Genomic DNA, 288358 nt, shown 5'->3' on the forward strand with positions numbered 1-288358 from the left:
ATTGTGTTCTGCAATGAAGGATTGTGATTCTATGCCATGCACAGGACATAATGGATGGTTTCCCAACAATGGGGTGGGGTGATAGTTGGCATGCACATCCCTATTTTGGCACCAAATGCCTTGCCATGGAGTACGTAAATATAAAGGTGGGATATTTGACCAAAACCAGTGTTGGATGGTCAGGGAAGGTACATGTTGCACACATCTTTAAGAACACAGGTCTGCTCAGAAAGCTGCAAGCAGGGACTTCCTTTCTAAAACAGAAGATTACTACTGAAATGCCAATGGAGATTCCCTAGAGACCCGTCTACCCCTTACTCATATGCAGTTGTACATTGCCCACCTTGACAACAGCAAGGAGGCTATGCAGATGCAGAATGATAGATGAATATGTCTTTGGCCATTTGAAAGGCTGCTGGTGCTATCTAGCAACTAGATAAGACCTCAGTGAAAAAAAAATCCAAATGGTTATAGCTGTCTGTTGTTTGCTTCATAATACCTGTGAAGCAAAGGGGGAAGTTTCTGCCTGTGATGAAGAAGAGGTGAAATGGCTGACTGCTGAGTTTGTGCAGCCCCATACCAGGGCTATAATTAAAGGTGCAGGATGGCTTTGAAAGACCATTTTAATAGTGAACCACAGTAATGTGGGTTGCTGTAGTGTCAGTGGTCCCCAAACTTTTGGGGCTGCTGGGCGCCTGGGGGCGGGGCCACTCACACGCTGGGCACTCGGGGGCGGGGCCGCACATGCGCCCGGGGGCGGAGCTGTGCAGACGCCCGGGGGTGGGGCCACCCATACGCTGCGTGCCCAGTGCCAGTGCCACCCATGCACTGCACTCCCGGGGCTGTCGCTGCTCCTGTGCCACACGCCCAGAAGCCGGCATCACCCATGTGCTGCGCGCCCGGGGCTGGTGCCACTCCTGCACTGCATGCCCAGGGGCGGGGATGCCTCTATGCCGCGCACCCAGGGCTGGCGCCGCCCCTGTGCTGTGTACCCAAGGCCAGCGCCACGCCTGTGCCGCGTGCCCAGGGGGCACTCCGCATGCCCAGTGCCGGCACAGCCCTTGCGCTGTGCACCCAGGGGAGGGGCCGCCCATACGCTGCGCGCCCAAGGGCTAGGGCCACCCATACGCCGCGTGCCCGGTGCCGGCGCCACCCATGCGCCGCACTCCTGGGTCCGACGGCACTCCTGTTCCACGTGCCCAGGGGCAGGGACGCTCATACGCCACGCGTCTGGGGCCGGCACAGCCTATGTACTGCGCACCTGGGGGTGGGGCCGACCATGTGCCGTGCGCCCAGGGTCCGGCACTGCCCATACGCCACGCACCCAGGGCCAGCACAGCCCTTGCACCGTGCACCCAGGGGTGGGGCACCCATATGCTGCGCGCCCAAGGGCCGGCACTGCCCATGCACCTCATGCCCGGGCATGGGGCTGGCCCCAATCACTTGGCGGGCGCACAGAAATGGCCCGGCGGTTGCCATGTCTCCTGTGGGCACAGTGTTGGGGACCACTGCTGTAGTGTGTTCTACCTGGCATTGTTTTTTGCATCCCAGTATGAACCTTGCAATGAATGCTGTATGTATAGTTCTATTTCATTGAAAATGCACCCATTGCTATTATGTGTTAATGATGTCAACCCCAGCCAGCATATGTGCTTCCTATTAGAATGAATTAAATTGCCCTAAATAGGCTTTTAATTCCAAATCCATGCAAACAGATGTATTTGTAACTAAATAGAACTTTATAAATACAGGGGAAAGAACCTATGAAGGGGAAAGAACAGTCATTTTCATTTCAGCTACACAAACTGTGCATCTCATAGGTCAGTGTATGTGTGGCTGTGATTGTCTGGAGTGGTAGGAGTAGTGTCGTTTCCCTAGATGTCATGTGGAATTTGTTTGGGTGTGTGTAGGGAGGTTCTGGAATACAGTTCTCTATGGGCTGCAGAGGAAGGCAAGCATAGGCCTGTTGAACCTGCAGGTAAGCAAGAGTTTCCAGCATGTCTGTTTGCTGTCTGAAAAGCATTAGCATCTCCTGTAGCACATCTTTCCTTTCTCTGCATCTTTTCCCTTTCTGTGGTATCTATCCATAGTGTATGCAAGAGCGGTCCTCCAAGTCCTGTCCTAAGCACTGGGGGCTTGCAACATCTCATGGTTACATGTCATCCTATGTCCTCTTCTCCCCCATGCCTTGCACAATCTACTGCTTATAGATATTGATGCTTCTATGGCTAGATCAGAGCTATGCAGCCTATTCTCCCCACATTCCCAGGACATCCACCACCTCCTGCATATGCCAGGCAAGAGTGTGTCTGAAGCATGGAGCCAGGATGGTCAGCTGGGAAGTTGCTAGGTGAATTCTATGCACTGAGCAAACAGGAAATGGAATTTCAGAAATTTGTGAGGCTTTAGAGGGGCAGAGCATACATCTGTATACTGGGCTGCTGGGCAGCAGAACTCAAAATGGTGACCAGAACAGTCATGGTGGGGCCTTGTGGGACACCACCTGGAGGCTATTACAGTAAGTAATGAAGTGTCTACACTGACACTGTCAGGCTAACTGCATCAACCTAAGAGTAATGTCTTTCATGGTGGTGGAATTATTGAGTCAGTGTAGTGGGAGAGGTACATCGGTGGGAGCTACATTTCACTGTGGACACTCATAGAATTAGGTTGCTGAAAACTGCCTTACATTGACTTTGCTCTGAAGTGTAGACCTGACCTCTAATTTGTGTGGACTGGCCCTTTTGCCCAAGAGGAGTTCCAATAAAGTATGCTTTCATGTATCACAGAAGCGGGGAACCTTTTTTGGGTTGGGGGCCGCTGACCCACAGAAAAGTCAGTTGGGAACCATACCCAAGTGAGAAGCAGGGATGGGTGATGGGACTGGAGTGCCAATGTGAATAGGTTTTAAGGCTAGACTGAACTAGTTTTACCTCCCATATAGCACAGGACATAGAATTCCATCCATTTACTCTGGTACTAAGTCCAAAAACTTGTATTTGACTAACAAATATCTTCTGGTCTATCTTCCCGTCTAGTTTTGTAGACTTCAAGACTTCTCTTAGTACCTTCTTTTAGTGGTTAATCTCTATTATTTCTAAATTGAATTTGTCTGACTTTACCTTCCGGATTGTAAGAGAAAGGCCTTATTGAGTAACTTTGAATGCTTTGATGCCATTGCGTAGGAACAAATTTTGAACCCAAACAATTCTTTTTATTTGGCTTAAACTGAGCTTCACAGAGTTTTAAACTAAAATATTTGCCTACAAGACTATGCACCTGGATTGAATATTGCATACATTTTAAGTCTGAATTAAACAACTACTAATGGAGAGGAAAGTTATTATTTATGAATTCTTCTTTACCTGTTAACATTTGATCATCTGTAAAACACTGTGAAAAATGTATTTTTGGTGGTGACAGTTTGACCCAGTAGTTCTTGTGTACATACACTGATTTAGATAGATCAATTTGGCATGTGAAAAGCAGCTTCATTTACTGTCCTTGACATAACTAACCGTACATTAACATGAAAGCTTCTTGGTATCTAAGCTTACTATTTGTTCAGAATCTTAATAGATGGGCTTTGTGCTCATAAATTTGTAGTGCTGCTTACCCTATATTTTAAGTCAAAGTGGATCTTTGCATTGAGAATTCTCCACCTCCTTTTTTTCTTTGTACAAAAGAGATAAGTGTTTTCACTCACCTTTTGTGACTTACAAGCAATTGAATAGCTCTTGTTGTATTTGAATGTCACATTATATGTATTGTAACTGATAAAGAAATGTCATTTTCACTGTTGCTACTATCTCTTGAGACACTCTTCGAAACAAGGTGTTTTGACTCAAAGCTTTTGCCTGGTAAAATAGATGTAAAAGAACTCGAATTTTGTTGGAGAAAAGAAAATAGAACTCATTGTCTCCTTACCAAATGACAAAGTGGGTGAGGTAATATCTTGTATTGAACATCTGTTGGTGAGAGAGGCAAGCTCTCAAGTTTACCCAGAGCTCTTTTTAGGTCTGGGAAACTAACTCAGAGTGTCACCGCTGAATACAAGATGGGACAGATTGTTTAGTGTAAGTAGTTAACGCATTTCCCCTTGCCAAGCCATTCACAGCACAACAATGCCCCTTGCAAACATTGTGTGGTAAACCAGTTGTGAAACAGAATTGCTTTGGTATGCTATAGAGATTTTTCCACCATGTTAAGAGTCTAGATGCTAGTGTTTTTAACCACCTATTCATCCAGAAAGAAATGGTTTAGCCAATAAGACAGTATTAAGCTCATTAAACAATGTGCATGAAATTTAGATAGACATATAATCTAAAGCAAGGAATCATTTGTATTTGTTAGTGCTCTTGCAGTTAGTATTACTGCAATCAGGGCCAGACCGAGCTATTCCGGCGCTCCAGGCAGACAGGTTAATTGCGTCCCGGGTTGGGGGAGGGCACATGCATGGCCCCGTCCCCACGCCAGCGCCTGGGGGAAGGCGCATGTGCGGACCAGCCCCCACCTGGCGTGTAGGGGAGGGTGCGTGGAGCTGGTGGCGGCAGGACGCATGTGCCCAGCTTGGCCTAGCCCAGCTATTGCCAGTGGCACGCAGCCCGGGGCCGCCCGGGGCGGGCCAAGCCTGGCCATGCAGGGCCCTGCAGCCACGGGGGGAAGGGTGCTGCTGGCCGGCGCTGCGTGGATTAACGCTGCCCCTGCCCCGGGCGCCTGCTGCAGGGTGGCTGCTGGGAGCTGCTGCAGCCTGCGATCCGTGAGCCAGGAGCGCGGTGCCTGATGGCAGTTGTAAGGGGTGCTGTGTGCCCCTTACAGCTGCCATCAGGCGCCCCCCCATAGGTTGGCGCCCTGGGCAGCTGCCTGGCTAGTCCATGCCTTAATCTGTGCCTGACTGCAATCAATTGATCTTCATTCTGGTTTCTTTGCTTTGGTACCAGCTGGGGAGGTACAGTCTTATTTTGCAGAAAACTATTGAAACCCACAATCTTCTTTATTAGTCTTGGAATTAATTAGTCAAGCTCCTAATTCTCTTTCCACATCACAGTCAATTTGAAGTCAATGAAATTACATCAGTGTAAAAACGGTATATGGGACATGAGATTCAGGGCATATATCCTAATATATATTTACTTAGGCTACGTCTAGACTGCAAGCCTCTTTCGAAAGGCTTTCGAAAGGCTTTTGAAAAAGCTTCTTTTGAAAAAGAGCATCTAGACTGCAATCTCTTCTTTCGAAAAAGTTAGCCACTTTTTCGAAAGAGAACACCCAGGCAGTATGGATGCTCTCTTTCGAAAAAGCCCTGTTTGCATTCAAGAACGCCTTTTTTCGAAAGAGCACTTTTGAAAAAAGGCGTTCTTCCTCGTGAAATGAGGAGTACCGCCGTCGAAAGAAAAGCCGCGTTCTTTTGATTTAATTTCAAAAGAACGCGGCTGTAGTCTAGACACAAGTGAAGTTTTTTCAAAAAAAGGCTACTTTTTTCGAAAAAACCCTGCAGTCTAGACACAGCCTTAATATTGAAATCCCCATGTTGGGCATGAGGATTTCTCTAAATTAAGGCAGCTATGATGATCCTGAAGTATTCCACTGGCCTGGGGTTTCCAGAGAGCAGTGCACCTCTACACTATCTCCTCCTGCTTTCCTTTCCTTTCCTTTCCTTTCCTTTCCTTTCCTTTCCTTTCCTTTCCTTTCCTTTCCTTTCCTTTCCTTTCCTTCCAATGGATGGCACAGAGTTAACTCTGTTGGCTGTATTCCCCCTGACAGTTCTCCTATGTTGAAGCAAATCTGCCTTGTTAGGACAGTTCTCTGACCTAGCACAAAGAAAGGATAGCCAGAGGCCGGGATCTCACCCATAATCTCTCTATACACACATCTTGGTAAAGCTGCCTAAAATGCGCCCTCATAGCTATAATTTACCACTGTCTGCACATCATATCTTGTGGAAGCTTGTGATTTTTTCCATGTGTCTTATCCAGCTGTATGTTGTTATCTTGTGCAGCTTCTGTTTGTTAGTTCCTTAGATAAAGGCCTTCCTAAGTTTGAAACACATTCTCCTATTGTGTCTCTTCCTATACTGGCATATGTGGCACATTTCTTCTTTTATGTCCCATCCAAGACTATCTCTGGCCATTCATCCATCATCTGGTAATGTGACTTGCCCATTGTGATTCCTTTTACATAAATAAAAATATATGGCATGCATAGCATTTAACAACACAAGGCACAGGTTCATAACCTTAAGAGATTAGTTTCTCTTGATTAACTGTTTCTAGTTGCAGTCATTGATTGTGCTTCTTATTTTGTGTTACTGTTTCTTTCCCCTTCTCTTCTCCAATTCAACTTTGGATTAAGAGGGTACAACCTCCATGAACTTGAATGAGAATTATACCTGCCTTGTGCAAAACAACTGAGTTTCAGTCTTTCCCCCCTTTCTTTTCATAGACTCACCTCTCTCGCACACCCATTCCAACTCAGCCCAGATGGAAGTGAGTACAACTCCCACTGGCATCAGTAAAGTCAGACTTACTTACCCAGCTAGGGTTGCCAGATGGTTTCAACAAAAATACTGGACACACTTGCCATTACAGCCCAAGCTACATCACATCTTATTTAGAAAATACTGGACATTTCTATTTTCTCAATTTGTTTCCCAAACAGAAAACTCAAATACTGAACTGTCAGGTTCAAAACCGGACACCTGGCAACCCTAACTCCATCTGATACTGTTTCTGACTCCCATAATCCATCGGGGTTGTGGCCTCCCTATCCCACACTGTCCTCCCTGTGCACTCTTGTTATTCTGCATCTCATGGTATAACCAGAAAGACACTCTTATTAAATATGAGTGTGCAATTCAAAATGTCTCTTGTATTCCCAACCATCTCACTGCTCTTGCATGTTCTCTTTTGATTGATGTTGCAAAGTACCAAAAGCGAGTGTGTGTCTGGGCATGCATGCCCTGGTTTTAGTGACTGACTGTTTCCAGTGGAATTCTGTCTGGTGCCTTCTAGTTTACTGTTTCTAATTCAATTTTCATTTTCGGAACAAGATCAAATGTTACTTTGAAAAGAAGTTTCCCCATGTAGGAATTAGGGGGTGCATTGGTCATCAGCAGACATCAGAACAGCACTGGTTAGTGCAGCCTGACTGTTGGATATGTGAACAAATGAAAACCAAGTCTACTCGGCAGAACATCCTTTGCATTCATATAGTGGGGTGTCTGGATGTAAGCAGCTTGCAAAATTGGCCTCTGTATTTGTGTGATGTCACTGGAGTGTGATATGACCTTAAAGATCATTGTTGCAACCACCATTTTACATTTGCCACAAATCTTGTACCAATGCCGTTGAGTCTGAGAGATTGCTAGAGCAGTTACCATTTCTGTACCTGAAGATAGGAATATTAGCTGCGTGTCTGTATTTCAGATGCTAGTCCCTGGAGTAATACCCACAGAATAGCTAGCCAGCACATCTGGGAAAATCTATTCAGGTTGATTGGCCATCAAGACACATTCAATGGACAGGGAAGCATGGGAGGCAGCCATTGACACTGAATGATGTTTCCTGAAAACCTTCAGTCTGGAATGTGGGCCATGACTTCCATCTGCCAAGAACTGAGTCATGCATGGACAGGTGACTTGCCCATGTGACTTCATCTTTTTACACAGTGAGAACAATTAGATTCCCTCTACATGGTTGAGGATATTTAAAAGGTCCTGGAAATTCCTCCATTTTATCTTCAGTCCTGCTTGTCAACTCTGGAGAACCTTTACTACAAGCAGAAGCTCTGAACAAAGGACTGAACAACCTGCCCCAGCTGTAGATGTACTCCAGAGACTTGACGTAAGTCAGTAGTTTATTCTATTTCTGCTACAAGTCTGCACCAAGGACTTAGCAATTGGTGTATGTATTTGATTCCCTTCACCGTTTTCACTCTCACCCTTTCTTTTATGAATAAACCTTTAGATTTTAGATTAAATGATTGGAAACAGCATGCTTTTGGGATAAGATTCTAAATTATAAATTGGCTTGGGAATGTGGTTAGTCCTTTGGGATTGGAAGAACCTTTTTACTTGATAAGATTGGTTTTCATAACCTCTCACAAGTACAAGGGGCGGCCTGGGTGGTGATACAAGAAAACTGGAGAGTCTGAGGGAATTGCTCCTATGACTTCTTGTAAGCCAGCATGGTGAACAGAAGTGCCCTTTGTGACTGGTGTAGTGTGCCTTATACCGGAGTCTAGGGCTGTAAGCAGCCCTATTTTTAAATAATTGATGATCTCAGTAATGCTCCCCTCCCCAGACCTATTTGTTACAATTTGTGACAGCTTTAGCTCTTTTATGGAAACAATTGCTGAGAGGTTTCTGGCTGTTTTGAATGTATATCTGTATTACAAAATATCTTGGATTTCTCAATGGTTTGGTTCCAAACTCTAGCATGTGTAACTCACCAACACTGATGCATGTAGGATTGCAGTCTTGCCTGGCTAATCAAGGAGAGTCACAGAATATTGATCTTTCTGAGAGTTTGGAATAAGTACCAAGCTGTATATCTAGGAATGAAGCCACATGCCTGAAAAACTCCACCTGGTATGAAATGCAGCAAAATCTACTTTGCAATGCAGGTTATCATGCACATCACCCTGGTGCTACTCACTCTGCTCTGATTCTCAGGTCAGCGTTCAGACAAGCATTCAGCTAAATCAAGAGAAATGCTAACCAAAACGATGGTCCCATTCTTCCAATATTAATGACTAGATACTGCTATATTTATTATATTGCATACAGAAAAAATGTTAAAGGAACGTTATTAAGGTTGCAAAATCAAGCACTTCAAAAGTAGGACATGGCAGAACTAAATATCAGATGGGTAGCTGTGTTAGTCTGAATCTACATAAACATGAAATCTTAATTCAGTCCCTTGAGTGTATGCGTTATGGTATAGGCTTTAATTCTACAACCACATTGGGGTGTCAGGGAGGGGTAGCACCTCTGGTGGCTGTACATGTCGCGTCCTTTCAGGGCGGTTCGTCCACCTTTGGGCCCCACCTGGCACCCTGCTCTCACCTATGGCTCCTTGTAGCTGTCTGCATGCGACAGCGGCCACTCCCTGGGCAACGGCTTCGACTGGCTGGCCAAACCAGGTGAGGGTAGCTGATGGGCCCAAAGCCCTCGGTGAGACAGGGAGTTGTCTATCCCAGCATGTGAAGACAGACTCCGGCGGATTGAGTGGATGAAATCAATGGAAGGTCCAACGGTCAAGAAGTCGGTCTCCGTAAGTGTTGTGGAATGTGTAGAGCAGGACAAGACACAGAAGACGTCCTGGTCATCCACTGCTCCCAGTCCCATCTCCAGCCGTCTTGACTTTGGTCTTGCTACTGGACCCAGATGGGAATTGGGAAGAGAGAGTGAGGTTGACGCTGCGCAACTTTTCCTCACTTAAATCCAAATCACGCGCAAGTCTCGACACCACATTATTACCATCATCATTATCGCAACCTTCGAAGTCCTGTGGCGATGGGCGAGTGACGAAGCAGCAGGTGTGGACACACTGGGAGCTGCAGTCATGGACCTGCACACAGGCAGCTCAGGTTTAATGGTCGTTTCTCGCTGATCAAAGCAGCAGTGAAATCCGGCGTCTACCTGGGTGACTGAGCAGTCCTTTTCAGGAACGCACTGCTCACCTCTGTAGAATTGGGGAAGGGGCTAGAAAAGGTGCCCTAAACATTGCCTGCTTCACTACATCCTGGCCAGTTTACTGCGGCTGGCGGGAGTCCCATTATGGCGGTCGAACAAATACAAATAAACAGATTAAACGTATGGTGACACCGCTCACCATTGGAACTTGGAACGTGCGCACACTTCTGGACAACCCTACAACAGACTGACCAGAGAGAAGAACAGCCTTGGTTGCCAAAGAGCTTGCAAGATACGACATTGATATTGCAGCCCCCAGTGAGACTTGTCTTGCTAATGAAGGTCAGCTAACTGAAACTGGAGGTGGATATACTTTTTTTTGGAGCGGTCGTGGCACCGATGAGCGTCGCGATGCTGGAGTCAGATTCGCCGTCAGGAATCACCTTGTTCGGCAATTTGCCAGTCTTCCCAAGGGTGTGAATGATCGGCTTATGACACTACAGCTTCCGCTACGGAATAGAAACCAAGCCACTCTGATCAGTGCCTATGCTCCCACAATGACTAACCCGAACGAGATGAAAGATAGGTTCTATGAAGAACTGGATTCCTTAATATCAGCTGTGAGTAGCACCGACAAGCTGATCCTGCTCAGTGACTTCAATGCAAGAGTAGGATGCGACTCAATAGCCTGGCATGGAGTCGTTGGCGGACATGGAGTGGGCAAATGTAACAGCAACGGCCTACTCCTACTGAAGACTTGTGCAGCACACGACCTTCTTATCACCAACACAATGTTTTGTCTGCCTACCCGGAACAAAACTTCTTGGATGCTCCCCTGCTCTAAGCATTGGCATCTTATCGACTATGTCATTGTTAGGAGAAAAGACAGGCAAGATGTCAGAGTGACCAAGGCCATGTGTGGTGCTGATTGTTGGACAGATCACAGGCTCATTGTCTCCAAAATGAATCTCCAAATTAGAATGAAGAGGCGGCTACAAGGTAGCAAGCCCATAAAAAGAGTTAATGTGCCCAAGCTAAAGAACCCAAGCATAGCCTCAGCATTGACTGAGGATCTAGAAAGCAGGCTTTCTGACCTTCACCTTGTAGGCAGTGCTGCGGACAACTGAGAACTTTTCCGGAATGCTATCCACTCATCTGCACTGAAGATTTTGGACCTTCTTCGCGCAAGCAACCCGATTTCTTAGATGAGAATGATGGGGAGATATTGTCTCTACTTGCTGAAAAGCACCGCCTTCATCGTGCACATCAGAACAATCCATCATCTGCTGCCAAGAAGAACGCCTTTGCAAATGCTCGCAGGACAGTCCAGAACAAACTGCGCAAAATGCAGGATGCTTGGTTAAGTAACCAGGCAGCTGAAATTTAGGGGCATGCTGACAGGAATGACCTGAAATGGTTCTATGCAGCCCTCAACACTCTCTATGGACCTCAGTCTCTCAGGAGCTCCCCCCTTATTAGTACAGATGGTACCACTCTGATTACAGAGAAGGCACAGATCCTGCAGAGATGGGCTGAACATTTTGAAGATGTCCTCAACCGACCGTCATTTATCAATGATGAGGCGATTGAGAGGATTCCCCAGGTTGACATCAATGGCGCCATGGATGATCCACCGGTAGTAGCCGAAGTTTCACAAGCTGTTAGCCAGCTATCCAGCAGCAAAGCTCCAGGGGCAGACGCTATACCTGCAGAGGTCTATAAAGCCGGCAGTCACGTACTCACGGAGAAGCTCACTGAGTTGTTCCAGTCTTTTTGGGAGCAAGGATCCATTCCCCAGGAACTCAAGGATGCATCCATTGTACACCTCTATAAGAGGAAAGGAAATCGACAGGTATGTGACAATCATCAGGGAATTTCACTGCTTTCCATCGCAGGTAAAATTCTTGCAAGAGTGATGTTAAATCATCTGGTCACTCATCTGGAGTGTGGCCTCCTGCTGGAGTCACAATGTGGCTTTCGTAAGGGCCGCGGGACTATTGACATAATCTTTGCCGCGCGCCGACTTCAGGAGAAGTGTCAGGAGCAGAATCGTGATCTTTACATAACCTTTGTTGACCTCACGAAAGCCTTCGACACTGTCAGCCGACAAGGTCCGTGGAGGATCATGTCAAAGTTTGGCTGCCCCCCCAAATTCATTCAGATGGTACGCCAGTTTCATGATGGCATGATGGCCAGAGGGCTAGACGGTGGAGAATCTTCTAAGGCATTCCCAGTCACCAATGGCGTAAAACAGGGCTGTGTACTCGCACCTACACTGTTCAGCATCATGTTTACTGCTATGCTGAATGATGCTTTCCAGGACAGTGTTGCCGGAATCAGCCTTAAGTACAGAGTGGATAGGAATCTTTTTAACCTGAGGAGACTTCAGGCTATCACCGAAGTGAAAGAGACTGTTCTGAGAGACTTCTTGTTTGCTGACGATTGCGCCTTGTATGCTGGCTCTGAAGCAGAGATGCAAGTTAGTGTGGACAAGTTCTGCACAGCTTGTGACAACTTTGGACTCACCATTAACAGCAGAAAGACCGAAGTCATGTATCAGCCTGTCCCTTATGCACCGTACACAGAATCCACAATCACAGTCACAGGGAGGATGCTACAGGCAGTGGACCAGTTCACTTACCTTGGCAGCACTCTTTCCCATGCAGCTAACATTGACATAGAAGTCACATGCAGAATAGTGAAGGCAAGTTCTGCTTTTGGTAGACCGCGCCCCACTGTATGGGAACGTTGAGGAATCAGCCAAGCAACAAAACTGAAGGTCTACAGAGCCGTGGTACTCACCATCTTCCTGTATGCCTGTGAAACATGGACTGTGTATCGGAGGTACGCAAGACAGCTTAATCACTTCCACATGACTTGTCTTCGCAGAATATTACGCATCAGATGGCAAGACAAAATACCAGACACTGAGGTTCTCTCTAGAGCAAGTTTACCATCAGTCCACACTCTGCTGATGAGTGCACAGACTAGATGGGCAGGTCATGTCATTCGTATGCCGGACGAACATTTACCTAAGCAGCTCCTTTTTGGAGAACTCTCTACTGGTAAACGCTTGTGTGGTGGACAGAGGAAACGTTACAAAGACACACTCAAGGCCTCCCTGAAGTCGTTCGGAATTGATACAACCACCTGGAAATTGCTGGCACACAACCGCCCTGCCTGGCTCAGTCTCATCCACAAGGGATGCCAAGCTCTCGAAACAAGGCGCATCTTTGAAGCACAACAAGAGCGCATGCTGCGCAAGTCCAAAGCTACAGCGCAACGATTGCAATGCCTACACGTCTGCCCGACATGTTCCAGGACATTTGGTGTCCAAATTGGCCTGATAAGTCATCTTCGGACACACTGTATCCAGTCTCAAAGCACTTAGTGGTGTTGAGGTCTTCATCGACCACAATGGACGAACAACAACATTCCGAACAACAACCACATAATATTTTTTGTAAATTCTCCCCCACATCCCAGCTCCTTGTCCTATCTGTATCTTCTCCCACTGCCTCTGGCTCTTCCACTGGTTCCTAGTTCAGACTCTTTGCTGATCTAGACCCAATCTCCACTTCTTCCCCAGCTCCTCACACAATCTCAGCATTGCCCCCATCCTCCAGTGACCTGGCTCTCCAGTCTTCCCATTTTCCTCATCGGCTCCCAGTCCCCCCATCCACATGGCTTCAAGCTTTCTTGCCCAACTAGTCTCAGCCTGCCCTCTCCCTGGGTTCAGTTTCCTTGCCCACCAAGTTCCAGTCTTCCTCCACAGCTTCTCATCTCATCAAACTCTTCTTCCCTCCGCACAAGTCTGGCTTTTGTCCACTAGGCATTAAAATCATATGGCTTCCTCTCTCACTCTGCCTCAGTGCCAACTGGAGGGTGGTTTCATAGCACAGAGGGGACAGATTCTCTGCGCTCAGTTGCGGTGTCTGGTCCCACTCTGGATCAGAGCAGCAATTACAAGGAAAGCCCTTCTGAGCCCCGTAGCCTTGGCCTGGAGACAACATAGGTGAGGATGGCACATTTGTGGTCTAGTCACACACAGGAGCTGTGATGGGGGGAGGAGTGTGTGTGTGCTCAGTTGCTCTGGGAAGGTGGCACATATGCACATTGGCCAGCAGTGGGAGATGTGCTGGGATGGACCAATTCGCTCTCTGTATTTTATCATTGTAAACTTTCCCTCAATGCTCTCAGCAAGTTTCACATCCAAACCTTTTGCTTTGTGGACTTCATGGACTTGTTTGTCATTGCAGCACATTCTTGTGAAGCAAATATGCAAATTGAGGGCCCAATCAGCACATCTTTTACCTCTGAGCAACACAACCACTGCACTGTACAAACCTATTTGAAGCTGTATTGCTGTGTGTATTTATTTACCAGGAATTTTACAGTTTCCAAATTTGTTACACTGCATAAAATTATACAGATCTCTGCTATATAAAGCAATACTTTTATAATATCTATCTATCTATCTATCTATCTATCTATCTATCTATCTATCTATCTATCTATCTATCTATCTATCTATCTTCTAATGATGTGTACACACATACAAGCATGAAAGATTAATCAAGTTAAATACATCCCAAAGTTGTTAGAAACAATGCCTATTTAATTTTTTTCAAGAGACTGCACAGAAGTATAGTATATTGTACCAAAAATAAAAGTATTGCCACAATGCCTGTAAATCAGAGCTTTAAACTATGTTTCAATTATCCTTCTATTATCCAGCTGGTGTTTAAACATGTTTATTATTCAAATCAGCAGAGAATGTGCTGCTGTTGTGTAAACAACTGTCAATTGCTGAAACAATGATTACAAGGCACCATCTCTTTCAGGTGTACTTAGAGGTACTTATACCTCAACCACTTGTATTTAAATAACATGCAAACACAATGCTTGAGTGACTACTTTCTCTCCTGTTTCCAATACCTTGTGCCAATTCTATTACATTAAGAGGAAAATCTATTACATTTTTCATTTATACACATCGGTACTCTGTTTTTAACCATTGTATCATTAAGGCTTCAGTTAATATAATAGATATGCCGAAAGCTTGTTCAAAATAAAAGCCAATTTCTCTGCATTATTTTGGGCATTTGAAAGGTTTTGTGAAAACAATGCAAAGAAAATTATTTTCTGAATAGACAGCCTGAGAAATGAAGGATTTGGCCATAGAACTATATCCTCAAATCTCTATTAGTTCTGATACAAACTGAGTATATAGAATATTTTGGAAAAAAAAGGCATTAACAAAACAATATTCTTATCATTAAGCTATCCGTTCTTTAAATTTAACATACTATTAAGTGCCTTTGGTCACACCTATTGGTGGGTGTAGGTAGCTTAACACGTGGTCATAACCAAGTGAGCTTTCCAAGCTATTGTCTACTTGTTTGCCACAGTTTGGCGGAGAAAATGTTTTAAAAAGCCAGATGAGTGGAAAACGTCCCCAGTTGAAAAGGAGCTCTTGATAGCTGCTCTCGGACAGAATAGTCTGAATAGAGTAAAGGCTTGATGCGAAGGTAAAGGTTTCCATGGAGTGGTGCTGCTATCACTACACTCTTCTCCATTCTGTATTCCTGGAGGAATGAAGACTGGAAGATAGAGAGATGTTTTAAATAACTTAAAAAATGTGAGTGCCAGGCTAGCAATAGGTTCCCCATTTAATTTTTTTAACCCAAGGAATCTTTCAATATAGAGCTAATGAAAGAAAGATACCCTACATTAAGGAGAGCCTGTATAGTATGTTGATAAAATATGACACTCTTTTTCAGAACTTAATAGAGATGCGTTGACTGTTGTTCTGCAGTCAACAAGGCTGGTCTAATTGGTGGCCATGGCAACAAAATCAGGTCATACAGAGGTTCATAGGGAGATCAAGCATATGTAGATCTTCTTGTTCAAATATACATAAAGATAAGAACCTTTAGTAGAATCCACAGTGTAAGGCTGAAGATGGATGCTCCCACGCACATCTGATATTACTTAGAAATGTTTACCTGTTTGTAACATTATGATGTTTTGCAGAACAGGAACAGAAAAATCTTTCAGACCCATGGGGAAATGATAATGTTTTTAAACAATGTCAAAGTAAATTGTATGCACACACATTGCTTTATAGCTGCATGTAATTTACTCCCTGGGGTTTTCAATGTGTCTAACTTATGTTTTAGATATAATTAAGTAATCAGTAGTGTACATTTTAAAATGAATGCTTAGGCTGCTTAAGGTTGAATTTTGACAGCCATAGCAGAAATGCAGTTATAGGTTGGTCCAGCCCGCACCTCCTCATAGAGTCATTCTTTTATAGTTATTACTTGGGTTATTTAGATAGTTGCACTATTTCATAGAAATGAAATGGTAGCTACCTGTTAGATACAGCTATGTAGGAACCCATATGCTTTTCTATTATCTCTTCCTAAGTATGCATGTAAGATGTACAAGGCTTCTGTGGCTGGCTCCCAAGCAATCTAACTTTGGCCCACAGGAATCAGAAATTACTGACACTGCTTCAGTAGAACATGGATTTGTGGATTTAATTGAACTCCCTTGGCCTTTTATCTCGAGAATAACAATTCAAAGCTAGATTAGTAGTGATAAAAAATTACTACCCTAAAATACTCAGTGGTCTAGGAGAAATGCTTAGGTGTCTTAGCCACATTGATTTGTCCACAGGGGACTGGTTTATGTCTACACTACAAAGTTAATTCGAACTAACGAACGTTAGTTCGAATTAAGTTTGAACTAGCGGAGCACTAGTGTAGCGCCTATCAAAGTTAATTTGAACTAACGGAGTGCTTAGTTCGAACTAGGTAAACCTCATTTCACGAGGACTAACGCATAGTTCGAACTTACTAGTTCGAACTAAGGGCTGTGTAGCCCTTTAGTTTGAACTAGTGGGAGGCTAGCCCTTCCCAGTTTGCCCTGCTGGCCACTCTGGCCAAAACCAGGCAAATTCTACTGCCCCCCTCCCGGCCCCAGAGCTCTTAAAGGGGCACGGGCTGGCTACAGTGTTTGTGCCAGTTGCAAGGCTGCCAGCACTGTGCCAGCAGACCCTGCATCTGACACCCCATGAACCAGCCACCCGATGCCCCCCAGCCCTCCCCCTCTTCCCGGGACCAGCCTGGCGGCTCCCAGGAGCCTGCCCGGGGGCGCAAGAGGAGGGCACCTGCGTGGTCTAGTGCGGAGATCGTGGACCTCATCCAGGTTTGGGGGGAAGCCTCCAATGTCCATGATCTCCGCACTAGCCACAGGAACGCAGCCGTCTATGGCCGCATGGCTGCAAGCCTGGCCACCAGAGGCCACCACCGCAGCAGGGAGCAGGTCCACTGCAAGATAAAGGACCTGCGGCAGTCCTACTCCCAGGTGTGCCTGCCAGGGGCCGACCCGGAGGCCTGGTGCCACTTTCTGGCTCTGGACCGCATCCTGGGGGCTCATGCCATCCCTGTCCCCCGGGTGGTGATTGACCCCAGGGCAGAGGGACTGCTCCCTGACACCGAGGAGGAGGAGGAGGACACCGAGAGCCAGGAGCCTGGTGGCAGCCTACCCAAGACCCCCGAGGCACCCCACTGAGCCGCTCGCCTGTGTCATCCGAGGCTGGGGAGGCCTCCACATGTGAGTACCATTATGCTCCCCTTTTGTGTACGGAGGGCTGGGGGGAGAGGGAGCCCAGGGACCATGCGCCTGGGCCTTGCCCTCCACGGAGCAGCAGCTGGGTGTCATGCAGGGGCCCTGGCCTTGCAGAGGGGGGCTGGGTTTCACCCACCTGGGCCCAGGGAGAATTGACCGCTGCTCTTGTTTCACCACAGCCGCAGCACCTGAGCCTGCAGGGTGCACCACCCCGCCTACAGCAGCCGCCCGCGCCTGCGCCCGAGCCAGCAGGAGAGCCAGGAAGCAGGAGGAGTACCAGCGGTGGCACCTCCGCTTCCTGGATCACCAGCTCCGCACCCAGGACCACTGGGTCCAGGAGGACCTTCGGCTGCACCAGCGGAACTTGGAGGCGCTGGAGGAGCAGGGCCGTGCCCTCAGAGGCCACCTCCAGAGCCTCCTCGACCGGTTCCCGCTTCCTCCTGCTCCTGCTCCCCCTGCTCCTGCTTCCTCCGCAGCCCCGTCCCTCCTGCCCCAACCTCCACACCCATTCCCCCTGACGCCCCCTCACCCACAGTGTTGCAAGATGGGAGAGGCAGCCGGACCCCCACCCCTGAGCTTTCCTTTCCCTTCCCTCCCTTCCACCCCCTTCCAGCTCCCTTGTCCCAGGTTTCCCCCTCCCCTCTCCCACCCTCACTCCTCCATCCCCCCACCCCACTTATATTAAATAAAAAGAGATGTTGTTTGCCAAAACAGTTGTCTTTATTTGACATTAGGAAGGGTGGTTAGGAAGGGAAAAGGAGAAGGGGGGAGGGTGGAAGAAGGCCCCTGTGGGGCATGCAGGGAGAGTTCAGTCCTCCTCCTCCTCCACCAGGAAGCTCTCCCGTAGGGCTTCCCAGATCCGGACAGCCCCCCGGTGGGCTTCCCGGACAGCGACGGTGCAGGGCTGAGCGTAGTGGCCAGCCATGCGGTCAGCCTCAGCCATCCAGGCTGGCAGGAAAGCCTCCCCCTTTCGCTCACGTAAATTGTGGAGCACACAACATGCTGCCACCACGGGAGGGATGTTGTGCTCGGCCAGGTCCAGACGGGTGAGGAGGCATCGAAAGCGGGCTTTCAGTCACCAGAAGGCCCCCTCCACCACGATGCGGGCCCTGGTGAGCCTGGCATTGAAGGCCTGGCGGGAGGGATTGAGGTGCCCCGTGTAGGTCTTCATCAGCCACGGCTGTAGGGGGTACGTGGCATCCCCCACCAGGCAGACGGGCATGTCCACATCCCCGACCCTGATGTGACGGTTGGGGAAGAAGGTCCCGGCCTGTAGCCTCTGGCACACAGAGGAGTTGCGGTACACCCGTGTGTTGTGTGCCTTGCCAGACCAGCCCACATTAATGTCCATGAACTGTCCCCAGTGGTCACACACGGCCTGCAGGATCATGGAGAATTACCCCTTGCGGTTGACGTACCGGGAGGCCTGGTGTTCCGGGGCATGGATGGGGATGTGCGTCCCGTCGATGGCCCCCCCGCAGTTGGGGAAGCCCAGGGCGCCGAAGCCCCAGATGACGGCGTCCGGGTCGGCGAGGCGGACCACCCTGCGGAGCAGCACCTGGTTGATGGCCCTGACCACCTGCGGAGAGACACAGCAAAGCGCGAATCAGTGGGGCGCCCAGGTGGCTGGGAGTGTTCGTACCCTGGCAGTGCCCCGTGCCCCACTCCCGGATGCAACCCCCCCCCCGGGCAGCATGTAGTATGGCCGGGAGAGACCGGTGCGGGGCACTTTCGCCTCCTCCCTCCCCCCCCTTTTTCTCTGGGGCGGCCCATCCCCTCCTTGCAGCCCCCTCCCCCCCAGTCCAGTGGCCGATGAGTGCCGTACCTGCATGAGCACTGCTCCGACGGTGGATCTCCCCACGCCAAACTGGTTCCCGACGGATCGGTAGCTGTCCAGCGTAGAGAGCTTCAAGAGGTCGATGGCCACACGCTTCTGGAGGGGGATGGCAGGCCTCATGAGAGTGTCCCTTCTGCGAAGGGCAGGGGCGAGCCACTTGCAGAGCTCCAGGAAGGTGTCCCTCCTCATCCTGAAATTCTGGGTCCACTGTCGGTCTTCCCAGTAGTCTAGGACGATGCGGTCCCACCAGTTGCTGCTGGTGTCCAGACGCCAGATGTGGCGGGGCACGCCGGCGTCCGGGCACCGCCGCGGCTCCTCCATGGCCCCCAGGGCAGCCAGGCGGAGAGGCAGGGGGCTGACGTGCACCAGGTGGTGCCAGGCAGCCTCCAGCCATTGGTGGCAGGCTTGCAGCAGCAAGTCCAGAAAGTGCACCAGAACGTGCACAGCGAGCTCTGGCTCCATGTTGCCACCTGCGGCGGCGTCCCCGAAGGGAAACACCGACACAGATGGGCACAGAGACCAACGCTTTGCTGTCCCTCGGCGAGGTTGGCAAGCAAGCGAAAAAGCTGAGAACCGGCTGTCCAGGGGGGTCCCTTTAAGCACGAGCCTCAGATAGCAGCCACACAACGCAACTACTGACCTGATGCCCTGCCAGAACTGGTTTCAGGTGCCCTTAAATGCGCCCCTGCGTCCAATCAGTATGGACGCGCTAGTTTGAATTAGCAAAACGCTAATTTGAACTAGTTTTTAGGTCTAGCTGCGCTAGTTCGAATTAGCTTAGTTCGAATTAGCGCTGTAGTGTAGACATACCCTCTCTCTTTCCCTCCCCGCACCCCCACACTCTATCATATCCTAGCAGAAATTCCAGTTGAAAGTCCTCAACTTGCTTTCAATGATTCCAGATGGCAAGCAGTAAAATGCCAGAAGAGCTCTCCATCTTGAATTTACATGCCCAGAATCAAGAGGATGGGCAACTGCTTACTGTACTCCCAGCTGTATTCATACTCTTTGTCTCTGTCTCTCTTTCCCATTCATGCACACACACACACAATGAGGTTTCTACTTTAAGTATTGCTTCAAGTAAGATTTTGGAAGAATTGAGTTAGGCAAAGTGAAGGAACAAAAAGGATCATTTGAAAATATTCTCTTCCTTTTCTGACCCTTTCCCTCAGGGTTGGCAGTAGCTCAGGTCTCCTGGCTCCTTGGCGTATAGTGAAAGAGCTTAGTAGAGACCAGTCAAAATCCACAGTCTTTCAGAAAGATATTCTCTACTTTGCCCATTTTTTCTACATATTCAGAAATCTTTCCTCAAAACAGGAATTGTTTTAAAGGAGGAGTGAAAATCTGATTTCAGTTTTACACTCCAGACTTTAAGGCTAAGATTTAAATTCAGGATTTTTTAGTCCAAAATTGTCTGCAACAGGTCTGGTAAATGTTGTACACCTTATATGTCCAGGACTTCCCAAAACAAACAAAGAAGTGGATTGTTTTATACTACCCGCTATCTGGAGTCTTTTCTTTGCCCAAATCCTAGAATCTCATTAGTGATCAGGTGGGAACTGATAGGCCTCTCCAACCTAAAATTCCCCTGGAAAGTTTATTTGATTTCTGTGTAGGGCCTTTTCCTCTAATTCTGATCTTGACATTTTATTCTATAATACACCATCTACATGAGTAGCAGTGGCTTTCAAAGCCACTTTAACTGTAGCCATCTTTACGTAAACAGTTTATGTACGGTTGGGTGTGGTTGACGCCTACGTCAGCAGTGAACTTTCTCTAAACTCCTTTCCAAAAATCAATAGTCCATGTGAAATGCTAAGGCTGGAACTAAAGTAAAGATGGGGTTGGTGAAAGAGGCAGTAAGGCTGGTGGAATGGTATCTCGGCAGACATGAAAAGGCTTGTAGAAATAAATATTGGAGATGGAGCTGGTAAGGTATCAGTAGGAAATCAGAGAACTTTGGCATCTCCATGGTCTTCTGTTTTAAATGTCTGGTTTGAACGTGTGAAGTCTAACGGGATTATCCAATTTTTGACTGGAGTGGCCAAGCAATTTTTCCCTCCTAAACCCCAAGATGTAGAGGCAACAGCATCAGCACAAGCCACACTGAACTATTTCAGTGCCTGATCCAGTGTATATGTGGGTATAGTCTCGTGTCTGGTGCAGAGTTTGCACAGAACTCCAGCTGATGTTTGTTTCTACTGGGATATTGCAAAAGACTGTGAACTCAGTGTCTTCCTCTTCCTTATTCAAGGATTCCTGTTTTGGCACATAAGTGCCAACAGGTGTGAACAAGTGTATGGAGGCATGAAGTGCCAATGTGTCATTGTTGGCACAGAGTATGGCCGTCACGCACAAGAGATGGCAATTGCGCGTTGTGCGGTCTGTCCATCAAAACACATTGTTGCCTAGCACCTATATATCATCCAGCTAGTGAGCAGGCACCTTGCCATCAGAACAGATGGGAATGAGCATAAGCAGCCAAACTACCACGTACAGTGGGTGTATTACAGTATAGGTGCGGAGGGTGTGCTTTCCAGCCAGGAGCATCAAATAATTCTCTCTGTCTTGAATTACATGCCCAGAGTTAAGGGGATGGGCTACCATTTATCTATAATCCCAGATGGATTAATTTTCTCACTCTTTCCTCTCTTGTTCCCCTTACCTCTTTTACATCTACTTTAACTTCCCGCAACTGACATTTTGGCCTGACTTAGGAGTGTATTGGGTGGAAGGGACCGACAGAACTTTTTTTTCACATTCTTTGGCCCTTGCTCACAGGCCCCCCACAGAGCTGGCAAAAACAACTTTTCAGACCCAGCCAAGGTTTGTATAAATTTGGAAGGTGGGAAACCTGTTTTGCAACTTTCTGCTGCTTGCTTCTGCCTAGAGACAGCAGCAGTGGATATAGATAGTGGCAGTTAAAAATATAACAACGTGGCCATGTTTAAGAATTTCACTCAAATAAACTAGACCCCAATGGCACTGCCATTGGTGTGGTTCCATCCTTACCTGTCAGGGGAGCTCATTAAAACTCCCTGGGAGGACAATGCACAGTAAATGTGGCCTGTTCATGTGGAAGGTAAATAAAGGTTTATAGTACACAGAACTACAGTTTATACTGGAAACCCAGAAAAATGTTTAAACAGTGGTGCATTCATCCCATGTTAGCCTGGGAGGAAAATAAGATCTTGGAACATATTTCTTAAAGTGCAATTCTAATGAAATGTGACCTTTCAGTATAGGGTTCCAAACTTGGAGGCTATGTCTACACCGGAGTTGCAAATTCCAGGTTGGGTAGATACACTTCTATTTTAGCACACTACCTCAAGCAGAGCTAGTGTGGGTGTATCTGCAGTGGCACCTGTGGTTTTGCCAACCCACCTGAGTAAGATATTTTCTAAACCCCATGATATATACTCCATGTCATCCTGCTCTGGCACTGTTGCAGCTGTGTTTTTTTAAACACATTTACTTGATAGGAGCTAACCAGGTATGTCTCCCCAGGCTGGAAATAACACTCCAGCTCGTGTGTAGACATATTCCAGTGTTTAGGTTTGGAGTTTGGCTTCAGGTCCATCCATATAGAAGAAATGAAGGGAATTTTATTTTAGGAATTCTGTAGAAAAAAAAGCCAGATATACAACTGAGAAAAAGTAGGTATGAATTGCTGGATTTTAGTTCAGGCAATAAGAAGGTTAAAAGGGTTGATTGTATAATACATACTCACAGAGAGATAATGTGGAAGGGAGGAACCTTTGTATCTTCATAGGGAAAGCCATCTGCCTCTCTCTGAGGAAGTTTCTTTCTATACCATGTTCTCAAAGGGAAGAATCAAGTTCCCTCTGTTACAGGAAATTGTCCTTAAAGGACCTCAGGTACTTCTTGATTCAGAAAATTAACATAATAGATGTTTATATAATAAAATTGTTTACTCAGTGTCAAATGTTTTGTTTTTCAGATTCAAATAGATTTGCACATAATATAATTTAACTCCTCCAAAAAATCCCCCCAAACCTAACAACCCTAAATCTCTCATCTTCTGTACCTCCACTGTACAGTGCCATAGCTGCTACTGAGCAAAGAGTGAATGACGTGTGGGATTTGTGCCCCAGACTGAGGTTGTAATGTGTATAAAGCATGACTGATGGAGTATACCATGTGCTCCACCCTCGGGTGTGCTGGAGCAACATTCAATACACCCTTCAGAGTCCTGAGGCTTACCAATGTTGCTCTCTGAACTTACCAATGGCCCCTACGGGGGAAATCCTTTTCTGTCTCCTTAGGGCAGCTTTGACAAGGTCTGTCCCCAATGTGTTTGAAGTAAAGTATCTACATCCTGTAGAAGAGAAAGTGTGGTCTTATGAACAGAGGGCAGGACTGAGTATTAGGAGACCAGGAGACTTTTGCTGTCACTGCTATGGATGTAATTAGGAGCTGGCTCTAGACGTACTCCTGTTGTTGGTGTAAATGTGGGCAGAATCAGCTCCTGGCTTCTAGTCCTTGCTCTGAAGCAAAACTGTTTGGGTAAATCACTTTACACCTATTGGTCCCTCAGTTTTCTCATCTATAAAATAGGGGGGAAAGGTATTGAGGCTTAAGTCTGTGTCATCACTAAAATATTGAACTGTTGCTAGTTGTCCCATTGACACTGAATTGATTTGAACACAACTGTTCAGCGCATCTATGTAGATTCATGTTCCAATCTGTAGTCATTTTGCTGTGCATCGACACAAATATTGTTTTCACTATTTTACTTGCTGTAGCTCTTTGGGTACCTTCCCAATTGTTCTTGGGAAGCTTCTTAAAGTGGGGGATGCTGGGAAAGTCTGCAAGGCCACGAGTGCACTGTGAGGTGGGAGAGGGAATAGAGTTCAAACTGTTTATGCTATTACCTAGTGACCACCAAGAAAGCCTAATTCAAGTAGTGTGTGACAGACATCTGCACAGGGCAGGTGGATGGCCTTGTGATTGTGTGTTGGACTGGGGGTCAGGACCACTGAGCTCAGTTCTTCACTCTGCCTCAGAGTGCCTGCTTGAGCTACAGTAGTAAATCACGTAAGCCCTCTTCCTGCGAATGGTTATGCACAGTGAGTATTCTCCTTCAATCTGTACTGAAGCAAGGGCATAGTGTACAACTGGGGGTGTGTTTTGCTTCCTGTACTTGGTTAAGTGGGCAGCACTGCGTTGGTAGAGCAGGTCCTTTTGTAGGCAGAAAATACATTGGCGCCATACAGAAAATATAGTGCAACAATTGAAAGAAATAGGAACATTTTGAAAAAAATCACTGCATCATAGACTCATTTGGAACATAATTTTGAATGTTTGTGTGTGGGTGTGTGTGTGTGGAGTGCAGAGCAAGCCCATAAAATAGGGTATGAGTATGCAGGGTGCAGTGAATTGGTACAGATGCAGTAAGAACTAAAACCAACAACAACAACAAAAAACCCAACTCCCCCATATATTAAGCTACTGAGACCTACCCCACCTCCCTATCTTCAGCTGATGCGTTGAATAACTTTGGTTGTGGTTTTAACCTTCAAATGCAAATAGGCGGGAGGTACAGCAGGAGCGAAAAAAGGTAATTCTACAGTAAACATGAGTGATGGTTACAGGATAAATAATATTATTAACTTACATTTTATTCCTGTGGCTGTGGTGATAGAGTAGAGCACTTTTTAGAGACATAAGAATAATAATGGCTAAGAGAAAACCACACAGTCCATCAAAAGTCTGCCTCTCTCAACTCAGGAAATACAAATCACTGTAAACAGCCGCTCACCATCTTAAGCCCAATTACCTCTCTTGTGGCTGAACCTCTATATTCACTTCATCTCTCTAAACATGTCCAGCTTCCTCTTGAACTGATGTTCACAGTTTACATCTATTACTGACTTTAGCACATCCCACTTTATTCTGTGCTCTGACAGTCCTTTGTCGAAAGATATTCTGACTGAATTCTATATGCAGCATTTTAGTTGTTCCCTCGTCAGTGTCAGTATGTGACCTATTGTTTTGAATGTTAGTGTTTCAAAAAGCTTATTTGGCAACAATCTGTTCTTCTCCTTACAGCATCCTCTATGTTTATGGAAAGCTTCTCTTTAGTCTTTTCTTTGCTAAGTTATTGTATGTCAACAGTCTTTCTCTATAATACCTCCTAAAAAACTGTAGCGCAAAAAAAATTAAAATAAATAAAAATAAAAATAGGGAGGCATTGTGAGTACACATCTCACTTAATGTATTAATAGCGTTTCTCTATTTTTGCACTGGTATCACCTGAAAGAAAGCTCAAATATAAGCTGAAAGACATTCTAATCCTTGTGTCCATTTACGACAGAGGAAATTATGACAATGTGTTTTAAAGCCTCTTAAATAAAATGAAGAATAACTAACCAAATAGGATACATTGACTTTGACACTCTGATGCAGAATGGGACTGAGAAATTTGAAACCCATTATAATGGGATAACTGGTGTTTGTTGTTATCACTGTCTGCTGGAATGTCACACCTGATGCTGTACATTTTCAAGTAAAAATACTACCCCAGTTAAAGGAGACTTTCTGCTACCTCAAGAGAGAAACTTGAAATTTCTTGCTTTATATGACTTCTTTATATGAAATTCAGAATGGCCAAAATGCATGGTAACACTACTCTGACTATTGTTTCAAGTAATGGGCTAAGCTGGCTACCAAGGTTAAGGTAAAGGGTCAAAAATCCATTGAATCCAGCAGAGTTGCATCCATTTACACTAACAGAGGATTCGTCATTTCTTCACTCAGCATGCAGTCAATGTCTGGAACTCCTTGCCAGAAGATGTGGTGAAGTCTAGGACTGTGACAGGGTTCAAAAAAGAGCTAGATAGATTCATGGAGGATAGGTCCATCAATAGCTATTAGCCAGGATGGGTAGGAATGGTGTTTCTAGCCTCTGTTTGTCTGGAGGTGGGTAATAGGGGAGGGATCCCATGAAGATTACCTGTTGTGTTCCCTGCCTCTGGGGCATTGGCATTGGCCACTGTTGGCAGACAGGATACTGGGCTAGATGCATCATTGGCATGACCCAGTATGGCCATTTTGACGTTCTTATTCCTCTTTCAGAGAGTAAGTCATGTGCTGACTCATTCTGATTTCCTTTCAATGTGTCTATTATTTGCAAAATATTTAATAGATAATCTGGATGAATAATTTTCAATCTCTGGGCAGTTCATAAACCCTCCTATCTCTGCATTCTTAATTTGCCACGTGTGGTATTACTGCATTGTTTCTTCTCCCTTAGCCCTGGTCTACAGTAGGACTTTATTTTGAAATAAGGTCCCCCAAGGTCGAATTTATAAGCAGCATGTCCACACGATGAAGCCTGTTATTTTGAAATAATGGGCACTGGAATTTGAACTCTGTACTCCTGCTTTTCATCTGGAATAATGCTAATTCTGAAATAGTTATATTGAAATAACAGGAGTGTGGACACTCCGGTGCTGCTATTTTGAAATAATTACTCCTCAGTGCTTCCTGGGGCTCCAAGTCTGAGGTAGTACTTCCACATTAATGGAGCCGTCCTTGGATTAATTTCAATGCTTCCCATAGTGAGGACATGCTAGTTCAAATTTGTTAAATCGGGAGTTCTTAAGTCAAATTTAGTAATTTCGAAATAGTTTCCTGGTGTAGACATGGCCTCTGTGAATGTCTGAATAGAAATTATAGAAATGTAGGACTGGAAGGTATTCTTGTGCTGAGGCAAGGATAACTATACTTAGACCAGAGGTGCGCAATAATTTTTTGATGGGGGGGCCAATCCAAAAATTTGGTAAGTGGTCAAAGGACACAATTTTCCATTATATTAATGGAGGAGGTGCAAAGGGCTAGGATGGAAGTTGGGTGCAGAAGGGAGCTTGGGGTAAGGGATAGGTGTGTGGGATCTGGGAGGGAGTTTGGGTGAAGGGAGGGGAATGTGACCTGGGCCAATGGACTGGGGTGTAGGGTCTGCCAGGGGAATGTGACCTAGGGTAGGAGTACAGGGGGGGTCTGGGATGGATATGAGTGCAGGAGAGGATTCTGGCCTGTGGGAAGGGTTTAGGAGGAGGGAGTGCAGGGTCTGGAAGGGGGTTGTAACCTGGGGCAGGAGTGCAGGAGGGGGTGCAGTGTCCTTGAGCCCAGGAGATAAGGGGAGAGCAGCGCTTTACATGCTATGCTGCCTATCTTGCAAACAGGCAGCTGCTATTGGCTGGAAACAAGCCCGTGGGAATTACTTGGAGTGAGGGCAGCATGGAAATACACTAAACTGTAAGGTCCTGCCAACACATGACTTAGAGACTGACAAAAACCTCCTGCTGACTGCATTGCTGGGGGGAGGGGGGGACAGTTGTCTTCTAAATCACTTCATTATTGATGATTTGTAAATGATTCTCTGAAACTTTGTAATTGTTTCAGCTGCATTGCCTTTTAAACTCTGCAACTGGTTGTAATCTTTGTTAAACCTTGCAACTTTGTAACTCTCATCAACTTTGCTTTGTAAATTCAGAAACTTACTGTAAACTTGGTGATTGTTGAGCCTTGCAACGTTGTAATCTTTGTAACTCTCTGCCACTTTGCTTGTAATTTGCTCTAAACTGCATTCTCCTCTGAGATATGAATGTGTGTGTGTGAGTGGAGACTATTGTGTTTGGGATTAGAAACTGCAGAGCTGAGCACAGTGGAGCCAGTTGATGAGTCATCAAACCAATCCAGGCTGAGCAAACAAAGGAGACTCTGCTGGATCAAGGGCAGTCTGGGCATACTCCTTGGTGACAAATGTGGATGAGTCACTGGGGTTATACAGAGGCAATAAAAGGAGAGAGCACATAGCAGAAGCCCTCTTTCTGAGAAGCTCCTCTTTCTGCAGCCAGTTTCTTTCCTGACCAGCTCCCCAGCCATGATCAGCAGACAGACCCTCCAGAACCAACATGCCTTGGCTCCTTCTGCAACCCATATGCCTGTGTAAGTGCTTGAGGGAAGGAATGCAATGTATGTCTGTGAGAGAGAGATAACTGGTTCCCCTTTAGTTTAAACCTTTAATGGCAGCTCTATCCTCTTTAGTTTAACCAGATAGTGCATATAGTGGAGTGTTAATTCCTCAATCAATACATCCATACTAGTGTAACCCTGGGTGGCCTCCAGTGGGAGTTTTTTGGGTAACACTTATTTACTTCATTTATGTATGCAACTCCCTATGCTCATTTCTATTCATGCACCTTTGAAATTCAATAGCCTCCCATGAGTTCTTGTTGATTTAAAACTAGTTGATTTAAAATGGTTAAAGCCTAGATCCTCACAGTTTAGGCACTTAAGTCCCCTGAAGTTAAACACCACAGTTAAACAACTTCTCAACTTCTTTTCCTGTGTAACCCCCTTTTTCCTCCCTGGGTTACTCAGGAGCAGGCCATGCTTGCCTGGGTGCCTGGTGTTTTTAACATAAAACATCTTGAGTAGCCTAGTGGTGATGTTGTATAGTTGGGGGTTCCCTATTGATGACCTTGCTGCCATCTCTTGCTCCTAAAGGAATATAAAATTGTGGTGCCTCCACCTGGCTGGCCCTGTGCATGCTCAATGGTGTACCTTTGGAGCCTCCAGCAATAAAATTATTCCAGCCATTACCTGGCTCTAACTGCAAAACAACAATTATAAATAATATACATCTAACTGGTTAAATTAGAATTAACACACCTTTACTTAACAATTTAAAGAAACAGGGTTTAACAGATTAAAAGTGAATAAAATCAACTAAAGTATACAGAAAGAAAGGAAACTCATCTGTCTAGCAATTACCCTGCCACCATTTATCCCACCCCAGTGTGCATATCCCTCTGGATTCAGAGTCCCAGTTGCTTGCGTGGGTGTGCTTGGAGGTCTGCAGCCGGAGGGGAAACAGCACTGGGCAGGTTTTGTGTGTGTCAGTCCAAGCTGAGCAGATAGCTGCAAAATCCGTTTGCCACGGGAGCAAGTCCTTTTCAGCCACAGGCACAGCTAGAGTCTTTCCCCTACAGGATAATCAACAGCCCCTGAAGCAGTGTGCTAAATCCAAGCCCCAGCTGGCTCTCAGTAACAGGCTCTAGCTGCAACACAATAGCTCCTGGCCTGGATAAGGCTCCACACCAGCAGCCTGGCTCCTCTCTCCAAAATGGAGCCTACTAACTCTCTCACACCATATCCTGGAAAAGCCACCATTTCCTCCTTTTTCCCCAAGAACTCATGGGAGTTGTAGTCTCTAGGGTTATATTGTAGCACAGAGAATCCTCCCAGTAAAAGTTAGAGGTTCCTTTAGTAAGGGGACTACACCTGTGGAAGACAAAGCTATCTGATATCCTTCAAAACTGTCCCAGACTCTCCCATTTCTGTTTAAGGACACACAATCTTTTTCAAAATATTTTAATTGCTATTTCTAAATCATTATGTCTGGCTGGAAGTCTTTCAACAAACACATTTTCCAGAAAAAAGTGGAAAAATATTTAGAAAAAAATACTGAATTATCTTTTTGCATTTTCCTCCAGCTCTAGTAATGATGTAGAGAACAGCAGAGTGTGTCTGTTCATAGAAAACAAATGCAAATCGATTGTGGTGGAGGTGCTATTCCTGCATTTCTCCTCGTGGTGTGGTACAAAACTACAGCAGCTCTCTCTCAGTATCCCCAAGGAAGTCTTATGAATGTGGCTTAGTCGTTTGGCCAGTTCACTGAGTTCAACCCCTTCCAAGGAAGCAGAGTACCCCTGTTTAAAGTCCAGCATGAACAAAGGAGTATTTGATCCCACTGAGTGAAGCCTTCAGCCCTCTTCCTTTCAGATGTATCCCAGCATGCAGCAACTTGCCTTATTGCTCACCAGTGTCTTCCTGGTAACAAACTCACAGTCAGACCTACCCTCTCACGGGCAGGCCTTTTCAGACCACAGTCTTCTGTCAGTTGCTGGCTGCATCCAAACATTGTTACCAACAAGAACTACCAGTATGCTCTCCTTCCCCAGTCAGGCCCAAGCTCTCTCCTTTTAACCACCCTCTCCAGGTCTGATTGCTCTCGTGGGTGAAGTGACCTGGGTCTGACTGATCACATGGCAGCTTATTAATGCTTCCTGTTTTGTGTACTGCATCACATTTGTATACTATGCAATGTGTGTGTGCTGCTCTCCTTCCAGCTTTGGCCTCCATGTGCTTTGACCATTCAATGTTGCCCTAAAGTCACTGCAGCCCACATGGCCATAAACCCTGAATCTACTGCACAAGATTGGCATAGTAAGAGAAGAGATTTATCACAGTGCATCGTGACATTAAAAAGCAAGTCACCATGACCCAGTACTTAGTGTGTATTCCAAATCTGCCAATAATTACACTAACCGAAAGGGTTTTTATTGTAGTGTGCCAAAAGAAAATGTGTTGTAAACGTGAAATAATACTGGTAGGCACTATATATTGTGGCAGCCTGAGAACAGGGAGCTGCCAAAGCCTCGTGGAGGGCAGATATGCGGGGAACTGGGTATGTGGCTTTATGTTCCCTGAGTAGGCTGTTAAAGACTATGGCCGGCCAGCCAGCCACACCTGAAGCCTATCTGGCATCAGCCTGAAGGGAGGACTAATTGAAACACCTGCAGCCACTTAAGGTGGATATGTGCACTGTAAAAATACTTCCCCAGGCAAAGCTAGGGGAAAAGAGAAACGGGACGGACTAGAGGAGAACTCAAGGAGAAGTCGCAGCCCAGAGCAAGAGAACGAGGTACTGCAGGAGGGGTTGGGGAAGTGGGTGGGACTGGGTTCCCCCCAAACCTTACCTCTGGCTGGAAGGGCCAGCAGGGACTGGAAAAAGGACACTGGACTGGCCAATAATGAAAGAGGCTCTGGAAGCAGGGTACCCTTGCCTTCGTGGCAGTAATTAGGGACACTGCGAGCCTCTGAGGCCCACAAGAACACACCAGGAAGTGCAGGACCCACAGGACTTAGCTCAGACTTTGCCACTATATATATATATATGACATGGTGTCTCTAGGTACAACACAGCCACAGATCCTTATGACTTTACAGTATGGAACTCTTTATTAGCAAGATTAAACTAATCAATAGAAAGGAATAATCACAGTTTTCAAGTACTTCAATAACATATACATATTTTTATTTATATTAATATTGCAGTTAATGGCCTCTTTGGGATTAAGGCCCTGTAGAATCAAATACACAGGGACAGTAACTAACCTGAAGAGTTCACAGTATATTTGAAGACCGAGCCCAGCATGCCACAAGCCTGCAGAAGGAATGAGGTCGATGAAGGGAGGAGTAATGAGATAACAGTGTTACAAACGTGGTTTCATACTTGTTTCGTGTGTGGTGAGACTGAATCAAGTCATTTAATATAAAATACTTGATAAGCTATAGCCAAACAAAGATTTTATATCCACAATCCTCACTGGACATCTGCCTGCCTATTATTAGAGGGCATTTGCACTAGGCACGACGGGAGAAGTGGGGTTTGAGGTAGGATTGTAAGGACGGAGTAGTGTTTTTATGGACAAGCTCTGGGATAGCATACTCCACCAGGAATGGAAGTGTGAAGGCACTTGTGGTACAATGGACAAATGCATGACTAAGGTGTGCCTCACCAGGATAATGGGACAGCTGGTACAGTGGCTAAGGGACAGGCGGACAGATTGTGAAGCCCTTACGCACCATGAATAGTAACTTACTCCACAAAGCACCCCTCTCACTTCAGGAGTTATCCAGCCAGAAAAAAACTATCACAGCCTAGTGCCTAAAGGGTATTTTTATAGGCAGAAGAACCTCCATACTACAGCTGTGAGCACTGCAGTAGGGATATAACCCCAGTGCACTGTCTACATTGCAGCTCAGGTACTACTAATTAAATTCCTTCAGCAGTTTCACTTGCTCATATTCTTCACTTGCATTCTTAAGCTCTTGTATGGTGTTGCTGGTTAAGAGTCATCCTGTTCCATCTCAGAGGCGGTTGTCTTTCAGTGTGTGTGTGTGTGTGTGTGTGTGTGTGTGTGTGTGTGAAGTGATCCCTCTCTCTCTCTCTCTCTCTCTCTCTCTATGTGTGTGTATATATATATATATATATATATATATATAAATTTTTTTTTTCTTAACCTTAGTTCTGGTGTTGTCATTCATAATTCATTGTTTTAACGCGTGCTTTGGGTTCTTGGATTAAAAACCTTATAGAAGTGTAAAGTATTACTTAATTCAAGTTCTATATTATGTGTGTGTCCTAAGTAGTTCAGAGTACAGTGAGTAAAATATAAAGAATGATAAAAGAATATTGTGGTTCAGAGCTCAAGGGAAGAAATTTATCTTTCATTATTTATGAACTCAACAGTAAAATTACTGTATTTACAAATGCAGATAAACACATTACATCCCTAATAGTCTGAGTTTCATGGAAAAAATATATTGCATGTTGAGAGGTTCTCTTTGAAGTCATCTGATAAAGAATTTTAATTGAGATCATTTCAATATGCAAATATGGTTTGGCTATTACAAATCTCTAATGCTTCAGTTCTGAGTACGTTACAGTCTAGAGGCTGCTGTTCTGAATGTTTCAAGGCTACACACAGATAGCTTATCAAGCAATTATCTTACCCAAATGAAAATGGAAAAGTTAAATAAAAGAACATTTTGATGCAATCACAGTAATGTACTTCTCGGTTAACATTACTTGTGACATTTGGACAGCTAGATTTGTTAATACACTTGTCCTTTGCTTATGCATCAATCTTTAGGAAATCTTCATATATTCTATAATGGTGTATGCCTAGTCATACCTTTTCTGTCCAACAGATAAGCTATTCAGGCAACTGTAAGATAGAATGAATATAGAAATCTCTAGTCTGGGCAAAGTTTCATTTTTATTTTTGGTCTGGATCTGAACTAAAACTATGGAAGAAGAAATACCAAGTTTATTTAATCAATAATCATTATTTTTGATATTGTAAATTTTATGTTACTGTTGAGTTCATAAATAATGAAAGTAATTTAGGTAAGAACCTCAACACAAGTGGTATTTTGTGTCCCAGCTCCTCGAATTCCCTCACAGGATAATCTCTTGATTGTCACTGCCTCTTATTTGACTCTTTCCATGTTTCATATCTTCCCTTCTTCAACAAACTTATATTAAGATTCCCATTGCTTCCTCCCTCAGTCAATACCTTGAATCTGATGACCTTCTGGACATGTTGCAAACTTTCTTTCCTACTCCCTGCAAGGCATATAAAAATGGGCAGAAGTGGGGGGAGAAAGCGAGGAGGTTATTTTAAGGGTGAGGAATTATTAGGGGTGGGTTTGAATTTGTAAGTAACTTTGCTTACAGCTGGTGGTTATGTTAAGTTGTGCTGCTGCACATAGCTTTAAAAATATAGAGAAAATAACACCCTGAGCATAGAAACAAATGTTCCTTTTTAGCCTTTCTATTAATCTAAAGTCATGCATATTAATGTCATACATATTAGTCATACATATTAGTTCAGCTGTCTGAGTAGCAACTTTATCCATTTTTACTTACCTTTACCAAAACATGATTCAGCTCTCTCTTGATGGTCTTGCATCCTGGGCTCTGACAATGCATACTATGTTCTAGTGCCCCTTTTACAGAGAGTCTTGCACCATTGGTCCTATTCTGGCCAGCCCGGGATGCCTTTAATGGAAACATTTGTGAATGGGCCTGGGAATTCAGCTCAAGAAATGACATAGGGCTTGCTTTCATACAACATCTGCTGACTAGAGACACAGCTCCAATCTTGCCCACTGCCACTTGCCAGAGAGGGAGAGGGGACATAGGGCACTTCTTCCCCTATTACACCACCTATTCAACAACAGGGTAGGGTACCATCCTATGATGTCCTACTGTTCTTCCTGTGCTGGGCTGGAGTGAAGTTAGTTGTACCTGCCTACCAGTACTCTGTGCCCCCAAATAAAATCCTAATCTACAAGCTTGGGGACATACTCTTATACTTAGGGCCCTACCAAACTCTTGGCTATGAAAAACACATCACAGATGGTATAATCTGGTCTCCCCCCATGAAATCTGGTGTTTCATGCACTTTTACCCTTTACTACACAGACTTCAAGGGGAGGAGACCAGAACTTCTCAAATTAGGGGTCCTGACAAAAGGGACATGCTGGGGGTCACAAGTTTATTTTAGGTGGGTTGTAGTATTGCCTCCCTTACATCTGTGCTGCCTTTAGAGCTGGAAAGCATTGGCTGTTACCTGAGCACCCAACTCTAAAATCAGTGCCTTTCCACCAGCAGCACAAAAGCAAGAGGGCATTTGCCCTCCCCAGTGCCATGGGTAGGAGGGGCACATGACAGCAGCTGGTGTGGCCAGAGTCCCTGGATAGCCCAGGACACTTTTGAAGGGGCCTGGTACCCACAGCTGGGATCAGGCCCACTTCTGCACTCACAGGCAGTGGTGCGGGAAAAGAAGCAACATGGCTCAGCCCACTCTGGACCCCCAGTGCCTGGCCAAGATGCTTGGTGTGTGTCTGAAACCACTCACTGGCAGGAAGACTATTATAGGGGGGACAGGGCAGAAAGAAGTGGGATGGGGTGGGCCAGGCATGGACAGGAGTGGTCTAGAACTTCCCCGGGCTAAGAATGGCATGGGAAGTCATGTGGGGGCCCCCGCTCTGTCCCTCCTCACCAGTTGCCCCTACCCTCCTTACAATAACATGGGGTACGTCTACACTACAGCGCTAATTCGAACTAACTTAGTTCGAATTAACTGATTCGAACTAAGCTAATTTGAACTAACGCATCTAGAACTAGAAACTAGTTTGAATTAGCGTTTTGCTAATTCGAACTAGCGCGTCCACACTGATTGGACGCAGGGGGACATTTAAGGGCGGCTGAAACCGGTTCTGGTAGGGCATCAGGTCAGTAGTTGCTTTGTGTGGCTGCTGTCTGAGGCTGTCTGAGGCTCGTGCTTAAAGGGACCCCCCTGGACAGCCAGTTCTCAGCTTTTCCTGCTTGCTTGCCAATCTCGCCGAGGGACAGCAAAGCGTCGGTCTCTGTGCCCGTCTGTGTCGGTGCTTCCCTTCGGGGACGCTGCCACAGGTGGCAGCATGGAGCCAGAGCTCGCCCTGCACCTTCTGGTGCACTTTCTGGACTTGCTGCTGCAAGCCTGCCACCAATGGCTCGAGGCTGCCCGGCACTACCTGGTGCACGTCAGCCCCCTGCCTCTCCGCCTGGCCGCCCTGGGGGCCGTGGAGGAGCCGCGGCTGTGCCCCAGCACCGGCGTGCCCCTCTGCGTCTGGCGTCTGGACACCAGCACCAACTGGTGGGACCGCATCGTCCTGGAGCGCTGGGAGGACCGACAGTGGACCCAGAACTTCAGGATGAGGAGGGACACCTTCCTGCAGCTCTGCGAGGGGCTCGCCCCTGCCCTGCGCAGAAGGGACACTTGCATGAGGCCCGCCATCCCCCTCCAGAAGCGGGTGGCCATCGCCCTCTGGAAGCTCTCCACGCCGGACAGCTACCGATCAGTTGGGAACCAGTTCGGCGTGGGGAGATCCACCGTCGGAGTGGTGCTCATGCAGGTATGGCACTCGTTGGCCAATGCGCCAGGGGGGAGAGGGGCTGCGAGGAGGGGATGGGCCGCCCCAGGGACAAAGGGGGGGCGGGAGGAGGCAAACGTGCCCCGCACCGGAGGGGTCAGTCTGTCCCATCCATACTACACGCCGCCGGGGGGTTGCTTCCGGGAGTGGGGCGCGGGGCACTGCCAGGGCACGAATGCTCCCAGCCACCCGGGCGCCCCACTGATTGGCGCTTTGCTGTGTCTCTCTCCGCAGGTGGTCAAGGCCATCAACCGGGTGCTGCTCCGCAGGGTGGTCCGCCTTGCCGACCTGGACGCTGTCATCCGGGGATTCGGCGCCCTCGGCTTCCCCAACTGTGGGGGGGGCCATTGACGGGACGCACATCCCCATCCGTGCCCCGGAACACCAGGCGTCCTGGTACCGTCAACCGCAAGGGGTACTTCTCCGTGATCCTGCAGGCCGTGTGTGACCATCGGGGACAGCTCACGGACATTAATGTGGGCTGGTCCGCCAAGGCACACAACACACGGGTGTACCGCAACTCCTCCGTGTGCCAGCGGCTGCAGGACGGGACCTTCTTCCCTGACCGCCACATCAGGGTCGGGGACGTGGACATGCCCGTGTGCCTGGTGGGGGATGCCGCTTACCCACTGCAGCCATGGCTGATGAAGCCCTACACAGGGCACCTCAATCCCTCCCACCAGGCCTTCAATGCCAGGCTCACCAGGGCCCGCTTTCGATGCCTCCTCACCCGTCTGAACCTGGCCGAGCACAGCATCCCTCCCGTGGTGGCAGCATGTTGTGTGCTCCACAATTTATGTGAGCAAAAGGGGGAGGCTTTCCTGCCAGCCTGGATGGCTCAGGCTGACCGTATGGCTGGACACTACGGTCAGCCCCGCACCGCCGCTGTCCGGGAAGCCCAGCGGGGGGCTGTCCGGATCTGGGAAGCCCTGCGGGAGAGCTTCCTGGTGGAGGAGGACTGACCTCTCCCTTGCATGCCCCACTGGGGCCTTCTTCCACCCTACCCCCCTTCCCCTTCCCCTCCCTACCTACTGTCACAGACACCTGTTTTTCAAACAAAAATGTCTTTTTTTATTTAACATAAGTGGGGTGGGGGGAGGGAGGAAGAAGGGTGGGAGAGGGGAGGAGGAAACCTGGGATGAGGGAGCAGGAAGGGGAGGGAAGAGAGGAAGGGAAAGGAAAGCTCAGGGGTGGGAGTCCAGCTGCCTCTCCCGTCTCGCCACACTGCAGGTCCGGGGGCGTTGGTGGGGAATGGCTGTGGAGGGTGGGTCAGGAGGGATGGGGGGGGGGGTGTGGAGGAAGTAGGAGGGGGAGGGGGAGCAGGAGGAATTGGGAAGCGGTCGAGCAGGCTCTGGAGGTGGCTTCGCAGGGCACGGCCCTGCTCCTCCAGGGCCTCCAAACTCCTCCGGCACAGCCTCAGGTCCTCCTGGACCCAGTGGTACTGGAGATGGAGCTGTTGCTCCAGGAACTGGAGGTGACGCCTCTGGTACTCCTCTTGGTTCCTGGCTCTCCTGCTGGCCCGGGTGCGGGCGGCTGCTGCAGGCGGGGTGGTGCACCCTGCAGTCCCAGGTGCTGTGGCTGTGGTGCAACAAGACCAGTGGTGAATTACCCCAGGGGCCCATGTGTGTGAAACCCAGCTCCCCTCTGCAAGGCCAGGGCCCCTGCGGGATCTCCAGCTGCTGCTCCGTGGTGGGCAAGGCCCAGGCGCACGGTCCCTGGGCTCCCTCTCGCCCCAGCCTCCCGTACACATAAGGGGAACACGATGGTACTCACAGGTGGACGCCTCCCCGGCCTCGGACGACAAAGGCGAGCGGATCTGTGGCGTGCCTCAGGGGTCCCAGGTCTTGGGCAGGCTGCCGGCAGGCTCCTGGCTCTCGGAGCCCTCCTCCTCCGTCTCCTGGAGCGGTCCCTCTGCCCCGGGGTCTATCACGTCCCGGGGGGCAGGGACGGCATGAGCCCCCAGGAGGCCGTCCAGAGCCTGGAAGTGGGGGCAGGTCTCCGGGTCGGCCCCTGGCAGGCAGGCCCGGGAGTAGGACTGCCGCAGGTCCTTGATTTTGCAGCGCACCTACTCCCGGCTGCGCTGGTGGCCCCTGGCGGCCAGGCTGGCAGCCATGCGGCCGTAGACTGCAGCATTCCTGTGGCTAGTGCGGAGATCGTGGACATTGGAGGCTTCCCCCCAAACCTCGATGAGGTCCACGATCTCCGCACTAGACCACGCGGGCGCCCACCTCTTGCGGCCCCGGGCAGGCTCCTGGGAGCCCCCAGGCTGGTCCTGGGAAGAGGGGGAGGGCTGGGTGTCCTCGGGTGGCTGGCTCATGGGTGTCAGGTTCAGGGTGTGCTGGCATGGGTGCTGGCAGCCTTGCAACTGGCACAAACTGTGTAGCCAGCCCGTGGCCCTTTAAGGGCTCCGGGGCCGGGAGGGGGGCAGACAAGTTTGCCTGGTGTTGGCCAGAGTGGCCACCAGGGCAAGCTGGGAAGGGCTAGCCTCCCACTAGTTCGAATTAAGGGTCTACACAGCCCTTAATTCGAACTAGCTAGTTCAAACTAGACTTAATCCTCGTAAAATGAGGTTTTCCTAGTTCGAACTAAGCGCTCCGTTAATTTGAATTAACTTCGAACTAACGGAGCGCTAGTGTAGCGCCTATGAAAGTTAGTTTGAACTAACAGACGTTAGTTCGAACTAACTTTGTAGTGTAGACATACCCATGGTGACCTGGGGTCAGTATCCCTACGTGCACAGCACAATGAAATTTGATATTTAAATCGTGAAATGTATGATTTTTTTTAAACCTATGACTGTGAAATTGACCAAAAGGGATCACTAATATGGTGAGGCCCCACCTCTGTGCTCTGAAGCATGTTTTAACGGAGGATTTGCAGAATCTTTCAGCCACATTACATTATTTTTAAAAGAAGGAATACAAAATGATGGAGATTCACCAGCTGTTTCTACAGTGACAAAGTGGGTGAGGTAATATCGTTCATTGTACCAATGTCTGTTGGTGAAAGAGAGAGACTTTGGAAGTATTCGCAGCTACAGAGGCAGTTGCCTTAAAATCTCTCCTCCTGGCATTACTTCTGGAGCATCTCCACTGCTGGTCGGAGCAATGGGGGAAGAGAGGAGATGATAGGATAGAAAAAGAATATTCCAGCAACTTGTCTACAGCAGCACTTCTGAGAAGGGACGTGCGCTATTGCCTTTTACTAAGAATATTAAATTGCGGTTAATTGACTAGTTGAGTAGTTGATGGATTTTCCATTGACTACTCAACTAGTTGATAGGCACATCCACCCCAGCAGGGGCTCTTGTACATTTCAAAGGATGAATGTGGAACACATGGGGATTGCAGCGAATGAGAAGCTGGATATGAGTCAACAGTGTGCCCTTGTAGCCAAGAAGGCTAATGGCATATTAGGTTGCATTAGTTGGAGCATTGCCAGCAGATCCACAGATGTGATTATTCCCTTTTATTCTGCACTGGTGGGTTGAAGTATTGTGTCCAGTTCTGGGCCCCACACTATAGAAAGGATGTGGACACACTGGAGAAGGTCCAGTGGAGGGTACCCAAAATGATTAGGGGGCTGGAGCACATGACCTATGAGGAGAGGCTGAGGAATTTGGGCTTATTTAGTCTATAGAAGGGAAGAGTGAGGGGGGATTTGATAGCAGCCTTCAACTTCCTGAAGGGAGGTTCCAAAGAGGATGGAGAGAGGCTGTTCTCAATAGTGATGGATGACAGAACAAGGAGCAATGGTCTCAAGTTACAGTGGGGAGGTCTAGGTTGGATATTAGGAAAAGCTATTTTCCTAGGAGGGTGGTGAAGCACTGGAATGGGTTACCTAGGAAGGTGGTGGAATCTCCATCCCTAGAGGTTTTTGAGTCTCCGCTTGACAAAGCCCTGGCTGGGATGATTTAACTGGGATCGGTCCTGCCTTGGGCAGGGGGCTGGACTCAATGACTTCCTGAGGTCTCTTCCAGCTCTATGATTCTATAAACACTGTGTGCAGCCCTCATGTACATTTCAAAGCCACAGTGCTCTCATGGAGCCTGGGGTCAGTGGGGGGCTCCCCAGTTGATCCTGGGTTCCGTGGAAATGCCATGCCAGAACCCGGGGTCAGCTGGGAAGTCCCCAGCTGACCCCAGGCTCCATGGTGCTGCCCCTTTGAAACACTGAGGTGGAGTTTTAAAGGGGCAGTGCCACACAGCTGAGCCAGGGATCAGCTGTGTGATGGCTGCCTCTTTGAGATGCTGCCTTGGGGTTTCAAAGTGGCAGCTCTGCACAGCTGATCCCTGGCTTAGCTGTGCAGTGCTGCCACTTTGAAATACTCCTTCTTCCCCTCCTCCCCTTGCTGCTTCTATCTGATAGAGGTGGTGGTGAGGGGGTTGGGGGGAGACTAGTCCTTAACATCCTTACTTTGTGCTATGTGGCAGATGTTGGGAATAAAAAACCACCAGGGTGGACAAGGCACTGAGAGCAAGGCAAATGTGAAAATTCTAGTGCCAAGGACAAAGTGGATAATATGCAGGCCAGCTTTTCAGAAGCAGAAGAGCTTGCACAGTAGGAGTGGGAGAGCGAACACATCTAGGGGTCTGTCTGTCAATCAATTCAGATGGAAAGATTTGTGTAGATGATGTGAATTTTCTCTGAGAAGAAAAAGTTGGTCACTTGCTGCTGCTGCAATTTATATTAATTTTATTAAAAGCTGGGGATGCATTTATACCAAATCCTTTCAACAGCTGTTGAAAGAAACTCCACTAGAACCCATTTGCTGCTAAAGAAAGTAGTTTAATCAAAATAGAATATTTAGTGAAATTATGTTGATGTCAGCAAAAATTTGTTTTGGAGAAAATCCAAGGGAAGAAGTATTCTAATATCAAAAGTGGTGAGGAGTCCTGTGGCACCTTATAGACTAACTAAAGTGTTGGAGCATAAGCTTTCGTGGGCAAAGACCCACTTCGTCAGATGCATGACTTTGCCCATGAAAGCTTATGCTCCAACACTTCTGTTAGTCTATAAGGTGCCACAGGACTCCTCGCTGCTTTTGCAGATTCAGACTCACACGGCTACCCCTCTGATACTCTAACATCAAAGTGTCTTGTTTTGATATTTTTACAATTGAACATTTGAATTTCTCATTTTGAAATGATTTTTTTTTTAATTTTTGTGTGGCATCATTTATTCTAGTATCAAATTTTAAATGGTAAAAATCAAAGTGAAATGTTTTGATTTTGCCCAGTGTAAACATTTTGAGCAATATTAAACAAAAAATATTTTTAAACAATTACCAGCATGGACAATTTTGCTTTTTTTCTAGTTCAAAGCAAAGATGAATTTTGAAATCTCAAATCTTTCATTAAATGGGATTTCTGTCTTTTTTTTGCACATCTTCATGTTTGAATTAACCAAAACTCCAGATCTGAATAGCTCAGACTGAGAGATTAGATCTTCTGATAAACTGCATTGCTTGTGCTCTTTCCTATTAAAAATTTGAATATAGGTGCAAGTTTAGGGAACACTGGTAGCTTGCTGAGAATAGTACACAGTAGGACATAACTTTATTGGAACTTAACTTAGAGCTTTCTTGGAACTGAAATATCCTGTATATAGCACAGAGACCTGCAAGTCTCATCAAAGAGGAGAGTTTAATAATGTGGGACTGGAGAATGGATAAAGAAGGTCAAAGAATGAGATCTGAGAGAGGAGACTGAGAGGGACAGAAAATTGAGTTGAGAGGAAAATGGGAGCAGGGGGTGAAAGGAGAAAAGAAATAAGGAGAAATGAGGGGAAAGAAAAAGGAGTGGAATATAAATAGGAAAAATATACAAAGCAGAGAATAGCAAAGAAAAGACAGACGGAAAAACCACAGGGAAGATTTATTTAAAAAAATTGCAGCTTGCTGAAATATGGTTGGTGTGGCTGGGTTTTTTTTTATACCCTGCTATCTAAGCTCTGACTGTTTTAGGCTGAAGGTAAATGGCATTGGTGGATAACATACAGGTAACTTCGGTGCTCTTCTGAAGAGCTTCTAGTGTCCCTGACAACTTGTTCTAATTGCTCAAGTTCAAACACTTCAAATGCTCAGTGTGACTAAGAGCACTTATAATAGGTTGATGCAGCAAAGCCTTCTCTCTATAGTATCGTTAGGCTAGCTATGTTTTCACAAATGCCATGGGGTGTCTTTCGTGTTGCATGTTGACAGCTTATCTTATTTTGTCCAAGAAGAGAGTCAGTACTGTAAATATGTTCAGTTCAGGAATGTTGTTAGGACTGGGGGAATTGGTTGGAGAAAATAAAAATTACCTCAGACCTCAGTCTATTGTACATTTTAAATAAGAGTGTTCTCTCTGAGCTAAGAAATGTTTGACTGAGCACTTCATTCCATCCACCAACCATGTCTTCACCCTTTATCAAAACTGATCTCTTGCACATCAGCTGGTGTCTTCAGTTTCAGTGAGTAGCAAGAAATATATTCTGGGGCTTTGGATCTCCAGAGCCCAACAGAATTAGTGGGATTTAAAGGGGCAACAAGGAAATGACCAGCATTATGGGTACCTGGCCCCCAATGGAGTATCTTCGTAGGGTGTATTGGGAGCTGGTGATTCAGGAGATCAGCTTGGGAATAGCTGGGCTCTTGGGGTTAAAGAAGAGAATTTAGCTGGAAAGCCTTTTGGAGTAAGCAGAGACGTGAGGTTGAGAAATTTTGGGGCTCTCTTGAAAATTGAGGAAAGGAGTTAGGAGGGTAAAGAAATTACTGACCTCTGTGACTTGGGAAGGAAAAATTGGGGTGAGGGAAATGGTATGATAAGATCCTAAGACCAAGGAGAAGTTACTGGTTGGGTTTAGTAAAAATAGGGGGATAATGGAAAAGGAAACCACTGTGTGGAGTGACTTTATACTGTGATGTAGAAAACACAGACACTGCTCTCTTTCTTGGGACTGTGCTGTGTAATTTAAAATGAAAGTAAGCTTAGTGGGGAAGTACCTGTTTTTTCTGAGGTGAACTGCAGAAGATCACCTAAACAAGCATTTGTCGAACAGCTCCTGCTTGTTGTTATGCTTAACGATTTGGGCACACAAAAAATATTCATTAAAAGCAATGGATATACCGTAGGTCTGGGAACTTTTGTCTGTCTCCCTGCCTTTCATGTTCTACTTATTTCTCAGGCAGGATCATAACGAAGGCCCTTTTCTCAACAGGGAAAAAGGAACCAAACTTAATACAGGCAGTCCCCGGGTTACGTACAAGATAGGGACTGTAGGTTTGTTCTTAAGTTGAATCTGTATGTAAGTCGGAACTGGCGTCCAGATTCAGACACTGCTGAAACTGACGCCAGTTCTGACTTACATACAGAATCAACTTAAGAACCCCAGGCGTCCCCAAGTCAGCTGCTGCTGAAACTGATCAGCAGCTGATTCCAGGAAGCCCGGGGCAGAGCAACTCTGCCTGGGGCTTCCTGTAGTCAGCGCTGGTCAGTTTCAGCAGAAGCTGACTTGGGGACGCCTGGGGCAGAGCAGCTGGGGTGCTACTGGACCAACCCAGCAGCACCCCATCTGCTCTGCCCCAGACGTCCTGAATCAGCCGCTGCTGAAACTGACCAGCAGCGGCTGAATCAGGACCTGGGGCAGAGCAGCTGGGGTGCTGCCGGGTTGGTCCAGTAGTGCCCACGGGCGCTGCAGGACCAATCGGCAGCGCCCCAGCTGCTCTGCCCCAGAGTCCAAAACAAAAGCCTGGTCTGCTGGGAGGGGGGGGAGCACACTAGCTGCGCCCCCCTCCCCCAGCACACCAGGGACACGGGGAGCAGAGCCGCAGCGGCAGCGGGGTGCCGCGCCTCTGAGGCTTTGCTCTGGCAAAGCCTCTGAGGCGCGGGACCCCCCGCGGCTGCGGCTTCAGTCAGGGTGCCTGTGGTCTGCTGGGGACCGTCCCCAGCAGACCACAGGCACCCGGACTGAAGCCGCAGCCGCGGGGGGGGTCCCGCGCCTCTGAGGCTTTGCCAGAGCAAAGCCTCAGAGGTGCGGGGAACCGCTGCTGCTGCCGCTTTGACTGAAGCGGCAGCAACGGCGGTTCCCCGCGCCTCTGAGGCTTTGCTCTGGCAAAGCCTCAGAGGCGCGGGACCCCCCCGCGGCTGCGGCTTCAGTCCGGGTACCTGTGGTCTGCTGGGGACCGTCCCCAGCAGACCACAGGCACCGGCACCCAAGTGGCAGCAGCAGCGGTTCCCGCGCTTCCGAGGCTTTGCTCTGGCAAAGCCTCAGAAGCGCGGGAACCCGCCCGGTGCCCCTGGTCTGCTGGAGACGGTCTCCAGCAGACCAGGGGCACCGGAGCAGCTTACGAACGGGGCTTTCTCGCCCCGACTTCCGGGGCGAGAAAGCTCCGTTCGTAAGTGCGGATCCGACGTAAGTCGGATCCGCGTAAGTCGGGGACTGCCTGTAGTATCTTTTGTGGGCTGTGAGGTGTAGGAAATATCAGACCTGCATTACCCCTCCACCTCTCCAGTCTAGACAACAAACGTGTGTATGCAATGTGCATGGAACCAAACCTTCACACAAGCAACACATTTCCCTCTAGGTTTCCTGTGATGTTCCGGGGTGTATTGTAATTACATATGGGATAAAGAGACCCTGCACTTGTAATTAGCATTTGTACAGACCGACAATGAGTGCAATGGATGGCTTTCCAGGGGACTGGGGCCATACCAGCTGAGAGGTTCAACTTTGGAACATTTATTTCCAAATCGAAGTCAAACAGTAAACTCATTTTCTGAACTTGTGGAACCTGCCATCTCCCTTGTATCCCTAGGATAAAAGAATAATCCTGGATATCATGGTACTAGCCAAGGCTCCAGTTCATAGTGGCCACCCATTGTATTACATGCTGCACAGACACACAGCAACTGCCCTGCTCCAATGAGCTTCCAAACTTATTAGAGAAGGCAGACAAAGGGCCGACGCTCATTGTCCATAAAGGTTTTTAGGTGACTGAGACAGGCCTTTCGGATACCCAGCTCCCAAAGTGAGCTGCATACTGCACATTGCCACAGCAAAGCTCATTCTAAAAACAGGGCCAGTAAAAGTTAATCTATAGTTTAAACAGCCCCATCTACTCATAAAACAGAAAGATTATAATAGCAAGATTTTTCTTCCACCTGTTTGCTAATGTTATAAAAAGGCTCTACAAAGGGAACAGCAGTGGTGCATCCTGACAGACGACAGGAGTTGGCAGATGTTTTTTAATTAAAAGAATTCAGGTAATGAAATGATACCAATGGTAGACAAGAGAAACAGAAATAACACACACACACACACACTGTTAGCCATGCAGCACCTGCTCCCCAATTGTTCTAAAGCCATTGTCAAAGATATTTAAAAATAGATATGATGCGAGTCCCATCTAATACGGGGATGACCTATAAATGACCCATGCTTTGAGTGAGCAAGTATTGACTTAATATATTTTGCTGCTAGTCTAAGAAGTATATGCCAAAGAGGAAACCTGATTGACTAGATGCTTTTTAAAACAAATTACTAATCTCACAAGGGTATTATGAGGATTAACTCAAGGTTTCTGAAGTACTGTGAGATCCTCAAATGGAAGGCTCAACACCAGAGCAAAGTATCATATTTCTATAACATAGCTGTGTTCATATTTCTGGGGGTGCCACTTTCTCACATGGTGACATTTAGGAAATTCTGATTCATCAATAGAAATTCTGCTTTGTGCTAAGTTGTTTCCAGAGGAGGGTTCTCAGTAATGTCAGCAGGATCCTGGGTTGAAAGCAAGGTTCCCTCTAAACTGTGCAGCAGCATGTCCCCACAGCTGCTTAATGAGCCCCCGCCCAGCCAGGGGCTCAAGGCTTTTCACACAGAGCTGCCTGGCTGGGGGAGGGGCACTTCTCCCTCAGTTACAGTAGCAAGTCTCTCCCAGCTGGTAGAGAGGGGCTGTGTCCCTATGGGCTGGGAGACACTGGCTGCTCTCCCTCAGCGACAGCAGCAGAGGACAGAAGTGCCCCTCCCCCAGCCAGTCAGCTCTGTATGCAGAGCCCTGAGTCCCTGGCTGGGCGGGGGCTCATTAAGCAGCTGTGGGGTCGTGCTGCTGCACACCTTGGAGGGAACCCTGGTTGAAAGGGTATGCATTGCATTTTTATTATTACTTACTAGAAGATTTACCTGGCATTGCTTGGCATTGCTCAATACATTTTGGTTATTCTTCATTGAAATCATTGCCCTGGAGTTTGGCTGGGACTGAGGGGTTTGTATGCCGGCTGCCCCAGGGAGAGAGAGAACTACCCTAGCCCTCTCTCACTGCAGCAGTTTGGGAAGTGCTGCATGGCCACTGCAGGTGCATGTCTCCCAGCAGGTGCAGGTCCAGGTTCGTCTGCCCTCAGTGTACCCCAGCCAGAGTGAGGAATGCACTGTCCCCTCACTCCCTGTATGAATCAGGGAGAGCTTCAGCCTCCTTTCGCCTTCCCTAAAGGGTGCCTCAAGGTGGGAGACTCAGGACTGGGGGCAGTCCTGGAAGGGGGGGCATACCCCCAGCTAGCCCCTTTCACCTGCCTGGTCACTCTGTCTTTTTTTTGTGTGAGTTTATGAGAAACAGTCCCATTCAAGGCACATCCCATTTTCCGGGCACATTTTTCCTTACCTTCCTTTAAGAGGAAGCTGTATACTGAATTTGGTGCTCCTAACTCTTTCCGTTTAAGAGGAGTTCTTGAACAAATAGGCAGGCAAATTCACAGACAGACAAACTCTCAAATATATAGTAGACCATTAACTGTATTTGTTGTTCTAGTGCCGGGGGTTTGGATTATGCTTTTCAGCCAAAAACAAAAATCATCTCTTTGCCCTGAGGAAATTATTGTCTAAGATCCTTGAATGTATAATGAGCTGTGCCTAGGCACTGGGGTCTGCACAAAACTCACTGAACAATTGTACCTGTTGCACAGATTGCAAAATCTAAATTCCTATGCATGAACAAAAATCTCTCTCACGTCCTCTGGCTTCAAATATTTTCTTCTAGATTATTCTTCTAGCATCTGAAATTCAAAGAGAAGATTAAACTACCAACCTCTGGTTCTCTGTTGCAGCCGTGGGTAACAGGAGAATGAAATTGCTAATGTTCCACATGCAAATGTAGAATGGGGTGTAGTAATGGAGATGGTTCTGATAAAGTGAAGATTGTATCTGCTCTGTTCGCTTTATGTTTGTGATTTCTGTTGTCTTGTAGTAACCCCGTGTGTGTGCCTCAGTTTCCCCGATATTTAGATGGTGATGGGAATTTGTATGTGAGTGTTTCCCTCCTGGACACAATGGTTGATGCCTTCTGTAACCTGAGCCTGGGAGGAGGTATGTGACCAGGTGACACTTTTTGCCTGGGAAGCTAGACAAATGCTGGAGATGGGGATGACTGCAGGGGGGAAAGTGGCTGTTGGGTGTGTGAATGAGGCTCACCGGCCTTGGGTGCAGAGTTGGGGGTGACTTGGCTCTGAGCGCCCTTTCCCCAAGATGGATTGTACTGACTGCTTCTGATTTCTGTGCTGACACATCTGCTATGCTGTGTCCCTGTCAGCTAATAAACCTTCTGTTCTGCCTGCTGGCTGGGAGTCACATGTGGCTGCAGATGGGGGTTCAGGGCCCGGTGACTCCCCGTGCCTTGGTGACCATGTTTAGGACCAGATAAGTTCTCATGTCTGTATGCACATGGTAAAGAAACACCAGGTGTCTTTCTCCTCCTTAGTTATTTTATTTTCCCTCAACACAGTTTACTTAGTGAAGGGGAAACCTCAAAAAGTCTTATTATTCAGTTCATCTAAGTGCCCAGAAGTTTGGATGGTTTTGTGCTTGAGGCATGGGAGTGGGAGTAGAGGGACCTCAGCTCTGTACCTGACTTTGCCTCAGAGTTACTTTTTATGTTGGAGTATATCATTTAATCTCTCTGGGTTTCCATTTCATAGTCTGTAAAATGAGGATAATGCTACCTGCCCCCTCATGGGAAGGGTGATAGGTTAAATTCTTCCCTTGGATTAGGGCATTCTAGGTTAGGGAGATCCTAGGTTAGTGTGAGCTATAGAAGTAAAGTGCAATGTATTATTATCCTGAATTTCTTGAGTCTGCAAAAACAGATTGTAACTAGTTCTTGAGATTTCAGATACTTCCTACCTCTAGAGGTGCTGGGCCTATGAAATCAGCTTTGTTTATGGTTGTTTGTCACTTGTGACTTGTGTCTCAGTGATGTTCCGGAAATCCAGAGACATGTAAAAAGGAAAAAAATGTGCGTGGCAGTTCTTATAATGCAATTCATCCCTAATTTTGACCCCTTTCTGATTATCTTAATTAAAGTCCTTGGAGCAGTGGGAAACTGAAGACCTTTCCATATTTTGCACCAATACCGTTGCTGTTTCATTTCAGACAGTTCTGTGCCTCTCAGTCTACACGTTTCTGATTGAGTTTGACAGGTTGGTGATTTTTACAAAACAGAATATGAAGACTCAAACAGGGAATGTCAAAGCAACTGCAGGAAACCCTCACTGTTCGCGGTGGATATTTTCCTGAATCCACCATGAATGGCAAAATTTGCGAATACTGGGAGCTATGGCTCCCAACCCCTGTGGTGAGCTTCCAGTGGCTTCTGAACCCATTGCGGCTGCCAGGAGGTGTGGGAAACTCATTGTCACTGTGGGCAGCTACCGGGAACTCACTGCAGCTGCCAGGAGCTACAAGGAACCCACCACAGGCGCTGGGAGCAATTCCTGGAATCGCAAAGGTCTCCTATATTCTGATGCAGCCAGCTAATTTTTACTTGGAGATGTGCTCAGTTTCACTAGTAAAAGAATTCACCTGCGAGGGGAAACTAATGGAATGTGAACATTGTCTGTTTTCAACTTCATAGCCCCTTCTAATCTACTTCTCTTGTAAATATTGCACACCTCTTTCTACGAAGCACTACTTTCTGCCTTAGAATCTTTGCATACATTCACCTAGAACCAATGTCTGTGATGCAATTCACTGTGGCTGGCGGGGTGGACAATAAAAGAACAATGCAAGCAGTCTCAGATCCCCATTCTGAGACTGAGCTCATTGTCCCCCTGCAAATCCTGCAATAGCTTCCATGACTTCAAGAGCTGGGAGACCTTGCTCCATGAGAAATCCCCTGTTAGGCATGGCAGTGGAAATGAGCAGCTGAATGACTGAGCTGACTTTGAAATGGTTTTGTTTACTTAGAAGGGGAGACTGTGCTTGCTTGCATCTGGCAGATTAAAACTATGACAGAGGAGAGTAGATTGAAGGTATTTCTTGATTACTGGAGTGTTGTTAATGGTTCTTGAAATGCATTTGCAGCCCTTCTTGTCTGGTTTATTCTAGGCATTGTCCGATTATTTAAAATAATTTCTATCCTTCACATGTAGGATTCATCATCTTGCCTGTCATCTCCACAAGAGTTAATCTCTGAGCAGAACAAGGTGTAAAGTTGTGCGTTTGAGCACAAATTACAAGGATCACATAGCTGATGAAAACGTTACATCTCAGGTTGATTCATGACAGATTTTTTTTGTTACTTTTTGCATCTTTTCAGTTATTTTGATACTTACCAAAAATAATAGTTTATCTTCATTGTGGATATATTTTGCAGTGGATTTGTATAAGTACCGTCTTCTGTTGCTATTCAAAGACCAAAAAAAAGTTAAAATATCATGGAAAGGAAGAGATTACCATCTGGACTCTGAAATGCCTGATCCTTCATTGCTGAAGGAAAACTGGGCCATGTAAAATATCTAAGGGTATGTCTACACTACAGCGCTAGTTCGAACTAACTTAGTTCGAATTAGTTAATTCGAACTAAGCTAATTCGAACTAACGCATCTAGAACTAAAAACTAGTTCGAATTAGCGTTTTGCTAATTCGAACTAGCGCATCCACACTGATTGGACGCAGGGGGGCATTTAAGGGCAGCTGAAACCGGTTCTGGCAGGGCATCAGGTCAGTAGTTGCTTTGTGTGGCTGCTGTCTGAGGCTATCTGAGGATCGTGCTTAAAGGGACCCCCCTGGACAGCCGATTCTCAGCTTTTCCTGCTTGCTTGCCAACCTCGCCGAGGGACAGCAAAGCGTCGGTCTCTGTGCCCGTCTGTGTCGGTGCTTCCCTTCGGGGGGGGGGGGGGGGGGGGCAGCCGCAGGTGGCAACATGGAGCCACGGCTCGCCCTGTACCTTCTGGTGCACTTTCAGGACTTGCTGCTGCAAGCCTGCCAGCAATGGCTTGAGGCTGCCTGGCACCACCTGGGGAATGTCAGCCCCTGCCTCTCCGCCTGGCCGCCCTGGGGGCCGTGGAGGAGCCGCGGCGGCACCCCGGCACCGGCGTGCCCCGCCGCTTCTGGCGTCTGGATACCAGCAGCGACTGGTGGGACCGCATTGTCCTGGAGCGCTGGGACGACCGACAGTGGACCCAGAACTTTAGGATGAGGAGGGACACCTTCCTGGAGCTCTGTGAGTGGCTCGCCCCTGCCCTTCGCAGAAGGGACACTCGCATGAGGCCCGCCATCCCCCTCCAGAAGCGGGTGGCCATCGCCCTATGGAAGCTCTCCACGCCGGACAGCTACCGATCCATCGGGAACTAGTTCGGCGTGGGGAGATCCACCGTCGGAGCGGTGCTCATGCAGGTAAGGCGCTCGTCGGCCACCAAGCCGGGAGGGAGGGGGATTGCGAGGAGGGGATGGGCCGCCCCAGGGACAAAGGGGGGGCGGGAGGAGGCGAAAGCGCCCCGCACCGGAGGGGTTGGGCTGTCCCGGCCATACTACACGCCGCCAGGGGGGTTGCTTCCGGGAGTGGGGCGCGGGGCACTGCCAGGACACGCACGCTCCCAGCCACCCGGGCGCCCCACTGATTGGTGCTTTGCTGTGTCTCTCTCCGCAGGTGGTCAAGGCCATCAACCGGGTGCTGCTCCGCAGGGTGGTCCGCCTCGCCGACCCGGATGCCGTCATCCGGGGATTCGGCGCCCTCGGCTTCCCCAACTGCGGGGGGGCCATCGACGGGACGCACATCCCCATCCGTGCCCCGGAACACCAGGGTACTTCTCTGTGATCCTGCAGGCCGTGTGAGACCACCGGGGACAGTTCACGGACATTAATGTGGGCTGGTCCGGCAAAGCACACGACTCACGGGTGTACTGCAACTCCTCCGTGTGCCAGCGGCTGCAGGACGGGACCTTCTTCCCCGACCGCCACATCAGGGTCGGGGACGTGGACATGCCCGTCTGCCTGGTGGGGGATGCCGCCTACCCACTGCAGCCCTGGCTCATGAAGCCCTACACGGGGCACCTCAATCCCTCCCACCAGGCCTTCAATGCTAGGCTGACCAGGGCCCGGATCGTGGTGGAGGGGGCCTTCAGGCGACTGAAAGCCCGCTTTTGATGCCTCCTCACCCATCTGGACCTGGCCGAGCACAACATCCCTCCCGTGGTGGCGGCATGTTGTGTGCTCCACAATTTGTGTGAGCGGAAGGGGGAGGCTTTCCTGCCAGCCTGGATGGCTGAGGCTGACCGCATGGCTGGACACTACGGTCCGCCCTGCACCGCCGCCGTCCGGGAAGCCCAGCGGGGGGCCATCCAGATCCGGGAAGCCCTGCGGGAGAGCTTCCAGGTGGAGGAGGAGGAGGACTGACCTCTCCCTTGCATGCCCCACTGGGGCCTTCTTCCACCCTACCCCCACTTCCCCTTTCCCCTCCCTACCTACTGTCAAATAAAGACACCTGTTTTTCAAACAAAAACGTCTGTTTATTTCACAGAACTGGGGTGGGGGGAGGGAGGAATGAAGGTGGGAGAAGGGAGGGGGAAACCTGGGACGAGGGAGCTGGAAGGGGAGGGAAGAGAGGAAGGGAAAGGAAAGCTCAGGGGTGGGAGTCCGTCTCCCTCTCCCGTCTCGCCACACTGCGGGTCCGGGGGCGTCGGTGGGGAATGGTTGTGGAGGGGGGGGCAGGAGGGACAGGGGGTGTGGAGGAAGCAGGAGCGGAAGCAGGAGTGGGAGCAGAGGGAGCAGGGGGAGCAAGAGGGAGAGCAGGGGGAGCAAGAGGGGGAGCAGGGGGAGGAGGAAATGGGAAGCGGTCCAGCAAGCTCTGGAGGTGGCCTCGCAGGGCACGGCCCTGCTCCTCCAGGGCCTCCAGACTCCTCCGGCACACCCTGAGGTCCTCCTGGACCCAGTGGTCCTGGAGACGGAGCTGTCGGTCCAGGAACCGGAGGTGCCGCCTCTGGTAGTCCTCCTGGTTCCTGGCTGTCCTGCTTGCCCGGGCGCGGGCGGCTGCTGCAGGCGGGGTGGTGCGCCCTGCAGGCCCAGGTGCTGCAGCTGTGGTGCAAGAAGACCAGTGGTCAATTACCCCAGGGGCCCAGGTGTGTGAAACCCAGCTCCCCTCTGCAAGGCCAGGGCCCCTGCAGGATCCCCAGCTGCTGCTCCGTGGTGGGCAAGGCCCAGGCGCACGGTCCCTGGGCTCCCTCTCGCCCCAGCACCCCCGTACACATAAGGGGAACACGAGGGTACTCACAGGTGGACGCCTCCCCGGCCTCAGACGACACAGGCGAGCGGGTCTGTGGCGTGCCTCGGGGGTCCCGAGTCCTGGGCAGGCTGGCGGCAGGCTCCTGGCTCTCAGAGCCCTCTTCCTCCTCCTCGGTGTCCAGGAGCGGTCCCTCTGCCCCGGGGTCAATCACGTCCCGGGGGGCAGGGACGGCATGAGCCCCCAGGAGGCGGTCCAGGGCGTGGAAGTGGGGGCATGCCTCCGGGTCAGCCCCTGGCTGGCAGGCCCGGGAGTAGGACTGCCGCAGGTCCTTGATTTTGCAGCGCACCTGCTCCCAGCTGCGCTGGTGGCCCCTGGCAGCCAGGCTGGCAGCCATGCGTCCGTAGACGGCCGCGTTCCGGTGGCTAGTGCGGAGATCGTGGACATTGGAGGCTTCCCCCCAAACCTCGATGAGGTCCACGATCTCCGCACTTGACCAGGCGGGCGCCCGCCTTTTGCGCCCCCGGGCAGGCTCCTGGGAGCCACCAGGCTGGTCCTGGGGAGCAGTGGAGGGCTGGGAGCCCTCGGATGGCTGGCTCATCCTGTGGCAGGTGCAGGCTGTGCAGGCATGGGTGCTTGCAGACTTGCAACTGGCACAAAGTGAGTAGCCAGCCCGTGGCCCTTTAAGGGCTCCGGGGCCAGGAGGGGGGCAATAGAGTTTCCCTGGTGTTGGCCAGAGTGGCCACCAGGGAAACCTGGGAAGCCTTAGCCTCCCACTAGTTCGAATTAAGGGTCTACACAGCCCTTAATTCGAACTAGCTAGTTCGAACTAGGCGTTAGTCCTCATAAAATGAGGTTTACCTAGCTCGAACTAAGCGCTCCGTTAGTTAGAATTAAGTTCGAACTAACGGTGTGCTAGTGTAGCGCCTAGGAAAGTTAGTTCGAACTAACGTCCGTTAGTTCGAACTATCTTTTCAGTGTAGACATACCCTAAGGTACTTATCTGGTCCTATTCCCATGGTATCTGTACATAGGGTTGCCAGATGGTTGAAACAAAAATACCAAACATCCCTCCACCCTTCCACCCCCCAAAAAAACAGGAAAAAATTCTGTTGAAGGGGAAAAAAGGGGAAGGAGTCAGACCAAAGATGTTGACTCCAAGGACTTATTAAGCAAGAAAAAAAATTAAAATAAATAAAACAGCATTAAAACAGCATGTCCCCTTTAAGAGTGAGTGCAGGGATAGGAACAGGGGAGCGGTTGAACACTAAGACCCAGGGGAAGCATTGCTTCCCCTAGGTCTTTTGGCCGGCAGTCATTTTGTGCTGGCAGCCTCTGGGGACCAGGTAAGCATAGCGGTTGGAGTTTCGGAGCTGGGGGTGTTGGGAGCCGGGAGGGGGGAATGGCTGGGCACTGAGTGTTTGTAGGGTTTCCAGGTGTCTGGCATTTTCGCCTCCTAGTTGGGGAAAAATTCAGAAAATACTGGACATTTTAGGTGTCCGGTACTCTTTGAATTTTTTACCAGACAGGAGCCGAAAATACCAGACTGTCCGGGTGAATACTGGACACCTGGCAACCCTACACCTTCAGTTATCAGTGCTTTTATTCCTATAATTCCCTTTTGAGAGGGAAGTGCTATTATCCCCACCACAACAAGGGAACGGAAGAACACAGAGACTGTCACTCAGTGACCTGCCCAGGGTCACACAGAAATTTTGTGGTGTGGCAGGGAATTGTGCCCATATCTCTCCAGTCCCAGGCTAATGCCCTGACCAGGAAAGCACCCTTTTTCTCTGCAAGTAGCTAATAAATGCTGCAATCAGCGGCACTCATGGATTTTGTGGGTTAATTTTAGCCAGAAATTCAGCTGAAAATCTTGCCTACACTAAGAAGGGGCCTATCATTCCCACTGAAGTCAGGGGTCAAGCTTTCAGTGGTGTCAATGGGAGCAGGATTTGGCTCAAATTGATTTAAGCCTGAAATTCTTGCTTGCAATCCTTGTCAGTCCATTTAGTTCATTTATGCCTATTGCAGAATGCAAGGTGCATGCTGGAACTGAACGGAGAGTGGAGTTACAACGTATTGGGTAAATATTGCCATGCATCCTTATCCTGTCACATCAAGCCCTAATTACACAGGAAACCTTACACCCTGCCATAATGTTCTTACTCAGTCATAACTGTGAGAGTTCAGACCATGTTTTTAAATGCTCCTGTTGAATAAACCTGAAGGATTTCTCTTGCAAATTGCTCCAAATAAATAATATTCATGCAATGAAACAATCTCATACAGAAAAGGAAATGCATTTTTTTTGACCCAAGGTTCAACAGTAATCAACCTGGGGTTATATGAGCATAGATATTCAGGTCCTAGGGTCTGCTAACTCGAGTTCTGCTACACCTGGGCTTACATTGTGGTATGGACTTATCCTGTGGATACATCTACACAGCAAAGAAAAACCCAGGGCTGCGCTTTGCCAGCCAACTTGGGCTCTCAGAGCTCAGGCTGTGGGGCTGTATTCCTGTTATGTAGACTTCCAGGCTGGAGGTGAGGCTTTGGAACCCTCTCATTTTACAGGTTCCTAGAGTCAAGGGTTGTCAAAAAATCCACAACCTAATCTCACAAAACTGAACACCTCTTCCCTGCCCCTTCTCCAAGGCCCTGTTCTTTCTCTGAGGCCCTGACCAGGAACTTGCTCCATTCCAACTTGCTCCACTCCCTTCCTCCATTGCTCCCTTTTGAAGTATCTCAGTCACTCCCTTTCATTCGGCTGGGGCAGGGAGATGGGTTGTAGGAGGGAGGTTAGATATCTGGGCTGAGGCAGGGATTTTGGGTGCAGGGCTCTGGGCTGGGGGTGTGTACTCTGGGTGAGGACAAAAATGAGGAATCAAGGTGCAGGAGAAGGTTCCAGGCAACAGGCTGGGTCTGGGGGGCTCTGACTGGGGATGCAGGCTCTGGGGTGGGGCTGGGAATGAGGGATTTGGTGTACAGGGGCAGGCTTAGGACTGGGACCAAGGGAATCAGAGTACTTAAGGGTTGTGGGCTCCAGCTGGGGTGGAGCTAGGGATGAGGTTTTGGAGTGCAGGAGAGGACTCCAGGGTGGAGTAGGGGGTTGGGATGCAGGAAGGAGTCAGGGATCTGGCTGGGGGTCTCAGGTCTTGGGTGGGGCTGGAGACAAGGGATTTGGAGTGCAGTAGGGTGCTCAAGGTTGGGGCAGCAGTTGTGTTTGTGTGGGGGACAGGTGTGGGCTCCGGGAGAGAGTCTGGGTGCAGAAGAGGAATCCGGGCTGAGGCGGGGGCTTGGAGGTGTGAGGTCCCAGCAGTGCATTCCAGGAAGCAGCCTACAGGTCCCTGTGGCCCCCAGGTGAATGATGGGTAGTGAGGGAGGTAGCATCATGTGTTCACAGGCACTGCCTCCACTGCTCCCATTGGTCATGGTTCCTGGCCAATGGGAGCTGCGGTGTGGTGCCTGTGTATGCAAGGGCAGCATGTAGAGCCTCCGTGGCCACCCATGAGCCTAGGGGCAGTGATTTCTGGGAGCTGTATGTAGCCAGGGCAGGAAGGAGCCTGCCTTAGCCCTAGCCCCCACTGCACTACTGACCAGACTTCTTAACGGTCCAGTTGGTGGTGCCGACTGGAATCATCAGGATGACTGGATGTTCTGGTCCAAACTGGACACCTGGCAGCCCTAGCCTCAACCCAAGGCCAGAAGTTCATACAGCAATGAAACTGCCTCAGAGACTAATCTCCACAAGCCTAGTTGGCTGCCATGAGCCAGCTCTAGTTGCTGTGTAGAAATATCCTTAGTGGACATGCTAAAACTCCACAGGGAATTTTTTGGAAATCAATTACTTCTGAATGGCAGGAACTGATTCTTTAAGATCACTGTCATTCCCAACAGTGTTTTAATGGTTTCCATGGAAAGACTAATGGGATTTTATCATGTGACTTCTATCTCTTGGGCAACTGTATCAATTTTTTAGGCTAAGGACTTGACTTTAAAGGGCATTTTGCTCAAGTATGGACTGCAGAATTTGTCTCTAAGACAGATGTGTGATCACCTTCCCATGCTGTCATTAACTTCCTTCCTACCCGGCCGTAAGTGCCAATCCTGCATCTGCATGGCATTTCATTGGGACTCAGTTGAGAGTACAAGGTCCACATGGGTGGATCTATTGCAGAATCAAGTCCATTGTGGCGAGCATGGAGCAGGTGTTACATAGGTATTCACCTTCCATTCAGTGTTCAGACTCAGTCACGGTACAGTTTGAACTACCTCAAATATTTGCCTCTCACAGTAGGCAAATACTTGAATTTTGAGCTCCATCAACTCAAGCGTAGGGCTGTGCACACAACAGAATGTGAAGGAGATGCAGCATAAGGCTAAGGCCCACCTCAGTGGAGGGCCCAAATCGTCCTGCTGCGAGGAAAAAGGGGTACAAAGGAAACCACTAGGTGAAAGGGATACAAAGGAAACCACCAGGTGTCAGCAGCAAATGCACTAATGGTTAGGGAGCCACTGCTGTAGGTTGATCACAAATGGGATTTTCCTTTAATTAAAACAATTGAAGTGTTATGTTATTTAACCCCTTTCCCCACTTTATAGCTAGAAAGACTGAGGCAGAACACTTAAATGTATAAGGGAGGTCCATGATACAGTCAACAGTACACACAAGAGGCTGTTGCTTCTTGCTTCTAGGCTTGTGCTTAGGCTACTGAACTAGCCTTCTTTCATAAATACATGAAGTGTTAGCATTTTAAGTAAGTAGGCTTAGATTTTTCAATCCTGCCTAAGAGATTTGAATGCAATTAATTTCAATGGGAATTGGACACCTTAGTCTGTTAGGTGCTTTTGCCAATTTCAGTTGTAAACTTAATTTATTGGTATATTTAACATTAAAACAACGCAGACTATTTTCTTGTTTTTGTGTGCCATTGCTAGGGGTGTTTTGTTTTTTCTTTTTGGCTTTTGCTTTTTTTAAAAATCATTCCCCACCTGAAAAACTTAGTGGAAAACTTTTAAGCTACTTGGTATTTTAGAATAGGAAATGGGAATTAGCAAATGGAATAAACTGCTGACACAACATATACAACAGTTCTGTTTGAAAGGATATTTTTCATGATATCAATCAGTTTGCAAAGAAAGAAAGCGTCACAGAGCAGTTTAAATAAACAAGCATGTGATGTGTAGTTAATATTTTCTAATTTTCATAGGAGCCACCATCTTAGCAATATTGTGTTGCTTAGGAACTAACAAAAACATGTCTTTTTTGTTTTTTTATTTTTAATGATGCCTTTGTGCCCTGATAATTTTCCAAGTTGGCAGCTGTAAGGAAAAACAATGTAATTTGGTTAGATTCATCCCATCTCTCTCTCTCAAGTCTGGAGCAGAACAGATAAGAACTTGTATGTCAGGATACAAAGTTTACTCAGCATGAGTTGAAAGCTTTTGATGTTTGCTGTCCAATCTGCCCCACCATCTTGGAAAGTTCAATTAGAGATGCTATAGTTCCATCAACAAGAAATAGAATCCTTTCATGCCACCAATACTTAACATTCTGAATAAAAGAAACAGCCACAGTATATCTAGCAAGGAGTTCTTTTCAAGGCAAACATATGTGGATTTTTAATATTAATAGAAGAGATGTTTTCAGTCTGAAAGCTCTCAAAGCAATGAGATACATGCATCCACAATAAGTTATGTAATCAATATGTATCTTGCCTATATACATATTGCCTGTGGTGCCATTTATTAACAGCAATTTGTGCCTTCCATCCCAAAAACTCATGTGTGTTACAAACATGAATGATTTATCACCATGCAAGGAAGGTAGTATTATTATTCTCATTTTACAATGCGGGGAAGGGGAGATGCTCAGCCACTACTGCTGTAAATCAGAGCTTCATTGAAATCAGTCACATTCTGCCATCTTGAAGATTTGTGCCAGGGGAGTGAAGGTTAAGCAAATTGCCCAAGGTAACCCATTGTAAAACCAGAAGTAGAACTTAGATCTGTCATTCCAGAACCCTGAATCTTGTTGTGGGCTTTAACTGCAAAGGCATCGTTAAAACAGGTAAAACAATACGGTTTATAGCATATGACTTCTCTGTCTTTGACGCTATATAATGACTTGTTTAAGTGGCATGGAGAAATTCCTTTCAGCTTAATAAAACCCAGCCATAATGTTAAATACTGTGGGCATCAAATATTAAAATAATTTTTTCTTTGCTACTGCTGCTATGTTCTTTGAAGGAGTAGGGCCTTTGTTCTAGGAAATAAAGCCACACAATCAATATACAGCTAGTGAAGTTGACTAGGTCAACCTTTCTCTGAGTAAACCTTGGACAACAAAGCAGAAACTCTTCATCTTTCATCTCTTGTGGATTCTCAGAGACCAGTGTTTGTGATTTTTTTTTAAAGCCTATTCTAAAGATCTTCTTAGACTACATCCAGTAGCCATGCAAAATGTAGACAGGAAGGAACACAACCTTTAACTGGAAATCAGAAATCTCAACAAATGCAGCCTGTTTTTATTGCATTTGTGCTCTCAAGTTAGCTGTTGGGTGATGATGGAAGACTGATAGAAAGCATGCAATTTAGTTACATAGAAAACTGCTGCTTCCTATGCTAGTCAAGCAACCTGAGGGTATGTCTACACTACAAAGTTAATTCAAAACAACAGCAATTATTTCGAATTAACTTTAATAGCGTCTACACAGGCAAACCACTATTTCTAAATAAATTTGAAATAGTGGAGCCCTTATTTTGAATGTGGTAAACCTCATTCTCTGAGGAGTAACACTACATTCGAAATAGCTATTTCAAATTAAGTGCTGTGTAGACACTTAATTTTAAATAGGGGGCCTCCAGCCCTTCCGAGGGAGCCCTGGTGGCCATTCTGGGCATAACCAGGAAAACTTACTCTCCTCTCCTCCAGCCCTGGAGCCATTAAAGGGGTAGACCCTAGCCACAGTGCCTGTGCCATCTACAAGCCTGCCAGTTCAGAGTCAGCAGTGGCCACTGAGGCCCCTGACCCAGTGGCCCCAAAACATAAGCCAGCAAGCCACTGGCAGCCAGCTCTCCACTGCTCCCCAGGAGCAGTCTGCCAGCTCCCAGGAGCCTGACAGGGGTTGGAGAAGGTGGGCGCCTTCCCGGTCCAGGATGGAGATCATGGACCTTATTCAGGTTTGTGGGGGGTGACCATGATCTCTGCACTAAATGGAGCAATGCGGCCGTCTATAGCAGGATAGCTGCCAGCCTGGCCACCAAAGGCCACATGCGAACCCAGGAGCAGGTTAGCATGAAAGTCAAGCTGGTCTGGTGAGACCCCCAACCCTGAGCTTCCCCTCCCCCTTCTTCCAGCTCCCTCCTCCCAGTTTCCCCCTCCCCTCTTCCACCCTCTCTCTTTCCCTCTCCCACCTCCTTTTCCCAATCTCCCCAGAGGTTCATCCCCACCCCCAGTTTAGTTCAATAAACCCAGTTTCTATTTTTGAACATACGTGTCTTTTGTATGACATCAGGAAGGGGGGCTAGGAAAGGGTAAGTGGAAGGACGTGAGGGAGGAATGGGGCATGAGCCCCCGGTGGGGAGGACTGGGGAAGCTCTGAGGGCTCCTCAGGGTGGATGCTCTCCCTCAGGGCCTCCTGGATCCTGACAGCCCCCCCGATGAACCCTCCCGGATGGCAGCCTGCAGCAAGTGCAGCCGGGCTAATGGCAACGACCCCACGAGATGCACTGGCATGCCCGGGGCAGCTCTGGCTCCTTGTGGCCGAGTGTTGTGGTGTCCCAAGTTCAGGCACTCAGGGCACTCCCAAGACAGGACTGCTTTGCTGTCCCTCATCGAGGTAGACAAGCCAGCGGGGAACCCTGAGAACTGTTTGTCCAGGGTGGGAGTATGGTCCCTTTAAGCATGGAGCTCAGTTAGCCTCAGGCAGCAGCTCCACACGCTACGTCCTAATCTGATGCCCTGCCTGCACTGGTTCCAGCCAGCCTTAACTTCGGTTCAGGGTCCACTCAGTGTGGACGTGCTATAGCAAAACGCTATTTTGAAATATTTTTTGTGTCTAGATGCGTTATTTCGAATTAGCTTAATTCGAATTAACTATTTCAAATTAAGTTAATTCAAAAGAGCACTGTAGTGTAGACATACCCTGAGAGTTCTAGGTAACATCTGTGTGTTGTGGGTATTGTGTTGAAATTGTTTCCTTTTCACCCCGCTTGCTCCCTTAGGTCCATCTCACAGTTTACCTCTTACCATCCAGCTTTTTACCTTTCTTATTAGGCAGATGTGAAATTTGGATGATGGGTACTAATCCTGGGCCATAATGCCAGTGATCTACGAGAGAGATTTATACACATTCATCCTGTGGAAGGGGTGCATGTACATATGGAAGGGGTGCATGTACATATAAGTGGAATTATGTACTGACCCAAGGGTATTTCCATGCTTTCCTAACCAAAATGTATGACACTTACTAAGCAATATGGATGGGGGAGCATTTAGAATTTGTCTATTCTTGAATGGCTTTAACATCACAAGGCTTGGGATCCCTTTTAGGCACACTTTGCTGCTCTGCCATTTGACACAGCTACAGCCACTTGTGAGAGTCAGAGGATATTATTGTAACTATTGCCATAGTGTAGAGAGAGAGATGAGCATATCTTATAGTAGAACAAATGTCTTGGCAAATATAAAAGTGTGTATTGTTCTAAGATAGGAAGAGCAATAAGTGGCCTATGGGCTGGATGCAGTTGCCACTGGCGGGCGGTGAGATGGTTTGTTTACCTGAGCATCCTCAGGCATGCTCACTTGCAGTTCCCACCTCACCATTCTTGGCCAGTGGGAGTGGTGGCAAGTAGCATGGGCTGGGTGCACCATGCACATATCCCTTCTCTTCTAAGGCTGTATCTACACTGCAGGGTTTTTTCGAAAAAAGTAGCCTTTTTTCGAAAAAACTTCACCTGCGTCTAGACTACTGCCGCGTTCTTTCAAAATTAAATCGAAAGAACGCGGCTTTTCTTTCGACAGTGGTACTCATTTCACGAGGAAGAACGCGGCTTTTCAAAAGTGCTCTTTCGAAAAAAGGCGTTTTTAAATGCAAACAGGGCTTTTTCGAAAGAGAGCATCCAGACTGCCTGGGTGCTGTCTTTCGAAAAAGTGGTTCACTTTTTCGAAAAGAGGTTTCAGTCTAGACGCTGTCTTTCAAAAGAAGCTTTTTCGAAAGATTCTTTCGAAAAAGCCTCTTTCAAAAGAGGCTTGTAGTCTAGACGTACCCTAAGTAAGGCTACAATATCTCACAGAAATCATGGTGTTCCTGGACTCTGTGATATTAAGGGTGCATCTACACAGCACCCTTAACTTGAAATGAGCTAAGCAATTTGCGCTACACAAATTACGTAGCTTATTTTGATGTTGTTTTTAAATAAAGTGCTATTCTGAAACATCCCTTAGCCCTCATGCAATGAGGTCTACAGGGACATCAGAATAGCAAGCCCATTATACTTCTATATAATGGGTTTGCTCTTAAGATGCAGAATAACTCCGGTATTCCGAAATAGCTATCGCAAAAGAGCTTTGCTGTGTAGATATGGCTTACCTGACCTCTGTGCCATCTGCCTTCATGGAAGTGGCAGGACTGGAGCAGTGGTGGGCAGTCTTGGGGCTGCAGCTGTTTCTGATGGGTAGCTCCTAGTCCTTCCGCCCCTGGGTGTTTTCACTACAGATTGCAGGGTTCCAAGAATCTTTGTTCATTGCCCGCAACCCATCCAAGACTTTTACTAAAATTACCTGTGACAGAATCATAACCTTAGTTATAAGGAAAGCAGAAATGTGGTCTAGATTCATATTGGGCCAGATCCCCAGCTGGTGTAAATCAGTACAGATCCACTGACTTAGTCTATTTCAGCAGCTAAGGCTCTGGCCTATTAGAGAGCCTAACAAAGCATATGGGATTTATATTCTGAAAAGCTTAGATGGTCTAAATGGGTATACATCAGCAATGGGGCAATACTGGCTCACAGGCCAGATCCAGTTTGCCAGGATTAGCCTCTGGCAGGCTGCCACTGCTATAGTTACCTGTGCCTCCACAGGTATATGCAATTGCAGCCCCTGTTAGCTGTGGATCACCATGCTCAGCCAGTGGGAGTTGTGGGAAGTAGTGTCCTGGTCTACACCACTTCCCTCAGCTCCCATTGGCTAGGAACAGTGATCCAGGGCCAAGAGGACCTGAAAGCACCCATACCTGCAGAAGCGCAGGTAAGTATAGCATCAGCAGCCCACCTGGGGCTAACCCTGGTGAACTGCTGCTGTTTTATTGCCCTTCTCTGGTATACATTGTTGCCCTGTTTCTCATTTATTTTAAGGTTCCGTTATATTGCTCTGAATGTGTAAATAGGATTGTCAATCCTGGAGTCGCTAGGAATTAAAGATAAGCTTTAATTAAAGATTGTCATGTGATGTGATGAAACCTTCAGGATTACATCATACCAAAATTGATAACCTGATGTGTAAAGGAACCTTAAAGATTCCTCCCTACGTGCAGCCCTTGGAAATTTAGCACAAAATGTTTTCCGTAGCCTGTGTTGAGATTGTATACAACAAACTTTGCAATAAACCCCTAAGTATGCTAATATACCATATTGCACAGAAAGTGTCTCACATGGCCCCCTACAGTAGAAGCCTGCAAATGTATCCCTCTTGTTTGAGGCGCATAGAGACTGACAAAAAGTGACATAATTTCTGTTCTCAACTTTCTATGGCATTTGTAATTTTAAGGTATTGCACTGTATATTGGTCTCTTATTTCCCAGATTCTCCTTCCAAAGAGAGGAAACTCGTAGGCTGATGTTTTGACAGTAAAGCAAATGGCAGTTGCTCTTTTACAAACTCTGACATGCTAGTGTATGTAACATTTATTTAGTGCTATGTGCGTGTTGCCAGCAACACTAGCTACATTTTCTTCAGCAAATATAAGAAGTGTTTAATCATGTGATCTGGACAATCCATACTTATATCTCTAGTGTGTCATAAGCAAGTGTTGCTTGTCATTTTTTATCTGATTCACAAATAGTACAAAAGCAATTTTCTCTCCTGCTAAGGCTTGATCACAGATGACCTCAAATACCTGAGCATATTCACTTGAGAACCTACAAAGCCCAAGTAATATGTATTCGTGTTGCTCTCTTTCGCCTGTCCCCCTCCAATATCTAAGCTATGACATTATGGTGTTCCAGTTACCTTCTTTCGATATCTCTCCGTCTACCTTAATGTTATTTGCCAGTTTCTAAATGCTCTAAAGGGGGAGGGGAGAGGGAGGTATTTCTCTCTTTTTTTTTCATCTTTTCAGTGGCTGGATATGTGAACCGTGGAACTACCCAACTCTCTCTCTCTCTAGTTGGGTCTTTGTTTTTACAAAATGTACCTTTTTTTATTTGGAAAGAGCACAATGAAAAGAGAGTGCCAGCTGCATCTTTGCTGAAAGAGCAGCCTGAGTTAACCTAACAGTTTGTGAGCACACTGGGAAACTGTAGATGCTGCAACCCTTGCAACTGTGAGACTATTGCTCTCTGTGTTGGCTTTTTTTATCAGGAACTCATGGCTATTTGGCTGGGTGACTGTGCATGGATTTTCTAGATTCAAATGTATTCCCCCTCACCAATTCCTCCCCTCCGCAGTACCAGATTTGTCTTTGAATTGTACTCACAGATGGTATAAATCATTTCTAAATGTCCTCAGTGCAGTTTAGTTTCTTAGGAATTCCTCTACTACTATTTTGCAAAACATTTTGTCTTTGGCATTTTCAAGTGACCTTGGCATGCCTTACAACACTCAGTATCAGAAGGCTTTAGAGAAGCCATATCTCAGAAGTGTCTGACATTACATTTCAAGAGGATCTGTAAACCTCAGCAAGATGACGAATGTCTTTTTTAAACAACAGCCCAAGACTTCATTTAAATTAGTAACATGGAGATTAGAGGAGCTCTCACAGTCTGAGCTGCAGCCACGCCAGGACTCCAGGAATATCAGTCACATGAAAGCTGTTAAGTTTAAGATGGAAATAAATCAAGGAGCTTGTAAAAACTGTCAGCAGGTCAGGGAAGTTTATGAACTCGTTCTGTATCTAATCATAAATCATAAGAATAAGCTAAAACTGAGAAGAAAAATGTCCTCTTTTGTAATCTAATGCTGTCTGTTAAGGCAATAAAACTCAAATGAAATGCATGCATTGCAATTTTTAGTTGATACTTTACATTATTACCAAAGTGAACGAAGAATTTCAAAGTTATGAAAGTGAGACAAATGAGAAGTGAGGCTTCGTTGGCTGAAGTATCCAGGCCTGAATCTTCTCTCGCTTCTGCAACCAAAAAATATTGATCCAGGAAAGTTCTTAAGCTTTAAGCGTTATATTCTTAAAATTTTACATATTTGGGTTCCTTTCTGGACTGTGGCTTTTTAAAATAAGTAGTAGTACCCCTGAAGTTATTGGAGTTAAACTCCTGTCAAATTAGTATGAGATCAGAACTGGGTCCACCATGTTTTCATTTCTGTGATTCTTCTTAACCCTAATCAAAATGAAAGGTAAAGTGCAGGTGAACAGTCATTTTAATATTAATAACAATAATTAAAATAATTTAATGAGCCTATATATTTAATGGAACATCCTGCTATCTAATATATGCCACCAATCCAACTATTTCTTCTTTAAAGTCCCCTGAATATCCTTCTTGTCTGTGAAGAAATCTAAGTGTAAATTCCACTATTGCTACATAAATCAAGTTTGGTTTTGTCCTCTACCCCTGGTACCTTTAATATCCCAATCTTGCAACTTGCCCTATGCAGATGTAGCTAAGTTCCTAGGCAGAGCCCCATTGTCCATACGTAGATGAGGGTTTATCTTTGTGATCACATGAGAGAGCCAGGGCCTAGGACTGTAAGACGTTCGGCTATTTGCTTGCCATACCATTGTAAAGCCCTGTAAACACACACAATACTATGGCCCAGGATCTGTTAGCCCTTTTCATACTGAGTAGCACCTTTGTCCATGAGTAGTTTCCTGGACTTCAGAGGGACTACGTGTGGAAGGAACTATTCACTCTGCATAAGGTTATTAGAAAGACTGGTCCTATTTGAAGAGAGAAAGGCAAAGAGAGAGAGGAAAATAACGTGTCAAATGGACATAGGCAGACTAAGAAGTGTTTTAGAGAAGCTCTAGTTCCTCCTGTAGTTAACACTATCATTCTTTCTGGTCTTGAAATCATTAGAGTAAAGAACAATATGTATACGTGGGTGGGTATGTGCCACCTCAGAAACATATATCAGTGATAAACAAAACTCGCAGATATAATAAAGAAAATGCTGACTTACTACTAAAATACTAGGAAATGACACAACTGCTAGGGCCTGATCCACAGCCTCCTGAAGTCAATGGAAGGAGTCCCATTGGTTTAATTGGGGAATAAAATCGGGCCCATTGTAAATAACCTTTCAACTGAAAATCATTCACTGGCTCCAAAGATACTTTGATTGGGATATTGTTCCTGAACATGCTTCTACTTCTGCACACAAAGGAAAATTACTGCACATTATTTTTTCTTCTGAAATTTTATGTATCATACAGCAATGGATGTAAGAAAATATTCCAACATAACAGGAACATGAACTTCAAAAGTTTCACAGTTTTCATAAACCCCTTTCATTCTGCTTTCTGTGGATCAGATTGTGAACCATCTATTCACAGTGTTGAGAAATTACTCTCCTGAGCAGTCCTATTAACTGCAGTGAGATTGCATTTCATTAGTGTGAGTAAGAGATGCACAATCTGGCCCTATGTCTGTAAAAGAAATATAATAGATTTATGGATTTTAGGGTCTGAAGGAGAAATTGGATGGCCTTGTCTGACCTCAAATGTTGTCCTCTTAGCTATAGGCAGGATCACACTAACACTACTTGTTTAAAGAACAAAGCAAATGAGCAACAAGCTAAGAACTATAGACAGGAGATTGCAGCTAAAAAGAGGCAGCCCGTTATTGTGGGATGTCCTGGAAGAGGCTTCAAGAAAGCAATTGGCAGTTACTGCCTGGCTGAAGGGAGGCATGCTTGGGACTATAGACGATAGTCTACAGTTACTCCCTGACAGGAGGAATTTTGAGCTGGCAAACCCAGAGAGGGAAGAGAGCCAAAGAGACAGGAAAGGCTCAGGGGGAAAGCAGCAAGCTGTGAGAGTGTGTGGACTTTGGCTGCTGAAGAGCAGCTGAGCTGGAACTCAGAGAAGGGGGTTTGGGTTCCCCTACCAGCTCCTGGGAAGTGGTGAGAATCAAACAGTGGAGTGCAGACTGCCTGGGACAGTTCACCGTGAAAGACTGATACTCCTGAAGGGGAGGACCATAGTGACCTGGTGGGAGGGCCAAGTCACAATAAGGAACCTGACACTCTTGGAATGAGAGAGGCCACAGGGTGATGGGTGGAGACAGTGGTACCTGCCAGGAGCTAATTTCACCAGACCCAGGTGAGCTCACAGACTTGCTGGATCCCTAGGCAAGGCTGAGTGAGGTGGCTCCGTGCTCCTGGGAGGAGTGGGGCCTTGAGTGGAAGGGAAGGGAGGGAGTTGGGGCAGATGGCCCTCGGCACTACCCAGACCGTGTCCTTCCCAGTATTGTTGAGAGAAGGTTGTGCAGGACTCCAGTGGTCATTTAAAGGGCCCAGAGCAGTTGAATCACTGGACTCGGGGGCAGTTGCCCTCTTTTTTCCCCCATTCTGGTACCTCCTCCCCCCGCACACATCCCATCAGCAGGCCTTCCAAGAGAGGACTAGGGGAGGCATCCTTAGTGGTGGGTGGATCTTGTGACATAGGTGTCCTGTACTCCTGTCTTGCAAATACCCACACACAGGCTCACGACCATTCTCCTGCTATACATTTGCTGACCTTCTCCTCCTCCTGCTAAACACTCAGCTTGCTAAACATCCAGCCTGCTTGGAGCTTGATTAACCTCATGTGTGAATTGCCTGGCAAGGACTAATTACTTGTACTTCCTTCTGGCACACTGAAAAACAAGTTTTATATTTGCCCTCCAGACACAGACAGGACATCAGGATTGCGAAAAGGCTATAAAACAGCTCTTCATCAGTTTCTCGTCATTGTTACCAGAATAGGACCTTACGACTTCACTTCCTCGGAAAGGGGGTTACTGAGACTGGACAAAATACAGGTGCCAGTGCTATTTGTCCCCATCCCCCTAAAATCCCCCTTCCACGAAGGGGAGCGATCAGATATTCCTGCTTTTGGAATGTCAGCCTGCTTGTTAAACATTTAACAATCTGAATTCAGAGACAATCATGCCCCTAGCTTTTTGTTCAATGCACACAAATCCTTTAGCAGAAGAACCACAATGATATTAAAGATGACCGAAGAGCACCTTGTGTGCGAACCTTAGTAGAGCACAGTTTGATCTCCACATTTGTTGCTGAAATTGAAATTGAAGGCTGAGTAAATAAGGAATAGGACAGTGCATCTTGTACAACATATCTACAAGAGACTGCAGGGGAAGTAAGGGAACGGGGAGCTTAATACATAAAATAAGATGTGGAGGTCCCAGGTTATGAATGAAGTACAGATGAGAATTTGAGGCAGAAATGGGAATACATTGGCAGTAGGGAATTTGCTAATGATCACTCGATCAGAAGGCCAATGAAAAGATTACTAAATCAGAAGCTTTGCAAAGTAGAACAAGTAGGGAGACTGGCTGGCTCGGGGGATTGCCTGTGGTGATAAGCCCTCTTACAGCCTAGGTCACCAGATGGAATCAGATCAATAGTAGAGCTGGTTGAAGAAACTCAGCTAGAACCCTATTCCTCATTTACAAACATCCCATTTCAACATTGTTTCATTTTGAAATGACTTTTCCTTGCATTCAATTTTATCACAAAATAAAGATTGCTGAAATAAAAATAAAACATTTTGATTTTGTCTAAAAACAGTTTAAGGATCCAAAATAACTTTTAATACAATCCCTTCCCAGAGAATTTTGATATGTTTCTGATTTGTCTCTGATTCAGAATAAATCAGATTTCAAATCTCAGAATCTTTGTGAAGGAGAATACAGGTGTCTGAAGCACAGGCAGTCAATAGTGAGAGCCCATAAGTTTTATAACCGGTGGCAGATTTGAAGATATTTACTTTATATATTTTGACACATGACATTGATAGTTTGTGTGTTAATGATTATAAAGCTTTAACTTTTGGAATCTATTGTCACTAAATAATTATTGTCTAACCCCCCATAATTTCCTGCAATGGCAAAAATTTAAATAGCTCATTTCAAAATATGCTTAAAATCCACCATTTTCACAATGATGAAAATTTAACAGTTTAAAATTAAAAATGCTTAGAATAAACATCAATATTAACCATGGAAAACATTTAAAAAAATCTGCTAAAAGCTTATATGCAACAAGTGTAAGGAAATGTATATGGGAAAGAACAAAATGCACAGATCGATTCTTCATTCATTGTAACAACAAAAGAGTTTATTTACTCTCTCCTTGAGCTACAAAGCAAGTCTGTGTCCCTTTTGGAGTTTGTCTAAGCTTTACATTATGATAGGACAATTTCTAGGAGTGTCTAATCTGAGCCACTAATTCTACTCTCTCCATCTGGAAACTTCAAAGTGATACTTATGAGACCGGCCTTCAATATGGCTCTACACTACCAGTATTTAGCCATGTAGTCTACTCTTTTCCAATATGGAGACCATCGTTCCTTGTAACGTGAACTTTTCTGTCAGAGTCTCCCCATCATATTTCCTGAGATACAAGAAGGAAACACTATTCTCAATTAGATCATCATGACCTTACCCTGATAGTTTAAAGACAGTTTACTTACCATCGTGTTCAGAGAGAGTTGATAAGAATGATAAGGAGCATGAAATAGCTCTGATTTGACGAGAGATAGAAAATGTTGGGATTGTCTACCTTTCGAAAGGAGTTGAATAAGTGGGGATAAAATAAGAGTACATAAAATAATGAATGATCTAGAGTTGGTAGATTGGAAGTTTCTGTACTCCAGTTAATAGGTACAAGGGAATATTATAACTAATCAAAGGAAATACTTTTTCACTCAATGTATAATTAAACTGTGGGCTTCATTGCAACAGGATGCTGTTGAGGGAAAGAATTTAGCAAGGTTCAATGGGAAACTGTGTGTTTATAAAGATAACAAAAAACAAGATATATAATAGTAAATGGTCACACACCATTTGGAAAGGCTATGAAATTAGGACATAAGAACTGCCGTACTGTATCAGACCTGAGATCCATATAGTTCTGGCCTCTATCAGAACTGATACTAACCCAGTCTGGTAATTCTCATGCTCCTACCTTATGCTTCCTAATTCCTAACTATTAGGGTGAGACCTTTATGGGAAAGATTATTATACGCTGGCTACTGTAGTGTTTCTTTTACCTTCTTTGAAGCACATGGTGCGCTCTAGTATTGGATACAGAATATTGGACCAGATAGAACTTGGTTCTGATCCAGTATAGTAGAGCCCAAGTTCCTGGTTTTTCAGGCCAACCCATGATAGATCATGCTCTACTACTAACAGCCTTACTGTTTCCCACGTTTCTCAAAATTAGAACTTGTCAAACTTGTCATTTTTTTGTCAAAAAGTAGGCTTTTAAAAATGCAACATTCTGTGTTTTGCAAAATTTTCCTTAAGTTTTTTCACTTGGTCTTTTTATCATAATGTTATTGAAATTTTATCAAAATGGTTTTGAGAATAAAAGTTTTTTTCTGTAATGGAAACCTGATGTAAAATATGAAAATGTGGGTTTTAGTACATGAAAATATTTGGAAATGACTTAGAAGAATTTACAAGAAAACATGACATTCATATACTCACACACAAAAGGATACATGTCGATTTATGTGAAATGGAAGCATCTCTGAAACTTCGCTTCTTTTGTGTGTGTGTGTGTGTGTGTGTGTGTGTGTGTGTGTGTGTTTGTGATCCCCCCCCCCCCCTCCATTTTTTAACCAGCTCTTATAAAGAAATCCCTCTCTCTTTTTGCACCAGAATTCTCAGTCCAGGAATTACAAATGTAGAGCTATACATTCCGATTAATCAGTTACAGATGCAATTGAGAAAGCTGGATACTGAACAGTAGTTTCCCAGGAAAAGGGGATAGATGGCACATAGCAGACAGGTTAATGAAGATGTCTGCTCAATGTGATCTCCAGTTATATTAGCTAGGGCAAAAATGATAGGGGTTATAAAGCCTCGTACTTCAGAGCATAATCTGATCAGCAAATGTGGTCAAAAAAGATTTCTTTCTAGGATATGATAGTGTACAATGTGATGATGCATTATGTTGCTGAGCATGAAAAGAGGTTTATGCCTTTCTTAGAGCAAGCCATCATTGACTATTATTAAAGATCAGATTCCAGGCAAAATGAACCTTTGATCTGATCAATTACACAGTTCCTGTGTATGAGGATGAGAGGAGGAAAGGGAAAAACATGGAGCATGTATCTCAGGATATTTGAGGGCTTTATCAAAAACTGTTTCAAAGATCAGTCCTCATGTCCACAGAATAAGTTTAAAGTATCTGATGTGAGTTTGGTCTTAGCAGACTCAGTCCTATATTATGGATGATTCTGAATTAAACACCAGTGTTCTATTAATAACCTTCAATTTTTATGCTAAACTTTGCAATTTGCTGGCATTATTTAAGCTAATATGTCATTATTTTGCATAGTTACAGTCTCTTATTAACAGTGATATAATATTTTGGAAAAGAAAGATCAATATGGCCTCTACGATGTTTACATAGAAAATGAGTCATTTGTAAATCCCAATGTGTGTAGGTTTTACACTATAGCTGCATTTCTAATGATGTTCATAAATTTCAGCAGACTGTATAGATTTAACTACAATTATAAGACCATATGAAGTGAATAGAGGAAAGTAATCATAGGAAGAATTATAGGAAGGCAGGCAAATTTTCATGGCTGGTAAAATGGAAAAAAAATATATTTTTGCCATGTTTCCTAAAGGTGAAAATATGGAATTTTCTTTTCATATTATTTTTTTTACTGAAAGGCTATTCTGTTCAGTTAAAAATGACTTCTTTATACCAGATTATAGTCAGCTTCCATCTTCAGCCACTGGAAAAGATGTGTTAGTTGGAAATATGAGTTCAGTGAAATGAAAGCTGTGGATCGGGGGACTTAATTTTTATGAATTAAATTAATATGATTTGTAATCAGTAAAAATTGTGAAATGTCACTAATTTAGAAGGACACCAGTAACTTCAAATGACATTTCCATATCAAATCGTTGTACTTTATAAGTAATCACCAGCATTACTAGAAATGAAAGAGATTTTTCAATTTTGTTCCAACTCTGATAGATTTCCCTCCCTGAATGTTCACTCAGAACTCTGTGTGCAAGGTCAAAAAATCAGGTTAAGTTTTATATATTTTGGATCTTTAAATTTCTACAAGTTGTTCTACTTTCTGGTATCAGATAAGCCCAGGTAGTGGCCAGACCTTGGGGAAGAAAGTGTTCATTCAGCAAAAATTAAGAGGTGTAGTCTCCTTTGATACATATGTCTAAGTGACATGGCAAAAACTGAAGTCCAGACTCTTACCTGCTGCATGCTGACATAGCTTCATTGTGTTCTGATTTATATCAGATGAAGATATGTGCCTGAATTTCCCCATCATTGTTTCCTTTCTCCCACTTAGATGGTTGCATTGAATGATTTTATACTGGCTTCCTGATCCATGTGAGGATGGAAGTATTAAAAACTGTAGTGATATGCAAATGGGCCATGATGGTACAGGGGTTATCTTGCTCTGTGGGGAGCTGCAGGCCCAAAGGAGCTGGCTGTTGAGGAAGTGTTATGAATTTCAGCAATTCACATTTGGAATGAAGTGGAAGGACAAAAGGGCAATGTTTAAGATAAATGCATGTATGCCCCAGGGCTATGCATGCCATGCAGAAATAGAACTCTATGCATAGAAAAAAATGACCTGTACAGATGAACAAGGATGTGTAAAGAATAATCAAGGGTAAGAAAGACTTGTAAGTTATAAAATATTAGTATAGAAGAGGCCTAGACACATTACAGAATGGAATTAAGAGTGCAAAAAAGTGATAAGAAAAGCAAAGGCAGAGAATGAAAAGAAGATTGCACAGGAGGTTAAGACAGATAATGGGAAATGTTTCAAGTGCATAAGGAGCATGAGGTCAGTGAAGGAAACAGCAGGGCACTGAAGACATGGCAATGGTAATTTATTGACTGCACATTTCTAAAAAGAGTAATGTATTCTGTGCATTGGTGCACTCACAAAAGGAGGACAGAGGACAGATGCCAGAGACAGACATAAGTGTCCCAGGATAGGCAGAAGAAATATAGGAGGGGAGAAGAGAAAGGAGTCTGGCTCATGCTGGATTCCCCCAATGACCTTACAGAATGGGCAAATGGTGTCAGAATGGGATCTCAATTGAGGAAAACAATGTCTCCTCATTATGCCAGCTCAACTGACAGGGAAAACACTCTATCCAACCAAGCGTCCCAAACGGTAAGTTCTGTTAGCTTTAAGGGGAGCTAACTGCTTTACAAAATGAGCTGGATTTTGCCAAACTGACCCTGAGACTCTTACATGCTTCTGGTATCACAGCTAGGGTTAGTTAGTCAATGGGTATAATGCATTCTGTTCCTTCAATCCCCAACTAGGGGAAATACTTGAACAATAACGGCTGTGGGGAATGTGGACAAGGCAATAATTACCTCCCATGGCACTGATAAGTATCAAGGCTTTAAGCCAAGATATTTTTACACAATGGGAAACACAGTTATTGTGTGAATATATGAGAATGTATAGGAAGCTTTATGATGATAGAAGATCAGGAAGACATATACCTCTCACATACAGGTCAAATTCCTTTTAATACCGTTTTACAGTACTACATATCTCCCATAAGTGTCCTTGGTTAGTTTATATCAAAGCTACTCCTTATGTAAAAGCACTGGGCTAGATCTTCACATGATGTAAATTGGTTTAAGTCTGTTGAGTTTGGGGAAGCATATTGAATAAGTTCAGGCATCCTTCAGCCATTTGCTAGGTCCATATAGTCGTCATCTCGCTTTCAAGCTCTTTCCTGGTCTAGACATGAGAAGCCAGATTCTCTGGTCTGCTAAGGTCAGTTTGTATTATCAATTGGACATTTCCAATGAAGATTTCCTGCTGCAGAAGAGAATCTCTGCTGACGTGGAGTTGGTGGATATAGCTGTTCTCTTGATTCCTAGTGTGGGAGAGAAAAAAGTGTGTTGAAGGCAGTCTGGGAGCAGGTGGAATATGATGGAGCTGAACTCTGCCTTACCAGTTATCTACTGTCATAAGGCAATTTCCACCAACAGTCCCAACATCATAAGTTAGGGCAGGAGTCTTTAAATCAGGGAAATGCAAATTGCACTAGGTCCAAATGCAGCTCAGGAATATTGGAAAATTGAGATGTCTGACGATGCTTCCATCAAAATCAATAGGAATTTTTTTGTCTTCAGTAGGATCAAATTTGAGTGGTAGGGACTCCTGACTCTGGCATGTATTCACTCACACAGGTATGCTGGTTCGCTTTAATGGGAGCATTTGTATAAATAAGTGCACATGCTTATCAGTGTGAACAGGGTTTAGACAAGCTACCCTATAGTACATCAGACTTTCTGTTGTTTGCCTTTATTTCTAAGCAATTATTTTAAATTGTGGCTGATTTCAGTTCACATTTGCTTTACATGGTCATAAGAGTTTCCAAATTATACATATATATTATCGAGTTTTATGTGGGAACAGTCAGGATACTGATTAGGAGACTTCTGTAACAATCTCATGGAGATTATTTTCAACAGGTCCTTGAGGGCTTGCAGAAAATACTCTGGAAAGCAGGCAGTGGAGTTACGCTGCCCTGCCATAGGTTACATTGGGGTTGGTAGAACAAGGGAACTTAATGCAAAGGCAGATTATCAGTAAGTGGCACCATGTAGCCATAGTATAGATTTAGTGGCTATACCAATTTTAAACCAGAGTTATGTTGCTAATTTCAGTGACACTGCCCTAGGTTCACTTTGGTATTAGGAAGAAGAGAATTAGGCCCCAAATGTAGATTTCAACAACAATTTCTCTTTCTGTAGCTGCTGCAGGTGTGAAATGGCTGCCACAAAGTCTGTTCTCAAATGTGCAAATGTTTCCTAAACAGTGAGACCTGGTGAGGCCCCATTTGGAATATTGAAAACACTCCTGGCCATTTGTGAAGGTACAAATTGAATAATATATAAATTTAGTAAGTTAAAGGCCTAAACAAGTCTGAATTTGGTGAACCAGTAATTAAAGGGACCTCAATGACCAAAAAACCCCAACCAACCAAGCAAACAAAAAACAAAACTCCCCAAAAACAAGGAATGGAGGAGGTTTGTGCTGCAAAGCTTTATGAATACATGTCAAGGAAGAGGGAAAAGGGGCACAAGCAAGCAATGGAAGGGCCAGGAAAAGCTTCTTTTCAGAGCATAGTTAGTGTATTGAATAAATCATTAAGTGACGCAAAAGGAGCAACTAGTCAGGATTGAAAAGGTGCTTGGAAAAAAATGTTGGAAACAGCTATAGGGAGGAACAACTGTTAACTCAACAAAGGAAACAGACCTAGAGGGGCTTCCTGACCTTTTTCCATCTTAAAATGTCCTATATAATCACCAAATACATCTCCTCTAGTGTAAATACATTTTGGCCTGTAGCCTTGAGGTTTATTAACACTGTGGAAGGTAATTACTGCCTTGTCCACACTCCCCACAGCAGTAATTGTTTAAGTATTTCCCTTATCCTGAATTGCAGGAAAACAATCCATTACATAAATCTACTGACAAACAGTTATGCTGCAGCGGCTCTCAAAGTGCAATACTCTCTCTGTTAATTTCGGTAAAACTGCACATTTTTGTAAATGAGCTAAGCCATAGAAAGTGACAGAATGTTACATTGCAGTGGCCTGGCTGAGCTAATGGTACAAAATGAACGAATGTTTTCACTGCCTGTCCACTGAGTTAGGCTGGCATAATAAAATACTGTTTTCCTCAGTAGAATATGTCTTTCTACTACACTTCTCTGTCATAATAAATGACTAACCTGGGATTAAATGGGTTGTACCTGGACGCAGAATGCTAGTAATGGAAACGAACTGTTAGATCATCCAGTCCATCTCCCTGCCAGTGCTACATGCCATACATTACATTTCATTGTGTTCTTTCCAATTGAGTTTTAAATTCTCAAGTAATGACCCTTTAGCATTTCTTTAAGGAGAATGTTTCACATTCTTATGGATCTCACCATCGGGAAGTTTTTCCTAAATGTTTCTTAGTTTCTTTCCACCACTCCTAGTTATACCCAATTTATCACAGGAATGAACACCCTTCAGATAGTTGTAGGCTGTTACCATATGTCAGTCTTCATTTACCCAGACTGCAAGAACCAAATTCTGTATTAAGTTATGCCTGCACAGAATTTGGCTCCACCTTTTCTCTCTGTTAATCTGTTCCCAGACACTAAGGCTTTGAATCAGGCATGAGCAAAGATGACAAATGTCAGAGCTGATCTGACTGTGGCTTGGGACCTCTCTTAAAGAAATAATTATTACAGATAATTTCTGTCTTTATTATTTGCAAAATGCCTTTTAACTTCCATCTGAAAATGTGTAAGTCCTTTAATTCAGTGCCATGCTATGTGTAGTGAAATCCATACCCACCTCCCACATGGGCTGTAAAGCTTTCAGGTCTACAGGTCATTGTATCTGTTTCATTGGGATGACAAATCAAAGGTATTTCATACAGAAAAGAAATAGATAAGACTGAATGCATGTGAAAAGGCTACTCTCTGGGCATAATTAGACCCTAGATGAAATGAAATGGCTCAAACTCAACCCAGGAAGAATGAAAATCATTCTGATAGGAAAAAGCTGCAATTGGTCCAACTCACTGTGAGCCACTTGTTAAGCCAGGATTGCTCAGGGCACATCAATCACTGCTCCATTACACTTTTCCTTGCCTGATTCTGGATTTGTTTCAAGGTCCTTATCTGTAAAGCCCTTAAACATTGTAGTCCATTGAAGATGAGGGGCTCAGCTCTTCCCAGGAGGTAATCTGTAACCTTCTAGAATTGGCCCCTACAACTCCCAAAATATCCTGTCCCACCATGCACTAATTTTTGTTTAAAATCTGGGACCAGTTTTTAAGGGGTTTGTATAGTTCAGGATTTCCTAGAGTTTTGGGCCTCCCCCCTCCTCTTTCAGTTTTGCTGGTGTAAATAGGGAATGGTTCTATTGAAGCTAACATTGCTACACTGAGGTAAACCTGGAGTACTAAGAAGTTTGGCTAGAAAAAGGCTCTTACATGACACAGAACACAGTTTTAAATGACAAAGCAGCACATTTTGGGAAAGTCTAATAGAGATGTATGAATTTACTCTTTATTTAAAGGGTACATGTAAAATTCTGTGTTTTTCATCTTAGCCGTACAGAAATGGTTTGTTTTAATTGTGACCAAATGCTTGCTTTGTGTATCTTTTCCACCGCAAAACTGAGCTTTTATGCCATCTACCTTTCAGTGCTGGAGTTCTCTTCATATTAGCTCAGGCTTTATATCTTTTTATTTAAGGTGCACTGAGTTTTATGGGCTTTTGTCCTTTTTATGTCCTTTTGTCTCCTTTGAGGTTCTCCCATACATCTTAACTACCTGGAAGATGAGGATACTCATCACCTTTTGCAAAGCACTCAACATCTCTTAGGATTGGGCCCTTTGCTTTATGCACACATGTTGTCAGTGAGTATTCAGTAAAGTGCTTAGCTTTTTACTTTATACTGGGTCTCAGTGTGTTTATTCAAAACTTCCAAAAGTCTAAGGGTACGTCTACACAACAATGTTATTTTGAAATAATGAGTGTTATTTTGAAATAAGTTAGTCAGCAGCTACACAGCAGGCAGTTATTTCGAAATAATGTTGAAATACTGTCAAGCTGGAGGACTTCTTACTCTGACTTCTGTAACCCTCGGGCTACGTCTACACTGGCCCCTTTTCCGGAAGGGGCATGTTAATTTCAGCTATCGTAGTAGGGAAATCCGCGGGGGATTTAAATATCTCCCGCGGCATTTAAATAAAAATGTCCGCCGCTTTTTTCCGGCTTTTAGAAAAGCCGGAAAAGAGCGTCTACACTGGCCCCGATCCTCCGGAAAAAGCGCCCTCCGGAAAAAGCGCTCTTATAGGAATAAGAGCCTCCGGAAAAGGGCGCTTTTTCCGGAGGATCGGGGCCAGTGTAGACACTCTTTTCCGGCTTTTCTAAAAGCCGGAAAAAAGCGGCGGACATTTTTATTTAAATGCCGCGGGAGATATTTAAATCCCCCGCGGATTTCCCTACTACGATAGCTGAAATTAACATGCCCCTTCCGGAAAAGGGGCCAGTGTAGACGAGCCCCCGTTGTATGAGGAATAAGGGAAGTTGGAAGAAGAGTGCTCTATTTTGAAATAAGTGCTGTGTAGATGCTCTCTATTTCGAAATAAGCTATTTTGAAATAAGCTATACAACTGACACAGCTCAATTTGTGTAGCTTATTTCGAGTTAAGCCCTTCTGTATAGATGCACCCTGAGACACAACATTCTGAAATGGCTGGTTTGATAAAGTTTAGCTTTAAAAATAAAGCAAACAAAAACAAACCTTCAAATACCCTGTTAATCTTAAAGGAAGGAGGTCATTGAAGTAGTTGAAGTCATTTAGTATCCTTTAGGGAGGTTTCTTTCCCTAAATTAAACTTGGTGTAACCCTAGGTTTCCTGGTATTTAGAAGAGCTCTGTGGTGGCTATTAAATGTATAGTTTAATACAGGACACTAGTGGCAAAACAGTTCTGGGAATTTAGGAATGTCATCCTCTGCCTGGAATTTCTGAATGAAAAGCAAAATGTTAACTGTTTCTTATGTTGAACTTGTTAATAGTTCCTATGCTAACTCACCATTTTAACACTGTTCTTCATCCTGGTCCTATTGAAGTTAGCTAGGCTATCTTCAGTAGCACTAGAATGTGATCTAAGAAAACATCTCAGGATATGTTAACGCTACATGGAAATAACAAAATAACGGGTGCGCTATTTTGCCATCCTGATAAACCTCGTTGCACAAGGGATAAGGGATGGCTTGAAATAGCGTGTAATTTTGAAATTTGGTGGTGGGTACATCACCAAATTTCAAAATAAGCTATTTTGAAATAGATTTGAAATAAGATACACAATTTGCATAGCACAAATTACGTATCTTATTTCAAGTTTAGGGTGCTGTGTAGACGCATTCTCATTCTCATCTTAGCTATGTGTATGTTTTGCAGTACGTGTAGTCAAATCAACTTTTGACTGAAGTTGGTCTGGCAATGTATATTCACATGTGAGATCAGAATAGAGCTCCTCCTAAAACATGTTATACTGTTGGTTAGAGATCCTAAGCACTGGTATTTACAAAATGGCCTTAAAAATTCACGTATTAAATCTCTGGATGTGTCAGTTTCGAGTATCCACAGGATGCAACCCATTCCACCTGCAAATAGGCATTTACTTTTGCAATTCTAGTAATTGTGTATCTAATTGCTTATGGTCATATGATTTTTGATGAACAATGAATGGGTCTGCAGGTTTAATAGCACAATTTAAAAATCTGGTCCTGCTTGTTGATATTATTTAGGTACTAAGAACTGTTATTCCTGGTGTTATTTATTTTAAATAAAAAACTTCTTTGGAGAGTGAGGAATCGTCTCACAACTATTTTCCTTTTTTGTTTCCTTTCCTCTTCCTTCACAGATCATGTGTCATTTTCATTCCCTTCCCTAATTCATGGGAAGTGTGAGAAGGTACATTTCAGTCTTGCATTTTATTTGCTATACTGATGTCTCTATTTATTCAGGTGGTAATGGTGGTACTGATGGAGTTATTAGCAGGAACACCTAGAAGCTCCCAATGAGATCAGGGTCCCATTGTGCTAGGCACCCAACAAATCCATAGTAATATCCAGTTTCTCCTCCAAACAATTGACAGTTTAAGTAGACAAAGGGTGAGGGATGAAGTGTCTTGGCCAACGTCACACACAGTAGGTAGGTATCAGAGCTAGGAACTGAATGACATCTCAAGTGTCCCAGTTTAGTGCATCATTCATTAAATCATGCTGCTTTTCAAGAGTTTATATGGCCTCCTCATCAAAATATTTTAATCATTCACAATTCAATCAAATATTTGACTGAATGGTGCAGGCTTGGTAATAGGAAAGAAATTCTTACTGGTTTCTGTCCAGCCTGAGGCTATCACCAGTTACCACCCAATGGCTACTCAGTGACCAGTGTGAAACACGTGCGTTGATCCTGTTTCCAACAGGCAGGTGTCAACATTACAAATCTGGCATCTTTGCTTATAGATGTCCAAACTTGAATAAACATTGTGACGATATGAACCGTCACACCAGGGCAAAAAGAAATAAAGAAACCAAGCAGCTGACTCCAACTAACCAATCATCTTGGAAACTGCTGCAGTGGGAAGGGCGTGGAGTCAGTGTAAGTCAAAGATTGGCTCATTCCAGAAAAAAGAGCAGAGGACGAGAGGTAGCATGCAGGAAGACTGGGAGGCTGAAAGACAGCTTCAGAACGGAGCAGGAAGAATGCAATTCTCCATAGGAGAAAGGTACTGAGTTTGGGGAGAATTGAGCACAGGCTGTCGCCAGTTTCTCTGGTAAACACTGGATTTGCCTGAAACGTAAGAGATCTTGTGAGGAAATGGAACAAAAGACTTTGGTGGGGGGGATGATGATGATGATGATGAAGTAAAAAATGATACACCCTCTTTATAAGAGTTTCTATGTTCTTTCTTCTCTCACCCTTTTTGTGATGGTCAGGTTATCCTTGTTCACTGGCCAGTAGCTGGTGACATGTGGTGATGAAGAATGTGGGGATCAGCTGGAGGCCCAGTTCACCTTAATGATTGTCAGTCAAAGTCCAAGGGGCAAGTGAGAGTTCATTGGGCACAGACATGGAATGTGAACTACTCTTTTCCTCCTCAAAGTCATGGCTGAAGAACTCTGGTGATGCAATGGGGGAAGGGTTACATTACCATTGCTCACACAGCATCTCTATAAATGGAGAACCTTAGTATTTTGTTGGCGGGAATCCAGGTTTTTACACTCCCTCCGGGTGTACTCTTTCTCTCTCACTTATACGGACGATGTGGTCAGTCCTGCCTATGTTTTATTTAGTAACATCTGAACATCCACTGGGGCAACACCTTTGCCAAGTGTCTGTGACATGATGGAAGTGTGTTATAACTGAGAGGCAAATTATTAAAACATATATAATTATTTCATTGTCTGTAGCTGTAATAAGTGCTTAAGTCCCACTTTGCACAAGAACACACACTAGCTGGGGGACCCCGATCGAAGAAGCAGGCTCTGAATCCCATTTTTGACTAAGCAGAAGAGACAGTATTTGTGACTGGGGCGGTTTACTCATCTGCAGGGCAAACTGATACAAACCTCTTGATTGATAATATCCCATAGGCAACATACAGGTAAAATGCTGCAGTACGAGAGTGACAGCAGACGGGAGGGGAATTCACATAACCTAACCAACTTTTAGGAAAAGGAATCTGCCTGTAGAGACAGTATGTTAGATTCTGATCTGACTTGAGGTGTAAATGGAGTCATTACTTCAAAGCCTGTGGGCTAGATCCACAGTTCCAGTGCAGCAGCTTCAGTGGTGCTCTGTTACTTTATGCCAGCTGAGGATCTTGTTCAATGGTGCTATGCTGGAGGAAGGCAAGTCAGACCCACGGTGTCATGTGTTTAAATGGTCTAGCAGTACTGCTTCCCTCCCTTCTTCCCTCCCTCCACACGCTGGTTTTTAAAGTGTTAACTTTATAAAACCCTGACATTATTTACCACTTACAGTGACTCTTCCATGCAGGTATACAAATTGGATTCTTTTGATGGAAGCTAGCCGGTGATGCCTGGAGGTATTTAAGAACAACATGAGGCTCCTAGGCCTGGAGTCTTGCCCCAGGTTAAGGAGAAAGATGTGTTTATTAACTGGCAAATGGGGACTCCAGACCCATGCTGGCATGAAGTATGCATCCTGCACGTGAACCTTGGAAATAAGAGTGCTGAAATCAAGGTACAAATGAAGTGATCCATCTTTGTAAAAGCTTCTCCAGAACTGTGGTAAATTCTCCATTCCTCTGAGTCTTTATAGTGAGATTGGATGTCTTTTTAAAATATCAGCTGTAGCCCATACACGAGTTAGAGATGAGGTTTTATGGCTTGTATTATTCAGGACATCATTTCAGATGATCCCTTTTGACCATAACATCTATGAACTCCTCTTGCAATACAACCACTGAACATCATGTATCAGAATCACACTCCCACTGCACACGGATCTTCTACCGCTAAGGGAAAGGCTGGCTTTCCCACAGGGAAAGCTCCTGCCCTTGGTTTGTTAGAGCATGTTTGGAGGTGAGGGTGGAATATTTGGACATGCTACAGGAGCACTTTGGGTACCTGGCAGTGCGGGAGCCAGATAGGGACTGGCTCATCTTCCTCATTCTAGAATCATAGAATCATCGAGCTGGAAGAAACCTTAGGAGATCATCAAGTCCAGCCCCCTGCCCAAGGCAGGATCAATCCCAACTAAATCAACCCAGCCAGGTCTTTGTCAAGCTGAGACTTAAAAACCTTAAAAAGGAATGGAGAATCCACCACCTCCCTCGGTAACCCATTCTAGTGCTTCACCACCCTCCTAGTGAAATAGTTTTTCCTAATATCCAACCTAGACCTCACCCACTGTAAGTGGAGCCCATTGCTCCTTGTTCTGCCATTCATCACTACTGTGAACAGCCTTTCTCTGTCCTTTTTGGAACCTCCCTTCAGGAAATTGAAGGCTCCTATCAAATCCCCCCTCACTCTTCTCTTCTGCAGACTAAACCAATCCCTCAGTCTCTCCTCATGAGTCATGCGCTTCAGCCCCATAATCATTTTGGTCACCCTCCGCTGGACCCTCTCTAATGCGTCCACATCCTTTTTGTAGTTGGGGCCCCAGAACAGGACACAATACTCCAGATGTGGCCTCACCAGAGCTGAATAAAGGGGAATAATCACTTCCCTGGATCTGTTGGGAATGCTCTTCCTAATGCACCCTAATATGCCATTAGCCTTCTTGGCTACAAGGACACATTGTTGACTCATATCCAACTTCTCATCCACTGTAATCCCCAGGTCCTTTTCTGCAGAACTGCTACTTAGCCATTTGGTCCCCAGCCTGTAACAATGCTTGGGATTCTTCCGTCCCAAATGCAGGACTCTGCACTTGTCCTTGTTGAACCTCATCAGATTTCTTTTGGCCCAGTCCTCTACTCTGTCCAGGTCACTCTGGCCCTATCCCTGCCCTCAAGCATATCTACCTCTCCCCCAGCTTAATGTCATCTGCAAACTTGCTGAGGGTGCAATCCATCCCTTCATCCAGGTCATTAATAAAGATGTTGAACAAAACCAGTCCAAGAACTGATCTTTGTGGCACTCCGCTAGAAACCGACTGCAAATGTGACATCGAGCTGTTGATCACTACCCGTTGGGCCTGACAGCCTAGCCAGCTTTCTATCCATTTTACAGTCCATTTATCCAATCCATACTCCTTTAACTTGCTGGCAAGAATATTGTGGGAGACCGTGTCAAAAGCTTTGCTAAAGTCAAGGTATATTACGTCCATTGACGTTCCCATATCCACAGAGCCAGTTACCTCCTCATAGAAGCTAATCAGATTGGTCAGGAACGACTTGCCCTTGGTGAATCCATGCTGACTATTCTTGATCACATTCCCCTCTTCCAAGTGCTTCAAAATGGATTCCTTGAGGATCCCCTCTATGATTTTTCCGGGGACTGAGGTAAGGCTGACTGGTCTGTAGTTCCCTGGATTGTCCTTCTTCCCTTTTTTAAAGATGGGCACTACATTTTCCTTTTTCCAATCATCCAGGATCTCTCCCGATCTCCATGGCTACGTCTACATTGGCACCCTTTTCCAGAAATGCTTAAAACGGAACAGTTTTCCATTATAAGTATTTCCAGAAAAAGCGCGTCTACATTGGCACAATGCTTTTCCGGAAAATGATGATCGGGGCTTTTTTGCGGAAAAGACTACTGTGCTGTCTACACTGGCCCCTTTCCGGATCAGTTTTTCCAGAAAAGGACTTTTGCCCGAACGGGAGCAGCATAGTTTTTCCGGAAAAACACTGACAATTTTACATTAGATCGTCATTGCTTTTCCGGAAAAGCAAGCGGCCAGTGTAGACAGCTGGCAAATTATTCTGGAAAAGCGACTGCTTTTCTGGAATAAGTGGCCCAGTGTAGACATAGCCCATGAGTGTAACCCTCAAGGGCCGTGTCCAGACTCAGGGGTTTTTTCGGGAAAAGTAGCCTTTTCCCGAAAAAACTTCCCCTGCGTCCAGACTCAAGCCGCGTTCTTTCGAAATTATTTCGAAAGAACGCAGCTTTTCTTTCGATGGCGGTAAACCTCGTTTTACGAGGAAGAACGCCTTCTTTCGAAAGTCCCTCTTTCGAAAGAAGGTGTTCTACAATGTAAAGAGGCCGTCTTCGAAAGAGAGCATCCAGACTCGCTGGGTGCTCTCTTTCGAAAAAGCGGATTTCCTCTATCGAAAGATCCGCCTGCAGTCTAGACGCGATCTTTCGAAAGAGGCTCTTTCGAAAGAAGCCTGCAGTCTAGACATAGCCAAGGAGATTACCTAGATTCCTGGGGCTGTGTCTGCTGGCAGCTCAGGGAGAGGTGCACTGTCCCTGGTAGGGAGGGGGAGCCAAGGCAAACTCAGAGTCTACCCGGCAACAAATAGGGAGTGAGATGCCCCTCCCGGGGCGTTCAGGAAAGGGGAGAAGCAAGGGCAGGAGTGGCTGTGTGGGGAGCTGGTAAGCCCCAGGCCTGCATGCCGTGTCCCCCCTGAGAACTGGCCTCTAGGGACCTGAAAGCAAGCAGGTTTTCCTTCTCCACTGTTGATTCCCAGTTTGTAGAGTTTGCTGATAAACTTCCCCAGCCAGGCTGAGTCAGTCCTCCAGCTCCCTAGGTGAGACCAGTCACCACATGATCAGCTCTGCTCTGCCTGCTAGTTCAGGGCTTCTACCTGTGGTGTGTGTGTCTGGACGCTGGGCTAGGAGACTACAGTCTGGATTCTAGTACAGTTGTGTAATCTGCACCTTGAGCCCTGCACCCCTTTGTGGAGAGGGGAAATCCTGGGACCAAAGCAGCCTGATTCCTGGCTGAATAGGATCCCTGCCAGCAGAGATCAGCCCCTCTGCAGTGACTGAGGCGTCCAGTCATCTCTGAACCAGAGGAGCATTCATGGAGTTTGTGAGCGCACCCTCTTTTAGTTAGGGAATTTGTTTTGGGGACTCCTTATTCCCTGAACTGTGTCCTCAAGCCAGGGAGTAAGGGTTTGGGGATTTTATAACCTGCTGCATATTAAACCTGTGGAGGGATTTACCACCTTCTCCTGCTTGTGAGTCCTTTGGGCTATACTGAACCCAGTCAGCCATACTGCTAAACCACTGCAGAGAAGAATTTTTTGGTCATAGGTCATCAAGGGCCCCAACAAAGTACGCGTTCCAATGGGACACTAATCTTACTTATACTAAATCAAGTCATGTGACTGGGGAAAGTATTAGTATTAGCTGTGTGGGCACCGGTGAACCTAAAAATAGTGTTTTACCCTCTTATGTTATAATTGTTTCCTGTTTAGTATAATTATTGTGTTGAATATATTGTATGTGTGTGTGTTATTTTTTTGAAGTCTCCAACTATCTGGCAAGCAACTGGGGATTACCCTGTGGCTAGAATTTTCCTCCCAAACTGCCCTGGTGACCCTGCCAGGAAGGAGTGAGCGGGGTGGAGGCACCGCCAAATAAATTCATAGGAAAAAAGAAAGAAGATACACCCTGCTGAGTGGCTGGTGGGATCCAGAAGAACCCAGACCTGTCCACTAAAACCTGTAGGCAGATTGGCATTAAAGAAGGTATTCGGGTGGAAAGGGGCGGTACACAAGGCTCTGCAATTGCCAACTCCCTCAGTACCCTCGGATGCATTAAATCTGGGCCCATGGATTTGTGTATGTTTAGCTTTTCTTAATAGTTCCTAATTTGTTCTTTCCCCACCAAGGGCTGTCCACCTCCTTCCCATACTGTGTTGCCTAGTGCATTAGTCTGGGAGCTGATCTTGTCTGTGAAGACAGAGGCAAAGAAAGCATTGAGTACCTCAGCTTTTCCCACATCATCTGTCACTAGGTTGCCTCCTCAACCAATAAGGGCCCCACAACCCTCTCTGATCACCCTCTTATTGCTAACAAGCCTGTAGAAACATTTCTTGTTATCCTTCACATCCTTTGCCAGCTGCAATTCCAATTGCGCTTTCGCCTTCCTGATAACTCCCCTCATTCTTGAGCAATATATTTATACTCCTTCCTAGTCATCTGTCCAAGTTTCCACTTCTTGTAAGCTTCCTTTTTGTGTTTAAGCTCCCCATGGATGTCCCCCGGTAAGCCAGTCTGGGTGCCTACCGTATTTGCTTTTCTTGCTGCACATCAGGATGGTTTCTTCCTGTGCTTTTAAAAAGGCTTCTTTAAAATACTGCCAGCTGTCCTGGACTCCTTTCCCCTTCATGTAAGCATTCCAGGAGATCCTGCCCATCAGTTCTCTGAGGGAGTCAAAGTCTGCTCTTCTGAAGTCCAGGGTATGTATTTTGCTACTCTCCTTTTTTCCTTTGGGGTATGTCTACACTTGCCCTCTAGTTCGGACTAGGGGGGCAAATGAAACATACCGAAGATGCTAATGAAGTGCAGGATTTAAATATTCCGCGCTTGATTAGCATAGCTGCGGCCGGTCGCCATTTTAAAATGCCTTTCGCCCGATTTAACTCTCCGCGTGTAGACACGGTAGTCTGATCCAAAACCCTCCCCTCAAATTAACTGTTACTCCCCGTGCAATGAGGCGACCGGCATTTTAAAATGAATATGCTAATCAAGTGTGGGATATTGAAATCCCGCACTTCATTAGCAACTTTGGTATGCTTCATTTGCCTTCCTAGTCTGAACTAGGGGGCAAGTGTAGACATACCCTTGGTCAGGATCCTGAAATCTAAGATCTCATGATCACTACTTCCCAGGTTGTCACCCACCTCTACTTCCCCTACCAGTTTTTTCCTGTTGGTGAACAGCACATCAAGGTGCGCATGGCCCCTGGTCAGTTCCTTCAGCACTTGTACCAAAAAGCTATCCCCAACATTCTCCAAAGACTTCCTGGATTGCCTGTGTACTCCTGTATTGGTCTCCCAACAGTTGTCAGGGTGATTAAAGTTGCCCATGAGAACCAGGGCCTGCGATCTGTAAACTTCTCTCAGTTGACCAAAGAAAGCTTTGTCTACCTCATCCAGCTGATCTGGCGGTCTATAGCAGACACCAACCACAAATTCACTCCCTGTTGCTTCCACTTCTAAATTGAACCCATAGACTTTCAACAGTTTTTTCTCCCTCAAGTACTGGAGCTCCGAGCAATCATACTGCTCTCTTACATACAATGCAACTCCTCCTCCTTTTCTCCCCGCCTGTTCTTCCTGAACAGTCTATACCCTTCCATGACAGTGCTCCAGTCATGTGAGTCATCCCACCAAGTCTCCATTATTCCAATCAAATCACAGTTCTTTAACTGGGCCAGGGCTTCTAATTCTTCCAGTTTGTTTCCCAGGCTACTCGCATTGGTGTACAAACATCTTAGATAACCAGTTGATTGCCCTGCCTTCTCCATCCTAATCAGGGGTCCTCCTTTGTTGCTCATTCCTCCTTGTGATTTTTTCCGGTGTCTGACTTCCTCACTTACTTCAGGGCTTTGGTCAACATCTCCCAACGAACCTAGTTTAAAGCCCTCCTCACTAAGTTTGCAAGCCTGCCCACGAAGATGCTCCTTCCTCTCTTGGTTAGGTGGATCCCATCACTTCCTAACAATCCTTGTGCCTGGAACAGAGTCCCAGAGTCGATGAAATCGAAGTCCTCTCTCCGACACCACCTGCGGAACCAGGCATTTACTTTCTCAATTCGACAATCCCTATCTGGACTTTTTCCTACAACCAGAAGGATGATCTAGAACATCACTTAGAATCATAGAGCGGGAAGAGACCTTAGAAGGCCAACAAGTCCAGCCCCCTACCCAAAGCAGGACCAATCCCAATTAAATCAACCCAGCCAGGGCTTTGTCAAGCCAAGACTTAAACACCTTTAGGGATGGAGATTCCACTAATTCCCTAGGTAACCCATCCCAGTGCTTCACCACCCTCCTAGGGAAATAGTTTTTCCTAATATCCAACCTGGACCTCTCCCACCGCAACTTGAAACCATTGTTCCTTGTTCAGCCATCCATCACTACTGAAAACAGCCTTACTTCCTCTTTGGAACCTCCCTTCAGGAAGTTGAAGGCTGCTATCAAATTGCCCCTCACTTTTCTCTTCTGCAGACTAAACAGACTGAACTCCCTCAGCCTCTCCTCATAAGTCATATGCTCCGGCCCCCTAATCATTTTGGTTGCCCTCTGCTGGACCCTCTCCAATGCATCCACATCCTTCCTGTAAACTGAGGACCCAGAACTGGACACAGTACTCCAAACGTGGCCTCACCAGAGCCAAATAAAGGGGAATAATCATTTCTCTGGATCTGCTGGCAATGCTCCTCTTAATGCACCCTAATATGCCATTAGCCTTCTTGGCTACAAGGGCACACTGTTGACTCATGTCCAGTTTCTCATCCACTGTAATCCTGTGGGGTATGTCTACACTACAGCGCTAATTCGAACTAACTTAGTTCGAATTAGTTCATTCGAACTAAGCTAATTCGAATTAGCGCAGCTAGACTTAAAAACTAGTTCGAATTAGCGTTTTGCTAATTCGAACTAGCATGTCCACACAGAGTGGACCCTGAACAGAGGTTAAGGATGGCCAGAAGCAGTGCCGGCAGGGCATCAGATGAGGACTTAGAGCATGGAGCTGCTGTCTCAGGCTAGCCGAGGGCGGTGCTTAAAGGGTCCCGACCCCCACGCCGGACAGACAGTTCTCAGGGGTGCCCCGCTTGCAAAGCAGTCCTGGCTTGGAGTGCCCGGAGTACCCACACTTGGCACATTACAACACTCGGCCATCAGCCCGGCTGCACTTGCCGCAGGCTGCCATCTGGGGAGAGGGAGCAATTGGGGGGGGCTGCAGGAGAGCTTCCACCCCCAGAAGCCTGCAGAGCCAGCCCAGTCCTCCGCATCGGGGGCTCGTACCCCATTTCTCTCTCACCTCCTTCCACTTACCCTTCCCTAGCCCCCCTTCCTGATGTACAAAATAAAGAAAACGTAAATAGAATCTCAAAAATAGAATCTCTCTTTATTGAACAAAACTGGGGGAGACTGGGAAAAGGAGGTGGGAGAGGGGAAGAGAGAGGGTGGGAGAGGGGAGGGCAACTACAATGATGAGGGGTTTGGAACAGGTCCCATATGAGGAGAGGCTAAAGAGACTGGGACTTTTCAGCTTAGAAAAGAGGAGACTGAGGGGGGATATGATAGAGGTCTATAAAAGTATGAGTGGTGTGGAGAGGGTGCATACAGAAAAGTTCTTCATTAGTTCCCATAATAAAAGGACTAGAGGACACCAAAGGAAAGGAATGGGTAGCAGGCTTCAAACTAATAACAGAAAGTTGTTCTTCACAAAGCAAAGAGTCAACCTGTGGAACTCCTTGCTGCATGAGGCTGTGAAGGCTACAACTAGAACAGAGTTTAAAGGGAACTTAGAGAAAGTCATGGAGGTTGGGTCCATGGAGTGCCATTAGCCAGGGGGTAGGAATGGTGTCCCTGGCCAAAGTTTGTGGAAGGCTGGAGAGGGATGGCACGAGACAAATGGCTTGGTCACTGTCTTTGGTCCATCCCCTCCAGGGTCCCTAGTGTTGGCCGCTGTCGGCAGACAGGCTACTGGGCTAGCTGGACCTTTGGTCTGACCTAGTACGGCCATTGTAAGTTCAGGGCTCAGGGTCGGGGGTTTCACTGGACCACCTTGATTTTCATGCAAACCTGCTCCTGGGTGGCCAGGCTGGCAGCTATCCTGCCCTAGACGGCCACTTTCCTGTGCCTAGTGCAGAGGTCGTGGACGAGGTCCACGATGTCTGCACTGGACCAGGCGGGTGCCCGCCTCTTGTGGACCAGGGCAGGCTCCCGGGAGCTGCCAGCCTGGTCCCGGGAAAAGGGGGAGTGTTGGGGGGCATCGGGTGGCTGGCTCGAGCCGTGCCGGGTGGAGAGTCTGCTGGCTGGGTGCTGGCAGGCTTGCACTTGGCATGGGCACCGTAGCCAGCCTGTGCCCCTTTAAGAGGTCCGGGGCCAAGAAGGGGGCAGTAGAGTTTTCCTGGTGTTGGCCAGAGTGGCCACCAGGGGAAGCTGGGGGGGGCTAGCCTCCCACTAGTTCGAATTAAGGGGCTACACACCCCTTAATTCGAACTAGTAAGTTCGAACTAGGCTTAGTCCTCGTAAAATGAGGTTTACCTAGTTCGAACTAAGCGCTCCGCTAGTTCGAATTAAGTTCGAACTTGCGGATCGCTAGTGCAGCGCCTATGAAAGTTAATTTGAACTAACGTCTGTTAGTTTGAATTAACTTTGTAGTGTAGACATACCCTAGGTCCTTTTCTACAGAACTGCTACTTAGCCAGTTGGTCCCCAGCCTGTAATTATGCTTGGGATTCTTCCGTCCCAAGTGCAGGATTCTACACTTGTCCTTGTTAACTCATCAGATTTCTTGTGGCCCAATCCTCTGGTTTGTCTGTCACTCTGGACCCTATCCCTGCCCTCCAGCGTATCTACTTCACCCCTAGCTTAATGTCATCTGCAAACTTGCTGAGGGTGCAATCCATCCCTTCATCTAGGTCATTAATAAAGATGTAGAACAAAACCTGTCCCAGAACTGAACCTTGGGGCATTCCTCTAGAAACCGACCACTATCCTATCCTGCCATCAAGCCGTTGATCACTACCTGCTGGATCCGACCTTCCAGCCAGCTTTCTATCCATCTTCCCATCCATTTATCCAATGGATCAATTTATTCCCTTAACTTTCTGGCAAAAATATTGTTGGAGATCGTATCAAAAGCCTTGCTAAAGTCAAGGTGTATCACATCCACTGACTTTCCCATATCCCCAGAACCAGTTACCTCATCATAGAAGCTATGATTAGTCAGGCATGATGATTGGTCAGGCATGACTTGCCCTTCATGAATCCATGCTGACTATTCCTGCTCACCTTCCCCTCTTCCAAATGCTTCAAAATGGATTCCATGAGGATCCCCTCCATGATTTTTCCAGGGACTGAGATAAGACTGACGGACCTATAGTTACCTGGATCATCCTTCTTCCCTTTCTTAAAGATGGGCACTGCATTTGCCTTTTTCCAATCATCCGCGATCTCTTCCTATCTCCATGACTTTTCAGAGATAATGGCCAAAGGCTCCTCAATGACATTTGCCAATTCCCTCAGATGTATTAAGTCCAGAGCCATCGATTTATGTATGTCTAGCTTTTCTAAATAATTCCTAAGCTTTTCTTTCCCCACTAAGGCCTGTCCTCCTTTGTTCCATATTGTGTCACTTAGGACATTAGTCTGGGAGTTGACCTTGTCCGTGAAGACTGGCAAGGAAAGCATTAAGTACGTCAGCTTTCCCCACATCATCTGTCACTAGGGGTATGTCTACACTACCCCGCTAGTTCGAACTAGCGGGGTAATGTATGCATACCGAACTTGCTAATGAAGCCCGGGATTTGAATTTCCCGGGCTTCATTAGCATAAAGTCGGCGCCGCCATTTTTAAAAGCTGGCTAGTGCGAACCCCGTGCCGCGCGGCTACACGCGGCACGGGCTAGATAGTTCGAACTAGCTAGCTATTCCGAATTATCTGTACGCCTCGTGGAACAAAGGGATTAGATGGGATTGGTCTGGAGAACTCCCTCTCCAGACTATGTGTTAACAGCCCCTGTTCACAAGCTCTGTTCTAGGTCTGTTTTAATGCATGTCCTAATGCTGGTGAACTGTAGAGTAGCTTTAGTGCCCAATTGTACTGGGTGCTGAGGATCCCCAAGCAGTCCACCAGAATATCAATGACGAGCAAGGGCTTCTGGAAGCAGCATTCCTGCTATGGACCAAGGGGAGCATAGGAGCTGGCTCTTAGCCAGCTGGGGCTTCCCTCACACCAGAACCATACAGAGTGGCACAACTGCAGTTTAGCAGCTGGTACTTAGTCTCTGAAAAAAGAAAGCAGCAGAGGCACATAAATATCCCAGTGCTGTTTACTTAGGGATCAGTCCTGCAAAGAGATGGCTGTCTCCTCTGAGGTACTGAGCACTATTTGCCATACCATCGGTTTCAGGGAAGCTGAGCAATTCACAGGACGGGCACACATAGTACTAATGGAAGAACAAGTCTGAGAAGCAGTCGTAACAAGAAGGGACAAGGGATTATGTTCATTAACCATAACTGCAACTTTATTGTATAGCTAGAGAAATGAACCTTCAAGTTAACATGTGGGCACAGACTCTTACTCCTAAGAGTTTAATCTAAGATCATATCTGCCCATTTGTACATCAGTGCCCCCTGCTTTTCTATGCAGTGTGTGATTTCCATAGTAGACACCTTTCTTGCAAATTTAATTTGATGGCAATATTTTGCATAGGCATTTTGAATCTGGAGCCTGGCTACTGTGCACTTAGTAAACCTAATCTTTGTGAGGCGGATAAGGCTACAGATTAAAAGAATTTAAAGTAACAAGACATCATAACCCTATCCTCCCTTATTTTCTTTCCAGATTGTCTAAGGATTATTTACTGTGTTTGCCTTGACTCTAGTCGCTTGCTTTTTTGCAAACAGATGCAGCTGATTGATTAATGGCATTTCATGTTTAAAGTAAAAAATGTCAGCAAGACATTTGAATGCCTGTGTCTTTCTCTGCTAGAATAATAGATTTGGCGGAGAAGTAGGGACTTGGGCCAAGTATTCTTGAGGACAGGAGGTCATGTGCCACTTTTCTGCTAGGAGATTTTATATATATATATATATATATATATATATATATATATATATATATATATATATATATATATATATATATATAAGAGAGAGAGGACAAAGGAACGCAGGAGTTTGGGGGGTTGGAGGGCTAAAGTGTTCTAATAATAGGTGGATCACATGGAGACTAAGTCACCTACAACAAGGCTTAGTTTGTGGAGTGGAATCAAAGTGCTAGGAATTAAGGACCTTTCTTTGACGATCCCATGACATACAAAAATAAGCCAAGGGAAATACATGTGCGATGAAGAAAGAATTGACAGTGTAGGCTAGCACTCCTGAGGGAAGCAGAAAATGTCCTTTAGTTTTCTTCTTCTTCTTTTTCTTTTTAATAAACTTGTCTGCTAAAATACCATCCCAAACAGATGCATAATATTTGTATATGTAAAAGACTTCAGGTCACATCCTCAGCTCTCAAAATAATGATCGCTTTATACCAGAGGAGGGTCTAGCCCTATGTGTTCAGTTCAGTATCTGAGTTAGGTGAATAGTCCCTGTTATTGCAAATGGGGAATTATGTACTTGCGTAGTACACTGGAATTCCAATGTCACCGATATTAGGCATCCTCATTAGGGATCAAAATGAAGCTGGCATAGGTTCTCCTTTGATGGCTATTTCAAATATAGAGCTCATCATGTTGTAATTTTTTTTCTGTCTGTGCTTAGAAACATGTGGAGCACCAACGAGTTCTAGTCATGATTGTACATCAGATCCAGAGGGCCCGATTCCTAGATATAGAACTCAGCTAATAAGAATTGCTACTGATTCTAAACAACAGGAAGCAACAAGTGGTGAGTCTCCTTTCTTTCTCCGACATTATGTATATTTCCATTACTTCAAAAGCTAAGCTTTGAAGGAAACTTTCTCTGAAACTATAAACCAGTAGAGGCCTCCTGAACACTTGAATTGATTTAGGTTCCAGAAAGACACAGTCTCCTAAAAAGCACATCAGAGTTACAGAAGAAAATGTTTCCCAGTTTTCCAACCCAAGTTGACATATAGGCTAGCAAGGATGTGCAAAAGGTAGAACAGCTGAAGGAAATGACAGAAATGTACATGGAATTTTACATCTTGAAATACAGCCCATGTAAAATTGAGTCACGGCAAATTACTCATTTCTATTTAGCTTTTTATCTGTTGCAACCCGATTAGAGAGAGAAACTCCATTCCTTTACTCAGGCATTAGGCCAATATTCATATTAATCATTTTTGGCCAAAATAAATTCTATAAACTTTGGTCAAAATCCTTAATCCAGAAACATGAATGCAGAGGCTCTATAAATAAAAAACCAAGGGCAATCGCCTCATTTATTTTTGGTTTGCACCCCTGCCCCTTTTCTCTCACTTGCTCTTTTATTATATTCACCTCCTTCATGTTTACCTCTTTTGCATAAGCATCTATTGCAAAACCCCCATGGATATCAGAGATACTTCGATGGCACAGTTGAAGCTTCCTTTCTGAGTGTTGCCAGGTTTGCCCATTGATCCAGCAGCTTGTTCCTGTTCATTAATGCAAGGTCACCTCTAATTCCCTTCTTCTGCTCTTTACCTCCCATCCCTCAGGGAGGGACACACTTGGAGGAGAAACCTGCTTGTTTTCTGTGTCAAGAATCTGATTGGTAGCTCCCTGCTAATTACTTTGGCTACAGTATTTCTTAACCCGATTAGAATGATACAAATTAAAACACACTCGGCAAAGGGTAGCTAAATCTCCATGTCAGACGCCAGAGTCTTGGTTTATTTTCAGATAATGCACTTTTTCTGATCTTGGTACTCAGTTTTTCCTTGTCATTCCCTTCTTCTGCTGGTAATCTTTAGTGAGAAGTTGTTCAGTGGATCATATAGGTCTAAATTTTCCAGGCAGGCCTTTCCCACATGCAATTGTCATAGAGTGCACAAACCTCACAGCCTGAAAAATCAAAAGCTCCTAGATATTTTCAGTGTTCGACTTAACTTTGTCAAGGGACCTGATTTTCCCAGACTGAGTGCTGATCACATCCCCAAAAGCAGGCTTCTTCAAGGTGTCTCGGTGGGTGCCTAAATAGGGTTGCCAAGTGTCCGATATTCACCCAGACAGTCTGGTATTTTTGCCTCCTAAAATGTCAGGTATTTTCTGATTTTTTTTTTCCTGGCCAGGAGGCGAAAATACCAGGTGCTTACCTGGTTCTGCAGGGGAGCTGTCTGGCCCGGAGCAGGGAGACAAGATGGTGGATGGCCGCCAGCAGCCTGTTAGGGCCAAAAAAACCTCAAAAGTATTTCTGAAAGGGGCCATGCTGTTTTATTATTTTTTAAATTTGTTAATTTTTTTGCTTAACAACTCTTGGAGTCCTTTTTTTTCCTGCTCAACAACTTTGGTCTCCCCACCCCTTTTTTTTCCTCAACAACATTTTTTCCCTGTTTTCCCTGGTGGTTTTTTTGGGGGGAGAGGAAGTTCAGTATTTTTGGTTAAACCATCTGGCAACCTTATGCCCCAAAATCATTAGTTTTAATTTCTGAAAATATAAGCCCACATTTCTATGAAACATGTTCTTTTGCTTATGTCAAACAGGTAATAGTCAGGTATATGGTTACTCAGTACACACATGCAAAAAGGAGAAATATACAAGATCAGTTTTGGGGGCTTCTTTAAAACTGTGGCCCTTACTGTTTATATGCAGTAGTGCGGAGAACAGAGTAGTTATTTCACTGACATACTGTTGCTTCCTTCTCCAGTCCCTGTAGCCCTTACGTTTTGATGGGAATCCTTTTGATTCAATTTGTTAGTCTATCCATGCCTGCAGATAGGAAATTAAATGTATATTTGATCAATTCAGCTAGGTCACTGAAGTCGAATGTGTCAACAACTATAATAGAATATTATAGAACTACGGAATACGAATGTGTCCAATACACTGTGAACAATACATTGATAACTGAATTAGTTCAGAAAGATGAAAGAAAATATAAAAAATATTTATGAGGTTTTTTTTTCTAGAAATTTACAAGCAGATAAGACCAAATAATCTAGTCCTGGCTTATGCCCCCAGTCATTAATAAAGCTAAACTCTCACTTAGTATGACCTGAGCATATATTGAACAAAGATCTCAGAATTTTGCAGTTCATTTTATATAATCATTAGTCTCTAGCTCCCAATAACTTGTAAAACTCTTCACCTGAACATTATTGTGATTGATAAGTTTGAAGGATAGTGCCACTTACTTAGCTGGTGTGTTCAGTTACAGGCTCCTTTCAGGACTACAGGAGATGTTGCGTTATGCTGTCTAAATGAGTTAGAAATGTCCGTTTTCTTTGCAGTGAGCCACAGTCGTGAAGGAGCCAACCTCAGTCTGTTTATGCCATGACACATCCTAGCATCCATTGTCAGATACAGTCTCCTCTTGAAGCAGATGCCTGGTCACGTTGAATGACATGTAAGTGACAGTACTTTCTGGGATGGACTTATCAATAGTGGAGCACTGCAGAATAATGTCTATTTAAAATTTCTACATTAATTATTGTAAATTCTAGACAAGTTTTAGTTGGCTAAACCCTAGGTAGAGAGGACACAATGTCCAGAGACCCAGGCATTTATGCACTTCATGTCTTAATACAGAGAGAGATAATAACGCCCACACACTTAATGAAGAGCTTAGCATAATGATGAAGGTGATCTTGTCATTACTCTTTAAAGGCTTCTTATAGTGAGCAGCTTACTTTAGCTCTGCATAAATGTTCTGTACATACGGCTTTCTGTTTGTGGAAGGATTTCCAAAACTGAGGCCAAAATGTTCAATGTTGGGTACTTAAATTAGGGCACTTAAAAGAAAGTAATCAGTTATTAACAAATCACAGCTTCCATTGACTTCAGTGTAATCCAGAAGTGTTCAGCACTTTCGAAACAGGTGCCTTTTGTTTAGGTTCATAGACATGGATTTAGGTGCTTAATTTTAGGTATCCAGGCTTGAAAAGTTTGGCCAAAAGTTTGTCTGCTCTGTGTGGCCATTAAATATCCCATGATGCTTTCATGGGGATAGTGTTTTGGCCCAGTGATTAGCTGTTTTCTTCTTTCACTTTGGAAGAGCTGCACAAACAGAATTTGTAAGCTCCTTTGGATGCAAGTGGCTCTATAAATGCAAAATATTATGGCGTTAATTTCCTATGACCTTACAAACAGTGTGCAAGACCCTAGGGAAACAGAGTTTGTCCCTTTAAGAAAAGTTTTGGCAGGTAAGATATTCCACTCTTGCCTCACCGAGCTCATCAGTTCAACTTCTCCTTTTTTTTCTCCTGTCTCTTTTTTGTTTAGTTTGACCTTGGTCACTGATGACAAGGCTGCTTTTCCTGCCAAGCCAATCAATAAGCTAAACAGAGAGAAGATGAGTATTTAGAATATGGGAAGCCAAACTCAAACACAGATAGGTTATCAGCCTAGCCCAGAGCAGACTTCTAAGCAAATATTTCATTAACAAATTTTTCATGGCAACTTGCATGTTAAAAAAAAAAAAAAAAAAAAAAAAGAGTGAGAGAGAGAGAGAGAGAACAGCAGAGGGTATAAAGTGAAAGGACTGGGCTGGAGCCATAAGGCTTAGCTGTTTCATTGCTGTCTTTGGTTACTAGTACTTTCAGTGACATACTACAGCTCCCTAGAGAAATGGCAAGCAACAAGGGTGAAGACCTTGTACAAATAGAGCTTTGAAATCCAGCTCCCTCAGGCAGCACCTTGTCCGTCTGTTCAGGAAAGGCAGAAATGGAGACATGCAGAGTGTATTACTTAAACATACTGTATGTTGACAACATAACTAAATTCTGGGCACGGTTGGAAGTTTATAACTGTTTAATCCTTGCACGGCTGGCAAGAGCTGTCTACATTTGCTGTTTACAAACATGACTTTGAGCCATTTATATTGCTAGGCTCCTGGTTAGTTAAATGCAATGTTCACATTGTATTATCTCAAAACTTTGTTAAAGCACATTGAACAATTTCCCATTGGTGGAGTCATCTCCTACCCTTGCATATGAAGCCTGTCTTGTATAACTTGCTGTTCTCTCCATTTGAACTGACAATAATGAATTGGTGTGCCCTCTAAAGATTAGCATATTAATAAAGTTAAAGTAAATCAATGAATATTTTTCTCATCATTTAACAGGGGAATGAAAAGTCATATATTAATATTTTTCACTTTCAAGATATTCTGAAATGTTAACATAATGATAATAAAGTTTCTAAGTAACTTTTCAAATACTGTAAAGGAGAAAAATGTAGGTCAGTAAGCAATAAACTCGATCCAAGTCAGATGTAACCTTCTGGCTAAGGGAGAGACTTCGACTCTACATCCACCTTTTACTAAAATGAAACCAAAATCCAAATCCAACATAAAACATTACAGCTTTAAGTACTGAAAATATTTATTATTTTTATACCAGTAATCCAATAGCATAATCTCAAGAACATCAATGCTCCAGGAATGTCTAGAAACACAATGGATTTGCCTTTATTCCTTTTATCCAGATGTTTGTATAAAATACTCTGGATACTAGGAATCTGTAGGGGAATTAAAGATTTATTTTTAATACTTGAAAAACTTGAATTTCTAATAACAGTGATCCTTTAAAATGTTCTAACTGCAGATGTAATATGTCTGTCTGACTCTTTTCTGAGCCTTTGCTATCCCTCTCCCTCCCACCCCTGACTTTTCTAAATGCTTATAGGGAACTGCAAGGCTGTGGGACTTTCATTTAATAGAAGAATATATGTGTACAGAACTACATTATGGTCTTGATTCAGCAATCTATGACTTTTCAGCAAAGCACTTAAATTAAGCATATGCTTTGCTTCATTTAAGCATGTACTTAAATACTTTGTTGAACTTCGGTTTACATTCAGAAGGTCAGAAAATGTGAAAGTTAAGGTGGAACATGTAGCCTTAAAACTTCCTCCTTGTGTGTTCTGTTACAGTTTTTAATTATACGATCCCATCCATTTCTCAGCTTAGATGCTGCAATTTTTCCTATGAGCACAGAGATGCAGGTAGCATTTTAAAAGATATTTTCCATCTTTTTACATTTAGGCACATTGCCATGTGATGTAGTATAGCCTTAATGCTTAGGACTACAACCCTGCAATAAGTTCTGCTCACATGGAACTCTTTGCAAGATTGGGGCCATAGACTTGTCATTTACTGCAATTTCTGTAACAGGATAAATGAAATAACCAGGCAGGATTTTGGACACAGATACACTGTAGAAGCTATTACAGTAGAACCCTGATTTGAGGAACAAATTGGGGAGTGAGGAGTTCATAAAACCAAAAAGTTCAGAAAATGAACCTCTCAAAGCTACTGTTTCTACAATGCATAAGTTAATTATTAATCAGTCATTGATAGTGTAAATAATGGATGGTAACAAATGTATATAGTGTCCCTGAGGTTTGTTTTCTTGAGAGAACTGCTTTTCCATTGCCACATTTCTCTGTCTTTTCAAACTTTTTTAGCTCCAACATTTGCTAAATGACTGAAGTCACATTCAGTCTTAAAAAATTAGTCTTACGGTACATCTGCAAGGTTATTTTGGGATTCCGAAGGTATCCCAAAATAGCTACCCTGTGTCTACACAAGCCACCCGTTATTTTGAAATATTTTTCAAAATAACAGGTGTGCTATTTCACCATCCTGGTAAACCTCATTGAAAAATAAGGGATAGCTCGAAATAGCACTTTATTTGTGAAATTTGTGTAGCACAAATTGTGTATCTTATTTTGAGTTTAGGGTGCAGTTTAGACACACCCTTAGAAGAATTCTCTTCTAGTTTTTCACTGGGAATGAAATTAATATTTAATACATTAGTTTTTCTTTATGTACATGTATGTACTTTAGTAGTCTGGCAAGTGACTGATCCTTAAATTCTCTTACTAAATCCAAGCAATACTCAGTATTGTATGTATTTGCTTTAAAATATTATTACATTTCTAGTTCTAATTTCAGAAAGTAAAGGGATCTTATTAACATGGTTCTAACACATATACTCTGTTTATTCAGTTTGTTTTTCTTTGTGTTTTTGACTGTGCTTTGCAAGCAGTCATTTTCACTGTTTTCCCTTTATAGTCAATTAGAAGCAAAACAAATCCAGCAAAGATATTTTAATGAAGGGGTAATTAAAAATTGAAAAATGTTTCCTAAGTATGTGATGGATTGCTTTCCAAAAGATATCCTTTGGATGAATCAGAAGCTATGGCCCTGATGGAGGAATCATTCTGTGACATTTTCTGACCTGTAGAAGGTTAGATTAGATGATCATATGCTCGTTCTGGTCATAAAAAAAAAAAATCTATGAATATATGAGTAAACAAGTTCCTACAGTTTTTTTTCCTGGGACTTTCAAAGAACAAGAGAAATTACACAAACATTAAAAAAGAAAGAAACTGATTGTAAAGCTACAAATATTGTCAGTAGGACTTGAGATAAGTGGCACTATTTTTAGTTCATTATTTAAGACTGAATAATGTTCCTTTCAACTAAACTGAAAATCTGGCATTTGTTGTGTATATATTCTTTCCCTCATATACCTTTCTAGCAGGGAAAACTAGAGGATGACTAATGAAATATCTACTGATAAAATCTTGATTTTTAAAATAGTGAGCTCTGCCCCTGAAGAAGGATAATAGGTCCCAAATCACAAAAGGAAATAGGTGTTGTGATGCTGGGTGTCACGCCACCTAACATTTAGGCTCCTAGAAAATCACACACTCAATCCTGTGATCCTGAAAGCCCAAGTGAGGTGCCTAGGCTCCCTAGGCAATCCATGATGTGCATCTTAGAATGTGGTCTGAAAAGGTGGCACCATAGGCAGGGAGATGCCTAAAATAGGCCTAAACTGTTGACCTAAAAACCTCTAGTATTTAGGATTTTGCACTGGAGACTCTCACAGCATTTTCCCCATAAAGGAGTTCTGTCATCCTCTAAATATGGAAGAAGAGGGCTTGGACAGATTCTCAGAATTCAAATCTTATTCTCAACTTTCCACCCTCTTTTCCTGAAGCAGTGTACAGTGAAATCTGTGTCAGAATTGGTTCCATTTCTAACAGTGAAAGTTCAACCACCTCATTTCCCCCTGGAAACTGTAAAGGTCCCATTAACTGGATCCCACTTTCAATGCACTGGTTTCTTCCTGCTAGAAATGGTACATCACAAAGCACATAAATCTTCATTGCTACCCAGTGACAGGCCCACTGATGTGGGGATGTGGAGAGGGAGCAGTCACACAGGCAGATTGCAGGGGGGGGGGGAGGTACCAGCAGTGGCTAAGGCAGCCAGGAGAGCGTTTGGAATTCCTGGCCAGGCCAGAAAAGTGCACCCAGGAGGGCAGCTGGGAGCTCACTGGGCACCAGCCAATGCAGGCACGGTATCACCCAAGTGACAGGCAGACCGTGTCCCCACAGGCATGGCATGTGCATGTGTGGGGCCCCATTGACTGCTGTTGGTGCGCCTGCCTAGTGACATCTGTTTTAGTTCCCTCCAACATCTCACTACAAAAAGGACTTGTCAGGAAACACATTTCCAATGGCTAGAGCACTAATGTAGGTCTTGGGAGAACATTGTTCAAATCCCTAATCTCCCACAGACTTCCTCTGTGACCCTGGGCAGCCATTTAGCCATTCTGTTCCTCAGGCCCCCTTCCGTAAAATGACAGTAATAGCACTTCCCTGTCTCACAGGGTGTTGCGAGCATAAATGCATAACAAGAATGTGAGTTCCTGAGACATTATTATAACAGAGGTCATAAAACTACTGTACCTAGACTTGGATGAGAGACAATTGTCTGATGTTCAAGACAGAGGTGATGTTAGTAGATCTGAGGTAGGGCTGTCCATAAATTACATAATACCTTTCTTGGTGATTTTCAAGACCTCATGCAAAATTGGGGACCTGCCCTTCTAATTTGTTCCATAGTTTATAGAGAGCTCCATAGCAGTGTTCCCTCTAAACTGTTCAGCAGCACAGGTTCAGAGGTGATTAATCAGCCCCACCCAGTCAGTCAGCTCCATGCACGTGGGAGTCTATGAGGCTGTGCTGCCTGCAGCTTAGAGAGAGCATTGTTCCATAGCACTTACAAGAGGTGATAGGACTAATATCTGAAAGGCCATTCTGCCTATTTGTAATGAGGCAGAAGGGCTGGGAGTTTTTCTGTGAACTGGACTGCTTCTGAATTCTCTTGTAGCAGCAAGAGCCAGGCAGTCTGTTTTCCATCAGCGTCTGTCTATGAAGTTGCAAGGCTTCTTGCTCCATGCAGACACACCACTGTAATCCATTTCTTTGTTGCATCCAGACAGAGTGATTGCAGGGCAGTCTACGTACATAAGGCTACACTTGAAAGACACTAAATGTTTACCTTATTTATGTCTCAGTAGCTTGTTTATGTAGCAGAGTTTCTTTTTGTGAAGTATATTGCACTGGAACTCTATAGACTGCACGGTTAGGACAATGCCTTAGATAGGTAATGCTAGCAGAAAGCTTTGGTTGCAAAGGAAAGAAACAAAAAGGCTTTGCTAACCTTACTAATGCTCCTAGAGCTAGAACTGGTGGGGTGGTTTAAGCTCCATATGTTTGAAAGAGCTTGAGAGTTGGAACTGCATGGCATAGCTTTATTCTCAGCATCGTTTCATATAGTTGAGTTTGAGTCCCTACTCATAGGCTGGAGGAGTGACATCAGATGCCTGTACCACCTCCCAAGGCCATGCAATATGGTGTGCTAAAATTTCTCTCCTCATGTGAACCACATTCCTTAGGAACCATCTTAAAAGGAATGTCACAGTGACAAGTCCCAGAGCCACCACATTGACCCTGGCAAACAAGAGCTTAACATCAGTGAAGGCTGATGGAGGTGCTCCAGGAAGGAACTCAAAGCACCTCCTCCAGCAACAGGAGGCAACAATCACTGGGGAAAGACTGGGCTCTGAGCTCAGCTCTAGAAGCTGGAAGGTAAGGATCATTTCTCTACCTTTCCGATGTTTTCTTCATTGTGGTTTCACTGTTATGTCAAATTCTCCCTGAGAAAGGGACATGACAGGCTGGCCTGTGGTTTTAAGATTTTCTGTAGTTTGTTTTATGAATATGGTTATTTAATTGTATCAAAGTTCTTTGCATTCTTGAGTGCAAAAGTCAACATTGCGCTATAGAGTCAGGCTCCGAAAGAGTGACTGTTGCTTAGCACCTTACATCAGTGGCTCATCCCAATGATTTACTCCATTCAACACACTGGGGTCTAAATCCACATGGACAAATGTAGTGCATTCTCCAAGTCCTAGCCAAGTGGATGTCAGTCATGGTAGTAGTGCCAGTGTAGCTGTTGGCATCTGTACCACAGTGTCATCTAATTCTACAGTAACAATACTGGTAACTGGTTTAAATTAGTGCTCCCTTGGTTGGTAGAAAAAGTTGTGCTACCCTAGCAGTGGGAGAATTCCCTCAAATTCTCAACATGGATGCAGCCTTCCATATACAATCAAATCCTAAAGCCTTTTCTTTCAGTGGAAAATGAAAGTTTCCCATATCATCAAATAGATTAAAATGTAAAAATTAAAGTGACAGCACACAAGATTCAGTGACAATGCCTTCTATGGTTTGCATTGATTTTGTTTGAAAAGCAATAAAGAAATTGTGAAGTTCAAGCATGCAGAAGTACCCACATAGTGAATTAGAAATGCTTGTAACATAGAACTGACTTGATCTCATCTTACATATACCCCAAAGCAATTGCTAGGGGAAAATGCTATGAAGCAATTTTTTCTTTGTTTGTGCCCTTAGGGCTCAGTTCTCAACTTTGTTAGAATGAAAGGAATAGCTTGGGAAAAAAGTGGTGAATTTCTGCATGCCACATGGACTTCACAATTTCCATCTTATCCTGCTGATTCTATTCTCAGAGGTGTGCAGATAGGATAGTGGGCAGGGTTTTCATCTCCACCCTGCAGCCAAACATGATTAACCTATGTCATGTACTATATGGGTCTTTATTGCATTTTTGTTATATCCCATGATGCTATGCCATCATACTCAGCAATGATTTGTAAATACATTGCCTAGTCAAGTGTGACTTTGTGCTTTTCTGCTAAATGGTTTATTTTATTGTTACCTCATCATCCCATCCCATCTCTAGCAATTTGTCTGTCACACCCATCCGTTGTGTCATATCTATTGTGTAAATTGTGAGCTTTCTCATGCAGGGACAGTCTTCTTAGCTACACGCCTGCTACAGTGCCTCACTCAATGGGCTTCTGATCCTTGGCTGGGGTTCCTAAGCACTATTGTAATACAAATAACAGTAATAACTAATAATAACTGTGGCATTATAATATTTGTGGGGGCTGCCAGAGAAAAAGGTAGCTGGCTTTCAAACTATATCAGCCTACATGTAAAATCTGTATTAGGTGGGAGTGCGATACAGAATGTACACTGTGTGTTCTGAATGAAAGGTTGTATAAAATGTCATTGTTTTACAATATTATATTATTTGACAAATAATGGATAATTATAAACCATAATTTAAGATATACGTACAAGGGGCATGATTAAAGGTCTAAGTTCAAAATTTTGCAATTTATTTGAATTCTGAGTATTTGATTTCTCCACTTGAATAATTTAAACACTAGACTTTTGTATGGAATATCCCGGTATAGAGGGGAAAAAAGAGAAGGAAAAAATTGCACATTTTGATGCTATATTGTATTGTATTTGTTGAGATATGACGTGATCCTGTTGTTGGAAATTATGGTCCCAATCCTGCAAAGATTTATGCGTGTTCTTAACTTGATACACTAAATAGTCCCTCTGAAGTCATAAAGAAACAGCATGTGTATAAATCTTTTCAGGCTCCAGGTCTTAATTCTAATGCATATTTGCAAGAGTTAGAATTTTTTCATGCAACTCAATTGATGTTCCCTGGTTTATGTGTGCTTAACTATGAAAATGTAGTACAGGCAGTCCCCGGGTTATGTACAAGATAGGGACTGTAGGTTTGTTCTTAAGTTGAATCTGTATGTAAGTCGGAACTGGCGTCCAGATTCAGCCGCTGCTGAAACTGACCACCAGTTCTGACTTACATACAGATTCAACTTAAGAACCCCAAGCTTCCCCAAGTCAGCTGCTGCTGAAACTGATGAGCGCTGATTCCAGGAAGCCTGGGGCAGAGCAACTCTGCCTCGGGCTTCCTGTAGTCAGCGCTGGTCAGTTTCAGCAGCAGCTGACTTGGGGACGCCTGGGGCAGAGCAGCTGGGGTGCTGCTGGGTTGCTCCAGTAGCACCCCTCGGCGCTACTGGACCAACCCAGCAGCACCCCAGCTGCTCTGCCCCAGGCGTCCTGATTCAGCCACTGCTGAAACTGACCAGCAGCGGCTGAATCAGGACCTGGGGCAGAGCAGCTGGGGTGCTGCCGGGTTGGTCCAGTAGTGCCCAGAGCGGGTGCTGCAGGACCAATCTGCAGCGCCCCAGCTGCTCTGCTCCAGGGTCCAAAACAAAAGCCTGGTCTGCTGGGGGGGGGCACACTATCCGCGCCCCCCCCCAGCAGACCAGGGACACGGGGAGCAGAGCAGCAGCGGCAGTGGGGTGCCGCGCCTCTGAGGCTTTCCTCTGGCAAAGTCTCAGAGGCGCGGGACCTCCCCCCCCCCCCCGCGGCTGCGGCTTCAGTCCCGGTGCCTGTGGTCTGCTGGGGACGGTCCCCAGCAGACCACAGGCACCGGGTCTCAAGCGGCAGCAGCAGCGGTTCCCGCGCTTCTGAGGCTTTGCTCTGGCAAAGCCTCAGAAGCGCAGGAACCCGCCCGGTGCCCCTGGTCTGCTGGAGACGGTCTCCAGCAGACCAGGGGCACCGGAGCAGCTTGTGAACGGGGCTTTCTCGCCCCGGAGCTTGCAGGTAGCAATCCGCTACCTCGACCTCCGGGGCGAGAAAGCCCCGTTCGTAAGTGCGGATCCGACGTAAGTCGGATCCGCGTAAGTCAGGGACTGCCTGTATTCTCTTAGGGTATGTCTACACTACAGCACTATTTCAAATTAACTTATTTCGAATTAGTTAATTAGAAATAAGCTAATTCGAAATAACGCATCTAGACACAAAAACTAATTCAAAATAGCATTTTGCTATTTTGAAATAGCGCGTTCACACTGATTAGACTCTGGATCGCATTTAAGGGCAGCTGAAACCGGTTCCAGCAGTGCATCAAGTCAGTAGTTGCTTTGTGTGGCTGCTGTCTGAGGCTATCTGAGGCTCATGCTTAAAGGGACCCCCCTGGACAGCCGGTTCTCAGCTTTCCCTGCTTGCTTGCCTACCTCACTGAGGGACAGCAAAGCGTTTTCCTCTCCAACTGCTTTGGTCGCTCTCATTTGGGACACCACAGCACTCAGCACCATGGAGCCAGACCCGCCACTGGGCACTCTGGTGCTCATGTTGAACATCTTGCTGCAAGCCTGGCAGCAATTGTTGGAGGCTGCCTGGCACCTTCTGCTTCAGGCCAGCCCCCCGGCTCTGCCCCTGCCCACCTGGGGGCCGTGGAGGAGCGGCGCCCAGTTGCCAGCTTGCCCCGCCGCATCTGGCATCTGGACACCAGCAGCAACTGGTGGGACCTCATCGTCCTGGAGCGCTAGGGAGAACAACAGTGAACCCAGAACTTCAGGATGAAGAAGAACACTTTCCTCAAGCTCTGCAAGTGGCTTTGCCCCTGCGGCTCTGCGGTGACAGGACACACGCATGAGGACCACCATTCCCCTCCACTAGCCATCGCCCTTTGGAAGTTCTCCACGCCAGATAGCTACTAATCCGTTGGCAACCAGTTAGGTGTGGGGAGATCCACCATCGGAGCAGTTCTCATGCAGGTATGGCACACACCGGCCACTGGGCCAGGAGGGGGGGCTGCAAGGAGGAGATGGGCTGCACCAGGAAAAATGAGGGGGAGGTGGTGTAAGTGCCTTCTCTGGGAGGCTTCGGTCTGTCCCAGCCGTGCTACATAGGGGCTACAGATAGGCCTTTAAAGGCAGACATCATCTCTTTTCGGGATCAGCCCCTTAAACTTGAAGTGTGGAATGAAGCCCAGTGAGGTACTTCACTCAGCTCAACATGCCAGATTCTTATCTCAGATTAAGTACCTTTTGCACCATGCGAGAAGCACAAAGGAGACTTAGTACTGTGCTAAATAGTGTAGCAGGGAATTCCTCTGTTGTAGCTAACTCTGTGTTAGCCACTTCCCATTTCCCCCTTATGGGCGCCAGGTCAGGGAGGGAGTGTATTGGGATGGAGAAAAGGCAGGACTGGAGTACACTACATTTTAGTGATCCGGGGCTGGCAAAATAGTCCCTTGAATTCAAGGAATGCTTTTACCCTGGGCACACCCTGTGGCTGGGAAGGCATAAAGGTGGCTTACAGCATTGTGCAGCTAGAATCAAGCTCCAATGACTTTTTCACAATTCTGTAGGACCTCATTTCTTGGACTCTATCTTTGGGCACATGGATGGTTCACTTGACAACCTCTATTTCAAAAAGCATAACATCAGTTTTGTGTAAATCCAAGGGTTGAGGAGTGAGTTCCAAAAAGATATGGGAGGAAGCTGCTGAAAAGCAATGGAGAGAAGAACATAGATGGGAAATGGAAAACATTCAGAACTTAAATTAATATATGCCCAAGGGTCGTTGCATATGCAGTCTGGCAATAAATAAATCCACATTGTGATGAACAGACAAAAAAAAAAAGTAATCGTCAAGGGTAAGAAAGAGGCATATGTGAGGTATTAAACACCAGGTACAGCGGAAGACTGGCAAGATTACTGAATGAAGTTCAGAGAGTATTAAAAAAAAGATAAAAGCCAAGGTAGAGAATGAAAAAGAAGATTGCACAGGAGGTTATGCTAAATAATGGGAATTTATTCAAGTACGAAAGGAAAAAGAGGTCAGTGAAGGAGACAGAAGGGCCTCAAAGAAATGGCAAAGATAATTTATTGAAAAGATATGTAGACATTGCTTGAAATATTAAATCAATTCCTTGCCTTAGTGCTGACAAAGGAGGATGGTGGGGGACAGATGTTAGAAACAGGCATAAATTTCCCCAGGGAAGAAAAAGAAACACTGAAGGAAATCAGGATCATGCCAGAACAAGTGATCAAGAAATTAGAATATCTGAAGACTTGCAAAACTGCTTGATCAGATGGGACTCAGCCTAGTTTCTGTAGAAAGCGAATATGTTTAAGAAACCTTTTTTGGTGGACTAGGTTGATAGTAGGATATAGGCCAAATCTGCAGGTGGTGTGAATCAGTATTGCTCTACTAACTTCACAGGACTGCTGCAGAGCGTAGATCTGTTTTTTGTGGATTATATGGGGCTTTGAATACAGAGAATCGATTAACATATCTTCAGTTCACTGATGTGTCATACTAAAGAGATTTCTTATAAACATTAGTTGCCTCAATTTATTGCTTGCACAGAAGATGATTGATTGCCAGCTCAGAAAACTGAAGTCATCTAGCTATGGACAGATAGAACGTGTTTGAGAGTGTTCCATATGCTGAGCACTCCCTACTATCTCAGCTGTGGCATAGACAGTCTGTCCCTGTGTGTGAGAGGTTATGTTCATATTGCATGGTTCAATTAAGCAATAGTGGTTTCCACCAGCGGAGAATCTGTCCCCAAAACTTTGCTTTTGTACCACTTAAATCTAAGGAAGGTTAGAATTCAACTTCTTAATGCAACATTTATATTTAAAGGCTCCAGATGTTCTACAGCACACTAGACCTAAATTCTATGGCAAGGTCCCTGGATTCTGCAACTTTGGTGTGGCAGCCTGATATTCAGTGGCAGAAACGTTTAAATTAAATTTAAATTGAGGTTTATTTAATTAAATACCTTAATGAACAATACCATGGATTTTATTTATTTGGTTATTCAAATCAATTTAGCTAATACAGTCTCCCCCTTGCTTATGCTCTGCTTTTGTGGAATTTTATAATGAAAATGTCTCTATGGAAGTTATCCTAGGGAAAGTGAAGCCTTTGGCAGTTGTAGAGTGGACAGCTGGAGCTTTTGGCTCCTGGGAGCCATAGGAGGCCGTTTGAGATTGTGGAGTAGATGCACTGGCTGGATGTTTCTGTTTTAAAAAAAACCCGGAAGCAGAATAATTCATGTTAGAAATGAAATAGTCACCTTTAAGGGGCATAGTTGACACCCAATTGAAATGCAGGAGGTCACCCACACCTCTGAGAGCTATCATTCCAGCCTGCCTGCAGAGTCAGGAAAACATTGGTCAATACTCTGTTCATGTTTTCAAGGTTATCTGCTCAGCCGTGAGATCTAGAAACACAATATGAAAACTTTGAGTCTGAAAAGCAGTTCTGCCATAAGGGATGGATTTTCTGGCACATTCCGTAGCCTCAGAACCCTAGAATATGTGGGGCCTTGTCTGTAGTTCAAAACGATATAGCTAGGGAAGATCCAGGAGACTACATGCCTGCATACTTGACCTTAAAAGTTGGAAGGAGAACAAAAACATGAATCGGACTGAGTGGGAGGTGAAAAGACCTAGAGGTTTCTGATTTTATGAAGGATAGTGACAGTAGGTGCACAAAGGAAGCAAAGGAGCCATGCCTAACAAATCGGTTGGAATTTTTGTAGAAAGTCACAAGTTGATTGACAAGGGACAGGCATGGGTATAATTTATCTGGACCTCGAGGAACCTTTTTGATACAGTATCTCACAAAAGATTACTTCTTAAGGTCAATAGGCAGGTTTTGGGATGAGCTATGTCAGTGGATAAAGAACTGGCGTTTATATCAAAGACAGAAGGCGTTCATCAATCAAAATGACTTGGGTCAAAGGGGAGAGGATGAAGAGTGGAGTTACATGAGGAAGGCTTGGTGTTAGGTTTGATTTTGTTCACTTTACATATAAATGGACTTTGATGAAGAAATGTGCAGGAATATAGTGATAATACAAAGCCATCTGGGGGTAGGGCAAAGACGTTAGTTCATTCAAAGGAAGTGGGAGTGGTGGGGGGGTCAAAGAACCAGCCAACACTAACTACACTAGTCAGTAGGAAGGGAAGAACCTAGAGATGATTGGGATTATACATAAGCCTTTGAAAAGTCTTCATGAAGGAAACTACTCTGAGAATTGATATGCCCTGATAGCCTCCTCTTCCTCCTGCTTGTTTCCCTTTGCTGACACTGTCTGGGACAGTGATTCAATGCCACTGAAGTTAGAAAGGTAGCTGCAAAAGGAGAGAGGGAGAGAGTGGATGGGACGTGAGGTGGCCTAGCTCTCCAGCACAGAACTGAGAGGGAAGAACTTCTGAGACCTGATCCCCCACTGCGCTGTTGGGAAAGTCATCACAGGGCATTCACAAAGAAATGGCAAGACCGCTTGCATGACTTAGTGGGAAAACCACATGATACATCCATGTGCAAATCACAAGCAAGGTCTCTTCCAAGCCGTCGGGAACCACAAATGTTCAATTTGCACATGTAGTAATGGTAAGAGTAAGGCCGCATGAGTATGCAATTGTATAGATATTTGGTGGGTATCCAAACAGACCTTGCTTTTAAATTGTTTGGCCTTTTAAGCATTTGGAATTTCTTCTTTTGCAGAATGGGGAAAATACCTGCTCCAGAGGGACTTAAGGAAGGTAAATTAGAATGCAGTTAGGAGGCTCGGGAATGTTGACTAAGGCTCAGAGATTTCCCCAGACTTTTGGGTGCTTATTTGCATGGAATTTCTAAACTATTTGAGGCTTACCCAAATGAATTGGGTACAACATTTGGTATCATGAGCTTTGCCATGGACCTAGGATTCAGCCTCTTTTGAGCCCTAAGTTACAACAACTGAAATGGAGGGAATTGCTTTTCTCTTTTGCTAGCTCAGTAGTTCCCCATTGACTTTCCCTTTCAGAAATTTACACTGAGACCTTAATCCCATTGAGAGTTTTCCATTGGCTTCAATGGACTTGGATTAGGTCCTGGAAGATCACACTGAAAGTACCAGTCAGTGTTCAATATGCTAGTTGTAGATTTTAAAGCTGCTTTTATAATTTCTTCATCTGAAGAAGTGGGCTGTGCTCATGAATCTCATGATACCATCTACATGTTTTGTTAATCTCTAGGGGTATGTCTACACTACCCCGCTAGTTCGAACTAGCGGGGTAATGTATGCATACCGCACTTGCTAATGAAGCCCGGGATTTGAATTTCCCGGGCTTCATTAGCATAAGCGGGGAGCCGCCATTTTTAAATCCCCGCTGCTTCGAACCCCGTGCAGCGCAGCTACACGGGGCTCGAACTAGGTAGTTCGGACTAGGTGCCTATTCCGAACTACCGTTACTCCTCGTGAAACAAAAACTGAGCTGTAAAGTGAACTGTAAAGTGAACAAAAACTGATAAACAAGATATTGAGGGAGAAATTTCAAGTTACCGTGGGGGAGGTCTAGTTTGGATATTAGAAAAAACTATTTCACTAGGAGGGTGATGAAGCACTGGAATGGGTTACCTAGGGAGGGGGTAGAATGTCCATCCCTAGATGTTTTTAAGTCTTGGCTTGACAAAGCCCTGGCTGAGATGATTTAGTTGGGGTTGGTCCTGCTTTGGAAAGGGGGCTGGACTTGATGACCTCCTGAGGTCTCTTTCAGCCCTAGGATTCTATGATACTATGAAAATAAACACAGAACTACACACTGTCATTTATACAACAACCTTTCCAGAGAGTATTTGCACTTTTTAAAGTTCTTGCTTAACAATCTATTTTTATTGCCTTAAAATTGATTAGATACAGGGTAACATACCCAGCAGGACATCTCAAGTAATATTTTGACACAATTCCACAGCTAATAAATACTTCATCTTTCAGAGGTGCAATATCTTGAAAATCTGTGCAGGATCTTGCTAGAAACTGTGCTGAACATAACATAATGATTGCAAGAAGAGGAATGCACATTATTTCATTTGTACATTAATTTCCATTTTATTTGCTACAGTTTTCCATGCACAATGATGATTACCCCTATAAATTCCAATCATTGATTGCTGGAATAAGTGAATGTGGTTGCACATGAGGTTGTCAGCAATGTAGAATAAACAAAACTTTTTAAATTGTAAACATGAGAAGTCCCACTTTTGAGGCTTAATGGGGTAAGCATCGCTTTCTGAATGTGGTACAGGTTGTACCTTCCAAATCCGGGATTCTCTGGTCTGGCAACATCTGTGCTTCAGCAGGGCCATGGATATTGCTGGACCAAAGACTCCCCGAGGCAGGAGTGGGAACCAGCCAGAGAATGCAAGCTGGGTCAATGGTGGGTGGGCCAGGTGGCGGCTGGGGAGCCCCACCCCAGCAAGGGAACCCCTGGCATCAGTGGGGCCAAATAGCAAATGGGGAGCCCGCATTCTGGCCTGGGAACCCCTGGTATCAGCAGGCCAGGCTGTGAATGAGGATCCTCTGCCCCAACTGGGAAACTCCCTGCAGCAGTGGGGCCAGGTGGTGGGCAGGTGGCCCTGAGTCAGGGAACCCTGGGGAAACCTGGGTAGGAGTAGGACCAGTGGTGTCCAGGTGGCCCCAGCTGGAGAACCTAGAAACTCCCAGCAGCAGCCAGCATGGTGGCCTTGACCAGGGAACTCCCCGGTATTATCTGGGCCAGCCGGGGAACCCCCAGCGTCAATGGGAACAGGCAACCAAGGAGCCCCTGTGGTGGCAGGGCAGGGTTGGCTTGGTGGCCTCGGACAGAGTTCCGCCAGTGGCAGTGGGGCCAGCAGCAACCAGGTGCTCCTGTCTGGAACCTGGGGAACTCTGACGGCAACAATCATCAGCAGGGTGGGAGCTCCAGCCTTGGGAGCCTGGGAGCAGGGCAGCCAGCAGGGAATCATGAACCTTCTCTGGTTTGGACCGCTCAGGTCCCCAGGGTGCCAGACTAGGAAGGTCCAACCTGTATTTAGCTGACTTGAAATCTTAGTTCCAAATCCTAGCAGGGGTGGCTCAACCCCTTGATATTTCTAAAATGGTAAATTGCGTTCCATTCAGTTAGGGTATGTCTACACTACAAAGTTAGTTCGAACTAACAGACGTTAGTTCGAACTAACTTTAATAGGCACTACACTAGCGCTCCGCTAGTTCTAATTTGAATCGAACTAGCGGAGCTCTTAGTTCGAACTAGGTAAACCTCATTTTACGAGGATTAAGCCTAGTTCGAACTAGCTAGTTCGAATTAAGGGGTGTGTAGCCCCTTAATTCGAACTAGTGGGAGGCTAGCCCTCCCCAGCTTTCCCTGGTGGCCACTCTGGCCAACACCAGGGAAACTCTATGCCTCCCTCCCGGCCCCGGACCCCTTAAAGGGGCACGGGCTGGCTACGGTGCCCGTGCCAGGTGCAAGCCTGCCAGCACCCAGCCAGCAGACCCTGCACCTGGCACGGCTCAAAGCCACCCACCCGATGTCCCCCAGCCCACCCCCTCTTCCCAGGACCAGGCTGGCGGCTCCCGGGAGCTTGCCCTGGACCGCAAGAGGCGGGCACCTTCCTGGGCTAGTGCGGACATCGTGGACCTCGTCCACGACCTCCACACTAGGCACAGGAAAGTGGCCGTCTAGGGCAGGAGAGCTGCCAGCCTGGCCACCCAGGAGCAGGTGTGCATGAAAATCAAGGTGGTCCACTGAGACCCCCGACCCTGAGCCCTGAGCTTACAATGGCCGTCCTGGGTCAGACCAAAGGTCCATCTAGCCCATAGCCTGTCTGCCAACAGTGGCCAACCCTAGGGATCCTGGAGGGGATGGACTGAAGAAAGTGACCAAGCCATTTGTCTCGTGCCATCCCTCTCCAGCCTTCCACAAACTTTGGGCAGGGACACCACTCCTACCCGCTGGCTAAGACCACTCCATGGACCGAACCTCCATGACTTGATCTCACTTCCCTTTAAACTCTGTTCTAGTTGTAGCCTTCACAGCCTCCTGCAGCAAGGAGTTCCGCAGGTTAACTATTTGCTTTGTCAAGAACAACAACTTTCTCTTACTAGTTTCAAGCCTGCTACCCATTCCTTTCCTTTGGTGTCCTCTAGTCCTTCTTTATGGGAACTCAGGAAGAACTTTTCTGAATGCACCCTCTCCACCCAACCCCTGCTTTTAGAGACCTCTATCCTGTCCCCCCTGCGTCTCCTCTTTTCTAAGCTGAACAGTCCCAGTCTCTGTAGCCTTTCTTCATCTGGGACCTGTTCCCAACCCATGATCATGTTAGTTGCCCTCCCCTCTCCCAGCCTTTCTCTTCCCCTCTCCCACCTCCTTTTCCCAGTCTCCCCCAGTTTTGTTCAATAAAGACAGAGTCAATGTTGGAAGAAACATTATCTTTATTTTGTACATCAATAAGAAGGGGGGCTAGGGAAGGGTAAGTGGAAGGCGGTGAGGGAGGAATGGGGCACGAGCCCCCGATGGGGAGGACTGGGCTGGCTCTGTGGGCTTCTGGGGGTGGAAGCTCTCCTGCAGCCCCCCAATTGTCCCCTCTCCCCAGATGGCAGCCTGTGGCAAGTGCAGCCGGGCTGATGGCCGAGTGGTGTGATGTGCCCAGTGTGGGTACTCCGGGCAATCCAAGCCAGGACTGCTTTGCAAGCGGGGCACCCCTGAGAACTGTCTGTCCAGGGTGGGGGTCGGGTCCCTTTAAGCACAGCCCTCGGCTAGCCTGAGACAGCATCTCCACGCTCTAAGTCCTCCTCTGATGCCCTGCCGGCACTGCTTCCGGCCATCCTTAAGCCCTGTTCAGAGTCCACTCAATGTGGACTTGCTAGTTCGAATTAGCAAAATGCTAATTCGAACTAGTTTTTAGTTCTAGACGCGTTAGTTCGAATTAGCTTAGTTCGAATTAACTAATTCGAACTAAGTTAGTTCGAACTAGCGCTGTAGTGTAGACGTACCCTTAGTTCCTTAATAAAGGCTGTTTGGCCAACTTTGTATGGACATTACAGATCACATGCTCCTAGTAGGTGGTTTTTCCTAGACTTCTTGCCAGTAGGACCCCTTCCCTCTGTTCTATGAATGGCTAGTATTATGCTTTATTATGGTGCCTAAAGACTCTGATGGAGACTGGGCCCGATTATGCTGGAGGCTGTACAAACACATATTTAGTCAGTCCTTGCCCCAAAGAGCTTATACTCTAAACTGGGGATGGGCAAATGCCAGCCCATAGGCTAGATTTGCTTCCCCACAATTAGCCTCCAGTGGGCCACTGGTGCTATATTTACCTGCACCTCCGCAGGTCAGGGCAATTTCAGCTCCCGTTGGCTGTGGATCACTGTTCCCGGCCAACGGGAGCTGTGGGAAGCAGTGTTCCAGTTCGCTCAGCTCCGATTGGCTAGGAATGGCAGTCCATGGCCAGTGGGAGCAGCAATTGCCTGTACTTCAGAGGCACAGGTACATATAGCAGCAGCAGCCAGCTGGGGATAACCCTGTCAAAGCGTTGCTCTTTTATTGCCCACCCATGCTCTAAGCAGAAAAGGCAGACAAAGGAGGCACAGGGAGGTGAGGCAACTTGCCACAGGTCACACAGCAGATCAATGGCAGAGCCAGGAATGGAACCCAGATTTCTGATTCCCAGTCCAGGACCCCGCCAACCAGACCATGCTGCACCCAAAGGTGCACCCCTTTACTCCTGGCTGCTTGGGGAGGGACTCTGTTTCCCTGACAGTGGACTGACTCCGTTAAACCACCAGCAAACAGCTACACCCATATGGCCCTCTTTGGCCCTCTGCCAATGTAAAATATTTTTATTGGCATGAATATTTCCATATTCCTTTGCATGAGAAGCCATTTGGGATACTATATCTATAGTCCTATATACTGCAGTAGTGTTATTTAGGCTGAGACAATATATTTGGTACATGAGATAAGTTTGGAGGGATACTAGGATGCTACTAGTCTGAACATCTGTCTTACAAATCAGATACAAATGGTCTTTCAGCATTCTTTTTCTATTTGAAAAAACAATTCAGGAAGACCAAGTTACCCAGCCCTTCCTCACACTCTCCCTCAATCATTAGCAATCTTTCCCTCAGAAGAAATGTCCAGTTACATTGCTGGTGCATTCAGGACAGGGTGCCACGTGTCATGCTGGATTGTTGTCACCCAGTGTGTTAAGTACAAAGGGACCCAATCGGGCATCTATTCAGTTGCAGATAACTTGCACATTGGCTCATTGTGTTTTAATAGGGTTTTCGCAATGGAACGATTTGCGAAGCAATTACTTCCCAGACTGACGATGCAATGTCATCCAAGCAGAGAATAATAGACCTTTTCCATTTAACAATATTCAGAGAGCAAACATGGCTGTTGTGTCTTTCCTCGATTGTGGGCCAAACCATGAGCATTTTGGCTGGCTTGAATAGCCAGCTGGGCCCTGGGCAAAAATATGTGGGAGCAAATGAAACCTTCCCCCGTCTGCGGGGAAGGGTGGAGAAGAATGGAAAGAGGCTCACAGCTGTGAATCCTCTCTCCAGACCCCTCACAGCTCCATTCCTGCCTGCTGCTGGTGAACACACATATGCCTCAGGGCTGCCCAAGGGATAGCAGCCCTGCATCTGGTTTTAACCTTTGCTCTGAGGAACCATACCCAGTCTGCTGCCATGCAGTCATTTAGAGCCACATAGAAGGGAATTAAATCTCTCCCTGTGTTTGCAAAGTCAAGAGATGGGATGAGTTCTAATGCCAGCATCCCACCAAGTTTTGTTCAAGCGAAGTACATCCAGAAGTCATTCAAAGTAACCTATCAAATGATAAATAGGACACGTGCCAGGTTCCCTCAGGGTGACTGTAATGTTTTATGACCCCATGTTATTTTTTTTGATCCCCAGACTGAATCTTAAAGCCTGACCACCATCACGCCCAAATATCCTGAATCAGGCAAATGGGAGATAAAAGACACAATTGGGCTTAAGTCCTAAATCAGTTTGTTAAGATAGACAGACAGACGAGGGGGGTTAGAAAGCAGAAAGGAATCGTTGCTGTCTTCACATTTATTCAGCTCACTAGAAACAATAGCATAGGGGCAGCTGGAAAATGTCTTCCCTGGTTTCCTACTTTGTGCTTTTTTAACTAACTTGGGGTACGTCTACACTACAACGTTAATTCGAACTAACTTCATTCGAATTAGTTAATTCGAACTAAGCTAATTCGAACTAACGGATCCACACTAAAAAACTAGTTCAAATTAGCGTTTTGCTAATTCGAACTAGCATGTCCACATTAAGTGGACCCTGAACCGGGGTTAAGGATGGCCGGAAGCAGTGCCAGCAGGGCATCAGAGGAGGACTTAGAGCGTGGAGATGCTGTCTCAGGCTAGCCCAGGGCTGCACTTAAAGGGACCCGACCCCCACCCCGGACAGACAGTTCTCAGGGGTGCCCCGCTTGCAAAGCAGTCCTGGCTTGGAGTGCCCGGACTACCCACACTGGGCACATCACACCACTCGGCCATCAGACCGGCTGCACTTGCCGCAGGCTGCCATCTGGGGAGAGGGGGCAATTAGGGGGCTGCAGGAGAGCTTCCATCCCCAGAAGCCCACAGAGCCAGCCCAGTCCTCCCCATCGGGGTCTCGTGCCCCATTCCTCCTTATCTCCTTCCACTTATCCTTCCCTAGCCCCTCTTCTTAATGTACAAAATAAAGGTAACGTGTGGTCAAAACTAGAAACTCTCTTTATTTAACAAAACTCGGGGAAACTGGGAAAAGGAGGTGGGAGAGGGGAAGAGAGAGGCTGGGAGAGGGGAGGGGGAAAACTGGGAGGAGGGAGCTGAAAGGGGGAAGCAAGGGAAACTCAAGGATCAGGGGTGGGGGTCTCGCCGGGCCAACCGCCTCCCAGCACGGCGAGGGAGGGGGCCTTGGCGTCCCCGGGGGGATGGGGTGGAGGGTGCGGAGGGTGAGGTGGGGGTGTGGACATTGAGGAAGAGGTTGTGGGGGTTGAGGAGGAAGAGGTGGGAGGGGGGCAGGAGTGGGAGGAGGGACAGCAGTTGGGGGGGGGCAGCAGGCGCAGGACCAGCATGGGGCACCATGCTCTGCAGCAGGAGCTGCAGGTTGGTGCTCAGCCCTCGGACCTCAGCCAGCAGCTGGTGGTGAACCTGCAGGTCTTCCCACATCCAGGCCAGTAGTGTGCGGTGCACGGCTCGCAGGGCCCCCAGGTGCTGGTCCCGGTACTCCTGCTCCGTGCTGGCGGTCCGGAGCAGGCCGCGGGTGCGGGAGCATGTCCCTGGCGGGGTGGTGCACCCTGCACGAGCAGCTGGTGCAGCTGTAGAGAAAGAAGAGATTTGAGGGTGACCATGTCCTGCACCGTCAGAGCCGCTGTGCTTGTACAGAGGCCATGGTCAGGATGTCTGGCTCTCCCCGGGACTGGGAGCTGCCCCAAGACCGCACCCATGTCCCTGTGCCATGTATAGTGTGGCCGGGGCAGTGGGGGGGAAGGGGAGATGTCCCCTGCCTCCGTGTAGAGGGGACATGTGAAGGGAAAGCATCCTGCTGGGTCCCGCCCTGGGGTTGGGAGCATGTCACGTCTCTTTGCACAAGCATGTGCCTATTGGGCAATGGCCCCTGGGTGTCACGCAGCTGGAGCCACCTGCCCAAGGGTGGCATGGCACGTGCTCGCACGTGCACAGGTGTCTGCGTGATCCGTGGAAGGCATGGCCCACGCACGCGGTCTCTGGTCTCCCTCCCACCTCCCCCCCCAAACTACTTAATTCAAACTACTTACCCGGTACGGTCTCCCTGGACGACCCTGCTGGAACAGCTGGCGGTGGCCCCTCCGGTGCGCCCAGGTCAGGGCCCTCTGGTCCCGGCTCAATGTCCCCCGGGCTGGCACGGACCGCCCCTCCCCCCAAGAGTTGGTGGAGGGCGGGGAGGTAGGGGCAGGTGTCATCCCCTGCAGCGGCGCCGCCCCTGGTGGCCCTGGCGTACCCCTGCCGCAGCTGCTTCAGTTTAATTCGCACCTGCTCCTGGGTGCGCCTGTGTCCCTTTTGGGCCATGGCAGTCACTATGCGGCCGTAGACGGCCGCGTTCCTCCTCCTAGTGCGGAGATCTTGAAGATTGGGGGCCTGCCCCCAAATCTCAATGAGGTCCATGACCTCCTCACTAGTCCAGGGGGCCGCGCGACATCTACGGCCCCTGGCTGGCCCCTGGGTGCTCGGGGACTGGGCAGGGGACGGCTCGCTGCCACTGGCTGCCTGGCTCATGGTGGGGCCACTCGGTCAGGGGTAGACACTGCTGGCAGGGCTGTCTGTCTCCAGTGTCGTCTGGCCAGAGTCTACCCCTTTAAGGGCCCGGGGCTGGGGGAGAGGAGAAGAGTTTTCCTGGTTGTGCCCAGAGAGGCCACCAGGGGGAACCTGGGAAGGGCTAGCCTCCCACTAGTTCGAATTAAGGGTCTACACACCCCTTAATTCAAACTAGTAAGTTCGAACTAGGCTTAATCCTCATGGAATGAGGATTACCTAGTTTGAACTAAGCGCTCCACTAGTTCGATTTAAATTCGAACTAACGGAGCGCTAGTGTAGCGCCTATGAAAGTTAGTTCGAACTAACGTCTGTTAGTTCGAACTAACTTTGTAGTGTAGACATACCCTTGTTTCTTTAGCAAACTTTGCTCTTGATACTTTTACTGTTATTCAAGAAATATCCCTCAGTTTGTAATTTCACTTTGGCTCCATTTATCTTTGCTGTCTTGTGCTACTTTTCTCTTTTTACCCCTTCCATTCTTTTCTTTCTCCTTTTCTCTCTGACACTCTGTTAGGCTTCAACAAATGCTAGGAAACAAGAACTTTTTTTTCTAAGAATCAGATCATGCTTCATTCTCTACAACATATGTACATCTTCCTTTCCACAGGCCTGCTTGGCCAGGTGAACATCTGTTGCTTAGTGCTCTTACCAATAATCAGCAATAACTCTGATAAAGTGCACTTAAGATGACAGCTTAACTACTTTAATGCAAGGACTTAATCATTTTTTCTTATCCGACTCCACCTTCTGGATTTCTCTCTCACTCTGTTTTATACTCTCTCTCTCTCTCTCTCTCTCTCTCTCCTTCACACATACACATACACATACACATACACACACACACACACGCAAAATACTCTTTTCTTTCAAGTACTTTTTCACTAGACCCAGCTTGGATTCAGTATAGAAATTTTCATCTTTACCTTTTGACTGATGGTGAAACGTCTTTAAATTGTACCTCTAATCTTTGTACTGAAATTGGATATTAATGATAAAGGCAGAGATTTTCTAAGGCACAAATGGCAGCAATCCATCTAATTCCCTTGAAGAGCCAATAGGAGTTAAACACCAGACATCATTTGGGCTTTTGAAAATCTCCCCCAAAGACATTAGTGATATTTGGTTTAATTCATTTTGTAACATTTCTCCTCCTTTCCATTTAAAACCCTCAACTCTTTTCACATATTCTACATTTTTCTCTCCTAATGCATAAGTGATAAAATATGGAAAATGTTGCTATTTAAAGACAAATATTGAACATTGCAATAGGTTTTATTGCTTGAAATAGACACAGTTGGGTGCTTCACCTATGCAAATGTTTTTATCCTGGAGTAACTTCATACATGTAGTGATCTTGTTGAGTTAAATAGGACTGCTTAGATGCTGAAATTTACTTACATGAAAAAGTATCTAATTTTGTGTGTGACTATATTATAAAAATATTAATATAACTGACGGACAATTTATAGGTCAGATCATGGAGCAGTATTTATTTGAATCAGTTGGAGATCTGACCTACATAATGAAAAATTCATATTCATGTCTTTGAATTATTATGAATCAAATTTAGAAGGGCAGTACATAAGAACCAGCCCAAAGTAGGGCCCCACTGTGCTAGGCACTATGCAAACAACAAATAGCAGAGTATCTGCCCACAATGGCTGACTGTTTAGCTAGACAAGACAGACACATGCGGTATGTCTAAACTACATGGCTCTGCTGACAGAGGCATGTAGTCTAGACACAGCCATGGTGTGGGAGTGAGCTGCGATGACAGCAAACATTATATTAGTTCCAGTGAAGGTACAGGTGAACTCTACCTTGTGTTCAGCAGAGCTCTGCTGAATGGCCATCAAACCATTCCTGACCTGAGAGGACAAAGTGTAGCTGAGCATCTTACTAGCATCATGAGGGTTACATGTAAGAACAAAGGCTCGTGTGGCCCTAGGTAGTTCCATTAATTTTCAATGACAAGGAGTGACTATTAGGAGATTTGTTCTTTGCTAATGGAATACATAACAAAAACAAAGGCTGCTCCCAGGGCTGGGCATGTCATCCATTGTGTTACTGATGCACATGATAGGACGTAAACAAAATTCAGCAAAGAAGATGAAGAAACTCTGTCCAGAAGATAAACACGGGTATGTCTACACTACAGCATTATTTCGAAATATCTAATTTCGAAATAGTTGTTTCAAAATATTTTATTTCAAAATAACGTGTCTACACACAAAATGCATTTTGAAATAGCTTTTTGCTATTTTGAAATAGCGCATCCACACTGATTGGACTCTGAATTGCATTTAAGGCCAGCTGGAACTGGTTCCAGCAGGGCATCAGGTCAGAAGTTACCTTGTGGCCAGGGCAGCCAGCAGGGCAACCTGGGAAGGGCTGGAGGCCCCCTATTTTGAAATAAGTGTCTACACAGCGCTTATTTCGAAATAGCAATTTCGAAATTGGCACTATTCCTCATGGAATGAGGTTTACCAATTTTGAAACAAGCCCTCTGCTATTTCAAAATTAATTCAAAATTAATTTTTGAATTTTTGGTTTGGCTGTGTAGATGCTAGGAAAGTTATTTCGAAATAACGGCCGTCAAGGGAAATAACTGGAATGACACTGTGGATGATCACATGAGTCAAGAACTCTTGACTTCCATGGAGCCACCATTTCACTTCATCTATGGGCCTGGGGACATCACTCCACCTCTCTGTCTTGGCTTCCCTGTTTGTGAAATTGTACTAATGCCACATCTATTTGAGCAGGAAATATGTAAGTAACCTCCACACAGTGCTTCGAACAAGTATAAGAACTAGATAAGTGTTAAACATTATTCACTGCTGAGTAATTATTTTTAGGTTCTTGAAACTCTCTCACACAAATAGAGGCTACTAACATAAAAAATGGCACCATTCTGTTTTTTAAAAATGAGGCACAAAAATGGTGGAGGACACTAAAGAAAAGACAAGAGACCGAAGAATAGAGCAGGTTGCTAAGTGAACAGAACGAGAGACTTGACAAGTTGTCAGTTTCACTTGAGTCAGATGAAAAGGAAGAGCACAGACAGCGCCATGTGGTACACTTGATGTATCTCAAGGCATGACAATCCAAGCCTCAATATGTGTGTTTTTCTATTTCAAGTGGGGGGGAGGGAGGCGCTATTTATTTTCTTAAGATTGTTAAGTACTTCTAAGTACCACTATCAGCATTCTATGATTGAAAGTGACAAATGGCGGCAGCCCTATTTAAAAACTGCCACTTTGCATTAGTAGAAGTATCAGCTTAAGTTTTACAATATTTTACTGTGCTGTTTTTACACTATTTTACATAAGGAAGATCAAGCAAGTATCACTGCGACTTGTCTTAGCCAGGATTCCTCCACACTCCCGCCCCATTAGCTACTGTTTTACAAATGCCATACAAAACTGAAAGTGACAGCAATATGACAGTGGATACATGGCCAAATTTTCAAATATCTGAGCGGAAGTTAGGTCCATGAAAGCTGCACACGAGTCAATAGTTAAACATTCAAAGCAGGTAACTGTATATGCAAACAGGTGCTAACATATGGGAACCCTTTTTGTAAATACCCGCAATCACACAAGTGTTGTATACAAGAGGAGTGTTTTCTGCATGCAATTGCCATGTTTTACAAGTACGTTTCTTACGTGTGGTTGCGCCATTGTACAGAATGGTGTCTAATGGGGCATCGCGGCCTGGAGTCAGGCCATATAAGCCCATCCCACCGGAACGATTCCATGTTTGTATGGGAAGGCCTGCCAACAGGGAGGGATGAAGGGGACAACTGTCCCAGGACCTGGCGATTCAAAGGGGCCCAGAGTGCTTGCGACTGCAGCAGTGATATGCGGGGGAGGCGGAGGAGGGGACGGGCGTGCCACATTCTGAGCAGCACTAAGGGCTGATGGCTCTCCCCCCTGCACCTTCCACCTTTAGCCCCACCCCTCCTGGGGTCGTGGTGCCATTCCCCCCACCCCTTGCCCTGGGGCCTGTGGTGACTGTTAGCCCTGCTGTGTGTCCTGCAGTCCTGCCTGGCTGCTTGCTCCATAATTCCATGGTGTGGCATATGAGCTGCATCATGCACACAACTAGCCCTGCGGTGCTTGTCACAGTTTCAGGGAAACTGCATTTGTAATTGCTTTCTGTGGTCCTTCGAAGCACTCAGCTAAGAGGTCTGGCTCTTAGCCATCACCTCCGTTGGGTGATGCATGTCACTTTCCCTCTGGACCAAGGTTTTAAGGTTGCATAGCTCCCTTCCTTACACTCGGAGGGCATGTCTACACTGCAGGGCAAAAATCAAATGAAGATACGGAACTTCAGCTAAGTCAATTGCGTAGCTGAAGTCAAAATAGCTGAATTCGGCTTTTGGCACTGTCTACACAGAAGGAAGTCAAAGGAAGAACACTCACCCTTCGACTTCCCTTACTTCTCATGAAATGAGGGTTACAGGAGTCGGAGTAAGAAGTCTGCCAGCTCAGCATTATTTCAGAATAACAGCTTTCTGTGTAGACTCTCACTATGTTATTTCAAAATAACATCAGTTATTCTGAAATAACGCTGCTGTGTAGACATACCCTGATATCCCTTGCAAGCCAATTTGCTGAAAGGCCAGTATGATTGCATTTCTTTCTTCCTGAGGGTTATGAGCGGTGTATTGCCAGCAGTTACAGGTTATCACACCACTCTTTCTAAGCAAGCACATGTATTCTTAAGGTAAAAGCTTTACAGAAAAACATACAAGAACAAACCAAAAGAAAATTCCCATAGGCATGCCAAAAGCTCACCCAGTGGTCACCCATCATTATGAGGCCCTAGCATAGCAGGTCAAAGTTCTTTTACCCCTTCCTTAAGAGCTGGAGCCCATCTTGCCCAGGAGACCATCTCCTTTTGTGCATCAGCAAGGAGGAGATTGTAACAATCTGAGTGATTGGCCTTAATCACTTCCACTGTTTTTGGTTTGTAAAGAATTTGATATACCCATTCCCTGCTGGCATTGCATACAATCCGTGATATATCAGCTTAAGATACTATGGCCTTAATGACATTGCAAAACCACGCTTATTACTCAAGTCACCTGTGTATCTCCCCCTCACCATAGCACTGTCTGAGAGACACAAGAAACCTTCATCATCATTCCTCTAAGTCACACCAAAATATATACGTCACCAGGCCCTTTTGTATTACCTGTCACACATCTTCCCGTCTGTGGAACACAACCCTTTCCAGCATCTAGAGAAAAGCTGAAGAGGGGACATTCCTAGACTGAATGCTAGGCCTTGCAGGGGAAGTGCTGGGTTGAATTACTTCACAGGGGTCCCAGAGCCACTGAAACTAGCCCTATCACATAGGCACAATTAAGTACTGAGGTTTGCAAATCTGGTCCATAATTAGAATACAGTCAGTCAGTGGGGGAGGCAAAGGTACAGTAGGAAGAAATGCTTGGCTCTTCTTAAATAGAAAACCTTTTATTTGAACGGAACAAGGAAATTTTTCCTTTCATAGCAAAACTGATTTTGGAATCTTTGATCTTTCTTTTGTATTATTCCTATTCCATAAAGAAAGACATTGATCAAATAATGCGTACAAAAGAGATTATTTGTAAATCAGCTTGCGTGCCCATTAAATCTTAAAAACAGTATTATTCTGACTTTCAATTCTTATGCGCAAGTAGCTTTTCTTTTTTCCCATGGATCTTCCATATGGCCAGATGAATATGTTGGCTGCATGGTAGTCAGTAAAAAGAACAGATTACATACAGTTTGAAACCATACTGCAGCATCTGGACAGGGTTGGTCACCCACATGCCTGATAGTTGTCTTTACATTCAGGCAGAAAGAAGGATTTCCTTTTATGAGAAACTATTAAAGGTCTTTGAAAAGTGTGCAGTGCCTGATGTTAAAGCAGCAAGGCAGCCATCACTAGTAGTGCAGCACATGTAGGAACTGATTGGTTCAAAAGATGATTAAGAGAACTAGTGTGGTACAATGCATGGGGCACTGGACTCAGAGTTGGACTTTATCTCTAGCTCTGCCACTACCCCACTACATGACCTTCGGTGAGTCACATAACTTCCCCATGCCTCTATTTCTCATTCACCCTTTTTTCCTCTGTGTTGTGTATTTACATTGCAAAGTCTCCCAAATAGAGACTGTGAGTCTGTAGCATGTCAAACAAAATGGGATCCTGAACTTGTTTGGGTGTTCTATGATAGAAATACTACTAATTGGTTAGCATAGAGGAGGAGCTTCGTGTCAGCAATCTACTCACACCTCAGAGGTCAGTATATGTGCCGTCCTTCTGTGCTCTCACAGAGATGGCAGAAGTGGAACACTCTGGATTGTCACTTAGAATCATAGAATCCTAGGGCTGGAAGAGACCTCAGGAGGTCATCAAGTCCAGCCCCCTGCCCAAGGCAGGACCAATCCCATCTAAATCATCCCAGCCAGGGCTTTGTCAAGCCGAGAGTTAAAAACCTCTAGGGATGGAGATTCCCCCACCTTCCTAGGTAACCCATTCCAGTGCTTCATCACCCTCCTAGGGGAATAGTTTTTCCTAATAAACAACCTAGACCTCTCCCACTGTAAGTGGAGACCATTGCTCCTTGTTCTGCCATCCATCACTACTGTGAACAGCCTTTCTCTGTCCTCTTTGGAACCTTCCTTCAGAAAGTTGAAGGCTGCTATCAAATCCCCCCTCACTCTTCTCTTCTGCAGACTAAACAAACCCAAATCCCTCAGCCTCTCCTCATAGGTCAGGCGCTCCAGCCCCCTAATCATTTTGGTTGCCCTCCACTGGACCTTCTCCAATGCATCCACATCCTTCCTGTAAACTGGGGGCCCAGAACTGGACACAATACTCCAGATGTGGCCTCGCCAGAGCTGAATAAAGGGGAATAATCAGTTCTCTGGATCTGCTGGCAATGCTCCTCCTAATGCACCCTAACTTGTCATTAGCCCTCTTGGCTACAAGGGTACACTGCTGACTCATATCCAGTTTCTCAAAAGATTTGCTTTTGTGCAAAAGCATCCGTGCCAGTGTAGATGTTGTCTTGCGCAAGAAAGCTCTGATGGCCATTTTAGCCATCGGGCTTTCTTTCGCAATAAATTGATGTTACCTGTCTACACTGGCCTCTTGCGCAAGAACACTTCACATCCCTGAGCGGGAGCATCAGAGTATTTGCGCAAGAAGCACTGATTTCATACAGTAGAACTTCAGTGTTCTTGCGCAAATAAGTGCGGCCAGTGTAGACAGGAGGCAAGATTTTGCGCAAAAGCAGTCGCTTTTGTGCAAAATCTTGCCAGTGTAGACACAGACACTGTGTTTAACTCAGTCATTGTAAAGAATCTTGGCTAGACAAGGCTCTCTCTTCCAGACTCTGTGAAGTCAATTGTGGGGAAGGGCAGAGCTCTGAACCAGCAGGCTGCATGGCTTCCAGGAATGAGCTGTAAGACTGCTTCAACCTGTTTCTCTCCCGCCTCCCCTGTTCTAATGATAGAACTGAAACATTCTCCATAAGGAGTCTCTTTATTATTTATTCCAGTGGATGCTAAAATCTTTTGGGTGGCCTGTGCTGTGGGCCAAGAGCTGACATCACCGAGAAACTGACATCAGAGAGAGCTGAAATCACTAGGGCTACGTCTACACTGGCATGATTTTCCGGAAATGCTTTTAACGGAAAAATTTTCTGTTAAAAGCATTTTCAGGAAAGCGTGTCTAGATTGGCCACGGACACTTTTCCGCAAAAAGTGCTTTTGCGGAAAAGCGTCCTGCCAATCTAGATGCACTTTTCCACAAAAAAGCCCCCATCGCCATTTTCACGATCGGGGCTTTTTTGTGGAAAACAAATCTCTGCTGTCTACACTGGCCCTTTTGCGCAAAAGTTTTTCGGAAAAAGACTTTTGCCCGAACAGGAGCAGCATAGTATTTCTGCAAAAGCACTGACAATCTTACATGAGATCATCAGTGCTTTTGTGGAAATTCAAGCGGCCAGTGTAGACAGCTGGCAAATTTTTCCGGAAAAGCATTAGCTTTTCCAGAAAAAGTGGCCAGTCTAGACACAGTCTAGGGTGGCCTAGAGCCAAATCCATCACAAGGCTGGCCGGTGGGAGCAGCAGCAGGCAGCCAGTGGCAGGAACAAGCAGCCCGCAGGCAGCTGGTGGGAGCAGTTGGCAGGCAGCCGGCGGGAGCAGTGGCCAGTAGGCAGCTAATGGGAGCGGCCAGTAGGTGGCTGGCGGGAGTGGCTGGCAGTGGGCCAGTAAAGCAGTGCCAGAGAGCAGTGAGCAGGTGGATGGCGAGTGACCAGCAGAGTGGGTGAGATGCCTCCTATTCCCCACCACACACACCCACTTAGGATGGGAGGTGAACTCAGCAGATCACCTCTGAACTCTGGTCTGCCCTGACCAAGGGCAGCCACTGTGAGTGGGGTGCAGAGAAGGGTTGGGCATGTGAATGGAACACTTACATTGTTGGACTTGTGAGCCTGAGAGGCAAAGGACACTGTCCAACCTACTTGAGCTGGGACGTTTACTCATGGTTTGGTTATGAACTCGGTCTGTGGTGTTTTCCCAAATTAATGCCACATTACTTCTCTCCCTCTTTCATTAAAAGTTTCTTTTCTACTCTCAGGCTACATCTACACTGCAGGCTTCTTGCGCAAGAACTGTTTTGTGCAAGAGTTCTTGCGCAAAAGTTCTTGCACAAGAGTGTGTCCACACTGCCATGTGCTTTTGTGCAAGAGCATCCATGGCAGTGTGGACGCTGTCTTGTGCAAGAAACCCCTGTTGCCCATCCACACTACCTTCTTGTGCAAGAGCTCTTGCGCAAGAGGGCTTATTCCTCATGGGGAGAGGAATAACTCTTGTGCAAAAAGCCCTCTGTTCCAACACTTTACTGTAAATTTACTTGTGCAAGAACTCGCATGCAGTGTAGACGTATCCTCAGAGTCTCTGCTTGTGAGTAGGGAAACACTGCCTCCCAGAGGTGCCCAGGGGTGTGTGAGAATTTCCCAGGATACTGGGTTGGGGCTCAAGCCAGTTCTGATGGAGAGGATCCCCTAGATATTGAACCCAGCCCTGGCTGCTCCCAACACTATTGGGAGAAGGGTTACATCACCATTAAACAAGGAAATTGTACTGCCATTTCTATTATGTTATATTAGGATAGGAGGGGTGCTTATGTTCAGCCAGAACTTGTCATTAAGGAGTAGGAAGAGGCCATTTCATTTAGCGTTGAAATGGGTTATAATATCCTGTTTTTTCACCACACTCATGAACAAACTATGGAGGTACAACCTAAACAGAGCTACTGTAAGGTAGGTGCATAACTGATTGGAAAACCATTCCCACAAAGTAGATATCAACGATACACAGTAGAACTGGAAGGACAGATGGAGTGGGGTTCCACAGGGAACAGTTCTGGGTCTGGTTCTGTTTAATATCTTCAGTGATTTAGATAAGGTGGATGATACCAAGTTGAGAGAAGTTCCAAGTGCTTTGGAGTGATGGGTTATAATTTAAGAAGATCTGGACAAACTGGAGAAATGGTCTGAGGTAAGCAGCATGCAGTTTAACAAAGAGAAATGCAAAGTGCTCCACTGAGGAAGGAACAATCAGTTTCACACACACAGAATGGGAAGCGACTGTCTAGGAAGGAGTACGGCAGAAAGGGATCTGGGAACAGAATTGTCCCATCCATAAGATAATTTGGGGTGGCTGCCCCAGGCCCCATGCTTTGAGGGGCCCCACGGTGGCTGCCTCAACCATCCTATGGATGGGAAGGACCCGGGGATTACGGTGCCTGACGTGGGGCGGCAGAAGAGGTCACCCTACCGCACGCTCTCTGCGGTGACAGGAGCCAAAGCAGCTGGGCAGTCTGCTGTGCTGTGCTCCGCTTCTCCTCAGCGGCATAATTGGAGTCCTGGCCCCAGGGCACTCTGCTTCCTGATGCTGTGGAGAAATGGAGCACAGTGGGCTGGCAAAGGGCTGCAGGGTGGGCAAAGCAGCGCAGGTTGCTAGGCCACTCCAGGTCCCACCACCACGGGGCAAGGAGACTCCTGCTGCTGTCCCATGCCAGCCCCTGTAATCCCCCAGCATGGGGGAGGGGTAAAGGGATGGAACAGTGGTAGGGGCACAGGCAGAGCAGTGGTGGGGCTTAGGGAAGGGGTGGAGTGGGGCAGAGCTTGCAGCAGATGATTGTCCTGGGCCCCACACCTGGGGTTGGAGGGAGGTTGCCCCTGGCCCTGCACCCCCAGGGATGGCCTTGCCCCCCCAGTAATGGCCGTGTCTGGGGGTCCTAGTAGACTGCCAGTTAAATATGAGTCAGCAATGTAACATTATTGCCAAAAAAGCAAACATCACCCTAGATTGTATTAGGAGGAGTGTTATAAACTAGACACAAGAAATTCTTCCCATTTATTCTGCACTGATTAGGTCTCAGATGGAGTATTGGAAAGAGTTCTGGGCACCACATTTCAGGGAAAGTTTGGACAAATTGGAGAAAGTCTAGATAAGAGCAACAAAAATCATTAGAGATCTAGAAAAATATTGAAGATTGAAAGAATTTGATTTGTTAAATCTATAAAAGAGAAGAGTGGGAGGAGACTTAACAGTTTTCAAATACATAAAAGGTTGTTACAAGGATGAGGGAGAAAAATTGTTCTCCTTAAAATCTGAGGTTAGGACAAAAAGCAATGGGCTTAAATTGCAGCAAGGCAGGTTAAGCTTGAACATCAGGGAAAATTACCTGTCAGGGTGGTAAACCCTGGAATAAGTTGCCCAGGGAGGTTGTGGATTCTCCATCTCTGGAGATTTTTAAGAGCAGATTAGACAAACACCACCTATCAGGGCTAGCTTAGTAAATGCGTAGTCTTGCCATGAATACAGGGAACTGGACTTGATCTTTTGAGGATCCTTCCATTCCTACAGATCTAGGATAGCCTCTAACTTTGTTTGTATAAACAAAAGAAGTTTGGTATCTAAGTACTACCTGTTGTGACTGCATTTTATTGCAGGGCCCAAACTGTGGCCTTGCAACGTTGGAGACCATTTCTGAACCTGTGTCCCTTTGTTTTGAACAAGAGCTGATTCAGGGTTTTCCAATGGAATGATTTTCCAAATGAAAAGGCAGTTTGAGCAAAATCAAAATTTGGGAGGATTTGACCTGAATTAAAAATATATTTTGAACTAACTCAAAATGTTTACATTTTGAATTGCTTCTTTCTCTGGGATCCCTCGAATCGAGTGAGATTTCCCCTTGGATGCCTTTAGCTGATGAGTATGTAGATGAGAAATTGATCCAATTCTGACAAGGAACACTCTCTGGCAGTGGCTGTATGTGAGGTCTCTCCTCCAGTGGTGCTGACACCAGGGGTGTGTCTTGACTACATCCCCCTTTCTACAGAGGGATGTAAATTAGGCACATTGAAATTGAAAATGAATCTGGGATTTGAATTTCCCACGCTTCATTTGCTCTTTCAAAAAAGTGCTATTTTGAAAGTAAAACCACAGTCTAGATGTGGCTCTTTCAAAAAGGGAAGGCTTTTTCAAAAGATCCTGAAAACCTGAAAAAATGAGGCAAATGCTTTGATTTCTCTGATTTTTCTGTGTGCGGCCTTATGGGAGTCTCTCAGTGCATAATGGCATATGTGGTCTGTCCAGAGAGAATATCCCAAAGGAGCAATAGAGTTCTCAGATGCTTGAGCAGCAACTCCCAGACTCACAATATGGAAAACTGGCTCCCAATAGGAAAATGCAATTGAAGTTTGAAGTGATGGCAAACAAAGCCTTTTGGGTCATTTCAACCAATCAAAACAATTGTTTGAAATCAATTTTGGGAATGTCTGTCAGTTAAATGTTGAAGTGAAACATTATAATACTTATGAATCAAAATATTTTGGAAATTCCATTCATAACAAAATTTTTGAAATTTCAACCTTTTGGTCCCAATTTATGAGGAAGACAAATGTTTAAATATCAGAATTTCCCACAGGACAAATTTCCCAAATTTAGCTCAGCTCAATTTTGAACTTCCATTAACTATGCATAATGATTATTGTCTTTATCACCAATGTCCTTTAAACTTCTGAAAAGTTCTGCAAGTGCAAAAGACTCCTCTTTGTCTAAGAGAATAGTCCCAGTTCCCTTAACTGTACCTCACTCAATAAGCCAGATCACTGAAACTTGGTCACTTGCATATTGTTCTTCTACAAGGTTCCCATCTGATGCTCACTGTAGCCAACAGAAAGATTTGCACTCACTTCCATAGACATTGGACTAGTCCCAAGTCCACAGCATCTGGAAGCCCCAGTCCTAGACTCCACCATACTAGGCACTGCACAGAGACAAAAAGATGGACTTACATGCTAAATAACATCCTGCTTGTGCAACATGGTATAAGAACTCTCTTTATGCTCTGATGGAATGGACTGTTGAGCTTGATTTTGCTTTAATCATGGGAAAAGTAACTTTCCAGGTCAAAAGGTTTCTCGAGAAGCTGGATTTATTCATTAAAACGAGTAGCACCTGAGGGTATGTCTACACAGCAAAGTTATTTTGAAATAACAGCTATTTCAAAATAACTTTGCTCGCGTCTACAAAATTATTTCGAAATAGTGGACAGCTTATTTTGAAATATGTAAACCTCATTCTATGGGGAATTGCACTTATTCTAAAATAGCTATTTCAGAATAGGCACTGTGTAGACAGAGAATAGGGGCTAATTCGAAATAGGGGACCTCCAGCCCTTCCCAGGGTGCCCTGCTAACCACTCTGGCACACACCAGGAAAACTCTTCTCCTCCCCCCTCTTCCTCTCCAGAGCTCTTAAAGGTGAAGAGTCTGCCCAGAGCCTTTGTGGCTAGCATCAGGACTGCCAGCTCTGAGCCACTCTGCTGCTGCCCTGACCCAGTGGTCCTAAAATGAGCCAGCCAGCCGGTACCAACCAGTCCTACACTGCTCCCTGGGAACAGTCCTCCAGCTCCCAAGAGCCTGGCAGGGTCTGGAAGAGATAGGCACCTTCCTGGTCTCGTGTGGAGGTCATGGACCTTATTGAGGTTTGGGGGGATGCCACCAACCTCCACGATCTCCACACTAGGTGCAGGAATGCAGCCATCTATGGCTGTATGGCTACCAGCATGGCTGACAGAGGCCACATCTGCTCCCAGGAACAGGTGTTGATGAAGATAAAGGAACTGTGGCAGGCCTATTCCAGGGCCAGAGAGGGCAGCTCCTGACCAGGGGCATACACAGACAGCTGCCCCTACTTTGATGCCCTGGACCACATCGGGGGGGGAGGGGCGGTCCGTTCCCCCCAGGCAGTCATCGACTCTGGGGCAGAGCCAGCCAATGTCATCCTCCCTGGGGGCCCGGATGATGGCACGGAGGAGGAAGGCCAGAAGCCAGAGGAGGCCAGTGCCACCACCCAGCTGAGCCAGGACCCCCGAGCCATCCCTGAGGCCGGGGATGGAACATTATGTGAGTGCCAGCACTGTCCCCTTATGAGTGAGTGGGTGGGGAGGGACCAGGGACTGCACACCTGGGCCTTGCTGGCCACAGATCACACAGCTACCTATGCATGTGCGAACACATGCCATGCCACTCCTGGCACTCCAGACCTGCTAGCCACAAGGATGTGTGGAGAGACATGACATACTCCTGACCCTGGAGTGGAACATGTCAAGACACCCTTCCTCCACAAGCCCCCTCTACAAGGAGGCAGGGGACATCCTCCCCCCCCCCCAATACCCACACTGATATATAGCAGCAGGTCATGGGCTCAGTCTCAGGGCAGCTCCCACTCTTGGGGATAGCAGAGCCCCCTGGACATCCAGAACATGGCCTGTGTTCAAGTACAATGGCTCTGATGGCACAGAGAACAACTGTCGTCCTTGCCTTGCAACGGGGGCTGGGCTTCAGGCACTGTGTCCTCAGGGATGACTGACCATTTGTCCCTGTTCTCCACAGCCAGACCAGCTGTGAGTGGAGGGCGCACCACACCCTCAAACACTGATTTGAAGAAGACCTGCAGCTCTGTCAGAAGAACTGGTGGGAGCAGCTTGCCCAGGGCCGTGCCATCTGTGCCTGTCTCCAGACCCTGGTGCAAAGCTTGCTGCCTCCTCCCGCTCCAGGCTCTGCTCCCTCCCCAGAGATTGCATCTCCTCCCATGCCCTCTCCCCGTCCTGCTTCTCCCTCACACCCTCCACATCCTCCACACACCCCCGGGGGATGCCAAGGCCCCTGCACTCGTGGTGGTGGGAGCCGGCAGCCCTGGCACCGCTCTGACTCTGAGCCTCTCTTACCCCTTCCTCCCCATTTCAGCTCCCTCCTCTCAAGTTTCTCCCTCCCTTCTCCCACCCTCTCTTCTCCCCCTCCTGCCTTTTTTCCCCAGTCTCACCTGAATTTCATTTTCTCCCCAGTTTTGTTGAATAAACAGAGTTTGGTTTAATCAACACACAAGTCTTTATTTTCCATCAGGAAAGGGGGTTAGGGAGACGTAAGTGGAGGGACATGAGGGAGGAATGAGGCACAAGCCCCCAGTGGGGCAGACCAGGGAGCACTGTTACTACTTCTCCTGGTAGAAGCTCTCCCTGAGGGCCTCCTGGATGCAGACAGCCCCCCGATGGGCCTCCCGGATGGCAGCCTTGTGGGGCTGTGTGTACAGGCTGGCCAACCGCTCCACCTCTGCCACCCAGCGTGGCAGGAAGGCCTCCCCTTTCTGCTCACACAAATTGTACAGCACACAGCATGCTGCCACCATGTGCAGAATATTCTGCTGCGCAAGATCCAGGCAGGTGAGGAGACCCCTAAACCGTGCCTTCAGATGCCTGAAGGCACCCTCAACTATGATGTGGGCCCTGCTCAGCCTGGCATTGAAGGCCTGTTGGGAAGGGTTGAGGTGTCCCGTGTAGGGCTTCATGATCTAGGGCTGTAGGGGATAGGCCGCATCTCCCACCAGGCATACTGGCATGTCCATATCCCCACCCCTGAAGTGGCGATCAGGAAAGAAGGTCCCGGCGTGCAGCCTCTGGCACACGGAGGAGTTGCGGTACACGCGTGCGTCATGTGCTTTTCCCGACCAGCCAACATTAATGTCCACAGAGTGGCCCCAGTGATTGTCATGGCCTGCAGGATGACCAAGAAGTATCCCTTCTGGTTGATGTACATGGAGGCTTGGTGGTCTGGGGCATGGATCGTGATGTGTGTCCCATTGATGGCCCCCTCACAGTTGGGAAAGCCCAGGGCGCCAAACCTCTCGATGACCGCGTCAACATCGGCAATGCGGCTGACTCTCTGGAGCAGGACTCTGTTGATGGCTCTGACCACCTGCAGAGGGACACACAAAACAGAGTCACAGGGGTGCCAGGGCACCTGAGAGTGTCCCCCTTTTCCCCCACTGCCTCGCTCCCCCACTTCTCAGGAGCAAACCCCTCTGCAATCCTGGTCACCAGAGGCTGTCCTTACTGTGAACAGAACACAACCCTCCCAGGGAGGGAACTTGTGCCACCTCCCCTCCCTTTCCCTAGGGCAGCCCATTCCCTCCTGCCACCCCCTCCACACACACCTCCGGCACAGTCGCCTGAGATTGCCATACCTGCATGAGCATGGCACTGATGGTGGATCTCCCCACACCGAACTGGTTCCCCATGAATCGGTAGCTATCTAGCATGGAAAGTTTCCAGAGAGTGATGGCAACATGCTTATGGAGGGGAATGGCGGGCCTCATATGTGTGTCCCGTCACCTAAGAGCAGGGGCGAGCCACTCACAGAGCTCCAGGAAGCTCTGTGGACACCTCAACCCATCCCAACAGGCCTTCAATGCCAGGCTGAGCAGGGCCCACATCATAGTTGAGGGTGCCTTCAGGCAGCTGAAGGCACGGTTTAGGGGTCTCCTCACCCACCTGGATCTCGCGCAGCAGAATATTCTTCTTCATTCTGAAGTTCTGGGTCCATTGTTGGTCTCCCCTGCGCTCCAGGACTATGTGGCCCCACCAGTAGGTGCTGGTGTCCAGACACCAGATGCGGCGCGGCACGCCGACATCCAGGTGTTGCAGCTGCTCTGTCTCATACCCCAAGAGGGTCTGGAAGATGGCCTGGGGGTTGGGTTGCTGCAGAGCCTGTGAGGCAGCCTGCAGAAAGTGCTGCCAGACTTGCAGTAACATGTCCAGGAGCTGCAGAGTGCCCAGGGGCAGCTCTGGCTCCATGATGGAGAGTGCTGCGGTGTCCTCAGTGAGGACAACCAGAGCATGCAGAGAAAAAAAGCTTTTCTGTCCCTCAGTGAGGTAGGCAAGCAAGCTGGGAAACCTGAGAACTGTCTGTCTGGGGGGATCCCTTTAAGCATGAGCCTCAGATAGAGCATAAGAACGGCCATACTGGGTCAGACCAAAGGTCCATCTAGCCCAGTAGCCTGTCTGCCAACAGTGGCCAGCACCAGGTGCCCCAGAGGGGGTGGACCGAAGACAATGATCAAGTGATTTGTCTCCTGCCACCCCTCTCCAGCCTCTGACAAACAGAGGCCAGGGACACCATTTCTATCCCCTGGCTAATAGCCTTTTATGGACCTAACCTCCATGAAATTATCTAGCTTCTCTTTAAACTCTGTTATAGTCCTAGCCTTTACAGCCTCCTCTGGCAAGGAGTTCCACAGGTTGACTACACGTTGTGTGAAGAACTTTCTTTTATTAGTTTTAAACCTGCTACCCATTAATTTCATTTGGTGTCCTCTAGTTCTTCTATTATGGGAATTAATAAATTAATAAACTATTATGGGAATTAATAAATTAATAAACTTTTCTTTATCCGCCCTCTCCACACCGCTCATGATTTTATATACCTCTATTATATCCCCCCTCAATCTCCTCTTTTCTAAACTGAAAAGTCCCAGTCACTTTAACCTCTACTCATATGGGACCCGTTCCAAACCCTTAATCATTTTAGTTGCCCTTTTCTGAACCCTTTCCAAGGCCAAAATATCTTTTTTGAGGTGAGGAGACCACATCTGTACACAGTATTCAAGATGTGGGCGTACCATAGTTAGATATTCTGTGTCTTATTTTCTATCCCTTTCTTAATAATTCCTAACATCCTATTTGCCTTTTTGACCGCTGCTGCACACTGTGTGGAAGTTTTCAGAGAACTGTCCACGATAACTCCAAGATCTCTTTCCTGATTTGTCGTAGCCAAATTAGCCCCCATCATACTGTACGTGTAGTTGGGGTTATTTTTTCGATCGTGCATTACTTTACATTTATCCATATTAAATTTCATTTGCCATTTTGTTGCCCAATCACTCAGTTTGGTGAGATCTTTTTGAAGTTCTTCACAGTCTGCTTCTGTCTTGACTATCTTGAACAGTTTAGTATCATCCACAAACTTTACTACCTCACTGCTTATCCCTTCCTCCAGATCATTTATGAATAAGTTGAAAAGGATTGGTCCCAGGACTGACCCTTGGGGGACACCACTAGTTACCCCTCTCCATTCTGAAAATTTACCATTTATTCCTACCCTTTGTTTCCTGTCTTTTAACCAGTTCTCAGTCCAAGAAAGGCCCTTGTAATTTATGTAAGAGCCTTTGGTGAGGGACCTCGTCAAAGGCTTTCTGAATATCTAAGTATACTATATCTACTGGATCCCCCTTGTCTGCATGTTTGTTAACCCCTTCAAAGAATTCTAATAGATTTGTAAGATATGATTTCCCTTTACAGAAACCATGTTGACTTTTGTCCAACAAATTATGTTCTTCTACATGCCTCACAATTTTATTCTTTGCTATTGTTTCGACTAATTTGCCCGGTACTGAAATTAGATTTACCGGTCTGTAATTGCCAGGATCGCCTCTAGAGCCCTTTTTAAATATTGGTGTCACGTTGGCTACCTTCCAGTCATTAGGTACGGAAACCGATTTAAAGGATAGGTTACAAACCACAGATAATAGTTCAGCAATTTCCCATTTGAGTTCTTTTAGAACCCTTAGATGAATGCCATCCGGTCCCGGAGACTTTGTTAACATTTAGTTTTTCTATTTGTTCCAAAACTTCCTCTAATGACACTTCAATCTGGGACAGTTCCTCAGATTCATCACCCACAAAGGATGGTGCAGATTTGGGAATCTCCCCAACGTCCTCAGCCATGAAGGCTGAAGTAAAGAAATCATTTCGTTTATCTGCAATGGCTTTATCATCCTTGATTGCTCCTTTTATATCTCGATCGTCTAGGGGACCCACAGGGTTTTTTTTAGCAGGCTTCCTGCTTCTAATGTACTTAAAAACATTTTGTTATTTCTTTTTGAGTTTTTGGCTAGCTGTTCCTCAAAATCTTTTTTTGCTTTTCTTATTACATTTTTACACTTGATTCGACAGTGTTTATGTTCCTTTCTATTTATCTCACTAGGATTGGACTTCCACTTCTTAAAAGATGCCTTTTTGTCCCTCATTGCTTCTTTTACATGGTGGTTAAGCCACGGTGACTCTTTTTCAGGTCTCTTGTTATGTTTTTTAATTTGGGGTATACATTTAAGTTGGGTCTCTTTTATGGTGTATTTAAAAAGTTTCCATGCAGCTTGCAGGGATTTGGCTCTAGTCATTGTGCCTTTAATTTCTGTTTAACTAACCTCCTCATTTTTGTGTAATTCCCCTTTTTGAAATTAAATGCCAGAGTGCTGGACTGCTGAGGTGTTCTTCCCACCACAGGAATGTTAAATGTTATTATATTATGGTCACTATTCCCAAGCGGTCCTGTAACGGTAATCTCCTGGACCTGAGTGTTCCACTCAGGACTAAATCGAGAATTGCCTCTCCCCTTGTGGGTTCCTGTACCAGCTGCTCCAAAAAGCAGTCATTTAAGCTATTGAGAAATGTTATCTCTGCTTCTCTTCCTGACGTGACATGTATCCAGTCAATATGGGGATAATTAAAATCTTCCATTATTATGGAGTTCTTTATTTTGGTAGCCTCTCTAATCTCCCTCAGCATTTCAATGTCAGTATTGCTGTCCTGGTCAGGTGGTCGGTAATATATCCCTACTGCTAATTTCTTATTATTGGAACATGGAATTACTATCCATAGCGATTCTATTGAACATATTGATTCATTTAATATTTTTATTTCATTTGATTCTACATTATCTTTCACATACAGTGCCACTCCTCCACCCACCCAGCCTGCTCTATCCTTTCGATATATTTTATATCCCGGTATGAATGTGTCCCACAGATTTTCCTCATTCCAGCAGGTTTCAGTGATGCCTATTATGTCAATTTCTTTCTTTTAATACGAGGTACTCTAGTTCACCCATCTTATTAGTCAGACTCCTAGCATTTGTGTAGAAGCACTTTTGTCTGCCCTTCCCTGATGCATTGGATTCCTTTGTATGCGGTTGTTTGTCTGCTCTGGCCCATGGTTTGTCCTCTCCCCTCCTCTCTTTCTGACTACAGCTTAGAGAATCTCTATCAATGGATTCTCCTCTAAGAGAATTCTCCCTCCGATTTACGTGCATCTCCGCACCAATCGGCTTTCCCCCATCTCTTAGTTTAAAAACTGCTCTACGGCCTTTTTAATGTTTAGTGCCAGTAGTCTGGTTCCATCCTGGGTTAGGTGCAGCCCATCCTTCCTGCATAGGCTCCTCCTCTCCCAAAAGCGTCCCCAGTTCCTAATAAATCCAAACCCCTCTTCCCTACACCATCATCTCATACACGCATTGAGACTCTGAAGCTCTGCCTGCCTACCTGGTCCTGCGCGTGGAACTGGAAGCATTTCCGAGAATGCCGCCATAGAGGTCCTGGATTTCAGTCTCTTTCCTAGCAACCTAAATTTGGCCTCCAGGACATCTCTCCTACCCTTCCCTACGTCATTGGTACCTACATGTACCACGACCACCTGCTCCTTCCCAGCACTACACATAAGTCTATCTAGATCCCTCGAGAGATCCGCAACCTTTGCACCAGGAAGGCAAGTGACCATACGGTTCTCCCAGTCATCACAAACCCAACTATCTATGATTCTAATGATCGAATCACCCACTACTAACACTTGCCTCTTCGTAACAAGGTATTCCCTCCCCCTCAGAGGTATCCTCAGTGCGAGAGGATACCACAACATCCTCTGGAAGGAGGATCCCAACTACGGGATGGTTTCCCTCTGTTCCCATTGAATGCTCTGTTCCCTTGAGACTTTTATCCTCTTTAAGAGCACTGGGGCTCTCAGACTTGAGGTGGGACAGAACTACAGTGTCCCAGAAAGTCTCATCAACGTACCCCTCTACTTCCCTTAGCTCCTCCAGTTCAGCCACCCTGGCCTCCAAAGCTCGAACTCGGTCTCTGAGGGTCAGGAGCTCCTTGTATCGGGTGCACTCATATGCCACCCGCCCACAGGGCAGGTAATCATACATGTTACACTCGACACAATACACAGGATAGCCCCCACTCTGCTGCTGGGCTTCTGTCTCCATTTTTCTTATGAATAAGTTTAAGTCTAAACTGGGCTTCTTATTAAATGTTTGGAATATAGATTGTTATAAAAATATGTTTAAAGAAGGTCAGAAGTCACTAGTGCCCTCTAACCTCCCCCTCTAAACTCCCTCTCCAAATTCCCTGTTAGCTGCTCCTGGTCGCAAGCTCCCTGGTTGCTGACTAACAGCTTATAAAGCCCTGGTAGCACATCCCCTGGACTGAGGCTCAGCCAATTAACAGAGGCTTCTAGATTTCAAAGCTTTTAGAAGCTCCTTCGAACAAACAAACCAACCAGACAAACACAAGCTCAGCACACAGCAAATAACCCCCCCCTACACGCAAACACACGCTATAGACAGCCACTTACCACAAGGGGCCCATATTTACTCTTCTTTTACCTGGAGAACGTCCTCTCCAAACTCCCTGTTAGCTGCTCCTGTTTGTTAGCCTCAGGCAGCAGCCACAGAAGGTAACTCCTGACCTGATGCCCTGCCAGAACGGGTTCCGGGCGGCCTTAAATGTGATTTAGTGTCCAATGAGTGTGGACACGGTGTTTCGAAATAGCAGAACACTATTCCGAAATGCATTTTGTGTGTAGATGCGTTATTTCGAAATAAGCTATTTTGAAATAACACTGTAATGTAGACATACCCTTAGAGATTATCCTTTGTATGGGCTCATTTGGAGTAATGGTCCCATTCATTTCCACCTGTGTTCTCTCTCTACAGATAAAGAAACACTCCCAACTTCATGATGTGGGCTTTAAGATGTATACTATTGCCCTACATGCATTCTCTTAGTTTCTTTCTCACTGTATAACTCTAAACATGAACAGTGGGTTTCAGATTTAATTAAAAAATAGCCATAAAAAGAGAGAAAAGAAAATCACATCTTGAAATGCAAATACTTGAGCATGTATAAAACCCTCTTGTGTTTATTCTTCTCTTTCTCATCTAAAGCAAAATGATTTTTGTTTAGAGACCTTGGGTTGCTGGTAAAGAGGTATTTTTGAAATAATGTATTTCACATTCATTTAAAGAGAATCTTTTCTGGCCATGTCAATGTTCTAAAAGCAGATTTTATGAATATTCTGAGCTTTTGTTTTTGCTTAAATTTCATGAAAATAGTTTTTTTTTAAACATCACCACATCTTTCTGCATATGCCTACTTCAAGGATACAGTTTCTTTACTTTAAATTGTAGTAATTCTGGAAATGCTGCTTCCAGCCTTTCCCCCCTAATATTTCCTGTCAAATGAGGAGAAGCTTAATTAGTGAGTTAAGGCTAAGTAGATGTGCAAAAACAGTGCATGCAAACCTCTATCCAGACTGTGAATGGGTGTTTGCTACAATCATGTTTACAACCTTTGCTGCAAATGAGTTTTGGTTCATACACTAATGAATGGTTGAAGTTTGTACCACTAGCTATCAGCATGTGGCAATCAATTCATAAACAAGAATACTTGCTAGATACTCATCTGGTACTCATGAACAGGGCTTGACAAACCCCGGCGAGAGCTAATCACCAGCCCTGCACTGCACATGCGCAAAGCGCTGGTGAATGGGGTGTACGGAGCGACCAGCTGAAATCTACTCGCCCCGGGGTGAGTAGATTCAGTGGTTTGTCGAGCCCTGCTCATGTGAATCTGTGTTCAGTTTCCATCCTGGCTACCTAGGGCAATTCACTTAGTATCTTTAGATCCACAATGGGACTTAGACACCTGACTTAGGCTGAGGGTTATGGGCTTATTTAGTCTGCAGAACGGAAGAGTGAGGGGGGATTTGATAGCAGCCTTCAACTTCCTGAAGGAAAGTTACAAAGAGGATGGAGAGAGGCTGTTCTCAGTAGTGAGAGATGGCAGAACAAGGAGCAACGGTCTCAAGTTACAGTGGGGGAGAGGTCTAGGTTGGATATTAGAAAGACTATTTCCCTAGGAGGATGGTGAAGCACTGGGATGGGTTACCTAGGAAGGGGGTGGAATCTCCATCCCTAGAGGTTTTTAACTTTCAGCTTGACAAAGCCCTGGCTGGGATGATTTAGTTGGGCTTGGTCCTGTTTTGGGCAGGGGGCTGGACTTGATGACCGCCTGAGGTTTCTTCCAGCCCTAGGATTCTAGAATTCTAGGATTTTCACTGGCAAAGACCCTTATTTACCTCCATTTCTGTCAATAGGTATTGGATAACTGATACAACTTAGCTCACACCTAAACCCCAGTGGGATTCTCAGACTAGATATTCCTTTGCCAAACTTCCCTCCAGGGCCCAATCAGGTAGGCTTTCTCAGAGCACACCTAACCTGTGCAAAAACAGTGCGCCAGTTCCCCAACTGTAAGAAAGGGATAATAATATTTCCTCTGTCTATTTAGATTGCAGTCTTTTAGGGGCAGGGCCTGACAGTGTAATTCTTAAAATAATTGATTGCTATTTGCATGTCATTTTTGCCTATTTTGTTTGTGGGGGTATTTAAAAATACCTCTCCTTCACGTTATTCTGGGGTCCAGCCATTGACCCAGAATAACAATTGTAGAGACCAGGGCATGTACAGGTGATAGGCTGAAACTTGTGAGTACAAACTATACGAAGAAGATAGTCTCAAAAATCAGGACTGATTTCTGTACAGATCTTTGGTTACTTCATTTGTAACCCCCAAACTTATACTTAGATTTTCAGAAAGCCTTTGACAAGGTCCCTCACCAAAGGCTCTTGTGTAAATTACATGGCCATGGGATAAGAGGGAAGGTCCTTTCATGGGTTGAGAACTGGTTAAAAGACAGGAAACAAAGGGTAGGAATAAATGGTAAATTTTCAGAGTGGAGAGGGGTAACTAGTGGTGTTCCCCAAGGGTCAGTCCTAGGACCAATCCTGTTCAACTTATTCATAAATGATCTGGAGAAAGGGGTAAGCAGTGAGGTAAAGTTTGCAGATGATACCAAACTGTTTAGGATAGTCAAGTCAGAAGCAGACTGTGAGGGACTCCAAGAAGATCTCACCAAACTGAGTGATTGGGCAACAAAATGGCAAATGAAATTTAATGTGGATAAGTGTAAAGTAATGCACCTCAGGAAAAATAACCCCAACTATACGTACAGTATGATGGGGGCTAATTTGGCTACAACAAATCAGGAAAGAGATCTTGGAGTTATCGTAGATAGTTCTCTGAAAACTACCACACAGTGGGCAGCGGCAGTCAAAAAGGCAAATAGGATACTAGGAATGATTAAGAAAGGGATAGAAAATGAGACCCAGAATATCTTACTGCCCCTGTATAAAACTATGGTACGTCCAAATCTTGAATACTGTGTACAGATGTGGTCTCCTCACCTCAAAAAAGATATTTTGGCCTTGGAAAGGGTTCAGAAAAGGGCAACTAAAATGATTAGGGGTTTGGAATGGGTCCCATATGAGGAGAGGTTAAAGCGACTGGGACTTTTCAGTTTAGAAAAGAGGAGATTGAGGGGGGATATGATAGAGGTATATAAAATCATGAGTGGTGTGGAGAGGGCAGATAAAGAAAAGTTATTTATTAGTTCCCATAATAGAAGAACTAGAGGACACCAAATGAAATTAATGGGTAGCACGTTTAAAACTAATAAAAGAAAGTTCTTCTTCACACAGCATGTAGTCAACCTGTGGAACTCCTTGCCAGAGGAGGCTGTGAAGGCTAGGACTATAATATAGTTTAAAGAAAAGCTAGATAATTTCATGGAGGTTAGGTCCATAAAAGGCTATTAGCCAGGCGATAAAATGGTGTCCTTGGCCTTTGTTTGTCAGAGGCTGGAGAGGGATGGCAGGAGACTAATCGCTTGATCATTGTCTTCGGTCCACCCTCTCTGGGGCACCTGGTGCTGGCCACTGTTGGCAGACAGGATACTGGGCTAGATGGACCTTTGGTCTGACCCAGTACGGCCGTTCTTATGTTCTTATGTTCTAAACCACCCAATTTTTATTAATAAACCAATGAAACAAAATTGTACAGGTTGAACCTCCCTAGTCTGGCACTTTCTGGTTTGGCAAAATCCGTGGTGGAGCATGATTTTAGTGAGCTAGATGTCCACTTATCATGGGTGTGGCCAAGTTTCCCATGATCCCATAAAGTTTGTTTACAGGCTCTCGGTGTTCTGTGTTATTTAGCTCTAATTTAACCCTAAATGTCTTTCTAAGAGCCCAGTAAGCAGTGGAAATGTTGGTAATGCTGCTAGACAATATTGACCTCCCGTGGTTTGGCAAGTTCTCTGGTTCAGCACTGATCATGTCCCGAGATTGCCAGACTAGAGAGGTTCAATCTGTAGTAAATTACTAAGCACTCTTACAAAAACCTACTCACCTTCTCATGGAAAGACTTACATTTTTTAGGAACAAGTAACCTATCTTTTCTTTTTCCATAGTTACCATCGCCATAGTAAAGGGTGAGTGAGTAGGATTTGGGCCTGGACTGATATGTTTTCAGAATAGTTTTGCAGTAAGAAAGGTAAAAACTGGAAAGAACATGTTATGGCAATTACCCTTTGTTAAATTATCTGACTCTAATTAAAGTTGAAGCCAAAAGCCAATAACTTAGCAGAGAAAATGCATTTCATACTTACCTACTCTAAGGTTAGGGACAGACTCATTTTGCCTTGTTTCAAACCCACTTAAACACTGTTCAGCAAAATAATTCGGGTGGCATATTCAAAAAGCTACATATTTCCCTTTCTCTTCCCAGTAATAGTATCATTGATGATACTCCTTCAATGAGATTGGTGATATGAACTACTTTCCAAAAGGGACCTGTGGCTTTAAGAGCTCTGTAAGTGTCCAAACTATAGTGTTCCTGTTCCAACTCTTGATTGACAGGATTACAGCTCATTGGGGTGTTGCTGGTCCAGACTGAAGAGCTCGTGGAAACAGAGGTGGGGCATGCAGTTTGCTTTGAGTTGCAATGGAGGGCTCAGTTCCAGTTACAGTAGAGTTGCATCTAGGTTGAGTTCATCCTAGGAAACATCCTGATTCCAGTTGTTTGTGCAAGATGGAGTGAGGGTTAGCTGACATTCCCACAGCTTGCAGTACCAGAAGGCACTGGATGTAAAACCTTGAGAACTGAACACAGAGAACTAGCCCACCTCATCTGAGTTCATTGTATATCTAGCACTGCTGGCCCATGCCTTAGAAAAATGTTGCAAAAAGGCTGACCAGCTCTAATAATAATTAACCTGAACTTGCAAACACTTATGTGGGTGCTTGCGGGATCTGGCCCCATACTGGCTTTATATCCTTTCTGTGCAGAAACGGGGTATTGGTTAGATTGGTGCAGTCAGAGACACGGATTATTTGGAAGTTATAAATTGGCAAAGTCCCTAGAACACAAGCCTTACAGCAGAGCCTTCTGGTCCTTGTGCTGCTCTAAAACTGAATTGTTTCCAGGCTGGTTCCCATTCCTTCTATTTGCAAATACCTTTTCCTTCCCTGGCATCCCCATTGGTTCCAGTCTCAGAGGGTGACTGAGACTGACTTGTCCTGCCAAGCTACTTAATAACCCATACTGTCCCACCACATATAACTGCTGGATGATTGTGACCCATCACAACCTGCCCAGCTCTGCCAAGTCTGCAGGCATAAAGTCCTCCAAAACAAAGCCAAGTGTTACGTGTCTTCCCCCACTGTTCCGCTCTTAGGGTATGTCTACACTAGCCCCGTAGTTCGAACTAGGGAGGTTAATGTAGGCATTCCAAATTACAAATGAAGCAATTTTGGTTCAGCACTGATCAGGTCCCGAGATTGCCAGCCTAGAGAGGTTCAATCTGTAGTAAATTACTAAGCACTCTTACAAAAACCTACTCACCTTCTCATGGAAAGACTTACATTCTTATGAATAAGTAATCTCTTCCCGTCCGGGCGCCGCTTTTAAATCCCCTTAGTTCAAACTAACTGCCCACGGCTACACGCGGCTGTCAAACGTTCGCGTTAACTGTTACCCCTACATTCCACGACGTATAACAGTTAAGTCAAACTAAGGACTTAGTTTGAGTTAACGTTTGACTGCTGCGTGTAGCCATGGGCAGTTAGCTCGGACTAAGGGGATTTAAAAATGTCACCCGGATGGGAAGATGCAAATAAAGCCCAGGATATTTAAATCCCGGGCTTCATTTGCAACTTCGAATGTCTACATTAGCCTCCCTAGTTCGAACTACCCTCATTTATACACTGAATGCTGTGGGTTATACATGCAGCTGCACCTCTGACATTTACTGACTTTTCAATGTTACACTATGCAACTTTTAATGTTCTCTTAATGGAGCTATGTTCAGACAGGGTATGTCTACACTACAGCATTATTTTGAAATATTTTATTTTGAAATAGTTAATTTGAAATAAGTTATTTTGAAACCATAGAATCATAGAACCATAGAGCTGGAAGAGACCTAGGAAGGACATCAAGTCCAGCCCCCTGCTCTAGGCAGGACCAATCCCAACTAAATCATCTGGCCAGGGCTTTGTCAAGCAGAGAATTAAACATCTCTAGGGATGAAGACTCCACTACTTCCCTAGGTAACCCATTCCAAAGCTTCACTACCCTCTTAGTGAAATAGTTTTTCCTAATATCCAACCTGGACCTCTCCCACCACAACTTGAGACTATTGCCCCTTGTTCTGACATCTGTCACTACTGAGAATAGCCTCTCTCCATCCTCTTTGGAACCTCCCTTCTGGAAGTTGAAGGCTGCTATCAAATCCCCCCTCACTCTTCGCTTCTGCAGACTAAACAGACCCAACTCCCTCAGCCTCTCCTCATAAGTCATATGCTCCAGCCCCCTAATCATTTTGGTTGCCTTCCGCTGGACCCTCTCCAATGCGTCCACATCCTTTTTGTAGTGGGGGGCCCAGAACTGGACACAATACTCCAGATGTGGCCTCACCAAAGCCAAATAAAGGAGAATAATGACATCTCTGGATCTGCTGGCAATGCTCCTCTTAATGCAACCTAATATGCCATTAGCCTTCTTGGCTACAAGGGCACACTGTTGACTCATATCCAGTCTCTCATCCACTGTAACCCCCAGGTACTTTTCTGCAGAACTACTACTTAACTGGTTGGTCCCCAGATTGTAACTATCCTTGGGATTCTTCCGTCCCAAGTGCAGGACTCTACACTTGTCCTTGTTGAACCTCATCAGATTTCTTGTGGTCCAATCCTCCAATTTGTCTAAGTCACTCTGGACCCTATCTCTGCCCTTAAGCGTATCTACCTCTCCCCCTAGCTTAGTGTCATCCGCAAACTTGCTGAGGGTGCAATCCATCCCCTCATCCAGGTCATTAATAAAGATATTGAACAAAACCGGTCCTAGAACCGAATCTTGGGGCACTGCTAGAAAGCGACTGTCAGCCGATGGTCAAGGCAGTGAGTGGTGTGTGTGTGTGTGTGTGCTATACACCCGAGACTTCAACTGCTGAGACCAGGGTCCCTTGCAGCGGGCAACCTGGAGGAGGTTGACGAGCGCCCCAATAAGTTTGCAGGGAGAGCTTATTACACTTCAGATTTTAGCTGCTAGAATCTGTGATTCCTTCACAGCGGGCAGTCTGGGGGAGGCTGAGAAGTTACCCAACGGATCTGCCACCTGGGAGTGACACAAATCCAAACACCCAAGCTCTCCCTATATCTGTCCCTTAAGACCGGCTGAAGTTCTTTTAAATTGTGCCTGGTTCTGTTACAGCAACTGAAGGAGTCAGGTTAAAGCTTAAACAAGTTACAGGTTTATTGAGGAAGCTTATAAATCATATGGTTGCAATGGCTATTGATCTATTTCTTAACTGCTAGCAAAATATAGATCTTAAAAATGGTTACAAAGAAGATAAAGATAGGAAAAACAGAAATAATAGTACCAAGTAACAGCTTAACCTTTAAAGAGCTCTAAGTCTGTGTACCTCTAAGTTAAGACAGAGGACCACATCCAGGTACAATTTTTACCCCCTTCTGTGCCTCTCGACTCCAGCGTGTCAGGCCAGGGCCGGTCCCTCAATTCTTAGGAAAGACGAAAATACGAGGTGGGCGTCCCCATAGAACCTCGGGAGGTCAAACACCTAACCCGACCAGCAGGTAGAGGGTAGAATGACACTCAAAAGTGAGTGCGCTGCTGGACCTATTTTTATACCCATGGGGTCACGTATTTCTCTTTCTTGTCTGTCATACCAAATGGTGCTGGTCTGTCTTTTGTGAGACCAGTTCTTACAAGGGAGTTGTGAACTTAATTTACACTTGTAAGAGAGATAACTAAATTGGAAGTACTGGGCATTCTTTTCTCAGTGGGGGATTCCTCTCCCAGGGACTGTGTGTTCGTATCAACATGGGTGCCAGCCGGGTACTTCTCGCAGCCTCGAGGCCAGCTTATTGCCTTAATCGTTCTCTCCTCATATCTATGTTTTCAGCTTCTCAGGATCAGATGAGCCAGCATAGACTATGCTGATTTTATCTCTCCTTCTCAGTCCTGTATGCTTCAGGAACCTCAGAGAGGCAAAATAAGATAGATGAGATGGGGGGGGCTGTCTGGCTACACTGACCGCCATCCTGACATCGAGCCATTGATCACTACCCGCTGGGCCCGGCTTTCTAGCCATCTTTCTAGCCATCTTACCGTCCATTTATCCAATCCACATTCCCTTAACTTGCTGGCAAGAATATTGTGGGAGACCAGGGCCTCCAGTTCTTCCTGTTTGTTGCCCAGGCTTCTTGCATTAGTGTACAAACACCTCGGGTAACCAGTTGATCGCCCTATCTTCTCCATTCGAATCAGGGTTCCTCCTTTCTTGCTCTTTCCTCTCTGCATTTCTTCCTGGTATCTGACTTTTCCACTCCCTTCAGGGTTTTGGTCACCATCCCCCAATGAACCTAGTTTAAAGCCCTCCTCACTAGGTTTGCAAGCCTGCCCACGAAGATGCTCCTTCCTCTCTTGGTTAGGTAGATCCCATCTCTTCCTAACAATCCTTGTGCCCAGAACAGAGTCCCATGGTCGAAGAAACCAAAGCTCTTTCTGCGGCACCACCTGCGCAGCCATGCATTTATGTCCTCAATTCAACAATCCTGCCCAGTCCTTTCCCTTCAACAGGGAGGATGGACGAAAACACCACTTGCGCACCGAATTCTTGGATCCTTCTTCCCAGCGCTACATAATCTGCAGTAACCCGCTCAAGGTCATTCTTGGCGGTATCGTAAGTTCCCACGTGGAGAAGCAGGAAGGGGTAGCGATCTGAAGGTTTGATCAGTTTGATAAACTTCTCAGTCACATCCTGAATGCGAGCTCCTGGTAAGCAGCATACCTCTTGAGATTCCAGGTCTGGATGTTAGATGGATGGTTCAGTCCCTTTTAGGAGGGAATCCCCGACCACCACCACCCATCATTTTCTTTTGGGGTTGGTGGCCGTGGAACCCCCATCCCTAGGACTGTGCATCCCATGCCTTCCAGTAGATGGTGTTCCCTTCCGATTTCTTCTTTGTGAGGTCCCTTCCAAAGCATTCAGCACTGTAGAGCCTGTGGAGAGAGCCTGAAAGCGATTACTTACCTCCATAGCATTGGGGGATTACCATGCTGGCCTTTTCCCCCTTCTAGAAGATACATGCTGCCAGTTCTCTCCCTGGTCACATACTGCCCTCTCTGGCTCCTCCGCCTGCTGTGCTTGAAGGATTCCTTCTATCGAGGAAGTCTTCATCCTCTCTGATTGAGCATAGGGTTGACACTTGGGCCTCCAGTCCTCTAATTTTTTCTTCCAAAATGTTGACCAGCTTGTACTTTGTGCAGATGAAATCTGTTCTTTCTTCCAGGAGGAAGACAAACATGGCACACGCAGTGCAGGTAACAACAGCAGACCATCCATCACTGCTGTTCTAGAGAAGGGATTTAAAAAGAAAGGCAAGAGAACCTTGCCCCCTTCCCAACTCCTTCTCTAAACTCCCTGGGTATGTCTACACTACAAAGTTAATTCGAACTAACGCATGTTAGTTTGAATTAACTTTGATAGGTGCTACACTAGCGCTTCGCCAGTTTGAACTTAATTCGAACTAGCGGAGCGCTTCGTTCGAACTAGGTAAACCTCATTCCATGAGGACTAAGCCTACTTCGAACTTACTAGTTCGAATTAAGGGGTGTGTAGCCCCTTAATTCGAACTAGTGGGAGGCTAGCCTTCCCCAGCTTTCCCTGGTGGCCACTCTGGCCAACACCAGGGAAACTCTATTGCCCCCCTCCTGGCCCCGGACCCCTTAAAGGGGCACGGGCTGGCTAGGATGCCCGTGCCAGGTGCAAGCCTGCCAGCACCCAGCTAGCAGACCCTGCACCTGGCAAGGCTCGAGCCAGCTACTCGATGCCCCCCAGCCCTCCCCCTCTTCCCGGGACCAGGCTGGCGGCTCCCGGGAGCTTGCCCGGGACCACAAGAGGTAGGCACCCGCCTGGTCTAGTGCGGACATCGTGGACCTTGTCCACGACCTCTGCACTAGGCACAGGAAAGTGGCCGTATAGGGCAGGAGAGCTGCCAGCCTGGCCACCCAGGAGCAGGTGTGCATGAAAATCAAGGTGGTCCACTGAGACCCCCGACCCTGAGCCTTGAGCTTACAATGGCCATACTGGGTCAGACCTAAGGTCCATCTAGCCCAGTAGCCTGTCTGCTGACAGCGGCCAACCCTAGGGACCCTGGAGGGGATGGACTGAAGACAGTGACCAAGCCATTTGTCTCGTGCCATCCCTCTCCAGTCTTCCACAAACTTTGGGCAGGGACACCACTCCTACCCCCTGGCCAATACCGCTCAATGGACCCAACCTCCATCACTTTATCTCACTTCTCTTTAAATTCTATTCTAGTTCTAGCCTTTACAGCCTCCTGCAGCAAGGAGTTCCACAGGCTGACTCTTTGCTTTGTGAAGAACAACTTTCTGTTACTAGTTTGAAGCCTGCTACCCATTCCTTTCCTTTGGTGTCCTCTAGTCCTTCTATTACGGGAACTAATGAAGAACTTTTCTTGATGCACCCTCTCCACCCCACTCATACTTTTATAGACCTCTATCCTATCCCCCCTCAGTCTCCTCTTTTCTAAACTGAAAAGTCCCAGTCTCTTTAGCCTCTCTTCATATGGGACCTCTTCCAAACCTCTGATCATTTTAGTTGCCCTCCCCTCTCCCACCCTCTCTCTTCCCCTCTCCCACCTCCTTTTCCCAGTCTCCATGAGTTTTGTTCAATAAAGAGAGATTCTATTTTTGACCACACGTTTTCTTTATTTTGTACATCAGGAAGGGGGGCTAGGGAAGGGTAAGTGGAAGGAGGTGAGGGAGGAATGGGGTACGAGCCCCCGATGGGGAGGACTGGGCTGGCTCTGCGGGCTTCTGGGGGTGGAAGCTCTCCTGCAGCCCCCCAATTGTCCCCTCTCCCCAGATGGCAGCATGTGGCAAGTGCAGCTGGTCTGATGGCCGAGTGCTGTGATGTGCCCAGTGTAGGCACTCAGGGCACTCCAAGACTGGACTGCTTTGCAAGCGGGGCACCCCTGAGAACTGTATGTCCGGGGTGGGGGTCGGGTCCCTTTAAGCACAGCCCTCAGCTAGCCTGAGGCAGCAGCTCCACGCTCTAAGTCCTCATCTGATGCCCTGCCGGCACTGCTTCCGGCCATCCTTAACCCCGGTTCAGGGTCCACTTAATGTGGACATGCTAATTCGAATTAGCAAAACGCTAATTTGAACTAGTTTTTTAGTCTGGATGCGTTAGTTCGAATTAGCTTAGTTCGAATTAACTAATTAACGAATTAACTAAGTTCGTTCGAATTAGCGCTGTAGTGTAGACATATCCCTTGTTAGCACTCACCTGTTCACAAGCTCCTTCGTCGCTTGCCCACTGCCTTATAAAGCCCTCGACTGCTTGAAAGTCCCTCCCCCTGACAAGGCTCAGCCAATCAGCAGAGGCTTCTAGAATTCAAACTTGAATTAGAAGCCAACAGTTTCAACCTGCCAATCACAGCACACACTCCATGAAGGGAAGGGAGAGGGCAAAGGGGAAGTGGGGGAAAAAAAGCCTCACTCACAAACGGGAAAAAACAAACAAAAACAAAAAAAGGGACACACACCAACCCTCACTCACAAACACAAGCTCAGCACAAAGTAAGAAAGCCCCAATAACAACACACACGTCCCTCAAGAGTCCTGTATCTGCTTCTCCTTTACCTGGAGAACTCCCTCTCTAAATTCCCTGTTAGCACTCACCTGTTCTCAAGAAATAATGCATCTACACATAAAATGCATTTCGAAATAGCGTTTTGCTATTTCAAAATAGAGCATCTATACTGATTGGATGCTGAATCACATTTAAGGGCAGCTGAAACCAGTTCCGGCAGGGCATCAGGTCTGAGGCTTGTGCTTAAAGGAACCCCCCTGGACAGCCGGTTCTCAGCTTTCCCTGCTTGTTTGCCTACCACGCTGAGGGACAGCAAAGCATCTTTCTCTCTTCCTGCTTGGTTACCCTGACTCGGGACACCACAACACTCAGCACCATGGAGCCAGAGCTGCCCCTGGGCACTCGGGTGCTTCTTCTGGATCTTTTGCTGCAAGCCTGGCAGCAAGTGCTGGAGACTGCCTGAAAGCATCTGTGGCAGCCCAACCCCCAGGTCCTCTTCTGGACACCCCTAGGGGCCATGGAGAAGCAGCGCCTGGATGCCAGCATGCCCTGCCACATCTGGTGCCTGAACACCAGCAGCGACTGGTGGGACCACATCATCCTGGAGCACTGGGGAGACCAACAGTGGACCCAGAACTTCAGGATGAAGAAGGATACCTTCCCCAGGCTCTTTGAGTGGCTCACCCCTGTTCTGCGGTGACGGGACATACACATAAGGCCCGCCATTCCCCTCCACAGGCGTGTGGCCATCGCCCTATGGAAGCTCTCCATGCCAGATAGCTACCGATCCGTTGGGAACCAGTTTGGCATGGGGAGATCCACCATCGGAGCAATGTCAGAGTCGATGTGCTTGCACAGAGGCCATGGTCGGAATGTCTTGCTATCCCCGGGAGTGGGAGCTGCCCCGAAACCGCACCCATGGCCCTGTGCTGTGTACAGTGTGGCTGAGGTGTGGTGGGGAGATGTCCCATGCCTCTGTATAGAGGGGGCTTGTGAAGGAGGGTGTCCTGTTGTGTCCTGCCCTGGGGGTCAGGAGCATGTCAGGTCTCTTCACAGACGCGTGTGGCTATTAGTCCATGGCTCCTGTGTGGCACGCAGCTGGAGCCACCTGCCCAAGGGTGGCACAGCATGTGCTTGCACGTGCAGAGGTTGCTGCATGATCCGTGGTAAGCAAGGCCCACGCACGCGGTCTGTTTTCTCTTCCCACCCTCCTGGGAAGGGGACAGTGATGGCACTTACATGGTGTGGCCTCCCCGAATGACCCTGCTGACTCCGCTGCTGGGACAGCTCGGGGATCTGGCCAGCATGGCACCCTCTGTGGTGGCTCCTCCTCCGTGCCCTGGTCAGTGCCCTCTGCTCCTGGCTTGCTGCCCCCTGGGTTGGCACGGACTGTCCCGCCCCTCAGGATGTGGTCCAGGGTCTCGAAATAGGGGCAGGTGTGTGCCCCTGTTGTGGAGCTGTCCCATGTGGCCCTGGCATATCCCTGCTGCAATTCTTTAAATTTCAAGGCCACAGTTCATGGGTGTGCATGTGGCCTTTAGTGGCCATGGTGGCAGCTATGTGGCTGTAGACGGCCGTGTTCCTCTGCCTAATGTGGAGATCATGGATGTTGGAGGCCTCCCCCCAAACCTCAATGAGGTCCATGATCTCTGCACTAGTCCAGGATGGCGCCCGCCTTCTCCGGTCCCTGGCTGGCTCCTGGGAGCTGGGGGACTGTGCGGTGGAGGGCTGGCTGGATCTGGCTGCCCGGCTCATCTTGGGGCCACTGTGTCAGGGTCAGTGACTGCTGGCTCTGTGCTTTCAGGCCTGTAGTTGGCACATGCAGTGTGGCCAGAGTCTACCCCTTTATGGGCTCTGGGGCTGGGGGAGAGGAGAGGAGTTTACCTGGTTGTGCCCAGAGTGGCCACCAGGGCTCCCTCGGAAGGGCTGGAGGCCCCCTATTTCGAAATAAGCATCTACACAGCACTTAATTCAAATTAGCTAATTCGAATTTGGCGTTATTCTTCGTAGAATGAGGTTTAACTAATTCAAATTAAGAGTCCTGCTATTTCAAATTTATTTTGAAATAGCAGTTTGCCTGTATAGATGCTATTAAAGTTAATTCAAAACAATGGCTGTTATTTCAAATTAACTTTGCTGTGTAGACACACCCACACAGTATTTGTTAATGATCTGTAAATTCAGTAAGTTTCATTTTAAGTAGATAGTGCCCTTTTCCCCTGTTCATAAAAGGAACCTCAGCTTTGTCTTAGAGGACTACACCATTAGTTCACCTAGTTCAATATCCTTCTTCCATCAGCTGTCAACATCTAATGTTTCAATGGAAAGCAACACTCTCCATGCTGTACCTAGCTAATTAAAATAGAACACTAATTATGTTTGCTTTCCTCTTCTACCAGATGCCCTGAAGATGAGTGTTTCTGAGACTTATTTATTTTTTCCTGACAGACAGAAGGCTTTTGGACAGGGATTTTCGAGGGACTTAAGGGATTTAGGTACCAATTCTAATTGTCTTTCAATAGGAGTTAGGTGCTTAATTGCCCTTTGTGCCTTGCAAATCTTCCCCCTTTTTCATATGTGTAGACCAGCAGGACACCAATTCTCTTTACATGGAATGTGTTTATTGACTTTTGTGGAGGCATTATCTGGTTGAGCTGTATACATGTCTGTAACTTCATGCAAACATCAAATGCATACAATTTAAAAGAGAGCAGACATGGGCATAGATGGGCCCAACTGGAGGGGTCTGAAGAAAGGCCAAACATGTAGCTAAGATAGAGAGTGAATGTCTTTTCACACTTTTGTATGTTAGAGGGATGGGAGGAGAGTCTTCAGATCAGTACAGGCAGTCCCCGACTTACGCGGATCCGACTTATGTCGGATCCGTACTTACGAACGGGGCTTTTCTCGCCCCGGAGCTCACGGGCGGCGGGTCGCCACCCGTGTCCTCCGGGGCGAGAAAAGCTTCTCCCGGTCTCCCTGGTCTGCTGGGGGGGTCCAGCAAAACTGCTGGACCCCCCCCAGCAGACCAGGGACACCCGAGCAAAGCCGCCCAGGCGGCGGGAGTCCCGCCGCCTGGGCGGCTTTGCTCGTTTGTCCTGGAGCAAAGCCGCCCAGGCAGCGGGACTCCCGCCGCCTGGGCGGCTTTGCTCCTGTCCCCCTGGTCTGCTGGGGGGGTCCAGCAAAGCCGCTGGACCCCCCCCCCCCCAGCAGACCAGGGACACCCGAGCATAGTCGCCCAGGCAGCGGGACTCCTGCTGCCTGGGCGGCTTTGCTCCTGTCCCCCTGGTCTGCTGGGGGGTCCAGCGGCTTTGCTGGACCCCCCCGGCAGACCGGGGGACAGGAGCAAAGCCTTGGAGCACGCCCGCAGCGGGACAGCCCGGGCGCGCCTGGGCTGTCCCGCTGCGGGCGTGCTCCAAGGCTTTGCTCCCCGTCTCCCCGCAGACCAGGGAGACGGAGAGCAAAGCCGCTGAGCACGCCTGCAGGGGGACAGCCCAAGCGTGCCCGGGCTGTCCCGCTGCCGGCGTGCTCAGCGGCTTTGCTCCTGTCCCCCTGGTCTGCTGGGGGGGAGTGCAGTTAGTGCCCCCCCCAGCAGACCAGGCTTTTCTTGCCTGCCCCTGGGGTAGAGAAGCTGGGGGCTGCCGGGTTGGTCTCGCAGCGCTGCTCCGGACCAACCCGGCAGCACCCCAGCTGCTCTGCCCCAGGCGTCCTGATTCAGCTGCTGCTGGTCAGTTTCAGCAGCGGCTGAATCAGGACGCCTGGGGCAGAGCAGCTGGGGTGCTGCTGGGTTGCTCCAGTAGCGCCGAGGAGCCACGCTACTGGAGCAACCCAGCAGCACCCCAGCTGCTCTGCCCCAGGCGTCCCCAAGTCAGCCGCTGCTGAAACTGACCAGCGGCTGACTACAGGAAGCCCCAGGCAGAGTTGCTCTGCCCCAGGCTTCCTGGAATCAGCCTCTGATCAGTTTCAGCAGCAGCTGACTTGGGGACTCCTGGGTTTCTTAAGTTGAATCTGTATGTAAGTCAGAACTGGCATCCAGATTCAGCCGCGGTTGAAACTGATCAGTTTCAGCAGCGGCTGACACCAGTTCCGACTTACATACAGATTCAACTTAAGAACAAACCTACAATCCCTATCTTGTACGTAACCCGGGGACTGCCTGTAGTGAAATCACTGAAGAAGTAAAGTAAGAGGAAAAGACTCTCACATCCGAAATCTGCATGGTACATCTATCCCTCTATATCCATTTGTCCCAGCTGGCAGACAAAAGAGAGAGTTGCTTTCTAGCATACTGACCTTCCTTAATTCAAATGAGAGAGAAAATTGAAGTAAAAGAAAAAATTCAGAAGATAAGATCTGAAAAAAAAATACTTCATGACTGCACAGTGAAACCAGATAACTGTATGAGCTGTCTCCCCCTTACATGTGGGCCCCTGGATAATAAAATAAGATTCATACTCATCTTCTCTATGAAAGGTCTGCTGTGTCACATGGGGGTTTGTTACTGTGTGTTGAGTATGAAAGAGATCACCTTTGTCAGATGGATGATTAACACACAAGACCTGATTGATCATTCCTTCTACATACAGCTTTGGAAATAGACCTCAGTTAGTCCAAAAATAGATTGCCTGGCTATGACCTATGTTGGCTGTAAGTCTGTGAGTGCTAAAAAGAGAGGGACGTACATGTTTTGGTGAGAAAATCTCGATAAAAGCTCTCTCCTCTGAACCAACACTGGAGACATTTTGGCTATTCACCAGTTCTGTTTCTTCTGCCTTCTGTCATGGCTTCTTTCTGTTTGGTGTGTAGAGTATTTCCCAGGGCTCTAAACAGTGGTAGCCCTACCACACTTTCATTTCATTTTCTATCCCCACTCACTTGCTTCCTTAAAAGCCTTCCTGCCACATTTTCAATGTGGCCCAAAGTAAAATAAAAATGCACCATTGAAAATGGAGAGGGTTTAAACTTTCCTATTTTGGAATACATATTGAGACCTTTTGATAGATTGTTCCCCTTTCTCTCTCTAATCTGAGGGGAATATCTGAGACATAGAAGTAATAATAGAACTGTAAGCATTGGCTGAGTGAATTAATCACTACTGAGTTATCTCAAATACTTCCACATGTAGGGCACTCTACTCTTTTCTCTAACTTTCATGGTTTCTGAGTATCATTCCTAGAAGTAACACACAGCTTCTAGGGTTGGCTTCCCATTGCAGTCTTTCCTACCCTGAAATACTCTTATTGGAAAAAAAATACTGGCATTCTTAGCTGCTTCCAAAAGCTTTTGGTACAGGTAGTAGCATGTTCATTTCATCCCCAAACATCTGACCGCCTTGCTTTTAGGGTTGGTCTTTTATCCTTTGATATTGTTGGAAGTCTTTTAAGACAAAATATTACAACATGGTACATAACTATTGGCTATCTCTGCATTGCATGAGTGCTGATTAAACACCCCAAATCCTATCCCAGTCTGTGAGGAGCTGAATTCAGATTCTAGGGAATATTCTCAGGAGCAAACTCTGCTTCTGTTGTTCTAAGATTCTGACCAGGAATCTGGAATCGTTGGGATTAGGAAATTACTCCAGGCTCTCAGCATTTTAAAATCTGACTTCCAAATAGCACAGGCTTGTGAAGCAATAGAGCAAAGGAAGGTTTTAAAAATCCATATCCTATTAAAGCTAGTAGGAGATTTCCTATTAACGTTAATAGGGCCAGGATTTTATCTTTACTCTTTCTCATGCATTGTATTCAGTACCAGTCTTTGTTTTGGAGGAGAGCAAGTGTAGGAGCTTGCTTTATTTGCTGTCTCTTTCCCATAAAATATCCTCTGGTGCAAAATTTAAAGTCTCTGATTAAGAGAAAACCAGGTTAACAGAGGAAGTGGACACATAATGCTCTAATGGAAGTTTTGCAGCTCAGTTTAACACTTGCTCCTAGGTTTAGAGAGTCTAGCAATTTGAGACCCCAGGCAGCCAAATGAGTTACAAAGATAATTCTCCATGCGAGGAAATGAAGGATGACACAACATTCTACAGTGGAGTATTTTAATAATACATAACTGTTCAACTACTTCTGTTTAATTACCTATCCACCCACAAAAACGTAGCTAATGCTGAGTGAAGGACATTATACTGCATAATCTATCAAAATAAAACAGAAAAAGCTATTAAATAATTCACCCTCTCACCTATAGTTCACTCCCCAGTTACCCTTCTCAGCTTCAGCTCCTGCTCTTCCACACCCATAACCCGAATATTTCCAGCCACCTCCTGTGCAATCACCTCCCATCATGTTTATCAGTTATGTGGTTATGTGGTTTAGGTGCACACTACAGGAGAGGTTGAGGTTGATGAATGATGCTGTGAGTAGTTCTGTGGATTAGTGTCACGTGTATGAAATATGGTGAGAGAGAGTGCCAGATTGCCAATGGTGACTGCCAAATATGGTTATTCAGAAACGCTACTGAATGTGTGATCCATGCCATTAGTGAGCCTCTTCAAGCTGGTGTTAGTTTTTAGTAGAAAGTGTAGCACTGAAATCTGTCTTTGTATGAGTTGTTGCACTCTACTTCTTGTTTTATTTATTGTATTTATTGGGGCACTTAAATCTGGACATGAGCTCTTCAATAGGAAGGTGTTGTGTGGTGAGACAAAATTATCACGGGGTGCTCTCGATGTACAGAGACACTGGGTTCTTCCTGGGACCTGATTCATCATGGGCCTGAAAATGAGGCCATTAAAATGACAAATTTAAAATTCCTTGGCATGGTGGGGCTTCATCTTTGGCCTGTGGACCCCCTGGGCCTCCCCTCCTCCACACTCCCTACACCGCCTCCCAGCCAGCACTTTGGGAGGAATTGCAAGTCACGCCTCTCCTTCCGTCCCAGAGCTGGAATGCCATGAATCAGCAGTCTGTGGGGCGTTTCAACTCTGGGAAAGAGGGGGTGGAGTGGGGATAGAGCACGAATCCGTTGGTTCATGTGCTCCCAAGTGCTGGGAGAAAGGGGAAGGTGCAGGTAAGTGCAGGGCTCTGGTGCCCCAGTTTGTGAGAGGAACTTGGGGGAGGTGGCTGCAGGTGGATCCCCAGTGAGCTGCAGGCTGCTGCGGGCCCCTGGGGAAAAGGATGGCCACTCATCTTGTGGGTGGGAGGGGGCCTTCAAAGTCTTAGTTCAGATAATGACGATGTGCTTCGAGCAAGGTCACCTATTGCCTAGACTGTGGGCCCTGTCCTGCAGGGGCACAGATTTCCAGGGGAGACCCTCATTACTCCCATGTCCCAGGGACAAGCAGGCAGGGTAAGGTGCCGGCCACACCAGCATCTTGCGGGTGGGAGAGGACCATGGGGTGGCTGGACAGACACCAGGTCTGGCAGTGGCAGCATCCTGCAGAGAAAGGATTTGTATCCCTGACTGCTGGAGGAGAGGGGGACAGGCCTCTGTTGCTGCCTCCTAGGGCTGTGTGCCCCAGACTGGCACTCCTTGTGCACCCACGGGCACAAGCTGCTGTGCAATCCCCAGGTTGAGAAGGCCGAGTGAGGAGCATGCCCCAGCCCCTCACCACCCATTGCCTCCACCTGTGTGTGTCTATGGAAACTAATGGCTCTCACCTGGGATGCCTGCCCCAGCTTTGGATAATGCCTGGGAGACATCCTGAGAGGGGAGTACCAGCTCCAGGGTGAGCATGACCCCCTAGCTGGCAGGCACAATGCTGGTTTTGGGCTCATCTGGCTCCTCTTCCTTCTTGTCCCTGCCCCCTGGGGGATGGCATCTCCGGCCCTGAGTCCACTACCGGAGTGAAGGGACTGACCTGCCCCCTACGATGTGGTGGAGCTCCTTATAATAGAGGCAAGTCTGGGGTGCCACCCCAGAGTAGGGGCTACGCTCCCTGGCCTTAGCATAGGCCTGCCTATGCTTTCATTTACACCTGCTCCTGGGTGTGGATGTGACCCTTGGTGCCCAGGCTCTTGGCCATCTGGCCATAGACATCGGCATTCATGCAGCTGGTGGAGGTTTGCCTCCTCGCCCCAGACCTCAGTGGGGTCCAGGATCTCTGGACCAGACCAGGAAGGCATGCATCTCTTCCATCCTGAGGCAGGGTTCTGGGAGCTGGTTGCTTGCGTGGCTGCAGCCATGGAGGATTTGGATGGATCATGGGGGTGGCTTGTGTCAGTAGAGGCAGCTGTGCAGGCTGCTGTTTTGTGGCTCTGGGCTGTCAGGGCCTGCTGTGTGCCACAAGCCCTTTCCCCCTGAGGCTGTGCCTTTAAGATCTGCCCCTCCAGGAAAGGGTACTATAGAGTTTTGCTGAGTGTGGACAGAGTGGCCAGCAGGGCATCTGTGGAAAGGGCTGGAGGCCAATTATTTTGAAATAGCTCCAGACACCCGACCTATTCCAAAATAGCTATTTTGGAATAGGTTTTATTCCTCATTGAATGAGGGTTACAGACTCCGAAATAAGCCACTGTTATTTTGAAATTATTTTGAAATACTGGGCTTGCTGTGTAGATGCTTGTGCCATTATTTTGAAATAATGCTAGTAATTTCGAAATAATGCTGCTGTGTAGACATGCGCTAAGGCTACGTCTAGACTACATCCCTCTGCCGACAGAGGGATGTAAATGAAGCACTTCCAAAGTGCAAATGAAGCTGGGATTTAACTATCCCGTGCTTCATTTGCATAATCATGTAATGGCGCTCTTTTGAAAAAGTGCTGTTTTGAAATTGAAACCACAGTCTAGATGTGGTTCTTTTGAAAATGGAGCGCTTTTTTGAAAGATCCTGTAAACCTCAAAAAATGGTTCTGGAGCCCCTTTATCTGTCCTGGGTTCCAAGGGTGTGGCTTGAGCACTTGACTTGTGGCTTTAGAGGTGAATACCTTATCTACTGCACCACTGGAGGAGCCCCCTAATTGCTCTACATTCTGGGACGCCCTTATCCATCCTGCATCGTAAGGATGCCAGGTCCAGGTTGGTCAAGGGTGGGGCTTTGTAAACCTAAAAATGAGGTGTACAGGATCTTTCAAAAAAGTGCCCCGTTTTCAAAAGAACCACATCTATTCTGCGGTTTCAATTTTGAAATAGCACTTTTTTGAAAGAGCGCCATTACGTGATTATGCAAATGAAGCACAGGATATTTAAATCCCAGCTTCATTTGCACTTTTGAAGTGCTTCATTTACATCTCTCTGTCGGCAGAGGGATGTAGTCTAGACATAGCCTAACTGGGCAGCCTCACTCTGGAAGACACGGAGTGGATCTCAATTATAGAAGATAATCTGGCCCGTAATCTCTTGTAGTTTTATTGCTGAACTGTGAAGCAGACATTTGCAATTAAATACTCGTTACAGTAAATCTTTCAATGTTTTCTAACGTGCACATTGCCATAGGAATGAGAAAATGCTTGGGAATATATCTCCATCCCTCCTCCGGTTGCATCACATTCACAAATGGGAATTTCACCTGATATTTGTCTCCAGATGAAAAAGCTAGAACAAGGCTTTTGTGCAGCAGAGGGAAGTTGTCAGAAATGCCCTGAATGCTGCAAGGCTTTTGCTCATTCTGGATGTGGGGGCTCAGCACATATTAGTAACTGGAAAGATCATATGGGGCGAGTGAGGGCCTGGATTTCTTCATGCGTCAGGGAAGTCAGTAGGCTGCTCTTTGTTATGATGGCATTGATGCTCGTGGCCCGGACTTATCTTATTCTCTTCTCTGGCTTTCACCTGTTATCAGAAACAAAGGTGCAGCTCATACTTGGTTGCATGTCTACTCTTGGTGGTTTGAGAACCTCCGGTTGTATGATAGGGACATACTCTCTCAGTGTAAATGTACTCACCATCCACTACCCAGACACTGTCTCAGACCTCTCGAGAGAAATGGTCTGGGACTTGCTCAATCTTTCTCCACAAACAGACTGAGAACAGCCAAAGTTCATGCAGCAAGTGTATTGAAGCATCACAGAAACTGCTGGGTTTAAAACTTTAATCATAGAAATCTGGAGCCAGAAGCAATTTTTGACCAGTTTGGAAAAAAAAAGAGTGACTGGTTTGACTTAAGTCCAAACATCTAACAACTGTTCACTCACCCGAGGAAAATAGATCTCAGTCAAGTTCCTCATAGACATGTCTCCACACCCAACTGCTACCCAAGCAAGAGCCCCTTTAGCCCCCATGGAATGTCTAGAATGGAAGGATAGTAATAGAAATGTAGCTGTGTTAGTCTGGTGTAGCTGAAGCAAAATACAGGACTATGTAGCACTTTAAAGACTAACAAGATGGTTTATTAGATGATGAGCTTTCGTGGGCCAGACCCACTTCCTCAGATCAAATAGTGGAAGAAAATTGTCACAACCATATATACCAAAGGATACAAATAAAAAAAATGAACACACATGAAAAGGACAAATCACATTTCAGAACAGAAGGGGGATGGAGGATGGGTGGGGAGGTGAATGTCTGTGGGCTAATGATATTAGAGGTAATAATTGGGGAAGCTATCTTTGTAATGGGAAAGATAACTAGATCCTTTGTTTAGACTCAGATGTAGAGTGTCGAATTTTAGCATGAATGACAGTTCAGAGGATTCCCTTTCAAGTGCAGATTTAAAAGGTCTTTGTAGCAGGATGCAGGTAGTTAGGTCCTTGAGACAGAATGGAAGGGACAGGGAATAGAGAGAACAAATTTCCTTCTCCCGTTCTCTATGGTGTCTCTTTAGGTCAGGTGACAATAGTGGAGTGGAGAAGCATTCACTGCTGTTGTTTCTTCTTTACCTGTTTGGGCTCTGACCCAAAGCTCAACGAGGTCAATAGAAAGACTGCCGTTGCTTTTACTGGGCTTTGGGTTGGCCCTTTTGTGGATAAAACCAGCCTTTCACTTAGAAATGATGTTACTCTGGCACTTTTTATGACAAATAAATTAACTTAAAATATGTAACTGTGAGCTGGAAGATGTTAATGGCTGCTATCAAAAATGTCTTTAATTCATAGGCAGTCACAGATCTCATTAAAGCTGATGGACATGCTAAGCACCTTTCATTTAGGCTACCTGGAAGAAGCAATTATAATTCTTTAGGAAGTAAGATAACTGGAGACAATGGAAGCCCACTACCCAAGGCAGGGCTGCGAGGACGGCAGGAAACAGTTTCTTATGGACACAGGACTGGAAAGGCAGATCTGGATTTCTCAACAAACAAACTGCCTCCTGTTGTTTGTTCCTACTATATTCAAGGGAAAAGGGACTTTGTAAATAGATAGAATTGCACCAAGGAAATACCTACCTCATACCAACAATTTCTCCTCATAATGGAAACAAGTGTGCTAGGCCCCAAATACTGGTTAACAGCTCAAATCAAGAGGCAAGCACAGCCATAATATAAGATGAGGGAAAGAAATATGAAAACATAAGATTTTTATATTGTAACTATGCCCTATATTTTTGCTTCCACAACTGAAAAAAGAGCCTTGTTATAAAAATGGAATTAGACAAAGATTCTTTCATCCAATGCTTTAATCAGTGTTTGGCATTTTGAGGAAAAAATAAAACCAGACAAGATACCTGTAGTTTAAAAATCAATTAGCCACTGATCATGTGCTGTAAATGTCACTGGGAATTATAGCATGAGAATACAGTGCTCATGTGCAGCAGACAGACCAATACAGAGGAACTTTGCAGCTATTACAAATGCTCCCATGAGGTTTATTGCAAGCTGCATTGGCTCGGCTGCTTTTATTAATCTGATGTCATCAGCCATTGCAGAGAAAACATTGAGCCCTGTAGCATGGTTTAGTGGCCAATGAATGAAGATGGATCTGATCTTCATAGATTGTGTTTTAAGACATAAATGCATTTGTGCTTTCGAAGGCTGCATAAGCTAAGCCAAATTCTGTTGTCATCTTTGTACTGTGATTGATTTTGATGAATTTGCAAACATAACACAAAGCAAAAGACAGTATTTTACCATCCTAGGAAATGGTAAAAACTTGCACAGAGCCTGTCTGATTTCCATGAGAGGGATTGAGTTGTGAGAAAAGAATAGAGGTTTGATCCAAACAGCAACAACTACTTAGCCAAGTTCCATTCGGAACTTTAATGACAAAGTAGGAGACGACAACTCCTTCCTGGCTTCTCCTCTCTTTGTTGGAGTTCTCATGGTATCAAGGCAGGGAGTTTAGGGGAACCATGCCACGGTTCCCATTGCACATGTTTATTTCCCATTTTTATTCCCATCTGTGGAGGATAGCCAGAATGTAGTTTACATTCTATAGATGATTTAGAGCCCATTTCTGAGCCAATATACACCTATAGATCTCATAAGTCAGAAGGATTTTATGATACATAGATGGGTGCAGAATTTAGCTTGCGGATACTTATTTATATATTAACTATTTGCAGTTCACCTTTCTTTCTTTCTTTCTTTCTTTCTTTCTTTCTTTCTTTCTTTCTTTCTTTCTTTCTTTCTTTCTTTCTTTCTTTCTTTCTTTCTTTCTTTCTTTCTTTCTTTCTTTCTTTCTTTCTTTCTTTCTTTCTTTCTTTCTTTCAGCCATCTGTCCATGAGTCCATTCTTGTTTGTTCAAGAATTTTCCCTAAATGATAAGAGCTAGGCCTACCAAATTTGGTAGGAAGTTTCCTCTTATCTTATCTTAACTTAACGCAAAGTCAGTATTTGGTTGTGTCAGGAAAACGGGCCTGGAATGGGGTTGTTTTCCATAACATGGAAAGGGAGCTGTCTGAGATCAGGGACAGTTGTGCTTCACAATGACCACTGGGGGCAGTGAGTGCAGGGGACAGGTATACTGCAGAGTGACCACAGAAGGGTGACTACACCAGGAAAAGAGTAACCAGCTGCAGCTAGGGCTCTCCATATTGCCAGCCACTGGCCATGGGTAAGTGACCCTCCTGCCCCAAACCCCTGCCCCTCAGCCCTTGGATGCAGCACCAGATGGAGGAGATGTCCCACTGGCCAGCAACCTCCCCCCTTCAGGGGCAGTGCCTCTCCCAAGGAGCCATATGGGCCAACCCCCCTGCATCTACTTGTATTGTATTAAAAGTAATAAAGGATTTTGCAGCAGATACATTTTCGATTTGGAGGACAGACGAGCTAGGACAACACATGTGTGTGCACGCGTATTGCTGGTTAGTTGTGGCACTGGCCTACAGCATTAGAGAGACAGGTTGATGTGCTAGGGAAGATCAGTGAATCTGAGAGGTTCATTGATAACAGATGGCTGGTTTTAGTCTCCAAAGGAGTGACAGAGTAGGAGGAGAACCAGCTGTGAGTAAGTTGCAGGAAAAGTGCATTGGAAGCACAGCACAGTACGGGAGAAACATCATGGTTCCAGCAGAAATAGGAGGCTATAAAAGGCGGAGGCTGGGTAACTATGAGAAGCAGTGGAATAGAAGGAAGGAAAATAGAGACAGGTATTGTAGCAGTGCTCCGCGCATTTCCTATAGTTTTAACTGTGGGCAGGTCAGAAGACAGGATGGTACAAAATGAAATGAGCAAGGGGTAATCTGCAGCAGTATTAAATCAGAGAAGTACTGACAGTAGCAGAGTTGAAGTTGGTGATAGACATGGCAGCTAAACGCAACAATGACTGACAGACAAAACCAGGACAAAACTGAGGCATCCAGGAAGACAGACTAAGAATTTTTAATAAATGGGATAGGCCAGGTGAAAAAGTTTAAGGAAGAGCCTGTGACACTTTGCATGTTGAAATAAATGAAATGTTGAGTAAGGTCTAACAAACCTTACACCCTTTTACTGGATATGGAAGAAGTATGCTATGTAACATATGTGGTTCTTGTTCCCATGGCTGGATTAATAGATCTAGAGTGGAAATATGAGAGGTTTGGAGAGTTACAAATAACAAAATGGGAAAGCTGGATTGGCCATGAAGGAAAATATTCTAGCTTGTGTGTGTGTGTGTGTGTGTGTGTGTGTGTGTGTGTGTGTGTGTGTGTGTGTGTTACAATTAGTGGTATGGGAAGAAAAGAACTGAAAAGGGGGATTGCATGCATCTCAAGGTAATGTATCCAGTGATTATCACTGTAGGAGATAATGAGAATATAAAGCAATGGTGGGAAGAGAACATATCTTCCAAACAAATGCTGTAAGCATACTAATAAGGTCACGAATTGGAACTATGCATTTTCAAGGATAAGCATGAAGTTCCTGGAACTTCAAAGACAAAAACATCTGAGAATTTAATACCAAGATGCAAAGTTTACTAATGGGGTTAGACAACCATCTTCAGTCAAAAGGAGGATGGCAGAATATTGTGTCTGCAGTAAGAAACAACACAAATATTTTGACTGTTAAAGTGGAGACAGTTTGAACAGCCGCGAAGTAAGAACAATAAATGTAGTCATGCTATTCCTGGATGTTTCTACAGACCCCCAGGGCAGGCAAAGAAAGTAGATCAGCAAATGTTTTTTAAAGATAACAGAGGCTGGTAAAACAGCTAGAACATTGATCAAGAGGGATTTTAATTACTCAGATATTGATTAGGAACAGCAACTATGCAAAAGCTAAGAGGAGGAATGGGTTTCTAGAAGTAATGTAAGATTGCCATCTCCCACAGTTTGTCAAAAGCCATGGACTGAGGCTATATAGGTCCTAGTACTAGGAAACGTGCCAACTCTGATCAATTAGGTTGAAGATGGGGAGTATTTAGGATCTAGTGACACTATGTATCATTAGAATGGAAATATTGTGGAGAGGCAATACAAATTCAATGCAATACAAATGCTCTTGACACTAGAAGAAATGAATGAGGCAAATAAACGTTGTCATGCAATGTAACAAAAAAGAGGGGCATACACAAAGAAATCGAGAGGGGAAATTATAAAGAGGGGAGCCAAGACTCATCATTTCAGTGATCCCTGGCTGTTAGAGGATCAAGTCAGAGTCAGACATTCATCTTTTGGAGCAGCTAACACTGCTCTAAATTATAATGAGCCCAGAAACAATCTAATGTGTCCCTCTGATTAGGGGAGTGGGAACAGCAAGTGGTATAATGGTATCTTTACTCCCCGACTCCTTCAGTGATGACCTGGAGCACCTGATAATCTAGCCTAAAATTTCCTCCAGCAGTAATGGGCTGCAGAAATAATTTTGCAGATTATAAAATTGCAGATCCAAGGAGAATCCAGTCCTCATGGGCAAAAGATATCATGATATAGGGTTTCAATCTACATTAGGAAGTAGCAGCATCTAAAAATAGAAAAAGATTAAAGATTGTTCAATCTGCCCAGAAGAGGAAGATGGTAAAAAACTGCGTTTCTTAGAGGTAAGTTTGCTATATCTCATTGGGTGACACTCACCACTTTATTTTGGCCAGTGAGGTGTTAAATACTGTGCAAATAGCAAAAGGAAATAGCTGGAAAATATATGACCATTCTTAACCCAGACACATTACATGATTCAGATATGACTGTCTGAAGTTTGGAAAAGAGTATAGAAACGAGTGACTTATGTACAAAACGGTACTGTGCATGACAGACAACTTGCAGGCTGTACAAAAGTACAAACAAGTACTGTGTGGCATGACAAATGCAGAGTGATAACCAATATTAAGAGCAGAATGACCTGGCATGGAGTTTCTAGGAGATAACACATAAGATATGACCCAGCTCAGTGGGTTCAGATTAGAAAAACAAAGGCAAGAAGAGCAAATCAGAAAGTGACATGGCCCAATAAGCTGTCCTTTTTTTTTTTTTTTTTTTTTTTTTTTTGTGGGCATGTACTGTTCTGTTAACCTGAAGGAAGGACAGACTCAGGCTTTGTCTACACTACATAGCTTATAATGACAGGGGTATGTTGACACAGTCGTGTCACTAAAAGTCGGGCAGTGTAGCTGCTGTTGGCTCTTTTGCTAACAAAATACTTCCACCCTCAATGAGTTGCATTTGCGTTGTCAACAGGAGAGGGCTACTGCCAACAGCATGCTACCACTGATGGATGTAGGGAGGGGTTAGCACCTCCAAACTTAAAAAAAAAATTGGTTCAGTTGTAAATGTAGACATAGCCTGAGATAGTTATATTGGACTGTCTGTATCCTAAAATATCTGACATTCCTATGTCCTTATTATAATAGCCAGCTGCTATGGGTGAGAGAACAGCTGACTATTCAGTCAACACTATCATTGTAAACATGTAGGCTACGTCTAGACTGGCATGATTTTCTGCAAATGCATTTGCAGAAAAGAGCATCTAGATTGGCACAGACGCTTTTGCGCAAGAGGGCTTTTTCCCGAATGGGAGCATCATAATACAGTAAACTTCCGATAATCCGGCACCTTTAGGACCCAGGGGGTGCCGGATTATCAGATATGCTGGACTATCAGAAGGGGGGCTATGAGGGGTCTGGAGTGGGGTGGGAGGGGATGCCACCCCAGACCCCTCATAGCCCCCCCTTACAATAGTCAGGCTCTGCCCCAGGAGTCCCTGATTCAGTCGCTGCTGGTCAGTTTCAGCAGCAGCTGAATCGGGGATGCCTGCAATAGAGGGGCAGCACTACCAGACCAACCCGGCAGCACCCCAGCTGCTCTGCTCCCGGCTTCCCCGATTCAGCTGCTGGTCAGTTTCAGCAGCAGCTGAAAGGGGGAAGCCTGTCCGGCTGCCCCAGCATTTCCGGGTTCCTGATGGTGCCGGACCATCAGGAGTCCCAGAGCATTGGATGCCAGACTAATGGGCTACGTCTAGACTGGCCCCTTCTTCGGAAGAGGCATGCTAATTTCTAACTTCGGTATAGGGAAATCCGCGGGGATTTAAATATCCCCCGCGGGATTTAAATAAACATGGCCGCCGCTTTTTTTCTGGCTTGGGGAAAAGTGTGTCCAGACTGGCGCGATCCTCCTGAATAAAGCCCTTTTCCGTAGGATCTCTTATTCCTACTTTGAAGTAGGAATAAGAGATCCTCCGGAAAAGGGCTTTATTCAGGAGGATCGCGCCAGTCTAGACGCTCTTTTCCGGCTTTTCCCCAAGCCGGAAAAAAAGCGGCGGCCATGTTTATTTAAATCCCTATTCCGAAGTTCGAAATTAGCATGCCTCTTCCGAAGAAGGGGCCAGTCTAGACGTAGCCATGGAGTTTTACTGTATTTGCGGATGATCTTACATCAGATCATCAGTGTTCTTGCGCAAATTCAAGCGGCCAGTGTAGACAGCTGGCAAGTTTTTCCGCAAAAGCAATCGCTTTTGCAGAAAAACTTGCCAGTCTAGATGCAGTTGTATAGAGTGAACTGGAATGCATTCAAGTATGTGGGGGGCAACTTCTTGTATAGACTGGAAATTTTTCCTGCCCAGATTCATGGGTATTTCATGATTGTTATGGCTATTGTTAATGTAACAGAAGTTCCATAAAATGCAAGGGAAATAATTTGTGTTCAAGCTGGTCAATCTTTCTTGAAACATACATCTTTTGGTTTGTTGTTTCCATTTCCTTCCATGTGTTACTGCTATTCTACAATTGTTTTCAAATGAACACTTTTAAAAAAATCATAAAATCTTTAAGAGCTCTTTTATTCTGAAGAACTTTCAGATTCACATATTTGAACCATTCTGTTTCACCCTTGAATCGGACAGCTATCTGTAGAATAAAAAGGACATCTATGTAATATAAAAATGTCTATGGCAACTTAGAGTGCTTTTCTACTTGCTTTCACTGATGACATAGAAGGAGAATATGTTTAGCAAGAACTGGTGGATTATTAAGTAGTTTTATCTCTGCTCAACATCTCTCTGTAAATAAGTCAAGGTTTGCTGCAACCTTTTGCAAGTGCTGGAAACATTTAAACCTTAAATAATGAAATGCTTTGAAGAAAGCCTATCTTCTTACTGGCAAAAAATAAAATAGAGACAGATATTTATACATTTAGTTATAGTCTGAAATAAAAATTGTTGTTTCTTGCTTTCCTTTTCCTCTTTAAATAAATTGATAATTTAAATATAAATGTAAATATAGGATTTAAGGAATATTGTTAAGATATAAATCATACACTATAGTTAAAACATATCACTTTATTTTGTCTGTGTAACACTGGACATGTTTTAAAACAAAATCTTGTGTTAAATGACCCAGCTGAAGAAAAATTGAAAGAACACAAAGTAAAGTGACCATACTGCATAAGTGAACTGCTGGAATGCCCTTTGCAGTCAATGAGGGACTTTCTATTGGGTTCAATGGGCATTGGGTCTGGCCCTTATCTTTCTCATGTACCCTTTTATTATTATTAAAGTAGAAATACATCATCCTGATGGAGGAAGAGATAAAATGGGCTTATCATAAAGGCCAGGACATATTGCATATTTTGATATTCTAGATAAAAATTATTTTAAAAAATAATTAAAACAATTTACAGCTTACTCAGTAAAGCTCTATCATGGTAAGTTTCACTTTCTGTTATAGAATCAATATCAGTTTCAGACTCTCAGACAATTGTAGGGAGCTATTGTGTTTTGATTCCAAACACTTAATTTTTCTTTTAAAAATTGATTGGAAACATTTATATTAGATTTTTAAATACTTTTCTTCTTTTAGTCCTACATTACTGGAAAATAGACTTTTATGTTTTAGTCTGAGCTAAACTTTTATTTACTTTTATCTGAGGACAAATATAATTTGTTATATAGAGAAACTGTGTTAGAGTGAATGTACCTGAGCTGAGTATTGACAATATTTGAACATGGACCAAGTTTTTCGCTACAGAAGGCTATTATTTCATCTGAAATATAATAATAGATTAATAGATTTTAAGATCAGAAGCATTAAATCCTCTTATCAGACCACATATGTACCACAAACAATTTCATTTCACTCAGTTACTCATGGATTCAACTCATACCCTGTGTTTAACCAAAGCATATACTGAAGAAAGGCAGCCAGTTTTGATTTGAAGACATCAAGAGATGAAGAATCCACCACTTTCTTTGGTAGTTTGTTCCATTGCTATTAAGGAATTTGTACCTAGTTTCTACTTTGAATATGTCTTGCTTCATCTTCCACCACTGGTTCTTGTTCTGTCTTTCTCCATTAGATTAAAGGGCCCTTTACAAGCTTGTATTTTCTCCCCATAAAGGAACTTATACACCATGCCGCTATCTTCTTTTTGTTAAGCTAAACAGATTGATTTCTTTAAGTCTCACACTGTCAGGTATGTTTTCCAGCCCATGAATAATCTTTCTAGCTTCTTTCTGCACCCTCTCCAATTTTTCAACATACTTTTTCAACTGTGGATACCTAAACCAGATGCAGTAATCAAGCATCTGGTTCACCAATGCTATATACAAAGGTGAATCACCTCTCTCCTCCTACTTACTGTTGCCCTATTCATGCACTGAAAGATTACATAAGCCCCTGGGAGCTGATGTTGAAGTTGCTTGTCTACTGTGACGTCTAACTCCCTTTTAGAGTCACCATTTCCCTGAATACAGTTCCCTTTTCTGTAGGTAAGGCCAGGAGCCTTCTTAGCCATAGGCAAAATAGGCAGTTGCCTCTGGTACCAGTATTTCTGGGGCACCACTCTGCAGGGATGGACTGGAAACAGTGGAGTATGTGTAAGCAGGGGCAAAACTACTGCTTGTTATCAGCCAGCTAAAAGGAGAGAACTGCCCTGTGGGTGGGTGTGCTCGCTCCAATTGTTTAGCTCTGCAAGGTAATTAACTGTTAACTGTTGATATGTAAATACAGCTCATGCCAGGAGGGGGAAGGAATCCGAGGTGTGGCTATGTAAATCCAATTGAGCCTCACACTGTCAGGACGATCAGTGTTAGAATGGAATGTGGTGTATTGTAACTAATTTGGGGCTGTTGTGGGGGTCACAAATCATGCTACCCCTAAATGTGGGAACTGTAAAATATGACACCAGTGCTTGCAGGAGAGACACCATCATTGTAAGAGGTCTCAGAGGAACAAGCCTCCCCCCTGCCAGAGTTGAGTGAACTGAGTTTGGTGGGGGAGGAAAGGGCTTGAGGGCTGAGTCAGCCTGCTAGGTGTGTGCTGTAAGACTGGCTCAACCTGTTCCTTTCCTCCTGATTTTAAGGACAGAGGTAAAGCAGACTCCACGGCTGTGTCTACACTGCCAGGTTCTTGCACAAGGACTTCTTGTGCAGGAAGTCTTGTGCAAGAAATCATCTACACTGCCATGTGCGAGCTGTGCTTTTGCGCAAGAGTTCCTATGGCAGTGTGGATGCTCTCTGGCACAAGAAAGCTCTGATGACCACTTTCGCCATAGAGCTTTCTTGCACAAGAAACCCCTGTTGAGCATCCACACTGCCCTCTTGCGCAAGAGCTCCTGCGCAAGAGGGCTTACACTTGATAAAAAAGAGGCTATGTCTACACTGGCATGATTTTCCGGAAATGCTTTTAACGGAAAAATTTTCCGTTAAAAGCATTTTCGGAAAAGCGCGTCTAGATTGGCAGGACGCTTTTCCGCAAAAGCACTTTTTGTGGAAAAGCATCCATGGCCAATCTAGACGCACTTTTCCGCAAAAAAAGCCCCAATCACCATTTTCGCGATCGGGGCTTTTTTGTGGAAAACAAATCTCTGCTGTCTACACTGGCCCTTTTGTGCAAAAGTCTTTCGGAAAAAGACTTTTGCCCGAAAGGGAGCAGCATAGTATTTCTGCAAAAGCACTGACAATCTTATATGAGATCGTCAGTGCTTTTGCGGAAATTCAAGCAGCCAGTGTAGACAGCTGGCAAGCTTTTCCGCAAAAGCAGATGATTTTGCGGAAAAACTTGCCAGTCTAGACACAGCCAGAGCGTAGCTCTTGTGCAAGAAGCCCTCTTTTATCACGCCGTACTGTAAATTTCCTTGCACAGGAGTGGGTGGGCAGTGTGGATGCTCTGCACATTCTTGTGCAAGAACAGCTGTACTTGTGCAAGAAGCCGCGAGTGTAGACATAGCCCATGAGGAGGCTTTTTGCTAGTCCAGTGGAAGCTGAAATCTTTTGCCAGCCTAGGAGGTGGCTAAATAGTTGAACTCACTAAGGCTGTATCTAGACTGCAAGTTTTTCCGCAAAAGCAGATGCTTTTGCAGAAAAACTTGCCAGCTATCTACACTGGCCACTTGAATTTGAGCAAGAACACTGACGATCTAATGTATGAGTGTCAGTGTTCTTGCGCAAATATAATGCTGCTCCCGTTTGGGAAAAAGCCCTCTTGCACAAGTGCTTTTGCGCAAGAGGGCCAGTGTAGACAGCTGTGAACTGTTTTGCGCAAAAAAGCCCCGATGGCGAAAATAGTGATCGGGGCTTTCTTGCGCAAAACCACATCTAGATTGGCACGGATGCTTTTCCACAAAAGTGCTTTTGCGCAAAAACGTCTGTGCCAATCTAGACGCTCTTTTCCGCAAATGCTTTTAACGGAGAAACTTTTCCGTTAATAGCATTTGCGGAAAATCATGCCAGTCTAGATGTAGCCTAAGAGCTGAAATCACTGGTTTGGCCTGGAGCCAGACCCATTGCAGTCAGTGGAGTGGCTAGTGGACTACAGGGCTGTGTCTAGACTGGCCAGTTTTTCCGGAAAATCAGCCAGTTTTCTGGAAAAACTTGCCAGCTGTCTACACTGGCCGCTTGAATTTCCGCAAAAGCACTGACTTCCTACTGTCTGAAATCAGTGCTTTTTTTGCAAATACTATGCTGCTCCCGTTCGGGCAAAAGTCCCTTTTGCGCAGAAGGGCCAGTGTAGACAGCTGAGATTTGTTTTGCGCAAAAGCGCGTCTAGATTGGCCACTGATGCTTTTCCACAAAAAAGTGCTTTTGCAGAAAAGCGTCCGGGCCAATCTAGACGCTCTTTTCTGAAAATGCTTTTAACGGAAAACTTTTCCATTAAAAGCATTTCTGGAAAATCATGCCAGTCTAGACGTAGCCCAGGAATAGCACAAAGGTGACCTAGCCTCAGGCTCAAGGAGTTGAGTCATCCGGATGATGTGTCACAGTCTGCACTGACTGGACAGAGCTGTAAGTGGGGCGTTTGAAGTGGGGTATGGAGAAAGTTTGGGTAAATGAACTCTTTTGTGGTATTTTCTCAAGTTAATGACATGTGACTTCTCTCTGGCTACGTCTAGACTACATCCCTTTTTCCCTCTGGAAATAAGGGATAAGGGATCTTTCAGAAAAGGCTTTATTTTCCGCAAGATCAGCGTCTAGACTGGCACTTTTTTCTGGCAAAGCTCCGTGCGGAAAAAAAGTGGCAGCCATTTTTATGCTAATGAATTGGGGGAGATTTAAATCCCCGCTTCATTAGCAATTGCGATACGTCTAATTTACAAAAAAGGGATGTAGTCTAGACGTAGCCTCTCTGTTTCATTAAAAGTTTCTTTTCTTCACTCAGACTCTGTGCTTGCGAGTGGGGAAGCATTGCCTCTCAGAGGCGCCCATGGGCGTGTGAATTTCCCAGGCTACTGGGTGGGGGCTTGAACTGATTCTATGTGAGATGGACCCCTAGATATTGAACCTGGCCCTGGTTGCTGCCAGGCCTACCCGGCGGAAGGGTTACACATGAAACAGCAGGACTGGGTCCTAGAGAGGGCCGACTGCACTGCCTGCAGCACAGTCTGAGGGAGGGGATTGGCTGCTGGGGTCTCTGGGAAGGGGAGGGTGTAGGAGTGGAAGAGCAAGTCAGGCATAGGGGCACCAGTTTAATAATCCCACCTAGGGTACCATAAATCCTAAGGACGGCCCTGGGTAAGGCCAGGATTCCTTGTTCCTAGATGCATAGCTTTGCATTTGGCTGTACTGAAATGCATATTGTTTGAATGGGCCCCATTTACCAAGCTATTTGGATCACTCTGCATGACTGCCATGTCCCCACTGTTTACTGCTCTGCCAATCTTTGTGTCATCTGCACATTTTGGAGTAATTTTATATTTGCTCCCAAATCATGGATGTAAATATTGAATAATATCAGGCCTAGTGCCTAATGCCCCTAGAAACATTTCCATTCAATGACAATTTCCAATTGCCTACTACTTTTTCAGATCTGTCAGTTAGCCTGTTCTTAATCCATTTTAATGTGTGTTCTATTGGTGCCATTTTGATAATTTTTAATTATAATATCATGCAACATTCTAATACCTTACATTGTCTGTACACCTGCACAATTATCTTCATCAACCGAACTTGTAACCTCATCAAAGAATAAAATGAAATTTGTTTGAATCATAGTCCTATTCCTTAGTTCTTCATCACTTCCTGAATCCCATATCAGATTTTCCATTATTTTACTCAGGGTTAATGTCAGGCTAATCAATGCATAATTACCCAAATCATTCCATTTGCCCTTTCAGAATATCAGAACAAAATTAGCAATCCTCTCATCCTCTGACATTTCCCAAATATTCCAAAATGTATTACAAATTAACATCTGGGGCCCAAAAGATCCTGAGCCAATTCCTTTTGAACTCTTGGGTTGAAGCTTTCCGTACTGGATGATTTTAAAATGTTTATTTCTAATAAATGTTTTCTACTATCTTCCATAGTTACTAATAAACTAGAAAGTACTTAATCATCCTCACATGGCATAAGTACATCATCTTACCTCTTCTCAAATGCAAAATAGAAATATTTATTGAACACTTCTGCCTGTTCAGTATCATTATTAACAATTTTTTACCATCTCCCAGCATTAATGGGCCAATATTATTTCTTTTCTTCCCAATATATTTTAAAAATCCCCTATTGTTCTTTGCTTTGCCAGCCAGGGATTTTTTTCTGATGTACTTAGATTCTTTTATCAATTTTCTGTACTTCATACATTCTTATGTATATTGATCTCTATTTCCCTCCATTTCCATTTGTTATATATTGTTTCTTCATTTCTAATTGCTGCCTTCAATTCACCAGTGAACCGAATAAAGTTGTCCTTTTTTCCCCAGTTGTGGAATCTTGGCTTTTTAGCCATCTAATAAACTTTTCTTGAAGAATTTCAAATTTTCATTCACATTTTTCTGTCTACATTTCTTTCTGACCAATTTTGCTCAGGGTTTTCCTCAGATGTAGGAAATTAGCCCTTACATAGCTGAGACAAACATAGAATAATTTATTCAACCGTATCAAACTATGAAGGGTTAGAACAAATTGGACCCGAACTGACATTACCTCTGACTTTGGTTTTGTAAAATAAAAGTCCAGTTGATAAGTCTCATTTACACCAAAACCATTTACTTATGTGAAGTAATTTCATTTGCTTTGTTTTCTGCATGTATCTAAAATAAAACTAAGTCTTTACTTTGCATAGTGATAGAAATGCTATCATGTGCCGAAAGTGTCCGTCTGCTATGTACATTGGACACATGTCTCAGACACTTCGCCAAAGAATCAATGCCCACAAAACAGATATTAGACAGGATCACAAAGAAAAAACAGTTTCTTGCCATTTCAACCAGAAAGGGCATTGTCTCAATGACTTGATTACCTGCATACTGCTTCAAAGAACTTTTAACACCAAACTTGAAAGAGAAACCTCTGAACTGTCATTCATGCTTAAATTCGACACTTTATGCCTTGGTCTAAACAAAGACATTAATTATCTTACCCATTACAAAAATAGCTTCCCCAGTTATCACATCTAATATCATTAGCTCACAGACATTTACCTCCCCCCCTCATCCCCCTTCTATTCTGAAATGTGATTTGTCCTTTTCATATGTGTTCATTTTTTTGATTGTATACTTTGGTATATATGGTTGTGCCAATTTTCTTCCACTATTTGATCTGAGGAAGTGGGTCTGGCCCAGGAAAGCTCATCACCTAATAAACCATCTTGTTAGTCTTTAAAGTGCTACATAGTCTTGTTTTTTACTTTGCATGTGAGAGTTGGGGGGTTAAACAATATAGAAAAGGTGGTAAGGTAAAAAAGATAACATTCACCTCTTGCATCAAAACTATAAATATAAGTTCAGTATTTAAGTTTGTGTTACAAATCCAATAAAATAGAAAGACAATCATCTAATGTCTTATGATTTGTTGGAACTGCTATTTTAGATTGTTTGCAGTGTTATTGGAGCAGTGTTGGTTTAAAGATAATGTTAGATGGTTGTTGGTTTTCTGCCTCTAGATTTAGGCTCTGTGCGTTGATTTTCCTTTACGTGTCTTCACAGAAGTAACTGCTGTAGCATTTGCAAGAATCTTTCCTTCCATGGTAACTTCTTCTAAACAGAGATTTTTAGATTCCAACATTTCTACAACATCCACAGGCAAATATGGCCCACCTTTCAAAATGATATAACAAAAATAAATTATCTGGTGTCATCACTTGAGTTGTTGGTACCATGAATTAAATTCATGCTAGAGTCCACATTTGATGATAAAAAGGTTATGCCTTTAATTGCTTAGATGTAACTTTCATTTTTTATTATTAAGTAATATTATTAAGAAATATGAATTAGCACTTTTCATCTGAAGATCTCAAAGGACTTTATAAATGAGGATAAGTATAGTCTCTCAAGGCATGATGTGGACTAGATTTCTACTCTTGGCTCTCAACTCCTTTGTGCAAGAGAGGCTATAACTTCTCTAGCTCTCAAAACATGGAGGTCCTTTGATGTACAGGCAGGCCAGCCTCCATCTTAGACCAGCTGTCAGTGGCTCAGCTCTGACCTCTTCCTCCAAAGTTTCTTTCTCACTGCTCTCAGAAAGGGAGCTCATGGTTGGAATTTTAGACCTGTTTCCCCCCTCTACGCCTTTGAAGCTTAGGTTTGCTTCAGACAGCAATTCTGTATCCCTGGAATGCCTTGGCCTGTTAAAAAGCGTTCTAGAGTTTCTCCTTGTAGCACTGGTTTACCCTGTACACTTTTAGCAACATCACAGGAAAAGTATTTGAGTTCTCAGTGCCTCTTTGAAACCAGGAGATTTTTTGGCTGCCACTGGTCATATCCATCACATCTAGACTGGCATTATTTTCCGCAAATGCTTTTAACGGAAAAGTTTTTCCATTAAAAGCATTTGTGGAAAAGAGCGTCTAGATTGGCACGGACGCTTTGGCGCAAAAGCACTTTTTGCGGAAAAGCATCCGTGCCAATCTAGATGCGGTTTTGCGCAAGAAAGCCCCTATCGCCATTTTCACCATTGGGGCTTTTTTGCACAAAACGGTTCTCAGCTGTCTACACTGGCCCTCTTGCGCAAAAGCATTTGCGCAAGAGGGCTTTTTCCCCGAACATCAGTGTTCTTGCGCAAATTCAAAGCGGCCAGTGTAGACAGCATTTGCGGAAAAACTTACCAGTTTAGATGCAGCCGACGTGTTGATAGCCCCAGTACTTTACCCACCGAATCGCCCTCTCACAATGCTGTGAGCCAACGGCCTTGTTGCTTACCTTGAATTATCAAGTCTTCTAAATTATTAGTTTTGACACCTTCTCCTGGTGCATAGGCGTAATATGTCTTTCTTTTGTCTCTTGCCTTCCCATCTAGATTCTGGAAACGACGTTCAGCGGTGACATCTTTTGGGTTGCATTTGGGTGTCTCTTTTTTAGCAATTAGCAGGCCCATGTCTCCTTACCGATCTACCCTATGTGCTTAAATATTTGTATGGGTTCCATTATCATGGCATCTGAGCACCCCACAATATCTAATATGTTTACCCTTACAATACCCACTGAGGCAAGGCAGTGCTAATATCCCCATTTTACAAATAGGGAACTGCGGCACAGAGAAACTCAGTGACTTGCCCAAAGTCACACGGGAAGTCTGTGACAGAGCAGAGAATTGAACCCACTCTCTGAAGTCCTAGGCTAGCACCCTAATCACTGGACCAGTCTTCCTCTCACATATTGTCAGATAAAAGGGAATATAGAAATACAAAGATTTTTCTTCTTCTTCTTCTTTTCTTTTTCTTATTATTATTCAATGTAAAGTTGTCAATAAAATCATACACTTTAATGTTTCCTGACCCCTAAAATCAGTTTGCCCAGAAGTGCTTTACTAACTTTGTGAGAGAACTTCTCTGACCCAGATACAGTGTGTGTGAGATACACTTTGTAATGTCACTCCAATGAGCATCAAGATTTCTACCTCAGTATGACATCTGTAGGCTAAGCAGTCATTGTTCTGATCAGCAGCATTCTTATGGTTGTGTCAGTATCCGAGCAGCTGCTGATACCAAAGCGACTTTGGGCTGTATGAGATCATTTGAACGTTTGCAGTAGCATGGCATTTAGGATCTGCAACAAAACCATTCAAGCAAAGATAGTTTTATTTTCCTCTAAATTGGAAGGTAGAAAAAGGGACAACACTTGATTTAATTTGGATTAAAAGAAGGTTGTTGGATTTTGGTTTCAGGTAAGGCTGAGTTTTGATGTGACCTTAAACTGGTGAAAAAAAAATGAAAGTTCCAGTTGAAACTGTTTCCTCAGGAGTTTGTTTCTAAAATCAAAACACATCTCTGATTTGAAGTCCCAAACCTACTGCTGTGAACAAAAATGTGCAGCCCATTCACTTATTCACTCTGGACAAATAAAAGGGCAGTGATTGAAATCGCAGTGGGATGAGTAAAGCCTGCTGATCAGAATAAAGGATAGTTACATTTCAATAAACATGTGTTGGTCTCAGGTAATATTGATTTAAGTGACAGTCTCATTTGAACTTAAAGTACTTTTTGCTTTATCTGTTCAAAGGCCAGGCTTGTCATCAAGGAAGTAAGATTTCTTCTGTTCCCCCCAGCTGGAAGAAAAGTGATAGAAGGTGATAGGGGAAGGGACAGGGCACAAAAAAGAAAAGAAACATGTGCACACACACATACACAACTTCTTACAATGGTTCTGGTGTGCCCTTCTGGTGGCAGGAATCCTTTTGATCAAATTCTTGCCCTGGGCTGAATGTGTTTTAATGAGTGTATAGACATTGTCTTTTCTTTCCTAGTCATATTTTATGTTCTTAAGGCTAGACAAGTAAAGTTTGCACTTAAATTATAAGGTGTTCTTTTTAACATGTACTCCAACAAGAATGTTAAACACTTCGATATGTTAAGGTTAAACTGTTCCAAACTGAAGACCCAAGAAAAATAGTAGAGGATGAAACAAAGTTACTTGTTATACTTTTTTAACACTTTATTTTTCCAGGTGATGATAGAATTATTATGAGTGAGGGCAGGAGTTTTCAATGGAGCTGAAGAGAACAAGGTTCCCAAAGCTAATGAAACATCAGTGGGAAATGGGAGCTCAGCACCTAACTTCTTTCAGCTAAGCTCCTTTGTAAATTCCAGCAGAGATATTTAGTTCATTCTCAGCAAGACAAACTTGCATCCCAGTGGAGTGGAACCTTTTGGAAGCCTTGCATAGGTGCAGCCTTCCTTGGGAATATACTTCCACAGGCTGTCTGGTAGTCCGCAGCCTTGGAGGGTATGGAGAATTATGGTTTTAACAATATGATGAAAAAGGCCACAAATCAGAAAACATCTCTTTTGGTGTAAATGCCATTATTGCCACTACTCTGGACACTAACGGGCACATTTTTTAGTCTGCCAGAAGCCAGGGAATGAATGGACATTGAGAATAGGCTACCCCTCATCTCATGTGTGAAGCAGATTGATGGAACAACATTGAGGCTCTTGCTTTGGCAATGGGAGACCTCTATTCCTCAGGTCTGCCACTCCAATGCGCTAAAGAACACATTAAAGTTATAAAAATGCATTTGACAAAAGGTGAATATTCTTTATAGGAACATGTTTGAAGCTTACTCAGAATTCATGGGGAAAGGTGATGTTATCAGTGTATTAGCAGGCAGGGCTGGACCGAGCCATTCCGGCGCCCTGGGCAGACAGTTTAATTGCACCCTGGGTTGGGAGAGGGTGCATGCACGGCCCCGCCCCCATGCTAGCACATGGGGGAGGGTGCATGTGCGGCCCTGCCCCCGCCCGGCACATAGGGGAGGGCTTGTGGAGCTGGTGGTGGCAGGACGCATGTTCCTGGCCCGGCCCAGCCCGGCTACCGCCACTGGCATGCAGCCTGGCCGTGCAGGGCCCTGTGGCCGCGAGGGAAAGGACGCTGTTGGCTGGCGCTGCGGGGGTTAACGTGGCCCCCGCCCCAGGCGGCTACTGCAGGGTGGCTGCTGGGAGCTGCTGCAGCCCGCGATCCAGGCGCATGGCGCCTGATGGCAGCTATAAGGGGTGCTGCGCTGCCTGGCTAGCCCATGCCTTAATCTGGCCCTGTTAGCAGGTACTAAATAATAACATAGTATCAACAAAGACACCTTCTCGCTAACTTTTGCTTTACTTGTGCCATGTAAAAGAGGAAGTTGGAGGGAAATGAATGCCAAGACCTCTGAGCACAAGGAGCAAAGTCATCCCTAAACTGGGATGGCTGCATTTGAAAGAAATATTTACATTGATAGCAGCTGCCAAAATCAAAGCCTTTTTCAAAGATTTTTTTATGTGAATCACAGGGGGTGGAAATTCTGGGATTTCCATCCAAACAGGAACCCTGCAGATTTCTTCAACTTGTGGCAAAGGTACAACGTTATCATTTGTGACTGTTCTTTCACATGTGCTAATTGCCAAAAACAAAGCTTTTGAAAATGTAACTTATTTGTGACAGCCACATGTTGTAAATAAAAGAATGCCTCTAAATTCCGCTTATTGTAGACCATGGTATCAACTGTTTATTTCTCATGTAAAACTGCCTGCTCTTAGCTAATTGCTCCAGAACTGTTCCAATAAAACTTACTGCTGTATAGCTTTGGCTTTGTGTAACGGGGCAAGCTCACTACCACAGCATCTTTTGCTGGTCACTCTGGGTATGTCTACACTACAGAGGAAGATCGCAGCTGCCATTGTCGATTTTCCAGGGTTCGAATTAGCAGTCTAGTTAAGACAGCTAATTCGAACTGAGGGGCCACTCCAATTGATGCTGGTAGCCCTGCTTTCATGGGGAGTAAGGGAAGTTGAAGGGAGCATGTTCTCCCTTTGATTTCCTGCAATGTAGACAGCGCAAAAGCTGAGTTAAGCTACTCAGACTTCAGCTACGCAATAAACACAGCTGAAGTCGCATAGCTTAATTCAACTTTGTCCTGTAGCATAGATGTGCCCTCTGGGAATTAGCTTTGTTCAGCTGTGTATGCCACTTTGGTGTTTCGCCCTCCATCACTCTGCTGTCTCCACCTGTTCAAACCCACATCGCCGCTAGATGGTAGAATCCTCTTTAAGGTATTGCCCTCCAGCTGAGACATAGAGCACTTTCTCCCCCAATCTCCTTTTGGAGTGCTGGCAGTTCTTTGTCCCACCACTGTCCTCAGTTGTCAACTGCAGGCTCTCATCTAAACCGTCATTTCAGAAGCAAACTGCAGTCTGGTGAGTGGCTGCTCTCTTCATCATCTCAACGTTTTCAGTAAGCAGTAAGCTTAGTAAGCATTACAGCATTTTCAGTATTATTTTCCATCACTCTCTTAATACAACATAATAAGAGATTGTTGCTGATCAAAACTGTGGTAAGAAAACTGTTGGTCCCCTAAGGTTTAAATTTAAAATATTTTGTAAGTTAAAAAAAAAGTGATGTTGAATAGTATCCTTTCCCCCCCGACTCTATCATGGATCTTTTTGGAATCCAATGACCCAGCTAGTGTGTGTGTATTAAGTGGAAGTGTTTATTTTATTCTGCTCAGTAGAATGAAGGATACTTTTTTCAGTATTTATTGCAGTTTAGAAAATAATTCATAAACTAATCTCAATGATACCTGATTAAAAAAAATGCCAAATTAGGAGTTTTATCTGCTAGAAGAAACATGTCGAGAATTCAGATTAAATGCAAGTCTGAAAATCTTATGTGGGAAAATGTCCATGAATTTTATTGCTTATTCACAAAAGATTTCAGTGCACAATTTAGCTATATTACCGGCAGAGTTAAATTAGGCATGCACCTTTAGATTGAGAAATACCTCCCCTGCCTACCACACAGAGGGTATGTCTACACTACGCCGCTAGTTCGAATTAGCGGGGTAATGTAGGCATACCGCACTTGCAAATGAAGCCCGGGATTTGAATTTCCCGGGCTTCATTTGCATAAGCGGGGAGCCGCCATTTTTAAATCCCCGCTGGTTTGAACCCCGTGCAGCGCGGCTACACGGGGCTCGAACTTGGTAGTTCGGACTAGGATTCCTATTCCGAACTACCGGTACACCTCGAATAGGATTTAAAATGGCGGGGATTTAAAAATGGCGGCTCCCCGCTTATGCAAATGAAGCCCAGGAAATTCAAATCCCGGGCTTCATTTGCAAGTGCGGTATGCCTACATTACCCTCCTAGTTCAAACTAGGAGGGTAGTGTAGACATACCCAGAGATACTGGTTTACTGGGAATATGCACAATGCAATATCCACAGTGCTCTCTGTAAGAAGATATTTTAGTTGGGGGTGCATAAAAAACCTAACAAACACCACAGTAAAAATGCCACAGTACATGAAAATATTATGTTGTTATATGTATCACACCAGAGCATGAACTTCCTATAAAAATAGTGTCAGAGACAAAGCTCATAAAGCTATCAAAGTGCCTCATGGCATTTTTGAAAATATCTATGTGTTCCAACAAGCATGGAAATCAATGAGTTTTAGGTGCTTTTGAAAAGCCTTCTCAGCATCTACATAACTTCAAAAAGCTGGTCCTAGTGTGAGCTTTGGCAGACGCAGGCTCAATTCACTGTTCTGCCACAGGTATGCTGTGTGACCTCAACCAAAATCTCTAAGGGGCAGATTTTGTATTTAGGTGCCTAAAGGTGCAGGTAGGCACTTGATGGGATTTTCAAAAGGGACTAAGCATCTTCCAGCATCTTCAAGTACCACAAGACATGGGAAAATCTTGCCCTTTGTCTTTCTGTGCCTCCACACTCCCATGTTGGAGAATAATAACCTTTCCCTTTTTCACAGGGAAATGCCTGAGTATGGACCTTTTAAAGACTGTGAGGCACTCAGCTATCACTGTAGTGAAGGGCTTTTAAGTGTCTTAGGATATGCCTACACTACAGCGCTAATTCGAACGAATTTATTTTGAATTAGTTAATTTGAAATAAGCTAATTTGAAATAACGCATCTAGACCCAAAAACTAATTCGAATTAGCGTTTTACTAATTTAAAATAGCACGTCCACACTGATTGGACACTGGGTCACATTTAAGGGCAGCTGAAACCGGTTCTGGCAGGGCATCAGGTCAGTAGTTGCTTTGTGTGGCTGCTGTCTGAGGCTATCTGAGGCTCATGCTTAAAGGGACCCCCCCCCCCCCGGACAGCCGGTTCTCAGCTTTTTTGCTTGCTTGCCTACGTCGCCAAGGGACAGCAAAGCGTTTTCCTCTCTGCCTGCCCTTGTCGGTGGCTCTGATTGGGGCCGCTGCCGCAGTTGGCAACCTGGAGCCAGAGCTCACCCTGGGCATTCTGCTCCAGTTTTTGGACTTGCTGCTGCAAGCCTGCCAGCAATGGCTGGAGGCTGCCTTGCTCCATCAGTCCCCTGCCCCTCCCCTGGCCTCCTTGAGGGCCGTGGAGGAGTCGCAGCAGCACCTGGATGCCAGCATGCCCCGCCGCATCTGACGTCTGGACACCAGCAGCAACTGGTGGGACCGCATCGTCCTGGAGCTCTGGGGAGACCAACAGTGGACCCAGAACCTCAGGATGAAGAAGGACACCTTCCTGGAGCTCTGCGAGTGGCTCGCCCCTGCTCTGCGGCGACAGGACACTCGCATGAGGCCCGCCATCCCCCTCCAGAAGTGTGTGGCCATCTCCCTCTGGAAGCTCTCCACGCCGGACAGCTACCGAGCCGTCAGAGACCAGTTCGGCGTGGGGAAATCCACCATGAGACCAGTGCTCATGCAGGTACGGCACTCACTGGATGGAGGCGAGGGGGGCTGCTAGGAGGGAACAGGCTGCCCCAGGGAAAACGGGGGGCGGGGGAGGGAGGAGGAGAAAGTGCCCCACATGGGAGGATTTGGTCTGTCCCAGCCGTACTAAACGCTGCCCGCGGCAGCCAGGATCGCAGCGGGGGTTGCTTCTAGGAGTGGGGCGCGGGGCAGTGCCAGGGAATGAACACTCCCAGCCACCCGGGGACCCCAGTGATTCGCGGTTTGGTGTGTCTCTCTGCAGGTGGTCAAGGCCATCAACCGGGTGCTGCTCCGCAGGGCGGTCATCCAGGGGTTCGGAGCCCTTGGCTTCCCCAACTGCGGGGGGGGGGGGCATCGACGGAACGCACATCCCCATCTGTGCCCTGGAACACCAGGCTTCCCAGTACATCAACCACAAGGGGTACTTCTCCATCATCTTGCAGGCCTAGTTCGAACTAGGGTGGTTAATGTAGGCAACCGAAGTTGCAAATGAAGCCTGGGATTTAAATATCCCGGGCTTCATTTGCATCTTGCCAGGCGCCGCCATTTTTAAAGCTCCGGTAGTTCGGACTCCGTGCCCGCGGCTACACGTGGCATGGAGTAGGTAGTTCGGATTAGGCTCTCTAATCCGAACTACCGTTACTCCTCGTGGAACGAGGTATACCAGTAGTTCGGATTAGAGAGCCTAATCCGAACTACCTACTCCGTGCCGTGTGTAGCCGCGGGCACGGAGTCCGAACTACCGGGGCTTTAAAAATGGCGGCGCCTGGCAAGATGCAAATGAAGCCCGGGATATTTAAATCCCGGGCTTCATTACAACTTCGGTTGCCTACATTAACCACCCTAGTTCAAACTAGGGTGGTAGTGTAGACATACCCTGACTGACTACAAACTCTATCAACAGTGGCCATGTAGGTGGGGCTCGAGTATCTTGAAACAGGCATGTAGTGTTTTCAAAAGTGTCCCAAATTTTCCTATGTTAAACAGGTAATGGAACCAGGCCAGCCCCACCCAGCTCTTGACCTTCCACATCCTTTAGGGGCACAGTTCAGGCAAGGGTGGATACACTGTTGATGTGGGGTTACTCGAACAGGAAAGCCATTAAAATATATGTGCTTTTGGCAAGGCACTGTATTTTCCCAGTATCAGTTCTGTGACAGTCTAGATATAAATATATTAATACTATTTTTTTAAAAAAAAGAGTAGCAAGGGGAAGAGAGACGAGAGAGCAGGAAAACATTCTGTGGAAAGGTTTCCTTCAGTCTAAGTGTGACTGAACCATCCAGGTTGGTTTATAATCTAAAACACTGACAGCAGGGGACTGTAGCACATAGATATGTCAAAACCTGTGTTTCAGAAGTGTTCAAAATGAGCCAGGCTGGTTGAAAGCTTTCTGCTGAAATGTTTTTTCATGGAAAAATTGTTTTTTGACTAAATGGCATTTTTCTCTAAAATTGTCTGCTTGCTATGGAAATGTTCACTTCCAGTCAAAGAACAAACACCTCAAATTGAAAAGATTTTGAATTTCAACTTCAAAATCTGGGGAGAAAAAGATTTGAAACAGCTGCTGTGGTGTCTGATAGGAGCTGTAATTCAATTGCCTGATGCCTCTCTTCTGCCCTATCTCCAGGCCCAGCTGGATTACATCTTCCATTATACCTCATGGCCAGGGACTCTCACAAGGCACTCGCGTAGAGAGCACTGCTTCTTTAACACTGTGAGCCAGAGGAATGAAGAAACTGTTGACCTTAAGAGTCAAACTCCTGAAAGCAGGCACACAGAACTTTCTTACAGTTGGCTCAAAGATTTTGGAATTCCCTTCTAGAGAAGGAGAGAATCCTTACAGATTTAACCACCTTCATAAAAAGCGCCAAACTTGCTGCTACAGTCCAGCCTTCCTCAATAGCTAAAAAAAGGAGGAAAAGAAGCTCTGAGACACACACACCATGCTTTTAAATGTCACCCACTTCCTAGGAGGAGGAAGAAATCAATGAGATTTGTGCTTTTAACCTTTGAGGTGCTTTTGAGCGTTCCACTCTTATTCTACTTTTGGGACTCTAAAAATCTGAACTTAAGTCAAATGAAAACAAAGTTATTTGGGCATTATTATGCTCAGCATTGCATTGATTAAGGTACAAAAATCTTATTTTCATTCAACGTAACTTAGGCTCCTTGGGACCTAAATCATCTTTAAAAATAAGTCAGGCTCCTAAATTAGTTAGGCATTGCAATGCTGAGTGCAGTAATATCTAAATATCTTTAAAAATCTGGGCCTTAGACACTGTGGTGAGGGATGCAAGATAATGGAAGATCAGTGGTCTAGATATGCTTAATTCTACCTCAGTTTGGAAAGGTGGACTAGAGGTTGCTTCCAGACAGGCCTAGCCAAAGAGTTTGCAGGGCCCAAGGTGGAACGCTGTGCCGTGCGACTAGGCAGCAGGAAGCCCTGAAGGCGCAGGGCCCAAAGCAACTGCCTTGCTCCCCTTGCCTTCTTCCAGACCTGCATTTCTATGATTTCTTTGCAAGCATCACAGTAATTAATCCAGGTTTCAACACCACAGATCCCTCATATTTCCTATAGCTTTCCCCTGAGGTTTATTGTCTTCATTCTTGCCTGTGATCAGAAAGAACTGTATTGGACCCAGCAATTGTTGGACACCAGTATAGTTACAACAATACCTGCTGTAGAGAAGATCAGCCATGATTTTTACCAGTTGCAGCTAATCCCTGCTCAAAAATGGGGTCTAGCCCACCAATGCAAATCATGGTTTACCTTGCCTATAGTAAGAATTTGCACGAGTGACCAGCCATCCCAATAACCAGCCACAGATGGCTGTCATGAGGCAAACCCAACAGTGTTGGCAAGATCTTAATTCCTGACTTTAGAATTCTCCAATAATGTCTGTGTCTAAGTAAGCAACAAGGGAAGCAAATAGAAATTAAAATTTTGTGACAATTTATTTCAGTAATTGCTACTTCCATGACCCTATTAATTTTTTAAAAAATTGATAAAATGTATGTTTCATAAGTGGTTTTTTTTCAAAAGCACTCAATATAAAGCCATTATGTTCTGTAAAAATAAATAAATAAGTACAGTATGTTCTCCTGGCAGCTGGCTGTAGAGTAAACTTAGAGCACCTGCTTTCTTTTCTTTTGTTCAGGTTTTACTGCCAAATGCATAACACTTAACACTAAATAAAGAAGGAGGGTGACCATGGCTACTGAAGAGATTCAAAGGCAGTCTGTGCATTGCTTGTAAAGAACTGACTACACAATATGTATACTGTAAGGCAGATACAGTATTCTTGCACAATAATCTAGCATTAATTCCCATTGTCTTTGGAGTGCCACTGCCTTCTGAATACCACAGGAAAATCGGAAGCAGCTCTATTGTGTCAGGTATCACATATTTCTATGGTGAATTTAACCAATAGCAGGCTTAAAGGTGCTAGCAGACTAGGCAGTGTCCTTGAGAGCTGGCAGAAGGGAATATAAACTATTCTACTTTGTTTTGGCCTCTTTGGTGGAAGGTTTGGGGAAAAACGTTCTTGAGGTTTTGATTATTTTATTTGTAAATAACCATCTGTTTCTTTCTGATCAAGAGCCAGCCTAGCAAGGTACAACCCCAGGGAAAGCTGTGATTGATACGCCTCCACCTCTGCTAGCAGGGGTTCCACACAAAAGATAGCAGTGACCCATGATGAAAAAGAATACACTTTCTTTAAAAGGTAAATGATCTGATGTTAGAAAAGGACGCAGATGGCATAAGGGGAAAAGAACCAGCCATCAAACACCTCAGTTCAGTTCTATCATACCAATCTGCCCCTCTTTCTCCAACACATTTGCAAATGTGATTGCTTATCTCAGCTCAGGCAAGTCAGGATGCACAGCTGTAGCTGGGTAAGGTAGGAGTGGTGTTTACTGGGTAATAGGGAAGCATCTAGTGGTTAGAGCAGGGGACTCAGAATTAGGATTTTATTACGTGATCATCAATAATTTGCTGTAGGACCGTGGACAAATCAGTTAATCATTTTTCTGCCTCAGTTTACCTACTGGTAAATATTATACCTACATCAAGGGTTCTATGACAACTAATTGATGTTTGTAAAGCAATTTGAGATCCTTAGTGCTATCAGAATGAATATTATGATTATGAATTAATGATTGACTCCCTGGGTGGCCGACAAGAACAGCCTGCTTAGGTAATGTGCTTTCTTCCTGGGTTCCAAGACCCAAAGACTTTCTGGACTTACCTCAGAAAACAGGAATGTTTAAAAGATAATGGCTTTCCTAGATAACCAATTTTTATAGCGTTATATAACTCAGCTTTAAAACACAACTCATGAATTCCATCTGTAAAAAGATAAGCTACCACTCTCTGCTTCTGTGCATATAGTGTTAGCATCCTCTCCTCTATCTCAACAGTCACACCAGTAAAATACCAGTTGGTACCAGTCAGAAACTAGCAGGAAAATTGTTCAGTAAAGGGGAAAAAAAGAGGTTGCGAAAGCTGGGATCTGGTGGATTTTTTTTCACTCAAGGTATTTTAGCTTAATATGCTTTTAGTGGAAAGGTTCCAAACACACAACCGGGTGGGGGAACCAAGAAAATCAAGCAAAATAACTAGAGGTAAATTCAGTGTTTTTCCACTCCAGTGAACACAACCTTTGCTTTTATTCTGGTGCAAGCAGCTGCAGGTGCCTCAAGTCAGCCAGTTCTATCTATCTGCAATGTCATCCATGTTTACTTGCAGCATTGGACTTTAGATTCTGTCAGGATGCCAATCCAATGGGCCGCCAGGCACTGCAGCTGACAGTCAAATCTGTAATGCTGAATCCTTCTTCTGGAAAAAATGGCTAAAGAGGTTAATACACTCAAGTAAGGATAAACATACCAGCTGTTATACTTTCTAATATTTAATGTCATTATCAAATAAAATAACTCTTAAGAAATAAAAAATATGCAGCCTCCAAATCACTTATCTTTGTTAGGAGAGTATTAATAAATTATCTTAAAAGCCTATACTATAAAATAATAATACAGAGCCTTCAATTAAAAAGATATTTGTTCTGCTACTGCACTGATGTTGTTAAGCACTGAGGCTGTTATAATTTAATGTTTTATCAATACTAGCTCTATGAAAGGTACAATACCTATAGTTTAATCATAGATGCATTATTAGAATGTGCTAAATTAAAAAAACATGTTCATTGTTGTTTCAAGAGCCTTTCAGAAATGTTTTGTCAATATTATTTTTATTAAAATTAACTCTTTGAAGGTACCAGAACTGTGGGATTTTCTCTTTTCTAAAAACTTACCATGGAAGAACTCAAAAAGCTATTAAGAGTAATGAGTCTTGTAGAAATTTGTGTGCACACGCGTGCATGCGTGTCTGTTTGTATAAGAGAGAGAAATGTAAGAGAATACTCTCTAGAACCAGGTGTTAGTTCTAAAGACTTTTCCTATATGCAGTCATTAATTGAATATACATTTTTCTCCCAATGTATTAAACACAGTCTCCTACTATTGTGGCTACTTTGTGTGCTCTGAATAGAAAATAACTTGAACATATTGAAAAAGGTGGAACATCTCCCTCTTACACACACTACAAGGGTATGTCTACACTAGCCCCCTAGTTTGAACTAGGGAGGCTAATGTAGGCATTCGAACTTGCAAATGAAGCCCGGGCTTTAAATATCCCAGGCTTTCTTTGCATCTTCCCATCCGGTCCCCATTTTTAAATCCCACTAGTCTGAACTAACTGCCCGCGGCTACACGCGGCAGTCAAACGTTAATTCGAACTAATTCCTTAGTTCAAATTAACTGTTACACCTCATTCCACGAGGAGTAACAGTTAATTCAAACTAAGGACTTAGTTCGAATTAAAGTTTGACTGCCGCGTGTAGCTGTTGGCAGTTAGTTCAGACTAGTGGGATTTAAAAATGGCAACCGGACGGGAAGATGCAAAGAAAGCCCAGGATATTTAAATCTCTGGCTTCATTTTCAAGTTCGAATGCCTACATTAGCCTCCCTAGTTCAAACTAGGGGGCTAGTGTAGACATACCCCAAGAGACTTTATAACCTTTAGAATCAGTACAGCCTGATGTAAGCTCATTGTCTAGTTTATGTTTGATATTACAGCAGGACCCATTAATTTGGTTATACTTAAGTGCCATATATTTACTTTATATTCACTTTATATCAAGTATAACCATTTGGTTATAGTTATTCCATATATTCACTTTATATCCACAGGTATCCACATCCATAGATGTACATGTGGATTTCCATGGCTCATTTTTACAGATACAGATAGAGATGCGGATACAAATTTTGTGTCTAGACTCCTGCAAATCTGCAGATATCTGAAGATGAGGATGCAGATATCTGCAGCTCATTTTTGCAGATAGAACTGTGGTTACAGATACAAATTTTGTATGTGTGCAGAGCTCTAACCATAAGCTCCCTTGAATTTTCTGGAGTTGTAATCTAGACGTTTCAAATTTTATTTGTTAGTTCAGATATATTTCCTTTTGGTTTTACAAAATTTGATTGAAAATCTGTTACTCCATTTGTTTCTTAATGATAGAGAATGGTACAGGGTTTGTTGGGACTTCAGATGGCTTTTCTGTTTGAGTTTGTCCATTTGGTTGTAACCGCAAAATATTAATTCAACGTTAACAATTCACCGTAATTTGACTTTGTCCCAATATAATTTACATAATTATATTTCTATTGACATAGTATTGTTTTTGAAAGACCTTTGAGCTCTAGGTGAGGTCAACAGAAAACACTCAGATATTCTGTTATGAAAGAAGGATGGGTGAATTGGGTCAGATAAAAATAATAAGTGATTGACAAGTCAATGAGGCTACACAAGCTTACATCAGCAGAGAATATGGCCAGGAGTTTTTAAACCAACCTCTCGAATGTTATAGAAAATTATATCCCTTGCTGTGGCATTCCCTAGATGGATTTAAATTCTACAGCTCTATGACTCTCTATTAAATGATGTAGAATGTTTCCGTAAGGGCTAAAATCTTAAGGAAGCAGTTTTTAAGCTCTGTTTTTCCTACCATGTTGGTTTGGAGAGGCATGCAAACTTTTCCATTATTATCCAAATGGAAACCTTTTTGAGCAATGGCACCCTAGATCTGCCACAGGCATAAAAACCAGAAATTATGTGCAAGGTACTACAGTACAAACTTGCCTTTGTCTCTGTTCTAATGATGCCCCATGCATGGCTGTTCATTTCATAGCTAAAGGATGCAGGCAGGGCACTTCTTCCACAGTTCCAGATTATATAATCCACCTGCACATAACCCAGAAGCAGATGCCAGCAGCCAACTTCTCTGAACAGCCCAGAAGTCACAGCTCAGCATACTTTTACATGTGCAGTTAAGATTAGTAACAGCACCCTAATGAGATTCCCATTTAGCACATGCTTAACTTTAAACACATGCTTAAGCACCAATGACTAAAATTCTGACTTAGATACACTGCTGCTTCTCTGGTTTTCCACTGTCTAGTAAGAATCATGATAGAATGATAGAAATGTAGTCCTGTTTTTAGTAAGAATAAGTAGGTTCAATTCATAGGATTTGAGTTCAAAGGCACGATAGATACCTCACGGTCAACTCCAGTTATTATTCCTTGAAACAGACTATGAAAGAAGTTCCTCGAAGTTCTACTTCCTTATGATGTAGCACTGTCTTTTGCACTTGCAATGACACTCGAACAACACTGAGGACCGGAATTCGTAGTCTTCACATAGGTGAACCATTCCCTTAATGTTATCCAAAGTTTTTTCCTAAATAAGGACAACAAAGGGGGTGACATGTAACACTGTTAAGATCTTCGTGTGGGCTGGCTGAACCTGCTAAGCTTCACCCTGAATGGTGTATCCCTTTTTCAGAACAACACAGAAGTCATTTAAATTTTTTGAAAATGTTTTGAGCATAAACCACCAGCAAAGCAATGAAGTTCAGCATGAAGTAAGTTAAAGTTTATTGAATGATTATTCATTATTTCAATTTAGAGATGCATCAGCATAAGACTGATGCTACAGTATTCATGCATGCAGAAGTGCCATTCAGTAGTACTACGGGATCAGACCTCCTGCTGTGGCTAGGCATTGTGGCTCATAAGTATTGATTACGCACTGCTTGAGACACTTGTTATACGGAGTTACAGCAGGGCAACATAAAGAATGGAGTGGCAGCCTTCCTTCTGAATGTTTTAGCTTTTGCCAGCATCAATCAAATCCTTTGTTGTTTTAATGTAAATGTGTAAAATTAATATTTGATCATTCTGTTTTCAATGTTCATTAAAACATCTTGCCTGTAAATTTTATTCATATAGATCATTACTGGCCAATCTTTTTCATAAAGTGCTGAAATTTGCCCCTGAGGCATCAGATGGAGTAGTCAGATTGTCAAATAAGTCTGTAATTGAAGTTAACACTGGCACAATATTTGCATTCTGAAAATAAACATTACCGGTGAAGTTGCAGGTTTACCACATTAATGTGTGTGTGCTACACATGCATGCAGAGAAAGGCAATTTTGCTACGAGACATGAAAAACAGGTTAGAAATGAGTATGTTAGAATAGTGCTTGTATGGACTACCAGGCAAGGCAGAATTTATTGATGTTTTTAGATTTAAATCTTCTTGTCAGGCTAAAGGTTACACTTTATTGGTGTAAAGGAAAACAAAGAGTAAATAAATAAAAGTATTCCCTCCCTAACAGCAATGCAAAAGTATTTGCATTTTTATATCTTAAAAAGATCAGTGGCAGAAATAAGAAATAAGTAGAACTTCTTGTACACTGTAAAATTAATCAGTAACTTTGGAGACATGCTTAGATTCAAGAAAACAAATGAAATGGACATCACATGGCATGTAAAGACTTTCCCACGCGACATTCCTGGTAAATTTAAGATAATAAGGGACATAGTAGTTTCCAGCACAATGCCTATAGAAAACCAGAAGGCTGTGTCTAGACTGGCATGATTTTCCGGAAATGCTTTTAATGGAAAAGTTTTCCATTAAAAGCATTTTCGGAACAGAGCGTTTAGATTGGCATGGACGCTTTTCCGCAAAAGCACTTTTTTGCGATCGGGGCTTTTTTGCAGAAAACAAATCTGAGCTGTCTACACTGGCTCTTTTGCACAAAAGTTTTGTGCAAAAGGACTTTTGCCCCAACGGGAGCAGCATAGTATTTCCGCAAAAACACTGACAATTTTACATGAGATCGTCAGTGCTTTTGTGGAAATTCAAGCGGCCAGTGTAGAGAGCTGGCAAGTTTTTCCGGAAAAGTGGCTGATTTTCTGGAAAAACTGGCCAGTCTAGACACAGATGAAGTGTAATGCCAGGTGTGATGGGGCGAGTCTATTCCTTCGCCCGGACCGGAAAACACCGGCGGCCCGGAGTGAGACGCACAGCGCCTTCTGATGCTGCTGCGCATGCTCTGGTGGCTCCGTGCCCCTTTTAAAAGCCGAGGTGGCACCACGGGGGAAGGCAGCAGAGCACGTCACCGGGGCAGTGGCCAGGAGGGCGGGTGCCACAGGAGACGTGGGGAACTTGGACGGGAAGGACCCCGGGCTGGCAGCCGCTGGACCCATCCCAACAGTGGGAGGTGCAGAGGCACTGATTCCCCCGGAGAAGAACCCAAGGCAGACACTGGGACAAGGGGGTCCCCTGGAGCGACGGCAGAGCGACTGGACCACCCTTACCCCAACGCACCTGACAACCGTCTCAGTGGGTAAACGCACCGACGGGGTTGGAGAACATAAGATGCTGAAAGAGTCTGTAGACGGTGGACAAAGTAGCCCAGGATGGGGAGCTGCAGCGGACAACATCCCCAAGAGGGGTGGTGAGCGATTGATTCACAGCTCACCATTTGGGTAAGGCCAAGAGAACCTACCCATAAGGATCCTGGGCTGGAGCTTGGTTGAGGGGGAGGGCCCGAGTTCCCCTACCCCATACGAAGTTGGACTGCGCCATTGGGCGGGAGTAACTCTGCCCCGAGACAGAGACTCTACGGGCTATGGTCCGATCAACCTAAAGTCAGGCTACTGATATGGCAGACCCCGCCCCCAGGGGGCGCTGAGGTCAGACTTTTGCTGTGCCAGCCAAAGGGAGACATAGCAGGCTCCTGGATGGTGGGCCACGGTGAGGCGGGTCTCGCCCGCTGGTGCTGGTGCGCTCACCCCCAAGTAGGCGAGAGCCAGGACTAAACTCAGGATGGGGGCCTGAGTCTCTCAGGTGAGGGAGGTTCCCAACCCACACGACGACAGGGAGGGGGGTGGACTGATGACACCAGGCAAATTCATAAGTCAGCCAAACACATCCCAAAACTAGCTGTATTGTGTTACGTACACATAAAAAATGTGTTTTAAGCACATTTATCATAATTATAGTTGGACAAAAAAATCCAACAACGAAGGGACAGATTCTGCCACTCTTATGTTCAATATTTCCTTACTCCCTCCCAGATTCAGCAAACCATCCCTACTCAGCAAAGCATAGTTATCTTTAAGCATGTGCTTTACTTTGATAGGACTTACATATTTGCTTAAAGAGACCAGGTGGATGAGTTTATATCTTTTATTGGAGCAGCTTCTGTTGGTAACAAACTTTGGACCTGAAGAAGAGCTCTGGGTAGGCTTGAAAGCTTGTCTTTCTCACCAGTTGGTCCAATAAAAGACATTACTTCACTCACCTAGTCTGTCTAGTTTTCTGGGACCAACACAGGTACAACAAATAGCATTCACTTAAAATAAAGCACAGGTTTAAATGGGGGCTTCTGTTGAGTCAATAGAACTACTTTTGGTGTAAAGCATGCAATGCAAGGCAACATAAGGAATGTTAAACTACACATTTCATCTCATTTTCCATTCACCCAAAGTTAAAATTCTTGAATGTCTGTGATTTTACTTCCACAAACTTCATCAGCAAAATATTACTTTGGGAACAACCCATTGCCACTACTGTGACTGTCCACTGCATTGGTCAGTTCAGCATCCCCGATGACATTGTTTCTGTTCTCATTCCAGGAGGTTTAATTGTTAATTCGAAGTAAGGGGTTTATTTCAGAATCGCCCTTCTCTACTGCGTGTAGACACGGGCAGTTCTTCCAGGATAGTCAATTTCCAAAATGGCGACCACCCGGGAACATGCTAATGAAGCACGGGATATTTAAATCCCGTGCTTCATTTGCAATTTTGGTCGCCCTCATTAGCCTCCCTTGTTCGAACTAGGGGGCTAGTGTAGATATACCCTTTGAAAACCCCACTTTGGCAGACTAGTATAAAAAATGAATTGCTTCATGTGCAGTAAAGACTCACTGATAGCATAGAAACAATAAAGGCCTGATTTTATTTTCATTAACTTTATTGGGAACAGGCCCAAAATATTTAGGTGAATATTGGCATAGCAGATCTACCTTATCTAATCTATTTCAGGATTTATTGTTGTGGCATAAACTCTGAGACATACAGATAAAATACTAGTCCTACAGCATCTAACTGATAATTTTAATTTCCCTATCTCTGCACCTATTTATATATATTGCCCACCATCACCTAAATATTTGAGTGACTGCCAATTATGTAAATGTATAAACAAAAAAAATTCTCTCTCTCTTTCTGTCATTTCCCAGACTGTAGTTTATAGATTGTCTATTGGTTTATGCTCTTTTGTTTGCATTTTGTATGGTTTCATGTGTAAATGGATGCATATTTTCTCTCCCCCCCCCCCCCCCCGCCCCAATTTGGAGAAAGCTAGTCATAGTAATGAGTTTTCCATTTAGTTCTGAAAGCGTTATGTTTGACAGTTCTTATAACTTGCAAGTGTGAATTCCACAGTCAAGGTCCAGCTGCTGTGAAAATCCCATTTCCCACGCTCACAAGCCTCCCCTATTGGTCACCAGTTCAGATTGTTCCAGTGAAATGTCATGGGAGGTCACATTGATGGAAGGAGATGTGATCATTCAGGTAGCTAAGGCCAATGCCATAAATATAAAGACAGATTCTGTATTCAATGGGGGCACCAATGCAGAGAGCAGAGCACTGAGATCTGTTACTACTGGGGTAGGTGGGTATGTTTTGAATGATTTGGAGCTTTTACAGTGTGGCTTCAAGTGTGGCTTCGTTTCTCAATATGATAAAGCCCAGAAATCAGAAGCGCTTGGATCATCATGATATGGTCTATAGCGGATAGCACAGGACTTGCTTTTCTGGTCAGACACAGTTGGAAAAAGGAGTATTTTGCTGCGATGGCTCTTAGAGCATCTGATTGCACTGAGGAATCCAAGAAGAAAAATGTCTCTTGACTATGATTGATTATTATATGAAGTGCTTAGACTCTTCACATTGCACTTAGTCAGCCTCCTCTGCCTGAGGTAAATGAACTATTAAACATATCAACTATGTCTACACTGCAGGCTTAAAAGCACATGCATAAAAGGATGCTGAAGGTCTTCCACAAGAGCGTGTCCACACTGCCATGTGCTTTTGCACAAGAGATGTGCTTTTCCGCAATTGCATCCATGGCAGTGTGGACGCTCTCTTGCGCAAGAAAGCGCTGATGTCCATTTTAGCCATAGGGCTTTCTTGCGCAAGAAATTCATGTTGCCTGTATACACTGCCTTTTTCTGGAAGAGCTCTTGTGCAAAAGGGCTTATTCCTCGGGGGGAAAGGGGAAGAGGAATAACTCTTCCAGAAGAAGCCCTGTTTTCCAACGCTTTACTGTAAATTTACTTGCAGAAGAACGCGCGTGCAGTGTAGATGCTCTGCAAGTTTAGACATAGCCATCAAGTGCTTAAGGGTCAGCCACCATCAAAATAAAGCTACCTGTGACGGGGCAGCCCCTGCGCCCCGCACTAACCAGGCGCCGTCACTGGCTTGCTGGGGAGAAGCGGCGGCCCCGCGCCGGCTCCTACCCTGTGCGGCTTGTTCTGCCGCGGGCAGGGCCGAGCGGCAGCCCCGATCAGCTGCGCTCGACACCGCCGCCGCTTCCCCAGCCGCGCCAGAGTGCCGGATGCCGACACTGCCCATGGCGCTGACCTACGCCAGCGCCCTGGCGGGCCAGCCGCTCCAGCGGAGGGAGCGTGCCTGCCCCGCTACGGAGGACGTCAGGGCAGCGGGACACTTAAAAGAGGCGCTGCCACCAGAGCCAAGAGGAGGAAGACGTGCAGCCGGGAGGAGGACGACGGGCGGACAGCGGCACCTCAAACCCCGTCTGCACAGACCCTCGAGACCCAGTCGTCATGGCGGCCCGGCAGGGGAGGTAGGAAGCGACCCAGGGCAGGGTGTGGAAACCCGGGGGGTTGGTGTGTTGAGGGGATTCTGTCCCCCACCAACCAGGACTGAGGGGATTAGCGCATTCCCCCAGACCTTAGGGCCCTGGGTCGGGGCTCAGAGTGAGGGCAGGCCCGAGGTCCCCTACCCCCCGCGCCGCCGCGGGCGCCACTCACCGCTGAATGAATGTGGACCGACCCTGCCAGACTCGGGGCAGGGCGCTGGGGTAATTGGGGAGCACGAAGAGGACAAGACCTCGGGTGAGGGAAACCAGAGGGGAGGACAGAGGACCCTGCGTGGCCCTCGGGGGAGGGCTGTGTCAACGCCGCGCCCCTCCACACTACCTCCTGAAAGTTTTCCTTTCTTCTGGTTCCCACTGCTTGTAAATAGAGTGAACTGCTGACTGAACTTCCTCTGGATATTCCTCCATGTTTCCAGAGAGTTTTGAATCTGGTGTTGCTTTTAACTGCTGCTTTATTCTAATTTGGGGTACTTTCTTAATTTCTTTTTATTCCTACGACAATGACATATTCACTATTGAAATCAGTGGGAGTTAGACACCTAAAAATCTTTGAGGATATGGGCCTAAGTGTTTAAGGGCCTTAAGATTTACATCTACACAGCAGCTTAAACTTGAAATAAGATACACAATTTGTGCTACACAAATTGCGTGACTTATTTCGAATCTATTTTGAAATAGTTTATTTTGAAATTTGGTGTGTGTACACAGCACCAAATTTTGGAAGAACGCCCTATTTTGAGACATCCCTTAACCCTCGTGGAACGAGGGTTACTGGGATGCCAAAAGAGCATGTCCATTATTTGAAATAATGGGCAGCTTGTTAAGAGATGGGGTAGCTTTTGTGGGATATAGCTGCACAGTGTAGACGTACCCTAGGTCTGGTCCCCAAATGGCTGGGTACAAGAACAGTAGCTGCCCAGTACACTGCCCATTGTGGTTAGCTGGCGCAAACCTTACCAATACAGTCCCCATTACTCCAAGGCTGCAGACTGACAACTATCTGAGGTTAGATGCCCTTGATAATGGGTGATGTTGCAGAGGAATTGTTTAAACGGCTTCTCTCTTTGTATCAGCATCTCCTCAGTTGTTGCTTGGGTTCAGCTTCAGTCAGCTGCTCTTCAGCCAGGTGCTGATTTTGGCTCGGCATGCAGAGAACTGAAAGATAGCTCTGTTTATGTTTGACATAAAGGAGATGGAGAAACAAGTATCATCTGCATACTTCTGGCACATCAGTCTGTGGAATCTCACCAGTTCCTGCAATGGATCTGTATTGCTGTTGAATAATAGAGGGAAGTACTGAATTCTGGTAGATTTTGCAGGTGAGGCTTTCAAGGTAAGGAGCAATTGTCCTAGATTTGTCTCAGCAGAGGGACCTAAGACATTTCAGGGATTTCTGCACGCTCCCTTTTAGCGTCTTGCAAGTGGGATAGGAATATTTCCCCCTTTCTGTTTATAATTACATTTTGGACTTACAAACCCTGGAGAAAAGACACCTCTGAACCCAGTTTAAGTGGGTTTCAGCCTCCCCCTCTCAATCTTTACAGTTCTGCATAAATCTTATTGAATGGCTCATTTAAGGAGAAAACGCTTGACAAGATTATTAGTAAACTCCTCAGTGGGTAAAAAACCCATCAAAATGGAAAATTCAAGTTTTCAAGAGAGCCATTAAGTGTGATTAAACCTTTTAAAAAGCGAGAACAATGAATGCAGTCCTGTATTTCATATCTTTAATTGTCCCAAGATTTTCTTTAAAAGCACATGCATAAAAGGATGCTGAATGTACTGAGAGGGTACAGTGAGAGAAGGCCAGTGCACTAGTAAATGGAGAGAAGCCCAGAAGCAATGACAACAAAAGTGGTAAGGACGGCTTTCTAACACAACATTTATAAAAGAGGGAACCGTAAAAAGGCAGCAATTCTTGACTTAGCCTTGAGTTTCACAATGAATGTGATTACAAAAAATGAGTGCAAGAGCATTCACACAATGATGAAATCCAGTTGGCTTTATAATTAGGACTTAATGCGACCAAAATTGGGACATTGAATTTCAGCAGAGCAACATTTGGATAGAATGTCAGGAGTATTGATTGAAAGGTAAAAAGATAGAGACAGGGGATTGAAAGGGCTCACAGAGAAATTATGATGTGCTTATATGGTCTTCCTAGTAGTTAAGAAATATGAGGCCAGATCCTCCATGGTGAGAATTGGTGTAACTCCATTAAAATCAATGATAGAGTTAGAAGATGGTGCTGTCTGAAGCGTCATAAATGTCTATCCGTATGTTACCTGCATCCTGCTGAACTTTAATCCGTGTGATCTCAGTCACTGGAGCTATACCATTTATGCCAGCAGAAGATCTGGCCTTAGAATTTTTTTTAAAAAAAGCAGTGTAAATTATCTAACTATTTTATTTATAATAAACTTCTTGCTAGAGTAACTGTCAGATCTGCATTATGACAGAAATGGTTCTAGAGGTTTTGCATATATGGCATAGTTTTATTTTTACTGGTGATTATTTTAAAAATATCTTACTGTGTTAGAGTCTGATCCACAAGCATTTACATCCATGACTAATTTTATTTGTGTACATAATCCCCTTGGAATCAATGGAACTACGTATGGGGGGAAAAAAAAAATCACACGCGTCACTTGTTTCAGGACCACGTCTTGTTTTCTCAGGTGCAGTGTCACGCTCATGATTTTAAAGCAAATCACACAAAATTTAGTGCTTGTCTTAAAGCCTCTCCCCTGGAGTCATCTGAATATAACAAAGTCTCAGCTTTCATTTTTAAAGCATGTTTCTAGTCCTAGTGATTGTGGTGAAATGCTGAAAAATATGAATCCTGAAGGTGAAAAATCCAGAAGGCAAATGAAAACAGCTCCTCGTATATTATTAAAATCTCATGATTTTGGGGTGCTGACTCATGACTGAGCACTGGGATTGGGAATATTGAGTTTCTATAAAGTAATATGTAATGTGGCAATGTAGCACTGGACCAAATCAGGCAAGGAGAAAAGAAGAATGATGATTTAAAGGAGATCCTGTAGGAAAATGATCAGGACAATGAGTGCCATGAAAGGATTTGTTTAAATAAGACTTCAAAATATGTCCATACTGCACAGTTGTAAATGTGAGCTAGAATTATGAGGACTTGTATGCATGATGAAAGAGATGCAAAGAGCTGGAAAAGATGCTTGGGAAATACATTGGAATGTAATGGTTGGAATTATAGTGACAGGCAGGACAATATATCGGAAAACTTTTAAAGATGGAACAAGCCAGTTGAAGTCACATGAATTTGTGGAGTTTCAGATTTTAAGTACCCAATTTGAAACACATTGGTCCTTGTTATCAGGGAGGCTGAGCACCTGCAGCTTCCACTGACACAGGCTGGAGTTGTTGCCCTCTGATCCAGCCATACCCAAGGTTCGGATGGATGTTCCAGGACCAGGGAGCCCCGGATGAGGGCTGGTGGCTGGGCTCTATGCATCTGGGCTGCCAGTAGCAACCCAGCTAGCCTGCTCAGTGGGGCTGTAGCCTGACATGAAACAGCAGGGCTGCCCGGTGGGACCCGGAGCCTAGTGCATGGCAGCAGGGCTGCCCAGCAGGACTAGGAGCCCATTACGCAGGAGGAGCTGGGTTGGAGCTGGGCTGCCCAGCTAAGCAGGGAATTGGCGAGGAAGACCAGCAGGGCAACGGGCTGGCACTTGCGGGGTGCGTATGTGTGTGTGTACAAGAGGCCAGTGACCAGTCAAGGGCTGGGAGGGCCAGGAGAAGAGGGGCCAGATATAAGCTCCCCTCGTACAGCAGAATCCTTCATCTGGGACCAGTCATGTCCCAAGTGTACTGGACCAGGGAGGTCCAACCTGTACTTATCTCATAGGGACATTTTGAAAATTAATTCGTGTCAATCTCTTGGAGAGTTTTACATGCAAGAGATGGACAAGATAAAAGTGTTACTAAATTATTATCTTAAAAGGCACTAGCAGCAGAGATCGATAGTAATGAGCTGGTATCTTCTGCAGGACATATTCAGTTACCAACACAAGGCCTTCAGTCAGAAGCAAATAATAAGACATGATGATGATTGTCCTTTTGGTGTGGTAAAGGATAACCCCTCCTCCATGGGAAAGTTTAACTGGGTGTTGATAGGGGAACAGTGGAACCTAAATATTTATCACAGAGGGTACACGCTGGGGTTTTGCTAATGAAGGAACAGTAAAAATATTGAGTGGAAATAAAAGCAAATTAAACTTTATTTTTCTGTGCTTTGGTTATTTGTCTTTAACAGTAATAACCAAAGAATACCTAGGTTGATAGTATATTATCATTTATAGTTAAGAAAGGAAGTCCTTATATAAAATGAAATTATGAACCAAACCTCAACTGTTATATTCCTGACACTCCCAAGATAGTATTGAGTTTTTTGACTGGTTCTCTTAAACCAGCATTTTTTATAGATAAGGCAGAAGCAACTAGATGTATAATGGTTTGTGCATTAGCAAAGCAGTTATTCTTAGACTCAGCTTATTCTTCTGTTTGCATATAGTAACCTGTGGTGACCAGAAGCTATTATTTCCACAGGACACAATAACAACCAGAAGCATTAACTCACACAATGGAGGAAGAACACAAATGCATTATCTGATGACCTCCAAGATAATGTAGAGCATCGCTGTTCAAAAAAGTTTTGAAACTGGTGTGCAATATACTTGTGTTTAGTCACTCAGAGAAATGTGCTCCTGGGATTTGATTTGCTTTGACCTTCAAGGGGACTGAGTGTTTCACACATGCCATAGTTAGAGAGGTTTCCACATCAGTGGAAGGAAGGTTTGGAGTGAATAGGTAGGGAAGGCAGAGCAGTGTAGGAGAGATGGTGGCAAACAATGCAGTGAAGCAATCTCAGTGATTTGTAATTCCCAGGGAGTCTATGTTATTAAATAGAGTTGGCTAAAGAAGTGCACTGCCAGGACTTCACTAGCCACCCACTGTTCCATAATGGACCAACCCCAGTCCTTGTGTTGGCAGAGAAAGCTCCATTGATTTCAGTGGAGTTACACTTTCATACACTAGCACTGACTTTGGCTCAGTTAGGGAGGAAAGAGTTGAAATGAGGCCTTGTAAGAGTAAAGCAAGAGGTGCAGATGAGAGGGTAAGAACAGGGAGAGCTAGATGCACAAAGGAGATTTAGGGTCAGTTTACAACACTTCATTTTAGCTTCCCTGGAATTCACAGCTTGAGTTAGGTACCAAGCTCCTATACAAGGCATGGGGAGAGTCAAATGCCTAAGAATAGGAATCCCAAAAGCCAGCAAGTGGAATGAGGCACCATGTAAGCTTACCAATACAATGCAGAAGAAAGGAGTGTAACATAAGCCCCGCCCTTTGCGCTGGAAGGCAGTACCTATTTTCTGTTCCACTGTGTATAAAGTAATTAAATATTCACTAGAGCAGGGCCATTGTCCCAGGTGAATGCTCTAACCACTGAGCTATAGTGTCATTCTTTCCCCCTATGTGATCCAGTGAATATTTAGGTGTTGATACAAAGTGCAAGAGCTGCAATAGGAGAAAAGGAGAGCAATTCCTCATGCCCACTGTTAGAAGCCCTTACTTGGGAGGTGAGACCAAGACGTGGGTTGACATCACTGTTCCACATCAGACAGAACTGGACCTTGAATATGAATCTCCCACATTGTGTGTGGGGTAGGGAAGTTGTTGTAATCTCTGAACTAGGGGTAAAAAGGCGGAGATCTGCCAACACCTCCTCATCCACATCCTAATCTGGTAGGCGTGGCCCGAGATGGCCTCTGAGAGCACTTATTGGGTTGGATCCCACAGGAAAGACAGGTGGGAGAACGCCTAGTTTGTGAATCCTGCCAGGGCTTAGGTCTGACCCAGCTATTAGATGTCAGGATATAAGTGGCTATAAGCATGACCATCAGCAGAAACGTGGACACCTGGGAAATGTATGTGCCTACGCAGGTAAGTGGCAGTTGAAAGCAGGTTTTGAGGATCTAAACAATGGATTTAAATACCTTAAGTAGCTGTTAGGCACCTAAATCCCTTTGTGGGTCTAAGAGGAGGCAAAAGTCTGCAGATTGAATGGGAAACTGAGAGAAAGAACCCAAATATTAACTCTGCCTTATATTGATATGTGTTATTATGACTGAAGCATTTTAGTGTTTGTTGCCCCCTGATTAGTATAAACTGACTTTAAAAAAAATACATTTGGTTTTTTATCATGCTTTTCTCCTCTTAATATCATTGAAGGGCAGAGTTAAGGATATTTGGGTGTCTTAACTGTGCTGTTCTTACCTTAATAGTGATTTCTTTTAATTGAAATTTTAACACTACTTCCTGGCTAGGTAAGGCTTGGCTTTGGGATTGTTACAGAATCTCTGTAACATAGTTTGCCCTTTTTATTGGTACATACTCAGAACCTTAACTCCATCTCCATTTTCCTGTACCAGCACTAAACAAGAAACTAGTAAGAGAATGCTACCATAGCATATGGCCAATGATGCAGTATTAACTTCAAATAATTTTTTTTCTTTTTTTAACTGTTAAGGACAGGCTTATCACTACATCAGAACAACTCCAAGTTCAAGAGGGTACCAGACAATTGAGCTGGGTTTACAGCTGTTTTGCATCACCCAGATAGTACAAAGGTACAGAAGTGTAGTGGAGAATCTGCCCCTTAATTGGTAAGTGACTAATTCAGGTAGAGGGCTGGCTTTGGAAGACAGCTCCTATGTGAAGTGGGGATGTGATAGGAAGAGTCTAGCTACAAGGCTGAGTATCTCTAGCAACAGTGCCATGGGGACCCTTTCTAGCACTGAAGTTACTATGCAGACAGATCAATTTTAAGAGCAGAGACAGCTGGCTCAACTATTCCACCAAAGATTTAAGTTGGTCAAAAATTTTCCATGGAAACAAATTTTTGTGACCCTTCAGGTTCAACACATTTGCATCAAATTGTAGGTGGGTTCCAAAGGAACTCTGCCTAGCAGGCAGCTGGGGAATCCCAGTTTCCCAGGTCCATGGCTCTGCAACAGCCTGACCATGCACTCTGCAGTGGGGTAGGGGACCTGGATGTCCAGGGACCTCTGGCTCTCCTGAGCACAGTTCACCACCGGTGCATGTGTGGCTGGAATTTTGCCCTCTGCAGGGACAATCTGGTGAAATCCTTCATCTGGCTCTTAATCCCAAATGAAGGGGGGTGCTTGACACGATTAGAACTGTGCTGTTAAGTGAAAGACATTGAGTTCTTGCGCATCCAGTTCCTAGAGCAGCAGTTCCCAATCTCTGAGTTGGGACCCCAAAAAAGTTTGAGACCCTGTTTTAATGGGTTTGCCAGGCCTGTGGTTAGACTTGCTAGGGCCCAGAACTGAAGCAGGAGCCCCTCCACCCGGCACTGAAGTCAAAACCTTAGCCCCTCTGCCCAGGGTCCAAACCCAAACCCCTCCACTCAAGCTGGTGGGGCTCAGTTTACAGGCCCCCTTCCTGCGCTTGGGCTTTGCTCCCCATCTGGGGCAGTGGCTCTTGGGTGGGCTCAGGCTTCAGTCCCTCCTCCTGGGGTCATGTAGTAATTTTTGTTGTTAGAAGGGGGGTCCAGTGCAATGAAGTTTGAGAACCACTATCCTAGAGCAAATCAGGCTGTGTTATGTGAGAGACTTATTAAAAACTATGCCAGGCAGAGGTGCTTAGTAGTAGGGTTATGGCTGGACTTGAAAAGGCAAGATCAGTATAAAAACGGTCAGAGAAGAAGTCTGCAATCGTTAAGGAGAAGTTAAGATGGGAGCTTTTGTTCCATGGACATTTAGAAAGGCTAGATCTTGGAAATATTCTGGAGGAAGCAGCAGCAAGATTTGGATAAGCCTGCATGCATGGTGTTAAAGAGGGAGGACCGAATCATGTCTGACACCCACATGATTGTCCTGGGACAGTGTTGATGTCAGTGATGAGATAGGCAGGAAAAGCAGGGCTTGGGAGATGAGTTCAGCTTTAGCCATGGGAAGTTTAAATTGATGATAGCACACACAGGAGAACCTGTCTGAAAGACAGGCCAATATGAGGGACTGGACGGAGGGAGACAGGTTAGATGCAGACAGATGAGTGTGTGAGTTACCAGATTAAAGGAGGCAGCTGAAGTCATGGGAATGGATAAAAGCACCTAGAGACTGTAGATAAGAAAGCAGACTGGACCAAGGACAGAGCCTTGGTGGATACCCTATGAAGGGAGCAGGAAAAAGGTGGGAAAGAACACAGCAAATTAGACACCGAAGGAATAATTAAGAAGGTAGCCAAAAAACTAGAAAAGAATAGAGTCTCAGGGTATGTCTACGCTAGCTCGTTAATTTGAGCTAGGTAGGCAAATCAGGCAAATAAATTCTTAGTTCGGATTAACTTTAAACTGACGCATGTAGCCATGGGCAGTTCATTCGAACTAAGAGGGATTTTAAAATGGCAGCCGGACGGGAACATGCAAATAAAGCCCAGGATATTTAAATACCAGGCTTCATTTGCAACTCCTGTTGCCTGATTTGCCCACCTAGTTCGAATTAACGAGCTAGTGTAGACATACCCTCAGAAGGTAAAGGAGGAACAGATTTCAAGAATGATCAATGTATAATCCATGATGCCAAAAACAGCCAAGGAGCAAAACTCAGTGGAACAGGTGGGAAAGAAGAGTGGAGTGGGAAGAGGGCAAGGTCATGAGAGATCTTGTTCCTTTCTTTTTTTATCCAACATTTTTATCAATATTTCAAACACCACTCTGATCAAAATAATCATTTTTTAAACAGCAAATGCCTTCCTTTAGAACAATGCAAAATGGAAACAACTTCAAAATGTTGACCTATTCCACAAAGTCATTTTTCTTATCTTTTTACCAGGTTTACTCATAGGCTTAAAGTTAGGCATGTGCATAAGGACTCTGACATATTGGGACCATAATAATGACATATTTGACTAGACTAGTGGTGCATCTAGTCCAGTATCCCATTTCTGAGGCTATGTCTACATTACAAGCCAGGGTATCATTCCCCTACTTGGGTTCATGTACTCGCACTAGGTCTCAAAAGCTAGTGTGAGTAACAACAGCAATGTAAAAAATCTTCAGAGGGGTAGCCAAGTTAGTCTGTAACAGGAAAAACTTAAAAAACAGCAAATTATCTAGTAGCACTTTGTAGACTAACAAAACATGTAGATGGTATCATGGGCTTTTGTGGGCACAACCCACACTTCTCCAGATGTAGCCAGGGTAGCACAGGTAGCAGTCACCAGAGGCATGTTCAGTCCAAATGAAGCTAAGCCATGTATCTGTTCCTACTGCCCACGGCACTTTGACTACACTGCTAGTTATACTTGTACAGGCTCAATGAGAGTTAACGTGTGTGCATTTCAGTAGGGGAATCTCACTTCTAGCTCATATCTTAGATGTGACCTAGCAGTGGCTCATTCTAGGTGTTGAGAAGGAAGATGCCTGAAACCCTGTACTGAAATAAGCTATCAACAGATAGAGCTTCTCTACAAATAACTGTGTTCATGAGTTTAATATCACTTTAAACTGCCCAGGTTTAATTGTTTTGCATTGATTCTTTTTAAAAATAAAACATTTTTTTCCATCAGTGGCTTGTTTCTCCTGTTTCCTCCATTTACAGCTCATAAGTGTGGGTCTTGCCACATGTGTGTGGACCTATTCCCCACCCTAGGGCTGCTAGACGTTTTTAGAGATGTGTTATTTCCATGACAATGGCAAGTGCTTTGCATAACTCCCATTGAGTCATCAGCAATTCAGAATCAAAACCAGACTGGGAGTGCCATGACTAGGAATACAATAATTAATTAAATGGGATTTTTGAAGAAAATAGCAACAAGAATAGGGTGTGACCACACCAGTGGAAATCAAGCTGGATTTTTGTGAACAGGGGCTTGGAATGGACAGCAAAGATTAGAAGAAGCTTTGAGACAAAGTTGGCCAAAAATATACTGTGGCAGAACTGCTCCTAAGTCCAAAGGAAAGGGGCTGCAGATGGGCTTTCTCTCATCCTAAAATGTGTTATTTTCCTTGTTGCATGGTATTTAAAGGCATAAAATACTTTTATCAAAACTGCTTTTCAAGGCTAAATGGCATTAAAAATGTTTTCTCTAGCCTGCCTTGCTATTTAGAAGAGCATGCTATTTCTTTTTAATTTGCTCACTCATTCCTGAATAACTTTTCATAGGACTCCAGACACTGCAGTGTGACAGCTAAACCAAGGAACATCGGATGCGATGGAATTGCTCTACAAGCAACCTTGCCAAAGGCCCTTTTGCTGCACAAAGCTGGCTCTATCTTTGTATATTGAGGGAGCTAAATCAATGTTAAATGCTTGGCTCTTTTCACAGGACAATGACCAGGACCTAAGCTGCGTCCTTCCTTTTTGATTGACACTTGAAACGTTGAGTTGGAATCAGCCAGAGGCACTGCTACAAGCTTGAAGCCTCTGCTGGGGATAACAACTGGTGACATCTGCAGAAAGGCCGACAAAAGGCAGTTGAAAGCTGTGTTTGTTGCTTTCCCCTCTCAGATCTCCTCCCTTTCATGGAGCTCCTTACTTGCTTTAATATTATGATTCAGCACCTGGCTCTTTTGAACCTTGCTTTAAACTTCAAAAGGCGAGGTGGTATTAACAAACATGAAACGAAAAAGTGGCGGTAGTTTGATTTACTGTTGTCGTCTTATCAAGGGGGTTTTTTGTCACCAGCTGCCACTTTCTGTCATCTTTGGAACCATTATCATTTCTCTAAAATCTAAAAGACTCCACTTAATAACAGCTTTGAATACAGGCAGGATCTGTAACATACACAGTTCTGGGGATGACAGGACCATCAAATGAAAAGAAAGATGTTGCCAAAAAAAAAAAAATTAAAACAAATAAAAGCTGTAGTACTTTTAAGTGACCTTGATTTCAGAATTAAACAAATCAAACCAAATTCTATTGTTCTTTTTGAATTCCATTTTACACTTTCCTTGAGACGTTTCTTTTTGTTCTCTGGACTAAAGAAAAACCAAACCAAACCTCGGCTTCCATTAAATTGCTCTGCACACAGTCAGCCCTGGGATCACAAAAACACCGTGAGCTCCCCACTTGTAAAACATACAATGCTAATTACCATTCTCATTTCACTGACATCCTAGCTCAACACTGAAGGGTAAAAACTTCACATTGAAATCTAGATGGAGACCTGAAACACTGAGGTAACTAGGGCAAAACCACTACTCTCAAAGCTGTGAAACTGGTTTAATTCATCATGTTTTCCTAGTCCTGAGATATTACAAGTTCTAACCTTCTCCACGGCAACCAAGCTGACCTCCAGCCTCCAGCACAGAACCTAAAATGCCTCTTACATCGCTAAAATTCCAGTGTACTGTATACAACTGGGTACTGACATTTATATGCACATTGCAATCTTTCCTTAGTGGGATCCTCATTCATATTTTATTTCAAATGTCATATTAGCTTTAGAAACAATTAAAAATTAGCTAGAGAGAGCCATTCCTCCTAGTGATTTCTGAGATCTTTTGAAATTAGGTAACAAATTCACCTTTACATGTAGTTTCTACCCATCTTATTTTGGCGTTCTTCCCCATTGTGTAATGTTTTACGTGACTGCAAAGTGAGTGCAAACTGCTACTAAAATGCTGTTCTGCACTCAACTTCCCCAGCTGTTGTGTTTTATGCTCATTTGCACCAAATTTATACACATGCACATAACTACACGAGCTACAAGACAGGGTGACTCAGGCCCTCTGTGTCTATTTTAAAATGGTATAAACGTTATATCTGGAATTTTGGCAGATCCCAGTATTGACCTCTGCGCTATCACTTACTGTGCCATTGGATCACTGGGCTCTTTAGGAAGGGGCTGTTTATGGAGCGGCAGCATGAACAAATACCTCCTGCTAAATAATTTCATTGCCAAAGACACATGTGTGTCTAGCCAGCTTGGGAAGAAAACTACTAACAAAGTTTCCTACAATCTTAAGCCCTCTATGGTGCAAAAATGCCTGTCATCTGATATAGTAAAGAGCAAGGTAGGTGAGGGACGGGGTTGTGATCTGGGTGAGGGGTTTGGGTGTAGGATGCCAGTGCTGAGTTGACTTGTCTTGAGCTGGGAGGTGAAAAACTCAAAATAATTGCTGTCTTCTGATGCATGTACATAAGCCCATTAGTGGTTATTTCTATACTTGTATGTATTACATGTGAATGCCCTATTGCAAGGTAGACAGTGAAATGTCTATGAAATGTAGATATGTATCTCATAATCCCAGAGTAAGAACCTGCACCATAGACAGGATCATCTCAGTGCATTGGGTCTAGTGTAACAAGTGCAGGAAAAAAACAGTTGGGCCAATTATCAACTTAAACTCTGACGCTGTCTTCATTGATGGATGCTGGAAATAGGAAAATAGAAGTAATTTCCCCGCTGAGATGTGTGACTCCAAGACAAAAGATAAGAACCTTCAGAAGAAACGAAGGGAGATCACGATGCTGAAGCCAGAGGGTCTGGAGCCTGACAAGGGATCTCAAGGTGAAATCCTCTTTTAAACCTCCAGCTCCAAAGCTCATGATAAGATCCAGGATTAGAACTGCTATAAATTTCTTCGAGCAAGGGAAGAATAAGAATGAGAAACAAAAATGGAGGATCTGAGGAAAGGGCCTATTGCCCATCAGAAGGGCCATATCGCTAGTGAGGCAAGCTAATGAGGGGAGCTAGGGCCTCTATAAACTTTAGTACAGGACCAAAATTATCCCTGTTGGAGGAGTAGGGGTTAAAGGTGCTTCATTAGATTTGGAAGGGGATGTAGGAGGAAAGGGAAATGAGTAGTGTCCTCACCTAGAGCCTGGTTTATGTCCAGAACCTTCAAGGTGTTTTGATCCTAGGGCACTACAATTTACATTAGCTACATGGAAGTCACTGATGCTGAGTTTGCCAGAGTGTACAGAACAGGGCAATTGTAGTGATTCCCCCTGTCTTCTTCTGTTGGTCAGAAGTAGTGATATGAAGTGAGAATATTCTCTGGAGAATATTCTCTGAGAACGAGAATATTCTGAGAATATTCTCCAAACGATTATTTCCCGAGAATTTTTGAGAATTTTCTAATTTTTCATTTCCTCTTGAACTAACATATTGTATTCAACTTTTAGAACACCCTGAATGTTAAAGAGCTTTCTTCATCATTTAAGATAGTTTGAGAACGTTATAGAACGTTCCAGAATGCTGTGGAACCTTCTAGAACATTCATGAGTCAGGAATTCTGACTGTTATGAAACTTTCTGGAAGCATCACAAAAGGCATATAAAGAGGCAATAACACATTTATTCTCTTTTGTGAAAGGTGTAATTGTGTTTTCATCAGTATGAAAAGGAGAACTAAGCCTAAAAGTGATGTGTGGGATTATTTTCTTCATAAAACAGTTAAAGTCAAAGTGTTATATGAATGTAAGTACTGCAAGGCTGAATACATCAGAAATACAACAAGGATGAGAAAGCATATTTCCAATTGTTTGAAGACCCCTGCTTATATCAAGGAAAAGTCAACAAAATTCTCAGAGTCCAGAAGCAGATCACCTCAACCATCAGCTGCATCAACATCTATAGAACATTGTGATAGTGCTAGTGAATTTACATCACCACCTTCCACATCTAGTTCAGCCAAGGTGTCTCACTCTATAAGTCGCTACTTTGATTCTATGAATGAAACTGAAAATGAAGTTTTGGATAAATTTTTTGCATGAGCGATATTCTCATTGGGATCACCTCTTTCACTGGTTGAAAACGAGGATTGGAGTACTTTCATGCAAAAATTAAGACCATATTACAAGATGCCATCCAGGTACACACTTTATAACAAACTTTTAGAAGCTGAATATCGACATTTTGATGTTCTTATAAAAACAAAAATTGCTGAAGCCTTTTCTCTTGCACTGCAGTGTGATGCTTGGAGCAACCAAATAAATGAATCTGTCATAAATTTTATTATTTCAACACCCCAAACAGTGTTTTACAAGACAGTGGCAACCTATGTTGAACGCCATACTGCTGAGTAAATGGCATTCCATATGGAAGAAATAATGACAGAAATAAGCACTGAAAAATTTGGTGCCATTGTCACTGATAATGCTGCAGCAATGGTGAAATCCTTATCAATGCTTAACGAAAAATACAATCACATTGCTATGTACACTTGTGCTGCTCATACACTAAATTTGTTAATTGGAGACATCAGTAACTTAAAATCTGTTCAATAAACTGAAGCTACCTGTAAAACTATTGTGAAGGAAATTAACAAATCACAAGTTTTACGAGCTCATTTTACTGCATTTCAAAAAGAGAAAACTCAAACTTGTGCACTTAAATTGCCAGTTAAAACTAGGTGGGTTTTCACTTTATATTGTTTGAAAAGCTTATTGAAATTAAAAAAATGTCTTAAAATGCCTTGCTGTCCATGAAGATTTACAGACTAAACTGAGCAAACGTACCAGGAATTCAATCCTGGCTGAAGATGTATTTTGGGTACGGGTCCAAAAATTGCATGCACTCATAAGTCCTTTTGTTAAATGGATTACGCTGCTTGAATCTGACCAGCCAAAAATGAGCAAAGTTCCTGAATGTTTCAGGGAATTAAGCAATCATTTTGATAGGCTACTTCCTGAAAGTCCACGTACCAAACAAGAAAAACAGGATGTGATAAAAAGTTTTGAAAAAAGAAAAGATATGGCTCTAAAAGATATTCACTATGCTGCAAATATTCTAGATCCAAAATTCAATAGTGAGTGCCTAACTAGAAATGAACAAATACAAGGAACTGAATTCATTGATAAATTAGTCACAAGAATGTATGGCACTGATCACTCAGCAAAAGTCATTGCAGAGCTTGCACAGTATCATGCTAAAGAAGTTTTTTTTTGGAAAATCATATGTAACAATATCAGCTGGCTCAGTAGATGCAGTAATATGGTGGAAAGGTATTTGCTATGGATCAAAATTAGGGAAAGCAGCAATCAACATACTGAATATGCCACCAATAACGGCAACAACTGAAAGAAGTTTCAGTACTTATAGTATAATTCATAATGCAAAAAGAAACAAGTGAACACAAGAAAGGGCAGGCAAGCTGACATTCATAGCCCATAATATAAAGCTTCTTAAAAACCCAAATGATGCTCCATTGAAATCCCCAAGAGAAAAAAGGAAACAGAATCAGAGAACTGAGGAAGAAGAAATTGATGATGCTGAAGAGAAAGAAGAAGAAGTCGAAGAAGAGGATATGTATGAGGAAGAAGAAGAGATAGAAATACAGGCAGTCCCTGACTTACGCGGATCCGACTTATGTCGGATCCGCACTTACGAACGGGGCTTTCTCGCCCCGGAGCTCGCAGGCAGCGGTCCCGCCACCTCAACCTCCAGAGCGATAAAAGCTGCTCCCGGTGCCCCTGGTCTGCTGGGGACCATCTCCAGCAGACCAGGGACACCGAGAGCAAAGCCGCAGCCGCGGCGGGTTCCCGCGCCTCTGAGGCTTTGCCAGAGCAAAGCCTCAGAGGCGTGGCACCCCGCTGCCGCTGCAGCTTTGCTCCCCGTGTTCCTGGTCTAGCTGCGCCCCCCCTCCCCCCCAGCAGACCAGGCTTTTGTTGTGGACCCTGGGGCAGAGCAGCTGGGGCGCTGCCGGTTGGTCCCGCAGCGCTGCTCTGGGCACTACTGGACCAACCCGGCAGCACCCCAGCTGCTCTGCCCCAGGCGTCCTGATTCAGCCGCTGCTGGTCAGTTTCAGCAGCGGCTGAATCAGGACACCTGGGGCAGAGCAGCTGGGGTGCTGCTGGGTTGGTCCAGTAGCGCCGAGGAGCGGTGCTACTGGAGCAACCCAGCAGCACCCCAGCTGCTCTGCCCCAGGCGTCCTGATTCAGCCGCTGCTGAAACTGACCAGCGCTGACTACAGGAAGCCTGAGGCAGAGTTGCTCTGCCCCGGGCTTCCTGGAATCAGCCGCTGATCAGTTTCAGCAGCGGCTGACTTGGGGACACTTGGGGTTCTTAAGTTGAATCTGTATATAAGTCAGAACTGGCGGTCAGTTTCAGCAGTGGCTGAATCTGGACGCCAGTTCCGACTTACATACAGATTCAACTTAAGAACAAACCTACAGTCCCTATCTTGTACGTAACCCGGGGACTGCCTGTATATGGGTCAGATTCGGAAAGTGCAGATTCTGATTAGACTTGTATTGAATCCAGAAAGTTAACAATATTTGTATCCTGCAACAGTAGATTAGTAATAAAAGTTCAATTATTTTAAACCTCTGTCTTTTTTTCTTTACTTTTCCGAATTTTCATTTTAACAATTGGAAACTTTCATGATTCTTGAAGTTTTATTAAAGAAAGACATTATTATAAATAGTAAAATTCTTTAAAAACTACTTAACACATATTTAGGAGAAAATTCTCCAAAATTCTCGCATTGGAGAATATTCTCAAGAACATTCTCGAGAATATTCTCCAAAAGTTTATTCCAGAGAATTTAACATCACTAGTCAGGAGTTAGAGTTGCCCCAAGTATGGGGATTACAACCCTGACCATGTTGGCCAATAATCACTGCTAGACCTATTCTCTATTAACTTAAGTAGGTTTTTTTTTTAACCCTGTTATACTTTGGCCATCATTCCATACCATGGCAATGAGTTCTATGGGTTAATTGTACATTGTGTGAAAAAGTATTTCTTCTTGTTTGTACAAAACCTAGTGCATCATTTCATCATGTGACCCTTGGTTTTTGTATTGTATGAAAGGACAAATATCACTTTTTCTACATGAATGTACAGACCTCTAACATATCTCACCACTAATCTTTGTTCAAAGCTATAAATAGCCCTAATTTTTTTAGTCTCTCCTTGTGTTGAAGCCATTTCATAGCCTTGATCATGTCTGTTGGCCTTCTCTGAACCATTTCCAATTCCTCTAGATCCTTTTTGAGGTGGGGCAACCAGGACTGGATACAGTATTTGAGGCGTGGGTCACACCATTGATTTATATAGTGCCATTATGATATTTTCTGTCTTATTGTCTATCTCTTTCTTATTAGTTCCCAACATCCTGTTAGTCTTTTCAATTGCTACCCACATTGAGCCGAGTATATCACAGAGCTATCCACAGTGCCTTTAAAACTTACAACATCCAGAGCATCCATTTGATCAACCTTTCAGAAACTGTAGTGCATCTGCTTCCCCAAGTCTGAATTGGACCCTTTTGTTTTACAGTGTACATAACTAAAATTATTACTACAAATGATATAGGAGGGAGCATGGAGGAGACAGCCTAGGGAAAGGGGCTGGAGTTTAGGGGCCCAGTCTCCCCCATCTCAAGGGGGCCTGAGGCATCCTAGCCCAGCTCTGTGACCAGATTCCATCTGTGCTGTGCTGTATCCTGGAGAGGCAATAAACTTCCTCTATTCCACCGGCTGGTGCAGTCTGTTTGTGCCATTTTGGGGTGCAGGAGACAGGGGACCCCCAACGCGCCATCACACTGGGGCTCAGAAGATTTAGAACGGGGTGAGCAAGAAGAAGCCTGTGGGCCAAACCTGGCCCACCAAGCTGCCAGATCTGGCCCCCGGCTGCTTCGCTGGAACCTTTAGGCACAGAGCAGCTCATGCCACTTTAAATGGCTGGCTACTCTCTGCTCTGCATGCTGGGGAAGGAAGGGGAGGTTTTGTGTGCTGCCCCAGCCCCCAGCAAAATCCCTCAGCTTCCATTGGGCAGTTTCCAGCCGTTGGGAGCAGATAAATTTTGCTGGAGGCTGGGGCAGCATGTAAAGTGTTTTCCCTCCCTCCCCATCTCACCGGCCAAGCACAGAGCAACATGGATCAGCCAGACATTTTGACCAGCCAGGGATTGCAGCAGACAGGCAGAGAGCCTATATCTTAGGTTCCTGCAGGGCTGCTAGCTGGGAGGCACCTACACTCCATCCCCTCTCTCCCCAACTACCTGCCCCAGGCCATCACTCTCTCCTGTCCCATGTTGCCACCCAAACCCTCTGTATCCCCTCTCCCTACTCCTCTTGGTCACAACTCCCTCCCACACCCTGCACCCTCTTCTACACCTCTCCACCAGGCCAGAATCCTCTCATAGACTCATAGACTCATAGACTTTAAGGTCAGAAGGGACCATTATGATCATCTAGTCTGACCCCCTGCACCGTGCAGGCCACAGAATCTCGCCCACCCCTCTTAGAATAATCCTCTCACCTATGTCTCAGATATTGAAGCCTTCCAATACTTTGAAGGCCCCAACATGCAGAGAGTCCTTCAGCTGTGATCTGTGCCCAATGCTACAGAGGAAGGCGAAAAACCTCCAGGGCCTCTGCCAATCTACCCTGGAGGAAAATTCCTTCCTGACCCCAAATATGGCGATCAGCTAAACCCTGAGCATGTGGGCAAGACTCACCAGCCAGACACCCAGAAAGTTCCCTATAGCAACTCCTATCATCCCTCCATTGACCTATTTCCAACTGGAAATGAATGGTCAATTAGTTACCAAGATCATGTTATTTCATCCAACCATCCCCTTATCATAGAATCAGTACTGGAAGAGACCTCAGAAGGTCGTCAAGTCCAGCCCTCCGCTCTAGGCAGGACCAATCCCATCTAAATCAACCCGGCCAGGGCTTTGTCAAGCCGAGACTTAAACACCTCTAGGGATGGAGACTCCACTACTTCCCTAGGTAACCCATTCCAATGCTTCACTACCCTCCTAGTAAAATAGTTTTTCCTAATATCCAATCTGGACCTCTCCCACCACAACTTGAGACCATTGCTCCTTGTTCTGCCATCTGTCACTACTGAGAACAGCCTCTCTCCATCCTCTTTGGACCCTCCCTTCAGGAAGTTGAAGGCTGCTATCAAGTCCCCCCTCACTCTTCGCTTCTGCAGACTAAACAGACCCAAGTCCCTCAGCCTCTCCTCGTAGGTCATATGCTCCAGACCCCTAATCATTTTGGTTGCCCTCCGCTGGACCCTCTCCAATGCGTCCGCATCCTTTTTGTAGTGGGGGGCCCAGAACTGGACACAGTACTCCAGATGTGGCCTCACCAAAGCCGAATAAAGGGGAATAATGACATCTCTGGATCTGCTGGCAATGCTCCTCTTAATGCATCCTAATATGCCATTAGCCTTCTTGGCTACAAGGGCACACTGTTGACTCATATCCAGCTTCTCATCCACTGTAACCCCCAGGTCCTTTTCTGCAGAACTACTACTTAACTGGTTGGTCCCCAGCCTGTAACTATGCTTGGGATTCTTCCGTCCCAAGTGCAGGACTCTACACTTGTCTTTGTTGAATCTCATGAGATTTCTAGTGGCCCAATCTTCCAATTTGTCCAAGTCACTCTGGACCCTATCTCTGCCCTTAAGCGTATCTACCTCTCCCCCTAGCTTAGTGTCATCTGCAAACTTGCTGAGGGTGCAATCTATCCCCTCATCCAGGTCATTAATAAAGATATTGAACAAAACCGGTCCTAGAACCGAACCTTGGGGCACTCCACTAGAAACCGACCTCCATCCTGACATCGAACCGTTGATCACTACCCGCTGGGCCCGGCCTTCTAGCCATCTTTCTATCCATCTTACCGTCCATTTATCCAATCCGCATTCCCTTAACTTGCTGGCAAGAATATTGTGGGAGACCGTATCAAAAGCCTTGCTAAAGTCAAGGTATATAACATCCACTGACTTTCCCATGTCCACTGAGCCAGTTACCTCATCATAGAAGCTAATCAGATTGGTCAAGCACGACTTGCCCTTTGTGAATCCATGCTGACTATTCCTGATCACTTTCCTCTCATTCAAGTGTCTCAAAATGGACTCCTTTATGATCCCTTCCATGATTTTTCCAGGAACCGAGGTAAGACTGACCGGCCTATAGTTCCCTGGATCGTCCTTCTTCCCTTTTTTGAAGATGGGCACTACATTTGCCTTTTTCCAATCATCCGGGATTTCGCCCGATCTCCACGACTTTTCAAAGATAATGGCCAAAGGCTCCTCAATGACATTTGCCAACTCCTTCAGTACCCTTGGGTGCATTAAGTCTGGACCCATGGATTTGTGTACGTTTAGTTTTTCTAAATAGTTCCTAACCTGTTCTTTACCCACCAAGGGCTGTCCATCTTCTTCCCATCTTGCGTCGCTTAGCACAGAAGTCCAGGAGCCGACCTTGTCCGTGAATACAGAGGCAAAGAAAGCATTGAGTACTTCAGCTTTCCCCACATCCTCTGTCACTAGGTTACCTCCTTCATCCATTAGGGACTGCACACCCTCTCTGATCACCTTCTTCTTGTTGACATGCCTGTAGAAACCTTTCTTGTTATCCTTCACATCCTTAGCCAGTCGCAACTCCATTTGCGCTTTCGCCTTCCTGATAACCCCCCGGCATTCTCGAACTATACATTTAAGCTCCTCCCTAGTCATTTGTCCAAGTTTCCACTTTCTGTAAGCTTCCTTTTTGTGCTTAAGTACACCAAGGATTTCCCCTGTAAGCCAATCCGGTCTCCTACCAGGTTTGCCTCTCTTGCTACGTGTCGGGATGGTTTCTTTCTGTGCCTTCAATAAGGCTTCTTTAAAATACTGCCAGCTGTCCTGGACTCCTTTCCCCTTCATGTTAACATCCCAGGGGATTCTTTCCATCAGATCTCTGAGGGAGTCAAAATCTGCTTTTTTGAAGTCCAAGGTGTGTATTTTACTACTCTCTTTCCTTCCTTTGGTCAGGATCCTGAAATCTACCATCTCATGATCACTGCTTCCCAGGTTGTCACCCACCTCTACGTCCCCTATTAGTTCCTCCCTGTTTGTGAGGAGAAGGTCAAGCTGTGCACGGCCCCTGGTCGGATCCTTCAGCACTTGTACCAAGAAGTTATCCCCAACATTCTCCAAAAACTTCCTGGATTGCCTGTGTACTGCCGTATTGGTTTCCCAACAGATGTCAGGGTGATTAAAGTCCCCCATGAGAACCAGGGCCTGCGATCTGGAAGCTTCGCTCAGTTGTTCGAAGAAAGCCTCATCTACCTCATCCACCTGGTTCGGTGGCCTGTAGCAGACACCAACCACAACATCACTGCTGTTTGCTCCTTTAAACCTGACCCATAGACTTTCAACAAGTTTTTCTCCCTCTTTATACTGGAGTTCAGAGCAATCATAGTGCTCTCTTACATATAGTGCAACTCCTCCTCCTTTTCTCCCCTGCCTATTCTTCCTGAACAATCTATACCCTTCCATGACAGCGCTCCAGTCATGCGAGTCATCCCACCAAGTCTCTGTTATCCCAATTAAATCATATTTCTTGGCCTGGGCCAGGGCCTCCAGTTCTTCCTGCTTGTTGCCCAGGCTTCTCGCATTAGTGTACAAACACTTCAGGTAACCAGTTGATTGCACTATCTTCTCCATTCGAAACTGGGGTCCTCCTTTCTCGCTCCTTGCTCTATGCATTTCTTCCCGGTATCTGACTTTCCCACTCCCCTCAGGGTTTTGGTCACCGTCCCCCGACGAACCTAGTTTAAAGCCCTCCTCACTAGGTTCGCAAGCCTGCCCGCGAAGATGCTCCTTCCTCTCTTCGTTAGGTGGATTCCATCTCTTCCTAACAATCCTTCCGCCCGGAACAGAGTCCCATGGTCGAAGAAACCGAAGCCCTCTCTGCGACACCACCTGCGCAACCACGCATTTACGTCCTCAATTCGACGATCCCTGCCCAGTCCTTTCCCTTCAACAGGGAGGATGGACGAGAACACCACCTGCGCTCCAAAGTCTTGGATCCTTCTTCCCAGTGCTACATAATCCGCAGCAACCCGCTCAAGGTCATTCTTGGCCGTATCATTCGTTCCCACATGGAGAAGCAGGAAGGGGTAGCGATCTGAAGGTTTGATCAGCTTGCTAAGCCTCTCAGTGACATCCCGAATGCGAGCTCCCGGTAAGCAGCACACCTCTCGAGATTCCAGGTCCGGACGGCAGAGGGATGGCTCAGTCCCTCTTAGGAGGGAGTCCCCGACCACCACCACCCGTCGTTTCCTTTTGGGGGTGGTGGCCGTGGAACCCCCATCCCTAGGACTACGCATCCCATGCCTTTCAGTAGATGGTGCTCCCTTCTGGTTTCTACCTTGTGAGGTCCCTTCCAGAGCATTCAGCACTGCAGAGCCTGTGGAGAGAGCTTGAAAGCGATTGCTTACCTCTATAGCATTGGGGGAATCCCGTGCTGGCCTTTTTCCCCTTCTAGAAGTTACATGCTGCCAGTTCTCCTCTTGGTCGCGTACTGCCCTCTCTGGCTCTTCTGCCTGCTGTGCTTGAAGGATCAATTGCTGCCTTCTATCGAGGAAGTCTTCATCCTCTCTGATCAAGCGTAAGGTCGACACTTGGGCCTCCAGTCCTCTAATTTTTTCTTCCAAAATCTCGACCAGCTTGCACTTGGTGCAGATAAAATCCGTTCTTTCTTCCGGGAGGAAGACAAACATGGCACACGCCGTGCAGGTAACAACAGCAGCAGACGCATCATCAACCATCGCTGCTGTCCTGGAGAATGGATTTAAAAAGAAAGACAAGAGAACCTCCCGCCCTTCCCTCTCCCCTTCCGAACTCCCTCTCAAAACTCCCTGTTAGCAATCACCTGTTCGCAAGCTCCTTGGTCACTTGCCCACTGCCTTATAAAGCCCCTCCCCCTACCAAGGCTCAGCCAATCAGCAGAGGCTTCTACAATTCAAACTTTAATTAGAAGCCAACAGTTTCCACCTGCCAATCACAGCCCCTACCAATCACAGCACAAACTCTATCAAGGGGAGGGGGGGAAGGAAAAAAAAAAAAAAAGCCTCACTCTCAAACACAGGGGAAAATAAATAAATAAATAAATAAATAAATAAATAAACAAACAAATAAACAAAAAAGAACACACAACCCTCACTCACAAACACAAGCTCAGCATACAGCAAGAAAGCCCCAAGCACAACACCCACTTCTCCCAAGACTCCTGTATCTACTTCTCCTCTACCTGGAGAACTCCCCCTCTAAAGCCTCACTCAAACAGGGGGGGAGGAGGAAAAAAAAAAAAAAAAAAAAAAAAAAAAAAAACCACAAACCACCACACACCAAACACAAGCTCTGCACACACTGAGAAAGCCCCAATAACAAAACACACTTCCCTCAAGAGTCCTGTATCTGCTTCTCCTTCACCTGGAGAACTCCCTCTCAAAACTCCCTGTTAGCAATCACCTGTTCGCAAGCTCCTTGGTCGCTTGCCCACTGCCTTATAAAGCCCCTCCCCCTACCAAGGCTCAGCCAATCAGCAGAGGCTTCTACAATTCAAACTTTAATTAGAAGCCAACAGTTTCCACCTGCCAATCACAGCCCCTACCAATCACAGCACAAACTCTATCAAGGGGAGGGGGGGAAGGAAAAAAAAAAAAAAAAGCCTCACTCTCAAACACAGGGGAAAATAAATAAATAAATAAATAAACAAACAAATAAACAAAAAAGAACACACAACCCTCACTCACAAACACAAGCTCAGCATACAGCAAGAAAGCCCCAAGCACAACACCCACTTCTCCCAAGACTCCTGTATCTACTTCTCCTCTACCTGGAGAACTCCCCCTCTAAAGCCTCACTCAAACAGGGGGGGAGGAGGAAAAAAAAAAAAAAAAAAAAAAAAAAAAAACCCACAAACCACCACACACCAAACACAAGCTCTGCACACACTGAGAAAGCCCCAATAACAAAACACACTTCCCTCAAGAGTCCTGTATCTGCTTCTCCTTCACCTGGAGAACTCCCTCTCAAAACTCCCTGTTAGCAATCACCTGTTCGCTCTCCTGCATTCATAACCTCTCCCCAAACCTGCACCCCACACCTCTGTCCTGGTCACAACCCAAACCCTCTGCACCTCCTTTCCCCCCTTCTCCTAGGTCATAACTGCCTCCCAGACTCTGCACCTTCTCCCCCAGGCATTCTTTCCTGCACCTATACCTCCTTCAGATCCTACACCCAAACCTCTGACCCAGATCACAACCCCCTCCTTCACCCAAACTCCCTCTCAGACCCCACACACTCTCCTGCACCCCAGTTCCCTACCCCAAGTTCCTTATGCACCGAACCTCCATCCCATATCCCACACTGCTTCCATAGAGGGGTGGCCATTGACCACTTACCAAAATCTTGGTGTGCCCCCCCATCAAAAATTATTGCCCAGTGTAGATGTTGAATAAAAATAGGAAAAAAACATCCTGCTTTATTTTTATATAGCACTATAAAACATACACAGCTCTTTACAGACCAAATAATATAAGGCCTTTGCATTCATACAGCCCCATTAACAGCTGACTTCCCAGAAATAGGATATAACCACTGGGTTCTGTTTGCATGGCACTCATTGCAGAGCCTACAGTCCCAATCCTGAAAACAGTAACTGACCTCACAGGAAAACAGTAAGCCCCACAGCAGGGAGTGAGCAGGTTTGGGTTGTAAATAAGTGCTAAATCTAAGAACATTGAAAATTTCTGATACACTCACTTCTTCCATTGTAATATTAGCCCTTTGGTTGTGCTACTGATGCTGTTTATTCTACTTATAGGGACTTTTATACAATTACTCACATTACATGCCACACCTAAACTAATTAGTCACTCAGGGTGCATCTTCACTGCACCATTATTTCAAGATAACGAGTGTTCTTTCGAAATAACAATGTGAGCATCTGCACATATCTGACAAATTCAGTAGTTCCGACAGGCATGAAAACAACATGAAACTTCATTAAATAAAGCCAAATAAGACAGTGACAAACATGTGCAAAGCTCTGGGGACCCCAAACTACGTCACTAGATTGGTAAAACCCGTCTATTCTGAAACATAACCCTTCCTAAATTCAGTTCGCTGTACCAGATTAACTTTTACAAATTACACCAGCCCTCTCTAAATCAAAGCAATACACACATCTTCTAGTATATCATCTTAAAACATTTTTAAAAAATGTATTAGAAAAAATAGGAGTCTTTTACGGAGTATACTCTCAGGTCAGGAGAAAATTTTAGCCAAATTCTACTTTCCATTGCAACTACATGATTTTAATAAAGGTGGCATTAGTGTAGCAGAGGGAAGAATTTGACTCTCTCTGCTGCAGGCTGAAATGCACTGCATATGGATCAGTGCTTCAACTATTCACACTAGTCACTTGCTAAATGTCATCAGAAAATTGTTATTTCAAATCTCCCTGCAAGGTTAGTAAATCTTTATTTTATTTAATTATGTGCGACTGGAATCTACTATCCTAAACCCCATTGACTAGATACTTACTCTATGCATGATCACACTGAATCCAGCAGCAACACACATGAAACAAAGTTGTATCCAACCAGAGGACAGGCATCAGAATCTGACCCTTAATTTAGATCAATCCCTTCTAATTATTATGTAATTGAAAGAAGCGTCAAATGATGTCCTGAATACAATAGCTAGCAGTAACATTTTGTCTCCTCTGGCTCTCTAAGGAGGCTGAAAGCTGAAATGTTCCTAGGAAATGAGGTATGTTTGGAACTGGCTGAGCAGCTCTGAATAGGCTTCTTTCCCCTTAAGAACAGTATACACATGACACTTTCAGAGTAGATCAGGGCATTCATATGCATCTTTACTTTGAGTTTTGGGTCCCAACAAACCTGAAATCACTGCAAAACTTACAGTTAGATAATGAATGAACAATATGCCCTGATTAGGGAACACCACATTGTACTGTCCTAGGGACAGCCCAGGAAGGAAATTTTTGACACAGAGTTACAGACTCCCTGCAGTTCCTCCACTGCTCTGGTGAGCAAGTCAGCTAGAGTGATTGTCTACTTGGTAGCCCACATCTTCCCTGTAATGCTGATGCAATGAATCAGATTACTGAGGTGCACAGCCAAGGCACCATCCATTCCCCCCACTTCCTGTCCACCTGCACGATGTGGGTAAGCAGGGAGAACAGTGATTTCTGTGTAACCTTGTCACTGCATAAGCAAGGCCAGTTTATCTCGGTTATAATTACTGATTAATTATTTCCTGTAGATCTCCAAATTGCTGAGTGCCTTACAGAGATAAAGGAATGGACAGTGCCTGCCCTGATGAATTTTAAAACACCCATCCTACCTGGTTTGCCTTTGAAACATAGCAAACATGAAATATGGATTTCTTGTTTTGGCAGAGAACCCCCAATCCTCCAGAGCTCAAATGAAACGGCCTAGCTCAGACTCAAGCCTTTAAAAGTCAAGGTGAGTTGACACAAAAGCAGCAGCAGCTACAATTGGTACACTTGTCAAGGGGCACCCACGGCTGAACAGAGACTAAACTACCGCCATTCCCTAGATGAGCTTCGAGGAGGAGTGGCTAAACGTCATGGGGAGATGATGGTACCAAACTTAGTTGCCCTAGTCTGGTAGGTAGGAGAAAAGACTTAGATTCTCTTACACACAGTGCCATTTGGGATAATCTATTTTTCCACTGCTGTCTGTCCAGAGCGAGATGGTTAGCTCCATCAGAAGCTGTCTCCATGACAACAGAGTACTTTTCGATTGTCCTGCACTAGATCCTCCACATCTTGAGCTTCTGCCACTGATTAGTCTGATGATATGGTCAAACCACCAAAGCACCATAGCTGTCTCTGTCCAATTACTGAGTCTGCAGTCTGCTGACCCATGCACCACTACACTTCCATATTGGTTAAAGAATCTTGTCAATGGATTCCCAATATTTTTTAAGCATCGCATTCAGTTTCCTATTATGTGCCTCCGCCATTTGTCACATTTCCAAAGCATAAAGTAGTGATAGGAGGACATCATTGTACAATCTTATGTTAGAGTGCAGATCAGTGGTTACCAACCTGTAGCTCAGGATCTACTGGTAGAACTTGGAGCCCCTGACAGAAGATCTTGACTGGTTTGACCAAGGGATGCAAGGTCTCTGATGAATCCCCCACATCAATGTGGAATTTTTGTGATCTGTGTTGGCGGAGGGAGGCTGAAGCTCCTTTTTGAGGTGAGACTAGGAGGAATGAAAAGAGCAGAGAAAGGAGAAGCCACCAGTCATTAGCATCCACAGCTACATCCAATTATGTGGTTAAGGCAATAAGGCAGTGTATCTCAAATTGTATCTCAGGCTAATGAGAGCTGCTAACAGGCTGCTCTAGTTTGTTTTTATAAAGGCTCTGTAGCCACAGAGCCTTGCAGTTCCCATTGGCTTTGGTTCACCATTTCCCATGGCTACACTTGGCCATAAACAGCAAACCTGAACCAATGGGAGCTTGTGATGGGATGTACCAGCCCCGAACTGAACTGACAGGGCTTAGCCAGGTTACCCTGGCTGAAGGAGCATGTTCAGATTGTAGCCCAGGTTTAAAAGCCTGGGGAGAGGCTCAGTCTGGGCTGACTGCTGGAGGAGAAGGACCTCAGGCTAGAGGTCCTGTTCAGCAGCAGCCAGCCGCCCGAGGGGAGAACAGCATAGGCCCCAACACTGCTTGGGACGTAACCACCACAGGCTACCAGGGAGATGCAGTCCCCGAAGAGCCAGAGGACCCTGCGACCTCATGGGAAGATGGCCCATCAGAACAGGTAGGAAAATGGTCCAGGGAAGGTGCAGGATCAGCCTCCCCCATGCAGAGATCTTTGGTGCATTTCAGATGGATTCCCCGCCAAGGGAGTGATGGACCGTTCTGCCACTCACAGGGCCCTGGGCCGGGACTTGGGCTGGGACCTGGTGGATTAGGGTGGGTCTGGGTCCCCCGACTAGGGTGCAGCCCCACCCCCATGACTTGGCTCAGTGGGCTGCCCAGACCTGTTTTAAAGGGCCGATGATAGACTTTGTGTACTGACTCTGGCCAATGGGCCACCCAGCCCTGCCTTAAAGGTCCAGTGATTGACTTTAATAGTGACTCTGGCCAGTGGGCCACCCGGCCCTGCCTTAAAGGGCTATCAAATGCAGGCACTTCAACTGCCCCTTTCCCCAATGCTGCACATCTTCTGCCCTTTGCCTTAGAGTTTGCCCCCACTCCCAGAGGCCTCCCGCTTGCTGGGCTGGGCAGGGCAGGAAAGGGAGAGGAGGGGTTGCTGATGTCAGGGTGTCCCCTCTCCCATCCTGTATTCTGTCTCCACACAGCAGAGGGGGGCGGCACAACAGGGGATGGGATGGAGGGAATTTGCTGGCTGCTTTGGAGAGTGGTGCAGGACCAGGGTAGGGGTGTGTCTGCCTTAGCCCCACTGCACCCCCACCCAGGAGCCACCTGAGGTAAGCAGGGCCCAGCTGGAGCCAGCTCCAAACATCCACCCCAGTCATGAACCTCCTTCTACATCCCAAGCCCCTGCCTTAGACCTCTGTCCCTTGGTCCCAAACTCCCTTACAGATCCTGTACCCTGTACCCCAACTGCATGCCCCAGGCTCAGCTCAGAGCCCCTCATATTCCAAATCCCTTTGCCCAAGACCAGAGCCTGTGCCTCAACCCTCTGCCCCTGCCTGGTGGAAGGGAGGAAGGCATGAGAAGAGGTGGGAAGGAAGAGGGGCAAGGGTATTTGAGTTTGAGGTAGATCCTGGATTGCATTTATATTCAAAAAGTAATCTTGTGCTTAAAAAGGTTGGAGACCACTGGTGTAGATGTATCTTATTTCTCTTCCAGAAATTTGACAGAAAAAAATGATCCACTACCAATCTTTGCCTGCAATTCTTTAGTAAGGAGACCATCAATGGATATTTTACTTTTGAAATGGATGAAGTCATCAATGCTTTTTTCACAATCTGCTAGTGTTGACCGTATTCTCTGCTAACTCCATGGCCTTAGTTTTCCCCTGCTGTGAAGTCTTCTGGCTTTATGCTCATAAAGAGTCTTTTCATTCTAAGTGTGACAGGGCGGCTGCCCTGCACTGGCCCTTTAAGGGCAAAACCCCAGCCCGGAGTAAGGGCTGAGAGTGAAGTCCCAGCGGGGGCAACTCTACTAATGAGGGCCCAGCTGGGTGCTATATAAAGCGGAACTGCCTGCTGCTCAGGGAGGAAGGACAGTAGGAGGCTTCCTAAGACGTAGAGCAGGGCTGGGGAAGGAAGGCAGGGCTGGGGAAAGCTCTGGCTAAGCAAGCTCCCGGGACAGCAGGTTGACACCACTGAGCCGGTGATGAGTGGCCATTACAGTCTGCAGTTTGCCCTTGAAGCAGGTGCTAGATGAAGACTGGCAGTGGGTCACTGAGGCATGGTGGGTACAGGGGCACTGGGTGTTCCCCAGGGGAGCTAGGGATCTCTGGGGAGAGGAGAACCCTGGAGGGCAGTGCCTGGAAGAGGACGCCGTGGTGAAAAGGTACACGGGGAGACACCCGCTCGAGGGGGCGTCCAGCGAAACAGCTAGTGAATTTCTAAAGCAAACTGCTGGAGGCGCCCTATTGATAACTTGGCCCTGTGACACCAAGTCAGTGTCCGTTTGACTACATCAAATAGTATATCTGCAAAATCAAATCTCTTAGTCTATCTCTTGCCCAAACAAGATCATCATGATTGGCAGCAGCTGTAGCTCTTCTCATTACAAAGTCTATGACAATGCAGAAGGGAAGTAGGGATAGTACGCACCTGTGCTTTACAATCTTAAACCATTCCATGTCTCCAGTCACTGTCCAGTTGTAGCACACAGACTTGTCATACAAATCTTTTCTCAAATTAATAATCTTTTCTGGAATTCCACAGTGTCTCAGGATCTTCCAGAGGACTTCTCTGCAGGCATTATCAAACACTTCTATGAAATCTAGAAAGACAAATGCCATCTTCTGCTAATGTTTCTAAATAAGTTTTCACAAGGTGAAAATCTGATCTAAACATGACCTACCAGATCAAAATCCAGCCTGTTCTTCCCTGAGTATTTTATCAAAAGCAGCTTTCATCCTATTAAAAGGATAATGCAGAACACTTTTCCAGGTACAGATCATCTCTCTCTGGTCATCACAAATAAACTGGTTTCCCTTCTTAGGAAGTTTGCAGATGATACCACTTTTCCAATCTTTAGGCTAGATCTCCTTTTCCTAAAACATTCTGTACAACCTACTCATGTCATTCACAATCATTTTCCTTTTGTTCTTAACATTTCAGCATCTATAATCTGGTCCTTTGCCACTCTACAGCTGGCTTATGGACTTAATTACTTCTGTAAAGTTGATAAATCTTCTGGTGATAAAGATGAGTTTCCTATCTTCACCTCTTGTGTGTTAGTACTTCTGGCTGGCTTAGCACAGCTTGGAAAGTTCCATCCAACAGGCTCTCTGTCTTTTGTCTATAGTCAACACTATACAGTTGTACCATGCCTTGAGAATTGGGATATTTACATTTTAGAAAATGCATTTTTGGAATCCTCTCTCTTGTACAACTTCTCTGCTTCACTTGCTTTATTTTCCATATTCTAACTGATCTTTTACATTCCTTGCCTTTCTCCACATATTCGTGTTGCAGAAAGCTCTTTTACTGCTGTCTTGTTAGTGTTTAATTCTTTTCTTTAATTCTTTCCTCTCTTCAGCAAGCCTCCATGTGGACCTTGAGTCTGGCTCCTACCCTTCGATCTGTCTGACTTGAGTGGCTTTACCAGGAACGTCACTCCAGCCAGACTAGCTTCCTCTGGAACATGTAAGCCATCTCATTGTGTCAGTGCACAGTTCTTGTGAAGGCAGGCTTTACTCTCAAGGGCACTTGGTTGAGCACCTTTCACAAGCACTATGTCACAAAGAAATGTGGCAGTAATATACATGAATTTCCACCCTCATTTTTTTTACTGGGTGTTATTCCATTCTCTGCTGAAAGGATACATTGTTTCTGTGTTTCCCTATGATCTTCAGGTTTTTTTGAGCAACAGCCAGGTGTGTGTGACCCTAAATGACAGTTTACGGTCAAAATCTTAACATTGTTTGTAGGACCATTGCTGTTAAATATTTTTCTCCCTTCACTATGTCAGCTTTTTAAAGAAGCACATGCAGGCTTTTACTGCACATTAAGGTGAAATATTCCACTTCTGATCATTCTATTTTAAAAGGCCACAAGCTGTTACCAGTTACATCAGCTGGTTTTAGTCATCCTGGCTATGGCCAATAGACTACACTTTCACCCAGAGTAAGAAATTCAGAGAGCTTTTCATGCCAAATGGCTTTAAAACAAATTAAGGCCAACATTTTAAACTTATGCCAACAGCAGCTCAGTTTGAAAAGATGCTGAGAACTTGATTCTCCACTCTCTTGGATGGGGGTGAGAAGCTTCAGGATGTAGAATGTTTAGATTCATTGGAGAAGATCAGTTTAAAGCAGATATGGGCATGAACAAAACTGATATGGGCAAAAGTCAGATCAAAATTGCAAACCCTTCCCACCTCAAAATTCTGGGAGTTACAGATTCAGTTATTTACTTTGTCCTGCTGCATAGATAGGAACCAGCCTCGTTCAGATTCTGAATCTTTGTATTTGGGGATGTTGCTTTCTAGTGTTTTGTCCCATGACTGATTTTAAAAGAAGTGAACAATTTTTTTCCATTGGGGCCTAATAAAATCTCTATTTTTAAAACTGACATCTCCCTGCTTTTGTTCTCTGAAGAATGTTCAGTCAATGTCAAATGGGATGTATGAATTAAAATTCTACTTATGTTCTAATATAAGCTAGCAAAAAATACAGGTAAAACAGTGTCACACTCTGGTTTATCTATATAAGACTTTTTTCCCTCTAAATGGAGACATCTGTCTAATCTCAATACTTTCTATTTAATGAACATAGGCACCATAGAAGCTTATCTGAGCTTTATGTAAAAGAAAAACATTTCTATGGGCATACTTATACCTGTCAGCATTTACTCAAGAGTTCTTTCTCATATATTAATGTGAGTGACATTAAAATAATTAAAATTATTATAAATGTTAACACCACTTCAGCACTCACTTTCCCCCGTTTTAAAATGGATCCTTTCCTTGAACCCAAGTGGAAGTGTGAATTGGGTCTCGTTTTGATAAAGCTTAAAAAAAAACTTCTGGTGGAGACCTAGGAAGGGCAAAGTCAAAAGAGAAGGCTTCGCGGTGTAGTGCGAGAGATTACAGGTGTACAGGTAGCTCTATATATGGGGCAGATAAGCTTTATTTGAGCTGTTTTTACAAAGTAGCTATTTAGCATTATACAATAGCTAAAGCAAATGTAGTTTAGGTTCGCCCTCTTTATGTTCTGTACGTCTAATGCCATCCACATTTGTGCAGAATGCCTTGCATATAAACCAACCCGATTCAAAGACATCTCAACCTTGACATTTTGTTTTCCTTTGCAAAACTCCAGTTCTTTAAAACACCACTTCTGTAGCATGCTTCCACATGGGGCACAATTATCAGAATAATAATTAACAGGCTCTCATTAATTTGGGATCAAACAATACACCCTTAATGAAGCAAAGAACAACCAATGTGATCCCTTAAAGTGAGGCGTATGCTTTTCTTACACCTCGTGGCACCAAATCTGCTGTAACCATTAGGCACTGAACTGACCGTAAAGGCCTGCATAACATTGAGTCAAGGACAGTTAATGGATGCCGGAGCACAAACAAGAGTGCTCCAAGCATGTCAGTCAAGACTAACCTGAGGCAAAAACATCAAAATGCAGGTTGGAGTTTTGACATTCCTGCAGGCTCTGTACGCCTCGCCAGTGAATTTTTTAAAGTCAATATCCCCCTTCTGCTCGTGAACACTTTCTATCTGATGAGTAGGAGTAATGGGGATCTGATTGAACTGTGACTAAAGTATTACTTGAAAGGGAGCTTTGAATGTGTGTGTGGTTTTTTTTTTTTTGTAAATGTCTGTGATAACAATAAAGACAGTTTACACAGATTATCACAGGCTGTGTCTTTAGACTTCAAGGTTATATGATTAGGAAATTAGAAAAGAGATGAGATTAGAAAAACCACAGACCATTTTTAAAAAGGAAGCTTTTTACAAATTATCTGTGTACTGAATTTACACAGAATCTGATAGATAAATCTTCTAATATTTGGAAATGGATAAATGCTACAATGTAAATAGAAAACTGGCTTTAGCGCTCATGTCTGGCAAAATTTCAAACAACATATTAAGTATTCTAATTTGCTTAAAGATTACTTATAAAAATATGCATATTGTGATATAAAATGTAATGATTCTTACACATAAATGTAACGAGCAATAATAATTGCTCTAGATGAACTCAGTATGAGCTGTTATAACGCATGTTCCCCTTGCCTCCAGATTTCACATTAAATGTTTATCTTCATGTTCCCTTTTGCACAGTGGAGTGAAATGATTAAGGAAAATGGACATTAAACTTAAGGCATGATCAGTTTCAGTGGTAAGAAGCTTCAGGTGCCACAAAACTGGGACAAGGGCATCAATAAACACTCTTCTTGATACCAGGAAATAAGACATCATCTTCCTTACATTATTATGAAAAGTAAAATACCACAGCAAACTATGACACTTTGTTGATTTGGAAGAAAAATGTTCTTGATTTCAGTTGTGGTAATTGTTTTAATAGAGAGCCATTTGGCTATTAGAACAAACTAGTGGATGAGCTGGTTGATGTGCTTCTCATTTGTCTCAGGACCTTTTATTTAACATTAACCTATTGTTTCCCTGATTGCTGTTTTATTTTAACCTCTGAAGTTTAACTTGACTTGAGATCTAAGACAGTAAGGGTATGTCTAGACTACATGGCTCCGTCAACGGAGCCATGTAGATGAGGTTTCTAGACATCAAAATGGCTGCCGCGCTGTGCTGAATGAGGAACCTCATGGAATGAGGTTTACCAGGGCGGTCGACAAGGTCTTCCCTTGTTGACCGCGGAGCATCCAGACTACCACGCTGGGCTGCCAAACAGCTGATTGGCACAGTGCAGCAGCCATTTTTATGTAAATGAAGCGGCAATTATTTAAATCGCCACTTCATTTACGGTTTTTGAGTACACTAATCTACATGGCTCCGTTGACAGAGCCACGTAGTTTAGATGTACCCTCAGGAAACACATATGCGCAAATATTATACATTTGCTAAGTATACATTGATATGTTATTTTTCTTCACCTTTTGTCAAAAACTATTGTGTAGTAGTATTACTGTGCACTGTTAAACTTTTGTCTCCCCTAAACTGTTACAGGTAAAGCATGTGATGTATTAAACTTTCTAAGTTCTTGGGGTTCATTTGGAAAGAAATGCTATATAAATACACAGTATTAGCTTAAGCTCCTGATTTCCTTACAAAAATGTATAATTATGTCTATAACTAAAATGTGTATACACTACCATTTCTTCTCTACAAGATTTATGTTTTAACCATATTAAATAGTGTTTAATCCTTAGAATTTAAAAAAATCTGTTTGTCACTTAACATTCAGCTTTAATCAAACCCCCTTCTAAGTATCATGTCATAATAAAAGATAGTCGTGCCCAATGAATTTCCAGTGAGCCTGCTGCTTATCCTTGTCAGGTATTGGTACTATAGAAAAAGAGAAACAAATTACCAAATCCCAATAGTCCTTGTTTTTAAATAACACCTTGTGCTCCTCCTTGAATGGGATTTTAGCGTAGTCTAATGATCACATGACAATGTCATGGCAACTTTGTGGACACAAGACATATTAAGATGTCATTATGAAGATAAAATTATGGCAATTCAAGTCTATGGAGACCATGTGACAGATGATAGCAAAACAAACTCAGTGTACGCCTACAGAGAGCACATTGTCATGCCAAGAGAATGGTAACACTTAATAGGTCATTTCTCTCGCTAAGTTCCGTGAAAGCAATGTTGATATCTGCTTATGTGAAAAACTGTATTATACTGAGGTAACAGCAAAATGTTGTCAGTCCCACATGCATGTTAGTTTACCTATCTTCTGAAGTGTTGTTTATGAATTGTAATTCCAGGTAGCAAAATGGGGTCCACTATTGTTACACAAGAGGGAAGATCTAGCCAAAGAGTTTGCGGGGCCCAAGGCGGCATGCTATGTTTGGTTGCACCGCATGGCTGGGCAACTCCCAGACAGGCAGCAAGCTGGGTGGGCGGGCACCAGTCAGAACATGGCCCAAGGCAACTGCCTTGTTTGCCTTGCCCTAAGGCTAGGCCTGCAAGAGGGCAACAGAAACCAAGGCACAACTTTGTGTGGGCCAAACAGATTCTACACATTTTAATACATTTAAAGTCACCTGCATTGATTTATACTTTAAGGCAGTGTTTCTTAAACTTTTTAAGACCGAGGAACACAAACAATCATTTTTTTTAAATGGGGAACATAAAGGTTGGGGGGGGGGGGGAAATTATTGAGGAAAAAAAGGGTTACCTGCCCTTTAAGGGTAGCCATTTTGAATTCTGTTCTCTGCGGCACACCAGTTTAAGAAACACTGCTTTAAGGTTAGCTTGTTTCTCATGTGCTTAAAGAGGTTGTTTCTATGTACAGTATTGCATATTTACACACTTAGGTAAACCAAAATGATATGAAAATGATGGCAAAATGTTAACAAATCAGCCATTAGTATATGTGTCAGAACAGACTACTGGCTTTGCTCTGGTGGGTGACATTCAGCCCACAAGCTGTAGGTTGGGCACCCAAGTGTAGCATATTCAGATGCCCTAAGCCTTTGTATGATAGGTATGATTCCAATAAAATCTTTTTTTTCTAACATATTTGAAATATGTAGTTATGCATATTTCTCAGGAAATATAGTAAAACTCAGGAAAAATACACGTATTGAAAAGGTGAAACAGTACTCAAGGAAATGCCATTTTATCCTTACCCTTCAGGTCTGCAATGTCTGAGTACTGTCTTTGAGCCATAGGGTTGTGCAGTGGCCAAGGCACTGAACTCAGGAGGACTAGGTGATCTTCACATCACCTTGCATTGGTCACTTCACCCCCGTGTCACCTTTTGTGTCACCTGTTTAGACTGTACGATCTTTGTGATAGGGCTGTTCATCATGTAGTCTAATGGAATCCTGATGCCGGTGAAAGCTGGTCGGTGCTACCATCAGATAAATAATAATTACCTTTTATCAGACAGTCCCATGTAAAGTGATGGATGTTATATGCAAGAGGGAAAATATTGATTCCATTAATAGGGGCAGGGTACTGTACAGTAAGACCCCAACCATTCTGTTACCCACACAAATTTCTCTATCCCTTCCACACTGTAGGGACACACACTTTTACCCAGTTCCTAGGACTCAAGGTGCAATCCTATGAATTTTCACACCAGCCTTACCCAACTCCTAGAGCTCAGGGTGTAAAAACCCGCAGGTTGGCAGGATCGTTAGCCACTTGAAAGAGCCTCACACAACAATATCCTTATACTCTATTTATTGACAAATCCCAAACAAGCAGAATACACATGCTAAGTACACAGTGTCATGCTCACCAATACTGATAAAAGGCAGGCAGACTTCCCCTGTTGGCCAGGCAATATCAGTCTCTCTGGTTTTAGGTTGTGTCTCGGAGGTGAGTTCTTTTCCAGGTCTCCCCCCCCTCCCCACCCCGGCCTTTTCTTCCTTTTGTTGTTTCTGATCTTCTTCTTCTTGAACCCCAGTTTATATAATGAAACCTGAGTCTTGCTTAGCTATACCTTAACCCCGTGGTCCCCAACCCAGTGTCCGCAGGCGCCATGGCGTCCGCTGGGCCCTTTACGTGCGCCCGCAGAGCAATCTGGGCTGGCCCCACCCCCGGGTGTGCGGCAGGTGCCAGCCCCGAGTGCACAGCCGGCCCCGGCCCCGGGTGCACCGCGCGTGCCGGTTCCGACCCTGACCCCCACCCCTGGGTGTGCCACGCGTGCCCTTGCCTGCCCTGGCGCTGGCCCTGGCCTTGGCCTTGGCCCCGCCCCCGCCCTTACCGGCCCTGCTGCTGGCCTTGGCCCCGGCCCCGCTGCTGGCCTTGGCCCCGGCCCCGGGGGCATCACGCGCGCCCGCGCCGGCCCTGGCCGCGTGGAACCTGGGCAGCCCCTGCCCGGGATCGCGGCACATGCCGGTGCTGGCCTCGGGCGTGCGGCGCATGCTTGGCCCCACCCCCAGTCACTTGGCTGTGAGCGGCCCCGCCCCCGGACACGCAGCGCATGAGCGGCCCCGCCCCCAGGTGCCCGGCAGCCCCAAAATGTTGGGGGACCACTGCCTTAACCAATTATTTTAGTATAATTTTACTAACCAATAAAAATTATAATCATAACAAAATTACCTAACCAATCATACCCTACCACCTTAATTGATTTACACCTAGCAAAATTAATTATACAGCAGACAGAAACAAGCAGTTACAAACCAGACAGAGATCACACAGTCAAACAATAGGAAAGTGTAGTGACAGTGCTCATAGAGTGAGGATTCCACAACATCCTCTATTGATAAGCAGTTTCTTGCTAGACAGCTTTACCCATCTTGAGATCTGTTTCTTTATCTGGTGACAGTGGGGGAGCTATCAGGGCAATGGCCGACAACCTAGCGTAATACAATTTAGATGGAACTGTGAGTATGTGACTCTAGGCCTTACAGTAATGGCTGCTACTCTTCAGTCTGGCTACAGAAGGCGGCTTTGGTTCAGGCCTAGCACAGGCCTTCCAACATGGTTACAGAGAAGCCATATTGTTACAATTCAGGCAGGCCGCTGTGCCAGTACAGAGCCCCAACATACACAGTGGGACTGCATCTATGTATAGGGCTCTAGCCACATGAAGGTCTTTGGGGTGTCCTCAACCTAAGTAGCTACATAGCCATCTTCCATTATTCCATTTGATCCAGACCCACCCAGGAGAGGCCCAGGTGTAGTAACTTGGCCAGGGTCTGGTCCAGCCAGATAGAACAGCCTTAGGCCTGAATTTTTCTTTTGGTTTTTGGGTGGGTTTTATCTCCTTGCTGTAATACAACTTTAATGTGATTTTTATGCTTAATTTATAATACCAATCATGTACAATGTGCTAGTCCATTACCAGTATGTTAATGGCCATCTAGCACTTGGGAAGCCCTCAGTGCTGCCTTGGGGCCTGAATCCCCAAATGGTCATTAACTCTACCTAATGAAAGACCACCACATCACACATAATTACTTAACATCTTGTGCATGAAAACACATTAAACAAAGTGAGCTTTTAAATAGTTAGAACTAAATTACATTAAATAAATGTTGATTCTTGGTAAACACATTTGGGGGTAAGAGAATTAAAATCTCGGTGCTGCTTCTTTTCCGTGACACAGGGCCACAAATGGATCTATCCATGAAATGAAAACATTTAGCCCATTTACATTTGGAGGTGCATTTGTAGTGAGTACTGCCCTTTACTAATGGTTTGTCTGAAGTAAGGGGTGCTGCATTTATTTTTAATGCCAGAAATGTGAGTTAAAAGTTACTAGGGAAAGTAGCTTTGCGCACTCTGAAATATGTTCATTTTAGACACTCCAATTGTGAATTTAATGCTTTTTTTTTTAGGGAAGTCCTCTTAATCCAGCATGTACAAGGGATCTGCAGTGAGAGTCCCTAAATCTGGGTACGTCTACACAGCAGCATTATTTCAGAATAACTGACAATATTCCGAAATAACAAAGCATGCATGTACACTACAAACCTTTATTGCAGATTAATGTCGAGCTGGAGGACTTCTTACTTGGACACTCCAATTGTGAATTTAATGCTTTTTTTTTTAGGGAAGTCCTCTTAATCCAGCATGTACAAGGGATCTGCAGTGAGAGTCCCTAAATCTGGGTACGTCTACACAGCAGCATTATTTCAGAATAACTGACAATATTCCGAAATAACAAAGCATGCATGTACACTACAAACCTTTATTGCAGATTAATGTCGAGCTGGAGGACTTCTTACTTGGACTCCTGTAACCCTCATTTAATGAGGAGTAAGGGAAGTTGAAGAAAGATGTTCTTCCTTCGACTGCCTGCTGGGTAGACAGTGCCTAAAGCCGAGTTAAGCTATTTTGACATCAGCTATGCAATTGATGTAGCTGAAGTTGTATAGCTTAATGTGACTTTAGCCCTGCTGTGTAGACGTACCCATCATGTCCACACCTACCCTCTGTGCCTGTGAGTAACTATTCCCATTAGTCAGTGCTTTCACTTTTTATGTTTATTACCATTTTTTGTTTTCAGTTATTGATTTGTAATTATTTTAAGTGAGTTTGGCAATGAAACAGACTAATGCCCTTGATAAAGCCCCATCTCTGGAGATATTTAAGAGAAGGTTAGACAGACATCTGTCAGGGATGGTTCAAATGGTACTGATCCTGCCATGAGGGCAGGGAACTGGACTCGATGACCTCTTAAGGTCCCTTCCAGTGCTAGTGTTCTATGATCCTTCAAGCCCATATGCACACTGGAGTAGTCCCAATGAAACCCACAGGACTGCCTACATGCTTAAAGTTGCTGACTGGGTAAGTGTTGGTGGCATGGAGACTTAGAACCCTATTGCTCCACAGAAGAGGGAGAGTACAAACCACAGCATTGCTGCCTTCCCTGAAGCTGCCCCCCAGGGCAGCTCTGCCAGAGCCAGTCTAAGGGCTCTCACCTGTGGGCCTCAGGAACCTACCCCTGCAACAAACCCCATTGCCAACTCTGTCCACGCATATATACTAGCAACACAACCACAGGACCTAACCATATAAGCCACACCTGCCCATCTACTAACGTGTTATATGCCATCAAGTGCCAGCAGTGCCCCTCTGCCGTGTATATTGGCCAAACCAGACAGTCTGTGCACCAAAGAATAAATGGGCACAAACCAGACATCAGGGAAGGTAACACACACAAATCTGTATCCTTTACAAAAGAACTTTAAAATCCGATTACAAAGGGAAACAGCTGACTGGAGTTCTTTTGCAAATTCCATACAATCAATTTAGGATTGAATAAAGATCTTAACTGGTGAATGCACTACAAAGGCAATTTTCCCTTTCTTGAAAGTTACCTCTCTAGATCAAATGCTCCGAAGGAGACACATCCACCCCAGCTTGATTAGCCTCATAAACACCAATCCTACACTTGACAAGTAACCTCTTTTGTTATTATATATTGTGAGGAAGTGGGGGAGTTTTGGGAGGGGGGCTGCATGCAGAGGGGGCACGCAGTGCCCAGATGTTACTGGTTTAATGTGACAAGGGGGAGGGAGTTATTTCAGAGAACAGCCCAGAACTGAAGCCTGGCATCTGGTGCCCACGGCCCTGCTCAGAGGGCACAGGTGGTTCCAGCCAGACGACAGACAATGGGCTGCAGAGGGGAGACCCTGGCAACCGACCCAGCTGGCCCCCGGCGAGGGGAGAACATTGGACAGAGGAGAGGAGAGGTGGAGAAGAGAGAGGCCCAGGTGACCCTGTTACCTGAGAGAGCCTTTGCTGCGTTCAAAGCTTAATAAACCCTCTTGTTTTGTGCTGGCTGAGAGTCGCTCTGGTCTGTAGAACAGGGTGGCACTACTCCCTCTGGGAGTGGAGGCCCCGGAGTTCCAGAGGGAGTGGAGGGGGCTCATGGCAGAGGCAGGCATACTGAAGGCCCTGAGAGGTACCATCCTGGAGGCGGAAGGGCAGATGCCCCAAGGTGAGAGTGGGCACCCCAAGAGAGGGTCTCCACACCGGAGTGGACTCCCTGAGGGTATGTCTACACTACCCCGCTAGTTCGAACTAGCAGGGTAATGTATGCATACCGCACTTGCTAATGAAGCCCGGGATTTGAATTTCCCGGGCTTCATTAGCATAAGCGGGGAGCCGCCATTTTTAAATCCCCGCTGCTTCGAACCCCGTGCAGCGCGGCTACACGGGGCTCGAACTAGGTAGTTCGGACTAGGTTCCTATTCCGAACTACTGTTACTCCTCGTGAAATGAGGTGTACCGGTAGTTCGGAATAGGCACCCTAGTCCGAACTACCTAGTTCAAGCCCCGTGTAGTCGCGCTGCACGGGGTTCGAAGCAGCGGGGATTTAAAAATGGCGGCTCCCTGCTTATGCTAATGAAGCCCGGGAAATTCAAATCCCGGGCTTCATTTGCAAGTGCGGTATGCATACATTACCCCGCTAGTTCGAACTAGCGGGGTAGTGTAGACATACCCTGAGAAAGGGCTGTCTCACTGCCGGTGGAGTGGGCTCCCTGAGAAGGGGCTGCCGCACTGGAGAGGGGGTCCTGCCCAGGGATGGAGGACCAAGTGTGGGTCATGACACATATATCCCTGCCTTTATAATTTCCACTCCAACTTATCTGATGAAATGCATTTTGCCTACGAAAGCTTATGCCATAATAAATCTCTTTGTCTCTAATGTGCCACGGAATTCCTCGTTGTTTTTGTAGATACAGACTAACATGGCTACCCCTCTGAGACTATATTAATGTAGGCACTTAGGCCCAGATTTTCAAAGCTCTTAATGGAGTTACGAGGAGTCCTGTGGCACCTTATAGACTAACTGAAGTGTAGGAGCATAAGCTTTCGTGGGCAAAGACCCACTTCGTCAGATGCATGTCATGAGGTTGATAGATTTCCACTCCATACGGCTAAATGCAGTGCCTTGCATGGTGTCAAGTATCAGAGGGGTAGCCATGTTAGTCTGAATCTGCAAAAGCGACGAGGAGTCCTGTGGCACCTTATAGACTAACTGAAGTGTAGGAGCATAAGCTTTCGTGGGCAAAGACCCACTTCGTCAGATGCATGTCAGAAGTGGGTCTTTGCCCACGAAAGCTTATGCTCCTACACTTCAGTTAGTCTATAAGGTGCCACAGGACTCCTCGTCGCTTTTGCAGATTCAGACTAACATGGCTACCCCTCTGATACTTAATGGAGTTAGACACCTACCCTGCATAGGCAATTTCAAAAACCCGACTAAATGTATCTCTGCTTTTTTTAAGACATCTAGATACCATTGAAAACCTTACTTTTTCAAAAATCTAGGCCTTGGCTTTTTAACAATCCACGTGCATAGTTATACCAATATATGCATAATGCATTATTCCAGGAGAGTATAAACAGTGATGTCTAAAAGCTTTCCTTACTATTCTTTGTAGACTCCTCATCCTCTTTATTTTGGTTGCTTTGGGCCATATCTTGCTTTCATGTTTTAAAAAGAAACCATCAACTTAAATATTGCACTTCTGCTTTCCACTTCTCTAATGTCTATAAGGTGAGTGGAACTCAAAGAGATTAGAGACAAAACCATTTTTGTGTACTTTCTCAGTCAGTTTACTTTTTGCAGGGGGCTGCACTTTGGGCTATATCCTCTTATCAGTTTCCCCTATGTAAATCTGGAAATTTAGTAAGACATCTGACAAGGTCTCACATGACCTTCTTATCTATGAAATAGGGGTATGTCTACACTACCACCCTAGTTCGAACTAGGTTGGTTAATATAGGCAACCGAAGTTGCAAATGAAGCCCGAGATTTAAATATCCCGGGCTTCATTTGCATCTTACCGGGCGCTGCCATTTTTAAAGCCCCGGTAGTTTGGACTCCGTGCCCGCGTCTACACGTGGCACGGAGTAGGTAGTTCGAATTAGGCTAACTGTGAACGGAATTTAGCCCATTTTTGTCTACTCATTTTCATTGTTTCCTCTGTAACTTTAGTTGGTGAATCCATTCCCCAAATTGTTTGTGTAGCTTATTCTCTCACTAACATGGGTCAGAAAATCCTTTTAGAAGGGCACATGTACTGAGGAGCAGGGGACATGACAGAAACTGCTTTTAAATTGAGTTTAAATTTAAATTGGACTTAAATTGGGCTTAATTGCAGCAAAGGTGGTTTAGGTTGGACAATAGGAAAAAACCTCCTGTGAGGGTGATTAAGCACTGGAATAAACTGCCTATAGAGGTTGTTGAATCTTCATTACTGGAGAGATTTAAGAGCAGGTTGGACAGACCTGTCAGGGATGTTTTTAGATGGTGCTTGGTCCCATGAATGCAGGGGACTGAAATGGTTGATCTCTTAAGGTCTCTTTCACATCCTATTGTAACCCACATACCGGGCTACATCTAGACTGCAGGTTTCTTTCGGAAGAAGCTTTTCTGGAAGAGATCTTCTGGAAAAACTTCTGAAAGAGAGCGTCTACACTGCAAAAGCGCATTGAAAAAGCCATCTGCTTTTTTGAAAGATAGCGTTCATTCAGTGTGGCCGCTATCTTGCATTTAAGCTGTGATTACTATGGACAGAGTGGCCACCGGGGCACCTGTGCTTTTTCCTTTTCTTTCAAAAGAACTCCCTCTTCCCCATCCCCACAGGCCTTTTTCCAAAAGAGCTCTTTTGGAAAAAGGCTTCTTCCTTATAGAATGAGGATTACGAATGTCGAAAAACCACCTCTGTTCTTTCAATTTTCTTTTGAAAGAATGCAATTGAAGTGAGGATATAACTCAAGTTTTTCTGAAAAACAGCCGTTTTTCCAAAAAACCCTGTAGTGTAGACATGCTCCTAGGCTGTGTCTACACTGACGGCTTCTTGCACAAGAACATCTTGTGCAAGGGTTCTTGTGCAAGAACTCTTGCACAAAAAGAAGTCCACACTGCCATTTGCAAGCTGTACTTTTGCACAAGAGTGCCCAGGGCAGTGTGGACGCTCTCTTGCGGAAGAAAGCTCTGGTGGCCATTTTAGCCATAGGGCTTTCTTGTGCAAGAAACCCCTGCCGAGCGTCCAAACTGCCCTATTGTGCAAGAGTTCATGCACAAGAGGGCATACACCTGTTAAAAAAGAGCATAGCTCTTGCACAAGAAGCTCTCTTACCACGCCGTACTGTAAATTTCCTTGCGCAAGAGCGGCCAGGCAGTGTGGACGCTCTGCGAATTCTTGCGCAAGAACGGCCATACTTGTGCAAGAAGCTGCCAGTGTAGACATAGCCTTAGTGTGGGTCACTGTCCCATGCAGTGGTACCTAGATCACAGCAACAGATAAGAAAAAGAGACCTCTACAGCCTGGGCTGAGAAGGCAGCTGGCTTTTAGCATAAACAGTAGAGCCTCCTATACAAAGCTTCAGAGGTCCTAGGTTCAAATTCACCTGGTGGCAGTTACACTATGATTCTGTGTTTTCCAGGTAACAATGACCGTCCTTGAAAGTAGATCTCATTTAAATCAGTATTATTTTGTGCTTATAAACTGCAGACATTGTATGAACCTTTATGATTTGATGGACTGTATTTCTGAATGCAGATTTGTTAAATTTAGTGATTCCAAGGCCAGAAGGTACCACTGTGACCATCTTGTCTGATCTGTATAGCACAGGCACAGAACTTCCCCAAAATACTTCACAGATCATATATTTTAGGAAAATATCCAATCTTGATTTAAAAATTGCTAGTGTAGAATACACAACCTTAGGTAATTATTTCAGTGGCTAGTTATCCTCATTTAAAAATGTATACTTAATTTCCAGGCTGAATTAGTTTCATTTCAACAGCCAGCCATTGGATTTTGTTCTACATTTCTCCGCTAGACTGAAGAGCCTGTCATCAAGTATTTGTTCCCCAGGATGCTTCTTATAAAATGTGAAGTCACACCTTGACTTTCATTTTGTTAAGCTAAATAGATGGAGTGCCTGGAGTCTGACCCATAAGACAAGTTTTCTAACTCTGTAATGATCTTGGGACTCCTCTCTGAATCTTCTCCAGTTTCTCAACATCCTTCTTGACTTGTGAACAAATATAGAGATAAAATAACCTCTCTCTGCCTATTCATGGCATATACTCAGCTGCAAATACCTTTGGGCATCTGAAGATCACTTTATCCCTTTTAGTGAGAGGGTTGCACTAGGAATTCATGTTCAGCTGATTATGCACCATAACTCCCAAATCATAGAACAATAGAGCTGGCAGGGACTTTGAGAGGTCATCGACTCCAGTCCCCTGCCCTCATGGCAGGACCAAGCACCATCTAGACCATCCCTGACAGATGTCTGTCTAACCTGCTCTTAAATATCTCCAGAGATGGAGATTCCACACACACACACAGCAATTTATTCCAGTAAAGTTTGTATTAATGTCCAACCTAAACCTCCCTTGCTGCAATTTAAGCCCATTGCTTCTTGTCCTATCATCAAAGGTAAAGAAAAATAATTTCTCTCCCTCCTCCTTGAATCTTTTTCAGAGTCAATGCTTCCCAGGATAGTTCCTCTAGCCTTTAAGCATGACCTACCTTTTTTGTTCCTAGATTTATACATTTACATATTAGCTAAATTAAAACAATATTGCTTGCTTATGTCCAGTTCACAAAGCAATCCAGATTGCTTTGTATCGGTGATCCGTCCTCTTCATTCTTTACCACTCTCTCTATTTTTGTGTCAGCTGTGAACTTTGTTAGTGATGATCTTATATTTTTTTTCTTCAAGGATTTGAAAGTAAAGTTAAATAGCATGGGGCCAAGAACAGATCCCTTAGGAGCTCACTGAAAGCACACCTGCTCAATGATGATTCTGTGTTTACAGTTACATTTTGAGATCTGTCAGTTAGTTGGCTTTTAATCCATTTAATGCATGCCGTGTTAATTTTATACTACTCTAGTTTTTTTAATCAAAATGTCATGCAGTACCAAATCAAATACCTTGCAGAAGTCTAAGTATATTACATCAACACTATTACCTTTATCAACCAAATTTGTAATCTCATAAAAAAAAATCAAGTTAGTTTGACAGGATCTATTTTCCATATACTCACGGTGACTGGCATTAATTACATTACCCTCTTTTAATTCTCTATTAATCCAATCTCATATCAATTGCTCTGTTACCTTGCCCTTGATCGATGTCAAACTGACAGGCCTATATTTACCTAATGGCAGGTAAATAACAGAACAATAAAACAAAACACTTAACATATATGTAGCAGTTTTCATTAGTAGATTTCAAAGAGCTTTATCTCAGATTTCAAGGTGAGGAAACTGAGGCATTGCAAAGGTATGTGACTTGCTCAAGATCACACAGGAAGTATCATGCTGCCTCCCTCTTAATCCATTCATAAAACTGCCTGTCCTTTTCCTGGTACATGGATATGTCCCCATTTCACACCACAGACATGTCCTGATCTTCAGCCTTTAATCCATTTTATCTATATTCTTTTCAGTAATGATCCTTTTTTATGTATAATTCAGGGTATGACTATATTAGGATGACCAGCAAATGTAAAAAATCAGGATAGGTTTTTTTGGGGGTGGGATATGGGGTAGAGTATAGTTATGTATATAAGACAAAGCCCCTATTATTGGTCCTGATAATATCGGAATGTCTGGTCACCCTAGACCAGTGGTCCGCAACACAGTGCCCACGGGCGCCATGGTGCCCGCCAGGGCATTTACATGCGCCCGCCAAGTGCTCAGGGACAGCCCCGCCCCGGGCACGCAGCAAATGCACGGTGCTGGCCCCGGGCATGCAGCACATGGGTGAATGGGGAGCACAAAACTGCCTAAGAGTCAAAAGTCCAGGTGGATAAAAACACTGAGGCTATGTCTATACTGCCCAGTCTTGCACAAGAACATATGCAAATGAGGTGTGGCAATTTAATGAGCTGCCATTTTTGCACAAGGGGCTTTTGTGTGAAAACCCCCTTGAGCAAGAGCTGTTCTGCTGCTTATTTTCTAATCCCAAACACACAATAGTCTCCACTCACACACATTCATATCTCAGAGGAGAATGCAGTTTAGAGCAAGTTACAAGCAAAGTGGCAGAGAGTTACAAAGATTACAACGTTGCAAGGCTCAACAATCACCAAGCTTACAGTAAGTTTCTGAACTTATAAAGCAAAGTTGCTGAGAGTTACAAAGCTGCAAGATTTAACAAAGATTACAGAGTTGCAAGGTTTACGATTGCAATGAGTTGCAGAGTTTAAAAGGCAATGCAGCTGAAACAATTACAAAGTTTCAGAGAATCATTTACAAGTCATCAGTAATGAAGTGACTTTGAAGGCAGCTGATCCCTCCTCCCCCGCAGCAATGCAGTCAGCAGGAGTTTTTTGTCACTCTCTAAGGGTACGTCTACACTAGCCCCCTAGTTCGAACTAGGGACGCTAATGAGGGCGACCGAAATTGCAAATGAAGTACAGGCAGTCCCCAACTTACACGGATCCGACTTATGCACTTACGAACGGGGCTCTCTCGCCCCGGAGCTCGCAGGCAGCGGTCCCGCCACCTCAACCTCCGGGGCAAGAAAAGCTGCTCCCGGTGCCCCTGGTCTGCTGGGGACCGTCTCCAGCAGACCAGGGGCACCGGGAGCAAAGCTGCAGCCGCAGCGGGGTCCCGCGCCTCTGAGGCTTTGCCAGAGCAAAGCCTCAGAGGCGCGGCACCCCGCTGCCGCTGCGGCTTTACTCCCCGTGTTCCTGGTCTGCTGGGGGGGGGGGGGCGGCTAGTGTGCCCCCACCCCAGCAGACCAAGCTTTTGTTGTGGACCCTGGGGCAGAGCAGCTGGGGCGCTGCCGGTTGGTCCCGCAGCGCCGCTCTGGGCACTACTGGACCAACCCGGCAGCACCCCAGCTGCTCTGCCCCAGGCGTCCTCAAGTCAGCCGCTGCTGAAACTGACCAGCGCTGACTACAGGAAGCCCGAGGCAGAGTTGCTCTGCCCCGGGCTTCCTGGAATCAGCCGCTGATCAGTTTCAGCAGCAGCTGACTTGGGGACGCTTGGGGTTCTTAAGTTGAATCTGTATATAAGTCAGAACTGGTGGTCAGTTTCAGCAGCGGCTGAATCTGGACGCCAGTTCCGACGTACATACAGATTCAACTTAAGAACAAACCTACAGTCCCTATCTTGTACGTAACCCGGGGACTGCCTGTACAGGATTTAAATATCTCCATGAGGTTTAACTGTTAATTCGAACTAAGGGGTTTATCTCGGAATCGCACTTCTCTGCTGCGTGTAGATGCGGGCAGTTATTCTGGGCTAGTCAGTTTCCAAAATGGCGACCAGCCGGAAACATGCCAATGAAGCATGGGATATTTAAATCCCGTGCTTCATTTGCAATTTCGGTCGCCCTCATTAACCTCCCTAGTTCGAACTAGGGGGCTAGTGTAGATGTACCCTAAGTCATGTATTGGCAGGACCATATAGTTGAGTGTATTTTCAGAAAGTCCATGTGTAAAAATCAAGTAATAGCTCGGGTGGAGGCTTTTATGCAACACTGCCAGCGGCTGGAGCTTGAGCCCCACTCTTGCTGAGGCCCTGAGGTCTGGCAGACATGCCCTGTTGAGCTGAAGCTCTGAGACCCTCCTTTCTGCTGGGCAAAAGCCACCACTCCACCACCCTGCTGAAGGCTTCCTCCCACCCAGTCTGGTGGCTGGAATGGGAGGGGCTCTGTGAGCCTCACTTTAACAGCAAAAAAGCAGCATATGGACCTCAGTTTCCCCCATTCCTGCAATAGGCCATGCCTGTTTTCTGCCTGAACACAACCTGCTTTTAGAAAATTCTTGCTTTCACATGGATAGCACTGGTAATTCAGCAGATCCACCAGACTGGTTGGATAAAGACTATTATCTGGGATAGAAAGTCTGCTATTCATCTTCTGAAATGAGAAGGTTGCATTTTTTTTTATGGGATCCAGTTTGTGCATCTGATTGACTGACTTGGCGCCAAAGCTAGAATTGTTTTCTAAGCTGTATAAAACTAGTTTTTATATTAAATTTTGTAAGGATATCATGGGATAAGAGTTTATATCTGAAAGAATGTAGGGTAGTTTCTAAAACTATTCCAGATTTTGTAGAACATTCTCAGCGACGGTGTTTTGTTTAATATGTGCTATTCGAACTGATTGCATACCATCAATCTCCATTGTTTCTATTTAACTTACTGTATGTTGGGAAATCTCAGTGATTGCTTTAGAATTAACCTTCACAGATGTAGTTAACATACTACATGATTCCCCAGAACTACAATTTTGGTTATGTGGGGAATTTAATTGTATTTATTACTGCTAGCTTCAGTCTTTGCCCTTGGCCGGAAAAATGAATATCCACCATGCTTTTATCTTTATAAAAAATTGTGGATATCTCCAGACTTTGATCACTATCATTTCAACTTTGGACTTTTATTAAAACTGTTTTGAGTCTGACACAACTATAGTGGCAGATAGAGTGGGAAGATAAATGTAACTTCTGAATAGGTTTAATATCAAAAGTAGATAACAGAGATGGCAAAATATTTCACCTATGAAAACTTCATGTTCATAAGATTTGCCACTTACTGCTAATAATCTTTTCAGGCTTGATGGGTCAAAAGGTGAAAATGATTGAGGTACCTTTTGCTATGAATATTTTAAAAGCTGAATATCTCTTTTTCACTGAGATCTATGTGCTGACTGAGGGCTTCTTCAGGATGAGTCCTTAGTTGACTGATGAATACAAAACACCTCTCGAACAAAAGGTATTCAAGATTAGCTGAAGACAAGCCAGCCTACTTCAGTTTCTGTGCATGGTACCTGAAGTATCAATGGAGATAAAACACTGAGTGACAGGTAACTGAAATACAGAATAAAACAATATAATGTTCTCCTATTTATTGTGCAAATAATGGGAAAGTTTGCAAGTCATGGTAATGTCATAGGCAATGATGAACTCTAGAGAACTCAAGGACCAAAAAGTAACATGAAACAAGAAGTAAAATGAAGATAATATTTGGTTACAATACAGTTCTCAAATTGTAGTGAAATGCATCCCTTTGCCTTTGAGTGTGCGTGGTTTTTAAAATGAAGACAATGGGAAGAAACTGGCTGCTGAAACAATATAGCTATTTTATTTTACTGTAGTTCGTAATGTGAACTTCTTGGAAGACACCTTCTTTCACCGCATTATTGAGGCCTGGTGCATTTGTAAGTGCTGAACCAAAATTATCTTCTTCATGCATACCCATTTTAGGGTCGCCTCCTGCAAGTTGCACCAGACTGAGTCCTTCCTTCTGTTTGGGCATATCTCTGAAATGAAGCAGTCTCTCTTTTTCAGTCTTTTCTTAGCAGATATTTTTTTAAAAGGGATTTTTTTAAGGAAAACACAGCCACTAAAACCCAATAATTGTTAGAATATTCAACAATTTTGGACCCAACTCTTCTGTGCAGACTTGGAAGGACCAGATTAAACACCAGTAAGTGGCAGTTTCATTGCGTGCACACAAACTGATGAAAACACCTTTCTATGGATACAATCCAAATGTATAGATAGGCAAAGGAAGAGAAATGCTGCAGTCTGATTTCTTGCTATTTACTTTATATATTTTGACCTGTGATGTTGGCAATTTATGTTTTAACATTTCCAAAGCTCTAAGGTTTTGAATCTCACTGTCTTCTGTCTATTGTCTAACTCTCCTAAAACTTGTGGCCCCTAATTTCCCCCTAAGCTGGGCTGGAAAAAGGAGCCCCTCCACACCGTCCCCAGCAGGAAGCCACCCACATAAGCTGAAGCTCCAACCTCCTACTCCATCTTGAGTCTCACCTTTCTTCCCTCCCCCCCCCACCAGCGCTGATCACCCTCCTGCACTTCAAAGCCCTCCCACGGGTGCTGAGAACCATTGAACCAAATTGTAAACCCTGTGTATGATGGAAGCCACTTCAAGTCAGGGGGTGCTATAACACCACATCCTTAGTTCCAACACCTATGCCCCCTGATGCACCTATGGGGCTGACAGAATTGCCGACTCTTGGGCAAGGCAAAAAGCTGGCTGCACACTCCTGGAAGGGGCAGGGTCTCAGGAGTCTGCCACCCCAACAGCCTTCAGCATCCCCAGTGGCATTCCAGAGTGATTTAAAGGGCCTGGCCCTTTGGCCACCACTGCTGCCACAGAAGCAATGGTGGTGACTGGGAACTCTGGGTCCTTTTGCAGGGGTAGCAGGTTTGTATAATTTTTGGTGGTGCCCCATTAGCCACACACCCTGACCCTTGTTAACCACGCCCTGACCCGTTAGCCATGCTCCCTGACCCCCGTTAACCAGGCCTCTGGAGGTAACACGCTCGGGGCAAGATGGACACATGACCAGAAGTAAACGGTGTCATGTCACCCCTCTCTAAGGACTGTTCCCACCATCCTCCTACCAACAGGGATTAGTTTGGCCCCCACCAAGCCCCCCTCATGCAACTATCCTGCAGTTGCATTAACCCAATGTGTGTGACATTAACTCGGGGGCAGAGAGGCTGGGGGAAGTGTTCCCTCTAAGGCTATGTCTACACTCACGGCTTCTTGTGCAAGTACAGCCATTCTTGTGCAAGAACCCACAGAGTATCCACACTGCCCGCCTGCTCTTGCACAAGAGCATTTACAGTACGGTGTGGTAAAAGAGAGGGTGTCTTGCGCAAGAGCTACGCTCTTTTCTAACAGGTGTAAGCTCTCTTGCGCAAGAGGGCAGTGTGGATGCTCAGCAGGGATTTCTTGCGCAAGAAACCCCTGTGGCTAAAATGGCCATCGGTGCTTTCTTGCGCAAGAGAGCGTCCACACTGCCATGGATGCTCTTGCGCAAAAGCACAGCTCACACGTGGCAGTGTGGACGTGTTCTTGTGCAAGTGTTCTTGTACAAGAACCCTTGCGCAAGATGTTCTTGCGCAAAAAGCCACCAGTAGAGACATGGCCTAAGAGTTTCCTCCCATGAGGAGAATGAATTTTGTGTTGTGCACCAGTACTGAGTTCATGTGGATTGTTTGGATGTGCCACTGTGGCACACAAGTTATTAAAAAATATTTTATAAACCTTTACCTTTTCTCTCTGCTGCAATGTCTCTTACCCTTGCTCCACCAGCTCCCCTGGTGCCTGCTGCCTCCCAACTCCACACCCTCCTCTGCTGTCCTGACTCCTGCCCTTCTCACTGCTCTCAGCCCTCCTGCGACCTGCCCCCTTCCACCAGCCCTTCTTTCCCCCCTGTGCCCACTCCTCCAGTAGCCCCACTCTGATCATGTGAGCTACCCTTCCTCATCCCCTATCCTAACACCTCCCTCTACACACCTACCCTGCTTCTCTCCTCTGGTGCTGGTCCCTTCCCTGCAGGTGTCTGCCCTTCTGCTTCACCCCCAGAATCCCCTGGCACCTGCACCTTCCCTTAGCCCTGAATCCTCCTGGTGCCTCCCCCTTCCCTTACTGCGCCTGCACCCTTTGCCCTCTTTTCCCCTGATGCCCACCCCCTCACCACTCTCTGCCCTCATACATGACTTGCTCCATCCCCACCTTTCTCATGCCCACCCCTTCTTTCAAGCCTTCTCCCAGCACCTCCTCCTCCCCCCTCTAGCCCCCAATGCCCTTATTCTCTCCTTGCCCAGCTTCCCCGTCGCCCCTCCCACAGACACCTCCCCTCCTGCTCTTTTCCTCATTGTCTGCGCTTGGGCCCCTGGCATTTGTCTCTCCTCCACCATGTCCCTTGGTGCCTTTCCCTTTCTTTCCCCTCCGGCTTCCCCTCCGCACAAGCCCCTTCCTCTCCCACCCTCCCCCTATTTTCCCCCTCCCCTTCTCCCTCCACATAAGCCCCTCCTCTTCCACCCCTCCCCCTCTGCACAAGCCCCTTCCTCTTCCACCCCTCCCTTTATTTTCCCCCTCCCCTTACCTTTCCTTCTGCCTACCACTTTGCGGGGCCAGAGTCTGTGCTCGGGCCCCAGAAGTCCCTGGACTGTGAACCCAGAGCTAGGCTGCGCAGCGCAATGCCACGCCGAGAAGTTTTAAAGTCCCAGGCTGTGACGTCACATCACGCCCGGGCGTCTCCCTGCTCACCTGTAAATGCCGTGCATGGTGGCAGCAGCTGGCAGCGCGTGCCAGCAATGGGGAGCCAGACTGAAAGCTGCGCACGGCAGGGACAGGATGAGGCCGGGGCCGGGGCCTGCTTCAGGCAGGGCCAGGGAGAGACCCAGCTCCAAATATTGCTGGTGCGGGCCCCCCCTCCGGCTCTGAATATTGCTGGAGCATGGCCACCATGAGCCCATATAACTCACTGCCCATGTCCTTTGAATCACTGGGCCGGGGGGCCAGTTGCCCCTTTTGGCTCCCTGTCTGTGGGTCTGCCTGCTCACCAACCTCCAGCCCAGAGCCTGAACTCCCAGATGAACACCAGCCCTCAGACCAGAGCCTCTACTTCCTCCTGCTCCTCAGCCCAGAGCCTGTACTCCCTCCTACTCACCAAATCCCAGCCCAGAGCCATCCCCAAATCTAGAGCCCTCCTCCTGCACTCCAAGCCCCTCATTCACAGCCCAACCCTAGAGCCTGCAACCACAGTTAGAACCCTTGCACCCCAACCCTGTCTCAGGCCTGAGCCCTCAACCCAGCCCTATTCTAGAGCCTGCACCCCCCAGCCAGAGCCCTCACATTCCTGTATTCCAACCCTCTGCCCCAGCCCTGAGCCCCTTCCCACACTCAGAACTGCTTAACTTTACTCCCACCACATGCGTTTTGCTATATGCACCAATAGGAAAGTGATGTGTCGCACGTCACCTCCACTTTGGCGCAAGTAAGAGAAGTCATTCTACTCAGGGTTTGGAAAAAAGTAATGGGGTTACTGGTTACTTCCTCTAAAAAAAAAATGTAACTGTGACCATTTAAATTGACAGAAAATTTAAAATGATTAAATATTGATATTATCCATCAAAACTACAACAAAATAAAACTTGAATGCTGCCAAAATTACATATATGGTACTTTTCATTTTGAAAGCACTTTTCTAACTAATTTAGGTACTAATCTTAATAATATCCTATAGTAGTGTGATTGTCCACTCAGGAAGAGGTAGGGTGAAAGCAAGACAGAGGGAGCTTGCACAGAACCCTCCAATAATGGAAGAGCTCATTAAGAGAGCCAATCAGGAGAAGGGTTGCTATATCAGAGCAGAGGTTAGTCTCTCCATGAAAGGCAAGAGCGGACTGGCTGCTGAGATGCACCTAGATAGATCAGTGTTGGCCATGGTCAGAGGAGAAATAGGGAGCTCTAACCTGATGAATTCCAGACTGAGGCCCTGATACAAAGGGCTAAGGAGGTGTTAGGGCTACAGGGGAAGTGGCCCAGGGAAGGTACAGCAGATGAGTTGGAGGAGCAGCATCGAATGGTCCTTGGGTCTGGACAAAGAGTAACGGAGGCACCTCTTCCTCCTCTTCCCCCACTTGCTACTGAAGGAAGTGGGCTACAAAAAGCTGCTGTTTACTTTGGAGGCAGGTGGCTCGAACCAGGCGATGCAGTTTGCCACTGAGGCAAATGGCAGGGTGATAACCTGATGATTTCACCAAAAGTGGGGGAGAGAGGGCAGTAACCCAAAGTGGATGCCTTGAACCCACAGGTCACAGATGGTAGAGACAAGAGAGCAGGAGTGACAATGGATGAGGCCACAGTAGAGGAAAACACACTGTTGGCCTGCAGAGAGCTAATTTCCAGAGGAGCCAGCAAGAGGCACCAAAGTGGTGAGCCTGACCCAGTTACACAACAATTAGCTAACAAAATGTTGTCAATTTTGGCTAAGTGACAGAAGAGTAGCAGTATCGACAAGCTAATAAAGTTCTCTGAAGTGCAGTGGACTATTTGTATATCTTCATCAGACTAGTTATCATATCGCATACCTGCACATAACTGGCAACTCAACGAATACAAGCCCACAAGCTGTGGTGGAGAAGTCTGCCGCAGGGACTCACTGGGTACCTTAAATGTACATGAGTGATTCCTCAGTGGGAGGAGTCAGTTCTCCTTCCCAGTACGTCATTCAGGATGAGTGGGCAGGTTTGGCTCTGGAGCATGTTGTCAGGGCTGTGCAGAGCAGGGCTGTTGTGGAAATGTCTCCTGAAAGAAATGAGTCCTGCCCCACCATCTTGAGGTGGCACACCTTGGGCTCAGCCAGGTTCCAACACGAGTAAATTCCACAACTAGCGGCCTTCTACCAAGAATGCCCTGCTGCTCATCTATTTAACCTATAACCTAGGTATGCTCTGTATAGCACAGTGTCTTGTGGAATGAAACTGCCATGGAGAACAGAAAAAGGTGATCTTTGGAATAGACCATGGAAGGCATTGAAGGGAAATATAGAAACCTTAAAGTCTTCCACGGGCTCAGATACCAGTCAACAGAGTTGACAATAGATTGGTGTTATTATGTGTGTTGGTTTGCTCACTTCCCTTAGTAGGCCAGCTGCTGTATGGCGGACCAAATGAAGCTCACAGGTGGCTTATTGGGTCAGGTGAAAGTAAAATATTCTGCAGCTGTAATTCAGTCCTGATGTGACAAATGTGGCTCCATGCAGCCAGATGCAGAGAGACAAAGGAAGAGTTTTCTGGCCGGAGGAAAATGGAAGAAGGCAACATTTTCTTCATGAGTTACCTTACACCTCTCCCTTCCACACACACACCTTCCTATGGAGACAGCTGGGTTGCTCTGAAATGTTACTAACACTTTAAAGGTAAATTAGCAGGAGGTTTAATTCTCTAGAATTAGAGTAAAAACTAACTGAACAAGGAAGAACTTTTGCCCTTCTACACTTAGACCATTTTTATTTTAAATAAATATCAAATTATGCTCAATAGAACTCATTCATCTTGTTTTTCTTCCCCCCAGCTATTTCTACTTAGCTTTCCACTGTGAAATTTTCTCTGTAGTGAAAAGATGTTAAAAATGGATGTTTTAAGGATTATTGTAACAAAAAATAATTTCAACTTTAACAACCACCCAATAATTGCTTTAGTACATTTTAGAACATGCTTCAAGGGGTTATTGTTAATGTTAGTATTAATATTACAATTTCAGATAGTATTTCAGTAGGGTTTTGGCACCTCACAACCTTAGACCATTTTGAAAGTCCCAGACGTTCGCATACCTGCACATAACTGGCAACTCAATGAATACAAGCCCACAAGCTGTGGTGGAGAAGTCTGCCGCAGGGACTCACTTTGGTTAAGAGCTTTGGTTCAGCTCTTCATCTACTGTACATTATAACTTGGAGCCGTGCCAGCTTATACCACCATCCAGCCCCTGGATCACGTAAATTGATTTTTGTCATGTCTAAGGTCCCAATCCTATTATCAGCTCTGCACTAGATAGATTCTTAACTTCAGTGAGATGATCTGTGGCTATAAGGGTCTGCCCGGGGTGATTCAGGAACAAGATTGGGGCCTCTGCATTATATTAACTCTTATTCACTGACCAAAAAAATTATGTTTGCATTGCACAGGAAGATAGAAATGCCATGGCTGTTGGCAATACAAACACAGGACTATTTTCAGTGCTTTCTGCCCAGCAAACATAATCATGTGTCAGTTAATCTTCACTAGATCCATTCATTCACAGGGTAAAGTTTGAAAAAGTATCTACCACAGTGGTCAGATAGGTTGAAATATGCTATGATTGGGAGGCAGCTATTGGTGTGAAATCAGTCTCCTCTTCCAGTACCAAGACTGCGGCCCAGAACTTCTGCAGTTGCTACTCCAGCCAAGGAGCTGGGATTGCACCTCAGCAATCATGCCGGGGCAATGGTGCCATGGGATCTGTGTAATGGTGGCAATGAATGCATGCTTCCAAGCCTGCTCTCCACGCAACTCTACCTGCTGGCACTTCACTTACAATTCCCCCCACAAAACTCACCACAGGGCGTATGTAAATATCTCCTCTCAGCCTGTACAAAACACCAACCCACACAACCTCTCCATCATATTGAAAATGAACATTACATTTTGTGCTATTAATGGCACAGGTGCAAGCTATTAAATCTCTTAGGCCATGTCTACACTACAGAGAAGATTGAAGCAGCTGCTGTTGATCGTCCAGGGTTCGAATGAGCAGGTCTAGTGAAGATGCGCTAATTTGAACTGAGAGGGTGCTTCGGTCGATGCTGGTAGTCCCAGAGTAAGGGAAGTAGAAGGGAAAGTGTTCTGTCTTCAACTTCCTGCAGCGTGGACATCACCAACATTCAAGTTAAGATACTTCAACTTAAGCTATGCAATTAACATAGCTGATGTTGGCTGGTGCAGGCCCTGAGCCCTGGTCAACACTAGGGGACTAAGATGCGCAACATTTATTCACATTAGATGCACTTACCCATAGAGGACAGTCACCAGGCTAGCTATGGGGTTGCTTGCAGTGTATCAATATTGCTCATTTGAGTAAAGCTTCCAGAATCAGGAGATTTAAACATTGGATGCCAAACTCAGATCCCCAAATCTGCAATCTGATCCAGTCATTCCATTCCCCTCACACTGTGTGAGGGGTCAAAACACATGCTCCACACTGTACTTCAATAGAAAGCGTAATCTAGCCATTAGTGAAAAGACCGACGGGGAACATGGTAAGAGACTGCTGACAAATAGACCGCAATAAAATAATTTTACCCTGTCCAGATGAGTTTATTGAATTGTAAATAGATAAATATGCTGGCTCCAAAACATTTACTACTCATTTTCTACCGCACTATTAACAGATAAGAATAAAGAAGGAAAATGTGTGACAATGTAGTATATGCATCTCATGCCATCAGATTCTCTCCGGTTCATCAAGTCATGCTTATGTAACTTGATTTTAATGTGTGGGTTTTATTGTTGGCAGGTTTCTGAAATTGATTTGATTGAATATCAGTAAAATATCTCTTAGTTTGTAGATGTACTCTAATGGACTATGCTACTTGAGTCTTCTCTTAAATAGCTGTTCACCTTTGCATGGTATAGTACATAAATCACATCTGCATTCACTACACATGGCCCCAGCTATCCCAACTGTGGCTACATCTACACTGTGTGGCTATTTCGGAATAAGCTATTCTGGAATAGTTATTCCGAAATAGCTTATTTCAAAATAGCATGTCTACACTGCAGGGAACCCTCAAAATGAGTCCGAGGCAGGCTTCCGTAATCTAGATGTGCTATCTTAATTTAGAGCCCCAGGAGGAATAACTTAGAATGGCCCTGGTAGCTATTTCAAAATATGCATTATTCTTCATAGAATGAGGTTTACAGAAGTCAGAATACACTGTCCGTTATTTTGAAATTATTTTGAAATAATGGAATTGCTGTGTAGATGCTCGCATACTTATTTTGGAATAAATGTGATGTGTAGACATTATGGATATGTCTAGACTACATCCCTCTGTCGCCAGAGGGATGTAAATTAGACATACCAACATTGCAAGTGAAGTGGGGATTTAAATCTCCCACGCTTCATTTGAATAAAAATAGCCGCCGCGTTTTGCCAAGTCAGCAGTTTGTCAGCAAAAAGCGGCTGTCAGGATGGGGATCGGGCGACAAAGAAAGCCTCGTAAAACGAGGTTTGCAGGATCAACCGACAAAGGCTTTTTTTGTCACCCAATCCTCATCATGACAGCCGCTTTTTGAGGACAAACTGCTGACTTAGCAAAACTGGCGGCCATTTTTATTCAAATGAAGCGTGGGAGATTTAAATCCCCGCTTCATTTGCAATGTTGGTATGTCTAATTTACATCCCTCTGGCAACAGAGGGATGTAGTCTAGAGATACACTATATGTCAGCAGACATAGCCTAAGTGTGTGATACAATCTATTTACACTCGGTGTACTAGTATCTCTGTGTGAACATTCTGGTTATGTCTACACATAGGGGTTTTTGCGCAAGATTTTTTGAGGCATAAAGGGTTTTTGCGTAGAAAGGAAAAATCCACACGGTGGCTATGTCTATACTGGTGGGTTCTTGCGCAAGAACAATCGTTCTTCTGCTGAGTGTCCACACTGCCAGCCAGCTCTTGAGCAAGAAGATTTGCAGTATGGTGTCGGAGGAGAGGGCTTCTTGTGCAAGAGCTACGTTCTTTTCTAACAGGTGTAAGCCCTCTTGTGCAGGAGCTCTTGCACAAGGCGGAAAGTTGGAAGCACAGCAGGGGTTTCTTGTGCAAGAAAGCCCTATGGCTAAAAGGGCCATCAGAGCTTTCTTGCACAAGAGAGCATCCACACTGCCATGGATTCTCTTGTGCAAAAGCACATCTCTTGCGTAAAAGCAGATGGCCGTGTGGACGTGTTCTTATCAAGAGTTCTTGCACAGGAAGTCTTGCGCAAGATGTTCTTGCAGAACAACCCACCAGTGTAGACAGTCTGCTTGTTTTTGTGCAAAAACCCCTAGCGTAAAAATGGATTGGAAGAGAGTATGCAAAGGAAGCATGAGAAAATGCTAATCTGCACTTCATTTGTATTGCCTTTTCCAGCAAAACTCATAGGGCTCGTCTACACTGGCCCCTTTTCCGGAAGGGGCATGTAAATTTCATGAGTCGTAGTAGGGAAATGCGCGGGGGATTTAAATATCCCCCGCGGCATTTAAATAAAAATGTCCGCCGCTTTTTTCCGGCTTTTAAAAAAGCCGGAAAAGAGCGTCTACACTGGCCCTGATCCTCCGGAAAAAGTGCCCTTTTCCGGAGGATCTTATTCCTTCCTTCAAAGTACATGCCCCTTCCGGAAAAGGGGCCAGTGTAGACGTAGCCATAGTGTAGACGTAGCCTCAGACTCCAGAAGTATTTATTCTGGCAAAGAATTTGATCACTGCCTTTTTGAAAATCATCAGTTTCTCTTTATATATTTTACTTATCACAGGCAGTTAATTTAGACAGTTACTTTTAAACCTCCTTTCTACCCTGAGAGCCAGATCCTCTGGTCTGACCAGGCTGTGCATTTTTCAAGAGAAACAAATCCAGCTTTAAACAACCTCTATGATTGGCCTGTATTGGTGCTGCCTTGGAGCTGGTTGAGTTCTTGGTATACAGTGGAAGACCTGAATGCTGCCGGGGTCACTGGACATAAGGATGCCCAATTTATGTCTCCCATGGTTGAGAGAGGCTGCTATAGGTATCACTGAGATGTCCTTAGAGAATCCCCCCCGTTTTGGATGTTCTCATGTATGCAGGGTGACTGAGGAAAGACTCCACTGAAGTCAATGAGGATGTAAGAGCATGAAAATAGTGCAAGGAGGCAGGCTTTTGCCTTGATACATGCTTAGAAAATAGTCTTTCACTGACATGGCATGGGTGATATGGTCAATAGTGAACTGATTTTAAAACCATGATATTAACATTTGTTTTGAACTATCCAGGCCTATGATAAGTTGCAGAAGGGGACGTTTTGAGGGTTACCTAGTAAGTAGACTCTGTACTGAGTCTCCCTCGCAGCCTAAAGAAAAGCTGTTTGTATTATAATTACTGTTTTATAACAAGCAGAAACGTACTTTGAGTAGTCAGACATGACACCATAGGTTATTACCACTGCTAGAGGCTCTCATGGCACCCTCCCACCAATTATGTTCTCCCCTAATTGAATATCTTATGCTGTGACTCAGACATTTCAATGTTTTGAGTGGGCATTTCAAAAACTAGCAGCTTCCCCTCAGCTCAAAATGCTCCCTTGCAAGGCATTTAGAAGCTTTCCCCCTGTCAAGAGACTTTCTCCACCTTCTGCCCCTAGCCTGTTATGTGAAGAAATGATTGCATTGGGGGGATTTGAAGTGCTACATAAAGGCAAGAGGGAATCTAGCAGAGCACAGCTCAGCCTCCTCTCCCTCCCCAGGGAGTGGGGCCCATTGGTTCCTAGCATTTCCCCTAGTCTCACCAGGTAAAGGCTCTGAAGTGGGAGGAGGAGGAGAAGGTGAGGAATTTCTAGCAGTGGATGGAGCAGCAGCAGCAAGCATGTGATAAGGGAAGAAGTGGCTCAGATAAAAGTTTCTTCTTTAACAGAATCCTGCTGCATCTCTTCCCTCCCCTGGTAGTGGGAGGGGAACAGGAACAGTTTATGGCCTCAGAGATCTCCAGCATGTAAGATTGCTCCAGCTATGCTCCCTTGTTCCTGGCCATGCCCCCTGCCCTAGGAGCATAAGTATGGCACAGGAACCACTATACCAGCTGAGGCATCTTCTAGGCAGGGGGATTCTTAAATGGCTAGTTAAAGCAGCCACCAGAGTAGCAAAAAGCAGTCAAACATCTCTGGCCTTCAGTGCTCAAAACATATACACACAAAGCCTGAATCTTTGCCCCACTGTGCTGGTACATCTTCCAAGGCATTCAGTGTCCTGGGCTTAGAATACCTAAAAGATTACTTAAAACTCTGGCCTGAAAATTTCATTTCTCCAGCACAATGGAACTTTCTACCACAAGGACAAAAACTGTGCAGTAGACAAAGTTTCTCAAGGGCACGTCTGAGTCGGAGGCATGAATTTCCCAAGAACTGAGGACCATCACAAACTTCACCACCTTCTGCTCCATCTTCTAGAAAGTGTGTGCCTTACTCTTGAACACCTTGCATTCTATACAATGAAAAAAAGATCCCCTTCCCCCATCGAAAAATAAAACTCTACCAAGGCCAAAATGTTGTCCTATCCAACACTGACAAAAGTTTGTTGCAGAAGGCATAATCCCTTGGAGCAACAGCATTCATTTGCATGAATTTGCCCAGGCTCAGCAAAACATCATGTCACCTCTGCCAGCATAAAGCTTCAGTACCTCCATTTAGAACAATGGCAAGAGTCCTGCTGCTCAGAGTGGTGCAGGATTAGGCCTTCTAATAACAAAAAGCAGATCAGATTCTTTGCTCAATCTGCCCTTTAGAGCCTTTCCTGTGGTGTGAATGGGATGCAATCTGGCCCTAGTGCAGCCTAGATTAGTGAGTGGGCCGCATGAGTGGCTCTACTTCATCTCACTAGGCCACAAGATGGTCATAACCAAGCCAGTCTCTTGGCACAGGGTAATTTGGTAACTGAGCTTGCAGAAGTAGAATTTTCAGGATGTGCTGATGGAACCATAGCAGCACTTAAATTGGCTGCAGAGGGAGCGCCCGGCTCTCACAGTCGATGTTGTGTGCAGTCAGCATGCACCTCACTTCACATGTCCTTGATTTTCATGTGTGTCACTTGCGCAATGCCGGTAAGAAAAAAAGATGTGGATGGAAACCAGCAGAATCTGGCAACCTTGCATGTTGGCAACAGCAAACAAAATGTCTTGTGGGAACACGTAGACACCCAAGGGGCCGCAGGTTGCCCATCACTCATAAAATCCTATAATCCTAGGGGTGGAAGAGACCTCAGGAGGTCATCAAGTCCAGCCCCTGCCCAAGGCAGGACCAATCCCAACTAAATCAACCCAGCCAGGGCTTTGTCAAGCCAGGACTTAAAATCCTCTAGGGATGGAGATTCCACCACCTTCCTAGGTAACCCATTCCAGTGCTTCACCCTCCTGGTGAAATAGTTGTTCCTAATATCCAACCTAGACCCCTCCCCCACTGCAACTTGAGACCATTGTGCCTTGTTCTGCTATCCGCCACTACTGTGAACAGCCTTTCTCCATCCTCTTTGGAACCTCCCTTCAGGAAGTTGAAGGCTGCTATCAAATCCCCCCCAGCCCCCACTCTTCGCTTCTGCAGACTAAACAAACCCAAATCCCTCTGTCTCTTCTCATAGGTCATATGCTCCAGCCCCCTAATCATTTTGGTCGCCCTTCGCTGAACCCTCTCCAATGTGTCCACATCCTTTCTATAGTGGGGGCCCCAGAACTGGACACGATACTCCAAATGTGGCCTCACCAGAGCCGAATAAAGGGGAATAATCACTTCCCTGGATCTGCTGGCAATGTTCCTCCTAATGCAACCTAATATGCCATTAGCCTTCTTAGCTATAAGGGCACACTGTTGACTCATATCCAGCTTCTCATCCACTGTAATCCCCAGGTCCTCTTCTGCAGAACTGCTACTTAGCCAGTCGGTTCCCAACCTGTAACAATGCTTGGGATTCTTCCGTCCCAAGTTCAGGATTCTACACTTGTCCTTGTTGAATCTCATCAGATTTCTTTTGGCCCAATCCTCTAATCTGTCTAGGTCACTCTGGACCCTATCCCTGCCCTCCAGCATATCTACCTCTCCCCTTAGCTTAGTGTCATCTGCAAACTTGCTGAGGGTGCAATCCATCCCCTCATCCAGGCCATTAATAAAGATGTTGAACAAAACCAGTCCAAGAACCAATGCTTGGGGCACTCCGCTAGAAACTCACCACCAACCTGATATCAAGCCGTTAATCACCACCCGTTGGGCCCAATATTCTAGCCAGTTTTCCATTCATCTTACAGTCCATTTATCCAATCCATATTCCCTTAACTTGCTGGCAAGAATATTGTGGGAGGCCGTATCAAAAGCTTTGCTAAAGTCAAGGTATATCACATCCACCGACTTTCCCATATCCACAGAGCCAGTTACCTCATCATAGAAGTTAATCAGATTGGTCAGGCATGACTTGCCCTTTGTGAATCTGACTATTCCCTCTTCCAAGTGCTTCAAAATGAATTCCTTGAGGATCCCCTCCATGATTTTTCCAGGGATTCAGGTAAGGCTAATTGGTCTGTAGTTCCCTGGAGTGTCCTTCTTCCCTTTTTAAAATATGGTCACTACATTTGCCTTTTCCCAATCATCCGGGATCTCTCCTGATTGCCACGAGTTTTCAAAGATAATGGCCAAAGCGCTGCAATGACATTTGCCAACTCCCTCAGTATACTCGGATGCATTAAATCTGGGCCCATGGATTTGTGTATGTTTAGCTTTTCTTAATAGTTCCTAACTTGTTCTTTCCCCACCAAGGGCTGTCCACCTCCTTCCCATACTGTGTTGCCTAGTGCATTAGTCTGGAAACTGGCCTTGTCCGTGAAGACAGACGCAAAGAAAGCATTGAGTACCTCAGCTTTTCCCACATCATCCGTCACTTGGTTACCTCCCTCATCCAGTAAGGGCCCCACACCTTTCTCTGATCACCCTCTTCCTGCTAACATGCCTGTAGAAACATTTCTTATTACCCTTCACATCCCTTGCTAGCTGCAATTCCAATTGCGCTTTCGCCTTCCTGATAACTCCCCACATTCTTGAGCAATATATTTATACTCCTCCCTAGTCCTCTGTCCAAGTTTCCACTTCATGTAGGCTTCCTTTTTGTGTTTAAGCTCACCAAAGATTTCCCCAGTAAGCCAATCTGGTCGCCTACCGTATTTGCTTTTCTTGCTGCGCATCGGGATGGTTTCTTCTTGTGCCTTTAATAAGGCTTCTTTAAAATACTGCCAGCTCTCCTGGACGCCTTTCCCCTTCATGTTAGCATCCCAGGGAATCCTGCCCATCAGTTCTGTGAGGGAGTCAAAGTCTGCTCTTCTTAAGTCCAGGATGTGTATTTTGCTAATCTCCTTTTTTCTTTTGGTCAGGATCCTGAAATCTACCATCTCATCATCACTGCTTCCCAGGTTGTCACCCACCTCTACTTCTAGTTCCTCCCTGTTTATGAGCAGCGGGTGAAGCTGTGCCTGGCCCTTGGTTGGTTCCTTCAGCACTTGTACCAAGAAGTTATCCCCAACATTCTCCAAAAACTTCCTGGATTGTCTGTATACTGCTGTATTGGTCTCCCAACAGATGTCAGGGTGATTAAAGTCCCCCATGAGAACCAGGGCCTGTGATCTGGAAACTTCTCTCGGTTGTCTGAAGAAAGCCTCATCTACCTCATCCACCTGACCCGGTGGTCTATAGCAGACACCAACCACAACATCACCCCTGTTGCTTCCACCTCTAAACTTAACCCATAGACTCTCAGCAGGCTTTTCTCCCTCTATATACTGGAGCTCTGAGCAATCATACTGTTCTCTTATGTACAATGCATCTCCTTCTCTCCTGTTCTTCCTTAACAGTTTATACCCTTCCATGACAGTGCGTCAGTCGTGTGAGTCATCCCCCCAAGTCTCCATTATTCCAATCAAATCATAGTTCTTTGACTGGCCCAGGGCTTCTTGTTCTTCCTGTTTGTTTCCCAGGCTTCTTGCATTTGTGTACTAACATCTTAGATAACCAGTTGATTGCCCTACCTTCATTATTTGAATCAGGGGTCCTCCTTTGTTGCTTGTTCCTCCTCATGTTTCTTCCTGGTATCTGACTTCCTCACTTATCTCAGGGCTTTGGTCTCCTTCTCCCAACGAACCTAGTTTAAAGCCCTCCTTGCTAGGTTTACAAGCCTGCCCACGAAGATGCTCCTTCCTCTCTTGGTTAGGTGGATCCCATCTCTTCCTAACAGTCCTTCTGCCCGGAATAGAGCCCCATGGTTGAAGAAACCAAAGTCCTCTCTCCGACACCACCTGCGCAACCACGCATTTACTTGCTCAATTCGACGGTCCCTACCTGGACCTGCCATAGTGTCTCAACTGAACATTTCCCTGGCATAAGGGAGTCTCCAAAGGGCACCTTTTCAGAGACCTTGGTCTGAGATAGTAGGGCCAAGGAGGATGAGTGCCTGGAATGCAGAGTGCCAGTTATGCTCAGGTGGTGGGTGGGGACCCTGTGCCAGGTCTGTACAGAGAATCATCTGAATACAAGAGAGAATCTGGCTCAATATGAGCAAATGGGCATGAGACTGAGAGCCAGAAGGGCTGGGACTGACTCCAGTTTTCCACGTACTGATGTAAACCAGAAGGAACTCCACCATATTCAGTGGAGTTGCCCTGATATGAAATGGGTATTGGACTGGAGTCAAGCTCCTGGTTTCTAGTTCTGGGTCTGCCAAGGACTTGCTGTGTAACTTTGGACAAATTCCTTAACCTCCTTGAACCTTAGCTTCCTGATCTGTCAATGGAGATGATGATGCTTACCCATCATTGTGTAAGGCTTTCACCTCTACAGAAGCCAATCAGCATAGAAGCACTGCGCAAGACAAGGCATACACATATTTGTGTCATTTTCTGTTTGGAAGCAAATAAATGTACAAATATCTTTGAGCTTGTGGCAGAGCCAGTGTCTATGCAGCTGGAGAGAAACTTAGCAGAAGCCCCAAGTTTAGAAACAGAAATTCTCTCTGGGCTTTCCAGTTCATTTGCAGGGTTTGTTTTTTTCACAGTGCAGCCAAAATAAACACAAACCAATGAAGTCTCTGGCCACAGTCCGTCCTTCCAGATAAACTGTCTGTAAACTCCAATTAAATGGAAACAATTAATGCTTAAAGGGCTTGATCCTGCCAGGTGCTCAGGGCTCCTTCTAAAGATTGCATGTCCTAAACGCCAGAGGTCAGAGTGTGCTGAGGGGCTGAGCCCCTCACAGAAATGCTCAGCTTCTTGCTAGATCTGTAAAGAGATAATGAGAATGCCAGTATTCCCTCCTGCTTTCCTAGCTATAGAAGATCAGGACACCCTCCCAGAAAAGAGACTGAGTATAAGCTTGAGAAGGGACACCCACTTTCTAGGATGTCATTAGCTTCTGACAGGAATCCCTCCAGTTCAGGGCACAGAGCCTTCTAATCTCAGGATAGAGCATTCTTACAATCGCAGTGCATTGTAAACATGTCCCCCCAGAAAAATAGCTGCCTCCCTTTCACTTGTAATGCTCTCAAGTCCATTTGTAAATGCATTACATATTTTTCACCTCACATCTTGCAGTGAGCACCATACGTAAACACAGTCATTCATTCCCCTTAATGCTGCCGTCTGATCGCCATCATTTATCACCGTCTGGTACCACAGGATCCATTCTGCTCCTGGCTCACGATGGCCTGGCCTGAGCAAGGTGCGACTGGTAGGGTATCTATGAAAAGAATATCTATCGAACCCAGCACCATGCCAGTGCTGGCAGCCCACCTGAGCAAGCAGGCAAAGGAACCTGTGCTATCGGTCATGGCACTGACAGCTTGGCTCTTTCTTTTGCCCTGTATTGAGCCCAAGAAGAGCTGTGGCAGATGTAAACAGAGCTAAAGAGCTTACCGCACATGTCTCACCAGTGAACGTCTGGTGTCCCAACATAAACCAACAGAGCGTTTCTGAAACGTAAGGAGACATGGCCTAGAATACATACTGTACTAGGCCTTCTCCCACCAAGGAGGAAATTCATTTTAAAATAACTTCCAAATAAGGTTGTGCTGTATTGCTTCCTCTGGAAAAAGGCCACTGGCACCTCTTGGCCACAAGAAGTCAGCATCTTCATTCACTGTGTAGGGAGTTTTTCACTGTCCTGAACTTTTTCCTCTCTGTAATGAAAAACTCACTCTCACTCCACCTGGGCTGAAATTTGGAGTCGCTGCATACTGACTATAGGCAATGAATAATAGGGCATGGCTCAGAAAAGTAATGCTGTTGTTGAGCTACATAATGGCAATTCTCCCTCCTCTGTTGTGTCTGCCTAAGATCCTCCTGCTGGCAGAGGCTGAAAGGGAACAAAGCCATAGTTAGGGATCAGTGTCGTGTAGGTTCATCTTAAACACGGCCCCTTTTCTCCTACCGCATGCCCAACACTGGCAGTGCGAGGTTGGGGCATGGAACAGAAATCTTTTCCCCAGTGTTGTGCCCTGAAGGCTGCATATATGCCTTGCACTCCAGCCTCACAAAGCCAGATGAACTTTTTCTAGGGCGGGAACTTTCCAGTGATGGCATGTAGTGCTGGTCAGAGTGTGCATAGGAGAGGTGAAAGTGGCAAATGGGACAGGCGAGGAGGAGGTAACAGGGCAAGCAACTAGCAATAGAGCATAAGGGAATGCAGGAGTTTTAACTTTCCCTTTCATCACAGTACTTCTGGAGGTCATTCAGTCCTAGCAAGATTGGAGGCAACTTTCAGTATCTTACACCCAACCAGGACAGTGTCCTGGCAGAACACCAGACTTGTGTCAAGTTACACAAGTTGTGAAAGCCTTGTGAGTTGGTACAAATTACTCTATTTGGTCACTTGCACTGATTTGCTGACTAAGCTGTATCTGCCCTATAACTTCCACCAACTTTTCCATTGTTGCTGACTTGTGTCCCATGAGTAAATCTTACACAGCACCTCTCTTTCATTCTCTGTGTGAATTCGCCGTGATGGGGACTTGGAATCATGGTGGAGACAGGTAGGACAGCCACCCTGGAGCTAATATCCCAGATTCACACACTGAATCTATTATGAGAGGAGAATTATGATTTGTGCAGTTGAACATTTTTCTTTCTGTGAGGCAATTGCAAATGATTGACCCCAGAAATGCCTGGCTGCTGGCCGGGTCAGGAGCCAGCAATATGAGAGGAGACACATTGTGCCAGCTGCATATGTTCTGTCGCTGTCCCATCTGCAGTGCATGATATGTGCTGGTTTTGTCTGCTGTGGGCCAGTCAGAGGGAGGGGAAGCTGCCGCGCAACTACATAATTTTTGGTTGTCCAGTTCTAAAGGCATTGGGTCTGTCTAGCTCAGTGATCTGGGTCCTGAGTCCGTGCTGCATTTCATCAGCATTATATGGGCCTTATTGACAGGAGAAAAGCCAGTCCCCACCTTCCTCCATCTAGGACAATGAAGCAATTCAGGTCAGCTGAGGTAACCAACCTCATGGCAAGAGAGTGCTGCTGGCAAGCCCTCCTAAGTGTCGAGTCCTCTTTTCCAGACTGGCTGCCCCCTTGATGTGACAAAGCCCAATTCTACTCTGAACTTCTGGGTACCTTGAAAAACCCCTGCTCTCTTCTGGGAGAGGTGGGTGTGGGAAGAGTTATAGCAATGGAAGGGGAGGAGGTTTGTAACTGATGTTGATTCAGCTTGAATTTAAATGTGTGTACATATGCCTACAGCATTGGAAAGGTGCATTTTGGTAACCTAAAAAAATAAAAAGACTTAGGGGACATGTTATTGACCAATACTGTCACAAGATGCGCAGTCATTACACACAGAGAGGGCATGGTCCTCCACTGGTTTATATTGGCATAATTCCTCAGAAATGACGACTGTTTACACCACCACAAAGTATACCAGTCTGTATGAATTTTGCACATCAAATGATAAGTACTGTCTCAGAAAATTAGATCTCTACAAGGAGTCATACTGCACTGGTGATCCAGGGGGTGCTCACAAAGATTATTGGGATAATGTTCTCCGAAACAGAGGGCTTTAGGCCAGTCAATGGGGCTCGTCTTTCTGTCCCTACTCTACATCCCATTCAATTTACTGTGGTTATGTTATACTTCTCTCCTTCCCATTTTTCTCCTGTATGGGATAGAAATACAGGCAGTCCCCGGGTTACGTACAAGATAGGGACTGTAGGTTTGTTCTTAAGTTGAATCTGTATGTAAGTCGGAACTGGCGTCCAGATTCAGCCGCTGCTGAAACTGACCGCGAGTTCTGACTTATATACAGATTCAACTTAAGAACCCCAAGCGTCCCCAAGTCAGCTGCTGCTGAAACTGATCAGCGGCTGATTCCAGGAAGCCCGGGGCAGAGCAACTCTGCCTCGGGCTTCCTGTAGTCAGCGCTGGTCAGTTTCAGCAGCGGCTGACTTGAGGACGCCTGGGGCAGAGCAGCTGGGGTGCTGCTGGGTTGCTCCAGTAGTACCGCTCCTCGGCGCTACTGGACCAACCCAGCAGCACCCGAGCTGCTCTGCCCCAGGCATCCTGATTCAGCCGCTGCTGAAACTGACCAGCAGCGGCTGAATCAGGACGCCTGGGGCAGAGCAGCTGGGGTGCTGCCGGGTTGGTCCAGTAGTGCCCAGAGCGGCGCTGCGGGACCCACCGGCAGCGCCCCAGCTGCTCTGCCCCAGGGTCCACAACAAAAGCCTGGTCTGCTGGGGGGGGGGGACGACACACTAGCTGCGCCCCCCCCCCCGGCAGACCAGGAACACGGGGAGCAAAGCCGCAGCGGGGTGCCGCGCCTCTGAGGCTTTGCTCTGGCAAAGCTTCAGAGACGCGGGACCCCGCCGCGGCTGCGGCTTTGCTCCCGGTGTCCCTGGTCTGCTGGAGACAGTCCCCAGCAGACCAGGGGTACCGGGAGCAGCTTTTCTCGCCCCGGAGGTCGAGGTGGCGGGACCGCTGCCTGCGAGCTCCGGGGCGAGAAAGCCCCGTTCGTAAGTGCGGATCCGACATAAGTCGGATCCGCGTAAGTCGGGGACTGCCTGTACTATTGAAGCCTGCTAAGATAATTTCTGTGGCAAAGGGAGGCACTGGGATCCAGCCAGCTCTATTGAAATCAATGGAACTTAGGTGACTATATACCTTGGAGGGTCTGGGCTTTGAAAATTGTTTTCAGGTGCCAAACACTCAACCTGCATGGTCTTAACTGTTAAGAAAACCGAGTTACCCAACGCGGCACCCTTGCTCAGCTGAGTTGTTCTGTTGACTTCAGTAGGGATGGGAGACAAGCCCATATTGGCTGGCTGGAGCATTGTGTGCTGATCTCTGTTACTTGTTATCAGTCACTAAGCTCTAAAACTTTTCCACTCTGGATCTTAGCAGAGAATAATCATGAGAAGCCTTGCTTCAACTCTCACAATGATTTGACACTGCTGTAATTCCATCGATTAAAATTGGAGCCACCTGTGACTTATGCTGGTGAGAGCAGAATCAGGCCCAAGGTTCAATTACCCTACATTCTCTTTCATATTGTATTTTAGTTTTACAAAGTATAAATCAATTTGTCCTGATAGGTTCCTGGCCAGTCTATAAGTCGCTGGCTGTATAATTGATCCCTTGCTGTGAGTAACACAGTACCACTCTAACAGGACTGTTTAGGAATCCTGCAGTCCTACAGTTTAGAAACCATCATTGCATAAGACTACAATTCTGCAGGATGCACAAACAACTGTTGCACAAGTGCTACGTTTAATTAAAGGCCTGTCATGGCTGAAGCCTCAATATGGACAACAGAAACCTAACCTCCTCTCCCCTTCCCCCCCCAAAAAAACAAGTCCCTTTCTGTTGATTAGGCAGCTTTGAGCAAAATAGGATTAAGGACAGGGATAGCCATATCTAATTCCTCTATGTAGTGCTATCACAGAGAAGTGGGATACCCAGCGAAATGGTTTAGAAGATACAAAAAGGAATGGTTTCTGAAGAATTCAAATCAGTGTCTTTAAAAAAATATATGTGAAAGATGAGAATTTGGCTACAAACACTCCTCTTTTTAATACTTTATTTGACTTCTCTAAAACATTGACTTTTAAATGCTGAGTTTGGACAAAAAAAGTCACTGGGTTCCAAATCTAAAGGAGAAAAATCAAAGTAAAGTTAGTTCTAACTCTGTGTCTGGAGAAGCAAATAACAAATGCCAGTCAAATACACATGGGGCTCAGAACCTCGTTTGGCTGGTTTTGGTTGTTTTCTTTCTTTTTTTATTTCTGAACAAAGAAAAGTCTTTGCTTATGATGGTTCTTGCTGGATTAAGGAAAAAAAATCAAAACAGGCAACAAATAATTTTACCATTACCAGGTAATATGCGTTAATTACTCAGTTTATATACTCTGAATGACATACCATTAGAGACTGTGTATGCATTGTAACTAGAGCATTAATAAATTTAAAATGTGCCTATTAGGATGACAGCTTTGGAGGTGCAAAGGAATAACAGTTATCACTTGGCAGAAGCAGATCTCACCCCATCTGCCGAGACTTTGCATACATTTTCAGCTTCCTGAGCAATGATTAGGGCTGTCAGAACCTCTTTAACCTTCTAACTGCTGGTCCCAACTGGCCTTAATTAGAGACTAATGAATTCAGAAGATGCAGGCCGTGAGGAAAACTGCCTTGACAGTTTGTGTACAAATTAAGCACCAATTACTTCATGCATCTTTTGCATTGCTGATACAAGTCTCTGTTATTATTTTTGAATATGGTCATTTTAGCATAAACCAAGAACTTTGCTAATGTATTTTGTCATTTTTATGGCTCATCATAAAAATAAATACCAGGAGGGTCATGAATATGTGAAATAAACTACTGTAGATGATAAAAGAAATGCATTTTTCCTCTAGGGAATATCATCCAACCTTTCCCCCCCCCCCATTATTATGTTTAGTCACATAATGATCACAGTTTAAGAAACAGACCAAACATGGTATGCTGAATATTCGTATAGTAACTGCTGTTATTAGCATAAGAAGGCAAACAAAAATGAAGAAAGGGTATTGCGGTTCTGGGGTGTCAAAACTTTTTCATCTACCCATGTTAACAGAAGATTTTTTACGCTGTTAGTGTTAGAAAAAGGAGCAAAGTTGACAAAGTACATACAGATCAGCTCTTGGTTTTGAACATCCCTCCACACACACACACACACACACACACACACACACACACACAATTGTTCCTTCTTTTCCACACCCATAAGACATAGTACAGACTCAGGCTTCATGAAAACACCAGTCTGATACGTTACAAAGCTACAGGCCCTTAAGCAAATCTTGCTAAGGTGTGGGAATGTACATCAGGGTTGGCTGTAACATTTTGCTTCGGATGAGGCAGTGGTATGCCCCCCCTCTGGTAATTCTGAAAGAGGAGAGAAAGGTACAAGCATCACTATAAATTGTTTCCTATTTCTCTGGTGCAAAGGCTATGGTGGAGGACAGCTGAGCTAAGTTGCTGAGCTTTCTTGAGATGCAGGGCCCTCAAAAGAGTAGAGCAATGAACAGCCATATGCTGTATCTGGCACTGGGTTATATTCCCCCTTGTGCACCATTGACACTCAATCTTTTCATTTGTGTAAAAAAATCTGATGTTCCCATTCTGTCTTAAAAAATGAGGTTCTACTGCACAAACCAAGTTTTTCCATTGCAAACGTCACTATTGAAAGGCCTACAGTCTTCTCTCTGGGAAAAGACCTTTCCAGGAAATCTGAGGTAATAGAAAGCTGTAATAGAAAGTCTGAGGTGACTTATTTGTGTAAAACTCTGTATTGAAAGTCTGTTTCTGATTAACCAAGTTACACTTCTGTCCAGAGCTCAAGCACTTTGAGATCTATGGATGTAAAGAGCTAGGAGAGCTATGGTGAGTATGTATTCCACTTAGTATATCCTTTGAAGCACTCCAAACATATTCTTAGTGCTGCTTCAGGAGGTGAAAAAGGGACATTGCACTTACATGTTTTTTACCATTTTCTGCTCAATACTTTATACTCCCATTCATCCAAACCCCTATTATCTGATCCTCTGTATTATTCAAATCCCTGTCTTGAGTCCCCTGTTTCATGTTGTGAAACAAGAAAAGGATTCAGATAATGTGGTGATCCAGATAATAGAGCAAAGACCATTGGCCAGGATTGAGAGTGTGAAAACAAGCCCTGGGGTGCAGGGGAGGCCACCAGGGATCGGCGGTCATAGTGGATCATAAGCTAAATATGTTCGAAAAGAGTGACACTATTGCAAAAAGAAAGCAAAGGACTCATCATTCTGGGATGTATTAGCAGGAGTGCAAGACACAAGAAATAAGCCTTCTGCTCAACTCCAAACTGATTTGATCTTAGCTGGAGTAGTGTTTCCAATTCTGGGCACCACACTTCAGGAAAGATGGGGACAAATTTGAGAATGTCCAGAGAAGAGCAACAAAAATGATTAAAGTTCTAGAAAACATGAACAGTGAGGGAAGATTGAAAAAAAATGTGTTTGTTTAGTTTGGAAAAAAGAAAACCAAGGGAGTAGGGGTGGTGGTAACAGTCTTCAAGTGCATAAAAGGTTGTTACAAGGGGAAGGGAGAAAAAATGTTCTCCTTAAACTCAGAGGTTGGGATAAGAAGTAATGAGCTTCAATTGCAGCAAGGGTGTTTTAGGTTGGACATTTGAAAAAACTACTTGTCAGGGTAGTTAAGCACTGGAATAAGTTGCCTAGGGAGGTTGTGGAATCTCCATCTCTGGAAATTCTTAAGAGCAAGTTAGAGGGACACTTGTGAAGGGTGGTTTAGATAGTAGTTCTTCCTTGAGTGCAGGTGACCTCTTGAGGTCCCTTCTAGTCTTATGATTCTATGGGTATGTCTACACTGCATTCCTCTTTTGAAATTACCCTTACTCCTTATAAAATGGGGTTTAAGGGTAATTTTGAAAGAAGGGTTTTCTTTTCAAAATAACCGCATCTAGACAGTGGTTTTTTTTCGAAATAGGGTATTTCAAAATAGCTCCAGGACGCGTTTATGCAAATGAAGCATGAGAAATTCACATCCCTGCTTCATTTGCAATTTCTCTCAGCTGTATTTTCATTCCTCTCTCGAAAGAAGAATGCAGTGTAGACATACCCTTTGAATGGCTCTAGTGGCAGCACAGGGACCCCTTGCATCCCTGATGTCATGAAAGTAAGTGTTGGCGGGACTGTAGAGAGGTCCCTGTCTTGCTACAGGGCCAGTGACATTGGATCCTTTCAGATGTTAGGTGTGGGGAGGGTTGCAGTGCTGGTAAGGCAGAGCAGATCCTTAGCCAGGGACCTCTGCTTTGCCCTGCTAGGACTACTGCCTCCTTGCTCTCCTGCCCCACTACCCTGCGCACATGCAGGGAATGTACGTCACTAGCCCTGCGGCAGTGCAGGCAGCCCTCTACACGTCCCAATGCTGTTTGGATAACGGCGTATACTGTACACCATGGTCACATTTTCCTATCCACTATTAATATGGATACTATCTAATGCTCAGCATTGTATAATCAGCAGCTGTGGATCTTGAATCTGAGTTAAATAAAGCCCTAATTAATATAATAAATTAAATGTCACCTTTGGCCACATACAAACATAGAGACTCTGTTGGACCAACACCACATCTTGCACGATCTTCCTTTACCCAACTCTCACTAGTGTTTCCTCCAAACTATTTTAAATGATGCTTCAACTACCTCCCTAAGCATTGTAAGGAACTGATTATCACTGAACTTCTTTTTCTTCTATCTTGAATATTTTATGCTTATACAATTGCAACACCTCTCAACTATTTCCCAAGTGCCATCCTTTTCCTTGAATCACCTTTTCCCCGTCCAGTTAAATGAAGTCCTATCAGTGGAACATTAGATGTCAGACAACATATTTCTAGTTAGATAGTATCCATATAGATGGCCCAACTGTCCCGTGATGAAGATACTAGCAGAAACCTGGGTTCAATTCTTTGATATGCCACAGTTTTCCCATGTGATCTTGTGCAAATCACTTCATCTTGCTATGCCTCAGTTCCCCCAGATATCAATTGAAGATAAGACCTTTCCCTACCTCTGGTTTGCTTTGAGAGTAAATAGATGAAACCTTGTGAATTGCTCATATGTTATGGGAGCATATAGACAGACAAAGAAAGGGGAAATCTATACTGGTAAGATGACAAGGGGTGGAACTTTTCAAAAAGATTAGGGCCAAATTTTTAATGGTATTTAGGTGCCTATTGTGATTTTCAAAAAACCTAAGTGCCTAACATGAATATTTTTAAGGTGATTTAGGCACACTTCATTGGAATTTATGCTCTTAAGTGAGTTAAGCTCTTTTGAAAATGCTCCTCCCCTGCGCCTCTGCAGGTACGGGCAATTGCTGTTCCCACTGGCCACAGATCACCCTTCCTGGCCAACAGGAACTGCAGGAAGTGGTATGAACTGGGACACTGCTTCCCTGTAGCTCCCATTGGCCGGGAACAGTGATCCACAGTCAACTGGAGCTGCGATTGCTGGTACCTGTAGAGGCGCAGGTAAACAAAAAGATTTGTGGCCAGCTAGTGGCTTGTCCTTACAAGCCGTGACCCAGAGTTTGAAAACCCCTCTAGCTTCCCAATATCATTTTCATAATGAAGGACCAAAAACTGCATGCAGGATACCAAGTGCAGTCGTATCAAAACAGCATCAATAGGCATAATGGCCCCTTTTATTTTGCAAGTTACCATTTTATACATCCACCTAAAGATGGAAGTTTCCTTTCTTTTCCCTTTTGTAATGTAGTGTATTGTAAGCATGTATCAATTAAAAACCTTTAGAAAACTGTCTATATTTCTGCTGTAAGTGTAGCAGTCTCCCACCTTGTGTGTGGAAATAAGTCCAAATCATAGATTTGGATCCTATAAACTTGTGTGTATTCACATTTAATTAATTCTCATTATAAAAATAGGCCTATGCTTTGAAATTCACATCCACATCTTACTGAAGTTTCCCAAAGCTCTGAAGGTGAATCTTGTGTTGTGTGTCTCTAATCTATATAATTATTTTCAGTTCGTGTACTACCGTAAATGTGGCTATATTAAATCTCCTTCTGTTTACAGGATAGTTTCCCATCCTTCTAAGACTGACTGACTGTTTAGCAGTTTTGAGCTATCCTGTCTGGTGTTTTTATCTCTCCGCATTTAGTAACAAATAGAATGAATAAACTTAAAAAATAACCGATAGTCTTGCAGCACTGTTAGAGACTAACAAAAAATGCAAATGAATCATGAGCTTTTGTGAGCACAACCCTCTTCTTCAGATGAATGGAGAAAGTGCTGCAAAACTATTTGTGTTTTTTTTAATTTTTCTCAGCTACAGACTAACATGGCTACTCCTCTGAAATTGAATGAATGTCTAGGTCACCGTTATACAGTACATGGTTCAGTCCTGTACCACGAGCTGAGTCAGCCAGTTACTGATTGTAAGGTTGCTTCCCGCTCTTTCTCCACACTGACACTCCGATTTGACTGCAACATGATTATAGAATACAGCTTTCTGACAAAATCACCTCTTCCATATCACTTCAAGTGAGATGTCCAGAATCCTAGCATAGCTGATTGTTTCTAGCCTTTTTTTAAAAAAAAAAAAAATGAGCTAAAGCGCTCAACTTTTTACTAGCTGAGAGGTCTGGATCTCTATTCGGCTTTCCAGTTTTATTCTTCCATCTGGTAAGTCCATTCAGTTCATCTATCCCACTAGACCATCCCCCCCCTCAAAAAGGGGGGGGGAGAGATTAAGTAAACACAGATTTAAAATCATGGAGCAGTTAGTAGCCCCTTTATACAAGATATTTATATTTAACTACTGTACATGCAACCAAAGCATCTCCTAAAAAAAACGCAAGCACTCTATGTATAAAAATTTAAAACCACATTGATAACCCATCTGGCGTCCTCCTAATTATGAATCTCTTAGTGGACTAATATTCCCTTTAGAAGCAAAACAGTAAATATAACAAGGGGAACATGATTATTAATTTCTGTTTGCTCTGTCTTTCAAGACAAACACTCACTCTCATGTGCTCCCAAAATGTTCCACAATTGGAATTTATTGAAGTAGTGACATGACACATGACACACTGCCACTAAAAGAGAAAAGCACCTCCCGTTCTTCTGCAGGAAGACTATGTTATCAAAAATATCATTCTGTAAACTGCACTTGAATCAGAATATCCATCTAACCCATTTTCACCTCTGTTGTGTGAGCCCTTCTAACCAATCTTGGATCCATAGAATTCATTCCTCCTATAGAGACAAGGCATGTCCATGCAAAATGCTTCCTTCCCTTTCTAGAAAAAGCTGCTGTTTAAGGTGTTACCACTGGGCAACTTATTTTGATGGGCATCAGCTTCCTTTCATTGTCCACTGAAGTTGGCAGGAAAAGAATATTGGGGCTTGTGCATGGAAAGGTGCCACACATCGTATGGTTGAGTGACAATTTGTTCTCATGTTTTATATTTTGTGCTCTGGATAATAATAGCATAGATAGCTTCCTCATTGAAAGGTGGACATATTGGCTCATTAAGAGCTAAATCCTTAGTCTTTACTCAGGGCAAGATTAGACTATTCATTTCAAGTAGAACTCCCCCTTGAAATGAAGAACGTCATGGAGGAGACCCCGATAAGCAGGAAAACTTGGAACGTTCTCATCACAGTTTTCTCTCTCCTGTCTTACCGGAGCTGGAGGTTCTTTCCCATGCACAAGGACCTGGAAGTGAGTTCTGCCCTTTTGGAGAATCTATAGACAATGTGATACCAAGAGCTTCCCCACTGGATACTACCATTCAAGAGTAAGGTGGGTGTTTCACAGCACACAAGGCAGCTGTAGGAAAAGTCAATAGTCACTACTCCCTCTGTATTAACTTTGCTGTAGAACCCCTGAAGACTTGGTGGGGAATGATGTGTGTCCTTTTCTCACTCCCCAACCATGGCTCCCACTTGTCCCTGCAGGCAGATCCTTTGCTCTGCAGAGGATGACTTTGACAGCAGTTGAGGGTAGTTGTGGGGAGAGCAGAGAGGCTCTTCCCAAATTCCATATCTGGAGGTCCAGGTCCTCCCACACTGGAGGGGGACGAGCAAAGTGAGGCTGAATAAGACTCCCTGATCTGGTCCTAATCGAGGACACATGGTCTGGGCAAGAAATTCCTTGCCTAGGTTCACAACAGTGACTAGTGACTTTTGGTTCCCAACTCTTGGTTCCTGAAAAGGGCCTTTTTTCAGAGGCGGAGGCATTAAGCACATTATGAAATCAGACCCCTTTCTGACAGCTCAGTCGGTGTACTCCAAAATGAAGACATTCAGATTCACACGTAACTTTGCAAAGGGTGAACCTCGCCCCCATGTTATTTCTGATTGTTGTCCTAATGAAAGAGTGTATACCTGTAGTTCTTGTATGCTCCCTCCTCAGCTGATCCCATCTATCCTCTGCACTACCTACCTGTTCCATTGTAGTGTCATGTAAGGCTGATTTGCAAGCATGTCAAACCCTTCTTAATTGCTGATTTTGTGTCTCCAGTTGTACAAGCCTTGCTGTCAGCCTCTCTAATTTCCCCCTCTTAACCCCCACCACTATCGTGTGGCTAGCTCTGAACTTGATAGCTCGACAGACTGAGCTGCTCAATATCGATTACCAGCTTTAAGAAATCTTTTCAGTTCAGTCATAGGCTTATCTGCTTTGGTTGTCACATGGTTGGGGATGATGGCATCAATACAGATTATGAATCTGTCTTAGTGTCCTATAAATCTGCAAGTTTCTCCATTTCAACCTTCCGTCCCCCCTAAATCATCGTAAGTTCTGCTGGGAAATGAGAGAGGTTGTGTGTGTGGTAAGTGGTGCAATTTAGAATTTACAGAGGATGGGAAATGAGAATCCAAGAGGGGTTTAACAACATTCTTGTTCAGACATCTGCTCCCAGCAAGGGCATCTAGGGACCTGCTGTACAATTTTTTTTCCTTAAAGATGATCACCATGTATGTTACAACACACAGAAATGTAAAACGTTGTGACAGCCAAGTAAGCCATGAAACATTAAATCTCAGAGGCCCATATGCTCCTCTCGGCTAATGTAAATGGAGAGGAGCAAAAGCCCAGTGGAAGCTGGCAGGCGGAAGCACACTCCTCCTTTCCTCTCAATCTCACAGATTACTTTCCTGCTCAAGCATGTGGGGACAGGACTCTGAGCATGCAGGGAATAGGAGGGCACTGGGGTAGACTGCTGCTCTTTAGGACACCATTCTCTGGCAAAGCTGGGGAATTTCCTAATGGAAGATAATGCTGACCCCTCCATACTTTAAATTCCTAATCCTCACTTTCAGGCAGTGGGTGGCAGAAAAATCTATGGGCTCATACTGGAAGGGGACCCAGAGCTGTCAGACAAATGGACCTGATCTTTGAATGCCATGGATCCATACGTTTTCTGTGCCAGTCTCAGGACATCAGCGAGTCTGAGAGATCTCAGCACACCTTACCATAGAATCATAGCAGATTAGGGTTGGAAGAGACCTCAGGAGGCCATCTAATCCAACCCCCTGCTCAAGGCAGGACTAACCCCAACCTTCCTGCAGGCCAGTTCCACAGCAGTGGGAGAGAATCCTTGCCTCCTAATGGAATGCTTTGAAAGAAACTCCACAAACTGAAACGTACAGAGTTTTTTGGTCCCCCTGGGAAGATGGAACCACAAATGGGAAATTCTTTTGGAACTGCTTAATCAATCAATGCTCCAAGACTTAACGCTTATAGGTCTCAATCAATACCAAGACCCCACTCTTCTATCTTCTGTCCAAGCAAATAGGGGATATGGTCCCTGCCCCCAAAGATTTTACAATCTAGGAAAGTCCTAACATGTATTTCAGTTGTTTCCACTAACATTTGCTAAATGAATGAATGATAATATACAAATATAAAAAGATTTACTGTGGAGCTCATCTTGCAGCACGATATAGGTGGCTCTGGGCAGGCCTGCAACATCTAACACTGGTCCCCAAACTCCAGAGCATAACTGTACCATGGGGCTGCTGTCCAACTGCTGGAGTAACTAGAAACAAACACCCAAGGTAGCAAAGGGAAAATCAGATGGGAAATAATGTGTCCCCTGCTTGGGTGTATATCTTTGCCCTCTGTGCAGGCGCGGCTCCTCCTTGTTTTGGATTCTAGTGTGCACTTCAGTACTGAATTAAATTGTCAGAAGGATAAAAAGGGTGAAAATTATGCTCTCAGTAAGCACTCAACTGCGCAAGTTGCTGAGACCTCTCAGCCCAGTCCAGCTAGCCTTTTAAAGATAAATATGAGTACTCTCATGCTTAAGGTTAAGCAGCTGCTTAAGTGCTTTGGTGCCAGAATGCTCAGTCAGCCTTTGACAGGGGGAAGCCCTAAGACATTTCCTTTTGTTTCCTGGTGATCAACAGCTCTTTGAAACCTATGTGATCTTGAGAAGGTGAAAACTATACAGGGGCCAGCATAGGGAGTATGCTATGACAGCTCTAATATTTTGCCATAGGTGACTATATGCACACACTTAAAGCTGAATAGTCAGTATCTCTCTATTTTAATTACTGGTTATGATTGAGGAAATTCAAGCTCCCACAGGGAAAGATTTGAGCTGGGCCATCAAATTAGGAAGACTTGTTTTCAGGGATGAATAGAGCGATCTTCATTAATTCAATAACGACAGAAATATTTACTTTAAGGGCTTCTTGGCATGGAAGAGACTTTCTTTGAAAACCCTGACCCAATGTCAGAAAGAGAACAGACCTAAGTCTCTTAATCTAATGGCTGTTACTGAGGGGTGGCTACTTTAGCAATGCTCAGCTGAAAAAATGAACTTTGCAATAAATGACCTTCGCAGAGGAAGACTATTCATGTTAATTAGTAGCTCTTTTCGAGCAGGATTCATCTATGCATTAGGCCATGTCATTTTGAACAATGGCAGCATTGTAGTAAACATCAAGACAACCCTCAAGTATAGTTATCAAAATTTTAGAAAATTCTAGTTAGATTTTTCCCTAAGATTAAAAGTTGCTAGTACTGATGTATCGTACAATAGTATCTCTCCTAATGGCTTTTAGCTTTTGCCACTGCCAACTTTTTATATTTAAAATCCATACAATTATGGACAATTTATAAGCATTATGAGGTTCTCTCTCTTTATTTTTCCCCCCACTGATTCTTACTGATTCAGCCAGCTTTTATACCCAGCAAATCAAATGCATTTTGCTTGCAACACTACATTCAGTCTCACGTCTCCCACTTTCTTCTTATTATTAGTATTACTTATTATGCATATTTAATTTAAGAATGCATTTTCTCCATTAAAAAATTAGAATATTTTAAAGTACCAGAAAGTGATTATTTGTGTTAGTTTCCTTTGCTTAACCATTCAGCTGCGGATGTGGTCTTTCTAAAGTGTGTGCCTAAAAAGAAATGAAAATGGCAAAAGGAGAATGCGAAAGGGAAGAAAAATAACAAAGTAAATTCATTCCCAGAATATAGGATATTGGCTTTTTTTGTATTTTATGTCAAAATACACATCAAGGGATAGTTGCAGCCTTTTAGAAATCTGTTATCTTGGCAGGACAAACTTACTACAACAAATGTGATCTCCAAACATACTCTTAAGAGATTCAAGAAGACATAAGGGAAAATAAGGAAAGTATGTATTTCTGATTCCGTGTGAGTTTGGAGTCAGTTTTATTGATTTATTTACTTCATTTGTAAAGTGTCTCTTTTGTTGCACATAAGCACTGTACAACCAAACCCAAGTACAAATTGTTAACAGGGGAAAAAAGCCAACCAGCCAAGTATAGTGCAGACCTACACAGCAGAAAAATGTTACTTAAACCTCAACAAGATCACTTCCCAACTAATTAGGATAGTTACAATAGCTTTATTGGATAACTTTATTATGACTCTGCTTCATGAAAAGTGTCATCTATGTTCCAGAACAATCAGCTAATCTGGACAAAATGAATACATATTCATTGGGGGTCTATTATATCTACATTTTCTATTATGCATTTGGAACCTTACTAATGTTCAGAAAATGTCCATTTATCAAATAACATTGCTGCAGGATCAGGCCAATTATAGGTACCTGCTATCACCACTATTTCCATTTTTTTTATGAATTTCTGTCAAAATTCACATTGGTCTTGCTTTGGGCAGGGGCTGGACTTGATGACCTCCTGAGGTCTCTTCCAGCCCTAGGATTCTATGATTCTATGACAATTGTAAGTTGAGTATCCTCCAGGAGGAAGGATATGTAAGCACATGTCTAACTGCAAGAAAGTGACTTAGGCTGTGTTGGAGTCATACAGAGTGGATAGTAGACTGATACAGTTGTTGAAGGATATCAACAATAATGGGGAGGCAACAATAATGTGGAGAGTTGAGAAGTTGATTTAGAACGAGTAGAGGTATGAGACAAGGAGATCCAATATTGCTGAGTAACTTCATCAAACACCTAGAGAGAGTGATGGACAGGATCAAGGAAGAGGTAGAAGGGATATTGGTGCATGGGATGAGAATAAACAACTTGAGGTTCGCGGATGATATAGTTATCATCGAGGAAGATGAAGAGAAGTTAGAGAGAATGGTGCAGGTACTAAATGAGGAAGGGAAGTGGTATGGACTGATTATGAATATCAATAAAACAAAGACAATGGTATTTGGAGATAAGGAAATAGGAAGGAAGATCAGTGTAGATGGGATTGAACTAGAGAAGCTCAAGTATTTAGGGAGCAACATGACGTATGATCTAGACCAGCGGTCTCCAACCTTTTTACACCAGAGATCACTTTTTAAGTCTCAGAACAGGCGAAGATCTACCGCCCCGCCCCTCCCTTGAAGCCCGCCCCTTCCTCGAAGCCCCGCCCTCTCTATTCTCCTGTCCATTACTTGCTATCCCCAGCCCTTATACACTCTGTTAAACAGTTTATTTTTAAATTATGCAATATATAAAATTAAAATCACATGTTTATAGTTATGAAATAAATGGTCTGCTTTTAATTTGTGCTATTTAAATGTCAAATGAAGCATTTACATTTATACATTTTGTTCTCTGCTATTTTGTAAAATCTAAAATCAAGTATTGATAATTATATATTTTTTCTTCCAATAACAAAGTCTCAATGTGACACCTGTGACTGAACAGTATCTGCCAGTGTCTTGAAGTCTGGGTTGTAGTCTGAGATTGCTAGTCGTATACAGTCCATCAGATGGGCATCTGTGATCCTGCACTCAGCCTGGGAAGCTTGCTCTAGCACAGCTGGAGCTAGATGCAGCCTCCCTGGGCTGAGCACAGGGCAGCCAGGCTGGAGGGAAGAGAAGTGGCTGCCTGGCCAGCTGGCTATGGGGCTCAGCCAGGGTGCACCAAGCTCCACGTGGGCAGGCGCAGAGGAGAAGCCGCCGATCAGCTGGAGCACAGGGCAGCCTCTTTCAGCTGAAAGCCACAGTCAGCTCGATGGGGTGTTTCAGCCCTCCCGATCTCCCAGCTCCCACCATTCCTCACAGCTACTCACCTGTGTTGTTGCTCGGTGAGTAGCTGCTCCTCAAATGAGGAAATCTAATGTAAATGTACTACGCAGGCGCGCAGTTCAGTGAGGGCTCAAGAGCTACTCTTAGAGCCCCTGAGATCTACCGGTAGATCGCAATCTACTGGTTGGTGACCACGGATCTAGACTGTAAGAAGGAAATAGCAACTAGAAAAGTGAAAGCAAGAACGTGTTTGAAGGCGATGAGTAAGCTCTAGAAAAGTAAAGCAATTCGCTTAGGAACAAAGCTGAGCATCTTGAAAATGTGTGTACAGTAATTCCTCGCTTAACACGTGCCCGCTTAACACATTTTTGCAATAGCACAATTTTGGGGGGGGGGAACATTTTTCGAACAACACGACCCGTCTCTGCAAAAACACGATTTCCCCTGGGGCCGGCCACTGGCCGGCAGCTGCGCGAGGCTTTCCCTGCAAAGTGGCAGAGGTTCTCTGCTCACCATGCTGTTCCCCGGTGACCCCCTCTAGCTGGATACTTTGCTCCCTCTCCTCCGCCCCCCCGCTTGCAGCTAGCGGCTCAGTTTCCCCAACTGGCCCATCACCGGTAGCTGCACGGGGCTTACCCTGCCTCTGGAGGTTCTCCACTCACTGCATCATTCTCTGGTGACCCCATCTGGCCGGATGCCTTGCTCCCTCTCCTCTGCCCCCTGCTTGCAGCGGGTGGCTTGGTTTCCCCAGCTCGCCGGTCACCAGCAGCTGCGCGGGCTTCTTCTGCCTCCTTACAAAGTGGCAGAGGTTTGCTGCTCACTGAGCAGTTGCCAGTGACCAGCAAGCTGGAGAAACCCAGCCTACTGCTGCAAGCAGGGGGCAGAGGAGAGGGAGCGAGGCATCCGACCAGAGGGGGTCGCTGGGGAATGGCGCAGTGAACGGTGAATGTCTGGAGGCAAGGTAAGCCCCACGCAGCTGCTGGTGACCAGCCAGTTGGTGAAACCCAACTGCAAGCCCCCTCCCCTGTCCTTCCCTTCCCCAGAGCCAAACACCTCCCCTCTCTGCTATAACCCAGTTCCCTTTCTCCCCCAATCTTATGTCCCAGTCCCAGCTGCTAACAAATGGAGGCTGGAGCTGCAAGTGCACGTGAGCTTGAAACGCAACCCCTACCTTTTCTATTATTTTCAATGGAAAAATTGACCCCTCGTAACACGTTTTCATTTAGCATGATCATTTTCTGAAACGTATCTACCATGTTAAATGAGGAATTACTGTATTTAGCAGCATGTTGTACGGGTGTGAGACATGGATGATAACAAAAGATTCAAAGAGAAGGATATTGGCATTCAAGAAGAGTTGTTATAGAAAGATCCTAAGAACAGGATGGATGCAGGTCACCAACGAGGAATTAGAGAGGAAGATACAGCCAAAAGAGAACCTACTGCAGAAGGTTATACAACGGAAGTTACAGCTATTCGGGCATATCTGCAGAATGAATGACAAATGAAAAGTTAAGGCCCTGGTATTGGGCATAATGGATGGTCTGAATAGGAGAGGTATATCCCACAGAAAATGGGTAGATGATATAGTACATTGGTGCGGAGCTAGTCTACAGAAACTAAGCCACTCCACAATGGACAGGGAAAGATGGAAGGAAATAGTGAGGGACGCATCGGACACCAATGGGCTAAGCTCATGGTTGTTGTTGTTGATGATGATGATCCTATGCAGAAATGGAACCCAAAAGCTCATTTGTTTTAGGTGGTAGGGCCATCTTTCCCATTCAGTGGATAACCATTTAGAAGAAAACTAGAGATTGGCAAAGCTAGGGAGTTGAGAAGTCCAAAAAAATGCCTTGAGTTTGAGTTTGTACTTGTATTCCCTAACAGATTTTGGTTTAGTAACACCAAAATCAGAAACTGAGGTAGCTTACATCTAGTTCCCACCTAAATTCAGAGAAAAATGAGGGCAGAATTGACTTTGGATCAACTCTATTTCCAAAAGAAATGAGCAAGTGAAATTTGAAGGACTCTTGCTTTGGCAACACCTCTTGAGTATCTCTTTTGCAAAAAACAAAACCAGAGGTGGGTCAAATCTGGGTCCCATTTAATTCACATCAAGCCTTTCACCTATCTCTACAAATGATCATGGGTATGTTTGAACTTTTACAATCATGTAGAACATTAACCTACCTCATACCAAACTACTTTTACATGTTAGAAAAATTGTCAAAAGCAGCCTAAAAATTGAAGTAGCCAAAAATCACTTTTCTGAACATCTTGACCCATGGCGCTAAATGCTTTTGAAGAACAATAGAAAGAGCACAGAAAGCAGATACAGTGGAGCAGATAAGTAGCTTCTGATTTGATGTGAAATGTGCATTTCACAGACAAGAAACAGATGCCTTTCTACAAAGGTCTGCTTGTCATTGATTCTAAAGAATAAATCATTTTGCAGCAAATAATTCAGGATTATGTATTATCTCATTGCACTCGCAAAAGTACTATTTTGTTTCCCTGAAAACACACAGAATAGAGGCCTTTGCCCCAATGAGTTCAAAGAATCAACAAAGGCTTTAACAGAGCAGCAAGGATATAACAAACAGCAGATAGAAAAGTGGGAGGAAAAACAAGGTCTGTAGCTATCTGATTTCTTGACTATCCAGCTTAGGCAAACAGGATCTTGAGGTTACAGGTTGTAGCTGTTGTACTATATGCAACATTGTCCTCCCACATGCAGGAGCTGAGCTCTGTGGGATATTGGTGATTTTCAAGTCCTCTGGGTCCATTACAGCCTATTGTCCCAAGTGTCCAAATCACTTTAACACATGGCATTGAGGTTCCTAAGTCACTTTGTGTCTTTTCCATCTCTTACCCTTTTGGTTTTATAACAATAAGTCATGACACCCTTGGGGCTAAGCTGCCTGGATGTGGCACCTGCTGAGGGGATGGTGCCTATGGCTTTGCAAGCCATCTCCCCACTGTATGGCCGCATAAGGGCTAACCACAGTCAAGTGCAAAGTGTTAAGGCTGTTTTCAAAAGCATTGAGACACCTAACTCCCCTTGGATTCAGGGGGAATAAGGTGCCTGAATACCTTTGAAGAGCTAATCCTTCAGCCCTCTTCTGTGACTGAAAGGGACCAGGAGCAAGGCGTGCCTATGTGGAGCCCAGGGGCCCAGCAGCATGCCTCTGCATGGTGAATTGAAGTATAGGGACTAAATCCATGCTGTCCTGAGGAACGTACTCGGGCTGCGTATGCAGGGGGAACCCCTATGTTTAAAAGCTGTGATTCAAGCATCAAATAATCAGTTTCAAATGTAAGGTTGCCATTGCTTTCTTTAGCCAGAGGGAGTTCAGTGGCTAAGATGCTAGCCTAAAAGCTGAGTTTACTTCCTGCTGTCCTGGAGACTTCCTGTGTGCTCAAGTTACTTAGTCTCTCTGGGCCTCTGTTACACATCTGCAAAATGGGGTTGCGAGCACTGCCCTGTTTGAGAGAGGGGAATGTCTAGAAAAAAAATGAAATTCTAAAAACCACCAAGTTCAGTTGATTGAAAACAATTGTCTCCCAAAATAGCTTATCATTTTTTTCAAACTTTAATCGTTACTTTTGTTTTAAACAATGTTTTGTTAAATTTCAGTTCAGCATTACCTTTTAAAGCAGAGCTCCTCAAACTCAGGGCTCTGTTCTGCCACCCTTATTCATGAAAAGTGACATTTGCTTTCTATTGAAATGAATGGATTTTTTGCCATTTATTTCACTGAGGCCAACATTTCACTCATGGAGTAACGCTTTACTCTGTAAATAGCAGTCCTGCGGATTCTTCTGCAGCCACACAGAACTTAGGGAGACCTTTCCTTAGCTGGTGTACATTGGCATAGCGCCATTGGCTTCAATTTACACACACTGAGAAACTGCCCCAGTGTAAGGCTGACATACTAATGCTTGCCATAAGAGAAGTACAGACCCACTTTGTCCATCATTAAGGCCCTACTAAATTCACACTCATTGTGATAAACTTCATAGTCGTGGGATTTAAAATATCTTACATTTAATGGCTGCGGCAATTTAAATCTGAGATGTCATTGTGCTGTGGGGGGCCAGGCTATTGCAGGGAGGAGGGTTCATGGTATTGCCACCCTTCTGCTTGTAGCGATGGTGCTGCCTTCAAAGATGGGCAGCTGAAGAGTGGAAAGTGCTGGCCATGAGCCCAGCTCTGAAGATAGCTGCACAGTAGTGAGGGTGGCATGGTACTGTACTTACATGCCGGAGGGGGGTCTTACCAGCCCTGGGAATGGCCGACAAAGGTGAAAAGGAAGTCTGCTCCCTCTGCAGCCTGGCTGGGACTAGCGGCTGGAGCCCAGTGCTCGGCAGGAGCCCCCGTCCAGGGCACCTCCAGCTCTGCTCCTCTCCAGCACTGCGAGGCTAACAGGGTTTGGGGCTGGCTGTGTGAGTGTGGGGTGATCACAGCACACACACCCCTGACCAGAGTGCCCACAGCAGCCCCCCATGGACATACCCCATATCATACTACCCTCACCTTTGTGCTGCTACTGGTGACAGCAGTGCCTTTAGAGCCACTGCTCTTTCACCGCCCAGAACAGAACTTTAGGTAGCAATGCCACAAGCTCCCGACATCAGCCAGACTGCACATGGCAGGGGGACCAGATTTCAGAGTCTGTGATGTATTTCTCCTGAATTTGGTAGAGCCCTATCCATAGCGTTACACGTATCACTGTTCCCATCCCTTTCATGGGCATGGGAATTGGGGAACAATTCTACTGTCTCTGATCACTTGGCCAGTCCATTGAGCGGGATCCTGTTCTCAGCCAACACTGAGATCACTTCACTTCCATGGAGTCACTCCAGCCTAACAACAGCACAACTGAGACCAGACACTGTTCCAGACGTGTACACACACATCATGCCTACTGTACACATGCACGGGGAAGAGACATGCTACAGCACTCTGTACGCGCTGGAGGTTTTTCAGTGCTGAAGACTTCATGCCCCGGTCCATCACATTTCTATAGGCCAGAGGAGAGATGAGGACATGAAAAACGGAGGTCACATCATTATCTGCAGTAATGGGACGCTCTCCTAGACACCTGGAAATTATAGAAACCATTCCTATGGGTGATGCTGAGGGAGCAGTGAAGCAACCAAGACTACTCCTAGACTATGGATTGAATCCATTAATTGAAAGAAGGCATCCCCAGCCAATGGAGGCTGCACCACAACTGCTCTCTATTATCAAGAACACTTCACATTCAGTTTTTACCAATCCCCCTACATTCCTGGGTTTAACAATAGCCATTAGGGGGTGACCAACTTTCACCCACATTTTTGAAGTGCCATAAAATTCAGACATTTCTGCTTGATGCATGCTGCTCTACAGTGGAAGAGTGAGATGGGCGGGAAGCTGGCCCCAGCAAGTGAAATGTCACAATCACTACAGCGACAGGCCCTCAGGGGAGACAAAGGGCTCCTCAACTGCTACACCCACCCCTCCACCAGGGCACCCATCCAACTCCCTGCCCTCTAACCTTTGTCTTGAATTTTTACTGATTTTTTTCAACCATTTTTTTTAAATGTTTGAATAAATGCTGATAAACTCCAAGGACTTTTTAAATGAAAGAAAAAGCCCAAGACAAAGGACCTTAGGTTTTCTGCATATCTCAGTGCGGATATGTGTTCACTCAATTTGAAGGATGCCTGTTTTTGTCATTCAATTTCCTCTGTGATCCTTCTGAATCGTATCAGAATGTTTTGTATATTAGATATTATAATTTTTGACATTCTACTTGATAAAATACACTTTATAGTTATTTTTAAAACCCCATATATTTATTTTAATAAAAGGCAGTGGGGATTTTTTTAAAAAAAAAACTTATAAATCAACCTTTGGCACCATTTAGGAGACCTATCACTTTTACGATGAACTGAAGAATCAAATTGGATCTGTAACAAAGTAAAAGCAGATGGTACATACAGCATAAAACGTTGCCATTTAATAAAATGAAGCAGAATACAAGCATTTCTCAACTAGACTTCTTCACATCATAGGAAAACATGAGTGATACTTTTGTATAGTAAAAACACGAGTGAGACTTTTACTACACAAAAAATATGGCCTTCACAAGAAAGAATGTTTTTCAAGTGTTCATAAAATGCATCTAGTTTTTGCATCTGACATCAAACTATTTTGCTAATTACCAAGACATTAGCATGATAAATTAGCTGGCTTAGTAGAATTGAATTTATACTCAAAACTTTATACAAAATCCTTTTGTTTTACTAACCCATTAGTAAGATCAGGAAAGCAAAACAAAATGTAGATTAGATTTGCCTTTCAGTTGTAGGCTCATTTCTGTCTGCAATTGAATACAAGAACAATCCTTATAACCTAGTGCTTAAAAATGTGGAGTCCTAGTTATGGGTCCATGTGTCTTCATGACACATGTTAACACCAGACTTTTAAAGAATTGTGGCCTGCTTAGGTTTACATTAAATTAATGATTTTCCTAACGTAAATTTCTGTGGAAACTCCACCCAGATCATATCTATTTCCAAATGCTCCCACTTCTCTATAGTAATGGAAATATTTTGTGCAGCTGCAAGGTTTCCTTTAATATTTTTATATTCAGTAAAAGAATGGGCAGGGGTCAAAGCAGGATTGATTTGAAGGAGTTAGATTTTTGAAATCCCTTTAAAAATCGAGACATAGCATACACCACACTATTAAAATAAAATGCTTAAAAACGAAAAGTATTATGCACACCACGCAGTAGAAGATCAGATTTTTATTAATGCAAGTTTTAAATGCTGATTAATCCTCTTGAGAATCAGTTTCCCAAAGCTTTGGCCTGCATTCAAGTCTTTTTTCAAAGAGGCACATCACTTCCATTATTCTGAATATTAATTGAACAACATTATAACTAAGGATACAAAGCAAGATTTAAAACATGATTACAGCTGTCATTGCTTACATCTAAATAAGTCTTTGGAAATTCAAGCTTAGAAAAAATGGTGCTAAATCTCTGTTATCAGAACAGTGGAGTTTCTCCCCTCCCCCATTTTTCAAAAGCAAAAATGCTGTTCAGAGTATATTTGTGGCTTGATCTTGATAGATTCACACCAATTTCCCTCCACTGGAAGTTGTGTATGTGTTTTGTCTAACAATCTTATAATCATCCCAGAAGAGACGCATTGTCTTTTTTAGACACTGAGGAGAATGGGATGCTGTTGAGTTGAAAGAACAAGCAGTCCGTGTGCTTCCTTTTGAAAAGATCACTTGTTTTTTGTTTGGAATAAGCATTTTAATTCAACATATGCTTAAACTTAAGCAAGTGAGCAATCTCACTTAATACTCATTTGCTCGGGTCTGGATTAACTCAGTGTTGGGCCCTAGACAAATATACATGTCTGGGCCCCTACTGTTTCATGAATAACAACAGACAGCTGTAGATGTGCTAGGGCCTGCTGCTTGCCCTGCTATTGCTTGGAGGGGCAGCTGGTCCAAATTTGAGTGAGTGGCATTGTGATCTAGCATCTGGCCTTGCAGCACCACTCACATCTGGCCAATGCAGCTGCTTTGTGTGTACTGTATAGTTGTGTGTGGGGCCCTACTCCCCATCCCTTGAATTGTGCCTGCTTTGCCTATGTGTTTATTCTGCCTGGAATGTGTTAAAGGTGCTTAAAGTTAGGTATATGTTTTAGTACCTTCCTGAATGCAAGCCAAGAAGAATAGCCTCTTCAGCAAAAGCATCTCCTTTGGAATTTTTGTATGTATTTGATGTTATTGGAATGATGCCTTTTTTGGTTAAAAGTGATGCAGGGTAATAGTAACATCTAATTCTGATTAC

At 45.1% G+C, this 288358-nt stretch overlaps 1 long non-coding RNA gene across 3 annotated transcripts; it reads left to right on the top strand.

Moving 5' to 3' along the window:
• The first annotated feature begins 27711 nt into the window (after window positions 1–27711).
• On the top strand, window positions 27712–208611 carry LOC106731469 (uncharacterized). 3 transcript variants are annotated; one of them, XR_012902923.2, is made up of 5 exons: window positions 27712–28082; window positions 93043–93168; window positions 95673–95788; window positions 102138–102330; window positions 207647–208610. It is a non-coding gene; the product is annotated as an uncharacterized LOC106731469 (long non-coding RNA). The 3 variants fall into 3 exon arrangements; XR_012902921.2 differs by having other exon boundaries at window positions 27714–28082; window positions 207484–208610; XR_012902922.2 differs by lacking the exon at window positions 27712–28082 and adding an exon at window positions 81179–81380 and having other exon boundaries at window positions 207484–208611.
• The last annotated feature ends 79747 nt before the right edge of the window (window positions 208612–288358 follow it).

This window comes from Pelodiscus sinensis, chromosome 3, assembly GCF_052426305.1.
Source record: "Pelodiscus sinensis isolate ZL-2025 chromosome 3, ASM5242630v1, whole genome shotgun sequence".
Taxonomy (NCBI): Eukaryota; Metazoa; Chordata; order Testudines; family Trionychidae; genus Pelodiscus; species Pelodiscus sinensis.